Raw genomic sequence first — 241732 nt, forward strand, 5'->3', positions numbered from 1 at the left:
TTACGTCCTATGATCCCTCTCTGCAATGTACTTTAATCAAAGTGAACTGAGCAGGTGAGGAAGCTGGAGAGCTGGAACGAGAAGGATGGGAAACCTGCGCTGCTGTTGAGGGGGAACAAAAATGACAGGTGAAGGGAAGAATTGAGGTTGTGTCTACATGGCTCTCAGGTGGTGTCATGTTGAAAGGTAGAGAATGGTTTCAGAATGCAACAGTCCAAAGTTGAACGTCTACTGTAACTTGAATCATGTGCTGAAGTCCATGAAAAAATGCATGATGTTCAGCATGGGAAGAGACTGACATGGCACAGTGAACAGTTCACCCTCCTCCTTCCTTCACCATCACATCTGTTTTTTTTTTTAAGAGGAAAAACTGAACAGTCGCAGATCCAACAGAATGGCAAATGAAGGACTACGACCTTCAAAGAACTTCCTCCTGACCCAGGTCTTTTCATCTTTTACCCCAACAAGTGGTGGAGCTGAAAACAAGAAAGAAAACCAAGAAACAAAAGCACCAGAGACCGGGGCCTTGTCTCGTCATCGTACCGATTTTTTTTTCTACAAATGGGTTTGGTAGGGTTAGCAACTAACCCTTTTTAATCTTTCCACATCACTAAAATCAGCTTTATTCTTCATCAAAAGAATAACTGAGCAGTGGATAGCAGTCAAACATCCAGACCCTCAGACTAAGTTAGTCATTCATTCAAAGTCAGCAGAAGGTCAATGAGCGTCTGTTCACGGAAGTAATCACCTCAACTTCACTACTTATTATGCATAAAGACAAACATTAAATACCTCCTGTAAGCGTGTATTTGTAACTGAGTGCTAAAATTCATTTTGTGGAAGAACTGAGAAGCGGAGAGTTGACAAAGATACTTGTCACAGAGGTGTTCTCACGACGTGGATGTGGATGACGTAAGCTTTGGTCGGCTGTCCTGTATGTTCTTTTACCCTGTGTAGATCAGTGGTTCAAGTATTGAAGCACATACAGTACATTTCATTCTGACCAGACACGCGTTAATGCTGTCAGATAAAAACCTCATATTAGTCATATTAGTGTCACACACACACTCATACCTAAAGATTAATGTGTCTATTAGTTTTTTAAAGGTTTTCATAAAACGCAACCTTTTTTCCCCACAAGAACAATAATGTACGTTATTTGGACTTTATAGAGTTTTCACTTGACAGCAGCAATATGTGTTTGGCTTAGTGGCATGAGGGTTGGGATACATCTGGTACTTGTTTTGTGAAAAAAAGGTGGATTATGCAATTTGCAGAGACGCTGCTGATTTTTTTTCTATACATGACATCCCTAACACAGCAAGTGTCTAGTGTTGATTTCTATGCAGATATGCCTAGTAAATGTAATTTGGTTGATGAATAATTCCGATCAGCTTTTAAATCAGCACGTTAACTAATTTAAAAACTCAAGAATCATTTGCATGAGCTGACATAACGGGGTCAATACCTACTAGTGAACTCAGGTTATTTCAACCTCTTTCCTATCAAAACCTCATTAGTATTTCAAAGTTTTTAAAAATCATGCAACCTAAATTGGAGGGAATTCGGCTTAAAGACAGGATCCACAGGGACTTGGGTGTAGACTTTACACATCATTCGCATCAAATGCAGTTGTCACACTTTCAGTTCATACTGTAAACCAGCTGTGACTCAACAATTATCACCTGGGGTATGTCAGTTAGTAGCCCATCTGGTGCGCTTTGAGTGTTGCTCACACACTTACAGTCAGTCTGTGTTTGTCACAGACCGACTTCATTTTACTAGAACAAACATAAGAAGAGGATTGAGTCTCTACAATTTGAGGAGCACAAACATTAAGTGGTGGGATGCAGGAAACTGAAGTTATTTAAGATGGATTTTGCTCATTTGAGTTGGGATTTTAGACCTAATGCTATATTATGTGAATGTGTCATCAGAGACATTTGTACATTGTGTGTTGAAGTGTGCATCTATCCCAGGAAAGGTCTGTGTGCGGCCTTTGTAAATGAAAACACAGAGTGTGACGCCGGTCTCACTGTGTCAAAAACTATACTTGGAGTATTTTGCTCTGCTGGATTTTACTGAGGAGCAGCGCCCATTACCACATCTGAAAAAGGATGCAGGATTATACATTAGAAAGAACTTGAACCAGTTTCTTCTAAGTCCTGTAGTGTAGTGTTGGATAACTGAAAACATACAGAGTTATAGTAACTTCCAGTGTTAGTGAGGCCTATCGGAAGGAAGCACTACTGAAGAGGAAGAAAGACACAATGGATTTGAGGCATTGGTTACTGTTGTACCACTGTAAAATGCATTTGATGATGTTTAACATATTTCTTTCCATCACCCCTTTTCCTAAGTAGAGGACTTTAGTTTTTTTTTTTTTTTTTTTAGCACATTTAGCTAATGTAGTCGATGTCTCTAGTTTGCTTCTCTACATTTACAAGTTCTTACGCAATGGAGGACACCATACAATTTACTGTATATAAACCTGGTTTGTTTAACATCTTTCAATCTGCTTTCTTTATCTTCTAGTCTTCTATTAGTCTCGTAACCCTTTCCCACTCACCGGAGAAAGGAACGTCTTGTTTACGAACGCGTGTTTTTGAAGCACTACAATGTAGAGCAGCACATACTGGAACAGAAACACAAACCTTTGTAACTCCAATAAAAACCACAGAACGGAAGCAAAGAAACAAGAGATTGAAAAAGGCCTTCGACTGGTACAAAACACTCACAAGCTACATTTCATCATCTTTTTGTAAACCACATTCACATTTCAAAAGTGGAACCTTCAGCTTCTGTCTTCTACTGAAGAGAAAACAAGCCAAAAGCTAATTAGACAACACTGCTTCACCTTCATCTATGCACACCTAAACTAGCCTTGGAGGACACGCTTTATAAAATGTTTCAGACAAGAGGGGGAGTCTAGAAAACAATATCAAGAAATTGTAGAGCACAGTGTGCCAGGGTTTAATTGAAACAACTGCCCGATGCCTTCATAGTCGTCTGCTATCAAAGCATCGTGACCGATCTTCACAGAAAATACCTTTTTTTGTCTCATCTAAATTAGCTGACTGGGCCTTAATGTATTTGGTTTCCCCAAAACAAACACAAAAGCACTGTAGGTCCATAAGCTCGTGGCCGACCTGTAGAGCCAGAGACATTGCAAACAATGGCCCCAAGACCTTAGGCAATAAGTGTTTGTTATATATATATATTTGCCATTTACCTATTTTTAAACTCTCACTTTCAGTCACTAAGCATGACAACATTTTCATAATAGCACATTTCATCTAACAAAAAAAAAAAGTCTCTTTGCACTAAACAACATTCAAAGTAAAACATGGCACAGGACGACTTTTTCCTTGTGTTTTCATAATTTTTCATCTTGGAAATATCAAATTATCTTTTCAAACGTATTTTTTTGTACATTAAAATGGAAAAACATTTTTTTTCAACTTTTCGTTTCATTTTAAAAACAAAAGGCTTGTATTTATATATCTATATATATTCATATATCCTCTTCTCTCTTTTGATTTAGCTTTGTTGTGCAAATTCAGCAGTAACACAAGTGGCACAGCACTGGGGAGAGTAGGCAGTGGGGGAAAATAATGCAGTCAAATGCAGTAACAAATCAAATGCAGAGTTGTGAAATTAGAAATGTCCTTTCGTAGACTACAGTGGAGTTCGTGTTGAGTTGGACAGTCAGTACTGAAGAGTTTCCCTGCAAAGTCCTTCCTCCTGGTTGCCCTGCAGTGGCAGCAGCCTACTGTATGTGTCGCCAAGCTGCTCTGCTGAAGAGTCTTAAGCAACACGCTGATTTCCTACCAGCTCCATGGCTGCTGCTCTGTAGCTGTCCCTGACCTCTGACCTCCCTGTGGAGGACGGCAACAGAAAAGAGAAATGGATCAAGTATCTCAATGATATTTCCTGGATTGTTACTGGCCCAAAGTCTGAACCGTAGCCTTGGCTGTGGAAAGCTACTAGCTGGTGGCTTGTTTCTTTCCTGTAGCTTTTCAGCTCTGTATCAGCTAGATGAGGTTTTGGTCACCACTGTGCATGTTCAGCTCCTGATTGTGACCGAAGTACCCAACTGCTGCTCCTGTAGGACTTGATGAAAATAGACGCTCTCCTGAGCTGAGGTCCATATCTACTGAGGCTGAGGGTGTGGTTGATTTGGTTGTTCATGGCAGGGTTGGTGGCTCAGAATTAAAAAGAAAAAGAAGCCAACCAAGCCGACGGGGCCTTAGTTCCAAACTCTGCTGTCTCTCCAGTGTGCTGCTGCTGGGTGCATGTGTCCTTGCAGCCTTTTTTCCGCTGCTGTTGATTGTTGTTTGTGAGAGTGATGACGACAGACTTCAAACGTCAAGGGTCAAAATGTCATGGGCGTCAAAGGTTGTCAGGGAAGGCGTGTTGGTTGGCCAGTTCTCCGCTAGGCGAGGCATGTGATTGGCGGGTCCTCAGCTAGCCAGGGCCATGGTGTCGATGACCTGCTCCAGCTTGCCGCGTAGCCGCTGCCTGCGCGACTGTTCATCCTTCTGTAATGCTGAAAGGATCTGTACACAGATATGGAGGAATATTATGGACGTCGTAAATAATCAATTCTTTCAAAGCATGCAGCAAACTCTAGATCTTTAGTAGAAAGGGTCCTGTGATGATCATTTCTGTTTCCATGTTAGTGATTCATTTTTAAACTGATAGTGACAGAGTTGGCGGGGTGGAAGTTAGGCTAGAGGGATGTCTATAATGGCTTGTTTGTGGCCACTGGGAGTATGAGCAGAAGTGTGTGTTAGTTTCTTGTTGTTGTGGCAGGAACAGAGGTGGGAGGAGCTGGCACAGTATGTGCAAAAAGACTATATTTATGTGTGCATTTGTTTTCTCTTAATGTTGTGTGCATTTAACATGTGTATGTGAGAGTGTTTAGGATGTCTGTGTTCATTTATGCATGTCTGTGTTTTGTGTGTGTGTGTGTGTGTGTGTAAGGTCAGGGCCATGTGTTAGAGGGGACAGGGACTGTGCAGCCGCCTACATCTGGATAATAGGCTGTAATGAAGGGGAGCTTTTGGCTTGAATGGAGCCAGCTGCAACCAGCATAACTACTGTAATACTGCTGATACGGAGGGGAGGAATGAGGGGGTCTGAGAAAGAGTCTGAGATGACTTATTGGAGAGCTGGTGAAAGCAGAGCATGATGCCAACACCAGCAACTCATTAGCTTAGCTTAGCACAAAGACTGGAAATAAGTGGGAAATGTTCAGAAAAACCACCCACTAACACCTCTAAAGTTAATCATTTAACATGTTCCAGCTTGTTTAATGTATTTAATCCCTGCAAAAGCTTTATATTTAGCATCAGAGAGGAGAGTGGTATTGTTCCTGTAACAGATGAAATACACACTCTTGGCTTGTACCAAAAATGTTGAGTTTTAATCAACCAGCAGCAGCCGTGGGATACAGTACATGCAGGGAAAAAAAAAGAAAAATCACATAAATTCAATGAAGCTCCATTAGGTTCATAATGTGTTGAGCTCATGCCTTAATGTGCATCCTAATGGTGATAATACCTTCCAGCCTGTACGGATGTGGACTGGTTATCAGTGTAATTGAATTAAAATGACCTCACGGTGTTAGTCAAGATAAGTAAAAGGGGGGAAGATACAGCGCACCCTGCTATCAAGTAATTACAACATTGAAATATGTTTGATTTTATTCCACATCCAGTGGGAGCTCACCTCATCTTTGTATTTGATGATGTAGGAGTAGATCTCGTGCAGTGCAGACATGCTGTTGAACTGGCTGAGGTGCAGGCGAGACTGCTCTGCTAGGTAGGCACTCATGTCCTGATCACTGATGGCTGGCATACGGGAGATGTCTGAGTAATACCTAGAAAAGAGGCAGAGCAGATTTTTACAAATCATTTCTATTCCATGCAACATTGGACCTACTGAGTACAGTCAGCTGCAAAATGGTGGCAGCTGGTGACTCGTCTGCATTCATGTTTCAATGCTGAATATTTAGTTCATATTTCAGAATCATTCTCAAGGACACTGGCAGGACAGAAGTAAAAAGAAAGTAAAAAATGTGTAGAAGATTACTGCTCTACGAAGTGGGAGAGAAAAAGACTTATTATTGACTTTTTCTGGGGAACCTGAGGGATGGTACAAAAAAATACAGCAGAATCAAGGTGCAAGATATGATAAAAAGGAGGGTAGAAGAATTTTTTAGGGAGAACACGTAGGGTATTTTTTATCATTCCTAATTTATATTTTATTACATTATTCCGTAGTGAGCTGCATCATTAAAACTGCAGATGAAAAAGAGCCTCCCGGTACCTACATAACTGGAACAAGCCTGTGATTGTATTCTTGTCAGGAACAGGAACACGTTTCTTGCGGGTGTCATGGTGGTATCCCTTGTCACAGATCCTATTAGTGATTTTCATGGACAACATCTCAAGGTTTGGCAAGGGGGAGAGGAGAGTGTCCATTTTAAAAAACTCCCAATTGCTTCTTTTTTCCACGTAACATTGTTTTGTTGGCTTCATCAGGTCACAAACTGCATGAACTAGGGCGGTTTGTATGAATGTGAAGCAGCCTGGATGAGAGTCTGAGGCTGTGGTTATCTGCCAGAAAATGGTGGACTGTTTCCCTCTGGGTTGGGAAATCAAACAAGACCCAAGCGAAACCTCAGGGTCTTGTTCAGGTTGACAAGCGCATTGTTGCGGCATCAGCAGTAATGCTGGTTTTGCACCGGACCATTGTGATGAAGAGGGAGCTCAGCCGAAAGGCAAAGCTATCGATTTACCAGTCAACCCTCACCTATGGTCATGAGCTTTGGGTAGTGACAAAATAATGAAATGGCAAATACAACTAGCTGAAATTAGTTTCCTCTGTAGGATGGTTGTTGTAAAGACCTAGGGTAAAGAAATGAGGTAAAAAAAGCTTAAACATCGAGGGGGAATTTAAGAACATTTAAGAACATTTACATTGCAATTAACCAGTTGATAGAGGTTTGTTTGGTCATGAGGCCCCAAGAATAAGAAAAACCCTGGGAGGGGGAGGGGTCTTATATTAACTGAAGGATTTAGGCCCCTACCTAACCTAATCATTTCCATTCTGTCCCTACGTTTACTGCGTGTTGACTTGCACTTGTGGTTAATTCAGTTTGTGCAGCAACCTGCAAATTATGAGGTCATGTGCTGTTAGCTTCAGCACATGAACAAAAAGCTCAGAAAATGAAAAATACAGAACAATACAATATATTAAGTATATGTCCCAATACTGAGCTGTACCTGAGCCCTTCTACATCTCAACTATAACAAGGTTTACTGCAGAAGGCCAGGCTGGGGGTTGAGTGTAGGTTAGCAGGCATAATACAGACAAGGTTTAACTGCACCCAATTAACCCTGACATATAAATCCTTATCACACACTACTTTTGAAATGCTCTCTGCAACCTATATGGACCTTGTGTCAGAATATGTTTTCTCTGTCTGCTAAGACACATGAGTGCTGCAGCACTAAGTGTAAGAAGTTAATTTTGCCATTTGTTTTTTAGCTAACATCTTTAGTACATTCATATTGTTTTATATGTATATTTTTCAATCTGCAGTCGATGTGCTCTGCAGTGTAAACATATCTTGGCAATCTGGATACCAGAAAAATCACGCTGTGGAGGAAGCCATAAAGCACAATGCCAAACAAAGAGCCTGTGAAGTGGCTGTTTAGAAAAGCTACTTTGAAACTATTGGACTGTTCCCAAAAAGCAGAAACAACAACTATGGCGGGTGACAGTGGTGCATAACTTCTCTTGAGTTTAGTTAAACATCCTGAATAAAAGATGAAGGTGAAACAGAGGTGAACTAGAGGAGGTTGTTTTTCAGCGGGCGTCTATTTAGGAAATTATGCCAACATTTACTACAAGTCCTTTCTGTGTGTATGTGTTTTCTTTTTTCACCTGCTTCTTTACAGGTGAAGTAGATGTGAAAATCAAAGACAGTAGGGTTCTTGGACCTGAATTCATAAGGTCACGTTGAAAATGTCACAGCCAGCGCTTGTAATACTGGTATTTTTTACACTCTACATCTGTAAGCCTGCAGCTACATTTCTGTAATTACAGGACAAGGTTACTTTACACTAATTTAATCCAGCTATGTACTCTGACTTCAACACAATACTTTAAATGATACTGTCGCATAAAGTTCAACCTGTTATGTTCTTTTTTATCTTGCAGTTGTTTTTAACTTAACACTTTAAGAGTGTAATTAACTTTCTAATTAACTTTGACTCCATCTCTTTTTTCTTTGAGGACACGTTTGCATTAGTCAACCTTTTCAGCCTCCGGCAGCTCATAAAGAAGTCTCTCATTTACTATATAGAACTGTGGATATACTGCTGTTCTCCAGACAAGTTCAGTTGATTTGAATGTCAGTTCATTTGGGTTCAACTTTAACTTACCTCTCCACCCAGTTCTTGTAGTTGGGGATGTCTTTAGCATACAGAAGCTTATTTGAAGGCGAGTCCTTTCCTAGTTTGTGTTCTGATGTTGAACAGGAATCCATGAAGGTCTGGGCTACCACGGACAGACAGGCGTCTGTAATGCTGTTCTTATGGATATCAAACACGAACTGGGGGTTTTTGATCACATTCACCCAGAACCGAAGAGGAAGACTGAAAAAAGAAGCAAAAGAAAATAAGAAATAAAGACTAGGGCAGATAAATATGACATGAATTCAAATACACATATATTCAAATGAACCAGGTGTAAATGTTAGTTACTATTCATATTACACTACTTTGTTTAATGCATCGTGTACGAAACCGCGTTAACTGAGTTCTTGGTTTAACTCGTTCTGTACTCAAACTGTGATGATAATACAGCAGTAGAAATTAAAGTTTGTCAGAACTTTAGTGTCCATATATTAAATGCTAGTCTGAAGATAATTAGAATAATAATAATTAATAAGACATCCAGTAAATGATGAGCAAGCATCTGGCACAACTATTTACATTTTCTATGCATCTCAAAGAATAATTTATTGACTTAATGATTTTGGTATGAATGATTATTCACAATATTTACATTTGCAGATGTATATACTATGAAAAATCATAACCTATTAGTCAAATCTAGGACTGTCAGTTTCCTGACTAATAGCTTTAAATTATTTATTTGGCAGAAATTTGTTTTATAAATTTCCAAAAGTCAAAAGTGATCAAATTGCTCGTTTCAATTGATCATTGCCCGAATACCCCAAAATATTCAGTTGACTGTTGTAATACAAACTGTCCCAATGCAGCTTGAATCAGGAAATGTTTGATTCAAATGTGCATAAAATCACTCAGGTTGAGCTATGATGAGACATTTTCACTGGAATCTGTATCTACAGGTGAAAGGAGAGTAATTCGTACCAGTTGCTCTTCCAGGTGTGTCGTACATCGTAGTCTGTGATGGAGTGTTTGTCGGCCTGCTCGTCCAGGAAGTCGAACATGTACTTGATGGCCAGTGGCAGTGCGCTGCCTCTGTGTGCTGTGCTGAAAATGGTCTCAAACAGGTCGTCGACAAACTTCTGCAATGTACCCTAAACAGCAGAAAGAGAGGAATTTCTAAGGAGGACTCAAACTACACTTTAGTTTACGGTTTATGTTTTAGTGGTTTGTTAGCTCCATTGTGGAACAGAGTTTTGAATTGATCTCATATGTTTTAAGCTAGTGTAACTTAATATCCACAGTTTTTGCTGATAAATAAACCAAGTTTACAAGGTTCAGGCATGAAACTATCTGTGTACACTGCACTTAATGTGCACGTTTGTGCATTAGTTAGTGGTAAGTGGCTTTGCTGTTTTAATAGCTCAGAGAAGTATGAGTGTAGATCTCACATCTGACAAACATTTTGTCTCAAACAAGTTTGTCTCTTGATTTCTTTTGACATTTTAATACAGCATAATAGCAACACATTTTGACCTTTGTTTTGAGTGTTCTTTTGTTAGTTTTGTATTACTTTTATAGATTTTGGTCATTTGTGTGTGAGTATTTATTGTGCTGCTATTCATGATCGATCCTCTCACAGACACCCACAAAAACACCACCTGGAGTCATACATATAATACATAGGTATCAAACATATGTACCTGTTCATTGGGGAAGTATATTACACATTTTATATTCAGGAAGGCAGAGAATTAGAGTAAACACTGTTCAGATTGTAAATATTTTTTTCAGCCACTTGTATCCACAGAACCTGAATAGGTCAAAAGTGTGTATGTTTTTGTATGAATGGCCTCACTGGAAATCACAGTCTCTGTGACTGCCTCTTTCTGCCTGCTGACCTCTGCAGAATCGCAAATAGGAAACTTGGCTCTTGGATTTGCTGCTTTTTTCCAATGTCAGTTCTTCAACCTAATTACATCAAATGTAGCTAACAACACATTTGTTTCCACAAATTCTCCATCTGGCAAAACCTATTACTGAGGAAATGTTTGGGGATTGTATTTAGTCAGTCATTGTGAAATGGAACAGCGGCGAATTCTGTCTCAGTCGCAGATAAAAGTACTGAGATCTGCATAGTTGAGATGTACGGGGAGACAGATGCTGAAAGACAGCCATGGATACACAAGGACAAGACGGGCTTCTCAATTGTATTTGCCTCATAGTTTTTTTCATCATGCATGGCAAAATCTTCAGTCCTTCAACAAATTACCTGTCTCCTGACACCTCCTGTATCTGTCTCCTTGCACTCTGCACCAAAAGCCCAGTTTTTATTAATCTGTATTTTCATATTACCAGTGGAAATTGAAAAGCTGGGTCGCTTGTAACTGCTGCCCGTTTCTATATTTCCCTTCCCCTTGTGCAATTAGGAAAAAGACAATGAGCAGAGAAAAACTGAAGGAGAGAAGGAAAGACAGCTAGATTTGCTCATACAGCAAGTTTCCAAGATGGAGGTATCGGCTGTGGCTCTGTGATTCTGTGTGTATGTGTGCACACAGTGGGTCCTTTCTCACTTTGGTAACCAATTTGTTTAAGCTTCACCATCAATCAAGAATATGCACTTCAGTGTTATATACGCCTTCAAGGAATCTCGAGCACTATCATGCCTGTCATTTATTACCACATGATAAATGTTTCACTGGCTTCAGGTTCAATACAAGTGTGTCAGTTGAAAAGTACAGGGCCGGTCCAGTGAATACCTTTCTTATGCAAAGTCACAGATTTCCTATCATGAAGTAACCCACTGCTATTAGTGGAAGGGTGATTGTCCAAAGTGCTGTGACAAGTAGAAGAGTCCAACTAAGCTTCCCAACATTTCACCAGCATGCGACTATGAAGCACTTTTAAAATAAATTAAAATATTAGAACCTGCCCAGAATGATGGTCCCTGTTGCAATAATTTATTTGATTTCCTTTTCCATCAAAAAAGTACTTTAAGTACTTTACTTTCAAATACTTGAAAACGATCATGTTTCACAGACTATTCACAAATATTGCCAAATACAGCAAATAAAAATAGGCTCCTGGAACAGACACAGTCTTATGGCAACAATTTATCCCGTTCAGCAGTCTTAATCTAAGTAGTAGGCCTGTTAGCTGATTACTTAGCCAACCATCTGTCTGTCCAACCATCCCTTCCACTGGGTTACTGGAGTAATTGGTTCTGTCTCCTCTTCGCTTCTAAATATACGCCACCTCGCCTGTTCTGATTATCCACACACGCGTTTTTTTTTCTTACCATTGATATGCTGATGATACCCGACTCTACGTGTCCTTCGCAGAGCTCATCCTGTTTCAGTGATATATCACAATGGATGATGGAACGCCACTGTCAGCTCAGTCTCTCTAAGACTCAACTCGTAGTGATTCCAGCCAGTCCTTCTGTTCAGAACAACATTAGTATCCAACTCAGCTCCACTGTGCTATCTCCATCAAAGTCTGCAAGAAATCTGAGCATCTTGAGTGATGCCCAACTGTCACCGAACTGTTGCATCTGTCACTCTACTTTGCACCATATAACATTAGAGACATCAGGACTTATCTCAGTGAATCTACTGCTCAACTCCTTTTCTTTGCAGGGCTGCCAGCTTGAACAGTAAAGCCTTTGTCCACAGTCCAAAATATGGTGGCACGTCCGGCCAGCCACAAGACAGCTTGTGTTATTCCACTTTTTATTATTCTCTGCTGTCCCCCTGTTGTTCCACTCACTAGTGCTTGCCTATAGAGTGGGGACTTGCATGGTAGCTTTCTACCTAAATCCCTATTTACCAGATTTATGGTCTTTAATACATTGAGGTTTGACAATGTGATTTAATACATTCTAACACATAAGGACCTACAGAGAATGTACTTTACTATCAGTGTTGGATCCATCTGCTTTAAGATATTATCATAAAGACTTCATTAGCCTGACTTTCAGTGGTGTGTTTTAGTGAATACGGGTGGTTCAAAGTTCTACTGCTGAAGACTTTCCACCCAAACTGAATTCACTTTTAAAACACTGGTATGCAGTTTACGCCTCTGTGTCTTACCTTTGTAGCTAGGAGCCTGGTCAGGTAGATCTCAGAGACCATCTTGCTGCCTCTGTCGCCCTCCCTCTGATCTGAGTGGTCATGGTTCTTCACCAGATGCCACAGTTTGGTTCCACTCTCAAGGTCAGGGGTGATCATGGGTGTTCGGGATCGCAAGCTGTCTGGACTACTTGCTGTCCGCAGCATACTCTCTAAGTCCGGAAGCAGAACACAGAATGGGTTGAAAGAATTAGATTTATTTGGGAAACATTACAATTCAGTAAACAGAAAAGGCAAATTTCCTTGTTAGATCCCAATGTAATGGAGCGAAACACTGTATTTCTTTAATATCTCTCCCTCTCCCTTTTTCTCTATCATCTGTGTCTCTTTCATTATTCATGGCGTGAGTGTCAGAGTTGATTAGAGCGAAGCAAAGAGATACATATCTATGGCTGTTCCATTTAGGATAGAGGGGGGAGAATGAGCCAGGGAGGCGAGGTGAACAAGAGGGAGATAACTATCTGTTGCTCCTAGGGAAGAAGGGACGAAGGACGAATGGAATGGAGAGAAGAGAGATAAAAGAGGGAAGCTGATATACGGTATATTGCAGTCGCTTTATTCTCAGTTAAAAGCTGGAGAGTAGAGGAGAGGAGAATGTGATGACAGGAAAAGGGTGTGGGCAAGCTAAATGGACAGAAAGACAAAAAGGTCATGAGAGTGAGAGAGGTGAAATGGAGAGTAATGGGAGAGCACAGAATAGAAAAGTGAAGAAGGCTGAGTGGGGTGGTGTCTAGTGCCATTGTTGCTTTTGCCAGCGGGATGCTGAGTAGCTTTGATTCCAAACCCATCATGGCCCATGGTGGCCAACATTTTCTCGGTTCAAACACACAAACACATATCAAAGCGCAAGCCCTCATGATCACACTCAAACCAAAATGCAAAAAGAAATGCATGCAAATTTTTTACATATATTTGCTGGGAAAATATACAGAAACTGCAATAACCAATAACCAACATTATACATTTGTCATTGTTTTGGAGAAAATCAATGGGGAGATCAGTGGGGCATTGATACTACAAGACGGTTAATACCTACTTAGTATTATACAAGGGTTCAGTTTCTTTCACTACAGAGTAATTTATCTTCCAAATACTCTAATTTTCCAGTCAAGTATACCATATTGATGCTGGGCCTCCGTCTATCTGTCTATCTGACTGCCAGGCATCCTCCCTCTCTTTGTTTCGCTCACTTTCAGTCTGCCAGCTGGGAATCGAGGTGTCTACTTTAATGCTTGTCATTTACGGACTGCTTGGAAATAGCCGTGGAATAGCCTTGGCCTGGGCTGATAGCAATGGATAAAAAGGATTGCCATTCACTGAGAGGGAGGTGAAAACGAAAAAAAGAATGGAGCCCAATCATGGCCACGATAAACAAAGAGTGAATGAAAGAGAGATAGAGGGTGTGGGGGAAGGTAGCCAGTTAGAGAAATGGGAATCATTGACAAAATGATTTAAATAGAATCAAGTCAAGAGGAAAATAGGAGCCATACCGTATCTACTGAGGCTCTTGGTGAAGGTGGAGGAGTTGGAGATGTTATAGGCAGAGTTCTGCTTTGGCACCAAGGCGATCACTGAGCCATCTGTTACCTGTGCATAAAAACACACACGACAGCGCTCGCTGTATTAAAACAAATTAAGACTTAATAACGGGTCAGTGCATCGGTGTGTTTTGTGCATGTGTACCTGATAGTGAGCAAGAGTGTTTAGTCTTTTCCAGTCGTTGTCAATCTTAGTTGTGACATCTTCATCTTGCAGAATGATTCTGGCCATGCGACCTTGACGCCATTCTTGAGGTTCAGAAAGAAGAAGAACATAAGACAATTAAAGTGTGTATGTTTGTCCAATACGCTGCAGTGTTTCAGTGTAGTTGTTATGCTGCATCTGTATTGTCAATATATATCTCAATCTCCATACTGTTTGTAGAATTTGTTAGCCATGCAAAGGTAAAAAACTAAAAACAGTAATTGTACATGTGCCTACAATTGGAAAAAGCATCCATGCCTAGTACTGTATGTCTTACCCAGGTCCATATCAGAAGCCTTTGGCCTTTGTGAATAGGGGCTGCCCTTGTACACAGCATCAAGCAACTTCTCTTTGACCTGAGTGATGGTGTCGCAGTTCAGACACTTCACCGTCACCTCAGGGGCGTTGTCATTCTCTGGGTTTACACAGTGCAAAGTCTGGCAGGAAAACAGTTGGAAACAAAGGGAAATGGAAAAAGACAAAACAAATGAGGCTCAAGCAGGGACACTGCAAGAATGCTGCCAACTAGTTAGATGTTTGGAGAATTGTTTAGGTACATTTGAATGTACTTGACAGCACTTTCACACCTAGTTTGTTTGCAGCAGTTGTTTTAAAACCTGGACATTTTCCTAGTCAATTCAGATGGTTTGGGTATATAATAATTCAGAATTCACACTTGGGTGCAGACCAAAACAAATGTAGCAGATCCTGCTGACAAGTACCTGCTTGTCTCCAATCCAAACCTGAAGTGCTTTGTTTGGAGGGACAGCGTGATTAACGCTGGGCAGAAGTTGGGCCAGTTCACGGCCAGATCACATTCTCACTCCAAACACAACCCACAGCAGATCATTTTGGGAAAAGGAGGCTCCCAAATTACTATTGCTGATTGCTTACAGTTTGCTTTTAAAATGTTCATCACTGTCAAATGTGACTAGAGCTTAACAGCTCATGCAGTGATTCACTCTAAAGCAAACAGCCACGAGCCTCAAGACACAATGAGTTTACTGACCAGCGTTTTGTAGTCAATCTGTTGCCTGATGAGCTTGTCTTCACTGAGGGAGTAGCGGGCTTCTCCTGTGATGGCGTCTATGGGTCCCTTCTCCATCTGCTGCTTGATGGCACAGTAAAGCATGAAAAGAGGCTCCCCTGCACACTCCTAGTGAGGGAGAAGACAGAAGGAGACGAGTTGCCAGCAGTTCAACCAAACAGTGATTTTCCTTTCTCAGATTCTTTCATTTGAATAATTGTTAGGTATTGTTAGGTATGAAGATAGAAAACTGCCCAGCGCTTCACAACAAAAACAAAAAACAGAGATAGGACAAAATCCTGAAAAACAAACAGCCCACAGAGGTAGGACTCTGTAATGCTGATTCTAGATCAAAAGGCAAACAGGTTTTTATTCAAATCAAACACCATACCACCTGTAAAAGGAGACTAATGAGAGAAACCAGTTCTGGCTTCTCTCTATATCCGTTTAGAGAAACAAAATTCTGTGTTTTTTCTTCATAATCAAACAATCACAGAGCAAAATTACATCCAATATTGATCAGGGCTGGTTTATACCAGATACGGAACTGGGCCAATTAACACCTTACATGTACCATACAGACATGTAATTTTAGAAATCCCCTTGAAATGATGTGTCAATGTGTGACAGGCAATGTAGAGCGGTGTAAACATCTTTCTCTTTCTTACTTCCTTCTTTTCGTTCCTCCTCTTTCAGTCTGGGAAACTGAAACACTGAAAGCAGTGTTATATAAATCTTTTCAGCCGTCTCCCATTGTTTGTATCTGCAAGCTCATATGACGATGCACAGATGTTATAAATATGCCTCCCAGCCCCCCCACCCCCCCTCCATCAAAGACACTTGCCAATCAATAGTGTCATTAGTCATCACTTGGGCCCAAGGAAAACACATCCGACTGAAGTGGTGGCAGTTTAGAGGGGAGAGAAAGGACACATCACGGCCAATACTCATCCTGACGAGAGTTTAATGATCGACCGTGCAGTGCTCAGGGAGATACTTCAGACTGTGTGTTTGTGTGTGTGTGTGTGTGTGTGTGTTGGGTGATGCATTAGGTCCAGAAGAGAACTGGGGAAAGTACTAATCTATCTGTCTCACCTTCGAGCACATTCAACAGCTCACTTCTTCCTTCCAATACACACACATTGGGTCTTTTTCTGCTCTTCTTCTCTCTGTCTCTTTGTAAAACCAATCGTCAGCCTCTTACTTTTATTTCATATTCTTTACTCTTCTCTTACACTCATACATGCAGTGTTTTCGACCTGTAGCTACTGTGTATGAACTTCGATTCGACATTTGAACTTAGAAATTTTGCCTAAATCCTTCAATCTGGGAATCTAGACTACTGAAAACCACATTACTACTGCTATATGAAACTAGTGATGAACAAACTTGCTCGCCTACTGATGTTTTTCATTGGGTTTTATTTCATTGTGTAGAAATTGTAGCTGCTGTTTAGTGAAGCCTTTGGTAACTAAGAGCCAAATATTCCCGCCTGGGACTGGTTGAGACCAAAACAAAGCTTAAAGTAGACCAACTAATGACTGACTGGTACAATACTGTTTCTGCTGGATGTTTAAATAAATCGTATTACATTAAAGCTGTTGAATTCTCTTTGGTTGACCTCGCTACCATCATCTAGGAGGCTGAGAATTGATGAAACTTTTCTTTTTTTACATCTTAAAGCTGCTAAAACTGTTAAAATGAAAATATGAGCAGGAGGGAAATGCTGATTGGATGATTAGGTCATTAACAAGACCAGATATTCCCCATGTAATTTAAATTTTCTGTACATTTTTTCTGTCTTTCTTTTTCACTGGTCCAACTTCAGTCCTTTCTGTGACCATGTTTAACACAAATCCTTCCTGCTAACAATCTGCTTTAGAGTCAGCTTCAATTTCACTCTTCGTCTCTTGTTAGTTGAATATTCTTCCCTGTTACTCTTCTCCATCCCTTACTCTACACAACCTTTTCCTGTTTAGCTTCTACCTCCTCCCTGCCTCTTCTCCACATTCCCTCTCCTCTTCTTCACTCTTAACTGTCATGTTAACCTCTATTCCTCCTCGCTCTCCCTTCTTCAGACACCCACCTCTTACTCCTTCCTCTCCTACCGTATCTTCCCTTCTTCATCCCACCACTGTATGCTTTATGAACCTTGTTAGCATCTGGACCAATTATGTGGGCAGCTGCTAACGAGCCAGTGCGAGCATACATCACACTGTTAGGCTTTCACTTCGGCTCTCCGCCTTTGGAAGCTCGGTGAAACTCCCTTTACTGCCTTTACTCCACATACTGGCTTCATTAGGGTTCCCTAATTGTATGCTGACATTTACGTTTAAAGGATATAATGATGGTTCTTGCTGCACAGAGATAAGAATGGGTTCAGATTCCTACTTTGCTAACAGTCCGTGGAAACAACATATCCGCAACACACAAGTATGAGATGTTGTGGATTTATAACTGTCTGGGTGCACATGCTGTGAATATGAAAGTGTTGACACATTGTAAGCACATTATACATGTGTAGATGAGAATAACTAAAGAAACTAAAGAAACAGGAAGTGGGAACACAGGATGGTGAGGATGAGTGGGAGGAGAGGGCATGTGAGGACAGCACAAGTGACACTGCACCCCCCCGGTGAAGCAAATGACCTTAAGCCAGAGAGGAGACTGACAGCAGAATAATGACGACAGAAACGACACAGATGAAAGAGAGATCAGAGGAAGAGAAGATGTGAGCTAAAAGAATGACACCGAGATCAGTGAAGAGGACATATCAGCCACAAGAGTGAAATTATGGAGTGGAGAGCATGTACAGACTAAACAAAGAAGACTAAAGGAGATGAAACGGATGCTGCAGGAGGGGTTTGGATGACCTGCTGTATTTGTACTGCACTGCTAAGGCAAGAAAATATGTGGTGGAACAGGAAAACTCTTTTAATAATGACAGTGAGATAAATGCAGTGGAGAAATAATATAAGCCTGTGGTAGTTCATAAACCTCACAGTGTACATGCATTAAAAGCCTTGTACAACATAAAGCCACATTAGAAGATGAATCTTTTTGACCATTTCATAGATACAAGAAACTGATTAAATAAACTTATTACTGGATCAAGCCTTGTTATCGGTCTTACCTTGAGAAACTTATACAGGAGGAATGTAAACCAGTTGGTCAGCATCTTCTCAGCGACAGACTCAGTTCTGGAAAGTGAAAAGAGGGAAAGATTAGAAGAAAAGCAACAAATCACTGCGTAAGATGATAATGAAAACAGAGTTTTTAACTCTAAATTCCTGGAAAGTTTCTTTTTTGGGTCTAGTACATAATTTGGTAGTAATTACAAGGCAGTCGGGGAGAAGTTCAGTGAGTTGTGTTGAGAAACAGCTGAATTGTATTCTTGCCTGTGGACATATTTTACATGCATTTTTTACCAGATCTGCTGTGCTCTGACCAAAAGGCTCTGGGTGAAATGAATTTGAATTAATTCACATTTCAGGACCCTTTCGGGTGCTAAAGTTTTCTTTAAATATTCTAGAGAACTACTTGGAAGGGCAGCTTGGAGTGGACCTCGTTCTTAACACAACTTTACCCAGATTTAGGGTTTTGGGACAGTTTCTCCAAACTCTCTGATTCATCACATACATTTTTTTAAATTTCTGTGGACATTTTGTCTAAACAGTGCAACAGTGTTAGTGAGAGAGACAGGAAACATGCAGCATGCAGCTACTGTAGCCTGAAGACAAGACCTGCCGATGAGCAGAAAACCATTTGTATGGTTGAAGGAGAAAACCCTGCATGACTCCACAGCAAGTCAGGGTCAAATCACCGAGGACGGAGCATACATGTTTTCTTGTGAACAATCAGGAGAAGCGTTTGTGAGCCTATTCTGAGAGAGATTCACCACATGATGCAAACACATCGAAAAACAAACACAAAAACCAGGTTGTAAGTGTCAAAGACATAGAACAGAAACCACTGGAGCTGTGGAACAAAACTACACGGATGGATGAAATGAAAAATCAACCTCCATCAGAATGATGGAAAGACAAAGGTTTGAAGAAAAAAGGAAAGGAACAACTCATGACCCAAAGCATGCCACCTCATCTGTCAAGCATGTGCTGTTATGGTTTGGGCATGTATGCCCTCCAGTGCAACTGGCACCACTGGCACTTATTGATGATTTCACTGCTGATGGAAGCAAAAGGATGAATGCAGAGGTAAACAGCGTTCTGTGTGCTCACATTCAGCCAAATCCATCAAAACTCATTGGACGACATTTCATCAATCAGCAGGACGATGATACTAAATGTGCAGTCGAAGCAACCAAAGAGGTGTAATGTCCTCGACTGGCTAACACGGACTAAATTGTTACAGAACAAAAATCTTCTGATGCAGAAATCTTTTCTCCTTGGAAGCTTAAGCTGACGAGTTAAGACTGCTGTTAATGTGCTTTAATTAAGCACTAAATTCTAAAAATATCTGAATATCAAACTACACATGTGATTTTAAACTCAGCTTGGCTTTATTAAACCTTCTAAGTTCCTTTGTTAGTTTTACTTTGTAGTCTCCATATCTTCCTCACCTCCTGAGCAGCAGTTTGGGATGGTTTTTACTCTCCAGGTTTCTGTCTATCAGGTCAGACAGCAGCTGCTTCAGGACTCCGGTGGCGTACTCCATCTCCCCCTGCAGAGCCGTCATAATCAGAGATGCCACATTGCCTCGGTCCCGCATTGAAAATGACCTGAAAATACATTGAAACTCTTTAATGAAATGTAATTTTAAATGGTCACAATAGCCAATCTCAGCTTTTGTTGAGTCACATTTAAAGCTGATCTTCAAAATGTGCACTATGAAGTTAACTCAACTATTAATTAAATGGTGGTATAACTTTACTCTGACCTGAATCATTTGGTTAAGTGCTCTGTGATCATTATGGAGCTGCAAAAAATATTTTTATTCTTTTCATGAATTCGATTTTTTTGTTGTAATCAAAGCCTGAGCACGGCTTTCATGTGATTTTTGTAAAACGAAACAGGTGATAAAAGCCCACTTTTCAAAAAGCAAACACCTTATTGAAACTTGTTAACTGGATACTACAACAGCTGCATCCTGCGTTTACACCATCCTATTCCCAGAACTAGAAATATTCAAAGCTCTTGATTGATATTGCATGTTGTCATTTTACTTGTGTTTAAAGTTGATATTTATTTAGAAATCACAGACTTTGATCATTCAAACTGTAGAAATTTCCTTTCCTAGTAACAAAAACATATCAAAACGATAAATAAACAAAGACAGACACCTCTGTGCCTCCAGGGTTCGTATGAACGTCAACAGGAAGTGTTTCTTTGTCAGCAGTTGCCCGAACAGCGTCAGCGCCTTCTCAACATTAGCCTGCACCTGAAGAAAGACAGAGACAGACACGTAACACATCCATCTATCCATCTATCCATCTATCCATCTATCCATCTACCTATCTACCTATCTATCTGCATGAGAGATTGGCTTGTAAACAGAGAGCTAAGCCTGATTGACTACTCTCTCTCTCACTCTCCCAATGCAAGTGTTTATCAGTTGTTGCTTTCCAAATCATGTTAGCAGACAATTTGACATAATTGTCTTCTTGGCATCAGGGGGTAGATGGCGGAAAGCATCCTCTAGTTTACTATCGATAAGCTGAGAATTTTAATAATCAGTCCTGAGCAAGTTGCACATGCACTTTAGCAGACTGGGCTCTTCATGTTGCTGGGTTTTAACCGTTATTCCTGTTTGTTATCAGGAGTTTTGTGATGTTTTAAATGTATGTAAATGTCCTATGTTGATTGCTCAGGTCTTCTGACTTTTCCAGTCATATTTACTGTGCCACTTTCTTGAATCAGAGTGTTGAATCTCGTATGCTGTCAGCAGGAAAAATGAGCTAAAAATGTCCAACGTCTAATCTGACTGGCCTGAACCAGACGAGGCAAACGGCAAAGGACAGAGACAGGGAGCAGGGAAAGGAGGCAAGAAGCATCAGCGCATTGCAGGATTGTGTGTGTGTGTGTGTGTGTGTAAGGAGGGTTGGTGACAGAGGTGCACCCTGCTTGTTCCAGTGGCTGGCACCTGTCACTACTCATCAACAACACACTAAACCCCCTGAAGACGTCTCTGTCGCTCACTCGCTCTGCCGTCCTCACAGCTCTAATTCTCTCTCTGGCACTTATCGTTGACTGTTTCACATCACTGGTTTTTCTTCCATTTTAATGTTTCTTCTCTTTGTCATTGTGTGCTGCTCTCTCTCTATCACACACACACACACACACACACACATCATTTCCACCTCCCTCCCTCTCTCGCTTTCTATTGTCATCCTTTTGTACCACTGTAACATCTATTCTTTCTCTCCTCCGATGTGCCATAATAAAGTGTCTGGGCCTCTCTCTAAAGTGCTAAATGAGATTCTCGGGCCTCCAGGGTGGATGCTGAGCATAATGCGTGTGTGTGTTTGATAAGAGAGAGTGAGAGCAAGAGAGGATGAGAAAGAGTGACAGATGGAGATGCATGTACATACTATACAGGCAATGTCTGGCTGTGTAGCTTAAGGGAGAGAGCAGTCACGCAGAGCAATAAAGCTAGGAGTGTTGGTTTACACAGGCCATCAGAAATACAGAGGGAGGAGGAAGAAAATCTAGACATAACGAAAAAATAAGCAAGATCCTTTTACATCCTGATGCCTCAAGTTAAAGGTGTATTAACTCACATTAGATCAGATCTTTATTAAAGTGTCATGTATCTAGAAAAGCTTAAACATATTTACAGTATATTTATAGTTGGCATAGTTGATGAACGTCAAAGCTCCAGGATCAGTGCTGTGTCGTGAACCAATGGTGGCGTAGTGACCAAACAGCAGTACTGCAATACACAATACACGTCCCAAAATACATTGGGACAGCATTTTGGGACGGCATGAACCAGGTACTTCATGTAAATTAGGTTTCCCTCGTTGAGACGTCTGAGATTTGAACGTGGACAAGTTAATTTTTTGAGACAGTGAACTTTGTTCAAAAGTTAAACTTTAATTTGCACAACACTGCACATCCTGACTGCAATCACATACAAACTGAATGATGAAGACATTATCAATCCAGCGGGATATTCAAGACACTCTGTGTGGCTTGCTATGTCAAAAAAGTGAGCAAATATGATGCTGACTTTTCAATGTCTTTAAAAAATGTATAAAATTTCAGGCCAAAGACTGAAAATTTGAGATGCATCACTCTGCACACCATTCTCCAACAGTGTGTTGACTGTCCTGTAGTTCAAACGCCCAAAGGAGTGATGATCATACTGTATATCTATTCTCCACCAGATCATGTTAGGTCAGGTACAGAAGTACCCTAATTAAACTTTAATAAATATAAAGTCAGTGCTTTAAGCTTAATAGGAATAGGAACCTTGAGTATTTGGTACAAGTTGCTCATATGATTATTTTAATACACGTATTCCTGTTTAATAGTCCTCATCTCATTTTCAGGCTCTTGCTACAGGTTATGAACATTAATTAGACTAACTAGCTAAAACTGTAGTGTTTCTGGTGTCTCCAATAATAAAAGGTGTTTGCAGAACTTAATAAAATGTTTGACTTTTAGTTATTTATAAATGTTGGAAAGCAGAACCTACGGTAATTAAATCTAATAGGTGATCTGATAAGATTTGGATTTAACACTTCTCTTACATTTTCTCTAATCAGTAGTTTTAAAGTATAGCTTTTCATATCCAATGATAATTCTATTGTCTTTGAGTGATCGCTACTCCTCCTTTCATTAAAAATAAGAGGGAACAAATCACCAAAGATGACTCAAAAAAGACATAAACGGCACTTAAGGAAACCCAAAGGACTTTTTTTTCTAGGAATATAAATTCCTTTTCTGGATTAGAACAAGTAAATGAAGCTGTAAAAGGTCAAACAAATTATTCCTTGACTTCAAAAAGTCAGCGCTCCAATCAAAGTCAATGGAGCAGCACCAGGTTCTACATCTTAATGATAGTGCTGATTACAAACTCCACTCTCTGGTTTCTAGTGATGAAGGAGAGTAGTTTGTTGACATACTATTAATTCCACCTCCCTTGGTCTCAGCTGTAAAATGTCTTTATAAATATAGCCTAGTATCTTCAGCTGTGCTGCAAGGTAGTTCCATGTCAGGTCTCAATTAATAAATTAGCAGCGATGTATAATGCAGCTAACAATCCCAGTACCCCTGAATCTCGTTTCTGCCATGCTGCTCTAATCTTGCTACCTTTCCCTTCACCTTTTGCTCCATCTTTGCAATACACTCTCCTTTTAACACCTCTTTATCTTCCATCTCCGGCATGACATTTCCTTTCAGTCCGTTTCAACCAATCATCACTTTAAAACTCGACTTCCCGTATCATGAGAATATGGTGAGCGTTTGTCCCATGAGATCAGAGTAATGATGATACGAAGGCTCTTGAAAAGTCATTCACGTTCACTGAGACAGGCTGAATACATTAAGATTCCCGTGATTGCTTAAAGGTGACCTACAGTATGTCTGGGGTTCGTCTCTGTCTTTGACGAAACCTTTGTGAATAATGTCCACAAAGGTATTAAGCAGAAAAATTCCAGAAGGACATTTCTATACATCAAGCATATATCAAATTAGATAAATAGATAAGGTGAACTACTAGTTTTTAGCTGTGTATGTTTTGTTAGTGCAGCATCCTAGCTGGCTCTATTGCAGCTGATTATTTATGGTTAGTTTGCTTCAGTTTCAAGCTCGGTTGGTGGTGTACTGACCCGTACCTCCATCTCCTTGAGCACAGGGTGGTCCTCAATCCCAGGGAACAGGACCCTCATTGCGTAGGTCCGATAGTCCAGGAATGGAATCCCAGCTCCGTCCAGCTCCTGGGTCAGCTCGTGGATGTCTGTCTGAAGCTCGGCGAACGCTACAAATAAGGAGGGAGATGGGGAGACAGAGACGTGAGTATGAAAGCTGGTAAACAACTGGCTTAGCAGGCCCTGCTGAACCGATCATTTTTCTTCTTCTAAAGGCTTCACATCAACACAACAACAAGTTCAACTGTGGTGAATTTAGACATATTGTTTCTGACCAATCGATAAGTCAGAACTTGAGAAGTGAGCTTGAGAGTAACTTCCTAACTAAGCCCCAGAGAACAGGATCCTCATCGTCTGTCTGAGCTTAAACTGCTTCACAGAACAGGCCGAATTTGCAGATTTTTATGAAATAACCTGTCAATATCATCCTTGTTTCTTTTAATAAACTGTGTGAAGTTATATAAGCTTGCTAACTGATGCCAATTAACTGACAATTAGCAGATCAGCTAGCGTGAAGTGCCTTTCTTCCTCTCCAATAAATGTTTATTAAGTGACAATGAAATAAATCTAAACCTCAGAGATCTACTTTGAATGAAGTAAAGACAGTGATCCCAGCTTGGTATGTTGTTTGCTCTCCAGCTACTTATTCACCACATAGACCTGAAAGCATAATTGTTGCTTCATGACTATGTCTGTTTTGTGAAGATGTGCAGAACCTTACTGTCTATAACCAATATCAATAATAGCAATGTGGTGCTTCTTTTTTAATGTACACTATGCACAAAGGCAAACGATAGGTCCATCACGGTGCACTTATGACAAGAAGAGAGGAAATATTATTTCTAGAAATAATATAGGTGGGTAGGTAGGATGATTGCGTATGTGGTCCACCTGTTTTTGTGGTTGAATGGCTGGTTGTTTTTATTATGCATGGTTGAATTACCAGCTTGATCATATCTGTAACACCAGTGACCTCAATTTCATTATGCTATAAAACGCAGAGGGTGGAGAGTAATTCCATAATTATATGATGCCCCCACATTATGCTAAATCAGTGACAATGATCATGAAGATGGACAGCTGATATAAGAAACGTAACACAGCATTATGCTGTAAGTCTATGGCAGTGAGCAACTGCACTGTAAACAAGGAGGAACCTGTCAGGCACAAAGAAACAAAGAAGAGAAGGCAATGATGACAGGTGGCACAAACAATGCATAATTTCAGGTACAGTATGTGGATCTTATAAAAAAAAAAAAGGGACCTATATCCTGTTTAGAGTTGGCTCGCTGTCATGCAGTGAGGCAGACAAATAACGGTCAGCTATGATGAGGAAGGAGGCCCACAAAGGCAAGAAAAGAAGCAAGAAGTGAAAGGAAATCAGAGTGGAAACCCAGGCAGACAGGAGCAGGAGGGAATGCAAGGATAGACGGCCATTAAAGCACAGTAAGTTCAAGATTCAGCTGTTTGGGTCCTTTCAGAAGAGGACATGCTAAGTGTAGCTGACGTAGTAATGCATATTCTGTGCTTGATGTTGAAGCGTTCAGCTACACGTCAATTAATAGATTAAAAAAAGCCACATTTCATTCAAAGCCAGGGATTAAAAATGTAAGTGACTGATTTTCTCCCTTGGTGAGCCCTGACCAATTTTATCTTTGCTTTTCCAAAAAAGAGCCAAACACAGTGGAATAAAAGGGGAAAACTAGCTTAGGGAGAGAAAAGCAGAACCAGGAGACAGAAAACAAAGTTCCTGGAAAGGAAAGTCAATTAATTGCATGAGTGGATAATTATTAAGAGAGCAACGGATGACTTTTCATGCATAATTTCCCCCAGCTGTTATTGGACTGTTTGGTCCACAAGAGAGATGGAGAGGGAAGGAAGCAAAGGAGATAAAGGAACGATTGAAGAAAAGGAGAAGGAAGAAGAGAGTAGGATCATCAGACAACGAAGTGTGGATGGTAGAAAGAAGAGGAGGTAACGGTCAGACCTGAGAAGAAGTGGAAGGAAGAGTGGAGATAAGACAAGAGGCAAACAGGACAGGAAGTAAATGCAAAGACAAAAGTAAAAAAAAAGGAGAAGGAGCAAAACGGAAAAGGATATTGTAGAAAAGAGAACGGGCTGCATAGTGAAGGAGACGTACTTTCATTTTCTCCGGTCCATTATCTACTCCACTTCTTCTGTCTCAGCTCCTATCGATTAATCAATCTCTTATTTATTACTCAAATGGTAAATGGTTATGCTTAAGAGGAGCAAAGCCACAAGTAGGACGGAGATAGTGCAAACACGGAAGGAAACTGCTGATGCACTGTACTGTGTAACTCGCTCTCACTAAGGCCAGGAGCATCATGGGAGTTCAGATTGAATGTAAAGAGCACAAAGCAAAATTATCAATAGCTGGTGGTAAAGATTCCAGATTCTGAGTCAGTTAACACTGTGTCCAGTAGGTCCTTCCTGGAAAAATCATTTACCTTACCCATGAATATGTTTAAAAGCATTTGCATTTAGATTTGCGTCAGTAGGGTCACGTGGCGTCTCCAAAACATTAGCACTGAACTAAAAGGTGACATTTGCCAGTCAGCAGTTGTCTTTTGTAATGTGTAACTAATTATCCGTGACTGCTAATATGCTAGTTTGGATCATAGTGTACAGTGTGATGTCTGCCTCTCATGGATGACTGAACCAAACGTCCCCTGTCGCTTCTCCCTAAAGACTCTTAGACCGAAGCCAACCTCACACACACACACACACACACACACACACACACACACCTCCTTTGCTGTCACACACACAGCGGGCCGCCCACTTCATCTGCTCCTCCACCCACACACACTCATCTTGTTTCTATAGGCCAGCTGGGAGTGCAGCAGGAGAGGCGGGGTACTTTTGGGGGTGGGGATACGGCCATGCTTCACTTCGCAGGAAACTAAGTCCTTTTATTTGTATCGACTCAAACACTGTCTGGCTTCTCATTGCGAAAAGGGCAGGACTTTTTCTAGTTGCACTCTTTGAAAAACACAAATCACATCTTAAACTACAACAAGGTGAGAATACATTTTTGAAAATGTCACCTCAGTCAGGAAACATGCTCTCATCTCTTTGAAAGTGTAGCACTTTAAATGAAAAGCTGTTGCAGGTTTTGTTTGACAGCTGATCCCTGGCGGCTGATAGAGCTGTGACACTGTGTCAAGACAGCGGTGTAATCATATTATAACCTTGTAGCTTGGCTGTGTGTGCCTGTGTCATTATATCAAGAGTAAACACCTGGGCTGTCCTTACATCAGTCACATACACTGCTACTAAAAGTCCAGCCTCATATAAGCACCCCCTCACCCCGCCTTGCACCATGTACACATGAACACTTTGTGTGCCCTCTCTGTGTTTTCCTGCCACTCTTTTGCTGTTGTGCTGCTTTCACTGAGAGGTGAACACATCACAACACAACATGGACAGATGCCTGGCATGTTAGACAGCTCTCTGCACCACTGTCGTCAAAACACCACGCGAGGAACAGTGGAAGAATGGCATCTATCCCTCCAGTGGGACTCCAATCCCACTTAGAAAACCTATGTAAGGCAGCAGTGAAGACGTTCTGGAAGCTTGTGGTGTGACAACATCTTAGTCAGAGACTGTGTAATGTTTTTTTATTCCACTCTGTCACGCATCAGTGTGTTGTTTTTTCATATCTGTAAATAAAAACACGTGCGAGCATCGTCCTGTGATGAAGGTATTATAACTAAACTGGCTGTGAGTCCCTGTTATGAATCATTTTATACCAGCCCTGTATTTTCATAAATAGAACAGTTTATTTGCCATGAATCACCTGATGCATTTACTGCTGTAAACAAACCCTGCAAATATACTGTCATGAGCACTGATGGCAGCAATTATGGCGTTTCTTATTATCTGTCTGCAGCTTACATTTACATTTAGTCATATGGTAGATGCTCTTTTCCAAAGTGACTTACAATTGCGCTACAAACACCAGGAACAACTTGGGGTTTGGTCCCTTGCCCAATGACGACATGTACACAGGAGAAGCTGAGGGTTGAACCACTGTCCCTGCAGTTAGCAGTTAGCACTCTACCTCCTGACCTGCAGCCACCACAGTTTAAGTGTATGATTTGTGTAATATATTAAGTTGAGGACTGATATATAGTTTATTTAGGTGAAAGGGTTATCTGAGTTATTTGAGATCTAGTCATCCATCCATTAGCTATACGGCTTATCCTTGAGGGCTGGAGCCAATCCCAGCTGACATTGGCTGAGAGGCAGGGTAGACCCTGAACAAGTCACCAGTCAATCACAGGACTGACACATGGAGACAGACAACAATTCACCATTGATGGCTATGGACAATTTACAGTCACCAATTATCCTAACCTGAATGTCTTTGCTGTGTGGATGGAAACCAGAGCACCCAGAGGAAACCACACAGACATGAGCCTGCTACATAAAAAGGCTGCAGCGGTGCAGCAGGTTCAAATCCATGACCTTTTTGCTATGAGATAACTGCTATTACTACACCACCATGCTGCCATTTATTATGAACTTCCTCAAAGTCTTGTTAATTAACACGCTGTATCTTGTCTGACTCATCACCTCATGGTCTCAACTTCATTCCAACAAGCGAAGACTGCTTGCACATACAGTATATACAGAAATTTCCCCAAGGGGATCAATAAAGTATTTATTATTATTATTATTATTATTATTATTATTATTATTATTATTATTATTATTATTATTATTATTATTATTATTACAAAACGTACCTTTGTAACACACTCACACAAACACAGTTTTCATCACCTACCTTCTTTACACTCCAGGGCCACTCTGGACTCCAGGTTGTCCATCTGGAGCTGAAGACGTTTAAGGGTACGGTCAGCATCCCTTGACTTCCGCTTATAGGCTATCAGCACAGCGATTATGACCAATAAAAGCAGGCCGCCACCCCCTCCGATGCCGATGATGGCAGGAAGCGTCAGCAGACTGTCCGAGTAGATGTGAAGCGTTCCGGGGGAGTACTCAAACCCACCAGCTCGGATCTAAACACATCAACATAACAAAATTTTAACGATCAAAGGAAAGGACAGACGTATCTGCTGCTCCCCTCTTTATTCACACAGTTATTCACCAGAGAGCTGCGTTCTCAGACTTGTGGCTGCTGAGCAGCTGTGTTATCAGAGCTGAAGGTTCGGTGCGTTGCTCAAAGGCAGCTCCACCACAGTCGTTAAAAGAAAGGAAATTGCCACTTATTTACTTTCCCCTGTGAGCTTTTCTTCAGCCAGTCTGGGCATTTCCAGAGAGACATAAAAACCAGGCAGCGGTCATTTCTCCAGCAGCGGAGGGTTTAGAAATAGATGAGGTGGTCTGAAGAGATTGAAAGTTGGTGGTCTGATGAAAGAGAAGTCGGTTGACCCAATTTCTACCGCAAGGATCATTAAATTTTCATCTGCACAGTACTCACACTAAACAGGGCGATCTCTGACAGGCTTATACTGTTGAGGCTTACATCACCTTGACTGCTGTGAACATCGCTTGTAGGAAAGGTTTTCGATTCTTGCCTTCAGGGGAGCAGCTTCAGAGGGCTTTGATAATGAAGATCTCACAAGTTAACTTCTCCTACACTCTGCTGCCTGTAGATACTTAGACTCAATATCAGGGTTTAAGACTGTAATTCATTTATAGTATCTCGCTAAACTTTAACAAACTGATTTAAGTCAGACAGTGACTGTTGTCCTGCATATGTCAACAAGGTTAAAGCCGCCCCATGGAGGTCGACACCGTCACAAACACACACACACACACACACACACACACACACACACACTTAAACGCTCAACACAGACACTTCCACACATATTCACACAAAGCATAAGTAATCAAACAAAGTAATCACCAGCATTTAAATCTCTCTCCAAGGAGCCCTGCTAATTATGGAGAACCAAACACATGTAATGTTTTCCTTTTTTCTCTGACTAACTGCATTTACATAAGCTTTGAGAAAAAAGACACACACACACACACACACACACACACACACACAGAAACACATACACACAGAACTAGAATCCATCAAATCAAGCTATCCACCAGGGGGGTTGATAACCGATTCAAATGAGGTGTGATTATGCACTTTGAAGTTCTTGTAAGTGCACTTCTACGTTAACATTACCAAAGTCTGATTAAAAAAAATAAAACAGAGAAGCTGTTAGATCAATATCAGTGTAGTCAATACCTACAAATTAAATTTGCAATAGTGGAGACAATTAAACTGGCTTGTATAAGATTAAGTAGTCAATTACTGCGTGGACATAATCATGTTGCAGAAGTAAGTTTGCAAAGGAGATTGAATTGAATTAATTCATGTGGTAACCAACTATAGTTTGAGACTGCAGAAACACAGTTTGGATTTCAGTGTGTAAAACTGAATCCATATGATAATGGCAGAAATATAAACATATGAGACAAGTTCACAGTGATGTTGGTACACGGCACAAACATTAAATGCTAGATCAAATAAACCAGTGTACACGACCTGTCCAGGACTAATCAGCATCAGGACGAAGGCAGGGACAAGCTAAACATAATGAAACATTTAGCAGCTAAATACTTTTCTCAGGAGACCAGAACAGCACAACAAAGGCCGATAATAATGAACCTTGCCACATGAAAATATGCCAACAGTGGAGATTTAAGCTTGTTACGACGCCCAGCAGTGACCTTCAGGGGTCAATACTGAAGGTCTGAGAATGATCTAGACTTTTCTAATGATCCTTAATATGTAATCAATGTGTGGTACAAGTGGGTTTCACACCATTTGTCATTAGAAAAACCTGTTTGAGCAGTTAAATGTGAATTCACATATGTGTCTGTAGGAACTCTGATTCACTTTTAGGTTTATTCGCCACAGAAAAGTTTACCTGAGTCACTACGCTATCAGAGGTTGTTTAGTTTGTCTAATAATCATCTGATCTGAGGAGGAAGTTCACAAGGAAGAATCAAGTATAAAAATATAAGGGATATTAAGTTGGTGACATATTTTCCAGGCATTTGTCTATTTTTGCTTTCATGACAGGCTGAAGGACTGATGGAGGAACTTAAAAAGCTGAAGGCCAAAACAACAAACAAGTTTCTTCGAAACTCAAGGGAGGCAGACAGCTGCCAACACACAGCTGAGTATGTGAGGGGACACACAAAAACACTCTGATGTACACATACAATGCTTCTTACTGTACTCCCACACAAACACACACACTAACACACGCTAGCCTGGTACGTCTGGACGCCCATTGGGGTCCCCTCTATGTAGGTCAGTCTACATGGGGAATATCATTGTGCCACAGCTGTGTCCTTCTCTGCAGCGCTCAGCACAACACACACAAAGACAAGGATACGTGCATAAACACACACATACGTACACTCACTCACACACACACGACAAGTAAGCTACAAACACTGTGCATGTATTAACACACAAATACACACACGGCAGAAGAGATAGGAACAGACAGCTCTATTTTTTCTTTGGCTATTGTCAGACGAAGGAGTAACTCCACCATCCCCGCCAACACATCACATCGCTCCAGTATTCAACATGACATTTTGTTCAAAAATAAATAAAGAAATAAAATAAAAAAATAAAAAAACCTCAAGAGAGTTCCACCTTGGAGCTGGCTGGTTCTGATGAGAGCTATCATATTGAATTACACGGATGTACTGTCAGTGGCTTTCTAGGTATATTGGCTGTAGCTAGCAGGGAGTAAATGTCATAAAGATCTAGTGAAATGACTGTGAAAGGACACTGGTGATAAGCTGAAAAGGGGCTGGAGATGAGTGGGAGTTGATGAAGTATGGGCGGCACAGTCACACAAACATCCAAATATATTCAAAGTGCTGCGTCACCTGGCTGAAGTTTGACCTTTTTCAATTCGGATGCTCCAGGAGCTGTGGTGATTTTCAAAGTCTGCTCCAGTCAGAGTGAATTTAGAGATTTCATTCTGCAGTCTGTCCACGGCTCAACGCTCTGGACAAGTAAAGCTGACTGGTTGCCACTGGTCACACTTCTAAGCTCGTTTTTTGATTTTGTTTTCTGCTGTATTGTAATTTTGGAACGTAAAGTATAGAACACTAGAAATGAACACAATGCAACTGTTTTTGTTTTTTTACCACCTGCAGGCGCAAATAAACCAGTTGAGGCTTGGGACACTCCACATAGAAAATATGAAGCGTAAGTCAATGGTAATGCTTTTAAAAATGCAACTCGAGCTTGGATTTGCTGAGAGTTGGACAAAATTTGCACATCAGAAAGGTTTATACAGTGAACGAGGCTCTTGGATTAGCTTAGAGACAAGCTTAGCGTCTCCATATCGGTGGCATCCTGGAGTAACAATTCTATTCTTAATACCACCTTTTATGTTTCTGCATAACTGCAGGACAGAGCTTCGCTGTTGACAGTGCCTTGTCATGGACATAAACTGTAGCAAAAGCTAATACTCATACTTCTCTCATCTCCCACCATATGTGGCACATGCATACAGCATACATAATGTAATTAAGCTGTTTGCTGACTTTCAGTTTTTCTTCTAGAATGAAATGTTGTGAGCTTGTCGGAACAGGTTTCCTATTATTAGCTTCATAAGTAGTTATGAGTACATGAGAACAGTATCTTACAGTAGCACAGATCCAGCAAACGCACACCTGACTGTGTTTAGTTTGACAGCATTATGCTGAAGAGCAATAACTTCTAGTTAGATTATTAATTGACAATCAATTGACAGAAATTATTCAGCATCAAATGATAAATCAGTTTGCGCATAAAGAGCAGCTAAGTTTGATTCGCTCATGTGGAACACAAACCTCCATCGACAGCGCTGTGAATACACTCACAGCATCAAAGACTGGTGACTTTCCTGAGTTGCAGCATATACAGAGTAATGCAGGTTTATTTGCTTCTTTAATGAACTTTGCTGCTTCGTGTGGCGTGGATGTGGATGGTATTAATCGAACATGCCCTAAGTCACAGTTGGTATTCTGGTGTTTTGTTTGCTGCAGTTTGCTCCATCTGTAGACATATCTAAAGGTTCGCTGTGGTCACGTCGAGTGCATTATGTAAACAACTGAATGATTTTGCAGCGAGTTGTGACATTTCAAACACTTATTGTGCTCAGTCGTTCAGGCAACACAAAAAATATTCTATTCTTTGCATTTTTCATCCAGCCATATATTTACACTCTCCTCCAAAAGTTTTGGAACAGCGAGGCCAGTTCCTTTATTGTTGTAAGATATGTTCTGTAGACTGAAAACATTTGGGTTTGACATCAAGAGATTAATATGAGACAAAAGGTCAACATTTCAGCTTTAATTTCCAGGTGTTCACGACTGAATCTGATAAACAACTCAGATGATAGCACCTAGGATCCAGATGTAAACACCTGGAAATAAAAGCTGAAACGTTTATCTATTGTCTCATAGTGTCACTGTTCCAATACCTTTGGAGGGGAGTGTATATCAGAGGTCTAGTACCTGTGTCAGGACTAAACCTCCACTGTCCTATTTTCAGCAACAGGCTAGTTGGAGGCCAATGAAGATCAACATGTTAATTAAGCGTTACATATTTAACAGCAGCCTTGGTGTGCAGGCTCAATGGAGCATATCCAGGATCTGTCAGAGGAAATTGTTTAGAAAAGACATGAGGGGTTATTCACATAACTCACCGACAAGGTTAGAGTGACATTATGGGGTGTGATTGTCAGGCAAGAATGTTTTCATATTCATAAACATGAATTACTAGGTCAGTGTGAATATAGCGAGTAGAGCAGCTGGTATTTTCTGTCCTTTTATAAACTGCCTTGTGCATAAATCCTGCAAAGTGCAAACTAACCAAGTAACATAAGGAGTAAGAAAGACAAAAAAAAGGGGAAATTTCTAGAAAGAAGTGTGCTATGAAGGTTTCAGGCCATAATATCAGGCAAGTACTTCAACGCGTGCCAGGACAAACTGGACAGAAAACTGAAAAGTGCAACGTTTAAGGAAAGTGAAAGTCGAGACAAAGGTCACAGTATCACTGATGGAGACAGAGAGGACGCGGAGCGGTGATCTGACCGTGACTTTGTGTTGTCCGGTGAGGTTGGGCCATTCACACAGCAGCTGGCTCTCAGACAGTGTGAGGACGCAGGGAGTTTCTCCAATCAGCACTGTGTAGTTCAGGCGGCTATTACCTGGAGCCGCTGGGATCAGGTTACGACCCTAAAGACAGAGTAGAGAGAAATGTGATGAAGCAGAGCTGTTCGGCTCACTGATGCATGCTTTATTTGCACAGAGACATTTTTAAGACCTTATCACATTTGTCTTTTATTTAAAAAGTAACATGAAATTATAGTTTAGAAAGATTTAGTTCAACATGACTTTAACCTAATGTTTCCTCTAATGCTACGAGGAGTCGTTTTTAATAAACCTGCTCAATCTTTGTTTGACTTTCAGTGAAGACAAACATCTTTAAAAGGAAATCAGAGTTATAAATTTAAATTAGGCTCAGTAATTTCCTAAAACAGCTGGATAATGTAGCTTTTAGGGAACTTGCACAGGATATGTAGTGCTGATGCTGGAGATTATTTTCAGCCACAGATTAATACACATTTGGTGATGTTGTATTTACAGCAGCAAGACGGTGAGACTGAGCCAAAACACACTACAGTGCTCCTGTTTATCATAATGAAGAAACATGTCACCCAGTGCAACAGTGAGGCTCACTGATGTGGTTTTAATAGTTTTTGGACATGTGAGCTCATTGAAACAGAGGAATCATCATTCAGGTTTCGGATACACAAACAATACTGGTTCAATCATTTGTTCGTTGGTGGATTTGGTCTTGACAATTAAGCAAAAACTGTGTATTCAGTCATTTGCAAGCATCAGTGGTTTGATTGAAACCAGTTGCTGCCCTGTAGTTTGAAATTATTCTCACAAAACACACAAAAAAGGGAAGAGGAAGATGGTAAAGAAGGCTGGAAAGAAAGTGAACTCATGCTCACTGTCCACTAAATTGAATTTCACACATAAAGTCTGAACTGGTGTTCACAACATTTGTAAATTTCTGCTCCACTCTTTTACATTTCAATATCAAGTGCACTACAACCAATTTGACACACACTTTGTTTGTCATGGAAAGGAAGGCAGTTAGTGGTGTGAAAGGAGGGAGCCCAGAGAACAACAAGCTAACAAAAAGGATCGGGGTGAGATATGAATTCAAGCCATGAAGACAGAAAGGGTAAAAAAGGTAAGAAGACATCGGGAGAACAAACGTGAGGAGTTTCAGGGGAAGATTATAAAAAAGAAGATGAAATTACAAAAAGGGAATGAGCAGGAAAGAGAGCTAGTAAGCGAGTGAGATAGATGGAGAAGCGGGGAGCGATAGGAGATAGTTGTTGTGTCTCCCGCTGTCTTAGCAGTGGGAAGCAGAGACAGACTCCGTTTTCCAATCCCACAGTCTCTGCAGGCCGCCACCTAGCTCTGCTCTGCAACCCTGTAAACACACATCCCCTTCCATCTAGCAAGCACATACACGCGCACACAGACAGCCTCCTATCCACACGCAGACATGCAGAGTTCAAGCCACACGTGCACTCGAGTTCCCGCCACACACAGAGCTGTTGACACACAAACGCCAGACAAGAAGCATCATACAGGGGCCGCACACTCGAAAACGCACACAGGAAAGCACTCACAAAACACCGAGACCAGATAAATATTTTTTCTCTCGCTAACACACCTCAGTAAAAACACACCCGACACTTCAAATGAGAAATTAATTGCGTGGAGAGCATAGTGCACGCATCTCTGAGAAAAGCTAACCCCACATCCCACCCCACCAAATTGCATTTTTGTCCATCTCATCAGCGCTTTCAGGGTGTAGGCAGTTTTACCGACAAGTCAAGCAGGAGATTTGGCAATTACTGAGAGGCTCTTTGCTAATAAATTATCATTTAAGAAATAAATTACGACTGTTACGCTGTTTTCAATCTCTTCACGGAAATAAACAGCATAACAGACTCTCCGTGATAACACAGGAGATAGTCAAGGCAAATTCTAGCAAAAGATTAAAGCTCTAAACACTGGATTCAATGAAAATAAAACATATTGATATTAAAAATAAATTAATTCTACATGGCATTAATCGATTTACAGGACGACACACACCACACAGTCTATTTAGCGTCACCAGCTAAGAAGTGCTATTTACACCTCCTTAATTTACTTGCAGACATTGATCCGCTGGTTATTTCAGTTAATTTCACATTAGTACTCACACTTATACTTTAGATTCCCACCAAAACAGCCACTTTAATTCCTCTCCAGCCACTCTTTGACTAAACCTTTCAGGTGAGCTCTGTGAGATAACAAAGCCCCCCCCCCCCCCCCCCCCCCCCCACACACACACACGACTCCGAATTTGCCAATTAATTTCATATACTTATGTCCAATTATTGTTAATGAAAATGAAAACCAACATAATCCAAATCTCTTGGACCGTGGGCCTGTGTGTTTCTGCACTAGCCTTCCAGCACTAGAAATTAATTACACATACTGAAAAGACTGTTATTTAAGAGGGCTGCAGGCTGCAGAGGAGGATGGTAGTCAAAGAAGTTGCTGTTAGTTACTGAAGGACAAAAATTGGCCTTTGACGGTGTGGAAGCTTTCAGCTTTCAATGATGAATTTGTGAGTTCCCCCCCTCTGAGATACCTTGTAAACACATTTGTGAGCATTTTTTTTTTCATCTGTGTTATGAATAAAAAAAAAAACAGTAATTGTGTTTGTGAGTGTGGCAGACTTTGCAGTTATTAATTAATACAAAATAGGGAAGTAGAAAAACCTATTTATCACTCAATTGTGTGAACACATTCTGGATGTAAACACACTTTCTTGTCTGCCTACTGGGCATCAATGTTCTTTTAAAAACCAATGGCAATTTAAATACTAAAATAAATACTTTTAGTACCCATATTATTTTATATTTATACTCTTAGCTAAGCAGACATTAGCCCGGATTGCAATGAAAGAACAGAAAATTCTTCAAGGTTTGTGCTGTGCAACAATCCTTTATAAAAAAAAATATATATATATAAAAAGATGCTCTTTCTTTGTCTACGAGTCTACGTTCATCAGCTAATTACAAAGTTTTTGCTTCAATTAACTTTTTCTAACACCAAATAAATGTGACACTTTTCAATCCAGTGTAGATGTCAATAGTTTCATTCCCACTGCACAAGCTGCCTAAAAGAAGTGAATCTTAATCTTCAGTCTTCAAAAATCCCTGGTAGGTTAACACGTGTTTACAAAGCTCCCTAGATAAGTACTAGCCAATGGTGTTTGCCAGGTAGAAACCTCAGATCACAGCCCCGATGAAATCAAATGAAATGTACAGGCAGGTGGAGAAAAATTCCTTAAAAACAACTCTCGTGCTTTTTTTTTCTGACCTTGAGAATAAGCGGCGAAGTGGGTTTGAGCTCCAGTATTCCAGAGGGACTCAGCGGTTCGAACACAGGATCGGGGTAGTAGCTGAATGTCTCGTTAACAACCACCAGAGAGTTCACATTGTCCATGTAGAACCCGATCTCGTCCGGGCCCGTGCCCGTCTCTGAAAAACCCAGCTCTGAATCCGCCACTGATGGAGCGAGGCACACCATGACTGAGTTGTTATAAACTGTGCAGTTCTGAAAATAAGAGAAGGGAAGAAAGGTTTGTAGTTAGTGGGAGAAAAAGTTTCTAAAGCGTCTAAAGACTCAGAAGTCTGACTTCACAGGAGGCATCAACAACACCTCTCCACAATAACATAAGCTTTGGAACATATTTCTAATGAACGTCATCTTAAAAAAGTGATATTTTACTGTAGCATTATCTTTGAGGAGAGATAAAAAGTCATGAGTGAACAAGTCTAAATGTTTCTTCTTTCATAATAATCAAGTTATATTTCTATTTACATGAGAATAAAATGTCTGAAACTGGGAGCATAACCTTCTTTTTAGATACTGAAGGTCTGCAGGCTATAATTTTCTTTTAAAATGGATCTGTTGGGTATAATAACCCTTCCTTTTTGTGAGTCAATGCCCTGTGAAACTGAGATGCTGTTATACCTATTGAAAATGTAAATTGGTTGCAAATTTATGATCACCTGTTAATAATGGGCAGTGTGCTGTGTGCGTGTGCTTGTTCCCTGATAATATTTTACAACACTACTCTGGAGAATACATGATTACATGAAGTCATAACCATGTTTGCATCAGTTAACATGTATATATTAGGAGGATTACGTGGTTTTGCTTGTTGAACCGGTTATTACAAATATATTTCACACAAGGTCACGTTTTGATTCATGATTTATAGTTACACTAGGAATGTGAATGGAAAAATAGAACTCACACACAAGACACACCACTATTCAGTCATCATATCTAGGACATATTGGCTGAATGAGGACATCACGTGAACATATTTCAGGCTTTTTAAATTAGTCCACACATTCAATTTCATTACATGACAATAGCACTTTGACAAAGCCAAAAGTTCGCTGTGGCATATTTCACCGTAAGTTGACTGTTATATTGTTCTGAAACGAACAGAAACAAAAGGCTGAAAAATGTATTGAAAATGCTAAACACTAGTGCACTTTAGAAATTACCTGGAAATGAAGTAGTTGTGATTTGTAGTGAATAGGTAACAATATTCAAAAACATCAGGATGGTCTTTTAAGTGCAGTATAGCACTTTGATAATGTGCTGTGTGGGATGCACCGTGTTGGCTGTTTGTCTCAATAAACAACTTTTTTTTTCCCAGGTTGGAGTGCTTTCGTATTGTTTGTAGTTTAGTTCTTCACCCTGACACCTAAAGGGCTTCACCTCGCCACAGTATATAGATAATGATGAAGATTATGCGCAGAATCGATTATTGCTCTTTAACTTCAGGTTTTGTGTGATTTTTATTTTCTTCTTTATTCCCCCGAAACATCCTCTGCCTCTGTCTCTCACTCAGACACGTACACAGTCTCTCTCATGTTGTCTCTTTCTTTTTGCAACACAAACACTCATGTGGCGTGGTGACATTTGAAAAGCTATGTGGCCTCAGGTAGCGTTAGATGTCTGAAGCTGTAGCTGTGGAGAGAGGAGATGTGAGCAACACACAGAGACAGACTGTCTGCCACCTTCAGCAGCACTGCAGAAGCAGTTATCTGCATTTGTATGTATATATGTAGAAATCTGAATGATGTATACGGCACATATAGTTTGTGTCTGTGTTGGAGTGCTGCACATGTGTCAGTCACATCAATACTCACATGGAAGGATTCTGCCTGCCCATATTTGGCCCTGATTTTTGGTTCTCGTATGGTTGCAAGGTTGGTCCCGCTTACTGTCAGCAGAGTCCCACCGCTGTGGAGAAACGAAGAAGAGAAAAAAGTTTATAGATTCTTTAAATGGTAAAGCATCATGTCTTAAATTTCAAGTTATTGTAGAATTGTTTGTGTTAAAACCAAAACCAAAATCCTTCTTTAACGTTACCCAGAAAATTGCTCCCATAAACTTAACGTTCAACAAAGTTTTAAAATGTCGTGGTCACTGCGACCTTGAAATTGCATTGCAGGAGTGGAAATGTTGGTGAAAAACAAACCAGTGAGTGTCAGTTAGTCTTTCTACAACTTGCCAGATATGTTAATTTCTTCATAATGCTGAAAGAAAAGATAAAGGAGCAGAACTATCCCTGGCATCTGCAGAAGCTGAAAAATGAATTAATAAAAACATAAAATATTGTTCAGACTTTGCGTACTCCGTGTGTGGCTATTATTAAAAACTCAAAAGAACAGCTTGACGACTTTGCAGGAAAAGAAGTTTGGCTTCAAGCATACAGTGGAGTGCCATGAGCATCAGGTAACAGAGGACAAAAGGATAGAATGAGAACATGATGGAGCATATGTCCGAGTGAAAGTAAGACAGAAGAAGTAGTTCGAGTGGGAAATGAAATAAAATATCCACAGAGGTACTGTACATACTCCAATCCCAGACTCCATCCACAGCAAATATGTGCTTTCCTCGAGCAAGAGGAAGTCGCTCAACTGAATCTAGTAAATAACAATACCAGAACTGGGCTGAAACCCCAAGAGTCATTTATATGGTGAGTAGAGTGTGAAGGCAGACTCTTGGCCTTGCGGTGTACATAGGCCTTTCTCCATTACCATAACTGCTTGTAAATTTGAAACAATGGCCGAATGGTTTGCAAATTCTACTAGTGAAATTGGCCCTTGGCTCAGGTCCACCATTTATGGACTGGACCTCTCCACAAGGCAAGGTTATTAGTGCTGAGGGAGGATCATGACGTTCAGAGAAAGAATAAAATCTTTATCATAGAGGATTCCTGCCACTTGTAAAAACAATGGAGTCGGTGTGTCCTTTTCACTGCTACACTTAAATTGAATTTATGAGGTTTCCATGAAAGATATCTTACCTTCTCAATGCTTTCCTCGTTTTTACAATGGCAGTTCAACCTCCGAGTACTCTACTCTGTTTTCTGCAAGATTAGTGTCTTTCACTGAGAAATACAGTATGTACGAATTCCAACAGTGTGTCTTTCTTCCCTCACTGCCTGGAGCAGGTTATACTGTAGTTTCTCTTACTGCTGTGAGATAAATGTGAGATTAAACTGTGTACCTGGAAAAAGTCATAACCAACGCACAGTTATTGCACATTGGACACGAAGGCATGGACAGTGGACATCTGAATGGTATTCTGGGATTTTGTGACGTTGATGGCTCAACTGGTCGACGTCCATGTTGTGATATCTCGCTGAAGGGGGTGTCATCTCACTGTTGATGTCTTGCTAGGTGGATGAGGAATGTAATACCCTTAAATCTCTTGTCAGTGATCCTTAACTCTGCCTGCTGTCTCCACTATCTACACCTTAAAGACATGTTCTTAAGATTTACTCCCCCTGTTCCTTGGATATCTTCAGTGGTATCAACTCTCTGCATGGGGCATCCTGCTGAGGTAGGGGATGGATCATTGTCACTTCCCTGTACTTATTAACTAGACAAGTCTCAGTAGACACACTTAACAATTGCTGCCTATTGTGTTTTTCTTTTAGCTGTTCTTGAATATTGTAGACCTTTAAGCCAAAGTACAGTATAATTTATATCTTCACCAACCATATTTGCAGACTATGAAAATTCTAAATCCTAAATTGGAGCTAGCCGTATAAAAGTGTGATAGCCTCCCAGTTCTTTATCCCTATATCTCTATTTCTAATCTGCCATTCTTTCAGCATTCAGGATGATTTGAGGGGTTTTGAGTAATCCTGCAAGTGTACCTGCTTTGTCCTGTGCCATTTGACACAAACGATGGGTCACAGATAAATTAGAGGATTATGAAGTGATAGCTGCTTATGACAAACGCTCCTGTCTCCACACAAGTCAAGCTTAGAATATTAGGAGATACACTAAGGTGAACAAAGTTGTTATAGTACCATGCCACTCACTGAGGCATTGGGCAAACCTTTGTCCTTGGCTCACCTCGTAGCTCGGAATATCCCCCCAAACCCCCCACTGCAGAAGAATAGCCAGGTGCATTCCTTATAGGAGGCTACCGTGTCTAACATTGATTTCTGCAACATGTAGGTGTCTTTTCAATGTAGACATTAATCTGACACTTATCCAGAACAACTTGTTTACAAGCATCAAACAGAAAACTAAGTGCTACGGCGATATGAAGACGAGTAAGAGGCTATTACTAGACATTCATCCAGGAGTCTAAACCTGGAAGACTTACAATAACAGCAAACGGTAATGATAGGAAGGGACGGGGAGTAAATGATAAAGGTATATGTACCATCACTTGCATTGTTGGTAGACAAAAGGATTGAAGTCTCAGCTCAGGGTTTTCATTCTTTCGGCAGATTGCCCATTACTGGCTAGGGAGAATGAGTCCCATTCATTCAGAGTGTCTCTGGATAACGCTGTCAAGTGTAAGATGTGATTGTAGATACAACGAGAGGCATCAAGTCTGTCAAAGGTGTAGCAGTATTTGCTTTTAATTTTGCATACCCTTTACTCTGTGACACTATATTATTGTCATTTGTACTACAGCAGTGTAATCTTCAAGAACCCATTATAGCTCAAGTAATTGGAATTGAGATTTCAATTCAATATGACTGACTGCCACGAGACGCTGCCATGATGTGGTAAAATTAATTTTATACAAATCAAGCTTGTTTGGTTGAGTACAGTCTAATTAATTTTAGGAAGTTTAACTTGTAATATTGTGAAACTCTAATCTGAACTAATGATTTTTGTACTCTTCCACATTTTATCTTGAGAGTAAATTAGTTTTCTGTTGTGTTATAGGCAGGGAATGTGTGGACTTGTGATGTATTAGTTTGGATTGCTGCCATGCATTGAAATTATTTATGCAGCTGACTGATATATTAATACACATCTTTTAGTGTACAGCTTGAGCAAAATCATGGTGCAAGAGCAATGCTTCAGTACTCGTATGTCACAGCATGCACCCTCAATTCGTTGCTAATATAGGACATGAAATGCTAATAAAGGAAATAAGTGACTTAGCATAATGTAACAGCATAATGCTCTTTGAAAGAGAGATGTAGGCGGCTGATTAACAAGGCAGCAACAGAGCTGAGGCCACATTCAGATGAACTGATATTTAATTAGATGTTTATGTCATTCCTACAAATGCACCATGGGACTAGGCAGACTGCACTTCTTAAAGCGCTGCCTGTCCTTTGCTTCCTTTCTCCTACGACCCTCTCCCCCTCAGCTTGATGTATATTTGTGCTGAGTCCCTCTGTCCCTGTTGCTTCTTTCTTTGTCTAAGCGAGTCTCTTTAGCTCAGGTACATGCTTCAGGGAACAGACAACAAGACAATCAGAATAAACTCTCAGGGATAGCTGAGTTAACCCAACTACTGCTTAGTATTTCTCTCTATTTGCTCTCCATCTCTTCCGTTTTACTTCCTGCTCTGTTTTTCTTTTACTCACCTTCTTTTTGGTCACATCTTCCTCAAACTGATTGACATGTAAACAGCACAGTACAGAGAAATATGAGAGAGGTTTGGACAGCAATCAGCATCTACTGCTGGCATGATTCTAACATCCTAGTCATGCCAAGTTCTCCAGCTACATGAATTCACAAGGTTTCTCCACCAGTAGTCCTTAAACCATCTCCACCTAGTTTGCTAGGGTGTGTAAATGGTCAATGTACTGAGCGGCCAATAGATTTTTGTTTTAAAACCACAAAAACAAAATATAGAAAAACGAGAAGTTTGCCAACCGCCACTTAGAAACAGGAAAACAAAAGATGGATAATGACCCATCTACTGTGTTGTTTTTTTATTTTTATATCGGTGGACTTTTTCTTTTTTCAATTTTGCATCGATTGTGTTGCTGTGATCTGGAAAATGACAACATGTGTAAAATGGCAATTGTCTGTTCCTTATTTTTGACATTTCTTACCTTCTGTTATCTGCAACAACACCTGCAGCCACGTACTGTATGTTGTGCATGGATGTTTGCAGGGAGTGATGATGAAGAAGAAGAAAATCTATTGGCCACCAAGTACATTAATGGAGACTGCAAATCTACTTTTTGATGTGGTTTAATATAATAAAATAATATATCTATTAACATAATTACAGTAATCTGTAGATTAATATATTAATCTGCATCTTACTGTTGGAACACTTACAGTTAAACTATTCAGCCACTTAGTGCAACCATATTTCTAATGGGTTTCCTTAAGCAGCTGCACTAAAGTACCACGGAGAATCAGTGCCTTGCTCCAGGGCACCTTGGCAGTACTTTCTGAAGGAGTGGCAAACCTCATTTCCAACTGCAGTGAGTTTGGGAGAAGATTTGAATATTTTGGCTCAAAACTACATCCCTAACCTCTACTGCTATTTAAATATCTTTCCTCAGTATCCCAGATGAGCACTACTCATTGATTTATTTTGAAGTGCTCTGTCTTCTTCCTAAATGGGAAATCATCATCAGCCAAGCACAAAGATAATGCACTCTCCCTCCGCTTAAGCTCCTTTTCCTTTTCCTCACCGCCTTTCATCCATTCCTGCTATCACCACCCGAGCACAATGTTGATATGTTCTGGAGGCGTGCATGTATTCACACCAAAGCAGACAACGAGGCAGATATGAATCAATATGATATCACATCTCGCTGGTTCGTTGTACTTTCTACCTGAGCCAACATGTGACACAGGGACAACAGGCACAGGCTGACACATCAGCTAAATTAAAGAGTCCTCAGCCAGCAATGCATACACCTTGTGTATCACAGCTTTGCCACTCTTTATGAGGTGTATGTGTTGTTTTGTGGTTTCCACAGCAAGATGGAGGAGGGATCTGGGGCCAAACATCAGGGACTCTGGGAATCAGTAAGGTGTGTGTGTGTGTGTGTGTGTGTGTCTGTGCATGCATGTGTCTTTTTTATGTGTGATCATCATCCCTGAGTGAGTAGAACCCTAGTTTTGAGCTCCTCGCACACAAACACCCTCACAGTTGGTGTGCAGGGCAGTGATTGGGCCTCAGCTGCTGCACGGCCAGTCCTACTGGGCAAAGGGAACAGGGCAGGATTCATCAACACTCTTCTCTAACAAGCTCTGCATCTATCTGCTAGCATCTACTGATGAGTCACCGCAGGAAAGGAAACAACACAGTGAAAGAAAGAAACTATCAGGAATAAAAAAGAGAGGGAGGAAAAATCACACAGGGGTCCTAAACAGCATTAAAACCACTGACTAGTCCACACATTATTATACAGCAAACAGAAATAAAACCTAGCACAAATAAGGTTTCAGATTTGCTTCTGCTCGGTAGTATGAAGTATCAGTAATAATGACCAACACTGGTCTGTTCCTGTCCTCCCTGTCAATACATCTGCATTAATCTAAATGTATTGCTCGTGCATGTACGTTCAATGTCAAGACTGGCTGTGAAGTTCTGAGCATCAAACTGAGTGTTGCATTAGTTCAGGCAGAGAACTTGATCCTCACACGCCATCAGCTGATCAGTTTTAGCTGCCTCTTCAATCATCAATCACATTTAAACAATTAATGGGCTGTATAATCTACAAGCTCAGACTCCCCATTTTTGGATCCGCCAAGCTGCTGCCGCTGATTTCCTCTGCTAAGATGTCTTGCTTATGCCAGATGAAAAATCGCTAGAGGCACTGTCAATTTACCTCCATCCAAACGCACTGTCAGAGCTCTCATCTGGAATTTAACTCTGTTCATTCAAAACTGCTTCTAGAACGTTTCCTTAAATTTGTCCTGGTAATGCTGCTGCATCACAAGCAGTAGCGTAAAAGTCAAGGTCCAAACAGAGAAAGTCCTCTCTGCACTTAGTCTCTCAGTCTAGATGCACTTCTGATAGGAAACAACATTTTTGGTTTTGTGCATTTATCTCCTTGCAAAAACTCAACAACACCTGTTTTCTTCTACAGTCAAATCTACTCACTCAACCACCATGATGACAAACAAAAGCTACTGGGTCAAGTCGGTCTGATTACAAGTTGCAGTTGTTTACCTGGCAATACTCCAGTCAGGTTCAATCCTCAGGACAGTGGGGTCTTCAGTGTAGTTAAACTTGACCTCAGGGTTTCTGAGCTCAGCGCTGTCAATGTCCACCAAGACTGATGAACCGCCTGGCGCCAGTCCTGCTGGTGTCACACACACTATCTCACGGGCGTTCCTCCTGGAGACAAAAAAGAAAAGTTGGCGGAAGGCGATTAACAAGCGTTTGACAAGATGTTGGCCAATAAAAACACACACACACATGGGTTAAATACCCACAATGTTCTATAAAGGCCCACCGTACAGCTATGACTTAAACTACAGTGATCTGAAAACTAGACAGGCTCGGCTTTCTCCAAGTTGAAATCTAGGACACAAATACATACAAGGTTGTGGAGAGGACAAAACTGAATTGGAAATTTTTTAGAGAAAGCAACAATTCAAAACCCAGTAGCAGTCTAGCTTGGTCTGATTTCTCTGAAAAAAGAATCGTAATAATAAAGAGTCAGTGATTACTTTCTCATGCCAGGACATTCCTTAAATACTGAAGTCCAAGCTGAAGAGTTGACATATTTAATCACTTGCTCATTGTGCTTTGTGTAATTACCAGTTTCTAGCCTGGGAAGCCAATTAATCTCTTTCTCTTAAAATCATTTTATAATCTGCTAATTTGATTAGATATTTCCACTTGTGACCAATAGACTTCAGCTCAGAAAACTCATAAAACCCTGTCAGCAGCCCTTGCTGTTAGATACCAGGACCATGGAAACTTACTTTTTGATGCTAGCAGGACAATATTATAAACTATTACTAATGTTTATACTTCCCTGAGTCACATTCATAAGCTCTGGAAGATAATTTACTGTAAAGAAATATGTAATATAATATATTTAATATTGTAGTAAACTTTGGAAGTGTGAAATAACAACCACCTATATTAGGACACGTGTAACCACTCGTCTGCAGTTTGCATTTATCTCACATAAAAAGAAGTTTGATTGGCTTAGTGTAACAGAAAGAAGACGGATGTAAGAATAAAAACAGGGAATTGAAGTCATGTTTAATGAAGTTTATGTCGGCTATGATTGGTGCACTGACAAGGATCAGCGCTGCCAGTTGCAGTCACTGGGGGAGGAATGGAAAGAGTTTGTGTGTGTGTGCATGTGTGTCTTACTGTATGTGTGTACGTGTCCATGCTCGCATGTCCCACAGGCAAAATAACATTTTCAATTGCAGTCTTGAGTGTAGTCCCCAGTAGCTACATTATCTAATATGTATTTAGCACAGTTGAGTGGTGGCTGCTTTTCTGGGCCATGACTTCACAGGAGTGACGCATGTGTGTGTGTGTGTGCATATGTGTGTGTGTGTGTGTGTGTGTGTGTGTGTGTGTGTGTGCATATGTGTGTGTGTGTGTGTGTGTGTGTGTGTGTGTGTGTATGTGTGTGTGTGTGCATATGTGTGTGTGTGCATATGTGTGTGTGTGTGTGCATGTGTGCATGTGTGCTTTAATGTAGTTCTACTGTGCCTCAATACACCACGGCAGTCACACAAGGAGGGGGAGGAGTGTAAGAGAAAGAAAAAATAAAGGGAGAGAGACAGAATCTATATATCCCATGTCCCTTAGCCTGTAACCATAGCAACCCCATTCACAAAGAAGACACCTCCCAGCGCAGCAGCCTGCACAAGATGCCATGAACACAGTCCTACAGTTAGGGTGTGACAGATAAAGACACAGTTGGGGTGAGTGAACAGCGGTGAAGCAGAATCGGCTGGATTACCGCGAGGAGGCGGCGGCAAAGAAACGACAGCTGTGACTTCAAAGCTAGCATACACTTGCTTCAATAGAGATTAGCTATGAGAGGCTAATCCATGCATTTGACATGCAAGCAACTGTAAAGATAGTTTGAATTCTTTCATGCACTAGATTAGAGAAAGCCGGTGTGAGTGCAGACAAAGAAATAATGTGTGTTTGCAGGCAACAAGCACATTCATGGCACCCCCCCCCCCCCCACCACCACCACACAGAGAAACATCCTAAGCTGACATGTCGATTACATGCTTACATGCACATGTAAAATCTTTACGATAATGACATTGTAGTGGAGTACACATAAACAAATGTTTATTCATGAACATATTTTCTTTATCTGTATTTATTCATTTCCTACTTCATCTACAGTACCTTCAGTCATAAATGAGAACTTGTTTTGCTATCTTAAGTACTCTTTATTTGTCTTATTCTTATCTAAATCCTATTCTCCTCTGCTGTGATGTTCCAATTTCCCCACAGGGATAATTAAAATTTCATTTAGATGGGAATAAGAAATGCTTCTTACCTTTTAAAGTAGCAAGGCTGCGGCCCTATGCTGACAGACACATAGCTGCCTGCGTTGAGGTAGCTTCCCTCAATAGTGACCCTGGTGCCACCAGAAATGGGCCCTTGAGACGGCTGGATACGAGTGAAATATGGAGTCTAGAGAAGAGAGGAAATAAACACAAGTTATGACATGATGGTGAAACGACCAACAATGTTAAATCTGTATCTTTAAGACAAAATATTTTCTGCATAATACTAGACGTTAATACTCATGCAAAACGAATAGGATTTCCTACAGTGTGATATGATGTATGAATATGCTTCTTACCACAAAGGTGAACGGCCTTGGTGACAGGGCTCTGTAGTCGTTGACACAGTCTCTCACACACACCTCCACCTGAGCTTCTTGGACCCTGTAGCCTGTTGCATCGTTTAGCAGACACACTATTCTGTAGGGGGGAAGTTGGAGGGATTGATGGAGAAAAGGTAGACAATAAAAAGTTGTTTAACACAACGCAAGGATTAACCACAACAAAAGTGTTATCACATGTGCATTAGAGTTTTCATTTTTCAACCTATACTGTGAGTCTAAGGGATAGCAAGACAGAATAATCAGTCCCATGACTATAGCAGGCTTCGTATGCATAGCACACTGCACCACATTACATGATACATCTGAATCTGTGGCTCAGATGTGGTGAAACAAAGTAAAGAGAACAAATCTAACTAGAAAAGGGGGGGGATAGAAAAAAATGTCCACAGGATGTGATGCAGGGATGTCAGGAATAATGTGTAGAATGACGGATGTGTGTGTAATATTTGAATAGAGATGCCCTCTATCTCAACATGCATCATTTCCCAACTAACTGCACTAGAGAGAGATTGTTTGATCTGTGTGAACTCAATTCCTCAGCCGTGTAGGACTCTGCAGAGGAGTAAATGTCAGGACGGAGGGAGGAGGAAAATAACAGAAAGAGCATATGTAGGGAGTAATGGAGGGGAACGACAGATGGAATTCACAAATACACAAAATCACTGATATCAGTGCTTTGCGGTCGTTGAACGGGGCTACACCTACACCGAAATGTTGTTTGATTGGTCAGGATGAGAGAGGTAGTAGGTTGGTTGCTGGTGTTCTTGTGTGCATGTGTGATCAGATCTGCGTGAGTGTGTGTTTCTGTGACAGAGACAATTGCTGTTGGTGTGAATCTGCAAATGCATTCATCTGTGCCCCTGTGCTTGGGGAGCATACATTTTCACAGTTTATGCTTGTAGTTTTGTATGTTTGACAATTTGCGTGTGCGTTCTTGGGTGACTGCCTGTTTGTGTTTCCTCTGCTCCTTCACTTACCTCTCTGCGCTCACATACTCCTCCTCAATAGGCACACAAGGCACCTTGCCCAACCTGACACCCATTTGGATATCTCTGAACTGCAGCCCCAAGTTCTCTCCAAGAATGGTCACCCTGGTTCCCCCCTGGCGAGGTCCAGTCTCAGGGAACAACTGCACATACAGAGGATAGACGTCAGGATGGATAGGGGAGGAAATATGGAGAAGGAAGGGGAGGTAAAGGTAAAAGGGGGAAACAAATGAATATGTGTACCTCCTGGAAAAGTTATTTATATTCTCACATAAATATATTATATTCATTCTGTTTTCTCCATTCAAACATGATAATGTACAAATACTATCAAACAAATATATACACAGGCATAAGTACACAGAGAAAAAACACAGTGGCATAATCCATATAAACATACGCACACACCATACAGAACTGCCCATATTGGGTGATTGAAGTTTAAATGAAGAAAAATAACTCTCCTGACTTTGAGAAACAAAGAAAATGAGATAAAGATAGGGTGAAAAACAAGTTATGCTGACACACAGAACCAAATTGGCATCATCTCGGGAGTTTAATTGAAATATATTGTGGCAGCTTGGCTTCTTCGCCAGAGCTGCAGTGGTGTAACGCTAAAGTCGGACCACCGAACCCTGATGTGATTTATCTAGCCAGATTATATCCTGTAACAAGGACAGGTGTGGTGTGACAAAACAAATATGGTGACTGATGGACGGTGGCTGTCACAAACACACACTGCATTACGGACATGCACATGCAAAACTAATCCCTAACAAGCATCACGAGGTAATTATGTGTAATCTGCCCGTTGCCCTGTTCTTTTTCAGTGCTTGGCTGAGCAGTGTGGAAATGCAAACTCACTATAGAGCCATACTGCTGTTCCTACACTACAGACAACCAAACAACAGACGGTAATAAAAATATATTTATTAATGCATAAATGTAAAATATTTAACTGAAATCCATTAGCAACAACCTCAGTAAATCACATAAAAGATTCAAAGCCCTTATGAGCACAATTAGAAATTCTAATTTTGGCAGCTCCCTGAGGTACAGCAGAATCAAGAGAGAGAGATCATCTCGTATGTCTACAAACAAAAACCTATGCCATCATCATAATTTCAAAGACGTAATAATCACATATGGATACTTAATCTTTTAAAATTCAATATAAGTACCTAATGATTCTTTTAAATGAACTTAACATTAATCTTGCCAACAGTGTTCAGCAGATTGCCAGACAAACCACGCTCTTGGACGCTCTTGCTTGTTAAGAGCAAAAAACACAATAGATTTGGCACAATCATGTTACTACAGACATTGTTATGAATACACACAAAGACACAACTTCACCAACACCCACACAGCTCTGGGAAGGCAGTGTCTGCTGTTAAGACAGAAAGTTTGCATTGTAATAAAATCACTGTAATGGCTGAATGTAAGAACTTAAGGGTTTGATTGGTCCAAAATAAAAAAAAAACAAAGTCACTGGAGTGAAGCTGAGACAAAGAGAGACACAGAGCGAGAACAGACTGGTTCACTGTTTGGAAGCTGACTCACGTTGGAACCCCAGGCGCCAGCAGAGCCTCAGCACTTTGGTTCCACTAACACAATTGCTGGTAAACACTGACCAGAGTGAGTAGCTATCAGCCTCTAGGGTACGTTGTGGACAACAGATGTCAGGGTGTGGAAATGAGTCTTCAGATGGTTTTGGAAGAATGAAGCTACATTACCACAGAACACAATATCAGCTAGCCACCCAGCCCTGGGATATAAACACTGGATGAACCATAGTCAGGCATCAGTGAAAGAGAAGTAGCCGTGCTGTTAAAAAGGATTACCACCATCATCTAAAGGGGGCTTTCAGAAAGGGACCAGTGAACACTATGGAAACATTTACAGTCACACTATGAACTCACAATACACAACAGTCAGCAGGGAAGGGCACACGTACTTTAAGGCACATTATGGAGACCCTATACAGCAGCTTTCCATTTATCTTCCATTCTAAACCACTTGTACAGTATAAAACAGTAAAACTGTGGTTAGCAGAGGCTTAATACTTGGTAGCATAAACAACATCCCTGTAATTAACTATTCTGAGGTGAATTCATAGAACGTATTCCACACATAATGCAGTAGCTTTGTTAGTCTGCCACTGATAGAGCTTTGCAATATGAATCATGCACTAATACTTGTTTGAATGCTTCTAAGAGAAGAAAAGGTGAAATTGTGATATCTGGGACATATCTTTTTCATATCTTTTTGTACTCAGTGTGATGGTTCCCACAATAACTGGAAATATCAACATTTCTCACCACTGAGAAGAACACTGAAGTGTCGAAAACAACATAGCAAACCAATACGTGCACAAACCAACTGCAGATGCCGTCCATATTTCATGACACATAAACATTGCCTTGAATGAACCGCATTGTTGATCTCTAGCTACAGAATGTATCTGAAACATTACTTCTGCGGTACAGAATATAGATCCAGACGACTACACTTACTACGTAGCTGAATGAAAGAACATAATGGTTGTGTACCATTAAAATATTCCCCTGACATTCGAGAGCTGATTCCCATTGAACTATCACCAGTACTCAGTCAGCCTGTGGGAACGGAGGCAGATCCCACAAGCAATGTGGAAGTGGAACCTCAAGCAGCTTTGGATGCATGTTGCAGTGATTTGATGACACGTCCACACCATCGCTCTGTGATAAATGTAAAGTACAGACGCCCTGTAGCTGAAAGCAGACCTCTTTCTACAGATAGTGATCCGAAACCACAAAACCAAATTCAAATACTAACTAACAAGGCTTAACACACAACTATTCCCTGTGAGCAGCCAAACTGATCTTCAACCGACACAACTTCAAATGCTTGCGGATGCAGACTATTCAATCATAGTCCGTGCCAGCTGACCACTAAATACCGAACCACAGAGTGAACAGTTAGATATTCAGACTGAATGGCGATGTAGTTACTACTCCATGCTTTGAGACTGATCATTAGTATTTACTATTTTTCAACACACCTCAGAGCTAATTGAGTATGACTACATAGTACTGTAGTTCATAGGGTTGTGTAGGTTTGGAAATAGCATTAGATCCAGTTAAAACAATGAATTTCCTCCTATGTTTGGTCACTTTTTTTTAAATGCCACTCACCAGGAATCCACTGGAGATAAGATAGTGTGGCGTCGCTCTGTGATGCAGTGGCCTGTAAATTGCAGTTCTTACCACATAGTAGCCACATCAAATCATCAGCATTACAGCGGCGGTTTCCTACATGTCTGTCATCCAACTTATACAGTACGCTTGTGTGTGTGTGTGTGTGTGTGTGTGTGTGTGTATTCTGCAACATGGTAATCTTCCTCTGGTCTCGGTGGGAACCAATAACCCACGACCCACGAAAGGCCAGCAGCTGTTAAGGAGTGTTTAAAAAAGTTGTTTATGTGGTCACAAAAGAGTTTGAGAATCCTACCAAGCAAACTGGGAGAAGGGGGAATTCAATTTAAAATGGCTTCTCTTCTTTCCTGGGAAAAGTGCCTGAAACAAATAATCTATAAGCATAGTTATTATGTTCAAATGTTTGAAAAGCATGGGAATACTGAACTGAGCATACCGTTTTCTCAAAAGTAGATTTTAGGTCTTTGGAGTCTGTAATGATGTTATTAAAGGGTTCTTGTTTTTGATAGGATCTACTCAGGCTATTTTAATTTGTTGAGAGACTCCACTGATGGTATGCTTCTGCTTTGAAATTTGGGGAACTGCCAACAACACCAGTATCAAGACAGTAAATAATAAAATATCACAGTATTTGAAGCCACAGAGACTAGGAAACTTAGTCGGCAAAGACATAGATGCATTGGTAGTCATAAAAACTACTTCACTACTTCACTACTACTTCACTTCATATAGTTAGGGTGCCAGCCTGTTCTGGAGGGGAACTAAACCAGATGAACCACAAATCTACTGTCTCCAAATCAAGATGTCCATTAGCCTGATATGAACACCTTGCTGCATGTACATCATTTTTCAATTTGAGAATGTGTCTGTGATTCTAAGTCAATACACTTATTGGCATATTACAAAACTGCCCCCCTAGTCCCCCTTGTATCCATCCAGTGTGGTAGTACACAGTTCTCGCTCTGTAAATGCAAACAAATGTGGGTCGGGCCGGTTAATTACAGCTACTTGGCACCAAGACTGCTCTTGCTCGTGCACAGCAGGGAGAGAAACAGCAGAAAGTTGTTTCCAACAGCAGAGTTGTTTTCAGTGCGTCCATGAGACCAACAGTGAGTGTGGGTGTGTGTGTGTGTGTGTGCTCAACAGGTCGGTAACAGTTACTTTCAGTGCTTACTAACAAGAACAGGACAAGTCGTGAAGGAACAACCAAGGGATCAGCAGAACATTCCTCCACTATCTGACTTCTTTGTCTGTCTGGCTTCTTCACGTTAGCATTACACATTTAGCAATTTATTTATCTGAGTCATTTGATAAAGAACTGAGGTTTTATTCAAATGGGTGACTTTAAAAACAATGAGGATAGATACAGTGATATAGTACCTAGTGAAAGTCCCTTAGTTATCAGCAAGGTAAAAAATTCAAAAGTAAAACTCAAAATAAATATGACACGCTGGATTTGGACCACTGCGTTCCACTAAACTATCACTATACAAAAAGACTAAATATAAACATAACTAAAAGTCGCTTTGAAAAAAAGAGCCAAAGCCAAATAAACCTCTATGTGCCTCTGTCTCCAGAGAACCAGTTTGATGTAACAGTGAGTAATAAAACCATTTCTGTGCCAAGGGCAGGGACAAGGTCCCAAAATGTGTGTGTTTTAATAGCAACGCATTAAAATAGAGCAGCTTTCATTCTCGGTTCAGGACACGTAGGGCTTTCGTGACCACAGGGGCTTCAACAAAGAGAGCTGATGCAACTGCCTATCAAGGTTTACCAGGCTTGGATCTCCGCAGGTGACTTTACACTCCTCACGAGTTGACGAGATTATGATGTGGCACTCAAAGAAGCCGCGCTGCTTGTCTTTGTGGGTGATTTTAGAACTGTAACACTGGAAGGAGTGTGATTAAACATGTTTCTTTTGGTTGTTGCCGACTGTGAATGTAGGAGTTCTTTTCTTCCCTACATGTGATGATTTGCTTATGTTGCCTTTGCTTCATATATATAGAAAACTAATGCTAACTTCTGTTTCTTCCGCCATTATGTTATAGCTTTTGGAAAATGTCCCAACTTCATCAGCTATAATCTAACAACTGTCAACTCACCACATACAAACACACACACACTCACTCACTCTCTCTTACCTTTGTGATCTTAGGGTGGGTGCAGCGGCTGTTTCCAGAAGTGGCGTGCATCCATCCTGCACCTTCAGCCAGCTGCAGTGGAAGGTGGGAGTTTCCCCCACCGGTACACTCCTGCCTGAGGGAGCACTTCCTGTCCTGAACGCACCAGCCACATTCAAACCTGGGGTCTGCCTTCAGGCACATACCACAGCTGTCCCGCAACGCTCTGCACTTGTACAGGTGGGCTGGTTGAGAGACGGAAAGCGTGGGAGAGACACAGATATGATATGATTTGTGCTGCTCAAACACACTTCAAACTTTCAAGCGGGCTTATAGCTGTACATAATTCTACCATTCTAAGTCTGTTACCTTTCATAGCCTAGACTACTTGAGAAACCTTTTCTTATTAATATGAATTTCTTCAAACTGTTAATCTGAAACAGCGGTGGCAAAAAAAAAAAAAAAGTTTTTAAAAAGTAATCAGGAGTTTGTGTCTGTGAGCGTGAGAGAAAGAAGAAGAGCAGAGTAAATGAATGTTAATCACCCACATAACACACAAAACCGTCAGCAGGTGATCATTGCTACTCTGAGGCTGTGATGATGAGAGAATAACTGTTTCCACAGATAAATAGAGGGAAAAAAATTAAAAAACATGAACATGCAACCTAGAGGGATATTACAGAAATTAATTCAACAGGTAATGTCTTCTAATGCCAGCAGGGAATTGATAATTTGTTGTGTGTAAAACCATTCCCTAAACTCTACAGAGTGGAAAAAGTCATTAAAAGTAAAAAAAGAAAAAAAGAAAATCCAACAAACAAATAAATAAATAGATAAATAAATAATTAAAACCTCAAACACCTGAGAAGTTAAAGGAGAGGGAGATGAAAGGAAGCAGGGAGGAGGGGGAGGATAAATGTTAGCTGTGCTTGTTAACAAAGCAGCAACAAGAATTTTTATGAAATTAAAGCTGGTGAGAGAACGAGAGAAGAGCGAGCAGCGATACGAGCAAATAGAGAGGAGAGAAAGTCAAGTGCAAATACAGTAAGAGAGCAAAATAGACAGGCAAATGGATAGCTTCGTTTGATTTCTGTTTAGCATGTGTCTTCTGTTAACCTCTATCATAATTATCTCTGTTGATACTACAACGCCAAAACCTGCAGGCAGGTTTGTCTGCTGTCACACCAGATAAACAGATTTAAAATGCAGTGAAGTTGAGAGGAGGAAAAAAACTGAATGTGGAAGAATCTCCCCTCTCCTCCTCCTCCTCCTCCTCCTCCTCCTCCTCCTCCTCGGCAGACAGACGGCTGCCGGACTTCAAAGCGAGCTTCTTTTGGATCCATCTGCCCGCCTCGGCCCTTCTCTTGCCCTAATCTGATTAGCCACGGCTCGGCTTAAAAGTAGCGCGACGCTAATTAATCTGAGCCAAATGAATGATTTAATTAACATTAACATCTCCACTTTACACCGGGGCAAAGCCGGGTCAGCGCTGAGCAGCTCTGCCTCAGACGGATAATACAGCTCCAATTCAGAAAGAAAAAGACAGAGACAGAGCAGAGGGGTGGGGGGGGGGGGGGGGGGGGGGGGGGGGGGGGGGGGGGGGATTAATGGAGAATGGAGAGAAAAAGGAGGAGAAAAGCAGGAGAAGGTCTTTATGAGATTTATATGAGTGAGCACGGTTTTATAATGCTTGTTTTTAAGGAGTTTTAGACCTTGAACAATAAGCATTTCATTGGACTGATAAAGTATAATCATTCTGTGAAGGTTTAGGACAAAATAACCATAAAATCACTACTGAGGCGGTGATGACTAACGTTACTGACTGATGGTCCTGGTAAAACACTGGGGACTTGTTGACTCATACTAATTACTCGTCCATAACCAGAGCTACTGTTGCACTGTGTGAGAAGTCTGTGTTGGTTTGCTGCCTGCATAAAGGAACATACTTGTCAAGTTCCTTGTCACACACCGCCTCTAAGATCATTGGATTTCACAGTCTAAAACTCTCCGAGCTCCACACCACAGTGACACATGCAAAGCACTCACTGTGGCACACATCCCCAGGGCCTCTTACACGACTTATCTGGATAACTTCCCCATATAAAACATCATATCTGAAACACGGATGTCAAAAGCCCCGTTCCAAGTTTTACTCAAAGTCATCCAGATAACTCGAGACAACCTGTGCAGAAGTATACTCTCTTCACAGTTCGCAAGAGTGCTCCCAAATCCCCCAGTTCCTCGCCGCTCACCGTTTTCATCTTAAAGGTAAACTGTGATTATTTCCAAAATATCAACGCTGAGCGGTGAGGAAATGTGGGGATTTGGAGCTGCTATTGAGTATTACAACAATGGCAGGGATTGTGTCTTTGAATAGTGTTTTCACTGCTGTATTTCAGTCCCATTTCCAATCTTGTTTTTTCATTCTACTAGATATTATGAATTGTCAGACATCCTACCAACAACAGATGTATAGGAGTCATACACTACTAAATGTACTGTGCTAAATACCTGTAAAGCTTATATTTTAATACTAATTTGAAAACAGTTATCACCAAAACTATAGCAAATCCCATTATTTCTAAGGTTCACCAAATATCTTGCATGTTGTCAGTCATTGATTTAAGTTAGTTGCAGAATTTTAGATGGGAATTGAATTGATGCAGGTCCTTTGTCACACACTGACAATCCTTAAAGGAGGACACGTATGGTCTGGCTCACTTAGGTCCAAAAACTAAATTATGTGGGGCATTTACTAACTAGCAGCAATAACTGTGCTTGCAATAACAAGGCAAACATGCTGATGTCTAGCAGGTGTAGTGTTTACAGCATTAGTCATCTTTGTTAAGCATGTTACAATGATAATAGTAGAACAAAATACAAAGCAGGTATTTAGGCACAAATCAAACTACTGGAGAAATTACGTTTTACCAGATGGTGGTGGTAAATGAAAAGCGAGGCGGTCACCAAAGTTAATGAGATTCCTGAGATATTTTAATCTGGATGAAAGTAGTGGACCAACCAACAGACATCCTCCACTTTGCAGGCAAAGCCAGAAATTATACATCACTGCCTTTTAATTCTACTTCATTTTGTTTTTATGGGAGAGGTAATTAGAAATGGACTGACAGGTTACCTACATTTATTATTTACATAGAGAAAGCACTTTTTTAAGTGCACCTAACATAAACACTGCAGCAGTGATTTTTTCATTAGCGAGCTAGTAAAAGATTTGTATCAATAAGAATAAAAAAAGTCTAAACCCAACCATTGTATACACCGAGTTGACACAGGGAGGTACTTCTGCAACAACTCATGGTAAACATTTCCTCTTACCTGAGTTAAGAGGAAAACTATTCTATATGAAACATGAATGCTGGTGTCCATAATTTCTTGACTCACTGAACAAATGGTGTTACCAGTAGTAAATAAACTATTCACTAATTATAGCCTCGTATCAGGAACAATACTCAGATCAATACAGTAGATTATACTATGGGATCCCTTGACTTGAGAGCATTGAAATGGGATTATTTATATCGTAGCAGCTAAAATACTTCACAGCACATGCTAAACACAGGATGTTTAATCCCCAGAGATGATCTTTCAGCGAAGGAAAACCTTAAAACAGAACATTTTAAACAAAATAACAAAGGCAGAAGAATTAGGTCACGACCGATAAGCAACTAATTTCCAAGCAATCTGCAAAATGAACTGTATGTCTGACATTTATCAAAATGAGGTCAGATAGAACACAAAGCATGTGAGATTAAAATGTGCATGTGTAATGTGCATGTGTGTCATTTTAAGACTGAAATGACTTGTGAATAGGATAGAAAAAAATAGATAAGAAAAGAGTAGAGCGGTGTAGTTAATCTGACTGTAGACATGCACATACAGAGCAAAAGACTGTATGACACACTTGAGAGCAAGACTTATATTATCTTGTGTAATGGGACGTCTAAAATCATTAGCCTCCACCACCCAATATATTACACTTGGTAAAGAATTTGCAGTTGGTAATTGTTTTCCACTTCATGCACAAATAGCGATTAAAAATAATAAATGACATCCCTCCGTGTCGCTTTCTGTTTTTCTTTATCAATCCCTTTATTCTCATCTACCCCTCGCCATTACGCAGTGCATTTATCAACCTGTCATCCACCCATCTTTCTTCCTGTTGATCCTTTCGTCTTCCTATTAGTTTCTCTATTTGTTTGTCTTCCTCGCAAAAGTCCATCCCTATTAATTTCTGTGCGTGTTTGTTTTCATTGCCATCCATCCATCACTCTCTCTCTGCCCTGCTTTTATCCCAAAGACAAGAATAGCATTTTTCTAAATGGACGGCAAACTTTCACCTTTCTCCCTGATCGCTGTGGAAAATGAAATTACTGATTTCTTGTGAGGGGGAAAAACTGCACATGGTGTTGTTGGTTAAAAGAAAATCGTTACAGACAGATAAACAAGCAGGACCAATCCATTTTTATTTATTTATTTATTTTTGCCAAGCGACAATGCCTGCATGCCCCACCGACTTGAGAGATGAGCATTAAAAATGAAAGATCAGAAGAAGAAAAAGAGGAGAAGATATTCTACCTTGAATGTTGAAGGGGTTGTCAATGACAAAGTTTCCATTCCACACCACGGAGAGTTCAACTGGTAGGTCACTGATGTCACTACCTTCGTAGTCATACTGAGACAGCGAGAGAAACAGAAAGACAGAAATTGTTTAAATTTCTAATAAATTCAATGCAAATTGAGCATTGTACACAATATTGTTTCATTTGCATTGTGATTTAACTTGGTTTGTTCATTGCAGACAGTGAAGCGAGCATGCATAAATCCATATCCACCAAAACAGACATATTTCATAAATACATGAAGAGAAATAACAGATAGGTTACAGCTGAATGAGCATGGAAGAATGGAGACGGGGATGGGATGGGAGAGGAGTAAATGAGGAGAGTAGGACAGAGCAGAACAGGTGATGGGAGGAAAATGGGGAAAAGGATGAGCAGAAGAGCAAAAGAAGTGGAGGAGGTGGTGTGAACGGTGAAAGCAGACAGAAGTCGGACACCGGCGGACATTTGAGAGGACCTTATTCATTTACACATGAGCTAAGTGGTGGGATGGGGGTAAGGGAGAGATAAGATAGGGAGCTGTGTAAAGTGAAATTGGCATTTCCAATTTGCTCCGTGACACACTGGATTTGGTAGACAGGGTTCGACCATGCCATATGGGCATTGGGCCCTTAGTCAGACACACACAGACACACAGACTAATGATATGGTCAAACTTTTCTCCACTCAGTACCATCACTCAAATAACAGACATATTGAGGGGTGAATAAGACACATATTCAATAATGTTTAGACAGAAGTTGAGCTTTTTTTCCATCATCACTTAACACAAAATAAAACATTAACCATGTTTTATTTGATGCTAGTTTGAGGGCAGTAGAATCGGTTATCTAGCAGATCTAACATACAGACAGAATTAGTAAAACTGCTACTAAAATCGTTGGGCTCATTAAATAATGCATAACAGCAGCAGAATAGATAAGCTACTAATATACGTGTAAACCTCTTGAAGTGAAACGTGGTGTTATTTCAGATCTTAAACACGGGAAACAAGAAAAACAAAGACATTGTGAGCAGCAACAGAGGAAGGAATGTGGGAAGTGTTGCTGAGAGGAGCGCAGATAAACCACAGGACTGTAGGAGGTCAGCAGCTCCAGAGCACAGGGATTGAACCAAAACAGTCTTAGGCCACAAAACAAGTGCTGATTGGTCTTATCCTCATCCCACTAGTTCAATGTGACACTAATCCATCACACATTAGGTAGGCTGTTGACTTTATTTGCATCACTATTACATCCCACTGGCTGCAGGCCTGTGTGCGGCAGCTCGTAACTCCAGTGAAACCGCAAGACCCACAACTCCTCTTCTCTCTGCCGTGTGGCCTCCATTAAACTTTAAGAGATTCGACTTGTCTGCCGTCACCAAAACACTGGGCGAGCTTGTTCTCTTGTCAGTCCCCTGCCCACCAAGCTGGCTGCCACATCATGCTTTATTCATACTGTCACATGGTTTAAAACGCCGACACAGCCCTGACACGGTGACACGGTGCCACCCAGTCAAAATGAGCCCATCACCCACTGTCTAACTTGCTTCCTGGGGATATTTGGGAGTAAAAGATGACCTGTAAGCTGGTTAAATACTAAAAAGAAGGAAAATAAGAGGAAAGGAAGCAGAGGGAAAACTATTTGAAGAGATTCTAGTATGGATATTAAGCTAAAACCTCATGTGAAGCACCTTGATTTTCCATTACGAATAACAAAAATACATCTGAAGCTGAGAAGAAAGTCATAAATTGTGCTGAAGCCAAAGTTTTGGACAAACTGAACAGGTATTGTTGAGTGTTTCATCTTCTCAGTATAAGTATACTTTACATTTCCTGACAGACAGATGTCTAGCTGAGACAGACCCTTCCAAAAGGAGACAGTCACCTTTTGAAAATGACAGACATCCTGATTATGGCTTTGCCATCAAAGTACATCTAATTATGGTACGCTTCTGAAGAAATTACCGATACACGAACATTTTAAAAGACTTGCTGTTTGAATAATAAGTGCTACAAAAGCAAGAGTGGAGAATCCTCTAACTACAAAATGGGTATTTATCCCAATGATGGGATTTTTGTTCTCTACTACCTGTAGGTGCAGGAAGAATAACACTTAACTGTAATATTGACATGACTTGTAATCAACCCTAGCTAATGAGCAGGTCTTTTCTTAAATACAGTCAAATGCTTTACCAAAAATAATATTTAAGGAATCTATTCCAGCTTCGCTTCCCATTTACTTGGACTTACAGACTGAGAACACTGGATGCTTTACCTAGAATCACCTTTGTAAAAAAAAGGCAATCCATTTCTCTTGGCTTAATGAGGAATTGTTGCTGTCTTTTGTTTTCATGATTTATTATCCATGCTTATGTTTTCCACATTTCTTGCATTTAATTATGTTTTTGTCTCCCAGCCATCCCACTCTGGGTTACCTCTTTGGCCTCCATGTAGGATTTCTTCCATACTAGGCATTCCTCTTGTGTGCTGCAGATTAGATATTTGGGTTTTAGTCCTGCTGACCCGCAGCTTATTCACATAACTGGTTGAAATGCTTTCTCTTGGGAACACATTTGACTTGTTGAACTGAACAGTTATTGACTCTCAGTATCTCAGTGGCTCTCGGTGTGTGTAGCTTTGAACTTTAAGTGGTGTCACCCATGTGGTTAAAAACTCTATACTGGTGGAACCCTGTAGGTTAAAGTTGGTTTCCCCCTACAGAGTGGCCCTGTGCTGGCATGCTGTCCTGACTTCTCTCCCCTGAGTGCCCGGAGCTGCTGGAGATGAGTAATCAGACTCATTACTGAAGCCTCTGGCCAGCTCCTCCATGTCACTGCATGTAATTAATCTACCTGAGCCAACTCATAGTGTAGCCCCTCTAGGGAAGAGAGGAGACGAGAGAAGAGGAGAGGAGAGCAGAGCAGAGGAAAGTAGAGGAAGCAGAGGGTAAGGACAAAAAGGAAAGTAGGGAGGATGCAAGTGGAGGACAGCTAAAGAGCAGATAAGGGAAAATGACTGGAATTAGGAAAGGATAAGTCGAGATTATGAAAGGCAAAAAGGAAAATGAGGAGAGGGAATGACAACAAGAGGAAAAGAGGTGGAGGGGATCGAGAGAAAAGCAAATGGGACAAAAACAAATAGAGGACAGTGTAAGAAAGGAAAGTTTAAACAAGGAGATAAGAGAGAGAGGAGAGTGTGGAGAGGAGGAGGGGCATTGAGAGGGGACAATGGAGGGAGGGGAGGTGACAGGAGGAGAAAAAAAAGAGAGGGAGGGGAGGAGGTGTAAAAAGTACAAGGTGAGCACAAAGCCATCCCTGGCCTCATTACAGTAACACACCAGCCTGGCTCGAGTTCATTCGTTATCTGCTGCTGCACTCGTTTATTCTCTCGCTACATGAATCGTCTCCATGGACTGCATGTCTCCATGGATTGTATGAATAGATATGGCTGCTGTGCGTATGTGTGTGTGTGTGAGATAATGTGCGTGGTCGGGCTTGGATGTGTGTGTGTGAACTAAAAATTGCCGATGTTAACAAAACAGAGCAGCTGCCTGGTGGGGTGGGGAGGGGGGGAAGGCTGTGTGCATATGTGTGTGAATCCATGTGCAGGTCACCCTCATGTAATTAGTCATGTTGACGGATACCTGAGCGTGTGTTAAAAATACACTGCAAGCATACATAGGTCCTTCATTTCAGCTCAGTTCAGTTCATTTCTCTTCACTAAAATGTACTTAAGTAGTAAGAAATAAATAAAAAATAAGAAAAAAATAGTTACTGGTTATTTATTAGATTAGGATTTTATATAGAACATTTCAAATTAAACATTTTAATCAGTCTCCATCAAACTCCAAAACCAAGCTCCATTTGCTTTTGTTCATCACTAACCCTGAATTCGTCATTACAGTAGCATAATTGATTGATTACGGTTTCAAACTGTATTTGAATAAGCAAATTGGTCCTGTATTTTGAAGGAAGTTGAGTTGCACAAGCACACTCCCAGTGTACTGTGCAGCACAGGCATACCTGTGATTCCTAAGTTGGGAAAAGTCTAGACTAGTGCCAAGTCTAGACCAATTTGTAGACAGTGAACACACAAACACACACCGTCTGTCATCCTCCTAAAAACTGTGTCAGATGCATGGACTTACAGGGGAAGTTCATCCACACACAGTCACATGCACACAGCATTTGATAGCCTATGTGTCAGTGTAATAAATCATGTAAAGCAGGTTGCTGGTTGTTGCTGATGCTACAGTCTCCGTCTGCTCCACATGATTAGGAAGAGGATCATGTGGAGAATCTCCATATGTCTGTTTCACTTTGGGGTTCCAAACCCCTGGAGAGAAAATGTGTGTGTGTGTTTTCCCATGAACAAACCAGTAAGTATTCACGCTGCTTGCATGCATCTGTGTGTGCCTGCGAGTGTCTACGTGCACAGCAGTGTGTGTTTTCTTGTGTGCGTCCCCGTGTGCATTCATGCATACTTTGTGTCCCTGGTGTATTTGAGTATGCAAGTTCAATGTTTCAGTGTTTGGCGAGGAGCTAAATAATGCACAAAGAGACAGTAAGATTGAATGGATGAGTGTACATCTACTGCTGGCTAATTTTCTCTGTGATTTATTACACCCTACTGTCCTAGTCACAGCCAGCTGTGATACATATACACACACTCGCCTTCTGAGCATACTGAATACAATGGTAACCAGTGTACAGGTTCTCAATCATAGCTGGATCTTTGTGAGTCTCTACTTTAACCATTTCTCTCAGTTTTTACCTATAGTACAGTAAATATTACTAGGGTTAATTATAATTTTCCACATGCATGCAAAACTTTCAATCAATAAAATCCTTGAAACCCTGTAAACATTTAAAAAGAAACTATAAAATCTAAGATTTTATAAGGTTTTCTGGCTTTGTACACAGGAAAAAACACTAGATCCAACAACCCTCATCATTAGACATCATTAGAGCCACAGAGGACATGCTAAAATAGTTTTCACAGGCTGAGTACTAGTTCTCCTAATGAGTGAACTCAGTGTAAATGTGTAAAATACCATGTGGTGCAGTGCACCGTTTCAGTACGATATGAAATTCCCACAGCATGCATGAAACTTGTTTAATTTGTATAATCCATCACAGTGAACATCAAGTCAGCATTCATTTTCATCAGAGTTACGTGGGTAATGCAATGTGCCCTTTTTTTAAATTGATCTGCACTCAAACTGCATTACCATGCAACAGTAGTGTAGAATTGACAAAATATGAAATTCGGGTGTTTACTGTGATTGATAACATAACTCAATGCAAGTGTGCAAATAGGTGTTAATAATTTATAACCTACTGTGTGCAAGAGCAAGAGAAATACAGCAGAAATCTCCAACACAATGTAGCAATATTGGCTAATATTAGCACTTGTATGGTTTTACAAGTGCCCAAAGGCGCCCAAAGGCACTTAAACTACTGTTGAAGGTGCTCAAAGCCTAGCTGTTGAGTGGAAAAGTGCCTGCCTTTTATGCCTTTTCCAACCAAATATTCCCCAACAGCACCAAAAATATGACACAAAATTGTTTTATATCAAATCCACCAAGTTTCCTATCCATACAAACGGAGAAACTGGGGGCAGCAGATGGTCATATGCAGAAAAAAATACTGTACTGTACAGCTGAAGAGGTAAATCTGAAGACCAACATTGAACAGCCCAGTGACTTCGTACCCAGTTCCTTTTGTCCAAACTGTCCTTCCACCCTTTGCTGTTCCAGTTAATCTCAGCAGTTTCCCTTTTGCATGGATCATGATTTCCTTTTCTTTTAGCTTCCTTTTCTCACACTTGTACATCTTTTATATTCCACATACATTCTGTCTCCATCTGTTTCTCCCTCATTTGTTTGTTTCCCCCAGTCTGCCTGCTAAGCTGAGTCTTTTTTTTCCTCCCCTCCTTTATTTTTCTCATTCTTTCTTCCCTCATCCTACTTCATCCACTCACACTCTTTGTTTGCATCTTCATTGTCTTCTCCTAATTCCCTCACCTCCTCTTTGGCTCTCTCTTTGTGTTTTTGCTTCCTTCTTTTCTGTTTTACTGGTTTACAAGGCATATGTGTGTGTGTTGTGTGTGTGTGTGTGTATTTGCCAGTCTATCACATCGCTGCAATTCATCATCATTTTATCTACAGCTTCCTTAATTGGATCCTATCACAGTCCCACCTGACGAAAGGAGGAGCGGGCGGTAGGGGTTGGATATGGTGGGGAAGGAGGCTCATTCACAGCAAGCACATGGATGTGCCCAAGTGGGAACACACACACACTTGAGCCCACAATATGTCAAGCTTCATTAACAGCTGCAAAGTTGTGTTCAGGCCTGTATATTTACTATTTTTTCTCCCACTTGCAGAGAGAACATTGGGATTTTACTAAACATTAGAGTGCACCGAAGAAATGAATGTACTGTATGTGCATGTGTGCATATGTGTATGTGTATGTGTATGTGTATGTGTGTGTGTGTGCATTCATTCGGCTTTGCCAGTGAATCAGAGATTTGCTGAGGAAGGTCTCTGTCCTCCAGCATCAGCAAATCTCAGCAGTGGTACTGGTGTAGTAATGAGTGTGTATGAGTGGATCAAACACTGGGGATGCAAACTGCATACTGCTATTTCCTGGAGTAAGTGCTTGTGTTTGGAGGCGTGGGAGGCTTTCAGAACATGCTCAAAATCCAACAGAGAGTGAATAAAAATATCTTACATACATCTGTGGTCTTCAAATAATAGATTATAAATGTACATATTTAGAAACTATGGTGTTATAATGTAAATATTGGAAGTCAAGCTTCACAGTATGTAAGTTTTTAGACTCCTTCGTTTTGGTATAATACATACACATACATACAGTTTTGTTGATTTGGATTATTTTCCCATCTGTCTATATTTATTAACCCCTAATAATGAAACAAAAAAATGATTTTAGACAGTTTGTAAGTTTGTTAAAAATCTAAATCTGAATGGTGGATCTCCAAAGTCGTGGCATTCCAAATGGTACATCCTGTTTAGACTCTTTAGTTTTTGGTGGTGTTTGCTCAGTTGGATTCAGGTTTGGTGACTGACTTGGACATTGTAGATCATTGAATAGTTTTGCCTTAAATGTTCTGGGTTGTTTTCATATAATGCCTCGGTTCATTGTCCATGATGAAGCATCATCCAGTAGGTTATGAAGCATTTGCCTCAGTCTGAGCGAATAATATAGCTAACACTTTAGAAGTCATCCTGCTGTTGTCAGTAGTCAGGTCATCCATTGAGAACCAGTTCCATGGTACTTCCTTGGCGGGAATACATGCCCACAACATTGCACTACCTCCACCATGATGTGGTGGTGTGCTTCAGATCATGAGCAGTTTACTCCCTTCTCCAACTCAATAAAGTTGTAATGTACTGTAATTCTCACATGCTTCATCCAATATTTCAGATCAAACCCCTCAAATTAAAATTGACAGTCAACAAGTTAAGCTCATCTTAATTGTTTTATTAAATCCATTGAGCTAGCTATCTATACAAACCGAGGCCTTGTTCCCTTTGGACCTTTAACAATTGATTTTCAATAAATTTGCAAGGGTTTCTAAAACATGGTTTTGCATTATGCATTATGATTTACTGAGTGAAGCCTGGTGTGTAAAAAATACAATCTATTAAAAATTAAAAGTCGAACACAACAGACTGCAGAAAGTGAATGGACTACAGATACTGTACTTTATACAAGGGGTCACATCATGCCTGAGAGGCATAATTCAATGGGAAAAGCTGAATTCCTTTAGCAAAGAATTTGTGCATTTAAATCTGATCAGTTTATTCTAATTCCCAACATGATGTGCATCAATTCAGCTCAATATTAAGTGGAATTTCAAATACTGATGTCAGACAAATTTGAAAAGAAACTTGTAATGTCAACCCAAATCTAACAGAACACTTCCTTACATGAAGCAATTACAGACACACAAGTCACTAAATATGCACATTAGCTTTCCAAAACACAAAAGAACTGTAAGAGCCATCATTACAATTTGGAAATCAGCTTAAATAAAGTGCCCAGAACTATTTTCATGTCACCATCTGACATCAGTGGCAGAATGACTTTAGGGTCACAAAGCTGAAGCTCAATCTTTCCTTTGTGGGGGCAAAGTAGGTGACGGGGTACAGTTCAAAATCAGCAAGTGGCCGCAAGCAGTAATGTGGCAGCCGGCTAAATGACCTGTAGCACCTGACAAGTGTGTGACAGGCTGAAGAAAAGACGACAGAAGAAGCTGGGAAAACCATACATGCCTTTTAACGGCAAGGACTCACTATTGGACATATGACTGTGAGCGAGAGATGTGGTTTGTGGCTTGCATGTTAATTATATGTCTCATTAAGTAAGTCATAATTGGCGTCGTTAAAATGCCTCCCCTCTGCCTCATGCCCTGATTGGAGCTGAGGAAATTAACATTGCTGAAACGGTTGCTCCCTATTAGCGGGGACAGTTTGACTGAGGGCTAAGAGTCAGGAATGAGTAGTGGGAATGAAGAGAGAGTGGATTTGCGACAGCTAGTCCCTGTGGCCATATGCCTCAGTTTCAAATCTTTGCCACAACAGTCTATAAGTGCCGGTCTCTCTGTTTAACAGTGTAGCGAACCAGCTGTAATGCCTTGTCATGATTAAACCAGTATGGTTGTCCTGCATCAAGCGTTTTCTGATATATAAAACAGCTGGAGTTGGTCAGAGCAGAGAGATGGTTGATTAGAAATGGTGATTAAAAACTCTCTTAGTCAACATATGAACTCACATTGATCAGGACCGGGGATATCCCAAGGGATTTCACCCCCGTAATCTGGTGTAATTTAACTGCAAAGCTTATGTATACATGAAAACAGGTTGTGTTTGTTTGGTTAGCCTTACCGTGGTCTTTTGACACTGTATGCTGGTGCTGTTGAACCTCAGAGCCGGGACACTGTGCGTGTTGCCTTGGATGTGGAAGATACACTCATAGTTCCTCTGTCCAGACTGAGGCTGCGGCAGGTTCTGGGCCAGTAGGGTGATCGGCCTCATAACTCCAGCAGGGATATAGATCTGGGTGGAAGGCAGGATCTGAGGACACTCCTGGAGATTAAAAAAAGAACAAAGACACTGATACATGACTTGAAAAATGAAAAAGAATGAGCTCTCAATGAGAAGCAAATGTGGGTGGGAATTTTCTGCACATGCTGTCTTCTACGCTGACAGAATAAAATACACATTCAGTATCCTCTAAGACACATTAACATGCTTTTAATTCAAACTCACAAGTTGTAATTGTGAATTACAAAGGCCACCAAATGGATTTTGGCATGATGGCCTTGCAGAGCTCCCTTATGTCCATAATTATGAATCCACTTTCACCTTGCCGTATCAAACGCTGTAAAAAGCTGCATCCCAGCCTCCTTTGTTCTCACAGCAGAATGTGTTTAAAGAATCAACCAGCCTAAAACCTCCACTTACAAATTATCCACACTCTTGAGGATCAACTCTTGTCCTATTTATGACTATAACACTGAATGTTGAATATGGCAGCCACTTGTCAAATTGAGCACATGCCATTTTGGAATCAAGCCCTTCCCCATATTAATGAGGCTGTTATGGATGTTAGGCATGTTTTTTTCCCTAAAAGAGTACATGAAAGAACATTATAATTCTGTCAGTGTGGACAAAAATGAGAGCCAGACACAGCGTCTCTTAGGAACATGGACAGTTAATTCTGCCATGCTGTAGTGTAAAACAGCTACAGTCTTAGGATTAGATAGGGAGATAACTTTGGGGTCAGCACTTCCATTAAGCAGCTTCGTTCTGCTCTTCAATCAATAAAAATTTGGCTAAAACAGAAGCTTTGTACATATTAATTGAAGCTTAATAATTGAAATCTCTAAGTGTTTTTTTTTTTTCTAGCTCTAAGCAAATAAAAAGACAATATGCAACTGTCATCTGGAATCCATGCTCAGTCACTGCTCGTGCTCTAGAATAATTTGTTCTGTGTTTTTAACTGGTTTAATGAATGAAATGTAATTACATTATATTCACATGTGGGAATTGGTACTATATTATTTACTTCTGTAGCACTTTTCTGTCAGTATTAACCCAATGTCTTGATAAAAACAAGTTTCAATACACTGCTTTGATTAAGTGACACACACATAATTTACCTTATAATGTATCGTTCGAACATGTTAGAGATGTTTGCAGAAAACTCAACTGCACGTAAAGTTTTTTTAAGATCATTTCTTCAACATAACTGTGTAAATAGAGCCTCTAGAATATCATAAAGTCTGTAATTACCACAGAACTAGTTATAGCTACACTGATGTGTGTTTAGTATTTATCCTGAGTTGAGGACACCAAAGTGAAAAGTATAAATAAAGTTATATTACACTTTAGGCACCATTAAGCAAACTATAATTTTCCCATAATGATAATAAAAGTTTATATCTGCAATGATACATTAGTGCGGACTGCAGTTTTTTTTTAATCAGAAATGAATACCTGAAGTTAAATCAGACCACCAGCCACATCCTTTCTCCATATCAGTTTGCTCTTTGCTGAGCTACTGTCTAATGGAGCATTGGTAACAAGTTCCAGATTGCCCTGGGAATGGCGGAAAGGATGCAGGACACTTCTACTCCCTTTACTAAAGCACCCCCTTACAGCTGAAAGTGATCAGATTAATGCCACAGTGTTAGGTGCAATATAGTAGTAGTATGTAGTTTGAAAGGAAGGTGCTGTATAATATAGAAAGAGACATAGAAGTGGACAATAGAGACAAAAACATTTCAAACTATTCAAATATACGAATGCTTCTGTTGTCTATGTATATTAATCAGTACTCTTCAGATTAGCAGTAATGTAAAGCAAGTGACTCTGATAAATGATCAAACAACACTGAGCTTTCTGCTACTTGTTTTGGTTTTGAGCCCACAAGTGATGCACTTCATAACCGATCAGTAGTGTTCAGCTAAATGTATGTAAACTGGTCTCTGCACAATCACTTTGCCGACATCATTGCCAATTGTCTTGCTCCACTTTATGACCACTACTGAGCAAACGGGAAAGTGTGTGTATTTGCGAGTGTTTGTAGACACATCTGGTCAGAATATCAGTGACTAGTTGTATCGAGATTGATGTTGCAATCAGTGTAAATGTTGGAAAGACTCAAGCAAGTGAGACCACTTCACATCTGTACCTCTGTGCTGCAATATCTGGTCCCCGTTGCTTTAATAATAATACACACATGAATATGCACACATGTGGATATTATCCTATGGTCTGTTCCTCATTACTGATGCATCAGAGTCACAGATAAAAAGCACAGCATCGCATTCCTCTACATACCATGATAATAAACATGTGTGAACACATACAAAGGCATACCCCACACAGGGCCCACAGACATTACAAAGACTAACAATTTCTGAAATACATAAAGGGAAAAGAGAGGGAAACACACACAAAGGAGGGAGAGAGTGAACAAAAGGTTCGGGAGCAGAAGACTGTGGGAGCAGTTTCATTAGGAGTGGTGACAGGTGTCAGAGCTGAGTCTGCATCAGATAGCAGAGCAGTTCTACACAATGAGAAACAACAATCTCTTTACCAGGGGGATTCCTCTAATCCCTCGCTTTCACTCCGCTCTTTTCTTTCTTCCTCTCACTCACAATTGATATTTTTATGTTCTCTGTAGCTTTCTTTCCCCCCCTATTGTTATCATCTTTTTTTTTAACCTTGAAGAGCGAACTCAACGTGCATCCCCGTTTTCCAGAAACAACTCTCATCAAATACACACAGCGCCACATCTGGAAGCGTCCCGGTACAGCCAGTCTGCGATTAGTGGTAACAGGAAAATCCCTAGCACCATCACCAGTTCTCCACGTCGAAAGAAGTGCCTCGTTGAGATATAAATTTACTGCGGTGAAAGTCAGGGATAAACAGTGATGCAGAGGATGAGCAGAGATAAACCATAAGATAAGAAAGAGGTGAGGAGAGGTGAAGCGAGAAAGAGGGAGGGGAGAAGATGAGGAGGCGAGGTCTTGGGAGCCATACACTTATTTATTAAAGTGGGGGATTAGAGTCGAGGAGGTCGAGTTCCCAACAGAGTGAGGCAGGGGTGGACTGCTGCAACAGGGGAGTCGTACATACCACTTATATCTATCAAAACTAATTCCCAGACAGGCAATACAGGAAAACACACATGCTATGTTCCATCTAGGTATACCCAAAATGCACATAACATATATACAAGCCAAATGCACACACACAGGTATTCACACACACCTACTACCACTACTACTACTATTACACACACGTACACACTCACACACTGCTAAATCTTGCCCTCTGGCTCTATGCACTAAGCTTGTGCAGACTTAGGCCTGTGGAGTGTTTTACAGTAGCCTTGGGGCCAAACCAAATACACAGACACTGTGATCAAAGGTGGAGTGGTAAGTATAAAAAAAAAAAAAAAAAAAAGATAAGTCAATCAGAGCTCCTCTGCCATATCATCAGTATAAAATTTCTATTAGGCCTGTCTGTCCGCTGCTTCCAGCATCATAGGCATATAAACTGTAACTACTGTGACTATTTCCTTTGTGAGTGTCTGTTTTGAAAGCTGCAAAGTTATATACTACTTTATATGCATATGAATTAACAATAATTTTGGACTAAGCTCTTTTATCACACTGGAGGAGTGGCGATGAAATCTTAAAAGTGATGCTAAAAAAGTATTTCTACCTAATCTTTTCTTTTTTAGCAAATAATTTCACAATACCATTGTATTAGTTTAGGTTCCAGCTATTTTGTATGCTGAATCATTTAAGTGTGGGATGAAAGACAGAAACATGACATTTACTTAATTTATATCTAGCTCTGCAACAGCTAAAGTCATTATCATTTACTTTATTTCCCTTGTTTCTAAGTACATTCTCTCAGGATGGAGACACGTCTACGGTGATGTCAGAGATGAAGGCGAGAGCCCCGATTGGATGCTGGCTGTCACCCTTGAGGCCACCTCACTGAGGCTTTGACAAGCTGTGAGTATGATGGATGAGGGAGCCCGTGAGTGTGTATGTTTGTCGGTGTGTGCGAGTGTCAAGAGGGTCACCACAGTGTAGAGGGTCCCCACGGATTAGCGTTACAGTCCAATGAAGCATTTCAGAAAGGAGGGGGCAAGACCCCATCGACCAGCGATGCTACACACACACCGACACACACACATAACGTAACAAAAGAACCTTATGTGATGACCACATCTCCCAGGAGAAGGACAGGAAGAGTGATCTGTTGAGCAATGTCTCAGATTTGGACACTAATATAGTTATACCCTTGGAGAATAAATCTAACAGAAAGTAACACACACACCAGAGAATACCACAATAACGGGCAGTAGTTAATGCTTGTAATCCCAATAGACCTCTCTATTCAGTTAACACAGACAAACCATGAGACGATATATGCTCCTCAAATATTTCCTCCTGCTGTAGTTAGACACATCTTTCCTCCTGAGTGTTTCTCTCTCATCATTGATAATGTTTTCTTCATCTCTCGGTGACTGTGCCTGATGGCAAAAGACGACAAATCACAACGGACGGAGTTTAATCAACCTCCAGTCTGTGTCTTCTCCATTCGAAGCACATGCTACACTACAAGGCTCCCTCCTTGTTAGATCTTTTGGGTCTTTTAAAAACCCTTTTGACAAAGTCTTACTGGAAATAATTCAAATATGCCGGATATTGCACGTGATCCTCCACTGGAAGTATGTTCCAGTCGTCGGAGCAGCTGTAAATGTGATAAATCTTCATACTACAGTATGGTGTTTTTGCACTGTATTTCAGACATACTTTATAGTACATTTTAAATCAAAACACTGAATTGTGTATAGTCATCAAAAAGTCTTTCAGATAAGAAGTGAAACGTCATCAAGAACATCAAGCAAGTCCAGTTGTCACCAAACTGCTGTATTATGTTGAATGTATCCCTATAAACTACAATATTAAAAGCTACAGAGGTCATAATTCGCCTCTTTTTCCTCACAGCTTGGTATTTTATACCTGTTTTACTGACGTTTTCTTTCACAACCAGTTGAGAAACTAGAAAAGAAAGTAAATCAGTGAATTGGACAAATCACTCACTGCTGTCGGTGTCTGTGTATCAGATCTGAATAAAGTGGCTTAAGTGACATTATTACTTAGTGACTTTGTGGTAAGCAACCCAGTTAAGAAGGTACAGGAAGAAATGTGTGAGTACTGTCCTCCTTTCACTGTACCTCTTTACCTCTCTACATCACACACGTCTCCATTAGAATAGCAGTGGCCTGTGTGCTATCTCTGATGACCAAGTGTGATTGTGTGTCTATCTGGATGCTATCAGGTCTGGACGGTCAAAGAGGAGGATGTAGCTGATAAGCATCTGCTAGTGGATCGATGGGAGCCTCTGAAAATACACAAACTACTTGTGAGCGTGTGTATATGTGAGTATTTCTGAGGCCGACACAACAGATACATGACAGATAATGAGAAGTTACAACACTTTAATTTCCAGGTTGAGATTTACAGTGTAAGTTTCAGCTCTGAGGATCGAAATTTGATCAATTTAGTTTCATCTTGCGAGCGGAAAAAAAATGACAAAGTGCTCCTCGCCATGTGGGAACCAACCAAAAACAGACAACCCACTTTAGACCGTGACCCAGTGAATAATAAGAGATTTCTGTGACCCACCTAGGAGTCAGCCAACCTTTCAAGGTCAGTATAAAAGCCCATGACAAATGATCTGATTTCCCCATCATCTGCCTCCTCATTTTTTTGGGTACGTTTCCTATTAGTTTTATTAGCTACGGGATAAGAGAATTAGTTTCTTGGTCTCCAAGGTCCTAGGTCGAAAAAGTTTAAGCAATACACAACACAACCAACTTCACAACAAAAGATACAGCAGTATCTAGTATGCAAATTCACTGGGGCCAATAACTTTTGAAAGCGATCATCTCTTTGCGAAACCTGTTTCATCTTTTATTCTAGATTTGTGACTCATCCCCTGTGCTTCATTTCAACAAGAAAACTTTTCATCTATTTTGCTCAAATGAACCAAGTTCCTCAGTTGTAGTCTCAGGTGGAAGCAGGGCAGGCACCCCACTGCACCAGAATAGGAGCTCTTCTGTTCAATAAAGGACACTTTGAACTGTGTTAGAAGCCTTTTGGAGTGTCCACCCACTCTTCGCAGTCTTTTACTATAGGGGATATGGAGCGAGACGGGTGTAGCAGATAAGATAATACACAGAAAGAGTTTGTACTGTTATGAACTCAGATCCTGATACTTATATAAATGTATGAACATAGGCAATGCTTTGACCTTATTACGACTTAATCAGATGTCAGAAAAAGTTATCAATTCTACGTCATCAAATATGATTTTGTTTTCTTCAACACTTAGTTAAGCATGGTTATTTTTATTTTTCAAGAAGAACTGACTAACACAGCAACTCAATTGTGTTGATAACCAAGGTTAAAAAGCGCTATGAACCCTCCAGTATGCATAATACAAAGATCTTGTGCAGGATTCAGCGTCTGTTAAAGACATGGTTGAACATGAATATGAAAGCTACAGGATAACAGAGGACAACAGAGCGACTGAATCCCCTCACCATAGGAACATAGCATTCAGAGGTTTTCCTTTAACTTGTCACCTGTCTGTAATTTCTGCACAGGGAAAGTGTTAGTTTAGCTCCTGGTATGAGTTTTCAATCACTGGGCTTTATATTTAAAATGCAGTTTAATAGCATATTTATTACATGTCTGATAAAACAGGTGCATGTGTGTATGTGGTGTAACTTTTTATAATATAACTTTTTTATCTTTGAATATATTCAAAGATTAAAAAATATATTATTTCCTTTGCTGTAGATGCTACGAATCCTACCTCTGTTCGTATAGTACAATGGACTGAAGAGCATTGATACCTCAGGTAATTCCCTTCCCTCTCCTCTTCAGTGCACTATTCAGCAGTTTAATGGCCATTAAATTTATCCACCGAGACAGTGAGCACCATCAAAACTCTTTCAAAACTAATTTTCCACATATGATTACTCATGTGCCTTTAGAGCAACCATGGAGTGAAGTTTATTAAGCCTCTGGCATCAGGGAACAGTAGGGTCAGATGGGAAAAACAACAGAAAAGCATCATTTGGATTAGAAAGACCTGAGAAATGCAAGTCTGCTGTTCCAACGCAATATTTACATTAATCAGACATAGTTCATGATGCAAGAATATTAAATCTGCCCACTTGCATATGAAATAATGGGAGAAGCCAGGAATGAGACCTCTTTTTGACCAGTACAAAATTCGTACTAGTCCTGGCTGCTGGTTCAGAGTTGGTCCAACTTATTAATCAATTTGCTTTTCCACTGGCTAGAGAGCCACCATAGACGCCAAGCACAACAACATCTCTGTACTAGCACTGCTCCTGCTGTTGTGAGCCTCCACTGACATCCACAAACTGTGGGTCCAATGCATTTGTGCTGCCTATTGTGATCCCAACCTTATACAAGCGCTTCTTGGCTCTAGACCGACAAAGAGTTGAGGCCCCTCTGGAACCAGTTTTCCTTGCCGCCCGTTTTGTAGCTGTCGAAAGAACTGGTTTGAAATTAAGGACTGCAACTGGCTCAGTGACCTATTTATTAGTGACTTTTGAATATTTCCTATTTATGAGCTGCAGAAAGAAGTAGGTTCTGTAACTCCAAAATAATCAATTAAAAAAATGCAATTAAATGATTTTATGCAGCCAAGCTTCAAGAAAAGGAGAAAACAGGGCTGATGGCATTAGCTGCATGAAACAGATTCACTGAGGAGATGCTAAGTAGATACAAGGCACAGGTGGTGTCACGATCCTCGAGTATCTTTTCATCTTCCAAATGGTTAATCGTCTATCGCCTCCTCCTTTCACTTCTCCAACCTTCTCCTCCTTCCATTCACGTCCTTCCTCTCCTTCTGTTCAGTCTTCGGTTAATGTTACCCCTTCCAACACTGATATCTTCATTACTTCTTCAAATTAACTACCCTGATTATTCCTCCCCTAGTGTGTTATTTATTTCCCTCGCCTGCACATTTTGTTAACTTCCTTATTTCTTTGTCTATCGTGTTCCTCCTACAGCATATCTTCTCCTCCCCTATCTTCTATTTTTTTCTGTCCCAGTTTTGTATCTGTTTTCCTACCCAAGCCTTATTTAAGTATGCAAACTGAAAACAACATGTTCAGTCAATTCTAGTTTCACCGAGCTTGTTGACAAATTGGCCTTGAGCAATTTGGGCAAATGCACTGTCCAATCTGCAGTATTTCAAGCATAATGAGACGATTCAAATGAGCTTCCTAACACGGAGATAATTAGAGGCTTTTTATCAAGATCTCTGACCTTCCTGTGCGCAGACAAAAAAGTTCATAACACATAAAGGATTTGTCTACTGTTGATATTCTATTTATTAAGATGAAACTTTGTGGTATTGTAATATAACTTTCCAAGGATATTATCAGTGTGTTTCATTTATATTTTACAGACAATAGATGGTTAGGTGTGGACGTTACAACCTGAATGAGATTCTCTTTTGTGCAAAACAGTTTGACCTAAACATCCATGACGGAAAGTGTATTTAATTTTATGAGCTGTTATTTTTTGCAGAAGCTGTTATTTCTAATTTTTCATGTGCAGTGTCTACACTTTTACAAATGAGGTCCCTAGTTGTTCTTGCAAGCTTGTTTCTTCCTGAACAACTAGGCCACTGCCACACTCCTACCCTGCTCCACCTTTCTCTTCTCATCTCATCTGTCTCTCTCCATTAAACACGCCAACGATCAGAGATGCATCTTTAAGCTTTAATACACTTTGAATAATTAATACACATGTGTACACACACACACACACACACACACACACACACACACACACACAGCTGAGTCTGTCAGTGACAGACAGCACCTCCAGCCAGAGAGACTCAGAGGGAGAAAGGAGGGTTGCTCTGTGCCAGCTCTAGCCCCAGAGCCTCTGAGCTGGGCAACTCAGAGCTGTGTACCAGCCTGAGCTCCACAAAGGAAAGACAGCTGTAACTCTGACACGTTTAGTTGAGAAACACAAAGAGAGGGTGTCTGGCTCCTGCTAATTGACTTGTTGAGGGAATGAGAGAGTGACTGAACAAAAGGAAGGAGCTCACTGGGTTAGAGATCAAAACAAGGATCCCATATGGAGATGCCTGGCGAGATGCATGGTGTGCTTGGATCGGTGATGCTATGGTAATAAATGAGTGCAAAGGCTAGCTTATAGGTGTGTGCATACATGCCTGTGCTGGTGTTTCCTGCAGCCCCAAGGTGACTTGACAGAAATGTATGACCGCTTAACCAACTCACTCATCAAGGTGATTTATCTTCTAATTAGCAGCATGAAAGTTAAAGCTGATGCACATATCTATATTCACTTTCTGTACATCTGGAGCCTTACACAGCCTGCTAATGATTATCAATGAGGCTAGGCTACAAAACCAATGGTTCAGTCCCCTGTGCTACAACAATGCATCACAGATCTACTGTATTTGGCTGAGTGTAAAGAGGTCAGGTTTCCAGCTAAAGGGAAGAACGAAGCGATAAAGGATGGCTGAAACAAAAAAGAAGAAATGAGGTTGGACTTAAAAGAGGAAGAAGTAAGGTCAAAGTGGGGAAAACGGAGAAATTAAGACAAGAAATAAAAATAAATATTAAACTGAGAACAGTCAGAGCCGGTGAGCTGCAGTTTCACATATAGAAAAGGTCAATGCCTCGATAGTTTAATAAACTGTTTCAGGACGGTTGATGCAGAACGAGCATTGGCTCGTAATGAACATTTCCACTGACAGATACAGATGACTTCACTCAGACAGTGTCTTCATGAATAAATCTGACCTGAATGAACAGCCATTTAAATATACACGTTACTAAAACATTAATAAATAAGCAGAAAAAACACAAATTGTCAAGACATCGGATAGAAAATATCACTGCATTGACATATGGTGGAAAAGTTTCACATTAATAATTATATCCTCTATCTCGACCACGTCACTATCACTAGTAACTTTGTCTATAATGGTCAATTCTGTTCCTCCCAGTGCTAATGTTCCTTATATTGTATGTGGGGTGTGTGTGGGAGTGCATGTTGGGGTGGTGAGTGGGCTCAGCAGCGGACTTTCCTGCAGGAGTTCGTGTCCTGTCACAGGCCTGCGATGAATGTTAACTTCTGAATTATATGCAGCAACATTTAACCTATAGGGGAACTCACCAGTTTTGCGTCTGGAGGTTTTCTGCATATGTAAAAAAAAAAAAAAAGAAGTTGTCTAAAACCTTTTTTTGTCTCCAGAGGAAGCTGTGTGAAGTCTGATAAATTGCCTTGAGTGATGTCACACAAGTGTCAGCTGGGGTTGTGGAGATAGAAAGAAGGTGAGCTCACCGGACCTTAGTAGCCCAGTCTTCTTCTCCACCTTAAGGTGGGTCACTCAATGCTACATTAGCCGCACGAGCAAAGTACAAGAGAACCTCACACTGAACTCTCTGAGGTCTATTTGCATTGTTCAGTTAGTAGCATAGAAGCTATTTCCCCATACGAAGTGCAGAATGTTGGTTCAGCTGATTTCACCAGACCTTGTTTGAATATTAAGGTTGAAGGTTGCACTTATTTTCTTTGTAGGCTACAGCATTTATGTTTATAAATCTTCTATCCAATCTTCCAAAAGTACAAATAACTTCACAAGTAGTGACCTCGTAAGTTTTTTACTTAATTTATGTGCCTTCTGTATATTGTCTTCTGAAGTTGAATTTTACAGTCTTTGAAAAAGAAAAAAAAAAACATCACTTGTTGTCAAAGCTCCCATTCGGGGCTGATACTTGGCAGCCATTTTATGCCTTTGCTGTCAGTCATGTGCTGCATTAATTCATTTGTGGGATATGAAATATCCAGAGTAAAAGGGTACCTCATGCAAAATTGAATGAATGACTTAATTAACAAGCAGGCAAAACTGCAATCAATAAATTAATACGCAGGCAAGCTTGTCGACAGGAAAATAAATGCAAATAAACCTGATTTTCTATTATTTTTTTGTTGCTTCTTATGATTGTCTTAATTTTCCTATTTCCTTAAACCTGAATGAAGTCATTTAAACCAACCCCCGGGCCCAGCGTCAGTCCAGCCTTCTATAGCGGCCCAATGCTGGGATTCATTGAAGCACAGCAAATTTGTTTGTGTCTCTGTTTGTTTGTCTTGGTGTTTGTTTCTCTCATTGTTTGTATTTATACACATTTCTGTTGATGGCCTTCTCAAGTGTTTCTCTGACTCTGGCAATTTTCTGCCTGGTTGCTTCTAATGCGCCTCTCTGTTTATCTGTTGTCACAATACAGCTGATTTATACATATTTACATATCCAGGAAGTGACAGCAGAGATTTACATTTACTTTAAGAGGGGAAAAATTATACATTGTTGGTTATCAGTTTACATGCACCTGGATGAAAAGTGTATTTTTGTGACTTACCTGTGGAACACATTCACAGATGCTATGAATTTTGTCAGATATGAAGTGAAGTCAGCCTCAAGAAATATGACACATGCCTTTGGGAAGATAACCAGTGTAGTGTGAATTCAATCACTTTGGCAACCGACTGCTAATGACACAGGGGGAAACTTTTTCAGGCAATGGAGATGGGCAAAATTGCTTTCAGCAGGGGCTGCGAACTGGCAAATTGGAACAAAATCAAGGCTAGAGGAGATAAATGCGTGACGACAAAAGTACTGCTGTTGGTTCAAGAGTGTATATGCATTGCTTCAAAATGTTGCCTATCCATTGAAAGAGAGAGAACACAGGGATACATCAAAGCACATGCATCAGTCACAAAAGCCTAAAGCTGCCTCTTCACTGTCTGCTGCATTTATAACGACAATCCACGTAAGGATGTGTTGATGGCAATGGCGTGTGTTTGTCTATCAAAATTCCCCCCCCCTCACTCCTCCAATATTCAAAGTGTCTTGGTAGCCATGGCAACGCCTGCACTAAAAAAGAGAGCAACATCAAAAAGGAAAAAAGAAAAAAAGAGAGAGAGAGAGAACCAAAAATAAAAGGCTGAATTTGTGTGGCTCTTCAAACAAGACGGGGATGGATGGCAGCGTGGTGGGGCGTACGGGAGGATGTAACGTGATGACAGGGTGTGTGCGGAGTCAAGTGTCATCACCGTCCCACTCTCCCCCACTCTCCCCCACTCTCCCTCTTCACACACACACACACACACACACACAAACACACACACACACACACAAAACACTCCGAAATTGCTGCCCCATTTGTACACTTAGACATTATAATACATGCACAGTCCTCGCTCCGTTGGTATATTTTATAGACACCCACACACAGATAATCTAAATGTCTTAAGTAAAGACACTGGTCGTGCATACAAAAGAGATATAGAGACAATAACACAGAATTATCACGCACACAGTCACACACATGAAAATACATAAATGCACAGGTACGCACACCTTCATTTGCACCTCACTCTACGTTGAATGTTATCTCCAACGGGAAAATTGAGTGAATGAAATGAGAGATAGAAGTAGAGGAAAGAAAGAGGAGCAGAATACCCGGTTAGTGACAATGCAGAACAGCGTGTATTTGCATATGCTACTCATATAATGTTTACCAGGTAGGACACAATAAGAGTACAGAGGAAAGAACAAAGAAAAGGGAAATCAAAGGTGACAGGAAGGTGATAAGAGAGGAATGGGAGAATAAGGAGGTGAACATAAATATCACTTTGCTTGCACATAAAAGTGATTTTCCGCTCGGGTGGAAACAGGCAAAGCTGGAGTCAAGGTTTTAGGTTGTTAAGTGCAACTTTCTCAAGACAGAAAAGTTTATTTGCAGTTGTTAGTGTGAATTTGCGTGTTTGTGTGAAAGGGAGTGAGAGTTAGTGACTTAAACAGAGACAAAGGGACTGTGAAAGCAAGTCAGCTCATGGATGGATGAGTGTTTTCATGCAAATATAACATTTGGGATGGTAGTACACGGTGCTATTTGCATACTCATTCACTTCGACTTGTTTATAAGTGAATAAATCCAGCGTTGCTTGGAGTACAACAGCTGCTGCTGGGCCACTCACAGCAGCACTCATTCATACACATGCATACACACACACACACACTCAAATGATGTACAGGTCCCAGCTGCACCCTTGGCATTACTATTCCACTATAAACACTTGGGTGTGTATGTGTGCACATGTATTAATACTTGTAAATGTATTCGTGTGTTGCTTTGTATGTACTTCTGAGATTGTGAGAGCACATTTAACGGTACATGTACATGTGTATTCATGTGTGTGTGCGTGTGTGTGTGCATGCACACTTAGACCCTCACCTCTGAGGTGTTCACTCGTCCCTCCTGGAAGGAGCAGTCGCTGGCATCTTGCGTGCACATGTGGCGATATTTGCACCAGTGACAGGGGAAGTTTCCATTAACACAGGATAGACACCTGTAGTGAGTGAGAAAAAGGAAGTGATAAGATTTTGCAATTATCAAGATACACTTAAAAAACTACAAACAACATGCTGTAATGACTTCTTTTAATTTTACTTTTCCTTTTTTTATCTGCTCTGCCATTCTGCCTAACTGCAGTATTTGAATGTATGACACTGCCAAGAATGATGATACTTCTGTTGTCAGTTGTCAGTTACACTCAGTTCCCAAAACTAATACGCAAGTATCACCTAGACGCCGGCGTTAACTTGTATTGTCAGACAACACACTAAATCCATACTACACATTTACATTTAATGGTCTGCAATGCAAGGCAATTTTTTCAGTGCTGTACTTTTTCGGTGCAGCACTTCCAATCTTTACAAGTTCAGCAGTTTCTAAACTTTACTCCCGGGCACAAAAAAGTGTGCATGTTTCCTTATCTTGCTGATTGGCAACCAAAGGTAATTCTCATTACCTGTTAGTAGTTATCGTGTCTACGACACATAGAAGTAATTAAGTGTGTATAATACAACTTCCTAGAACCACAGTAACATCCCGGTAGGTGAAATTCCCTGAAGGTAAACACATGTGATTATGGATTAAACCTGAAATCATGTATTTACTTTTTGACATTGCCTTGAATCAAAAAATAAAAGCAAGATTTCTTTCTGTTTCTTTCATGTTTGTGATTTTCGTCTTCTTAGGCACACAGTACTTAGCAGTAGACTGTTGTGTGTATAACAAATGACTAATGCATCAAGATACTGCGTCAGAAAGCCACATCTATGTGTAGCATTTAGAAGACAAACACAGACATCAACAAGCACTTTTGCATTTATCAATATTATTATTGTAATTAAAAAAACAAGCTACTATGACCTGAATTCATCATATGCTTTTGGAGACATACAAATTAAATACAAGAAAATTTGAATTAGATAAAAAACAAAGACGCACACACAAAGAAAACCAGCAGGGGACGTGTATCACACTCTGACAGCCAGAGCGGATGTGCATCACCACAACTGCACAACATCAAATATTTATGGCCAAATCTCCAGAAATCAGGTTGGAATTACAAGTGTAACTGTGGCCTCATGCTTTGAGACTTTATTCCATCTGCCAGTGAGGCCAAGGCCAAAACAGCAGAGGGAGAGAGGAGGAAAGAATCCTTGGCGATCAGGTCCTCCCTTCTTATTCTCCATGCTTGGAGGCTTACGGTGAACTAAGCTGGCAGACCATGATAAGCTTGTTTTTATATAGCACTTGCTGGTTCTTCTTCAGAGTTGCGGAAGCAAAATGAACATTCAAGCATGGATTACCAGATAAAAACAAGTCTGTCATGGCCAAGAGAAAAAAAAAGCAATGGAAAAAGAAAGGCTGTAAAAGTACACAAAGGTTAGTTTACGCTCTACAATGTGATCGACAATATGACTTTATTTTGTTTGCTCAAGTCTTCCCTGGTGTGTTTTCATATCAGTGTGGTGTTAACATACCCTCTGCTTTTTGTAAATGATCTGACACCCACGGGAAGAATCAGAAAGTCTCTGCTTTCCAATCTTTACTATCATATTCTTGTCATTTTAATCCAGTGTCATTTTAATGAAGAGAATCTTTGTTAGCTGAACGGGATCTTAAATTAAAGCCGTAAACATGTTTTAAAATTGATGAAAAGAAGTTAAATGTTAAAGACAGTAATTACAGAGACTGACATGTGTTCTATAACTCTAAAAAAAAACCCTGATATTCTGCTTCAACTAAAACAAGCTTTGTAGTTCTTACACCACTTCTGAAACACATTTCACATAACTGTCTTAAGAAAAGTGAGTTCTAATTACATGTTGTGTCAGTCCTCTCTCCTATATGCTGTCACTGGACTTGCATCATGCATTCTGCAATTCATCCCCTCACTTTACTCTCCAGCTCACATCCACCCAAGAAACTGACAAGGAACGCGTAGCGCCCATTGTATGTAGCAATTTTCCAGTTTTTACTCTCCCGTGCTCAAAGAGATATTTACATCCAATAACAGTCAGAATCTTTGAAAATTGCCAGTGACACGTTGTACTTGGCAAACAGAGCTACCGTGAACCTCTAATGACAATGTGTTTGGGTTTCCTGAAGAAGACCACTTCACACCTTTCTTACAGCTTCATTAATTTGCATTTTTACGTAGTAACATTACTGGAATTCATGGTGAAGGTCGTTGCCAGGTGGTTCTTTAATAGGTTATTCATTTTGTGAAAATCAATTATTGATAAGTAGCTCAGTACAACTATTGTTAGCTTAAGTTATGTCCAGAGTTTGAACTCTGAACAATGATCCTGCTAGGATCACGTCTTAGGTCCAAATGACAATTATGCCAAATTTGATTAAATTTCCTCAAAGTGTTCTCAGATATCGTGTTCACACGAATTAGACGCCTGTATAACTGAATGAACGGTAAAAACTTGCCTCCGGCCCTATCAATTGTCAGCTTGGAAGCATAAAAATACATCTACCTATAGGCACCTCGTCAGACAAGGAGTTCACTAACAAATATTATTTCTAATTAGTTTCATCTGTGCAAAAAGTGAAGGGAAAGCATGATTTTATAGGGCTAAGTGTGGTACTAGAGTGTCATCCATCAAAATGCAGGTTAGAAAGTGAGTGAGCATATAAAAAAATGTCAAATTAGTAGTTTGTAATAAATCATAATAGTAAATACATCTCTAAGTACTAATCCTTTAAATGACATATCTCATGTAAAAGCAGCTGATCACAGTGACAGACCCAAAAAAACATGAAACACTCTTTTTAATCCTCTTTTAGCTTGTTGTTTTGTTTTCATCACACATTTAAAGTACGGTTGACTCACACATCTCTCATAAACTATTTCCACTGATCGGGTGGGCAGAAACAAAACTTCAAACAAATGCTAATGTTGCTCCAGCTCTGCTGGATGTGTAAATGGGGACTAGTTTGCTGACACATTTTATGGCAACAGCACAGCAAAACAAGCCAGCATTTAAATAGTGAAGTCAAAGGAAATAAAAATAACAATACCACCTTCACTGTTTGACTGACAAGTGATCTCTGTCAAGTGTAGTCTAAAACCACCACAGTAATGAGCCATCATGGGGGTTTAAAAATGGGTCCTCCAAACTGAAGGACAATTGTTCAGCTCACACTGCTGCCCTGCTGCCAGAAAGACTGACTTTAAATTTCAGTCTAATTCGAGCGCTGTCTTTGTCCCTATGTCCTTGGTTTATTCAGATATATGTGGTTTAACCCCTAAATTGCCTGTATGGACAGTGTGATGTAAGAGGCTTATAGTCTATGATAAGCTGGTGTGACTAGACTGAGCTGCAGAGCGAGGTTTCTAATCAATGCAGGTAGATTTCCATGAGGAGAAGGGTGGACTGAGGCTATGCTAACAGACTGATATTTGTTAGTAGAGCTGCTGAGCCAGTTCCTCCTCAATATTAACCCCAGGGTTTATCAATTTCTTGTTGCAGGGATATGTGCACGCGCATTCACAGGTATGTGTATGCAGGCTCATGAATGCAGTAACACACACACACAGACTTAGACACAAAATCTGTCACCCATGTTGACATCACAGCTCTCCTTTGGGTCACCTGGGCAGCGGAGACTTGTCGTACAATAGAGTTGTCAATGCCTGGACAACTGGCTTGGGTAAGTGGCTGCGCTGCTGCAATGTAGTCAATAAAATCCCCTGCTATTTAACAAGGCCTAGCAACAGAGCCAGGTCAAATGCCTTTTCATCTTTTGCAGGCTTTTGTTCTAGCGAGGCTGGATCGATGGAACAAAGATGTTGATATGCGAGCAATGGCCCCGCACAAACGTATATGAAAGGCATGAACAATCATATGCTCATTTAATTCTGGTCAGTCTGGACAAAGTCAAAGATAAAGAGACAATAACTTCCTAATTAGAAGGTTAATGTTTTGTCAAATGCTCACTAAAACATGTCAACATTAACTCGCGTTGGGGAGATAGTAAAGTATAAAGCTTTGATATCGCAAGTCGTTATTCTAATCAATAACTCTGATTGGCTTGATATCACATCTCCCAGATATCTCTAATGTGAAGTGTGTTTTAAAGATGCACAAGGAAACCTGTGCAATTAAGCTTCAGAGTGATCAGCAATAAAATGACGCGTACGTCATAGGTTATAAAGCACAAAAACCAACTGAGAAATTTAGTTTCTCAACAGGGGACTCAGACACACAGTCGAAATTATTGCTTCTTGTCACAGTGATTTCCAAAACGCAGTCTATGAGTCTCAATTTAATTAAACCAGGTCACACACATTAGAAATTGAGCCAACAACTACTGCCAGGAAAGTCAACTACGAAAGACGTAATCGCAGAGAAGTTCTGGTCTAAATTCTTTCTACTAAGACGAGAATGAAAGTTTCCAGTGGTACAAGAAGTTGTGATGTGCTGCTGGTCTCTAAACAGGAGGCAACAGCAAATTGGTCTGCCTGGAAATGAGAGCCCTTCCTGAGGGCTGGAGTGTGGGCTGATCTCCTCCCTTGAGTACTTCTTTTCACTGCATAGATTTCAGCCCTTTCATATTGTAATGGTCACGTTAGCCCGAGGCTGGGGCACTAACCTTTTTGCTGTGTGGGATGCTTAATTCCTGACATGATGGGCACAATCTCTCTCTCTCTAATTTGCTAATACTCTGCTTTATATCCGTCTTTCCCTCTTCACGTCTCCCACTCAATTGTCTTTTCCTGCTCCAGATCCCATACATGTGAGTTTTCCTTGTCACTCTATTTCCTCCAATGCTCTCCCTCCAGTTTGTTTCTCCTCACTTCTTTAAAAGATGCATTATTCCTCCTCCCGCATGCTCAATTAAACTACTCCAAACCTCTTTTTTTAATGCAAATTTCTAATATTGTAACAGTGTATGTAAATAGCTTGTAGCGCAGATTGCTGTGCCAAGTCTGTGCCGTCTGTTTCCATGTGCTCCTTCCGACTGTGTGTGCATCTGTTCACGTGTGTTTGCATGAAAATATGTATGGCTGGTGTTGCATCCACCTTTGAGCATGTTGCACGCGGGCCTGTCTGGGTGCATGCCTGTGGGCTTCTTTGCTTGTGCATCTGTGCTAATACTGTACATCTGTGTGTCTGCTGCTGTGAGTCTGTGCTACACTTTCACTTTCACCCATGCACCACGCCCACAAAAGAGACATCCACTATTTGCCACTCTCCCGTGTCCTGATTCCCAAAGGAAAGGTCAAATATTCAGAGGTGAAAGGTGACAGCAGAGGGGGTGCAGTGTATAATATGTGCGTTTATATTACATCTGCTGTGGTAATAACTACACTGTAGTTAGACAGTCCCGCAGAGCCCTGAGGGGGCCAGCGAAGCCGACATCAAAGGCTTAAAAAGCAGCATGTCTGTTTATGCAGCAAGAGCACAGAGCATAAACACATTTGCACACACAAAAATGAGCAAACACCTCCTGTATGCACACAACTGCACACAAACAGACACTACACTGCTCTTTTTGCAGTTAGTTTGACACATGAGAAACCTGACTAAAAAGCACACACACACACACTGAATGAAATCCATTGAACTAGGCCTGAAGGCCCTGAGAAGTGGCCCAGGTGAGCTCTCTCTCCGAGCCCACTCCATTATGACCATCTCCACACAGGCACCAAAGCTAGAGCTAATTAACGGCCTATTACTATGCAGATATATGCAGGGCCAAGAGCAGAGCACAGACAATAAATGGGCTTGATGAACGAGAGAGGGGCAAGCAAAGGGAAGGTGGGGGCTAAGAGGGGTCGGGACTGAGAGATGGATAAAGTGAGGATTCAGAGAAGAGAAAGTAATAGGCAGACGAGAGAATGACGTGAAGGCAGAAAACAAAAAAGAGAACCAGGGGGATGGAGGGAGGAAGTCAGGACAGGATGGTTCATTAAAAAGAAGGAGAGCAGGAAAAGTGAACTCCAAATTACTAGTTGCTTCCACTGCTGGTGATCCAGGAATTAATGGTTATTGTTACACAATTGGCAGCTTTGAGTTTTAAACTATTTTAAGTGTTTTGGCACAAGAACCTTTTCAGCTGCCCAAGAGCAATTATACATAATGTGTGATACGATCAAACGTGTTGGGTCCACATACAGGAAAAAAAACATATTTACCAGTGAGGATTTTCAGGTTAGTCTTATTCTTATTTTAGGATTTATTAAATGTAAGCAAGAGGAAGCAATACTATCATTAATCAATGCTTGGCAGGACAAAGAGAAATCTACTTTCCCACAGATGCATTTTCATTTCAGGTGTATCGACACAAAGTGCAGCTACCTAAATGTGAGATGTGAGTCTGTGCCAGGTAGAAGAGTCGAGTCCAGAATAGGAGAGAGAGCAGGAGTGTATGTATTGTGTAGTGAATCTTACTCAGTGACTTCAGAGGAGCAGCCAAGAGTCATTTAGGGAATGACATTTTATTTATTTTCATTTAACCTTTATTTAACAAGGCAGATCAATTAAGAACACATTCGTCATTCATTATAAGGTTTGTCTGCCCCTCTCTCTACTCACTCCCTCCTCTGTTTGTACAACATCAGCTGGAAATTTGCTTCACATCATGATTACGGTGATAATATGGTTGTTATAGACATATTAACTGAACCCTGTGTTTGTGGTCTTTATCATATTAAACAGTGTTTGAATAAAAGTCCAGTTTATATGGTGTAGTGATAAATGGATGATGTGCAGCAAAGTTTGGATATCTGACATCAAATGATAATGTTGACAGCAGCAGAAGGCTGTAACTCCCACTGAAAATAGCTGACAGCATTAAATGTTAGCATCACAGACTGCCAGAACCAGTTCACAGAGGTAAAATCCCACAGTTTCTGTAGAAGTAGAAGCTAAAATAATGACTCAGGTACGGTGTAGTCCAGTGGAGTCTTGACTGCCACTGCCACCTCCTACTGCCTCTCTTTCCCTTTATAAATGTAGATCTTCATTCATTCAATCAAAAAATATGTTGCATTACAACATAATTATAGTTTTATTCATTTTAACTTAATCAAAATTGCAATGTAGCTGCAAAACAATAAGGTGTAGACATTAAGTTGATCTTACTGCCAGTACACTAAACAATTTTAACCTGTTGGCTATAAGCTTTTAAGATATCGTACTTTAACTGCTTTAAATATAATCTGATTCTTACAAATGGATGTTTTAACATAAAATGATTGATTGTGATGTACAAATAAAATTTCACCAACTATAGGAGTATTTTGAAAAACAAAAAGACCATTCAGAACAATTTAAATCCTCTAATGTTGTTAGTTATTAGAGAATTGTTTCCTGTCAGACTCGGGCTTGCATTTGATAAAAAACTGTAAAAAACTGCTTTCAGTTACTAAAAATCCAATCAGTATTCCTACACTTAAAGTAAGGATAATTAATTTCCAAGAAACACAATTGCCATGTTTTGGCTTCCCAAGCTTGGCTGCCCTTCTATGCTTTGCATGGTTAGGAATCGACTTATTATTTCACTCGCCACTGGTCCCTTCATTGCTTGAGATTTAATTAACTAATTGATTTATAAAAAGCTTGAATACATTGAATTAATAATTAACAGAGGTTACACACTGTTCTCTCAGTTCCCCATTAGAGCAGATACTCAGAGGTCAAACGTTTATAGATCACTGATTTCCACTGGGCTGCATCTTGCTGGGCTGGTGATGTAATTGTATATTTGAAATAGTACTGTGTATATATAACTTTGAAAAACTACAAAGAATAACTTACGATTGGTGGACACTGCAGTTGTAGAACACAAAGTCAACGCTGGCAAACTTTTTCCCCGTCTCCTTTGACTTCAGATACAACTTAATGACACGCTGGTCACCTACAAGGAGACAAACATTCACATTAAATACTGTCAGTGCTTTTTTCCCCTTTATAGACTTTGTATATTTTCATAGCACAAATCTGACATTATCACTTTCAGTTAGCGTGTGGCAAACGTTCCATGACCCTGGGATCATGCCCAACCCCTTTGCAATGTATTCTAAAATATTATCAGCCTCGTTGTAGGTGTTTCTTGTCAATTGCTGTATTGCTGGCATTTTGGAGCCACAGTGTTTCTGCTGAAAAGTGAACAGAGCCTGAAGCAGAATCAATACAATTTTTAGGGAAGTTACTTGACCGAGGAAACAGTTCAGCTGCCCGGATACATTTATGAGTTGTATGCAGTAAGTCTGTGAATCAGCAGTTTCTAATGTTCATAATTGTAAGGAATTGGTACAGTTAAAGAGCAGAATGTCTCATGTTTTGCACAGTTGAGTGAACAGGGTGAATAAAGCAAACAAATTATATTTGTGCAACATCAAGCAAAACTGCTCAACCGCAACGCCCAGAATGTGGTAGAGTAATTTTCTCTCTGAAACAAAACTTCTGCAAGTGTCCAAAATGTCATTAAACTCAGAAAGTGCAACTTCCACACCAGCACAATTAATTTACTGAAAGAGATATACAGAGCCCCAGTACTTATAATTAAAAACTAGAACTAAAAAAGCAATAAACAGTCATATATGAGTATTTTGCCATTTTTCAAGTGATGTCAGCAGCCTCTCACCCTCTCTATCAAAATTGATTCATAATTAATAGACCTATACATGGCTGTATGCATCCATCTAACAGGATGCTGAGCAGGAAAACAACAAATATACACTAATAAAATAAAATCCAACAACAACCCTCTGGCTTGTTGGTGATTGCTTACATTTACAGTAGCAGTTGTTGAGCAATGAGTTAAGAAATAAACATTCATAATGACATGCTATGTCTTTTACCTTGGTCTTGTGTGATTGGGGCGACCTCTTTAGTAGAAGGGGAAAGACAGAAGATCCGTCCACCATAGATGCGCCCTTCCGTCTCTACGTAGTCCTCAAATGAGCAGTTTACTCCAGCAAACAGACCGGGCACATTCTGGGTCTGAAGTACCAGCTAGAAGAAGGAAGCAAAGCAGAATAATTCATTGCACAACATACATGTAAGTCAATATACTCCATGAGTGATACAATAGGAAGGATTTCTATTGCACCACAATAGAAACTAACTTATATGTGGATCAAAACTCAGTTTTCAGCTCATACTCAAAATGATGGACAGCTTGCCATAACAAGAACATGCTTTTTATAATCTTGTTTCACATCTATATTGTTTCACTTTTCCTGTCAGGCTTTCTTTTACGACGGCAGACGGAAACAACACTGTACCTGCACTTCTGACATGGTCACAGAGATGGTGTCAGGTTGGACAGAGAGTCGGACACATTGCTCCACCCTTGTGGTGAAACGCTGAGGTTCCTCTGCACGTTCACAGTGATCCTTTCTCGAACATCTAGAACAAGACGACCACATTCCAGTTCAAAATCCTTAATAAAATTCAATTCACATCCACTTTAAATGCAAAATAACCACTGAACAGATATAACAAAGTATACAGTATATGCACTTACACATTGTGCAGCACACACCAGCCACAGTGCGGGTCTCCTGATCCCAGACAGGCTCCACAGGAAGTGTACTGCTCACAGCTCTCCACTGGTACTCGTGTGACCTGGAAATAAAACACACGCAACTGATTAATGTTGAGCACAAACCTTGTGTACACTACCTGCAAACAGTTTATATGATAATATAGGCCTGGTATAAACAGGATCTACTGGAGGTGCCTGGAACATGAAATTAAAGGAGCAAACCCACTGTGACTATCAGATATAAACAGCTCTGGGGTGCTTCTTACAACTCCATAGTGCCACGTACAAAGCTAGCTAGAGGGGGAAAAGTCGAGGTTTAAACACATGTAAACACACATATGGCTTACGATTACAGGCTCTGACAAACAAGCTTTCTGTAACATAGTTCTGCCCACAGCTCTCCAGTGGATCAGAAAATGTTCATGCAAGCAAACAGTTTCTTTTGAGAGGTTCCCACTAAAATCTAGTAAAAATGAATTACTGGAAACTGAAAACAATCCCAAATACATGGACATTTGTCTTTCCTAATATGTATATATGTGTTTTTTTTTTTTAGTTTTTATTTGTCTTTCCTTTGTAGCATCCAAGTTGGATTACAAAGAAACTGATTCAATGCTGAAAGATCAAACCACTACTCAAGACACTTTGTAGATTTCACAGAGTAAAATCTGTTAGAGTAAGCTTGTGACGTCAGTGTTATTTCCAACTTAATTATGGACATTACACTTTTTTTCTTTTAATCCAAATGTGCATCAACGCATCCATGACCCATAGCAACATTTCCAAAATTAGCAGCCCTTCCAGTGGCAGATCAGATCAACATGAGCAGTGTGCCATGATCCCTACGAGCACAAGAGGCCTTTGTCACTTCAACATTGTTGTTTTGGGAACATTTGCAGAAAAGATTCATGCTGTCTCAAGTGACTGCCTCATAGTCACGAATGACATGTAAATATGGGTCGTATAAAGCTGCTTGCCCATTGTGCACTTGACATTCTGATCAGCTCTTTGTTTCTGTTACTAATTATTAAATGCTGCATGTTAGAATGCAAACCAAACTGTCTGCTAAACACCTGCATAGTAGCACTGCCATAAATGTTCACACTAGCAATTATTCATAGGCATTTACTAAGCAAAGATCAAGTGACTGTACCCATGTGAGCATGCAAAAAGAAATGACTTCACTCTTATTTATTTCATTCACTGTCTTTGTTTTAATGGAAGCACCCGTGGCTTTCTTTCTGAGTCTTCAACAAAACATAAGAAGACTATGTTTGCCTAATTCCTATGAATTCCTTGCAAAGAATATGCTATTGTACTTAACACCATTCAGATAAACATCGGGGATTACTCATTTTATCTGCTAAATCTCTAACGGCTACCATCTGTGTGTCTGCATGACTAAGATAAGATGAAACTTCAATGATCTCTTTGGAGAAACTGGAGAATGTGAGTATTAACAAGGACATCAAACAATGCTGTCCAAATTTACCTTTCTTTTAAACTGCAAGCAAATGGGTATCTGAACACTAGGGGACACAGTGAGACAGACAGGAATTATTATTCTTGAAGTCAGTTTCCACAATAGTCATTTTAGAAGTTCATTACTTCCCTGCAGTTATCATTAAACAGACATGTTTTTCGCTGCAGCCTGTACGTTCTGTTTGTTTCACTCTGGTGAACATTGCCCAATGCTTTAATCATACCAATGCATAATCAGGTTTAGTCTCACTTAAATCTCCAAAATCTGCAGTGTATATGTTTTAGCTTCCATTTATCAAAACTTGTTGGTTGCTGGTTGCACTGGTGGACTGGCAGACAGGAAACTGCCTCAGGTGAACTCCGTTTTTAAATACCTAAATACATCACTGACCACCCAAGACATGTTTACATTCACATGAGCACATGAGCACATGCGCACATGTGCCCACGTGCACGTACACACACCTCCAGCTGCCTAAGTCTGGTGAAGTACGACATCAATAACACTGCAGAGGCAGGGGGCACACCAGGTGAGCTGCAAGGTGGTGAGGGTGAATTCTAATGGCAGCTGCAGGCACAGCAGTGTAGAAACCTTCAAAGAGGAAACTCTACCTTCATGCACCTTTTTCCCCAAACTTCTCAACCTTCAAAGTAAATCAGGCTCTTTCACCTCTTTTGTCTGGACAACTGCTGCATAACTAAGACACACATGCATATGTTGGTTTTCATGTCACTGTATAGTTTATATACCAGGTATTATACACCATCCCTCCACTGACCACCCCCTCTGCTTTTTAGATGAGTCTCACTGTATGGAGCAGCTTCTGCTTCCCGTCTTCAAAGTACTCTGCTAGAATCTGTTCCAGTTGCAGCTTATGCGAGCAGCCCACATGAAAACGTAACATTCAAGAGAGCACGCCGCACTCAGATTGTGGTTTGGTGAGACATCGGTTTGTTTGGATGGGTTTCCCTTCTGACATGTACGATTTAGCAGTATTTCAGTCATATGACTCAAAGAAAAACCAATTCATGAACACACACAACATCAAATCATAAAATCTAAATCTGCAACTCATGAATGTAGATGTTCAAACCAGTCTAAGTCTAAAGCAAGATGTAAATCCTGGTAAAACTAAAATATTCTGTTTTATATTTTACTGTAGTCTAAATATCTCAACAACTATTACATGAATAACCATTAAGATTCTGTACAGACATTCATGTCTATGGAGGATTAAATGACTCAGGTGACCACATGACCTTTCCTCTAGCCTCACTATGAGGTCAACACTTTGAAATTGAATGGACTGTGGTTAAATTTAGTGCAGACATTTATAGTCCCCAGAGGATGTACGCATCTTAATGACTTGAGAAACCCAAATCATCATCTAGCCGTATCAAAAGGTCAAGTTTTTCCTTTATCATTTGAAATATCTCAACATCCAGTAAATAGACTGCTGCAGTATTTTGCACAGACATTCATGGTTCTCATACAATATGACTTTCTGTGATTGTCCGATTTTTCTTTCACATGCACCACGACTGGACAGACGTGATGAAGTGTAAATATGTTTGATGAGCTATGGTGTTTCACCATCATCACGGCAAAAATACACTATGTCCAAAACTTTGAGTTATGGTTACATAAACATGTACACGCTAATCTAAAATGACAACATTTTATTATTGTTATATTATTTTATAAATATGTCATTATTTTATTGGCAATTATTGTGTTGAGAAAGGACTTTTTCCTTTTGTGGTTCTGATATTGTAAATTCGTAATATGATCTCATTTCAAGTTACAACCCTTGGCAGCTTTCATACAAACACCTCTCTCAGCTAGAAGCAGTAATCCCCTCCATCCCCTCCATTTCATCCTCAGACTGTGAATCTCCTCCTTTTGTGTCACTCTGATGTACAGTCGAACACAATAGCTTATGGCAGATTCATAGCATGATAATAGTAACCTGTGTCTGATAACTATTATAATGCTACCATTACCAGGCACAGGGCTCATACAGGACATCAAATAGCAGCAAATTGCAGTCATTACTTGCGCCTGGACAAATACCACAGTAGTAATACAGCCTATCTGAAAGAGGGAGGAGGAAAAAAAAAAACATGTCACACTCAAGCACAATAGCCAGAGAGAGAAGTTTATTCAATCGGGTTTTGTGATAGTGGGGCGGATGATGTATTCCAATGGAACAGTTCAATTATTGAGTTTTAGAAAACAGATAATGGGGATGGGAAATGGAAGATGCTCAGCCAAGACTCTTTGTCTTACTGAGGTGGCTAGAGAGCATGTGTGTTTGTGTGTGTGAAAGAGAGACAGTAAGTAAGTGAGAACCGCCTATTTATATTAAATATGGCATTTTCATCCCTGGCCTATTTGCTGCTGCAGAGGGAAACACATTAATCTGTGGACAGTAAAGGGAGGTGGCAGGAGGAAAGGGCAGGAGAATGAGGAGAAGAAGAGTTGGAAGGCAGATAGAATGACATCACAGAGGGAAAACGTCAATTTTAAACATTAACTCTAGTCTTCAACATGATAATGGACAGTGTCTGTGGCCACAAGAACCAGCAGGATTAAAATCCCTTTTCATTTTTTTGTGTCATATTTCCACCAGAGTGGAAAAGAGGGAGGGCAGAGAAATGGGGGAGTTTATTACAAATAAATAACAGCTACAAATGAGCTTCTCTCATTTGGGTCATTATAGAGAGGCTCTTAATTTGCCTAGTGGCAGATTAGAGGAAGGACGGGGGTGGGGGCTGCTAGGATGGAGATGTGGATGAGGAATGCAGGCAAGATGAATGAGAAAGACACACAAATGTAATTGCAACTGATGTTTCATTCCATATATGGGACCCGTGTGGTCCCAGCTAGGCGCAGCTATAGGCCCAGCTGTAATTGTTCCATCTGTATAATATGGAGGGAGAATATAAGGCGTTATCACTGCACAATAGGCTGATGGATGGCTTATCCTGCTGGCAAGCAGGATTTTAAGTTGCCATACAAATGTACATATGTTACCAGCAACAAAGTGCATCCAGATGTGGTAAAATACACACGTTCATGAAAGTAATGGTATCAACTCTAATGTGTAAATGTAAATTACAATGGAATGAATGCAAAACATAAAATGCACGCATGAGACACGGTGTTCAGGTACATTATAAACAAAAATAGTAGCTTGCACATGCGATATAAATTACACACTTTTTTCCATGTTAAGTTTATTTTCTAATATTTATTTTATCCGTCTGTCCAATTTCCTTCCCTCCCTGCTTCTCTATTTTTCTGTTATGCTCTCATCTGTCTTGAATTTGGCTGGACACACAGAAAAACACAGCAAATGAGGCCATTGATCACAGACAGACACATACAGACAAAACCTTGGAAAAACAGAGAGAAGGGAAACATAAGAAAAATACAGACACATGTAAAGAGAAAATCTCTCCATCATTATCCTTTAGAGGTACATTCACACTCGCGCTGTAATCACCAGATGGTTTTAGCCATAGTCCAACAATAACAACAATGGGAAATTTTATATCTAAGGGCTAACACCCATGCTGACAATGTTCATGATCACTAACCCGCTTTAATATGTTTCTCTTTGTTAGCTTCTTTTGTAGAAAAGACAGATAGTGGTGTGAGAGTGCATCGCTGTGTGTGACTTGTATCATCTGGATCAAGCTTGAGTTACAGTGGACAACTACCAGTTGAAAACCGTATTGAGTATGGCTCGGTGTAGGCATACACACTCAGTATTAGTGACTACGAAAAAGAAGTCTGTTGACTTTACACTAAAGGAGAAGCCCTTGGGTCACACCATCTGCAGTATTATTATCTTCAATCTCACCTGCAGTAACCAAGAAGTCATTGTTCTTTTTGTTTTCTTGCCTGATTAGTTAAATAGTAAAAAGATAAAGTGGCAGTCAGACAGTTTATCTTAGCATAGAAACTGAAATCTGTGGCAACAGGCTACATTAACTCTGTCCACAGCTAACAAAATTCTCCTACCAGCGACTTTGGGGCTCACTCATTATCACATTTTATCTCATTTGGGAAATCTGGTAGCATTTCTTGGCCAGGAGCAGTCGGTTCCCGAAGTGTACGGGATACCTGGCATCTTCCCACTAAAAACCCAACTTCTGTTTTTGCACAGATATACTGGAACATATAAGGTATAACATACTAATTTGAGAGCTCTGCAGGTGCGGATTTGCACCTTTGAACACAGGTTAGTGGTTTCCCCTTCCAGTTTTTGCACAAAACTAAGCAGACTAAGTGTGTGTCTGCTGGTTTCAGACAGAACAGATGCGTGCACGCATTTGTGTGTAGATAGGAATATGACATGGGTTTCAGCAGATATCATGCAATTAATCCTGTTTCCCAAATTGTTAAACTATGCTTTTAAACCTACATTTAAATTGTTGTCTAACTGCAGATGTAATTCACAGTAAATAGATCATTCCATGCAGCTTGTGCTAAAAAAAACGTACATACACAAAAAGACTTTTGTGCAAAGAATATTCTGTTTTCTCTCATTTTTTTCTCACACACACTCAGTCGGCTCTGTCACAAATCAACTTTAGCCCATTACTTTGTTCAAACCCAAGTCACGCTGTTCCTCTCTACCACATTAAGACATCTCTCTCTCTGGCTGTCTGTCTCTTTGACCGTCTCACAAATCACATTATGATCAGCCGATCACTCATCTCTCTGCCTTGACAGATCGACAGCTGGGATGGGTGTGTGTGTGTGTGTGTGTGCATTTGTGTGTAGGTAAGAGCAAGACAAGAGTTTCAGTGGATGCCACTGAAAATGATGCTAGTGCAATAATACAATAAAATAAACAGTACAATATCCACAGCATGCAAATATGTGATTAATATATTAACATATTAAAATATGACATTTATAAAAAAGTCATTATGAATTATTTAAACTTATGAGCTATTTTAACATTTGCTTTGGTAGACTATGTATAATAAAATGAACTATACATCTTATTTTATTACCTGTGTTGCACTTTTTGCTGAGGCAGTATGATGTGCACTTTGCAGTTTTTAAATTGACTACCACCATGAGGAAACGGTTATGTCCAGCTCTCAAACCCACTACAAATACCCCATAATGTATCCAATGAGCTGCACACAGACTGGTAATGAGCACAGAAGCAACTGCTTTCAACGCGTCTTGCAGCATTTCCTCTATTCCTAAAAAACAGATTTTCTGTGTCTTCAAAAGAAACCCAGGCAAAGCGTTTCCCTCTCTCTCTCTTAATCTGCTTTGGAGCCACCACTCATTTTGGTGTATGTAAAAATGTTTAATGAGGTCAGAGGTCAGCAATAGTGACGTATTAAACTTGAACTTTAGACAGCAGCAGCCCTGAAGTTCTTCAATGTTTTGCTCAGAGATAAATTCACAGTTATCCTCTGACTTAAATGACACAGCCTTTAAGCAATAGTCTTAAGCATCCTGTCACTGGTTTCAGCTGGACTTCGCTAAACATGTGCCAAGACATGCCATTTCAAAAGTTAACTCACCAATTACTGTTATTGAAAGGGCTAAGGGCACTTAAAGTACATTTCTCTATCCTCTCCTTATTATTCTCCTTGTCCCTGATTCACTAATATTTTTTTGCAACTTCAAAGTTGGACAAACACCAAAGAAACTGCTTTAGAAGGACTGCGCATCAGTCTCTTGACCTCCAAGTGCAGTAAATGCTGAGTGAATTGAATATGAACCCTCTCTGATGTGATGCCAGGGGTAGGGTTTCTCCACTGTGCAGTACAGTACGACTCAGTACATTTCTGTACTGTAGCTAAATCGATACGCGGAGGAACATCATCACACCATTATGCGACTGTCTGAGCGGCCTCACAGAAGCAGGAGCGAAGCCATTAGCTGCCAACGGGTCACCTTACGAAGCTGTTTTACAAGTGGAGAGGCTTGACCTTGCCCTGTGAGATCAGTAGTGGAAATCTGGTGGTGACTCTATGACAAGGGAAGGATCAGAGCCTGGGTTTGAACTGAACAAAAAAGCACCACTGTCATAGCTGCACCTAATATTAGTAATTATACGATGACTAATCTGATAGAAGTCAATGTTACATGCAATCTATATCAGTTTCCTTTAAATCAATCAGGTGATCTCATCCATATGGGGCATACAGCATACAAGAAATATTTCTGTCTCAATGACGTCAACAACAGAAGGTGATGACAGGATGAAAAATCTCTCTTACCCTGCTGTTTTTATTAGATTGGGACAATTTGAACATGTAACGAGGAAACAGTAGCCATGATAAAATTGATTTAGTGCCATTGTTCATTTTTAAGAGCACAAAAATGATGTGATATCACTGAACAGAAAGCAACAGAGCAAAAGCTAGAGGCAAGCAAAGATACAGAGCGAGAGAACACAGAGACAGTGTGTGTCAGTGTGTGTGTGTGTGTGTATAGAGGCGACACAGAGAGAGCCATGTATAAATCCATTGCCTGCTAATCGAAAACTCTCTTCTCGCAGTGAAGAGGACAGTTTTATGTTTTCATGCAATGTGCCTGTGCATGCTTATATGTGAGTCACTACGGATATTCAGATACGCAGTCCATACGCTGCAGTCCAATCCAGCCCTTTTAATTATGTGTGTGAGTGAATATGGGAAAAGGTAAATTGCTCTGTCAAGATAGGAAATGGGCTTTTTGATGTTTGAGCTCTCATCACATGGCATTTCTATTATTCAACAAGGAGAGAGAGGACTGGGGGGTTGAAGAGGGGAGGAAGGGGACAAACAGGGTAAAGATAATGGACTATATAGGGGAGGACTTCAAGTAACACAGTAAGAAGGGTACTGTACTCTGGGACCCCATGTCGGCAAGCCAATGGGAAGAGTGCAGCAGGTGGCTTACCTTGTCAAATAAACCAACAGAACATTTAATCTAGCCTCGCATATAACACAGCAGCAGCAGTGCAGGTCAGAAAGGAGTTATGAGCAGTCAAAGTAAACCTTGAATATGTCCGTGAGCACAAGGAGCACAAGGAGTGTGTCACGAAACATCTAATCAAACATGATTACACTCCGTCCTGTTCCTGATGGGAACTGTATGTTCACATTAGAATGTATCATTGGATTTAAGTTAACTTCTGTCCAAAGAGCAGAGAACAGAATTACAGTTTCTGTTCAGGATATTTCTGTTTGGCTTAAAAAACACTCCTGGACCAGCAACCTTAAACCACTATATAGTATCTGAAGCCCATACAGCCTCTGGCTTGGAACATGCTTCTCATCAGCAGGCTAAAGAGCACACAGTCTGGTCCTGTACTCTCTGGAATACAAGATCCCATTCAGCATCAGGGGGAGATCCTTATTTTATTCTATGCTGATATTCTGAAGCTGCTACTAGGAGAGCAGTTACTTCAAAAACTCACTTCATCTCCGAGAGACAGAAGTGAGCACCCCTTAGAATATTAAGAAGATGAGGAGTCGGAGAAAGGACCAGAGCATTTCCTGCAAGCCAATTATATTTTCCCACCTCCTCAACTGTCACCTCTCCTTCTTATACTGTTTTTCTCTGACCGGGCTGTGAATGTGGTCAGCGATGAAGCGAAGGCCCTTATCTCTTCTGTCGTAAGACACGGTCATTTCATCTCGTCTCCTCTGTTGGTTAACGTGATCTCGATTTTGATTTTGTTTACACAGTCGGAAAAAGATGAAAGAAAATTAAAGTAATGCAAAGACAAAAACAGGTGCTTCAGCCATTTTATCACCTAATCGCTATTTGTGGTGAAATGTGTCCACCTGAGGGCATCGTCGGCCACACACACGTCCTGTGGGTTCACCGAACGCATCGTATCCCAGCTAACCAGAAGTGGAGCTTGGAGAGCTGTGTCTTTATAGTAAGGTGCTAATTATAATTAAATAATAAACCAGCAGCAACAGATCAAAACTCATAGTTTATCTCAATACAAATAATCATGTAACTAGTATACACTCAACTATTTAATTACCTTTAAATCCCGTGTTCGACAAGCTTTAAATTGCACTAACTTGAAGGAAAGGGCCCCCCCTTTCATTCTTTATGCCAACTTAGGCTAATTACATGCTGCCTCTGGCTTTAACGCTCTATAAGAAAGTGAATCAGAGTATTTCTCAAATTGCTTATGTCTTTAAACAAACACATTACTTTTGTGGAGGGAGTGAACTTCGCTCATCATCTCATCAAAGAAGTGTTACAGATTTCACAGGGTCACAGCATTAACATCGACAGACATGTAGTGGACGTGTAGGTATCAGTGCTCATCATAAATATAATAACATAATAACATCATATTTAATGCAGATGGTAGCAGTTAAAATGGGAAATCTACTACTACTTTTTTTGTAAATACATGTTATTCTGGTTTGCCAAAGCTCTTATTCTTTGCAGGGACACTGGTCGAGGACTTAAATTTGATTTTCTCACAAAAAAGAGATTCAGGTTTTCACTGAATTCAACTCATTGCTGAGTTGCACATTTTTCTCTGCTTCTAATTTTGTTGATATTGCAAATGAACGCTAATTGTAATTGGTAATAATAGTAAGGGTTTGCTCTTATTCCAATTCAGTGTCAGTGTGTGTGTTTCCATAATTAGAGTGTGTGTGTGTGTGTGTGTGTGTGTGTGTGTGTTGTACAGTACATTTCAACTTCCTAGACTGATTTCCACGATTTCCCCTGTCACATCAACAAAGACGGCGTCCATTTGTATCAATTACACTCCACTTGCTCTTCACACTCATTCAGACACATGGAAGTCAATTATGTTTAATCGCTGGTAAATTACACAGCACTCACATGGCAGTTACCATCTATGTACCGCGGAGTCTCATTGAAGGTTATCACTTTGTGGTCATTAACGGTTAGGAGATAAGAGAGTTGTGCAGGTAAAAGAAAGGCAAGAGGGAAAATGGGGGCGAACTATGCAAACTATAGTAGCTGTAAAACTCTCTTGAATGAATGCATTTCAAGATAACAATACCTAGAAATGAGACTTTACTATAAGTACTTAGTCTGCTAATGAGTTTGCTTCGGCAAATGAGAACTCAATGAGACAAAGCCAATTTAGAATATAAAGAAAAATCACATGCGCTATAAGACAGTGTGCAGTGATGTAATTTTTTCCCTTTGTTTTTAGTTAATAATTTAGAAAAGTTAGGATGAAAACTTTGGGAATATTTTTGTTATAGTCCAGCAAATTTGAAAAACACTACATACATACATAACCTTTCAAACTTAATTAAGCTTTTTGTAGACCTTGATTAAAAAATAAAAGTCATCTTGATCTAATTGATATGTGCGGTAGGATGTTTCACTGATGGAAGGGCGATGTGGGCTTCAACCTATATCTGACACTGTCTAGTATTAGTGATATTAATTAGCACTCATTAGCTTGATTGCTCTTTCTATAAGTGTGTGTCTTTACATCTTTCCTCATGAACTCTTTATGACATTAGTCCACATTTTTCTTCTGCTCTTCCGTCTCATTTCTTTATGTGTTTTCAGTAGATGTGTGTCACAGAAAAATAACCATTCATGTTTAGTCATACAGTATGAGTTCCTATCATACCTGTTTGTCCGTGAGGGTATATAAGTACTGATGATCTGGGCTGAAGAGCATATCTCTCAGTATGGGGCTCCCGTCGCTCACCACCACATTCTCATAAAGCAGGGCAGGCTGGGATATTGAGTTCACAAGGATCTGGAAGAGAAAAACAACAAAATCATTATAACAATGTTGACTTACTTGTTAACATTAGTCTACACAAAAAAATACTTATCAATTATATAAATGTAAAGAGGGACCCCATACCACATTTCTATTTTATTAGATTGGAGGCAGAAACTCTTAATATGCAGGTTTCCATTAAGGCTCGTTATTATTAACAAATAATAATAAAAAAAATAATTTAAAAATAGAAAAACAATATTCAAACATAATGTTTCATATGCAACTCAATCAGAGTAACAAAGGATCTGCACCATCTGCATACTGTCATGTACTCCTATAAGTTTACACTGCATCTGTCCTGAAGAACAATGACAGGTTTTTGCTGAATCCTTTAAATTCTGGTAGCTCATTCTGTCTGTCCTGTAAAAGTCTCTCTAATGCACAACTGCAACAGTATGTTCAGGAAAATGATGTATTCACTTTCACCTCGAGTAAAAGCAGCCAATTCCCATTTCATTTGCTGTTACACTTCAAAAGTTTACTTAAAATGTTGCTGTCAGCTAGAAAACAGCTATTGAAGTAGCAGATGACATTTTCAGCACTTTCATTTGGTTGCCAATTTATGCTGAGACTCAAAATCATACCAGTCGGCTATGGTTCCACGTTGCGGAGGGTGAAACTACTGTACACAACTGAAAGATGGTTCTTTTGTTGTGGGTTTGCCAGTGTTAAGTCTACTGACAAAATTAAAGAGTCACGGGGGTCATTCTTCCTGCACCAGCAAGAAAATCTTTTTCCTTTCTCTCTGTACTTTTGTGTCTGGATCGCTCTCTTTCTAATTTCCCAACCTCCATCTGCTCATCCATCAACTGACAGCAGCTTACTCTTCTAAAACTTTTTCAGTTTTTCTGTCGCCTAGATTCACTCTGTCATCTCTCTCTCTCCCCCTCCGCCCCCCCCCCCCCGCTTCTTCTCAGTCATTATTATCAGCCAAATCACTAGCAGAGTTTTCTTAATCTTTTTGGGAACAGAAGGTTCATTAACAGACTGGCTCTCATCACTGTATGTGCTTTTGTTGCTTAAGAGGAGGATGAGGCTTCGCGTATAAAAGTCAAGTGCTTTTACAAATCTGCTTTGAGGAGCACTCAGTGGGAAAGGATTATATACTTAAAGGTAAAATGTGTTGTATGTTTACAGCACAAGAAGAACAACAAGAAGCAGGATTTATAGGGAAATCTGATTCGGCCAGATGCTACATACGCACGTGTGACGTGTAGGAGAAAAAGAGCAACTTCAGTATGAAAGATGATAGGAGATACTAGACAGTACAAGGGTTCATAGATAGGACATGGGTAGGAGAGGAGTTCTGGGTTACAAGGTCATGAGTGAAAAAACAGACTTGTAGTGGGAATTTATGGTATAAACATTCAGCCTATATGCAGAAGAAATTTATGTCTTCCTTATGGTTCACATATACTTAGTGCCTTAGGAATGTTATCTGGAGGTGGCCCTGAGAAGTATAAGTATGAGGGTTAGAGAGAGGTAGAGCAGAAGACATACATGATTGTGGTGTTTTCTCCATGCCGGCATGTACGCATTAAACTGAGATGGTTCATCACACTGAGTCCTTCCTTGAAGTCTACTAAGATTGAGCAATATAGAGAGGAAGAGGAAAATTTTCTACTACATGTTGGAGGTTCCACCGAGATGGACATGCTGCTGATCGACGCCTGAGTCCAGACTGAAGGTTACTAGGGGCCCAGGGAAAGTTCCGCTCCGACAAACGGAGGACTGGATTCCCACCTGACGTTGGGACAGGCGGCGGACAGCAGATGTTTCATCCAAACTGAGTGAGTACAGCGTTATGAACCATTTCTTTTAATAGTGATTACCTAGGTTAGGCAAGTCGATAAATCCTGTGTGGTCCGATTGCTGATATTTATGTGTTGAAATGGTCGATAAATCCTGTGTGGTACGACAGATAGGCCTATTACTGTGTGGAAACTAATCATGTAAATCCTTTGTGGTCTTGATTGAGGGATATTCTTGGGATCCTGTGTGGAAAGAATATCGTTTTGGTTCGTAGTAGATCCAGTGTGGTCCGAACTGAGTTTTGTAAGAAAAAGGAAAAGTAAAGAAAAAAGGAGACTATATACGCGTGTTTATAGGGATATGAACGTGTGTACTATTAAATTTAAAAATAAAATCTTAAAGTATAGAAACCCTGAATAAGAAGTCTGACATATAGCTTTATAATAGTTTAACAGTCTAGGTCCCACATGAATAAAATGGGCGTGTGACTGGAAATAAGTTATAACAAAATAAGCTTTGTGACGACGTCTTCAGTGTCCAGTTTGCGCATCTTGTGCATTCCATAGGACAGTAATAGACTGTCTGGCTGGGAAGTCGTCCAGAGTTAGTGTATGTGTGATAAGATTTGACCATACGATGAGATGGGAAAATCAGTGTGAATGAATAAAATAGTGTGTGATTGATAAGCCCATTGAATGTTTAAGCACCAGTCCAAGTGAATCTAGAAAACATGGGAAACAAAACGGGGAAATTAGAGAAATTATCTGACCCTCTTACGGGCCCTGCTAAATTAATGGCAGATAAATGGGGAAAAGATGTGGTTGAGGATGTTCCACTTTGGCACTATATCACAAAAGGGGTATTTCCTTTACAAGGCACATTAAGTGTAGATGGTTTAAAACGTTGCAGAATAATATTAGAAGAGAAAGAAGAGGAAGTGAAGAAGAAGGGAAAGAAAGTAGGGAAAGGTGATATAAAGTGGCATGTTTTCCAGAAATGGGAAAGAGAGGCAGACATAAAGGCAGAAAAAACTGCTGCTGGAGTGATGTTAAAAATGGAAGAGTTAAGCATAGAGGAGAAAAAGAAGAATAAACATAAACGCAGGGACAGAGATAGGGTCCTGCCCCCTCCATATGCTGTCTCCACACCAGGTGCCCCTCCTCCATCAGGAATGCATCCTCCTCAGGCTCAGGCTGGAGCCTCTGCAAGTGGCCATGCACAGAAGGATTCAGAAGAGGAGGAGGAAAGTGAGAAACTCTACCCTGACCTCTCTACTGTTTTAAATACTCCAGAAGCATCTAAAGTACAGATAAAGAAAAAGTCCAGCACTTTGTCTGATTCTACTAGTAAACCTCTGTCTCCTCTAGCAGTCTCATTTGAATATTGGCTCAGGAGCCAGGGTGATAGAAAAGAAATCAATCAATTGCCTATGATGGTTTTCCCTAACCCACAACCTATGCCACAAAATGCTCAAGCACAAGCTAACTGGGATCCAGAGGTATTTGTCTACAGACCTTGGCAACCAGACGAGCTGAAGGAAGTGGCTGAGGAGTTACCTGATCCTCAAAAGACTGGTGGGGAAAAATGGGTCACAGCAATGCAGCAATTACTGGCTATGTATAACCCAACATTACAGGAAGTGGAAGCTGTGTGTCGCAGGTTTTTCAAGCTTCGATGGGCCAACATCAGACCCGCTAACTGGTCCACTACTGCACCTGTGGGTTCACCAGCATTCAGCACCATGATGGACACACTGTATGATGCTGTGAAGGTTGCCTTCCCTTTGAGAGTCTGCTGGCCTGAGATTCACAACACCAAGCAGAAGGAAGGTGAGTCAGCTACTGACTATCGTACCCGTATGGAAAGTATTTTCTCAGCTCATTCAGGTATTGATCCAAGTAATCCTGCACATGGTCATCTGCTGAAAACTGCCCTGGTGAATGGTCTTCATCCTGATCTGAAGAGCCGTGTCATGATGTCATGCGTAGGCTGGGAAACAGAGACTTTGGCAACTGTGTGGACACATGTCTTACATGCTGAAAGAAACAAGGTGGACTGTGACAACAAACAGGTAAAGAAACTCCAAACTGCTCAGTTGATGTTCTATCAGCAGGGAAGTGGGAAAAGTCCTGGACATAGACCACTACAACACAGCAGTGCCAGAGGAAGAAACAGAGGAAGAGGGCAGTCAGGGCCGTATAACAGGCTGCATGGACGGAACCAGATGGATAATCAGAGTGACCTGCGATGTTACACCTGTGGAGGTTTTGGACACATGTCCCGAGTCTGTCCAACAAACAGAGGAAATGTTCAACAAGAAGAGAGCAACAGAGAAGGATCTTGGCCATACGCACCTCCCCAGGGCATTGCAGTTCACTCACCAGGATTCCAGGCACCTCAGCAATAGGAAGCAGCGGGGGCAGGTCAGAGCAGTAAGCAACACATTGACACACTTACAGACACAGTTCCTAATGACACCCCAACTATTACATATAGTCAGTATTTACAGTTAACATCTAATTATAAAACACCACCTAGATTAAACCTCACTATACAAGGGAAAAGTGTGATGTTCCTTGTAGATTCAGGCGCAGAAATTTCTGTGATTCAATCTAAAATATTTCCTAGTGCTCCAAAAACAACAAATTATCTTAAAACAATAGGAGCATCAGGGGTTCCTGGATTTGAACCACTATCTGAGCCTTTAACTGTCTGTTTTGGAGATTATATAGGTGAACATGTATTCCTCATATCTGATGTTTGTCCTGTTAACTTGATGGGTCGTGATCTCATGTGTGCATTAAGTCTTGAGGTTCAGTGTGAACCTACTGGAATTAAAGTAACATGTGCAACTGCGGGTCTATATCCCATCTGCTTATCAGCAGTTCATAGTTCAGAAACAGACATAACACTTATGACACTGACATCAGAGGATGAAGCTCTGCTTTCATCAGTACCGGACAAATTGTGGGCTACAAGCAAATTTGATTTTGGAGATATGAAGGGTGCAACTCCTGTTGTTGTACAGCCAAAATCTAGTTTTAGACCATGTAAGCAACAATATCCACTGAGTCCTGAAGCTGTTGAAGGCATTGCTCCTGTCATCCAATCACTGATAGATAAAGGTGCTATAGTGGAATGTCCCCATTCACCATGCAACACTCCCCTCTTGCCTGTAAAGAAACCAAATGGGGGCTGGAGGCCAGTTCAAGATCTTAGGGCTGTGAATGAAGCAGTTCACCATCCGGCTCCAACAGTGCCGAATGTAACCACACTGATGTGTCAGGTTCCAGGGAATGCCTGTTGGTTTTCTGTTATTGATTTGGCAAATGCATATTTCAGTATTCCTGTTCATCCTGATTCACAATTCTGGTTTGCTTTCACTTTCAATGGTAAACGTTATACTTGGACGCGGCTAGCCCAGGGATTTTCTTCCAGTCCCACCTTGTTTGCAATGGCGGTGGCAGAAAATCTCTCACACTGGGTGCCACCATGTAGGAGTACATTGATCAGTTATGTGGATGATCTCTTACTATGTTCAACATCGAAGCATGCATGTGAAACTGACACTGTGTCTTTACTTTGTTTTCTGGCAGAAAACGGCCACAAAGTTGCGAAAGACAAATTACAATTTGTCTCGCAATCTGTGCGCTACCTTGGCCATACTATAACTCCGGAGGGTCGCAAATTGGGTCCTGAACGCATCCAGGCAATTTTGGATGTGCCAAAACCAAAGAATAAAAAACAAATGATGTCTTTTTTAGGTCTAGTAGGCTATTGCCGTCCATGGATTCAAAATTATGCGGAGATCTCCCAACCCCTGTATGATATCACATATGGGGGAAAACATATGGCCATGACTGACATTCTGACTTGGACTACAGAAGCAGAGACTGCTTTTACTGACTTAAAACAAGCTCTTGCAAGCACACCGTGCTTAGGACTTCCAGACCATACAAAACCGTTTAATCTTTTTGTGTCTGAACGTGATGGATTTATGTCAGCTGTTCTTACGCAGCTCCATGGTGACAAACAGAGACCTGTGGGTTATTATTCCAAACGCCTCTCAACTACAGAGAGAGGAATGGTTGCATGTTTGAGAGCAGTAGCGGCTGCTACTGAAGCTGTCTTGGCTACAACAGACATTGTTGCTATGTGTCCTCTCATAGTTCATGTTCCACATGCAGTGCACTCGCTTATTCTTCAAGCAAAAACAGCTCATCTTTCACCAGCTAGGCTATTGCATTGGCAAAATGTCTTACTAACCATGTCTCATGTCACTTTTAAAAGGTGCACTGTTCTCAATCCGTCAACTTTACTCCCTACAGCTGAAGATGGAGAACCACACTCATGCTTGGAAGTTGTGGAAATGACATCAGCTCCACGTGATAAGCTGTTTGATACACCTTTGTGTAATCCTGACTGTGTTTTTTTTGTAGATGGATCTGCAATGAGAAATCCTTCAGATGGCTTGCCTTGTGTTGCTTATGCTATCTGTAGCGACATTGATGTGCTTGAAAGTGCCAGATTACCTGTTAATTTGTCTGCTCAAGCTGCAGAATTGTTTGCTTTAACCCGTGCTTTCATTCTAGGAGCAGGGAAAAACATCACAGTTTACACTGATTCACAATATGCTTTTAATGTGTGTCATAACTTCTATGCTTTGTGGAAAAATCGAGGTTTTCTAACTTCTACGGGTAAACCTATTGCTCATAGGATTCTCATTATTAACCTTCTGAATGCATTACTGCTTCCTGCATCAGTAGCAGTATGTAAGTGTCAAGCTCACACAAATGCTAAAGATTCAGTGTCACGTGGGAATGCTGTGGCGGATGCAGCTGCAAAAGCAGCTTCGCTCTCTCCTGTCTCCCCAATTCTGCAAATGCCTGTTTCTGTCCAGGATGATGTTTTTTCCCTTAATGATGTCTCTTTGTTGCAAGCAGGGACTGATGCTGGTGAACAAGCTTCTTGGACAAGGAAGGGTTGCAAAAAACTTTCCTCGGGTGTCTGGGTGAATCCAGAGGGTCTCCCAGTACTACCGAGATCCATTTTTCCTTTCTTAGCAAAGTTGACTCATGGTCCTGATCATGTGTCAAAAGGGGGGATGATGGATATTGTAAATAGACTGTGGTATGCACCAGGTTTTTTCGGTTTTTGCTGATAATTTTTGTAGGAAATGTGTAATTTGTGCTACTAACAATATTGGTAGAACTAAAGAGATGTCTTTTTCAGCACATCCAAAACCTGAAGGTCCTTTTGAGCATTTAATGATGGATTTCATTGAGTTAACACCATGTTCTGGCTACAAATATTGCCTAGTGATAATAGATATGTTTTCAAAGTGGATTGAATGTTTTCCATGTAAAAATGCATCAGCTATTTCAGTAGCAAAGGCATTGCTTAGGGAGTATATCCCTCGATGGGGTCTACCCTCACGTTTAAGCAGTGACAATGGCTCACATTTTGTAAATAATGTCATACAGAGCCTGTCAGAAAGTCTTCAGATAAATCTGAAAACGCACTGTGCCTACCATCCAGCTAGTGGTGGTGCAGTAGAAAGAGCAAATCGGACTCTTAAAACCAAACTGACAAAACTGATGGCTGAAACGCAGTTATCGTGGGTTAAAGTTTTACCCTTGGCATTAATGTTTATGAGGGGTCGCCCACATAAAACAACAGGACTCTCTCCATATGAAATACTCACTGGTCGACCTATGAGAATGACTAATACACCGTTTCCCCAAAATAGGTTGACTTTGGCAGGCATGGATGATGAGATGGTAAACTACTGTTGTGCTCTAAACCGTGCTCTAAAGCTTATATTTCCTAAGGTCAAAGCTGCCCTTCCTGAGCCTGCAGTGGGGCAACTCCACAACATACAGCCAGGGGACTGGATTGTAGTGAAAGACCTGAGAAGGAAGCACTGGCACCAGCCTCGGTGGAGAGGACCATATCAAGTGTTGCTGACCACGCCAACTGCGGTCCGGGTGGCAGAGAGAGATACGTGGATTCATGCATCTCACTGCAAACCATTTCCAAACGATGCCTCGAACACGATGGTGGCCGGGAGCTGAAAGGAGGCTGTGCTGGAGGATCGTGACAGCAGTTTTCGTCATCGGTATGATAACAATGGGGGTTATCATTCAAAGGGAACGACAAGACCATCAAGGAAAGGACAGTAACTACTACACATCTGCACCAAATGTTGCATTGAGAGATGAAATCAGGAAACCAGAGGGAATAAGTGACAGTGCCATGTCACCAGGAACAAGTGACAGTACAACACCAAAAAGAAAGAATCTCTTACGACAAAAGAGACAACTATTTGACCACACTGATGGGAAACCCATTTAGTGAAAGTGACATAGAGGAATGAATGCTAAGTTTTTATTTTTATTTTGGGTTTATGTTATTCTGATCATTATATTGTATCACTATATCTTGTGTATTATTTTCTGTTCATTTACATTTTTTGTTCATTCTTATTTCATTATAAGCTGTATGGTTACTTGCATGTGTTAGGTGGAAGTTGCTCTTTGTGTTGACACTTTGTGTCAAAAGGGAGGAAATGTAGGAGAAAAAGAGCAACTTCAGTATGAAAGATGATAGGAGATACTAGACAGTACAAGGGTTCATAGATAGGACATGGGTAGGAGAGGAGTTCTGGGTTACAAGGTCATGAGTGAAAAAACAGACTTGTAGTGGGAATTTATGGTATAAACATTCAGCCTATATGCAGAAGAAATTTATGTCTTCCTTATGGTTCACATATACTTAGTGCCTTAGGAATGTTATCTGGAGGTGGCCCTGAGAAGTATAAGTATGAGGGTTAGAGAGAGGTAGAGCAGAAGACATACATGATTGTGGTGTTTTCTCCATGCCGGCATGTACGCATTAAACTGAGATGGTTCATCACACTGAGTCCTTCCTTGAAGTCTACTAAGATTGAGCAATATAGAGAGGAAGAGGAAAATTTTCTACTACAGACGTTTACAGCATCTCACGGTTCTAACTATGTTAGAAGTATAGAGTGTTTTTTAATCTTTTAAAGGTGTGTGTGTGTTTCCCAGTTGTTACAGTCCAAAGGTCGTTTGTTTTAAGGGTCCGACGTGAACACACACACTCACAGGCACACAAATACACACACTGAAACTTATATTGACGTAAAGTGAGTATGACCTTTTGTCCCCCTGATAGTTTTTTGTCTCTGATGATTTCTTTCTCTCTCTCCCTCCCGTTCAGTCTCGCCTGTACAAAAACAGTAAAACACTTTCCTTTCTAAAACTGCTACATACCCTGAGCTGCTGTATCACTTGTGTTAAGTGAAGAACTGTGGTGGAGTGAGGGGGTAATAGAAGCAGGGAGCGTGATCTGCCCTACAGCTTGGGGCAGAGGGCAGTTGGAGTAGGATTCAGGTCAGCTGGCACAGAGGGGACAGCAGACTGGAGCTGGTGACTGTAGATTCTCATCTAGTCTACTAGCCTGCAGGTTTCTGAGCTCCTTCTACGACCCCTGCACTCTGCAAGTTGCTATGTCCAAATACAGACCTCTCACTGAGGTAGAGGCAGTGGGTAAGAAACTCTGATTAACCCTCTAATAGTCCACTTTTTTTTTTTTTACCAGTGAAATGATGCAGACAGTGCTGCACTGTTGCTTAACTTCTATGAAGTTTTAAATTACAAAAGAAATGTCATCTGTTTACCTCCAGCTGAAATAGCTGCAGGAACCAGCTTCATAAATTGCACTTCTTCTCTCTGTGTAGTCGGTGCTCACTAAATTCAAAGCCATAAAAGTGAGAAAGAAAAAAAAAAAAGGGCGACACTGGGGCATCTGGAACTTTTTTATGTTTCCATTTGTCCAGTTTCTCACTTTGTGGAACTTATTAGTAGAGAGCCCCAGCTATAAGATAAAAGAGACTGTGCTCCAAAAGCACTGTCTACCTGTTTTAAAAGGCGCTTATTAAATATGCTTTTATAACTGCTCCCAGGATGATTATTAAACCAGAAAAAACCCATAAAAGGTTTCCACTTTGATGTTACTGACGGCTTATGAGTCATTAAAAGGGACTGTTTTTTTTAATGATTAGTTTACCTCTTTGGAGCCAGACAATCATACATATTTTTATCTTGCTCAGCAGTGCCACTCATGATGAGTGCACTGAACATTAATTGCCTCTATTTGCATTCAAATTATCCACCAATCAATTAGTTTCAAAACACACTATTTATTGTCAATATATACAGGTTAATATGACAGGGAGGCTGCATTGTGTACGACAGCTGGATTTACCATTCATTCAACATTTAGCTAGATTCTATTCCAGGGAGCTGCACTTTGAGGAAGCAGGTTGCATGTCTTGGTAAAGGACAATAGGACTCTACAGCTCTATGTAGTGGAAAGTTAGGATCAGGATGAAAGTTAAAGGTGACTTTTTCCTCATGAGTTTGCAGCCCACACTCTTTTTTTATCCCCTTCTTTACTGTGATGTGTACCACCCATCCACACACACACATACACACACACACACACATCTCCACCTCTCTGTCTCCTCTAGCCTCCTGGGATTAGACTCATTACTAAACCAATGCTGATATTATCAAGGACACTGTAACCCTTGCACAGATACTGAAGTCCACAGGTGTACACAGAAATGCTCCTATAAGTAGACACACAACAGGTCTTCCAGACACAATCAAGACAAAACCCATTGGAGCACTTTATCTAATATCCTTGCCATGATGACATCATGTCAATGTCTTCTCAAATAATTATCAACAATTACTTTGTGAACCGCGGCTGTGAATAACTTGGTTGACTTCAGGCACTAAAACATTTATAGATAAGGCTAGGGAAAGATCATGGTCAACAATGAAGACAGGATATGAACATAGTTGTGTGCCATCTCACTAAGTTTCATCTTCTGGAGCCATAATTGACACCGCCACTAAATGTTTATTTGTCAATTTAGGGCTTTTAAACAAACATCACTGTGATTTTCCTTATGAGGACAGTCTCAATGTGCACATCTTCAAAATGAAATGAGGGAGTTTTCAATAACAAACAGATTGATTAAACTGGCAAAGCTAAATGCAACTGGATTTCCAGAGAAGCTAAGGGGCTAAAATGCTCCGTAGAGAAGAGGAAGCTGCAGATTCAGGTAATAACTCTCTGTGACAATGAGGAAACCTTGTGATCATAACAATTTTGACTGTAGCACATTTAAAGAAGTATTTGCCATTGGAAAACATAAGTTTGCTGAGCTTGCTCAGTTTGTTTTCTTTCTTAAAGGTAATGCAGACTCACGAGCCTAATGATGCAACTGACCAAACAGCTGGAACAGCTCGTATTAATTAGCACGGTGCTAGATTGCAGACTACAATGGGTTCACAGCGAAGGCAAACGATGATGATGCTGATGGTGGAGACAGATGAGGCAGGATGAAGGTGGGAGATGTAGTGGAAGAGAGAGAGCGAGAGGCACGCTGAGTGTGTGTGTGCACACAAGTGTGTCGTGAGTGTGTAGAGGAGGACAAGGTAATAAAAGTGAACAAAGGGAAGTAATGAGGTTTGGCTGCAGTGCTGCAGTGATTAATACCACGCTGGGTTCAAACACCGGTCACACCTTTGGTCAGGTAGGCTGAGAAAACACAATCACTTGCTATCAAATCCTCTTTCTTTCCTTTTCTCTGAACCATCTTTCTTTTTTTTAACTTTTGTTCTTGTATTTTTTTTGTCCAGAGATCTTCCATTAGACTCGTATGTGTTTCTAAAACACGTGTTTTACAAACTATTTTGCATGTTTTATTCATTCCCGTCTTTCTTGCATTGTTTACTTCTGCATTCTTTCTGGATATTTTTTAATTGTCTTCATCCCCATGTGTGCTTTTTACTCTTTCCTTTCTTTCTATACGTCTTTCTTCCATCCTCATTTCCTCTATCACAAGACTTCCCTAGGCGCTTTCTCTTCCCCGAACAGAAACAGACCACTACCTCCTACTGAGCGTGGGTCGGCAAGTGTACGTGTGTCCAGACACAGAGGTGCCCTGTCCAACCTCAGCTGTTAAACATCTAGTTAATTACGCGGCTGGACAAGAGGAGGGAGAAGAGGAACAGAAGGAGGGAAGGATGCAGGGAGGAAAAAGAGGAGGGGGAGACAGGAGCAGCTTGTTAACCTTGTTAGCATTTTTCACTAAAACTGATGTTAAACATATCTGCTGTGGACAAGTAATGAACCAGTGTCCTAGATGTTCAAGTAGGTCTTTGAAGATGAAGGAAAAGAGGGAGGGGAAAAGGCTTTTCCTTAATGAAATCTACAGCTGAGTGTGTGTGTGTGTGTGTGTGTGTGTGTGTGTGTGTGTGTGTGTGTGTGTGTGTGTGTGTGTGTGTGTGTGTTAACAGTTTCCCATTGTATTCATGGTCCCTAATGAAATTGACTTTGGTCTCATCTTTTGAAAGGAGGCTTTGGTCTCTCTCTCTCTCTCTCTCTCTCTCTCTCTGACACGCACACAGATGATATCAGGATACTGTTTCCTGGAGGAATTTCAATTTGATACTAAGAATTAGTAAATGGAATTGAGTAAATATTATAATATACATAAATATAACCACATGTCACAGTCACGTGTCCACAATTAGACAGGAGGAAGAGAGGGAGACTGAATGGTCTCAGTGTAAGTTGGTATGATGGGATGACCCTGACTGGAGGGTATCCAAAGTATCATAGCACACCTGCTGACTACACAGTCTACATCTCCATCGCTCTGTCTCTCTCTCTCACACACACACACACGACTTGGTAGAGCGACATCAGTGAAACAGGTTACTTGGAGTGAAATTAATCATCGTTCTTTTGTCGCACCACTGCTCTCACAACAGGGGGATGGCCCCAGGTGACATGCACATATGCAGACACACACACACACACACACACACACACACACACATATATACAGGAAGAATGACAGGCAGGCAGCTGGCCGGTGACGGCGTGTCACTACGAAGCTGCTCTCTTACCAGCTAACAATAGTTTTCTCTGGGTAAAGGAGAACAACACTGTCAATGTGTGGTCAAGAACATACAGTACACACTGTAATTTATATAGTAAATTATATAGTATTTACATATTTACAGTAACAGCAACCAGACTTTTAATAATAGAGCCTTTTGGCACTTGTTCCATGTTTCGACACAGTGTCAAACTCTAAATTAATTCAGATTAACATCTGCCAAATGTCTTATTTCCGTTGGGGAGAAAGACAAACTATCTATAAATGGCAAGACCACATTTTCTTCTACTTTATCTGTTCATACATGTAGTATTTTTATTGAAGCTCAATGTCTATTTTCTCTTCCTTAAGTTACAAATTGTATGTACTTTAGGCCTATTACAATTTGGCATTTATTTTTAATTATGAAAACACTGTCAGAAAATGTGCAAACCTCCTGAAGTCATACCCAAGTTTTAAAAAAGCTGAATTTCACCATAATTGAGTCATGCAACAACTTGGAAAATTAGCACTGTTTTTGGAGCAGCTGACATGTTAGTCTTCCAGTAGCAGTTGTTTTGAGCGCCAGTGTACCATTTTCAGCAGTAGCTGCCTCAACTTGCCAGAATGTGACAGTGGAGGCAAAGGAAGCAAGAGCAATTAGATACACTCACACAGAAAATTCTCAAAGGTTTAACTTGACAACAGCTTGAATTGAATTATACTGATGTTATTTTTCTTTCCCAGACCCCTGGCATGCTTTAATGCTTTATTAGCGCTATTAGCACTGTTAGGATTTCTCAGTGAAACAGCAGGGCACTGGGAGCGTCAAAATGTCACTGTATCCCTTTGACTTACATCTCTGTTGGGGAATATGTGCTCTAAAATGACACTTTATAACCAGAAGATGTCTCTTTCTATTCAAGTCAGGAGCACACAGATAAGCACCCGCGTCCACAAAGCTCCCTGCGCGAGAGTTGCATCTGTACCCCTCTTGTCAGATAGTAAGACAGGGCACAGTACTTCTTCTGCTGTCAGCCAGGCTGGGTTGGCATAGTCGCATGTGTGTTGTGAGTGCGTGTTTGCGGGTGTAAGACCTGTTTAATCTTTCACAAGCGTCATGGACTTGAGTTTCCCGTCAGCACCACCCTCACATGCCACAATCTCTTTCATCCCTCTAACAATCATCTCATCTTCTCTTCTATCCTTCTTGTTGACCTTATCTTCTCATATAGCTTGCTTTGCCTTTCACTCTTCATCCCTTCTCCATTCTTCTTCATCCTTCTGCTCCTATGCCTATCATTCGTAGTCATTTAGTCTGATATTAAGACTTATTTCTTTTAAAACAAGTGAAAAACTCTACCAGTAGGGGATCTTAATTCAACACAAAATAAGTGCCATCATTATGAAACAAGGCAGAATAATGTTAATCACTGAACTGATATCAAAAACACAACTTGCCTCACCATCTTAAAATGAGTTGATTTGCATTGAAATAGAGTGAAATTACATCCCCCGTCGGACGTTTAAGATTGGATTAAATTACTTGTCACGGTAGTTTTTACAAGGTTTCTTTCCTCTCCTCTCCTCTCCTTCAGTCGCACTGTGCCACATCACCCCTGAGAATGCTTCTGACATAAATAGGTCTGTTGGTGCACTAAAACAGCAGGTCCACATTCTTCCCTGAGGCAGATTCTGCAGGCTGAGGCCACTGAGAAGCTAATGGCATCCACAACCTTCTGAATAAGGTCTTGTATTGGTGCGGTTGCTGGTTTCCAACCTAGACCAGCTGGGGAAATGTGGGAGAGGAGAAGTGGAGGCCAATTGTAAATATAGATGAATTTATACATTTTGAGCATGCAAAATAAATACAACCCAAACTGAAAGAATAACCAAAACAACAGCCCTGTTGCTGTTTTTGTCGTTTGGGATTTAAAACATTTTAGCAGAATCCTCCCAAATAGTGATGTAATAGAACTGATACTGGGGATTATTACCTATGTACCCTATGTAAAGGCAACAATAACAACCATTGTCGGGGAAGCTAACAGCACATTGGTAAGTTAATTTTTAAATGTCCATTCATGACTCATTTCTCTAGATCATCCTGTTAAATTACGAACAGCAGCTTCCTGCCATTCCCTCACATCTCCCATCTTGTATCAGTATGTGTGATGTATGTGTATCTGAGCTAGAATTTGGGTAGGTAAGGTAGTATGGGAAATTTTAACTTTAAAGACAGCAGTTCAGCTCTTCAGTGGAAAAGTGTGGTGGCCGTGATGAACAGCTCCACTAGAGAAGCTGCAGAAGAGATCTCTACATGTCCGAGGATGCCCTGAGAATAAAGCCATTCATAGGACTTCAAGGTGAAACAGAAAGCTGAGGTCGATGGAGAAAGTATGACCAGGACGGAGGATGCGCTCTTCTGCCAAAAATTTAACTGCTGGCTCTGAGCTATTGTTTTCACACACCCACTATAATAGTTTTATCTTGACAGCTCTGAGATGAGGACAAGTGAGGACAAATCATCTATGTAGCTCTATCAGTGCGTGTATGTGAGTGTGTATTTGCATCTACACAGCTTTTCACTTCCCTCGCAGTATCTGATTTGGCGGCACAGTTTCTCTCATTCGCTCCTCAGAGCTTTGGAAACAATTGTATTTTTCTTCTCTCCTTCTTTCCTCACTTTCTCTCCATCCATCTGTCCCTCTCTCATCCCACTCTCTCTTCAACTTGTCACACTCTCTCTCTCCTTTTCGTTTTTTTTTTTTTCCCTTTATGTACCAGCTCAGCTGACACACATGAGCAGCCAAGCAGAACACACTTGTGTATAGCACAGCCTAGCAGCGTGTGTAGGTGTGACTGTGTGTATGTGTTGGTGTGTACATGTGTGTTTTGCCCTGTAGTGAGTGGTGAAACTACCGCTAAACTAGCTCAATTTGTCAAGAGCAGAGAGGTGTGGGCCTTGAGGACTACTACACTGCTGTCTTCAAGGTAAACAGAGGGACTAGAGGTTTAAAACAAAAAGAATTTCAAGAAGAAAACTCCAATAGATGCTACATAGAAACTTTCTATGTATACACACACACACACACACACACATAGACTCCTGTTGTTTTGGATCAGCTTGACTGGAACAAACACCAGGAGAAAAGGATACTTCATCACTGCCAGTCCTTCAGTGTGTGTGTATATGTGTGCGTCTGTGTACGTGTTGACTTTGACAAAGAGTGGTCACGACCTCAGTGTTGACTGAGCATTTTATGTGCGAGTGTGTGTGTGAGAGAATGCGACTCATTATTAAAGGAGTAGTGCGTATAAATTATCAGCTGCTGGCCTGAATCAACTAAATAAAGAAAACAATGTCACGGTGCGGTCACAGGGCGAACGTCCACTGAACAAATGATAAATGCCTCTCTCTTTCTCTTTGCTCTCCTCCTCTGGCCAGTTGCCACAGCGATTAATTCTGGGACGCTTAGAGAGAGAGATGGAGGAAGAGAGACAGAGACGGAGAGAGTGACACATTTTAGACAGCTTTGCTTCAAAGGCCACAGGTTTATCACGGACAGACACAGGCTGTGACACGATGCACGCTACTCGCTGCAAACTTTCACTCAAACAGAAATATGAATCCACAAAGAGTCACAACCAAAGTTAAAAGTAAGATGGGAGAAGAGTTGATTGCAGATTAAGGAAAAGCAATTACATGACAAAGTTCATTATGTACAAAGTTTTGATGTTGAAGTTTCACATTTTATGCTCAAGTCAGGAACCACCCAACACCAAACTGGCTAATTGCTCATGTGAGAACCAGTCTGACACAAAAAGTATAGACAGTTTTAGCAAATATGTTTTTCTATAAATATATATACCGTATAGATTGATAGATATAGTAAAGATTAATAAAGATTAATAACGTTTTTGGAATCTTCCTGCAGCTGAGTAACAGAACAAAATGATGCTCACAGCTGTGCTTGAAGTTCATTTGGGTAGTTAGTATGTAAAACACACATCATGCCTTTTAAAGCTACTATATAGTAAACAAAAACTATCTGTATTGTATTATTACTCCTGTGTCCTAGCAATAACCCACCCACCAATTTAAATTAATACAGAAAAAAAAAAGCCCTACATTTCTATGAAATATGAGACATTTGGATCTTCCTGGTTTGCTCCTCCTCTTCGTTGCACACCCTGTCTCCTTCCCTCTAGTCTTGGGAACAGAGCGGGGGACAGTCAGATTAATGACCTCGGTCTCTAACGCACTCTGTCTTCCTGTTTATGTCTGTGTGCTGCTCACAACTGCACTGGGATGAGACACACAGAACTCATAATTTTGAACCGCCTGCCCTCCTACTGTGCTGTCATTCATCTCCACTTTAACGTATTTGTCGCAGCTGCTGACACAAAAAGTAAAAGTCACTTCCTTTAGCAAACAGGAAGAAAGTCAGACCGGTAGAGACGCCTTACTGCATGTGGTAAATAACTCCAAATGTGCATTTAGATACTGATTCATGCACGCCTTTCATATGTCTGTGCATCTGTCTGCACTCATATCTGCTTGTGTGTGTGTCTGTCGCCCTAGTCGGATGTGTAATTACAAAGAAGAGACGATAAGCCAGTTTTTTTTCCTCTCCTGTGGGACCTCACAGCTAATTATAGAGCCAGCAGAGCTTCAAATTGCCATTTAAAACAGCCATACGGTGGGAGACAATAACACACTCCCCTGGTGGTGTCACCACTGTGTAGTAAGTGTGTCTGCATGTAGGTATCACAGTAGAAGAGATGGCAACGGAAGCAGCACCAGTGTGGAGAGGAAAAAAGAGGTAACTACCCTGCAGCCCAGTCGTATTTCAGCAGCAAAAAAGTCTGAATGTTACAGTAAGTAGAAGCAGATTGAGAGAGATGCAGGCTGATATTAGGGGTTAATGGGTCAGGAAGGTCTTTCAGTCAACATCATTCACAGACAATCCACTAGCCATTCGACAACAAAACAGAGACTGATTTCTATTCTCAACTGTACAGTATCCTGCCAAAAGAAACTCCCAGTCACTCAGCTGAGGAAGACTGAATCCGCAAAGAGAAATTTCTACCTTTTAGGGGAGATGGAAAGCTGTGGGGAGTGTAAAAACAAGAGGGAGACTGAAGGGAAATAAGAAAGTGACGAGAGTTGGAGGATGAAAAAAGAAAGAGGAAAAGATGTAAAGAGAGATAAGAGAGAATAAACAGAGAGAAAGAGAGAGGAAGGCTAGAGAGAGGACAAGGAGGGATTTAGTGGTCTGCGGTGGAATGTGCTTTGAGGGAACGATCACGGCCAACACACACACAGACACGAATGAAACAGTCTCTCCCTGCCTGTGGCCGTCCTTTACACACACAGGAATCCCCTCGTTCTGCTTCCTTTTCTTTTGCCATTTCTCTCTCTCTCTAACACACACACACAGACCCCAAAATTATTATTCCTGCAAAAATGCAATAGCATACTGTAGTGAGTATGCTGTAAATATCCAGCGCTGATACACACTTGTACACAGAGTATAAGAAAGAGACGTGTACAGTAGCTACAGGATGTATTGTAGCAAGATGAGACACAACTAATGACTCATCCTTCTACTTGTACAGTTGTGTGTCTTAATGAGTGTGTGTGTCTGCAATTGGAGATCTGTGTAAATGTACATGTGATCATGGCTGACAGACCTGTGTGTGTGTGTGTGTGTGTGTGTGTGTGTGTGTGTGTGTGTGTGTGTTTGTGTGTGTATGGACGCTATGTGTGCACTCCTTATTGCTGTGTTTTCTGACAACACTCCCCCGGGTTTACATGGGCTGTAACTTGTGCCAATTAATTACCAGCATGTGTGTATGTGCACGTGTGTGCATGTGTGAGGGTGAGATAGAATTGCAGTCCATCAGTGTAATGAGTGTAAGAGGAGCTGTAACCAGACGCCGGTCACATCTGTAACTAATACCAGGTTAGATACAGTCAGAAAATCAGGAGCAGTCATGTTAAGGCTACAATCCTATTCCATGTGCACAGTCATTGGCACGTCGTCAAAGTCTGATGGGAGATATCATTGATGGCCTCTTAACAAAGAAGTCACATTACATTTTTTGTGGTGAGGTGCATATATTTTATTTGTACTTCTGTAGATCCATTAAAACCCCAACGTGCAATGGTTCAGTTCTCAATCAACCATTTGTGTGTGGATAATACTCTGGAAAACTTGAGGTTTCATAAGTCGCCGAGCACAACTTTTGATGTGCTTGGGTGGTTGGGATGATGGCATTTCTTTGCTGCTTATCATCTAACATGACATTTGTGTAATTGTAATGGTTAATGTGTTTGCTTTGAATCAAATTATCAGTTATAATGGGTATAGAGACGTGATGTGCAACAAGGAACGCTGGCTTTGAACAAGGTACACTGCAGGTATGTAGAGGGCTTTAGATCACATTCCCTGATGTTGTTACTGCTTTAATTCGTTTTTATTAGGCTTTGAATGAAGACATTTAACAGGGACTGACAGTACAACATGTTTGTTATGTCTTTGCTATTGTCTCTAATTCAAATCACGACAGCTCCCCACCATGTCTAAAAACTGAATAAAAGTATTTTCTAGTGTTAAAGAAAGTGACAAAGGTCACTGAAATAACTTGAAACTGACAAAAGTAATAAGATATAAAAAGTTACTAAAAATTTACTTTTGAGTTGTGGGTCAATAGATAAAAAAAAAAACGTATTGAGGTAATCACTGCAATCAAGTGCTGAGACTTCTGCACCTGTCAACAGGTATTTTGACCCAGGGCGAACAGCTCTAGACTTCTCAAGACTGCAGGTTTCAGCTCTTTCCACAGGTGTTCAATATGATTTAGATCAGGACAGGTGTTTTCAGTTGTGTGAACCTGTGACTGAGACTAGGCTTTCAGAGAGTGGGCAGCATGTTTTGCTCCAGGAGGCCTAAATAGTCTTTGTTTTAAATTTGTGCAGGATACACTCTGTGCCGGATGCAGAAAAGCAGCTCCAGAACATAACCAAGCCTCCTCGGTTATCTGTCTCTTTAATTTGTCATCAAATTTTCTCATGCAGCCAAGTCTTGGGAGGTTGGCTACAGTCCTGTGGACCTTAAACGTCTTAATAATATATGCAAACTGTAGTCGCAGGAACATCAAGCTGCTTGGAGATGGTCTTACAGCCTATACCTTTAACATGTTTGTCTATAATCTTGTTTTTCTAACCGCCTAAGACGACTCTCTCTTCAGTTTTCTATGGTGTTTTTCCTTAATGGAAGGTTACCAACAATTTTGTCTACGTCTGTAAAACCTTTCCCATGACTGCTAATCATCTTACAGTGGTAGGCAGTGACAAGTACCCACACATGTTCATACACGGTACAGTCCACTGACCCTTTTTACTCCCCACCTTCATGTTTCAGTAGTTATGCTTGTTCTATTAAATTCACTAACAACTCAAAAAGTTCCCAACTCGCTCTCAAACATTGTTTAAATGTGATTGTGGTGCCAGGAAACAAACGGTACAGTAACCACAACAATGGGGTTCTCAAGCGTAAACTCAAATAGCTCTTTTTTATGTGTGCAGACTGATGTTTTCCAACCTTTAACAATCTTTCTAAGATGATAAAAATTTTTTATGATGTGAATTAATTCTGAACATTGTATTCAGTAGCATCAAACTGAAGTAAGATATTGGGGGATGGAACTGTTTAAGGGCCAAATATAAATCAATGCTTTGGTGCAAATGTAATTGATTTTTGTTTATACTCCTGCTGTATGCCTCAGGGTCATACAGTAGTTTACTCACTTTTTTATTTACTCCAGCATCATTGCAGATAATGCCTGGCTGTAAAGTAGAGCTCCTGCAGGCTGAGACCATGTGACTGAATGCTATAGAAAGGTTTCTACCTTCCCCTTTATTGCTAAAACCGTATTTATGGATATAGGATTTTTACTTTTACACCCCTCTCAGTTCATAGCTGGTGGTAAAGTTAAAGCCTTGCACACCCATCTCAAAACCAAACAAACCCACCAGCAGGGATTTGAATATGACTCCAACCATGAGAAAAAGTTTGTTTATTTTCTGTATTCAGGTCCCTTTTACAGCAAACTTCTCTTTCCTTTTTGTCATTACTTCCTTTCTTGTTTATTTTTCCCTGATGACAGCCTGTCATTCCGATCATTTTCTTTTACCTCCTATTCTCCTCGCCTATAGCCTTTTACTGTCATTTCACTTCAATATTTATTTAAATGCAAGACAAACCTGACAACGTGAGCTGGTGAGAAATGGACGAGACACACAAGAGGGAAAGACAGAAAGATGTAAGATGTGAGGAGAGCGTGTGACGCGAAACGTCATGATGTCGTGTGGCTGGTTTTAAGTATCGTCTGTCAATCAAATAATCTGTGAAACACATGTTCTGTACCTTCAGCCACAAATAAAAGAATGAACACAATTGCACAGTACTGCTCATGTACCATTATTTTTAATTACTGTATGTACGGCCTATTCTACATGCACTGCAAGTGTGTTCATGATGATTTGCTTTGGTGTGGTTAAATTTGTTCACACCACCATTTATGGTGCTGCAATTCCAATAAAAGGACAATAAAAAGCAACAGTCAAAAGTTTAATGTGATGTTTTCATAGAAAGAAAAAGTACGATTGAACCCCATGAAAACATTTTATAGTAACATCTTCTCAGGAAGTGCAATTCATTACTCAATTTATTTTTTTGTGTGTGTGAAAACTGTATTTTCATTGTAAGGTTTCATTGCTAAAGTCGGTGTTTTTTTTTTTTCTTAATGAGAAACCAGCGAGGTTAGGAGGAAAGGGGAAAGGTGGGAATATGAGTGATTTTGATAAAATATTGAAGAATAAGTGAATTAGATTTTTTCCTCAGGCTGCTTTCTGCAACTCCAAACCCTCCACCACCTCCACCGTGTCACAGCCAGGGTGTTGTGAGCCCCACTCGCTGACAGAGCACTATCCTGGGGCTGATCTCCTGTCACACCCCCAAACCTCCAGCTCCTTTGCGGCTCGGAGGTTATGAATAAAAAGGCGTCAGCTCAAATGTTGGCTCTTGTAGAAGTGACAGCGTCATCATTTGAATGTGACCTAAGGGGCCCAACAGGCTGTGTTAGAGAGCTAGGATGTGTGAGGGCAAGAGGGAGAAAGCTGTCAACTTAAAATGTGGAGTTGTCAATAGTTAGGTGTTTGTGTGCGTTTCTCACTGGAACATATTGTGTATCTAGTACATCCTGATGGTTTTGGGGCTGACAAAAGCATTTTCACCTGCTGCGGCATGATTTTAATGTTAAAAAATATTCTTCACAATCTTCCCCTTAAAAAGGACCTGACTGAACATCTGACACCTTCAAAGTCAGCAAAGCACTCTGCCCTTTGTTTTGGAAATATACAACATTACAGACAATATAGTATCAGGTCTAAGCGTGATTTAAAGTGAGGCAAGTGCATTAATGATTTATATAGCCTTGTAACTTTTTATTAGACTTGCATCGTTCTTGGCCCATAATAAAGCTGCTGTACCTTCAGAAAAAGTACTTTACACCCAGAGTGGATTCTACAGGTTTGGTGCCTCATGAGGCTAGAAAGAGGCAGATTCTTTAAAGTGGTCATATACCCAGCAAAACACAGGTTACAGCTCACCTGAGAAGGTAGGTGGGACAGTATAGGAACCCAAAACACACACACCTTTTTGAAGTTGGATCATGAAAATTATTATTTTACAATACACTTTACATTTTATTATTGTTTTCCTCCATTCAATAGATGCAGTAGACTGTTTATTCATCAAGGCAAATTATGAAGAAAATACATCTAAGGTAAACACAGAACTAAAATTACCTACAATAAATAAACTTCTGACATGTTGCAATTGACAAGCTGCCACCTGGGACGGTGCCAGAAATATTTCTCTTTTGTTTGATGGACTGTTTATTGCAGCTTGTTTGCTTTTTTCTTTTGACCTGCTCATTAATCTTTTTCTTAGATTACTTCTCAAGCAAGTGAAGACGGAAGACTCTTTTTTTTATATTCTGAAGTGTGTGACTACTCATAAAGAGTCTTTATATATAGTTTTACATTCCCTTGATGTAGGGTTGTGCTGGGAGATAACATGTTAAATAGTGTTTGTGTGCATGCATAAAGTAAGTATGGTATTAAGCCAGCCACTGCAGTTGAGTGTGTGTGGTAAGCTTGGGAGGAATGTGGGCATGTGCTGATTCCCTTTTTGCTGTGGGTGGGCCTCAGTGTGTTGTGCCAGGCGGTAAAGGACACCAATCAAGCTGACTGCTCTAATCCCTTCATCCTTCATGTAGTTTTCACTAGGTCTTTCATTTTTATGCCTCCAGTTTGCTGCATTTGCTTGAAATGTTTCTCATTTTGCTTTAGCAGACCACATGGTTGCAGAAAGCAGGGCACAGAAAGAAGAAAGAGGAGTGTGCAGACGTGGGAAGTTTTGCCCTACAGAGACAGGAAGTTCAGCACCAGTAGAGACGAATGGAGAGATGGAGGGAGGGCAGAATACCGAGCAGAGAGAGAGAGAGATGGAAATGGCCCAGTGGAAACCATGATGTCATGATTAGTGAGGTGCGACCATCCTGCATTCACATTGGCACCACATGGATGCTAGGGAAATACACAGCACATACACATAAAATCTGTCGCTGCCTCTAACTGATCACAGCTGCTGAAAGAAACAATGCAGCCATTGTCACTCTTTACCTCCATCCAGTCTATGCACACATATACACACACACAGTGCATGCACAGCAGATGAGTATTAAAACATTCTGATGCTTAAGTCTTAAGTGTAGCGTGACGCTGGTTGACAAAATTATTTAAAGCTGCACTAAGCAAAATATCTGTGGAAAAGTGCAGATGTCTTATTTTATCCGCATCATCATATTTTCATCAGTAATCCTTCATTAAAGTTGTAATATGAACTTTTCCAAAATCAAAAAAATGCACTCAGCCAATGGCAGCAGAATAAAATGCAGCCATGAGCTGGCTGAATTGTGGAGTGTGTAATCATGAGTAGCACAATGGGAATTTAAAAATGTGAAAATGTTGTATATTTAAGAGCAAAATACTAAATTGTCTCTTCTCAGCATGAATAATTGTTCCTGCATCTGATTCTCTCTGTAAAAGATTAAACTAAAGTAACGTTTCAGTATTCTTTTATGTCTATTTATAGAAAAGACACACACATGGTGATTAAAACCAAAACTGGCAGCTCTGAATGAGCCTGTTTCCCAGCCTCATGGGACTCCTGAGAGAAGGAAAAACAAGCTAGCTGGGTGGGTGAGACTAAACACAGGCTAACGGGCTGATGCTTGTAACTGAAAAACGACATGTTAACTCATTAAATATCAATTAAGGAGTGACAGAGCTTGAGCAGCATGTAGACAAAGACATAAAAGACTTCCCTGTATGTGTAGTTAAAAGACTGGGAGAGGGGTGACTGACAGCAGACTAACGAAACAAAATCATATTTTATAGACATGTATCTACAGAACAATGACTCTATAACAATCTGTAGTGGAAACAGACCAGTGAGGTCTGAGATCACCAGGAGGGAAACACGCAGAATAAGGAAGAGAGGGATGGAAGAAAAGAGGGGACTAAGAAGGGGACAACAAAGGGATCAAAAGAAAACAGATGGAACGCGTTTAGCAATCTGCTGTTGCAAATAAGAAAAACGCAGAGTTCCCAGTGTCGGTTGTATCAAATTATAGTGTGCACATTACCCATGATGCTTAGTGCTGAGTCATGACATCACATTAAAATATGTTGTTTACAACCATTCAGAAATACACACACAGCAGGACCATCCTCGTCAGAATAGTAGTATAAGGCCAGAGCCCTCGGGCGAAGAATCTCCAGGAGAACTTCAGTATATTTTGTAAAGAAACCTTAATTCTCCAAGAACTTAATAAACACAATTTAAGAAACACATGAGTTTTTCTCTTATTCACTAATAAACCATGACAATGAGTAGTTTCTCAAAGGTTTGAACATTTTAATAGTAGTGGATTTTATTGAATTGCATGACACTTGCCTTTCATTAAAACTGTTTCGTTTTATCCTATTAGTTTTAATAAAAGCCCAAATTACAGCAGCGTCACACAAACTGTTGAGTTACATTATGAGGATTAATGTTAGCCGAAAAGTTGAGAAAACTCTCTGCTGCACTCTGATAGGTGCGTAAACAGGTCGTGGATCACGCTCATCGCATCAGTGAACAGAGACAGCACAGCAGAAACCGGACTAAGTTCAAAAAAACAAAACAAAACACAGATTCAAGCACAACAGGGAACGTAAGGATACGGCTTTGCAATTACGGCTGAGAAAAATAAAACATCCAGTCGAAAAGTGATCTGTGGTCAGGAACCAGGGTGCATTTCTTGTTGGCTATTACGTGTGTCGAGTGAAGGGAAATGAAGGGAAAAGTGAAGTAGCCTTACGGTTTTAATATATTACTCTGTAATGATTGCAATTTCTTTTTTGTCACTGTCTGTGTCAGCAATGTATGGTGGCCCAGCGTCACGCCAATAAGGCACAGAGTGAATACATGCAAAATCAGGCACATGGAGGGAAGACGGTCTTTGTATTTTCCATTATTCTGAAGATGAAAAAGCTGCAGTGGGGAGCGAGCTGTCCGGCACGGCTGGCACTCCTCAAAGAAATATGCTCATTAATACAGGAAGCTTGGAAGAGCTGAAATCTCCTGCTACTTCCTGCTAACAAACAGGAGAATCAACTGCACACCTGCTTCATATTCTGAGTGTAACACACACACACACACACACACACACACACACACATACAGGCTCGCTCAACTTTGAACGCTCTCTCTGTATCTCTCTCTGGTCATTCGATTCAATCAGCGTGCTGAAAGAGACAGATGAGATCAGAGCTTTGACCTCTACTCATGAGCAGCCATCTTACAAAACACACACACACACACACACACACACACTTCAAGACAAGGGGTCTATTTGAGGAAATGACATCATCATCAGCCTCGGTGTCACTGAGGTCAAGGCTAGCTGGAATCTGTCTCATCACAGTGGAGATTACCTCAGAGAATGGTTATTACGCACCTTATGAGGGATTGCTACGATGAGGGTGACTACAGATACACCCCCCTCTCCCACAAGAGCTGGATTGATAGTGCAGCCCATTACTGATAGATGGATGGCGCAGATTATGGAACGCTCCATTAGTGTCACTTCATATAGGTGGGTGAGGTGTGTGTGTGTGTGTGTGTATTTGCAGTGGAGATAGTGGCACAGGAGACGGAGAACGATGTCTGGAACAAGCTGGCACTCATCACTGACTGTGGTGGTGAGACTGCAGGGCTTAAAGGTCATCTGTTGTGGAATTTAATGGATTAAAAGCAATCAAAATGGAAATCTAAAATCTGATTGTAGGCGTATAAAGACAATTTAAAGACTTAACATTAGATGTTAGACGTACAGGTAACATAAGTCAAATTTCACACCTCCTGTAACTCGACAGAGGTTTGCACAGTGCTGTCTCTCTCGATCTCTCTCTCTCTCTCTTGTTCTCATGTGCACTGTTGGAAAGTAGTTTCTCACATATGCATACACACATGTAACACCTAATGAAGATTGAGTCTTTGAGTGCTTACATCCAGTTGCAACCACGTGTGTCAGCATATATACTGTTTTTCTACATGCTGGCACGTGATTAAATTAAATCTGAAAAAGCTCATAGATTTACTCTACAACTGTGTAAATGACTCAATAAAGAAACCACATATTGGATTTTAGTGTACACACACACACACACACACACACACACACACTAAAATGATACACTCGGTACACTCGGACTGACCATGACTCCTGCACGCCTGTGAGCTTCATTACAAGCTGCCACCACACCCATCTACCTTGACCTCAGACTACACTGCTACACTACAGAAAGTAGATTTTCATTCTCTCCTCCTTCACCATCCCATTCCCTAGATGAGAGTATTTTAATCCCTACAAAGCCAGTGGGAAGGTGATTCACCTCAGTTAAGATAATGTCGCGCGTCCTCACCTCATCTCTCGGCTAATGGAGCCTGGAGGGCTGGCTGACATAGGGTGGGGTGGATCTTTCATCTTGGAACAAAGATCATTCCAGATCATTAGATGTAGAAAAGATGCCTGTCAACTAAAGATTTGAAAAGACCAGTTTGTCCAGCTATGCTTAAAAAACATCCACAATGATGAGTGAAGAAAAACTAGTAAAATAAGTAACTGTATTCAACACATTTTAGGTCTATACTGGAATTTACATGGTGCCTATATTTAAAAATGCCATTTAATTATGTTTATTAAGCTAGATTGCAGGTTGCTCCTGTCGTTAGATGAGGTTTTAAATGGATTGTGGGAGTTGTAGTTTGCTAGTAGCGTGAGCAATGGGTCCTTTTAGCCAGTGGTGACCTGTGATCGATGGAGACCTGGCAGAGTTTTAGCCATTTATACTGCGGTTATAAAGCTACTAGCATCGACCACCACTCTGCCTCTTCTCCACTGCACTTCCACTTAACTTGGGGTCTCGCTCTTTTTCTTTCTCGCTCTCTCTCAAAAACACATCCCCATGTTTTCTGTCTCTTGTTTCCTTCTCTCGCCAGCATCCCTCCATCACATTTCTCATCTGCCTTTAGCCCACCACCTTCTCTGTCCCGCGCTCTTCCCTCCCCATGCGGTGCTTCCTTTCTATGTCTCATCCATCGCTCTGCTTTTAATCTCTCTACATCTCCTGGTCGCTCTCTCTCTCTCTCTCTCTCCTCCCTTTTCACTTTCATCCGTCTCTCTCGCTCTGTGCTGTTGAGTGACAGTACAGTTAAACTGTTATTGGCTTCTGCACAGGAAGCAAAGTGGCGGCACCAGGGTTTGGCAGCACAAAAAGAGGAGTGTGTGCTAACGTGTGTGTGTTGTTGCAAAGTCATATATAAAAGTACACAATTCAAAGAAATTGTTCCAACTACTAAAAAAGTAACATGGTGTAGGTAATGAAAGGACGATGGATCGGGGGGGTGAGGACAACATATAAAAAGATACGAGTGAAACATCATCGTTATAATATGTCAAGCTAAGCCAATAAAAACAAAGAACACAACCTCATTTAGTGCTCTCTGTATGATATCATTACACACACTTGCACCCAAGAGAGCACACATACACAGCACCATACAGTCTGCAACCCAGTGCTCAGATTTGGAAACAGTCTGTAGGCTATTGAAAATATCAAATGTGGGAATAATATAGAGCTTTTATTATTTTATTTGAAATTCAGCATTCAGTTTCATTTCATTCTTAATGAAATGGAAGTCAGTTGGTTCTGTGCCAAGAGGTGATATGATGTTCAAATACCCTGAATGATGTAGGCTAACGGACTGTCTGGAAATAAAACCAAAGTGTGATAGTAAAACACAGAATTAAACACTGAAACACTAAGCAAAGAGGCAGCTAATATCAATAAACCCTGCTTAATGAAATAAATCCAATTATCTAAGCTATTTAACTAAAAATGGTGATTCATTATGTCTAGTTTTTAGTCCTTTGAACCCTCTAAAACGTTACCTTTGTCCTTGTTACTTTTAACTGAACATAACACAAAAAAAACAACTGTTTTAAGGGAAAGTTAAACTAACAGTATACAGGATTTTACTCTCTTTGAATTAGTATTTCTTACTTGCACAATTCTCCTTTTTTCGCTGTCAGAATGATCACAAAGCAGCTAAAAAAGATTAGATGATTTCACAGCAATTTGAACTTCACTTTCAGACAGCTGCTAAAATTTCCAACAACAAGACGGCATCACAGTTGTCACTACGATTCCATCTGTCTGTTGCAAAAGTCCCTTAGCTGTTGCATCTCTAGTTTCACCATGTTGTTTTCAGGCACAAACCCTGAATCTACCGACACTGGAACTGCGACTACCACGTTACAAGTTGTCCATCCAAGTTCATTTAGTATAAATGATTATACCGCGTCAGAGATTTACTTTCCACGTGTGTTTCTGCTCTCCTGTATAGATGTCTAAGTGTGTATACCCTTGCACACAGCAGGACACTTCCACCATCTCGCTGCGTCACAAATTACCTCATTAAATTTCATTGCATTAAAGCCACTTTTATGAATTTAGCGTAGTCCCAGGCCCATTGTTCGTCTGCAAATGAGATTAAAGTAACATTTGCCTTTCTCCCTACTTTCAATTATGTTTCTGGAAGGACAGCGCGGGCACAGTGCCTTAATGAGGAGAGAGCAAAAAAAAAAAAAGAAAAAGAAAATCGAGGCATTTATAGCACATCGACAATATTTTGAATTAAGACAACTTAGTAACGCGTTTGTGAAACTCTGAGTTTTATTCCACAATATACTGCAGTTGCTATTAAATTTTATTATGTCATATTTCTTGTCAAAGTTGCAAAATAATAATTGATTTCTTTATTTTACTATTTATTTAGTTTTTTATAAGACTCTTGGGTTTGTTTTTGTCATTAGTGCTGCTAAAATGATCTGTAATAGCACAAAATTGAACGGCATCCATATAAAAATACATTTATTGCTTTTATCCTTCCATTTCGATTAATAATTCATGTTTTTCTATGTATATTTTTCCTGTAATCACCAGTGTGGACCCCTTTAGTGTCTGGTACCATGTGCCCCAATTGGTACAGTGCAATAAAACCGTCACACAATAGCAATTACAACAATTGACAACATAAACATACACACATGCAAACGCATAAGACGAGCTAATGGTCAATGAGCGCATGTTGCTAGGCAACTCTACCAATAAAAAGCAGGCTTTTAGCACCAAAGAACAGTTACTCTAAGAAGTAATATTTTAAAGTATGAACGTTAAATATAATGTCTAAAAACAAAAAGTCTTGACCCTGTAGGTTCCCGAGATACCCCGAGTTTTTGTTGTCATTGTTTCACATGATTATAAACCACGGCAACAAATCTAAAGTCACATTAGTCCATCACTCAATGAACCAGTGGAGGCACAGCAAATTAAAGCATCAATTGTGCAACATGGCATACGTTTTTCGAAAATGTGACAGCCAAACTATTCACAGACAAATTAATATTCAAGTGAGCAAGTTGCTTTTTTTCACTGCAATGAACTGAAAATCCACACTGACAATTGCTTTAAAGAAAACAGAATGTCAACATTCAAAACCGAGGCTTTGACTCAATTAGAATCAACGGCTGTCACCCGAGTCAACAACCGCAGCAACCAGTCAGCGGTACACCCACAAAAAGGAGCTGGTGACCAGTCAGCCTGCTATACTGGACAAGTGGGTTTTGTCAAGAAGTTGTAGACTATAGCAGGTCCATGTGAAAGCCTGCACACAGAGGCTTATGTGGCTGATCTGCATGTGAAAACATAAGTGCTTCACACACATTGTGGGAGGCTGAGACCCTCTCAAGGACATGGTAACATACACACACACACACACACACACACACACACACACACAAACACACATACAAGACATCGATGCATTTCTGTTTTCTTATAATCATATAATTTTATTAAATGAATCCAATCAGTTCCCAGAATGCTTCTTTTTTGTTAGTCTTTACTAAACAGGTGGCAACTTTCTCTGTGAAGCTGGAGCCTTAAAAAGAACCACAATAAACAGCAAGGGAGACTTGTGCGACCGTGGAATCCCAATTTGCTCCGTGTAGCACCAGTCACAGCACCATTGACGGAGACTACCTTTAGTATTATTGTTCTTTTTTTTAAAAACAGCAACGGTCCTTTCTGTCCTTTTTATGTCTGTGAATTCAAACTCATCTGTATTCGTCTAGGCTCTGGCATCACTTGCTGCCAAATCCTTCTCCAATTGCGTTCTTTGCAACACCCTCCAGCTCTTTTACCCCAAAAAATAAATCTAAAAAAAAAAAAAAAAGCCCTCTCTTTCTTTTTTAAACTCTCGTTCTAAAGGCTTGGTTTGTTCCTTTTTCTGCTGGTTTTATTTCAAGACCTGCTATCCCTTTCTCCATGCTTCCTCCTCGGTCGTTTCATAAACTCTTCCTTCCTTTCAGTCTTTAAACTTGCTTATTTCCCTCATCACTCTTGAAAACGTCTGTTTTTAAAAACGTATATCCTTTATAGTGCCGTTGACGCTAACGTTTGTCTGCATGTGCAGGTATATGTGTTTGTGTGTTTGATAAGGTGGAAGGCTGGCAGATATGACACACCTCATCTTCCTTTCCGTAGGCCTCTGTTTTAATCTGGCAAAACAGGTTGTGTGCGTAATGACCTTTAGAAAGGGTGAAGATAAGTAGATGAGGCTGACTGTGAGGAGTGTTGAGTTACTGTATAGAGAAGCCAGCGTTGAAATACGAGGGTGGATGACAGAAGGAAGAAGATAAATGGATGAGGGGATGGGATAAAGTGAAGCATTTAAGGAGATATATGCAGACAGAAGACTGAGAACATGGGGGATGATGTTGAATTTTAAAACCAAGGAAACCAAAGCTTCAGTCCTACACCCTCATGCGACTGGCTGCCTTTCAATTTTGGCTGCTTCTCATTATTTTCCTAATTCTTAAATATGTTTAAATCTGTGTTGTCATTGTCGGCTAAAACCGTTATTACCTTAATGACCTGAATGATATCCTTCACACTAAAAGTCTCTCTACTTTTCAGCGTAAACCACAACACATAGACGTAGACAAGGGAGTTCACTGCTTCCCGTGTGCACTGAGGAATAATACTTATAATTGTAATAATTGTCTTTAAACATATCTAAAATCTTTAAGTTTGTCCTAAATATCAAAATTAGAACGTGGGTGCTCAACCCTCCTCTTTGCCCAAAAAGTTTGACTTTTGGGGCAAAATGAATACAGGTTTTAGTAGATCTTTAAATTTATCTCAGGTGAGAAAAAAGTTGGCTCAGTGCATCCCAAGTCTGTATGTCTATAATTACAGCTGTGCAGAATGACTTTGCATGGTGCAGATTTGCTAATATTCAAAGTGTGACCCACACCTAATTCATTCATCCCAAAGCACGAAATCAAAACATTACTCATCCCAAAATAACTTATGAATCAGTAGAAAATGAGTGACTAATTATGAAATACAAAATAAACACATATTTAATTATTTTGAAAGGACGAAGCAGCTTAATGTCCCATTAACATGGTTTTTATATAGACATAAAGTGCATGACCCACAACACGTTCAGTGCCCTTCACATTTCTGAGTAGCCAAACTCATCCCACAAAATGATAATATGTGGCATGCCTATGCATGAGTGAACAAAATCAAAGGGAGAAAGCAAAAACAGCCCAGAGCTCAAAGGGTTAATCTTCCCTGGCACGGAGTGAAAATGAATAACATGAAGCCTCAGTGAGCACAAATTTGTATGCAGTGCTGTGTTTGTCTGTGTTTCTATTTTGATTGTAGCTGTTGTTAGGATGTCAGCGCTTTTAAACCTCCACACCTTGAATCTGCAGTGCAGCTCTACACCCTGATACCTTCCTCATTCTAAATTGCTTTTCCAGGCACTTTGCTCTCATGTGGTCAGACAGTGTTCACAGGGATATCAGACTTTTTCGACACAGCTGGGGTGTCTAAACTTTGATGCTCAGTATCTCAGAACCACATTCCACCCAGGCAGGAGCTTGTAATTCCGAGCGGCTGGGCTAAATGCTTACAATGTAGAAGGTAATGATAAGGATAAGTGTAAGAGGATGAGGTCAGGGGGATGAATGGAAGTGCGGGGTGAGAACGAGGAACTGAGCAGTGGTAAAGAGATTGAGAGAAGGATACAGGGATGAGAGGAAGGATTGAGAGATGAAGAGGGTGAAGGAGGGATGAGGAGGTGGATGCCGGGTCGAGCAGCAGAGGGATGATGGGATAAGGAGGTAAAACGCAGTGGGGTGTGGGAGGAGGTCCTCACAAACCCCTGATTATACTAATCCTGGTGGACCCCCCAGTAGCAGATTAGCGCCTGTACACATGCGCGAACACACACACACACACACACACACACACACACACACACACACACACACACCTTCTGTTGCCCCAGCACATGTTGATTTGCCCCACTCTTTGGCACCCCGTGGCCACATCCAAATCCCTTACAGATTGGGTAAAAGCCCAGCCAGGACAGGGAGGGATGGTGGCAAAGTCACGACTCCCTTCATACACGACTCGCTTTGACTCATATTCAACTTCTAATCAGTCTGACAAGCTTTTGTTTTTTGGAAATTCTACTTTCTAAAAACACAAAATAACCCTAATTAAGACATCAGATTAACTAAAGCCTTAAAGCCTTTTTACCCTTGTGCTGACAAGCATGAGCAAAGTTTGTGGCAGAACAGTAGAATAACAAATCGAACAAAATACTGCTGCAGTAAATCACATTATTTATCAAATGGTAAAACTTCCACTCAGTACATGTACAGTATATTGTTATCCAATTTTTTTAACTCTCAAGTATGGATATAGGTACTGTATAATACTCAGAAATTCAGAATCAGTCAGGCTAGAATATGAATAGGTTTGGGTTTATGTGCAAGGGTTTAAAATCTTCCACTTCAAAAATTTTGATTTCTACTTCAATATATCCAATGATCCATTATTTTACCCACGTTTCCTGTTATGGGTCACTGGGGTGCTGGAGCCAATCCCAAATGTCACTGGACATGAGGCAGGGCACACCCTGGACAGATCTCCAGTCCATCATACGCAGAGACAGACAACCATTTACACCTATGGGCATTTAGGAGTCATCTATTAACCCACATTAATTAACCTAGGTGCATGTCTTTGGACTGTGGGAGGAAGCTGGAGAACCCAGAGAGAACCCATGCATGCAAAGTCCTCAGAGAACCCAGGTCAAATCCCTAGCTGTGAGGTGATAATGCAATCCGAACCACTGCTTTGACATTAAACCTTTATATTAACTGTGGCTCAGCTGAATGTAGAACTACAGTACATGTAAGTAAAGCAAAAGAAGGTAACATTAGAACATGTGTGCTCAGCGAACTGGATGGATGAATAGCTTTAAAAAAAAGAATGCAGGAGACAGATTGTGTCACAGTAAGCTACTAGTCAAGTAGGTAAAGAAGAGGGTTGAATGGCAGGATGTGCTTAATGTCAGCCAGATTGCACAGTGCAGCACTTCTCACTTCAAATGACACCAAAAGGATGAGGAGGGATTAGAGAACACAGCATGCTGTATGCTCGTGAAGAGTTACAGGCTAGCCAAAGCAGTCTTCTAAAAGTCACGAGTTTACTGCACCGGTACACAACAGCCTCTAAACACATCTACAAATCACGCTTTCTGGCAGGCATGTTTCCCCCCAAAATGTCACTGAGGATAAACAACAGCTGAATCATTTTTCCTTAGCATGAATACGTCCAGGGATATTTCACACTTATCCTTTCTTTCCAAGTGTGACTAGTTCTGTTTCTTTGTCTGTTTCTGCTTTTGTGTCTGTGTCACAGATTAACTGGACTCTTTCACAGGTCATCCAATACCCCCCCAATTTTAAGATTCCACATAGAGAGGAGGACAAATAGAGAGTTTTAATCTATTTATTTAGTTCCAGGCTTCCGTGATAAAAACTTTTTGTGGCATGTTTGTCTTTTGTATTTTCTGTACAAGACTCTTAAAATTTACATAAAACTAACAGCTCAGTCGCTGCTCTTACTGACTCGCCTGATCTTTTATTTGTTCTGCTAACACTTCTAGAAACAAATATCAATTCTAACACACCACATTTGACATACATCACAGGAAAAGTGTCATACATATCCCACCTGACAGACAAACAGCCCCACCTGTGATCCAATCATAGCTTTGCAGGAAATGGCTGTATTCACAAAGCTGCTGAAAGCAACATTTAGTAAGAAATAGGGGTGTAACGATTCTCCAAATCCAAAAAACAGTCCTGTGACTACCATGGTTATCTTATCTTATCGTTCTTAGCATAAAGCCTGCACACAAAGAGATGCTCAACTGTATGGGTATTTGTACCACAAACATTTCTGGGACACTGTATTGAATTTGCAGACATCAACTGTGAATTGGCAACATGGTCACAGCAGGTTGGGGGATGCGGTCCTGCCTTCTGGAACCTGGTTTCAGAACTGTGACTCAGGTTTTGTAAGGAACTGAGAAAACTGAAATGAGTTTGACCCCACTGCTGTGTATTAACCTACTTTTGGAGTTTGGACACATTAACGTTAATACGTTAATAACATTTAACAAGACAGCATCATGTTAAAATTTCACAGCACCATCATAATATCTCTGTTCAGGAGCCTGGAACAAAATCAAATATAGGAAATTTGTGTTCAAACACTGAGTAGTAGCTCCAAGTCAACAGGCTGTAAACCAGTAATATGTCAGTGAACATGCATTAACAGGCTATAATACAGTAATACAGTATAATACACTTAACTCAGCTACATCTAATCTCTGCACACATTCCCTGTGACGCTGATACCAACAGGAAGTCCATCAACAAGTGTCACTCTATTTGCATAACATGGAGAGTGTCAACGTTAAACAGTGCACGGTGCCAGAAAGGTTGGGGATCATTGACCAGTCAATCAGAAGCAAAGCAGAGTAAGATACGTCCTGTTTGTCACTTTGTATTGAGGCAGAGGTTAAAGTATGCAGATTGTTACCTCAACTGCTTGGTTACTGACATATAATTCTAATTATATCTGCAGGTCTCTCATTTACTGCTGCTGTACATAAAAATTCCACATTCAGGTGTTGTTGATGCCAACATGGGTAGTGACCCGAACTGAATTGAAATTAGAGAAGAAGGGCAAATGAGCAGAGACTACACGATCTGTATTCCACCGCATGTTTAGGCAAAAATCCTCCCTTGTCAATGCACGGTGAACGACAAAAGTGTTTCATAGATACAAATAGATTGATATTTCTATAAAAACAGATAGGGCAGTTTTTGAAGATGCATCATGATAACAAAATTCAGCTTTTTTAAAATGGTTAAAGCCATTTGAAAATGGGATTTGTAATGAGTTTCCTAAATACTACGATCATCAAATTAACCCAGTACTTAGTAAAAAAAACAAACTGTGCAGTCCCTTAGGCCTCCCAAACACTGCGCCACTGGCCCCTTCTCGCAGCCATTCCGCTCAGTGACTTTCCATGGCTGATTGAATTAATGTTACATCTGCTAGTGTTGACACGGGAACCCTGCAGTGATATTTTGGTTCTGTCTGTTTCTGTTGGGTCTGCAAGCCAGGACACTCGGAGTAACAGGCAGTGTGGCCTGGCCTGGCCTGGTGTGTGCATATCTGGTAGTGTGTGTATGTGTGTGTGGGGTGGGGGTGGGTTGGGTTGTGTTAACTCAAAGGCCACATGGCTAGAGGGTAATCATGTTAGCGACAGGGTTGATAAGTTCACGTCCGCCAAACGCAAACACATACACACACTCGCATAAACAATGCTGGCCAAATAGCCCTGTTTCGCTCACTGTTCACTCATCTGAACTTCCTTAAATGGATTTAATAGGAAATGCTCTGCAAAAGATTTATGCATCGCCTCCAAGTAAAAGCCCAATCACATTAGATTCCAGTGCAATAAGATACAAGCTTTGAATGCAAGATGACAAAAACACAAATACCACTTTATGTTGGAGCAAAAAATGGGAATACTTACAACTAATAGGTCTTTGTTTGAACTGATAATTATTCGTTAAAAATAAATCTGTCTTCGAAAGTCCAAACACATAACACTCACTCAGAATCAAGAACTTTCAGACTTTCTAAGTCTGCAAAATGGTTGTTTTTACTATTTAGTGTGTATTCACATATACACTTCTGGTCCTTGACTCAGTTGGTAATTGGCTGAGTCAACTGGTTGTTGCATGTATCCATCATATTTAATGTTAATACATCAAATAAACTCACTCAACCAATGTCTAGAAACAGTCATTGTTGCATTTACGACAGACGGTAGCAAGCATCCAGAGTAAACAGGAGAGGGTAAGTAAGGTGACAATAGGTCGTGTGTTCTGCTGTGTTGTGCTATAGTCCTCAGAAAGCTGTAGTGGAATATTGCTTCCTTTGTTGTGGAAGAAATGAACATGTTATTTTCCACTACAGATGGTGAAACTACTTGTCTCCAGGTTCTGCTTGAACCTTCTCACTCTGTTAAGGCCCTGACACAGCAAGACAATCACAAGAGCTTGCAGTGACAGAGTCTTGTTGATCATCTTCTGTCGAAAGGCTGCAAACATCTTTTAAAAGTCACACTTGAACACAATGGAAAACTTGACAGCTAACATCCAGCAAGATATATAGACGTGTTTCTTTGCCTGTTATTTTTGCTGGTTTGTGTCAGGTTTCATAATTCGAGTCAATAGTTATTGTGCACAATGTACAGTTATGCACAATAAAATAGTTTTATGTTCATGTAATAATTCCTCATAACCACATAAGTGCATGATGAGAAGAACTCCACAGTTCTTACTGTATGTGCAAAAAATGCTTTTCAAAGTTTAGCTAAAAGTTAATGTGAGGATTCAGCAGTCTGAGTTAAATCAATCCAATGACTATTTGTCAGATTTACAGTCTTTTAAAACAAAGTTCCCTCTCTGTGTTCTGCTGACACTGTTTCCTGCCTGAGCTGTTGTGGATGAAGAGTAATGCAAAAAGAGTATTTGGTATAAAAAACTGGGACAAAATTCAAGAAAGATATGAAAAAATGTGAGCTTGTCCTTTAAAGACTGTGGCTCGATTTTTGGATATCGCCACCAACTGAGTCAGCGCTACAGACGGTAACAGACAAGTTGCTGTTTCACCAGAGAAACAGCGATCATGGTGAGGACTGTCTAGACAGTCTAGCCTCAGAGTCTTGCTGGGATACACCACCCATGCACCCATGCGTGTGGACAAGTGCTGTGGGGAAAGAAAGCCAACAAGCACCCCGGCTGTAATTAGCTAATGCTGCTAAAAGGCCGTCTGTGATGCTCTCTGAATGAGAATGGAGAAAAGTTCAGCGTAAGGTCAAGTTCAGAATATGGCGACACACATGCACGTGCACGTGCACACACACACACACACACACACAGAGTATATATATATATATATATATATATATATATATATATATATATATATATATATATATATATATATATATTCCATATAGAGACACATTCACACACTAATGATATGTATTTGCATTCAAGCACACATGAATGTAGCTCACACAGTGAGTTGGGGCGTCTGGTCAGTGTCACTGTGCTTGAGCAGAAACACTGAGAGCTCTCGTAGCTGCTTGGCGAACTGAAAGACTCTGTTAGTCAAGCTGTTCTGACACTGGCCCGCTACAGCAGACACAACAGAATCTGTTATAACATGTAAAAAGCAGTTTTCAGCATTGGGAAGAAATTGTACTTTTAACTGCCTTAAAACTCCAAAGCTACAACTGAGGTCACGCTAAATTAATGTACAGAATACAACTTGGTCAGCATCAGAAATATGTGAACACAGGAATTTTACAGAACCTGAAACTGGACTAAACAGTTTGGAATAAAATTAAAGAATAAAAAATGCATATTTACCGTTACGTTTTAGCACTAAATCATCTTACAGGTGCAGCCAGTATGCACTAGCTCGTACCGAGGCAGAGACACCAGCTCCAAGTGTTTCCATAGAGCATACTAACAAGGTCAAGAGAGAACAGCAACAAAAATGATAAAGACAAAGAGAGATAGAGGGGGAGTGACGGCTCAATGCATTCCTCAGCATCCATCCCTTCTGCAGTCATCACTTCTTACCATCTCTATAAACATTATGCAAATGTCTGTGCTGCTGTGCAGCATGCTATAATGTGATGTTGGCGGTAACAGTAAGCAGTAATCATGTTTAAGGAGTATGGGTGGAGAAATCAAACAAGGGTATTTATTATCCAGTGATCCCTAATCCGATAAGCTGTCATCACTTCACTCTGCAGCAATGCCTTCAAAAAGGAAACAAAAAAAGACTCCCTGCTGCAAAGGAATGAGACAGAGAAGAGAGAGTTTCAGGCTGAATTGTCTTGCTCTCGCTCTCTTTCGAGTGCAGACAAATCTGGATTTAGCACCCTTATTGTGTCTGTCTAGTTGTGGGTAATTAAATGTAGCTGATAATTTGATTTTTTTTTTTTTTGTCTTGGGTCTCTTTGTTCCTTTCTCACATCCACTGTGGGGTATACTGTGAAGTGCAAGTGGGTGTGTTTGTGTGTGTGACAGATCAGACTTGATCGTCTTGGCATAAATGACTGATGCACTCCCGCTAGGCATCTTCCAATCAGAAGGTTAAACAAAGAAATATGGTGAATAGTCACTTTACTCCAGATGTGACAGAAAAAGAAAAGTAGATGAGGACACATGTTGACCCAAACCAGACCACATTGTCCAATTTGCCCTTTCTGTGCTTCTGATAAATTTATATATTTTCTAAGCATTCTGAACTTTACCCGTTAGAATCGGGGTTTCCATTTTGCCATGTAGTAAATGTTCTAAAGTCAAATCATTTTCTGCTCCATATGGTCTGATTGTAACAGATGTTGTCTGTTGAGTTTTGCTTGTTCTCTTTTTTAATACACTGCTACGGCAGTAATAACCATCTAAGACACTTAAGCTGACAGAGAAGCCCGACAGTAGAAAACGATGGGAAAAAGGAGAAAGCAGACTTGGGCACAGACAGGAAACAATCAATCAAATACCCTCCCCCTACCCCATGTCACCCTCCCTTTCTTTCTTTATTAAACTTCCTCTCTGTTGACCTTTGACCTTGCTCTTCCCAGCTCCCTGCAAGCTCCAAAAGTGAAGCTTTTTGCCTTTTGAACCCACTCTACAGGCTTTCACCCTGAGGCTGACTGACAATTTAAAAATGTTTCAAAGTGCTCCTTTTTTCCTTCGTAGAAGTAAACAACTTGCAATGGCTGACCTGGGAGCAACACTGCAGATTTCTGGTTCAAGCCAAATCAACAATATGTAGGGAAAAACTATATATATACAAACACACTCTGCTGTCCCCTATGGGCTCCAATCCGCTTGATGCCAAGTAGTCGAAGCAACATTTCCTCTGTTCTTGTGTTTTGCTGTCTAAACAGATAATAAAACACTTACAAAGAAGGGGATGGGTTGTTCAATATAAAACTTGTTATCCTTAAGCAATTCTGAATCATAATGGGGCTGCAGCATAAAACACACACACATACGGATACAGTAGTTTATGCAAACACAAGCACAAACAGCAGTTACCTGAAGCTAACTCTACTTTAATCTCACTGTCTTTGGGTTACTGTACCAGCCTTCATTCAACCAAACATAAGTGTAATAGAATCTAGATAATCAATATGATGAAAGTGGTTATAGACAAACTCAGTTTTCGGATACAACTGCAAGTCAAAGGTTGTAAACTTGGAGCGTTTTCCTTTTGGTTCGGTTTCTTTTCACAATAAGAAAAATCCAAGTGAACTAAAATGAGTCTCTCCTCACCAGGAGGACCACACCACAGTTTGCCAGATAATGCAGTTCGAGATCACCTCTTTATGGGGGTCTTGGTGCAGTTGTGTTTTGGTGCGCACTCGAGTGCGATTACCGTGTTCACACCAGACAAAACAAACCGCACCAAGAGCGAAAACAAACTTGAGTCTGATTTAATCAAACTCAAGCCTGTAGGTGTGAAAGCACCCAGAGATCTTCTTTACAAAAAATATGCAATAGCGTCAGGACCAAGAATTTTGTAAAAAATAGCACATCACATAAAACTGTGAAACCTGCAAGGGAATTAGGTTATTGTGGTGGCAGACATCTTGCCAGGAATGAAAGCGACTTAATAAACATCCGGCTAAAATTGTCACTCATTAGGGTATCAGTATGATAAAATTTAAAAAAATATTATCATGGTAAACAAATGTCTGTTCTGTCTTTATGACTTATTTTATTTTAAATTCAACACCTTTGTTCCGGTCACCATCCTTCAGAAATAATGATACCTGTTTTTCAGGTATCATTATTTAAATCTTGCTGCAAGATTTTGATGCAATGACTTAGAATTACCGTGGTGATCTCTCTGGTCACATGTGAACCACCTTGAAGGAAATGTTCAGCAATCACATATTGGCATGGGAATATTGGGGTTCTCACATAGCTCTGGTCATAACATATACCTGAAAACTCATATTATGCACATTCATGCATATAAATGTGCACACAAGCACAGAAACCAAAGTTAACACACCCATGCTGTCCAAAAATCTGTTATCCCCCAGTCTCCCTTCATCTCTCCCCCCTAATCCGTCTCTCCACATTCTGTCATCTGTCTGGCAGAGAGAGGAAGACAGACAGAGAAAGAGAAAGGAAAAGAGAGAAAGAGAGACACAGAGAAACTCTTGGCTGGCGTGCAGGCAGTTTGGACTGATACAGGAGGATGTGGAGAGGCCTCTCATCTCTAATCTCTCCCCTCTCTCTCTTGCTTGTCTCCACTCTCTCCTCTCCATCTCTCGCCCAGTCTATCGGTCTGTTCATCTGACTCAACCTCTCCTCTTTTTTGTCCTCATTCACTATGTTTTCCACGCTTACTGTGCAACTGCACAGTACACCATGCATATCTACATACAGCTGTATAATATATGCACACATGTTGGTGACACTTCTTTATAAGAAAAGGAAAGCAATGTTAACATTTTACTAACAATAGAAATAGAATTTCAGTGCTAATTGGACTCTGCTGTCTTGGTGTTTCTACTGTGTGACAAAATAAAATTCCCAGTTTTACATGGAGACTGACTAATGTGCTAATCTGATTACAGTAAAGCTCTTTCCTGTCCGGTGATTTTCCAACTGGGCTCTGGGTACACCAATGGGGTCCCTGCATAAGCACCAGTGGTCCCTGAAGGAAAATAGTGAATAGTCTAATTTTACCATTGTGTAATTGACCATAAATTACCGTAATGTTATGCCCAAAGTTCTGTCTCTGCTCCAGGCCACCAAGATGGCAAGCTGTCTCTTCCGTGCATTCTCAAAAAAGGATTTTGTAAGAGTAAATGCTTCTATATGCTTCTGTGCAGCAGAGAACGTCTTATCATGCTACGCTCCTTCCACTACTTCAACCAAAAAGCCTCTATGAGAACTCTCTTTTCTAACAGGCTGACTAAGTCATATGTTGTGGTGCTTAATTCAAGCAGCTGTGTGGTCCACTGACCTGGTCAGAAGACTCAAAGATCTCATTGTCTGTTTACCGCTGCCGTGACGAGCTCATGGATTTAATGTCATGACACGGGGTCAGAGTGCAGAATGTCAACACACACAGTTTGAATGAGACTGCCCTTTAAAGGAAAAAAAAAACATGACCACAATATTTCTCTTGCGTCTGCCAAGCACGTTTGGGCACATAAACCTCTCAACAACAATAAATCACAAATCAGTCCAACATATATTTTTGTACGGTTTTAAAAGGCTTCCTGACAATAGGGCTGTCAGGTCAGAAAAAGATGGTGGCAAGAACAAACTCTGTGTTACACTGATAACTGTGGATAAACATATGTAGCTATTAATACCGAAGGCAATTTTCAAATGTCATTACCTGCTCATAGTTGGTTAATTGTATAGTAAAGTTTACTGTTTGGGACATTTCCTGCTCCATCACTCAATGATGTGCAAACTTATAATATATAATTATCACCGGTTAACTTCATTCAGTCACAACACAAACAGTGACTGGTCAAACAGTTGAACCACTGCTTTAACAAGAGGAAGTTCTATCACAAAAACAGGAACAAACACCCATCCCTTTATCTACGCTTAATCATTTGAGTCCTATCACTCTCCACCATCCATCCATTATTCCAGCCCTCATCTCTCTTCCATCCAGCCATCCCCAGTGCATTGTAATCTGCTGTAATCTCATGGATTAACCTCACTGTTCTGGCTCATCAGCCGATGGTTCTGGTTCAGTGCTGTGGCTTAAACCACAGCTGCTTATTTTCGATCGTTGCCCGTGAGTGCATATGTGCATCCAGGACATCTTTTATGTGAAATAAAGTTAAATAAAAGAGAGAGAAAAATGATATAGGTGGCACTAAATGGATTTTTTGAGAATTTAGTTGAATCTAAAGTGAGTTTAAAAAGCAAATTACGAAGGACATCATGCAACATACTATGTCTGCTCTATTTTAAGAAAGAAAACATGCAATCATAGGGTGAAAATACAACTCTAACAACTGGACTCAAAAGTTTTTTAGAATTTAAATGTAGATAATACAGTTAGGTGAAAATGAACAAAGGAGAAAAGGAGAAAACACAGAGGTTGTTATCACACACACATGCGAGCACAAACACCACCGTGCCTGGATTTGAAAGAGCTGAGCAACTTGTGCTCGGTGCAGAAGGTGATTTGGAGCATGAGATCAAATCCTCCACACAAACATACACCCACTTCAGAGAACAATGGGAGTGAATGGATTAAGCCTTCTCATTTTGAAGACTGTAAGTGTTAATTAGTGCATGTTTGTGTGTGTGCCTGAGATGCTACATGTGTACAAAGTGTGAGTGACACACAGAGGCACCATATTAAAGACCAAATGTCCACTGTCTTTCAGGCTTAGAGAACCTGGCAGAGTTTCTGCACAGAATCAATGTATGGTTTGCTCCTTCTGTAGCCAAGTTTCAGGCTGCATTTCTGGACGCAGAGACTGATTGTGTGACTACCATCTCTCATCCAATCCCACCTGAGGGTTTAGAGGTTATGCACATGGCTTCCAACGTTGGCTTAGTGCACTGAGATTTCCGTCAGAATCTTTAAAATTTTTTTGCAGAATAATAAATCTACTGTAGACGGTGGAAAGATTTGACTTATTGCTCCTAACTTTTCTGGGAATGGAGTTTGAATATTGAAATGTTACCAACACTGACAATACACACATAAGTAACTATTAAGTACAACACCCTCCCCTCTCTAAATAACAGCTCATAATGTGGATATTTGTCTTCAAATGTTGAGGCGTTGATAAGAGAGAGAGGTGAGTGACAGATACTGTGTGAATTATGAGAGAGACAGGTGCATGCAGGTGTTTTAAAAACAAAAGGGAGGTTGTATTTTATTTGGCTGCCTTTTCAGTGCAGCCCACAGTTGGAACTACTGCACACAGCTTAATTACAGTATTTTAAAACACTTAGCGCTTGAGTGCTGCAATCTGCACCAAAAAAAAATTGCAGTCGCTTTCGTAGTGATAACTATATCTGAACAAACATACACGCGATCATACACATTGTTTTGTCAGCGTGACTTACACAGATATCATCATCATCTGATGTCCACTGCAGATAAATGTCTCTAAATGTGCTACAAATAAGATGTTCCAGCAACAGACTATTGGTTACACTGCAAACAGTTTAATAACAGCCATTTAATTTAGCAGACTTTTCATAGGCCGGTTGTCTTGGTTTTGTCTGAGGGCGGCTCACAATTTAACTGATGATTTAATAATAGGAAAAAGCTAAAAAGAAAGGTTTTCATCAAAGAATATCTAAGTCATTTAGAAAATAGACTTTAAACATGAAGTAGTATGTGAAATCTAATATTGTGTCATTATGATCCACTGGGGAAAGACTAACTGCATTAGTTCTGTTGTTAGCGTCTAATTCTCTCCATCATCAGCTCATTTTCATTCTCTACTACTTTACTCTCTCTCATTTCTCTCTTATTACTGGTTTCTCCACTTGATGCATCCCTTCCCTTTCTCTTTTTTTATTGGCTTTCTACGTGTCATTCTCTTCTTCTGTTGTCCCACCATATGACTCGGAAACATCTGGCGGCCTGCCAAGTCACTGTACACTTCAATTAGAAAAGAGACCTTGGCACACACACACACACACACACGCACACACTTATATATGCAACGGTAGCCTGTCTTTCAGCTGCACGTTTTGTACGCTTCCCAGTAAAACCAAAAGACCGCGGAGAGACAGGGATTGTGTGTGTGTGTGTGTGTGTGTGTGTGTGTGCAGGGCTGGCACTTGGAGCATGTCCTAGAGTGTGACTTTGATATCAGTCGTGGTGATCTAAGTCATTCTCTCCGCTGTTTCCAGATACAATAGAAGCGGGGTGCAGACAAACACACATACACATCGAACAGATGGCTCAACACAGGCTCCGGTTAGGTCTTTGTCCTCCTCGATTCTCTCACTATCAACCAGTATATATTTTCGCAGTAGTTCTCTACTGGAGTCTGCTTATCTGTTTGTCTGTCTTAATGCATTTTTATCTGTTCAGCTCTTTTATCCATTAGAAAAACAGTTACTCTCAAACTTTCTTTGAAGCATGTCCAACAGGCATGCAGCCAACCAAGCCCTCAAAATATAATCTGGATTTTTGCCTGTGTACCAGATCAGTTATAATATAGAAAGGCAGAAACAGACAGAAAGAGAAAAGAGGAGTGGAAAAAAAAAGAGATATGTGTAATTGTGTAAATGTAATACTGGAAAACTTTAATATAAGTAACCACAAATACATCTAGAAGGTAAGAAAATGTAAGATTCAGATTCTCACACGGTATAACTTTAGGTATTCAAGTGAGCACAAGTGTGTGAGAGAGACGAAAGTGTGGGTGAGCGAGAAAGAGCATGGATAGTGTGAAGGGTCATTGTCCTTGATTGCAGAGGCCACTCGAGACATTAGATGTTCTCGCTGCAATCACAATGTTCACAAGTGTCCAAATCAGAAATCAGGAAGCTTCTGGAGAGCAGCCAATCAATATCATAAACATCATCAAGGACAATGCTCTGACACTCTTTGTCTCTCGCTCTCAACCTTCTTATTTTCGATTTCATTATGTATCCTTGACCCCCACTAACTCTCAGCATCTCTCTATGTCTCCTCTCATTAACATATGGGTGCCATGGCCTGATGTCCTCGTGTCTGGCTGACAAGCTGGCTTTGAGTTGGACTAAAACACATACAGAGAAACCAAGGTTAGGACAATGACTGAGCAAAATAACACTGGATTGAACAAGGGTTTGTGTGATTTACAAAACACACAGTAGGGTGGAGGAGACTTTATCATGGAAAATAAAACAGTGGACTAGATCTGTACTAAGGATGGTGCATTGTCTGAGAGTTTTATTAACTTAAAAAGAAGAAAACCTAAGACAAGAAACACTGATGCTGTTCTGGACGGTTCAGCTGGAACAACACCCCATGTCACACATTTGTAGATGACCTCTGATATTCACCTCATGGATGAATGGCTGATTAGTAAAGTACACCATACAATTGCTTCAAGCCGAGTTGTACCATTTCATTAAACAGAATTGGCAAGAACGATGCTATGTGGTGTCATCAGGCAGCTGACCCAAACATTGTCCTCACATAAGACATCAGAGAATAAACATCATTGTCGTGACAGACCTCATTGAGTGTAAAGTACGCCATGTGTGTCTGCAAAGACAACAGAAGGACCATGTGTATGCATTAGTGTATGAGTGTGTGTGTTTATTAATGGATAGACAGATGGGGCAGTCTAGGGGAACAGTTGATAAAGGCTTTAGACTGCAGCTGCCCCTTTCTCTTCTCTGCAGCAACCACACACTCAAACATACAAAAACAATCTACTGGCACACTAGTGTGTGTGTGTGTGTGTGTTGGGCTGTTTGTGTGGCAGCTGCCCTAGCATCAGGTGGATAGCTTCCATTCTACATTAAAAAAGCTGCTGTAATATTCAAACACACACTACTTCCTACAGTAAACAGAGCACAAACTATGGAAGATCAACCAACACACACACACAGGCAGTGAGAGATTCCCTATAATCTATGGATCAGTAGCTTTCAGAGACCCATATACATATTTGCACATGTGCACACAAACAAATACACCCTCTGCAGTCTTGTAACACACAGACAGTCTGTATCTTTTCTTGCATGCGCCTACTAATCAGTTGCACATATGTACACAAACATGCACCCACGGAGTCTGCGTGTTTACCTAGATGTACAGTAAGAGAAATGACCATAACAGGCACAAACGCAAACTGAAATTGTTCTTCTGCCCTCTAATCAGACATAAACACACCGATCTTTGCAGAATCTATATCTCACACACAGAGTAAGCTACATCTTTACTCTGATCTAGATAAATACAAAGGTTAGTGTGTCAAACAAAGCTTAAATTCAAGTACACACACCAGCACAGACGCACACAAAGGTACCCCCCAGCATGCCAGTTGTTCTCCAGATGCATGCCAGAGACAGAGTCACATGTCCACCCATCACCTCCTGTATCTGTGCAGACACATGTTGTGATGCGAGGAGGTTAGCCAGCTTGAATCAGGCCACTGGCACCTGACACTGGTCATCAACACAACAGCTGTCTGGCTGCATTGCCGGCTATTGCTGAACATCTGCATATGTGTGTGTCTGTTGTTTGTCTGGACTCATGGTTGTACATGCCTTAACAGCAGGACATTGTGACTCCGTGCCGGGACTAGTAATGTCTACACTGGTTAGGAAGCTGCAACACTAAGCCTTTGCTGTAGTCATACTGTACCCATACATGTATTTTATGATGGAGAGAAAACACATTGGAGCAGATGGAAAAAATATAAAAGCTAGTGCTGGCCAATTTTCACATAAATAAGATTGTGGGCATTGATGTGTACTGCACTAATTTTACACATGAAGATTTGTTCATTCTTCAGGATGAGCTAATGTCCCTATATCAAACTATTTTTTATATACACTACAACCAATCACACCACTCTGTTCCATGAAAACAATACCAATGTCACTTTTTTAATGCGAATTAAAGTCATCTCACAGTTGATAGGTTTAGCTGTGATCTTTGCTTTTGTCTCTTGGCACACACAAAGACTTCCCACTTATCAAAGATTCATTAGCTCCCTAATACATCCATCTAGCTCTCCATGCACATCATCCATCCATTAACACTGAGCCATATTCCTCCAGAGGGACTGCTGAGATAATGCCCTGCTCAAGGACACAGGGGGTAATACATATGAAGTGATAGCCCACCTGGGAATTGAACCTACAACCACAATGGCACATTAGCAGCGGCTGCTTCTAATAAGTGGTGCAGAACAGTATTATATCAGCCTCTTTCCCAGAGGAGACAGAGATCCTGCTGCTGTAATTCAGATCACTCAGCCAGTGCTAAAGAAGGACTTTTCCTGTATCCATTCTCACCTGATGTTGCACTGACTTTGAAAAGAAAAATAAAAAGCTTTTATTTTTTCCATTCTTACTGTCCATTTGTCTCCAGTTATAATATACAGCTGGGGAGTTCGAATGCAGATGGTGGAGACATTTTAATGTGTGGAAGCCATTCTAATAGACAGTCTCACAATAATGCAGAAGTACTGCCCTTCAAAGGAAGCACCTCAGATAAAGAGGATTTTCAGCTGACTGCATACATGAGTCGTCATTCATTCATTTCAAACTATTCTGAATTACTTTGGCCTTACAGATATTACAAGTTTCAAGCTTTGTGTCTTCACAGTCAAGAACATATACAGTGACATTACATAAGTGAGGCAAAGGAAGTGAGGAAACATCCTGCAGTGTCGCAGTGAGGAGCTCCGGTGACAGCGTCAGGGCTGGTGGAACTGCAGGTCAACTGGGCATGATGGGAAACATCATGTGAGTAAAAATTTGACCAGCATCGGATATCTCAGACAGATCAGCCAGTCACTGGTTAGTGCTGACCAAACCTAAAAGCAGCCCATTCCAGCCTCCTTCTGATTGATGACGGCCTGTGAATATTATTTCCTTTCTGTTTTTATTGCTGGACTTCCAGTGAAGTCACACTTTTGACCATTGTGCTCCATCTTTCACAAATGGTTTTGTTGCTTAATACATTAAAACAAATTTAGTTTTTGCTCTGGGCACACACTCCCATCAATAACACACTCACCCCCAACATGCCAGCTTTTTGCTCACTCGTCCACCCATGTCCTCCCATATATGTAATCAGGATCATTTACAAGTGTTGTTTATTTTTTTGCAACTGCCTTACATGTATCTGTTCATCCATGCATCTTCCTCTTTATGTCTGTCTCATGAAAGGCTTGACATACTTTTTTTGCAGGGTGATGTACACTAATGTGGAATGAGGGACAGAGGAGAGAAGGACAGTTCACCACACATACACGCAGATGAGACAGGAAATTCCCAAGGGAGGCAGATTTGCGGGCATCTAGCCCACCTCTGTTGGGGGAGAGAGAGAGGGAGGGACAGTTGAAGGTGACATATAAGTGAGAGGGAGTGGTGGAGGGGATGTGATGGGGATGTAGGCAAAACTATAAGACCAGAGGAGAGGCAGTGCAGGGACGTACTTGTGGAGAGAACAGGATGATAATTCACTCAAACACCAGCACTGCTCACAGCAGCAATATTATCTCTGTATGATTTAAACACCCAGTCTTCTCTCAACAGGCTCTTACAATAGGTAAACACACATTTTCACACACACATTCATTTATACAGCATCAGGCACATTGGGAAAAAAAACTGCTCCCCTGACACAATGAATTATATCATGTTATTCCCACATAGTAGCAAGTACCAGTCCACATACAAACTGCAGTTCTAGAGACTATCAGAACACACTTTTGATCATGGGAATGCAGACAAAGGCAATGTGTGTGTTTTTACATGCTTAGAGATTGCGGGACTATTGGAAGAAGCCTCGGGCGTAAATGATGCTAATAACACACACCCACACTCACACACACGGCCTCAAAAAACCCTGCTGTGGATTCTGAGAAACTAATAGGACATTATTCAACTAACTTCTAGTTAATGGAATAAAGATGGAATTAGTGTGTTCAGGTGTTGTGCTCATCTGCTCATTATAAGTTTGCACTGGAGAGTAGAAAAGCTATAGCACACACACTCACACACTCACACATAAATAGGGAAACAGACAGCAGCCCAGCTCAACATTATCAATCATTTCTACCAGCCTGGTGTTTTTGCCATTTAACCGGGCTGAGCAGCCGATACGCTGCTTCAATCATCGTCTGCCAGTCTAAATGCTAGTGCTAATTAGCATTCACATGCTAAATTACTTCCCATCCCATGTTTCCTGATTAGGCTTAATCATTCTGACAGCTAGTTCTCCTGCTAAGCTTGGACAGCCGATACATGCACGACCATCTCAAACTATAGGAAGAGATGTGAGGCGCTCACATTCACTGGGACGGGAAGAGCTGCTATTCTACTCGGTACACTGCTCAGACAACTGGGGGGCAGAACCCCTCCTGTGGGTCACGAGCTGAAAGAGCCGCATGAGTCACAAGTTGAATTACAAGCCACTAAACCTCTTTTAAGTCCGACCATCTTTTCTCTTTACTTTGTAGTTGTGTTTTTTTAAACAGAACTCATTTCATTTACGTGAGCACAAGGAAATACTAACATGCCACTGTAGTGCTCTGTTACAGCACATATTATCAGCTGTGCTGGTTTTACATTAAAAATATTACTTGTTTATTCTGTTACATAATTCTGAAGCACATAGTTCTGTACAAATAGTTTGTTGAAGAGCTACTTCATCTACTTTTTATACAAGTAGGTAGTTTAGTCTAGTGGTCAAACATCAAACTGTACCATCTGGCATAAACCAAACACAGCAAACAACATCATCACCTATATATCAAACATGGAGGTGCAGTATAACTTTGTGAAAAGGAAAAAAAAAGTTTTGGAGTGGCCTAGTCCAGGAATTTTTTACAATATAAATGCATTCCTAAAATATATACAGCTTATTATTGGCTGGTTTGATACCATCAAGAAGGATGTACAGTTAATAGGCAGTGTGAAAGTGAAAGAGGTTGACAGGATGGAGCTGAGAAGAACACATGGGAGCATGTTGTCCAAAAGTGACTGAGATCATCTCTGAGTGGGTGGGATGTGATCAAAGGTGCAGGACAGGTGAACTTTTGGTCCACCTCAGCAGCTCTGAGAAGCCTCCTAGTCTAACCAGTCTCACTTGTCTTCTTGTCTGAAGGCAGTGAAGTGCCGGAGTTATGTCAATCAACCAGTTGGCACAGATACCTCAGTAGCGCTGTACTCCAATCGGTCCTGTCACTCAGGCTATCTTCCAAGATAGAAAGGAAAGGCAAAAGTAATTGGATTTGCTGCTAGCAGGAAAATGATGAAATGACATGAAACCACCCCCCATTCACCCACCACACACATACACACACACCTATACACTGCTCTGAGTAAACCTCCATCTCTTTCTACCCCTCTCTGTCTTTTTATTTCTGAAATCTGGAAATACTTCAGGCTGTTGAGAGTTTCTTTTTATCTCACCTGATGTGGTGAGCGTTCCTTGTTCTCACAGGTAGACAAAAGAGGAGAAGAAATAACAAGAATGAAAAGATTTCCAGGTTTTTATCCACATCTGAGATCGTTTTTAGGACATTTTTGGCAAACAACACACAAGACAGCCTATTTCACGCATTAAAAAATCAGTACCTCACCCTATAAAGATGCAGGGCTTAAAAGAAGAACATAATCACGTGTGACTTTGACGTAGAGCGAAGATAAGTACATACTGTATATATATAGTCTCATGCATAGGCATGAGACATGACTGGGAGAGAGGCAGCCTGTTCTGTTGTCAAACTGTGTGACAAGGCTGCATCCTCCACAATGTACTCCAAACTATTTCCTACAGCCAAACTGTATGTCTTGTATGTCTGCTGTACATTTTTCATCTTACACTTAACCACCATCACCTCATGTGTTTCCTCTTGCAACCCTTCAGTCTATGATAAATTCCTCTTAATCTTATATCGGCCGTCCTTCGTTCTGCACTCAGCAACTATTAATAAGACATCCAATTTACAGTGCTGTTAAAAACAGCAGCAGCGTTTTAGTTTACTTTTCTTACCTAGTCCTCTCATTTATGCAGTGGAGAACAGGCCAAAATCCATTTTTACCTTGTTAATCACCAAGCAAACATATTTTTGTTGATTCTTTACAAATAAAATAATACATTTGTTGCTGTAGTCCTGTATTTTTTGCCTATTTTAAGATGCTGCACAATAGAAAATACAGACATTTGCAATAATAAAAAAGGCTGCTCGAGTGGTGCCAATCCAGAAAAAAAAAAGAAACAAAACCTGGCTTATGAAATGATCTTTCTTATACCAACACATTCCATAGTCAAGTAGTGTTGCCAATTTTTTTCTGTTATATTTCTCATATACAGCAACCTTATTTTTGCACATACATCATTGCGCATATATTGTTCATTAATGTAATACGTAATATGCACTAAAGATAAGGTTTGCAATCAACTATTAATCTGTTGATTAATTTATTATTTAGTTTGTGATTTTCCACATATGCTGGTGAGGAGGCAGAATACAGGGGCCTGTTGGACCAATTTCTGAAGTGATGTAGGAACAATCACGTGGCCTGTGGAGGTAGGGGGTACAAATACCTGGTAGTTCACATTGACAACAGACTGCACTGGAAATGCTACACAGAGGAAAGGATCGAGCAGACGCCACTTCTTGAGGAAGCTTAGGTCATTTTACCTGTGCGGCAAGATGTTTGCCAATCTGCTGTTGCCAGTTCAATATTATATGCTGTTACCTGCTGGGTTAGCAGTAGCAGAGTCAGTGATACCACCAGACTGATCATGAAGTCCGGCTCTTTGCTGGAGATTTCTCTAGAACTCTTGGAGTTCGTTGCTACACAAACTGCTGAACACCATGGAGAACAGCTCACATCAGCAGCTTCTATATGAAACTTCTCTACCACTGCTGTGACAAGAAATTTTACAGGAAGTCATTCCTGACAGCAGCCATCACCCTGTACAATGACTCTCCTCTGACAGTGTAGCTATCATTCAACAGGACAGACTTCTGTTGTAACTAACAGTCCAAAACTTACATATTTAGTGAGCTACTGTATAAGACATAGAACAAAAGCTGGAAACCCCCAAAATTAAGAAGCAGGAACTGATGAATATTTGATATTTTTGCTTGAAAAAAGGTTTAATCAAACTAGCTGTGACTTATTTTCTGCCTGATTTATCATTATACTTTTCCAACTCTACTCATTTTCTACATCAACATCCCACTGTATGTTCTGCATTCATTATAGGCACTATGTTATGCAGATTAGCATGGCCAATATACAGTGTCAGCATTTCGTCATTGTCTGCTTTATTGTAATAGCAACTTATCCTAACAGAGCCGTAAGGATATTAAACACAAAATCAAATAATTAGCCTTTATTTTGACATGGGACTCTTAATCATCTTTCCTTCACAGTGCCAGATAAAATCAATTAAGTTAAAAGAATTTACCAATGCAGTGCTAATTTGATATGACTCAGAAGTCAGAACTGCAGTCTACAAAGGCAGAGGGGCAACTAACACAAGAGTGTTACAGCTTACACGCACAGCAAGCATAGGAAGACATTCATTTAACAGTAGGTGGATATTTGGCACATAGATGATATATTCTTAGTCAATTTAGTCAATTCTGAATAGTCACACCAGCATCATAGATTTACCCTAACTTACGTCACAGCATTCGCTCAGTCTGTCCCTTCCACACACACACACACACACACACACCAAGACTTATACAATGGACTGCCTAGGTTTAAGATTTACACTAGTGATTATGTATTCATAGATCAATCAATACAGTGAGTCTAGCAGCCGAGAAACGTCCACGTAGGCAAACATGCATTTAGCAAAAGTCACATTGTAGGAATTCTAATGAGTGTGTGAGTGTGTGCGTGTAGACATCAATACACTGCAGCTTTACATTTCATTAGGCCAAGGAGCACAGTTTAACTCCCAATGAATAGCAATAAAACCACATGGCCTGTAACCATCTCTCTCCATCTGCCTTAGACTCACTCTCTTTCCTCCTTTCTAATCCTGGCTCCATTCCTCTTTTACTTCCTCACAAATACCGTTTTGTACAAATCCGGTGCAGCCATTTAACTGTTTATCTGCAATTTATTTGGAAAGACATAATTTAAAGCTAAAACTAATCACCTTGTGTGTCAGAGAAAAGACTTACCAAGCACCATGAAACGTTAAAGCCTCATAAACTGGCAATAGCTCGATTCACTGTTGATTTTTAGTAATTGGTGCCCTGTCTCGCTATGCCTGCACATAGGGACTGCATGTTACTGCAGCATCTGCATTGATCTGTGTGAGGACACTGGAAGCCTCCACCTTCGTATTCACCTTCCTAACTCCATCCCCGAGCACAGGAAGACACGGCGGCTGAGGGGAAATGGGATTCCGATCAGCGGGATATTATCCAGGATCTGCTGATCTCACACACTAACACACACACACACACACACAAATCATCTGTCTGCACACATGCACAGATATAGTCCAGGGGTCAGGTACAAGGACTGGCGGGCTAGGTTTCAGTCGACTTAGCAAAACACCAGAGACAGGAAGCTGTGTAAGGAGGCGAGTGTGTCTGTGCGAGTGTGTGCATACTGTCATAGCCTATAGAAAGCACTTGACAGCTGCATTACTGCAACACATATTCTACAGACTACAGAAACGCACAGGTCTAATGCTTAAACTGTCAAACTTGAATCAAATCTGTAGCAGCTGAATATTTGTATTGCTTTTTTTTTGTTTTGTTTAGTAGAATGTGACAGAAAATGCCTTGTAAGCACAAAGATATCACTATTTGTAATAAGAAATCAGCTCCTACAGTATGATGGCTAACTTAAAAAACTAGAACATCTATCTAAAACTTTTCAAAGCTAAATTCTACTGACAGTAAAATTTAACTTTTTTCTCTTGATTTTATATTATGTATGTATTTATTCTAATTATTTTTATCCTCAAGTGACGTTTAATGCTATCTTCAGGGTATTGTTGACACGAACACACTCACATGGAGATGTCCTGCTGGGGAAAAAAGGGAAAGAAACAGAAGCAGCTCAGTCAGATCTAAGATGAGGGAGCAGCTGATTGACATACACAACATGCAGTCTACTCAACAGTGGTTCTTCAGGAGCACACACATACTGTAAACCCACAGGCATACACATAAAGGGGCTGCATGCTGTGTGCATACTGAACTTCATGGGAAATTACTGCTTGACTGTGTTTGAGGACAGATTGTGATTCTCCCTTTGCAAGAATAACTACACCGAGAAATACACACACACATGCATACAACAGGAGTTTTCCACCTTAAGTGCTCAGGAGACACATAAGAAATCATCTTCATCCACATTATAGCCACTCAGAAACACTGCCTGGCTCTTGACAATCCTGTGACTAGACAAAACAACACTCAAGCAAGATAAAACCCACACAGCTCCAGTTTGTCTAGCAGCATGAGCTCCACTCCACACCCACAAGACCCAAACACACACCGCTTGGAAGACAACTTGCAAGTATATGTGAGTGTATGTGTCTCTTATGTTTCAAAAAGCTCTAAATGGCAAAGACATAAACACACAGTGTGCCTAATATTGTATAGGACCCACTCTTCCACCAAACAGCTCTGACTCATTGAGGTAAAGACTTCACAAGACCACTGAAGGTGTCATCTGGCATTTGGCTCCAACACGTCAGCAGCATCCTTTGAGTCCTGTAAGTTGCGAAGTGGGGCTCCATGGATTGGACGTATTTTAATTCCAGCACAACCCCAAATCCTCATTTTAGTGATATTTTATTGGTTTAACATCTGTTACCACTGTAATGTATCTGTCACATTGCTTACAATATAAAATAAATATGCAGTGACAAAAGCCAGAAAATCCACAACTAAATAACACTGCTGTCACTGTCAAGACCTTAAATCTGCTCAATCTGCGCTGAGCTTATGACATTTTTTTGACATTCTATCTACTGCGAATTTGTGAAAAAGAAGAAAGATCATTTAATTCTGTCTGCTTAGAGTTTCCTTTACACATACAAGCTATGAGGCATCAAAATGTTTTTTTTTTTAATGCAGAACGCACAAACAAACACTGTGCCTACCTTTTTCATGCGTCCACTGCGAGTGCCGGTGAATGCCACAGTGTGTCCCCGGTAGTCATAGGCCGCCACAGATGTCATACCATCATCCTTGTCCACGTAAAGTGGGATGCCCTCGATGGCTGTGGTTCCACCTAGAGGTTGGTTGAAGTCCTGGCCACAGAAATTATCGTCTATCTGCAGTGGCTGTGGTGTGAGGGGAAAGGAGAAGAAAAAGCCATTAACTCAACCATTAGCACTTTTTAAATCTCTTTTCTCATTGAACTAGCATTAATTCTTAAAGAAGGAGGAGGCTTTCAATCTCCCTAGCACTTAGTAGATGTTTTATGATGCTGGAATCAAGTCAAGCTAGTGCAGACAGAGAGCAGTCAGAAATTGTGATAAATTAATAGGTATCATTGGGAAAATAAATTTAATTTGCCTCAAATCCCTTTTTTAGCCCACTTTGAAAACTGGAAAACATCAATTAGGGAAAGCACATTCTAGCCAGTGTGCAGTATGCAGAAGTTGAGTCTTCTGTGATGGGTGGTTCCCCTACATTGCAGCCTTTGATTATTTCATAGTACATGATGTCAAACGAAGCAATTAGGCATCTCAGCGTGGTTTGAATGGATGAACAGTTGGTTGCTAATGTTTTAAATATTGATTTCTTTGTATACAGCTTTGGCAGTGTAGTTTGTAATAACAGACAAGCCAATATAGGGAGTAAATCAAATGGAGCTGGAGTAAACATGCAGAAGAGGGCGAACACACACAGGCAGGCCACTGGTAGAGATGACAGAGAAATGACAGTAAGTAAATTATAGGTCAGATTAGCATAACATAATCAAAGTGTCTCGCCACCCTGAAATACTGATATGTCACATCTTATTTATGAATAGACGCCGTGTCTGTGAGTGTGTCTGCGTGTAATAGAGACATTATTACAAGCGTCCAAGAGCCATGTAGGCATCAGGAGGTTCCCCTAGAGCTGACGTGTAACCGAGCCAATCAACAGAATCTGTATTGTCGTAGCAATCTCACACACACGTTTACACACCTACTGTGAAGTACACTGTGAAATAAACAATTTCAAGTCCAAAGGGGATACATGTACATACTGTACACATAATTACACTGAGTTGTGTTGGCACATCTTATCCATACATGTCTTCTTCATCTCCTAATTGCGATGACATAGACCTGACCTGTACACGAATGCTGTACATGAGCACAGATAGGTTTCTATTTATATATAGTGCACATTTACAGTTAACTAGGTTTCTGGAAAGAAACTCCGGCAAATGAGAATTGAAATTATATTCTATATTACACTTTTATGAGAGTTGGTTCATTGAGCTAAACAGCTGGATGTCCTAATTCTCCAGCAGGGTGCCATTAAATCACTGTCAACAAAGACAGAACGTAAAGTGATGATATAATTAAAAGAGCACCATTCAAACCTCAAACAGTGGAAAACAATGTAGAGAACATAATAGAAATGTGGCATTTCTATTTATTTTAACTGATTAATTTGCTTCATGTCAGATTCAACTGAACTGTGTCACATTTTGTTTGTGTACTTCAACTCTAGTGCTGTAATGGTGCTGAAACGGAGGCTAAAATCACAATACACACCACATCTCATACAGTCTCCCGCATATTAATATTCCCTGATGTCTCAAATTTTATATAATAATATGGAAATACAATATTTATTGTAAAAACAAGATGTGAACTGAATCATGAATGATGATGAGTATCTTTACACCTCCAATCAACACCACAACACCCCATACCAACTCTTCCACCTATGTCTAAAAAGGTGTACAATATTTTCATTATCAACTTTTTTTTCCCAAATTGCAGTATTTTTGTGTGGAAATTAAAAAAGGTGATTAAAATCATGTAGAGACACACGTCTAAATACATGGACCCACACCTGCAGGGACAAGCATAAAAATTCCCAGATGGGAATTCACATGCAGAGAAACAAAATTAAGATGGAAGAAAAACAAAATCAGACGCACTCATACAGAAACATACAAACACGTGCACAAGGAAGAACAAAGCGCACACACACATTCAAGCCTCCCACACTATACAGATTAACATGCCTGCTTTTTTCTTGTTCATTACAAGAGACGTATCGTCTCCATAGAGACTAATCAATCACCCCACACCTCCAAAACAGCAAAGCTGTCAGGGAACGTGCATGCTTGTGCATGTGAGTGTGTGTTGTAGGTTGAAATAAGGTTCAGAAATCGCCTGTGGCGGACAGTGTCTACCTTCTCCCAAAAATTCAAAGGCAGCCAAAAAACACAGCAAAGTTTAACTTCAATGAACAAAACCACAAAGTGAGGCGCAGTGAGCGAGAGACGGGGGGAGAGACACATACGCACACTGTGCTTTCGCTTTTGTATGATTTACATAAACACGTTCTCAATTTTGGAACTGTTTCGCAACTAATTTAAAAGGATCTAAGGATGACAAAAGGAAAAAAAAAGCAGAGTAAATGAAAGGAAGGCAGTGGAAGTGATGCAGAGAAGAGGAGACAGATTGGACGAGAAGGAGAGAAGTGGGGGACAGAAAAGGAGAAGGAAAGGAATAAGGAAGGAGGGGGCAGGAAGAGGGACATGAGGGAGAGACGGCCATGGCTTGGTGACAGTCTGAACCCTGGCCTTGGGTCCCTGCCACACACTTCCCTTGTTTCCTCTGATAAAGACAGACCAGAACCAGACATCTATTCATTTCTTTCACTTATTTCCAGTCTCCTCTTCCATTTCACTCTCTCCTCTCACTGCTAACCGTCTCTGCTCTTTTCCCCTTGTCTGTATTTCCATATTTCTCCCATAGCCGTTCTTCTTTCTGTTTAAAGTTCACAAAGCACTGACCAGTGGGAAATCATGTCTGTCCCAGAGGATTACTCTTATTTTCTCATTCACATGCCTGCTACTCTCTGAGACCATCTTTCCTTCCTGCCTCCCTTCTTTCCTTGCTTCTTTTAAGAACATTATGAGGATGATGATCCTGGCTTCCATCATCTGTGATGATGCTTTTACACTGGACTGCCCGCTAAGCTGAGAATAAACGATAGCCTAGCAAAATGTAGGTGACACGATGGTGTCAAAAGCAATGTAAATGAATGTCTCCTATTCACTTAGTGTCCAGAAGTTGCAGAGAACATGGCTGAAGTGAAACTGATTAGAATGGCTGCCAGTAATAACATCATTTTGGCCTGGATTTATTTATACCAGGAGCCTCATTCTTGTAAACTAATCTGCATTCCCAGTGTTTGTCAAGCTGACACACACAGAAGTGAGATTGCCATCTTCCTCAGCGCTGTTGCCGGCATGCTGAGGACGCTAATGGTTTGTTATGTTTAGCCTGACTTGCATCATTACCGTAGAGTCAACAGCTCAGATTGAGGCACAGTGGAGCGTTCAGTCGACGTGTTTTCACTGCAGACAAATGTGGCCTCACACAGACCTGACATCTGCTAGCTGTTGTGTGCCTTGTAGACATGTAATTCCTACAGTCTGCCTACTCTATCATTCCTCAACTCACCGAGGAGACGCGGAAACCTTCTCAGTCACCGATGTGGGAGCGACTGAAGAATCTGATTTAAGAAAAGATCTGTTCATCACTCAGTTTCGCATGTTGTTGTTGTTGTTGCATTTAACCCGGCGATGTGGTCTGCGGAGTATAAATGTGAATGAAAACACATTTAAACAATGTGTTATACGAATACAAGAAATTTGAAACAACAAGTGTAAATGAGGCCTACGTCCAACTCACACTGGTCTAGTTCCACGTTTAGATGTCAAATACGCTGCATGACCAAGCCAGGATGAAAACCAGCCATCCAACCAAGAGCAGCTCAGAACATTCAGAACAGGGTCACTGCTGCCTGGTGGTCATGGCAGATGCATTGATACACGTGCAGCTCAGGCCACTTCAAAGTTTAAGGGGACAGAAAAACTAGAGCTGGGTAAACATGGAAATATGTCAAGTCCAAAATCAGCTTGTTTCATAGTTCAGTTCGAGTAACATAAACCTTTTTCATCTAACATTTGAGACACTTTGAACAAAAAAGTCTGTGTTAAAAGTTGTCTGAAGACAAACAGGAACTTAAAAAAGCTGTTTTGATTTGGCAAAACTCTTCTTTAAATCAGGAATTTGATATATAAATAAATAAATTAGGTTAAGTAGCACAAAAAATACAGCATTTCAACACTTGAATACGTTTCAACTTGCAGACATATTGGGAACCCTAATACACTACTGGCCATTTTCTCACTGAACACATTTCTCCATCATGAATATCAAATATGTGCCTTGGCTTGATTTGAGTGGTTAATTAATCATGCATCAATCATTAGCTGCATGCAAATGTAAACTAGTTTAATAATCCTTTACTTTGTCCCTAACATAAGGTGACCGGCTGTAGTCTTTCATTAGTGCTTTGATAAGCTCTGTGTAGCTTGTCCCAGTTGGCCTCTTGGACCTCTGACCATGCTATTATTATTACTAGCTATAGCTCATAGTCAGGACACTGTACATAGCTTTATTATGTGCACACACTCACACACACACACACACACTTTTGTTCTACTTCCAGGGGGTTAGACAAGGACAGAGTCCCCCGTGTTGTCCTTGCTGAAGACCTCTGCTATACACAGGCTCAGGCTGGCCGTTGGCAAAGCACACACAGACACACACACACACCCATGCCAAACTCTTGCTGGGTGAGTTATGACGGGGTGATAAGGGAAAGAGTGGGGCAAGTGAAACAAAGGGAAATGAGAGAAGATGGGGAGAGAAAAAACTGCAAAAAAGAGAGTAGATACAGAGGGAAGACGTAGGGGAAGGTTAAGGGTCAACAGCGCTCTTGTTGCCACTAATGAGCCTCGACCCAGGAAGAGAGGGAAAGACACAGAGAGAGGGAGTTTGGATTGAGCCTTGTGAATTTCCCATTAAGAGTGTAAGCAGTAGAGCTGCGGTGACCATACTGTGGTTTCAGAAGATGTAGCACTGGGAAGAACATATTACCAACATTACCACAGTGCTTCATGCACTTCTCTGTTAATTTAAAAGGCAGCTTATTATGTGCAGTAATGTATGGATAAACGTTTGTCAAATGTATTGTGACTTGCTCTCGGTATTAATTAAGTTGGTATTACCAAAACATAATACAGTATGTAACATGTTTTGTTTTAAATGAGTAACAAGACTCACCTCCTGTGAGCATCATCTGTATTTTGTGTGTTAATCGCAGTCAACGTGCAAGATAAATTAGTTTATGTTGCATAATAGTTTCAATATATGTCAGCCTTAAAATTAAACTCTTCTGCACTCATACCTATGAAACAGTGCTTAAAGTGTAATTAATGATTAGGTCTTCATCACTTTGAGCATTTGGTGGTCAATAAAATAATGTTGTCAGTCTTTAAGGCATAAATAACATGTTTTTTGATTCATGTGATATGTGCTGCATTTTAATTGGTGCCAAATCAAGCTGCTGTCAGTGTTAGTGTTAGTTTTCTATTCCAGTGCTTGTGGGTTGACTGCACTTTACGTTGTGTCTCTTGGCTTTGGGATTATTCATATGAAGTCATGACTGCATGCACAGGTCTGTGTCAAACACTTTGCCTTAATGATCACTGTAGAAGTTATTCTGCTGTATTGCTAGTGTAGTTGACTGTGTGTGTATATGTGCCTCTCTACCTCTGACACTGCTTTCAGTTCTCTGTAAGAAAGGTTATTGAGGATGAAAGCATCTAAATCTTGTTGGCAGATATTTTTTATACAAATCTTCATTCATTTGCAGAGATGTAAGAAAACATGAAAAAAAAATCACATCACAAAGAAATCTGGTGAAGGAGTGGGTTTAAAACAATAATTGAGGTAAAAACAGAGAGAGAGAGAGAAAGAAGGAGAGAGATGTTGTCAACATGCTCTCCAGAGAGCCAAATGTCTCAAGCATCTCCTCATCCAACGCTGGCATAAACACAGAGTTGTAGTCCCATGGAGAATGAGCGTGTGTGTATGTGCGCTTCTGTGTCTGTGATGTGTATGTTAAACAGCTCATGTCTCATTCCCATGTGAGAAAGATAATGTCGACGCGAGAGTTGTGCTACTGAGGCGTGCTGGCTGATGCAATGAACAACAGCACTTGCGGAGTGGAAAAACTGCATTTAATTATGTGAGAGTTAGTATGTGTCTGTGTGTTTTTAATAAAGAAAGGAGATGAGAATGGACTGCCAAACTTGGGAAGAAGTCAAGAACACACACACACAAACACAAGCACACTCGCATCAACACTCTCCTGGCTGACATCCAGGTATTTGTTGTGACTTGGCGTTGGAAACGAAGAACAACACTGGTTGGCCTTTAGTTTCCCCCAGTGAGCCAATATCTGCTCTCTAATTGGTTATTAATGAGTGTGTGTACGTGTGGATGTTTGTCAAGGCATATGAAAGAGAGAGAAAGTGTGTATTTGTTTGCGTGTCACAGGGTAAGGGGTGCGATGGGGATCTTAAACATCTGTCTAACAGACCGGGACACTCAAAGCCTTGACCTGCTTCAACGCAAATACACAAACAGAGACGCAAAGGTATACACATGCTCTTTTAGGTTTGTGTGCATGCAGGTGAGAAAGAGTGTGTGTGCAATGGGAAACGGCACACATCCTCTGCAAAATATCTAAACACACACACACACACACAGAGAGAGTGGACTCTAGACATCTGGCATTGCAGGCTGTTCTAATGGCAACAGAACTATGGGCATCTGCATCTCTCACTCACACACACACACACACACTTACGTGCGCTCACACACACATACAGACATGCTATTGTCAGCCATGCAGCCACTACTGCAGTTGACAAAATGACTATCATGACTTGATACAAAAGACAATTTGTCACAAGTGGTCCTTGTGCCAATATTCCAGTGGAAGAATTGCTTGAATACTGAATCTTGTTGTGTACAGTACGCTGTCATTAGAGCATGTAGAGAACAGAAGCACTGGGACAATCACAAAAGGACACAATGATGGAAGAGACCATGTGGAGTTTGATCTTGGCCACTAATGGTGCTATGGAGCAACGCTCTGTTGAGCAGGTCCATGTTGTGTTTGTCGCCGGTGATTTACAGCATGCACAGAAGGATGCGTCTCTGTGCAGGCTAGAACGCGGGTGATGCAACGCACACTCCGCCTGTTTGTCACTAATCAGCTGATCAACGGTTAGCGGCATGTGCCAAGAAATGGATTAATGTGGGACTAAGCTGGATAGACTGTTTTGGAATACTTTAATAATGAGTCTTAAGGTTTGGAAGTAATTATGTGCCATTGTTTTAGCATTATAGCAACATATTTTATACCATCTACAAAAGGTGATGTGCAGGCTATTCTTAACCATCCTTAGTTATTCCCTTCACACTGTAACACTGCAAACCTGTTGGAAAAGGGACTGCATTGATGAAAATACTGTCATGATTTTATTCGTTTTAACCATTCTGTTTGTCTGTTCTATGCACAATATGTGCCTGATGCAATTTTCTTTCGTAAATGTTTTAAACTTCACTGTGAGATGACAAGTGGAGGAAAGGCACTTCGACATTTCGGCATCTGTTGTTTTGGCTTGGTTGAAGTGAGGAGTATGAAGTTGAAGATGGAGGGAGATCCTGGCAGGAAGGAGAGGTGCTCTGCTGGAATGAAAAGCTGCAGGCGAAAGACACAGAGAGAGCAAGAGAGAGAGACTTCGCTCCTAAGGCCAGAGTCAGAGGAATATCTGGGATACCAAGGGATCAGCATTTATTTTGCAGCTAGATTTATGCCACACATTTGCTTTGCTCTGTTGGTTTAGTCATTCTCTACCCATTCTCTGATTCCTCCATTAGTTTATTGAATTCTTTTCCCTTCCTCTTTCTTCCATTTTCCTCTACTTCCTCACTCCTCCGCTGTGATTGAAAACAGATGTGCTAAAGTGTGGTGCCAAAACATAATTCTAATTTTTTAAAAAATAAATAAAAAAAACATACAAAAATGGGCTGACCTGGAATAGAAGTGAGTGAGCAAGTGTTAGAGTAAAAAACCGACAGCAGAGAACATGTGTGCATGTCTGTCGCTTTGCCACAAACATTTTTCATTTATTTTCTACTTTCCAAAAGTGAAAAGTTATTGATTTTTTGGTTGTCTAATTTCCTCTTTGTCATCCTCAATTCCTTTCTTCACCCTTGAGCACATGTCATGCAGGAAGCCTCCTCAGTATGTGTCACTCTCAACGTGCCTTAAAACACTTTGAAACACTGTTTTTCAATAATTTGCATTGCAGGGGTTAAACATGGATCCTGAGTATTCAGTTTGAGCCCCGTGCTTTGGTGCATTTGAAAACAATGTGGAGCACATTGAAAATCCCTGCAAGTGTCCGACTCCCACTGGGGAACCTTTCTGGGTCGTCACTGTACGAAGGTGTGTAGAAAAACAAAACACAACAAAGCAGAGAAATCCAGTAGAGTCGGACTGTGGGAAGAGAGGGCTTGGCTCCAGGGCTCCAGTGTCAGTTGGCGATATAGGTTAATGTGCCACAGTGGGACAGCAGCTTGCTTTACCCCAGATAGCCTCGGTCATCAACTGAGCTAATTCCACATGGAACGCTCCAGTCTGGCGTGCCGCTTTTCTGGCACAGTAGACATTTGTTGACAGCAGCGATGCACATTCTGAACACTCTGCCTGTTAAAATGTGATTTTTAATCGTTGTGTAGTTCAACATGGATCTTTGAGATTCTCAGTGACTTTTATCTTAATCTAAACTGAGATTTTCACATATCCACAATCCTTAAATGCTATTTTATGTTTATATCATTATTTTTATTCACAACATGTTTCCTATTATACAACAATTTCTTGCAAAAAGAAGACGTCTAGAAATCATGTAGGTAGTTCACCTTCACTTTTATCACTTAAAATGGGCATATCTTTAGTAATTGAGCATGTTTGTTTGACGCAAAAATATTCAGAAATTATTCAGTTGTTGTGTTATTCAGTTCAAACTCAGCACCATCACATACCCAATATTAAAGAAATGGGCTGGAGATTGGAGCCAACAGACTGAAAGACAGACATAGTAAGGGTGTTTGGGTGTGGGGCACATATGTTACAGTTCTTTTGGCCTAAATTATGTCCATCTGAGCACTGCATAGTTTACAGTAGTCTGTGTCATCTGTGAAGTCTCTTCTGTCAGCCATAATCCAGTTATTCCAGACCACTACAGGGATTCACCCACATACTTGAGCCTGTAACATATAGTATTGTGGAAGTGTCAGGCACAGGCAGAGCCACCTACAATATATACTGCACATTTATACACACATGATAAAGCTATAAGGTGGCTCAACATTTGTTTTAAAAATTTCTACTTTGCTTAACGACACCAAATGTTTACTAATGGTAGTAGGAAAATCATGTGTAGACACCAAATCACATGACTATTCTAAGAGCTTGGCTAGCATTGTGAAGTTCACTTATATTTTCAGTATCTTCAGCTGTTTACTGTTGTCTCAGTGTGTGTGTGTACACATTTCTATAAGAACCCAAAATATGTCTTTGAGCTTTATCTCATCTCCCAGTGCCTGCTGAGCAGCTAGCAGGAAAACTTAAACACAGCTGGGACAGACCGCTTTAGACACACACACACGGACACATGCAGTATGTGCATCTCTGCAATCACACACACAAACAATTATGAATAATTAAAATAATAAATACATATTAATGAACGCATGTGTTTGCACAAATACACATGAATACATTAATGTCTGTCATAAAACCCCACAATCCCATACAAACACAAATATCCAACCACAGCATGAATGTCCATCAATAAATAATTAAGCTCTTCATTAGATGTTGCAGGTCAGCAGTTTGCATCCTTCATAACCTGCACCGGCTTGTATAAGGTTAAGAAGCTGTTGGCTGTGACCCAGCTAACCAGCTGTAGGAGATATTAATTGGAATCAGACCATTTCGCACCTTCTGGGCGGACTGTTTGGTGAACTCAAGAACGCCATTTGACACAGACAATTACAGTTTAGGGTTCTGAAAATCGTTGGACCACTTAACCATGTCTAATTCCAGCCTTTCTTGACAGATAAGAACTGTTCATTTTTAAATGTGACACTCTGAGGTTCTTAAACATTAGTTTCTCTGTTGATATTTCTGCTCAGTGTCAATTTAGAAATCTCTTCCAGGCTGCCGCTGAGTTTCTGTGAAAAAGGTCACTTCAGATCCTACCCGCACAGATTGAAAGCCGAGCAGCCACCAGCTTCAAAATACTCCAAATCCATAACAAACTGACGCTCTCATGAGCCTATAGCAGCCATTAATTTGTTTGTCATGTGCTATAGTTAACAATAAACACCACTGTGCTGTAAACGTACTTCACAGGCACCAGTCAAACTGTGTCGAGTTTGGATTCTCCCATTGAGAATTCACTATAATTTAGGAAGATTTCACAGCATGGTGCAGAGCACGTGATTTCACCTGAGGCAGAAAACATCACAAGACAAAAACATATGGGGAAGTGTTAGAGCTAAAGTCATTAGACTGACTTGAGGTATATAACATTTTGCTGTATCATGTATCAAACTGTCTCAAGAGGCAACAGAGAAAACTGCACCTCATCAAAAAGTGTTTTCCCCAATGGGCTGTATTCTAGGCAGCATTTGACAGCAATTCACCTCTGCGCTGGAAGTATTTATCACTGCACTGCCACAAAAATTCATCTTCACAAGTAACTCAGTCTCCCACTGAGTCATAAAAACCTGAGCTCTTTAGAACAAGGGAGAAATTCTACCTGTAGCTTGAGATAACGCCATTTATTTCCAGACTTTCTTTTCACTTGTTCCACTAAAAGAAAAAGTCAATAATATGATGAGAAAGAAGCACAGCAATGCAGTGGTGGAACCAGTACTGAGATACTCATTTTATATTATATCAATTTACAATTATAATCTACATAAATGCACCATTTATACAGTGTGACATTTCATTGCTGCTCAACAAGGAGCTTTTTGTGAAGAGAATTCCCAAAATATGAATCGTTTTACATTTACAGTAACTTCCTATATAATTTCCTTCTCACTTCTGTGGGTGCTTTGTGTCTTTCCTCAATCTCGGGTACTGGGACGGTTTGACGGTTCTGTGCAGTATCATAGCTTTACACTGCACTGCGCTCGTCTGGACAGAGAGTTCTGATGTTGTTCTCGGGATCTGTTGGAGCAACTATTTTAGTTTAGGCTATGGTTAAATTCAGCTGTTTGCTGACATGTATCCAAAAGTAACAGCAGCATTATCATTCTTATTGTTTACATAGTTCCTTGCTAGTTTGTGTATGTCTAGCCACGAGGAGGCCATGCTGTTCCCGCCTGCATCTTGTATCCTCTGCCTCTATGTGTTAAGCTATTTAACATTTGAAACAAAACCTCTTGGTGGTTTGGATAAATTCTTATATAAGTTGTTTTACAGTACATATAGTGTCGGTTTTTCACACAGTTGAAACCCAAATGTGGGCGCTGCAGGCATGTTCAATGATCTTTTTGCAATTTTGGCCACCGACAGCGTTGGGCTCAGTCAGGCACATTCAGGTGCAATGAGAAGAACAAGTGGAATCCATTATTACTGTAAGGAATGCATTATGAGAAGTTGGTGTTGGGGCAGAAACCAATGAGAGCCAAACACAGAGTGTAGCCTTACAATACATTTATGTCTTTTAAAGAAATGAGAGTAAAAACTAAATATCAGTCCCTTTTTTCATATCGAATAGTAAAAACGCATATATATAGTCCTCATATACGCATTTAAGCTAACAAATGCAGTGGGCCAGCAGTTTGTAAAGTCAGCTGGTACCATGAGTTGATTCTGACCAGAAGGAAAAACAAGATTAGTGTCTGCCTCTCTATGCTGCATCAGCATGTTTTCTTTTTTTATGATTTATATATGATTTAGGCCTTGTAGTAATGGGTCTAGTCGGGATCGACGTGGATTTAGCGATAATTGTTGGTAATGGGTTGATTCATGTTGAGCGTTGTAAGACCTGCAAACTGGATGTAGAATTCTGCTCCAAAGGTGTTTTAAAAGATATTTATTTAACCACAACTGAATTCTTTTTAATGATGCAAGGGGCAAAATTAAATACTGAAACATGTGTCCCACAAGAAAATTGCACTCTGGGACGCAATTACACTATCACTATTTTGTTCCAAAATGAGCACCAAAATTGCAATGTGCCACCTAATTTGCATAAACCCCAAGCCGTGCCTATACTCCCACAACAGTGCGATCAAGTTTGTGGTTCCAGCAGCCTAAAAAAAAAAACGAAAGTGCCAATGAAAATTGCATAAAAACCTTGTTTGGAGAAAGACTGGCATTGCTCCTGCAGGAAAATACAGTCCATAGTGTTTACATGCAGCGACTCATGACCAGATAACTTTTCTACATCAAATATTAAGCAAAAATATTAATGAGCATGATGTAAGTGCTGCCATTAGAGCCTTGATATTCCCCACCCAGCAGGCCCAAAGTGTGATGCAATGTGGGTGATCCATCCACTGAGGCACAGACTAACAGTAATGAGACTGAAGATACAAGAGAGAGATAGAGACAGAATGAAGCATCAACGGACACAAATATGCACACACAAACAAGCACATACACACACACAGTCCCCAACCGCCTGGAAGGAAGAATGCAAAATGCCACAGAAATAGACTATAATCTCGGCCAGTAGTGATCAACACTGATAAATATTAATAAACACCATTATGCTCTGAGAAAAATTGAAACAGAGCGAGTGAGAGAGGAAGGGAAAAGATAGAGAGAGGTAGGAACAGAGAAAGGGGGCAATAACAACAGAAGGGAGTCTTCTTGCTCTCTATGTTATTGCAGTCAATTTTCCCTGTGATGTCCACCTTGTGTTTTTGCAGACAATGCGGACTCGTGCACACACGTACACACGCTCTCTTCTTATTATCAGCTTATTTTCCTGTTTGTTTTCACCAGTGTTTTGTCCCTCATCTTTGGAGGCCAGGATAAGAGGTGGGCACACACATACACACAAGCATGCAATGAAAGAAGTATACAGAGAGAGAAGGACGCTGAAAAAAGAGATAAGTGAGTCCTAAGCACACTCATACATACACACATAGGATAGTATCTCTCTCTCAGTCTGAATCAGTCTCATTAGTCATGCTGAGGCTGTAGCGTTGCCGGTTTGGCCTGTGTACAGAGCGGTAGAGCTGGACGGCAGCCCACACCCAGCGAAGGTCACCCACCGCTCAGTTTTAACTCTCGAGAGGCCAAAACTGGCCTTTCTCTGGTAATGAGTGGTGAAAATGTTCACCACTCATGTACCCAAATTGAAAAGTAACCACCTGTAAGATATACTAAAGAGTTTTGGAAAAGAGGCGACAGGAAAACTTACAAACTCATGCTCTAAAATGAAGTTATCAGCCTTTTTTAAAATGTAGAAATGCTAATGTAGCCCTACTGTAGCACAGTTTTAAATAACTTACTGTACCCTGTTGGGAAGTAATGTTGGACAGATGCATATAGATGATGGAGCTGCTACAGGAATTCGACAAATGACAAAGGACATCTCGACAAATGCAAGTGTTGTTTGCTGTGTTTCATATAACATTAAGTTTTAGATTTTGCTGAATTAGGGTGTTTTGTTTGTGTTAGAGTAACATTTGGCAAATGAAGAAACCTTAAAAGAACAAAAAAATAAGAAAGTCTCATTACAAATATAAAAAGAAATATCTCTAAGGTCAGCACTGACTCTGATATTTCTGCACCCTGACTATAGGTAAGATTTCTCTACACTGTGCAACTTTGAGGCGCCAAATTCGGAAAAGTGTAGTAAAATCTTTGGTCTTAACCTATAACAGTGATCCTACACTGCAGCCAGTCAGAATACAGAGTAAATGCACAATAAACTGGTAAAATACTCAGTTTATTTATTTATTTATTTTCTATCTGAAAACAAGAACGAAATAAAATCATTATGTCAGCTTTAGCGGGGTCTTTAGTGCATTTGGCACAAACAACTAAGAACATCAACTACTGTACATACAGTAAATCCACTCACCAAGGGAGTTTGCCAACTGCAGAATGAAAGCAGGATAATGAGATTTTGGAGTAAAGACAGATATTTGCTGTTATTTTTATTACTTAATTAGTGAAGTGAGCAGAAATATGTATATTGGCAATAAAAAGGGAAACGTGATTTCATGTTGAAGTGGTTTCTTTGCATTTTGGCAAGTCATGGTGCACTGGTCCCTGCTTGTCCTGCAGATGTAGTAAAGAAAATGTCTAAATTTGATGATTATAAGGCAAAATCGTTCTCATATCAAGATTGCTATCAGTGATAATACTGAGTCACACTGACTCCAACAGCATGTGCATGACATAAGTGTATTCCCATTTTACTAAGTTATGACTCTGAGAAGAAGAAGTGGAATTTTTGACAAATGCTTTAATCAGTTCAAGAGCCACTTTCAACATGGGTGTTAAGCAGACCTTACAGATACGTGATAAGTGACGAAATACTTTCTTGTTTTCAGACAGACCTTTGTCCAGCTGTCTTTACATGTCTCATCTCTGCCTTGCACCTCTGGTAGTTTCGTAGGTGTCATTAAAAGTTTAAATCTTTCTCTCTTCTTAAATATTCTTTGTACTTAATGTAGAGTGCCAACTCTCAGCCCCTACTACATATGACAGCAGAGAGACTCTCCAGACATATACATAGCTCTCATTTATATAGGTGAATTATTCTACCTGAGCCATAACAGCCTCGGGTGACATTGGATTTGGATGCATTTCAAGTTAATTTTAGATAGAACTGGGACAAAAACTCCCTCCTTTCAGTAGCTACTGATACTGTCACAGGGATGTGGGAGTTCTATGATAATTTGTTATAAAAGTAAAGAAACTGAAATATTTTAATATTAATACAATTACAATTCATATATATATAGACCATCATAGAACATTTGTTAGAAAATGATTTTCTCAGGTGTACACTAGGTTGAAGTTTGATAGCTTCCAGGTAAAGAGTGCTGACTGACTGACCTGACCTTGTCTCCTGAAATGAGCCATTATCAAAGTTTCCACATGACACTAGCACAGAGGCAACGAGCTGTCACTGCTCTCGTCAGGAAACACTGAACATGTCTGTTCGAGGAGATGATAAATTCGTCACCGCTGCATCCCAGAGCGTGCTGAGCTGACACGACCTTGATCGATCGCAAGCGGAACAACAGATGGCAATAAAGGACAATCATGTAACTATATGCTCATTAGCATAATCATATGCATATACAGTACACTTTAGACTGCAAGGCCACATGGTGCTCACACAGCACCCGTGGGGTGGTGACAGAGAGGTAATGTTGTTATTGTCTTGCATGAGCCATGACAAATTAAATTAGCAACCATAGCAATAACACACTGAATGCGCTTCAGTTATTAGATAAAAAAAAAAACATATTGTTTTCCATCTGAGCACAGAAAGTCACTTTCTTGTATTTAGCAAGAGAACACGACTATGTTAACAGCATCTGTCTTGGAGCAAATTATAAACCTAGATCAAATTATTATTATTATTATTATATTATTGTTCTTGGGACACATGGGCGGCACCAGAATATTGCAACATGGTACCCCAGTGATTTGAGTGATCATCCTTTAACAGATCATCCGCTGATTTAATCCACAGCTGCTATACAGCCCGTCAAAGACCAAAAATGAACCCATCAGTTTATTCTAACTCAGCCAGGTATTTTCACCTCATATGCAACAAGTGAACTGACTGGTTCATTTCCCACCATGATTAAATCAGGATTTCAGTTCCACCGTGGCTTTTCTATGGTAGGGTGGGGGGAGGGTGGGTCGTTTTTGGAAATCACTGAACTGACACTAAATTCATGCACAATTATTATTGACACACAAAATGTAAGAAGCTCATGAGCCATGACACATTAAATGCCCTGCACACATCCCAGTGAGTCAAGTTACACGCATTACCAACAGCAGGTAAAGTGAGGCGTGCCGACCATGGCGCCAATTCTTGGTGAGATATTTTAATCTGGAATAAAGTGGTGGACCAACCAATTGACATTGCCTATTCTAGAGCAATAGCCCTAGCATGGCAAATACTGTACATGTGTTCATTACACTTCCACCGTCTCCAGTCCTGTCTCTTAGCTTCTCTCTCTCTGTATTCTCATATGGTTCAATCTATCCCTACTCCTACCTTTTTCACTTCTTTCAACTTTTCCTTGTTTCTCTCCTGTGTTCTCGAATCCCATCTCTCTGCTCCATTTGTCCGTTTTCCTTTCCATTTCGTCTTTAACTCCCTATCCACATCCTCCCATTATCCTTCTCTCCTCCTCCCATGAAATCCACGACCTGCACGTTTATTCCCCATCACTCTGCTCCCCTTTTACTTTGAATTGTATGTTCCCTCTACATTGTATTTTCAGATCACATCCAGCCACTGGCTTTACAAACTAAGTCACTCTATACTTTACACTGAGTACAAAGTCACAGAGGACACAGAAGAGATGGTAAAAGTGAAAAGGGTTGAGAGTGAGGGACAAGAGGGAAGAAGCCAAAGTGGAGCCAAGAGCGTAAAAATAAGGGAGGTTGAAGGTTAAACACAGAAACTAGAGAAATGGAATTGAGAGAGCACTTGGAGGAGGGAAACAGAGAAACAGGGAGTATGAAATATAAAAGGACAAATGGAGTTAAAAACAAACAAACAAAGAAAATCTTTATGCAGATGATAGGGCAACGATGAATAAAATAAAAAGAGAAAAAGAAGACAGGATCGCAGACAGGTATGGAGAGGTGGAGAGTAGTCCAGAGATTTATGGCAGGTTGTTATGGAGCTCCAGCGGAATAACAGAAGGTGAGAACAGGTGAATTATTCATAAGTATACAGGGCTGTGTGTGCACGCGTGCATGTGTGAGATGGGAGTATGTTTAACACACATACACACACTTATTGTCTCTTAGGCACCCTTAGGCCAGTTCATCCATGAGGGAAAAAAGACAAACCTTCCACAACCTGTGGACAGAATTATTCCTAATGCTCAGAGAGACATCTGTTCTGTCCATCCAACTAAAGCAACACGGTCTTGTTCAACATTTAACTCACATCATTGGTTATTCTAAGCAAGGATGACTACTACTCTTCTGTTTTCCTCAATCAACATTTATGGAGCGAAAACAGAGGAACAATAAAAGATAGCATAGCATAAGCCTATTGGAAACACAGGCCACTAGAAATTCACCCTGTAACAATATGCTGTGCATCTATAGGAAGAAATCGTGGTAAATGTACTGCATTTGCTGCCTCATAGTCTTCCACAGTTCCACAATACTGAACTGCAAAAAACTAAAACAAAACAAACAGAAAAAAACACTGAGGCAGCATTTAATTCATGTGGCAGTAATTATGCAATCCCACCTACACTGTGGTTGCTTTGGCCCAAACAAGAAGGAAAATATGACTTTGTTGTATTTGTTGCAGTTGAGATTCATACTTTCCACTACGAGGAGTCAAATGGATGCACAAGTAGCTTTTAATGATTTGCCTTCCTGCCAGGGTGAAGACTGGCTCTCTTTGAGGGTAGCAATGAGCAAATGGGAACAAAATCCATTTAATTACAAAAAAAGTCATTTAAATGTGAGGGTATGGTTGGTGTTTTTTTTTTCTTTTAATCTGCTTTAAGTTATCATATTTTTATTTACAACAGAGACAAACAAACTGAATTAATGAAGTTAATGCATTACAGTAAGGCAGAATCGTTCCAGACACGCTCTGTTTAAAAACAAACCCAAGACCACTAAAATGTTTTTGGCAAAGTTCAAGGTAAAGGCAATAAGTAAGGGTAGGAAATAAGCCCCACAAATCCACTAAAACTGACATAATCCTTTTTATGGAAAACGACACTTGAAATTCAAAGTGAGTGACTCATGGGTGCTTTCAATCGTAAACAAAGTCACACAAACACAACCACAAAACAAAAGTCCATAGAACAATCAGTGTAGCTAATGATCGCCACATCAACATTAAGGTTTTAATTTTATTACATCAGGCAGCTACCGTCTTAAACACTCACCGAGTTGATGCAGGCCAGCTCCTTGTTGAGAAGCCAGGGCAGGGAGAGTTTTCCCTCTCCTCTGTAGCACGACTGAATCCTCTCTTTAATCTTCTCCTTTATGCGCCTCATTGTGAACAGACACAAAGCCGACTCCTTGGGCGGCTTGGCTCTGTTCTTCTGACCCTGGGCGAATACAGTAAACAGAACCTCCTCGTGCTCTTGAATACCGAGCGAACGTGCCAAACGGGTCCCCGGCCGGGCTAAATAAGCATCCTGAATCAAGCGGTATTCCACTCCGTCCTTGGTGCAGCCAATGGGGAACTCGACATAGGAGTAGAATTTGGGATCATCGACGCAGAGGCGAACAATTTTAGAGGTGAAGAACTGTTCGCTGCTCGCATCTGGTGAGGTGAGCTGGGTGTCGAGCTGTAAGGTGAGATAATACACAAACTGCTCACTGTTGAAGCCGTAAATGTAGTAGATGTCAAATGCCGGAAACTTGGAGAGAGTGTCTGAGGGGATCTTGAGCTGCGAGGAGACAAACTCATCCTGGTAGACAAAGCTGAACATGTCTGCGTTCTCTTCGTTAGACATCAACTTACGGCTGGACAGTGTTGGGAAGTACTCAGATTTTCCATCGATAGGAGTGCCAACAAAAAGTTTACCACCTTCTCCAAAAATATCCGGAGAGATCACGACACCTGACATAGTGCTTGCTTCAGCAACACTGGATAGATAATGCTCTTTACGATGGTGGGGCTCACCAAGCTTGAACAAATCATCCAGACGCAGGAATTGGCATATTCCCTGGGAAGTACTCCCACAAGCAATTAGGCGATTGTGGGCAGCATCAAGTAGCAGGAGCTTATTGATATTAGAGGTCTGCACCAGGTCATGGGGGCAGGATTGGACCCCAGGAGGAGGATAACAGCGAGGGTTGTCAGTGACAGGACCGGTAACATGACTTCGCAGCTTGGTAAGGTTGCTGGACAGCTTGTAGATCCAGTTGACGGCACCCAGGTAGACCTCACCAGTTTTGTTGTGGACCACCAAATGTGTGAGGCCTCCTTCGGGTGGGAAGAACGAGAGGAGGTTGGAAGAGGATGATGAAGAAGTAGAGGTGGAGGGCATGGAAAGCGAGAGGAGCGTGAAGAGGACGGGGAAGATGAGAAGGGGTGGGTTGAGGTGGGAGGACATGGTGGTGTGGGGAGGGGAGGTGCGAATGTGTGAGTGTCGGTGGGTATTTTTGAGTATGTAATCCTCTGCAGGGTCAGTCAGTGCCGTATAACGTCGGAGGGTATGGCGATACAAAAGAAGAACTGCCAAACAATCAGCTTCCGCTTCCTTTTTCCTCCTTTCTCCGCAGTTTTTATAACCTCATCCCCTGATCCTCAGCTTTGTCTGCCACCAGTCCTGAAAAAGAGAAACAGAGCAGAATCTTAGCAAACACAGATGTCAATATATTCATCGGCTCTCAGAGATCTGACAAAAAGGATTCATTTGTTTGTATCAAAACGACAAAATATTTAATATTCGCCCACAGACTCAAACTCAAAGTCCAGAAAAACAAACGGGGGCACTATCAGCTTTGTTTTATTGACTTCTTGACTCTTGGCTCGCACCACTCTGTAGAGTGCATCTTTTAAAAGAAGACAGGGCCAAACACTGCTCCTCTGCGTATCGATTGTCTGGAGGTATTAAAGGATACAGCAGACAAAGTGCACACACACACAAAAATACATACACACCTCGAAAACACTCGAAAGCACATCCTGCAACACAGGATTGTGTGCGAATAGAAAAACTCATATATCTAAACAGTTTATGTCTACAACATGAAATATATATACACAGCATCCATACCAAAACATGCACGGGCTGAGCCACTGATATGCAGCGTGATGATACTGTAGTAAATATCCATGAATTAAAAGCCACGCTGCAGAGAGAATCCTACAGCCTATAGCATATTTACTACAGAGCGACACAGCAGATAAATAAAGGCAACTCGCATCTGGAAAAGAAAGAAGAGAGAGAGAGAACTGGATTGAACTGATAAAATAGGAGAGACATTGAAAGGGAGAGGAAAGTAAAAGCTATTTGGCTTCATACCAGTTCAATATAAAAGGCGGAAGAGATGGTGGGAAAGATTGTTACACTGTAAGTGAAAACTGAGGAAAAAGGGAAAGAGATGGACCGGACCATTTATTTCCTGTTCCATCAATTCATATCCATCCACTCATTTTCTATATCCGCCAGTCTGGCCCACGGTAGCAGGAGAGTAGATATGATCCCGGCATGCACTGGGAGGCAGGTGAAGTCCTAAAAGTGTAAGAGTAACGTGGCTGCATCAGCACCACTGTGTGATGAAGATGGTGGATGTTAAATGAAGTCAAGAGTTGAAAGCAGAGTTAGACATTTTCTTAATGAAACCAAATTCACGAGAGGCTGAAAACTCTCCTCTAATCTGCAGAGATTTCCACTACCCCCGGACACACACTAAACTACATCAAATTAAATTATCCAAGCAAGTCCATCTTCATTAATATCCTGGAAGGCAGTGAAACAGAACATAGTAGATGGTTCACTTAACGTAAGTAGTTGTGATGTGAGAGCTAAACCAACTGCACAGTTCCTGTGCACACGTTTGTTCTGTTGATTAATTGTTGTCATCATTATTAAAAAAGAAAAAAGACTTACGAGTCTAAAGCGACTTTGTTGATCCACCTCTACTGTCCAGAGGCAGCCAGTTCAAACCTGCTTTTTCCTTCTCTATAGCAGCAATGCCACCACTTTGTTTTATATTAAAAGAGACAAATGCCGTGAGAGTCGGATTTGCTGCCACTGCTGTTTGCAGCCAAACAAAAATAATACCATGCTGCATTCATTGTGCCCAAACACTACATGAAACCTACATCTGTAAAACTCTTGACAACACACTGAATGGGACCGGAGTAGAGAAGATTAGATGAACGATTTGTGCATCTCAGGCTGCATGACGTGGATACAAACCATCAACTTCACCAGGCTGTTTTGAAACAGCTACATATTCTGCCCATCTTCTTTTCATTAGTTGAATAAATAACAGCACAAGGCAAAGAGCTGTTTCATTATCGTGTTTGGTCAGCAACAAGTTCTCATCTCTTATTTCTCCTGCTGTTTCTCGTTTCTCTCTCATTACATTCCTCTCTCACTCTCGCTCTCTGATGCTTAACTTCTTGTCAATAGTGTCTTTCATGGCCAATCCAGCCATAATTACAGATGACCATGCTGTTGCCTGTCCCATCAGGACAATACAGCCACTGTTAGCATCTTGGACACACACACACACACACACACAGTCGCACACCCACAGTCCCACACACACACATAATGTTAACCTACACATACAGTGGTCAAAAGAATTTTTTACACACTCCATCACATATCCCACTGACTTCATCGTGCCTCAGCACACTCAGACATAATTGACCCACACACACACTCATGCACCACCCCTGCATCTGCACAGCAGATAAACACAAGCATCCACACATAAAGAACTTTCTGAATCACAGGAGTAGAAGAGGTTGAACTACTTACTATGCTAAATGACTAAGACTATGCTAAGAATTGCTATTTTTGCAGCTTTTTCATCTCACCTTGTCTGATGTATTTTTTAAACGCTATAAATAAGTGAAAACCAAGCAGTGCGGTGGACTCAGTGGTGCACACTTTTAGTAGCCAGCAGAGCTTAGTGCTGATGATGTCAGGAGCTGTTTAACAAAAATGGGACAAAAAGATGAGGAACGATCGGATACCTGTGAAAAGTGTGTTACTGATTTAAAAGCTGTTCTTTAAAGTCTGAATTAGATCAAACCAAGGAAAGGGTTGAGGTTATGAGTGGAGGAAATAGTTAGAAGTGACTGTGGATACTTTAATAAAAGAAAAGACTAAGAACAAATGCACAGAAGAGTCTCAATGGGGATGAAACGTCTTCCTGTTGGAGTCCTAATCCCAATAGTCTCATAACTCCTATTATAAGTGAGTGTTTATCTGCCAAGTTTACATTGAACAATTTATTATAAACTTATCCCATTGGTAATTTAATCTGGGAATTTGTGTACAGTATATTTTTCCGTTTACTGTATGTATGGTAAAATCATTTATAGATTATGTCTTCAGTAACACTCATGCAAAGCAATTGTTTACCAAAGAATATCTACGAAAAAGCTGTCTGACAAAAACAGTTTTTAAATTATATAAAATGTTGTACAGCCTGTTTGAGTTTTTGAAATATCATCCAAAGCCTCCTCTATTCAGAAAAGTATGACAAAATGTTCCAACTTGATATAGCACATCATTAATCAGCAACAGATCAGTTTGAGGAAACTTATCTGATCCAAGAAAACATTGAATTATCTGGTGTGTATGTGTGTGTGTGTGTGTGTGTGTGTGTGTGTGTGTGTGTGTGTGTGTGTGTGTGTGTGTGTGCGCACGCTGCATGTCTCAGGGCCATCCTGAAGCCCACCTGCCACAGCAGATGAAGCTGTAGCAGCGTTCAGGTCTGTCCCAGGCTGATTTATTACGGTTGGCACATCGATTGCATAGACAGCCGCAGACCTTGGCCAAACACTTAGGCAAATTTATACACACCACTTCTTTAGTATGGAGGTCACATCCATGCCTGCTGCCTCCATGTGAGTTTGTGTTTGTCTTTGTGCATGTGTGTGAGCATCCTGCATCTATTCAATCTTATTTACTACTCAAACACAGAGGCACATGTCCAAACACACTGGCCTTCACACTAACTGTATGCACACAGTGTATATACTGTATAATGGCAGACTTAACTGGCAAAATATAAACATTTACATTTTTACACTTTCCATTTTGAACATACTCTTTCAGGAGTTCAGTGGAGAAAGAAAATGCTGGGAACACGAGCAGGAGTGTAACCATTTGGTTCTTTTACCTGCATTTGTGACCATGTTGGTCAAATTAATTGAGCCTCTTTGTTGTGATTTTATAGCACAATTCCTTATCAAAACATTTGCTTTGAATAAGGTATGATGCCGCTGTGGTTTTACGGCTGAAAGTCATGTTAGCTCAAGCTATTTTACAAGTGAAAGTTGTGAACTTTAACACTCTCCCACCAAAGCTTGTGCATTCAGTTACAATTGATCAAGGCGCTCACAGAGAAATCATCTCAAGGTCTCAGCAAGAGCACGGTTTAAAAATTCATGTGCATTAATTTGTCTTCAGCCTTGAACAGGCGTCTCAAGACAGAGTCTGTATCACACCCAGAAGCAAAAGCCTCTCATAATCCTGATCATGTGAGGGCAGCCCTAGGCTCTACACATAATCAGTGTTATGAGCTCTGTAAGGAACAAAGCACAGTGCAGAGATAAAACATATAGCACAGCTAGAGCAATAAGTTGATCAACAGAAAATGAACCAGCAACTGTTTTGATAATTTAAGAGTCAAGTGAAAGGCCTCACGACACAATATGCTACGATAAGCTAGATAAATGAACACTTTGAAAGACGTTACAATAATCATTAGTCGCATCAAATCAGGGAATCCGCAGGAAAGTGTGGAAAAGTGTTTCCAGAGAGGAAAACTAGTAGGAGCCGAACTATTAGGAGAGAGTTTACGTCCACGTCACCGTTTACTCAACATAGTGCAGCAAGATATACACTCAAACCATGCATAGAGAATTGGGTCTGATCACTTTACTCTTTAACAACAGGCCTTTAGCAACAGATGGTAGCAGAGTTAAAGTCACAGCACTGGTCAGATGAGGACAGTGAAGGGGATACAAGAATGGGGGCAGCAGCCAGACACACTTAAACGTGAGGAGACTTCTATTTGAATTCAATTTCCAAAAAGCGCTATATTGACAAGTGATAACACTACAGACGGTAGTCAACTCACATCCTGCTCTGACGGATCTTAACAGACAGAAATAATAAACGATTAGGCGGAAAGGAGACAAAGTGATTCAGGATTATTTGATATTAACAGATGAACAATTACACTGTTCATCCTGCAAAAATTAATAAATAAATGAACAAAGTCTCTAGCTCTGTTATCTATTCTTATCCAGCTTGTGCAAAAATATGTCAGCTGCAGTATTAAGGTTATATGGGACCAAAGTTGTTCACACTTTCTAGACCACATTTTGCTTATTAAGGAGATTTTTACCATTGATCACATTCACAAGAAATATATTAAAATACTACTTGAAATTGCAATGACTGGCAAATTATTTCAGGTCTATATTATATTTAATTGAGGTGTAGTATACAGTTAAATTGATATATTATGAATAGTGGTAAATAGAAAACAGCTGAAGCAATGCTGATTCTAAGATAACAGAATACAGTACTTCCTGTTTACATCAACCAAAACTGTCAGTTTTATCAAACGGGACCTGTCTGTAGACAAAGATAACAGACTACTGACAGGATGGTGGTGTTTTCTAGGTTTGCCCTAACCCTAAAAGTCTTTGTGTTAAAGTCCATCTTCTGCCAACTCTTAAACCTTCTGAGTAATGTCGACTATTTTCTGACAGTCCACCATCTTTGAGTGTCACAATATTTCTTGTAATCTTAACTAACAACACTCACTTTTACTTTTTGAGTAATCAAAGTTTTTGTGTGAGGCTGAAAAAATAAAAACAATGGGGGCCGAACTGTGTGAGCGTGTTTGTGTGTGTGTGTGTGTGTTAATGGGCTGCTGTGCTGCACCATGGAGCAGGAACACAGTGGTTCATTTACAGTCACATTCCTGGACTGACACACTGACCCCACCGACAGCTGCATGCACATGCACAAACACACACACACATACAAACACAGCAGCAGAACACACCCTGCTTCGTCATATGCTCATTATTCAACATACTATTTGTCATAATTTGCAATTGTGGTTGAATACAGACTGAAACACACTTTTTTTCAGCAGGTAGACAGATTTGTTCGCTCTATAGGAGCACACAAGCACACATTTGTATGTATGCATATAGTCGTATACATACAAACCCACCCAGATACACATCCATGAAACACATGCAATGACACACCTACACAAACATAGACACAGATACACACGTACAAACTCATGCATACCAAGATTCGTTTACACATAGTTTATTTTCCAAACTGTCAGGTGCAGTTCAGCCATCACTCATTTAGACAGAAGAGGAAAACTCAGTGAGCAGAGCTGAGTGGTTGAACCTTAATCATTCTCAATCTGACAGAGTTTCCTATACAATACCGTTGCTCTATCTTTAAACTCTTCAGAGTGCAAGGACTTTTGAGATAAAGTAAAAAACTGTAGTAACTGTACTGTAGTATTCTGTGCCCCCATCCTGCCACGAACAAATCGCTTGAGCTGTAATTGTTTTTATATTTATTCACAACATTGTTTGAATATGTCAAGTCAGTTTTTTCCTATTGTTGAGTGTACTAAACCAGATTTTAAGATAAAAATCCATATTGGCCTAATTAGACTGTACAATAAGATTCATCCGTACATGCTCAGTGCCTTTCAAAATTTACTGTATGTTGTCATAAAGTTTCATTACATTTTCTTATGTATGCATGCGATTTCAACCCGCTTTAATTTTTATGTGGATTGGTTCTCTCACCAGGCCAGTTACACTTCCACTGAGAGGAGCACTTGCTATTAATTTAATACATGTAGGTGGAGAGGGTGATAATGATTGCAGCAATGTAGTGAAAATTTTTGCAATCAAGGAAAAAAAGGTTGAGTCATGCTCCTCCGACATCAGTATCTGTACTTTTAAAATGTATTTCTGATGTCTACAGATCATAACAATCCAAAGAAGACTTCCTCTTTGGTTTCTCGGTCATCCAGGTGAAGATTTGGACTTTAGTCCAAGTAGCTTCTTTACAAAGGTTACTTGGATGCAGCTACTTGACTGATGGATAGAAAACAAACTGTTTTCTGTATTATTGTATCACTTTATACATCAGAGGTGCAAAAACACTCCACTCCACTCCAGCAAAACATAATTCACATTTTATCATGTCTGTTGAAAAGTTGATGGTTTTGTTTGGATTCTTTATCTGCAGAAATGTCAAAAGCAACTTTTCCCCATAGTAGTTATGAGAGTGTCATTACCTCTTTGTCGCTGCAAATATTTCCATCCATCAACTGGTACCTGATTTGTGTGTGAGTGTTTTCCCACCACTAATTGTAGTATTTTCTCCTCCAAACAAAAGGTTGAGGGTAGTGACAGAGTAGCTATTCAAACTACTCTCACACAAGTACAAAAACAAAAACAACAGCATCAATGCATCAGACTTTTTCCATGGTTGTTACATGTTGATCAGGTCATGTGGACCGTCATCTTATAGGAAAGCACACATCTATTTGTATATTACAATCTCCACATGTAACTACTCCAGCAGGTACAACAGAAGTGGCTGAACGATATGAGAGATGATATTGTTTGTCACTACATCTGGCCAAGAAATACACTAGATTGATATTTTCTGTTATGCTAAGCTAAGCTAACTCCTTCTGACTAAATCATCACATTTAGCATACATTGGTATTAACTCTCTCCTTTAATCTGAGCAAAATAAGCTCTAAATAAAAAACAGGTTTCTAGTCTTTGCGGACTGCAGAATGAGGTGTACTTTGCTTCATTTGTCCACACTTGTGCATACAGGCACTTTCTGTAGGTGTATCTCCCTTATATAGATATAATATGAAGAATAATATAGATACACAAACAATAACTCTCCTGAACACAGAAACCATTCTAGACACACTAATTGTCCAGCAGCAGGAAAGTGCATTAACAGATGCTGTGAACTGGTAGAAATGTGAAAGTGAAGACAGAGAGACAGAGAGAGACATTTGTATGTGCTGACAAACCTTAAAAAGAGAAATTACTTTGCAGTTGGATCATTCCCATGATGGGTGTTGAAATCACGGCAATGGAGTGTGTGTGTGAGAGAGAGAGAGTGCTCGTGTATGTGTGCAGTCTCCAAAGAGGGGACCCTGCAGCTAAAGCCATTTAGAGGGGCTTTAAGTGCTTGAATAGGCCCAGAAACACAGTTCTTTATCAGGGAATTTGGCGTAGATAATCGAAGCTGGCTCCCAACCGCAGAACAGCAATTTTGCAGTTTAAGAAAATGAGGGGGAGAGCGCAATGAAGGATGGAGAGATGGAGAGAAAATGAAAACAAAAAGGAAACTGCACAACCCATTCATTTTATGTCTGAAAAACAGAAAACTGCATTAGAATGAATGTGTTTGTGTACATACACACGGAAAAAGGACACATCATAGAAACAGTTATACAAGGACAAAGGAAGAGAGAGAGAGTTGCCTACTGTTGCTGATAGGTCTGTGTGGAGACAGATGGGAAACTAAGCGCACACTGTTGTTTCATATCTGAAGGTGAGAGGAATATCACCATCAATCTTGGTTGAGAGACTTTATACTCAAACTGCAACAGAAACCTGTTTTATTGTTGTGCTGTAACATTGGCCATAAACCGGAGCTGTTAGTACAAATGTTCACTCGCCATTAGGAGGGCGGGGATGTAAACACACTGATGTGGTAACGTCTGTTCTGCATTAGAGCTGGGTTAATGATCAGAATCTTTTTTTTTTTTTGTAAAGCAGAATATATTGAAGTAGTCAACCTACAACAAGGTTTTAATTATGGAGCTACACTAAACACAGCTGAGGTTGATGGGATCGTCAGTACTTTTACAGGCATTTGGTCACAAACCAAACACCTGATAATGGCATCAGATGGAAAGTCGAGGCATCACTACAGCTATTAAACAATTAATCCTAAGACCTGCGGCACGTCAAAAATGTGATTTAGGATTTAATCTTTGCGCACTGTAGACATCTGCATATCAAACTGCATGGCAAGACATCAAATATTTGCTGACATCATTCAGTTAAGTGGTAATAAAACTAATCAAGACTGAACTATCCCTAATTTGGGTCAAGTCTCCAAAACACTGCATCCCCTCTGCTCAGAAAATGCTCATATTGTATAAAACTCCCAGTTTGGAGCACAAGCGTTCTGTTCTGTATCTGGTCTCCAAGTCACAGCCCAGAAACCCTGATAATGTTGATGGGGTTATTTTTCAGGAGGAAAGGCTCAGCTTGTGGGGCCGGCATGTTTTTGACAGATTGCTTCCTAGAGATTTTAATTTCCTTCAAAATAACTTTAAACCAAACCAAATTATGCATTAACGTTTAGTCTTATGAGTTATTCTTCTCTATGGAAAAAAACTATTATTGACAAAGTCAACTTTTGGTTTTTGGTTTTACTTGACAGTCACTGTGCTTAGTCAGATCCTCACAGATTTCACTTCTTCCCAACAGCCAAAACCAAAACCCCTCCGCTTCACAGTTAGAACTCACTGATGTGCTTGGGTCTGTTTGCTGAGTGTGCATAATATTTTCTTTTTAGTTGTTGCATTTTTGTCATTTATCTACTTTCCAACCTCAGCTGTACATTCACTGCAACCACAGAGATGTTTTACTGACATCTTAAGTTATCCCTGCTTGTTTATTGTAGAATCAAGCTCACACAGTGACACAAGCCTCAATTCAGCCTTAGTGACAGCTCAACCATCCATTGTCAATTAACTCTTTCTGGCATAACAATCCAACAGTACTAGTTATAGCCAAATAGGCATTGACGACTCACCATGTATGTAAACAAATCTTCTCAATGGGACTTTTAACAACGTCCCATTGCCACAAGAGTCCTTAAAGTCCAGCTGGTCAGAACTTAGTCAGCAAGTTACAGTGATTTCAAGAGGTAAGAAGAGGTTAAAATAACTCCTGCTGCAGATAATCACGATGAAAGCCTTTTAGCTACAAGAGTGAAAAATTAACAGCAGCCATGAGCCAAATTCCGGTAAATTTTGGTAATTGCCTACTCCATCAACCACTCTGGCAGGTCACCAACCACCATTTGAAGGTCCTTTATAGTTCTACAAATCAAGCTGCATGGCAATTGTAAAAATGGTGGGTGGATTTTGGAGATGAGAGAGACAGTTCCCTACCGTCTGCACTTCTTGATGGACCTCAGAGATGATAATATTCTTTGAAAATGTAAGTTACACTCAGAAAATATAAGTACCATGTCTGTGTGTTCAAATGTGACTGAGTTACGATTCATAAAAAGCAGAGTGCACTTTTTTGGCACAAAATGCAGTGATCAGATACTAAGAGTTTCAAAGTATACCTTACAGTATCTGTCTCCCTGTGGCGCGTGTTACTGTCACTTGTGCAGCTCAAACTGCTGACCAGGTTGCTAGGAGTAGTCCAAAAGATATTATCCAACTTCGCGAGAGGGGCATCTACCTCTTCCTCACACTGTATTTGCAGCATATGTATTTCTCTCTTCATGTCACAGCTTTAAAATTTCTAATTTCTAGATTTTGCAGCCATGCAAATGCATTCAGAAGGTTAAAAAAAACCTTCGTTAGTTGACTATGAGCTAATAAAAAAAAAGATAATTTTGCTACATGTACCAACAAACAATCACAATATTAGCATTATTATATCTGTAAGAGCTATTGTCACAATGACCCTGTATTAATACTGCACAGATGTGCACACTCGTACACCCACACATGCAGGTAGGGAGGAAATACTATGATCCTAACGTGTCAACTGTTCTGATAATGCAGAATATTTCCCTATTTTACATGGAGAACTACAGATAGAACCTCTTGATAATACAAGAGTGCTCTCACACAGAGATGTGATTTGTGGGTACGTAGTGTTATGTGGATTTATGTACTTACACTGTTGTTTAGGTTGGCATTTATGCTGCTAAACCATGTATTGAATGTTAGATTTCTTTGGCCTACATTACTGTGACTGCTCTGTTTTTCATCTGCTAATATGACTTGACTGCTGTGCATATAAAAAAATGTTAAAAAAAACTGCAGCAGGCTATGAGTTGAGCACATACACCACACATAAGATAATGCACCGAAACTGCTCTTTCTGCTGCCTACGTTGCAGGAGTCAAGCTGACAGAGGAGGAACATCACACTTGATTAAACACTGCCACTTGAATCAGGCACTCACACACCTACACAGACCTACACACATACACACAAAGACATATGCATACCTTGGGGCAAGAAGAGGCATCCAAATACACATTCAAAAGCACAGCCAAAGCTATTTTCATGTGCATCTGAGAGTTTGTGTGTGTGTGGTGCTGTAGATGTAAGGTGTGTGTGGAGGCTACAGTGTGTGTGTCATCTATCCGTATGTCATCTCTCCTCTGATGTGACCTTTACACACAGATATTTTCTTCCCACCCTGCCAGCAACATTGCTAACACAATTACACTGGGCTAATGAACAGAAGACCCTGATAAAGTGGTACAGACACACACACACGCGTTACCTCCATGCATATCAATCTCCCTGTAAATGCTACATTTGCATCTTTAATATAAATGAAAGAGCTTATTAAAGTGCACACAGTAGTTCAGATCAGATGGAGGAAGAGCTTGTCTAAATCCAGAGCATTTAACCCCCTCACGTCCCTCCTCCTTTCTTCTATTAAACCAAGCACTTTCTTCTCCTCTATCCACAAGGGTCAGGCTGGTAAATGAGCTTTCTTATATAGCTCATATATTAAAGCATCCACTGTGACGTCTTCTTTGTTTGGGCATTCGTTTGTGTTGCCGGTTTACAGCCCAAACACAAAAAATACTCAATTTACAATCATATAAAATGGAGAAAAGCGGCAAATCTTCACATCTGAGAAAAACAAAGTGGTAAATATTCACCGTATTCGTAGTTTTAATGAAATAATAAACAGTTCATCAAAATTATTGTTCTGTAATCACCACTAGTAAAAACCTTAAGCACCAGTTATTATTCTGCACATTGAGTGTTTTAGTATGCAATGATCTAAATGCATTTTTGTGTGAAAATGGCCATATAAAGCTACTAATCGCCAGCACCAGCTTTTATTTTGAAAGTAAAGTAAATACTGATATTAAAAAAGCTTGAATAAATCCTACATTATCATCTTTATCTGACCATATTTCCATTTCCAACATTTAAAGCAGTTAGATTTTAATGCTGCAAGGAATCACACACAGGTTTTCTCAATGAGAAAGGGAGAAGCTCTTAACCTGAAATGATCCCAGTGTGACATTTTGATTAGATTTCACAGCAGTATGAATACATTTGTTTCATTAGTAGTAGCACTAATATTTAGAAAATGCTCTCAAAGGGCAAATCTGCTGTAATATAAGAAGGAAACTATTCACAGGTTGGTTTCTAGGCTTTTATGCAGACAGGAAACTGAGGATTCATGGGAGATTAAGTATAATAGCCATGGAAATTACGCATTAAAACAGAGAAACATTCTTTTTGCCACTTTATTTAACAATAAAGTGGTTTCCAAATATATTGAAAATGATAACTAACTAATGATCATTTTGGAAGATGTAGTTTGTAATGCCACTGAACTGCATTATATTATACTGACTGGGTCTCTTATTGTGAAGACATAATTTAAACCAAAAGCTGAAGAAAGGTAGCACTAATAAAGTGCTAAGTGACTATCAATTTGAATTCAGTGGTCATAGTAGGTCCAGCATGTCCATGAAGGTTTATAGGTTCTGCAATAAGGACAACAGTGTGATTATAATGTCAATCAGTCAAGGCTGAAGTCAGATTTCTCTTTCCTATTGCAGCTGAGACACAAAACCATCAGAGAAACCCTGTTGTACTTCTGTTGATAATCCAATCTGGATCTCTTTTTTATCATAAGGATACAGTCACACAGTACAGGGGTTAAATTCTTGAGGCGGCACTTTGGCCTGATTGCTATTGGATGGGATCCTGGATTGCTGAATCTGGTTCTGATTATCACGTCTAGGAATTGCAGCATTCCAGCGCTGCGGCAAGGCCGCGGCCTCACAGGGGGAAGAATATCACTGTTGTGCATGTGTACCCCTCATTCTATTGTTGTTTACTGGACCAAATTAGAGACGCAATGGTGGTTTGTAGAGGATGATTATCCTTTAGTGAGTTGATGATAGACATAAAGAGCAGCCATGAACTCTGCTGAAGAGTCTTTGAACAAGGTGCTGAATCTGTACCAGCTCCAAAAATGTTGCCCTGCAGTTGAACCTGACCTCTGATCTCCCTGTGGCCAACCTCAAAGTTGCATTCCCTAAAGGACTAATAAAGTATCCCAATGGTGTAAAGAAGACGTGCAAACGATGAGGATCATGAGCAGTTCATGACAAAGCAGAAGTATCAGGGGTTCAAGCTGATGATGAAAGTTAATGTCTACAACGAAGTGAAGGACAGGGCTCCAGTGCACTAATCAGCAAATTGCACAGAGCCTCATGCGTACTAATCACCAAGTCCCCCGAACACCTCACTTGAGCACAATAGTGCGCTCACGTTGCTCTTGTTAACATAACATCTCAACCCAAACGCTTCGGCCACGCTCTTTGACTGCATGTGTTATGTGAGGCACCAGAGCTTGAAGACCGTCCCACAGCTTGTTGCATTTCTGTAACACGGCTATAGATATTCATGATTTTCCCTTGTTAACCTTAAAGCAATAATTCAGCTGGGTGCAGCAGTGTGGTGTAGATGTTGGCAAGCATACGCCCATGGGGGTTCATAAATAATCAGACGCATATGTTAGCTGTCTTGGTTGAGAGTGGTGATGTATTGGAACTCACCTTCATTTCGCTTTTCTTTCTGTGTGGAAATCATAATTCAAACGTATACAACTTCCAGCCAAATTACAATGCTTCTGGATGGTGCTTGCCCTTTTTACCAATAATAACAACCTTTTTTCATAGAAGTAGTTTTAAAGTGCTGCACAGTAGAAAAAAACTGAGCACTTTGAATAGAAAAAAGGAAATCACATGACAAATAATCCTTTATTCAAAACAACATTTAAAATAATAATGAGAAAATGTAGATACTGACTGAAAACTAGAATAAAATAAAATATTAATAAATAAAAATACTGTATGAGGCTAAAAAGAAAACAGAATTAGGACAATCAATCTCAAGTAAAATTAGATTTCTAACATTGTTTTAAAAGTAATTTTAGCTGTTTGACAGCACTGATAAAGAGGGTCAGTGGGTAGAAACACACCCAAGGTGGCACATCTCATGCCAGGAGCACGTTGGAAAATGAAAATAAGGTTCCATGGTAAAATTTCAGTATCGCTCATAACATCCATCCACAACCGGAGACCTGCTGCTGCTGAATAAACACTCAGTCTGACCATGTTACAGTTAGTGTCCTATTATACTATTTTACTTAATGATATGTGAAGGGGACACCCGTGAGCCTGGGGGTCAGAGAGAGCGTGAGAGTACAGAAAGGCCTGGCTGGGAGAGACAGGGGGACACAGACAGAGACCGAAGGGACTGTGTCTCTGTGGATCTGCTCTAAGGCAGTAATCCAATACTATAAACATGCTGTCTACTCTTAACCTGGGACACATAACCCCCAGAGGAAGCTAAGAGAAGATTTTCAGACGAGTTCACGAGGTTCTTAACCACAGAGTCCATCAGAAAATCTTTGAATATCAAGCTAGTTTATAAAATCTTACTTTGGTTGAGTTGTTAAAGATCCCCGTTCTCACCCCAATGACCTGAAACACTGTTACTTCCTGGAAAACTGCACATCTTCATTGGTGACTTCATGCTGCACCAGTCCAACCCATGAAGTCATCGTAAGTTTTTCCGCCGGCTAAGCTGTCAACTCCCTCCCTCATTTCCTGTTATGTCTCTACTCGCACTGTCTAATAAAGAAATAAAACACTAAAAATAATAATAACAACAATGAAAAGAAAAGCATTTTAACAATCACACACATTATCAAGCTGCCTTCTATAAATTCACCAGTTGGTTCGCACACCGTCTCAATTCGCATCCCATCATGCAGTTTGAATAGTAAATACATCACATTAAGGGAGCATTGATATTATCCCATGGGATCTTAGATTGAAATATGTGTCCACTGAGCTCTGTGTAGCCTCAGTGACTGCTGGCATCGCATCTCTCTCAACTACTTTTCAATTTAAGTGTCCTGTCAGCTGACAAGTTTAATAATTTGACCTTCAACCAAAGCGGCATCGAGACGATCACTACAACCGTGCTGTATCAAAAATAATTAAAACATTTTAGAAAGAAGTTGAAATGATCTAATCCAGCTGTCAGATTAGTCATCATTGCTATATAAGAGCGACTCAGTATCTCAACTGCACAAAGCCAATAGCATGACTCATCACCTAGCATCACATTATAAGCAGTAAATTGGCAGCAAATTTTCAGTTCTGCAAGAAGAAATATAATTTACTAAACTGAAACGCGTTGTGTCGTGCCAAAGAACTACAGCTTTTCAGGCTGTAACGTTAAGCTGAGGCACTATAAAAAGGCAAGGACCATCTCATAAAGTAGTTATGAGTTATCAAGGCGATTCAATATCATAGATGACCTTCCAAGTTCAAAATTAAAGTCAAAGCTTACAGGACAGCAAATTAATTAGCCTGCAAACGTGCCCTGTTCTTTAATTAACAGAAAAACACATTTACATTTTTATAACATAACAAAATATAACCGTGTTATTCAGGTAAGGTGTAATTACACAAAGTGGGTTTTCAAGTTTCACTCAGCAGCTCAGCCTTTTGACAAATGCTTGTGTAACTAAACCCACCAATCTGAAACACAAGCATTAGCTTTATTTGCCAGGACGTTTTGGCACAGAATGAGGGGCCATATTCCATTTTTGTGAGTATATCTGTTGCTGGTGCCAGTGTTAGAGAAGTGATAGCTTCCATCAAAAGCCTTGCATCCCAAATTTCAAGTGTTTTGGACCAGTTTCAGTCGACTCGTGATACACTTTTTAGTTCCTGGAACTTGGCATTGGCCAACTATCTTCTCACAGGCTTGACTTGTTTATTTGTTTTTGCCTGGCTCCTTAAGCTTTTTGAACAGTTCCCTCACAGAGCACTGGAAAGCTATTAACACTTTCAATGGCACTTTCCTTTTTTTATTTAAATGCACAGCTACCTAAATAGTCCTGTCAGGTGGCTAGGGCAATATTTTAGCTTGAAGAAAGAAGAAGCAGAAGAAAATGCATAAATAACAGGAACCACAGATATGTTACATAAAGCATAATCTCATATGGAAGCATTACATCATGTGAGATCTTAATTCTCCAAGCAAGAGTGAGTGATACATAGGCACTAAAAGAAGCTAAATCAAAAACCATAAGAAAAAGAAATAACTACTGGTTAGTAAATGATGTTTAGATGCAACACGACCCCAGACTCTCTTCTTAATATGCACTGTGACTGAGAAAACAGAGAAACACAGGGGGTGGATATGTGATGCATACTAATATCTGAATGACTGGTCAAACGAGAAGGAAAGCTCCGAAGATTGTAAAAACAAGTTCCATTTACGCTGATAAAATCTGTTAATCTGCCTGTGCCGGACCCCCATTCATTTCTCTGAAGGACGTAGAGTGGGGTAACACTCAGCTCTTCAACCCGCTCACAATCACAGAGAGAACCAGATGTTTACACCGAGTTGATTCACTCGCTGCATTCGAGTAGTAATCCCCTTCACATGTCACTGTAGCTGACACGGTCTTTCGCCAGCAGCCACACGTTTCATGTAAACAAGACATCAACAGCCATAAATGTAAAGACATAATCAACACACAAATGTCAACCACCGGGCTGCTTGAAAGCATGGCGTTGATTTTTGATTGCACTGCAGGCTGAAATGTGACTAAAAGTCATTGCAGGGCTGGAAAAACACACATATGAGCAGTGACGTTGACACAAGGCCTCACTGAATTAACAAATCATGTGCACATGTGAAAGCATCCATGTGAAGAGGTCAACCTGGGGCACGAGCTTGAATGAAAACGAGTGTGTTTGCATGTGCGTGTGCACGGGTGCAGGGGTATAAAGCCCTTGTTCTGGCCCTGTAGCCTCTTTTTCCAGCCTGCAAAATGTGGAAAAAATGTGCTGTGACTCCAAGCGCGAAGCAAAGTGCCAGAAACACTGAACCAGGACAAACACATAAAAATCCGTGGCTCTATTAGGCATGTTCAAGCCTAACCTGGCATAGCTTGGTTTGGTTCACTTTGGCAGTAGGAAAAGGATTTCAGCAACAACAGCTGCACATAACGCAAACACGAATCCACAGACAGATATTTAGCTGTATGAGGGGTGACATTACTGATTAAAGCACATCTGATGTGTGATAAAGGCCCCATTGTCTGTATCCTAATCTATTTGAAGACCCAGTTTGGGTGACAGCTTCAGTTTCTGGTGGGTGCAATATTGTCTCTTGCTCCACAATAATAATGTACTCTATGCATACCTCTGTCAACGAGTCACTATTAACACTCAAGCATCTCATTTGAACAATTATTACAAGGCAACACATTGACGTCTGGATTTTAGTTCATGTGCACTCACACAGCTGTGATGGTTTACAGTGTAACAGTGTGAGGAGTGGATCTAATCAAAGAGGAAGGAATGCGACCTCTCACCCCTACCCATGACCCTCTGTAGCTGCCTTATCTGATTGGTCTGTCTGACGCGGTAATCATTTCCAGAACCCAAACAGGGCCGCCAAAAACTGGAGGGACAGAGAGAGAAGAGAACTATAATGGGCTATTTTCAAGCCACTAGCTCTGCAAAACTCTGCATGCTTAAATTCTCTTGGTTGAATTGGCAGCTATTTTATTAATCAATTGTTTCTGTCATTTTTTTAAACAGAAATTACCCAACACGGCCCAGCTTTAGTATTTGCATGTATTTGACAGTCAAATAGCTGCATTTCTGTCTCTGTTCAGACAAAACAAGCTGTTATTTCTGAAGACAACTTGTGCATGCACATCAGAAATATCAACATTTAAGCAGTTCAAGCAATTAAAAGGTTTTGTTTACATTGAGTGTTTGTCACTAAAATCCACTGTGCTCATCCTTCAGGCCTATCGAACATGGACATTCTGTTACTCATGAAACAAAACTGCCTGAAAGACTGTTTTATATTAGCTTGTAGTCTTCTCTTCTCTTCCAATGCTTCTTTGCTTGTTTAGCACTGAAATGTGTACTGTGTTGTCCTCATGTCCACTTATATGTATTACTGTGCATATGTATGATACAGACAGAATAGAAGCTGAGAAAAATGAAACAGGGTTTATCAAAAGGTGATTTTAATTTTGCCGGTGTCCATTTTAATGGAGGCAAAGGTTACGACATGCATTAGTTTCCAACAACATGACAATTACTTTGACAATGGTAAATACAAAAACATAGAGTTCAGAAAATATTGAAATAAAAGCATCAAGAAAATCTCTCTCTTTTGTCACAACTATTTGGGAGGAAAGAAATGATTTTCTTTAGCTGGAATAACAATCTTTGTATCCCAGTCGGTATTAGCAGAGGTGAATCTGTTCCAAGAAAACAGTCATCCAAGCCTTTAATTTATGACAACAGGGAGTTTACTGTGTGAGTTTTCTCATATAACATAAAACTCCAGTGTTGTGACACTGTATAGACCCGAGTTCTCATGATGAAGTGAGGCTCTGCACTGTATTCCTGCAGTATGTTACAACCCTAACAGCCACTAAGTCACTCTTAAACAGCACCACGAGCAGCAATTCCTCACTCTCTCTGTCTCGCCAGCTCTCTCGCATGCACACAAACACACTTCTTCTCCTCTCTCCTTCTACTCAGTATTTCTCTCCATGCAACATTTTTTCTTAGTTCTGAGCATCAGCATGCAGAGAAAAACCCATCAGTAATCCCCTGCTGCTCAGCTCTGGAATTGCCTGGCTGCCCCATGGTAGTTATAGGTCACTCAAACACACATTCTCTCTCTCTCGGTCTCTCTCCCTCTCTCTCACACACACATACACACTCAAACTCACAAAAATGAACAGGAATACACATCTACCAGCAATGTGGCGTGTGTAGGCCATGGCAGTTTTACATCTTTCTCTCCAACATGCACACACACACACACACACACACACAACGTAGCAGCAGGCTAAGTGTGTGACAGAGAAATGCCAGTCTTTATCACACCCTGCAGTTTAACCCCTTCTAATCCCCTCAGAGTGGCAAAGCTTTTTGGTCAATTCACACTCTTTCATGCTTTTTTCTCTCCCTCTCTGTGTAGTCTCAAGAGTAATCCCCAGAGCAGCTGTGGCAAAACATCAGACTTGTCGAATAGACCGATGATACATAGTGAAAGTGACATGGATATAACTGCACACACACATTCACACACACACACAAGATCACACAATGCTGGGTGACAACATACTAATGCAATGCGACATCTGAATGGACAGTAAAGTGATTGATTTCAGACATAAATCACATTGCAGTTTTTATTACTTTTAGGATTTTGTTAAAGCTGCTTTAGAAACTATCAACCACAACAATATTAATGTTAGTACAAACCATTGTTGACTTTGTATTTGAAAATTATTTAATAGCAGGCGTCTAACAATTCTCCCAATCCACTGTTCAACCTTGATTTTTGAGCCACTGCTGGAGTTATACTTTGTTTTTTAGTGGGTAGGGGCCTTGGTATTGTACCTGAGTGCGTCAAAACACAGATGACCTACACTCTGTACTGTCCCTGAACAGACTTAAACATTAATTGACTATCAAAACACAGTTACCAGATGATTTTATATAATAGAAAACTTCTAGTTGTAGATTTGTTAACAATTATTTGAACAAGACTTTTCTATACACACAGCATCAAAAACACATTGGTGCAGGTATGCATGAACACTATTTCTAACAAAGCACTACCGCAAGAGAACTGACAACCTTAAGGGAAGCCAGTCAACTACTGTAGATCAGCACAGAGTAGGAAAATCAAATGTTGTGTTCGACAGCCACATAAAGTGTTCAGTTTCCTTGTTTTCATAAGAAGGAGAAAGAAAATTTGAAACAGTATGTGGAGAGGCCAAGCATGAAACTCTCACACACAAATGCTCAAAAACAAACCCCACAGCTACACACACAGACACGCTGACTCAAGCACACACATAATATTTCACACAAGCAATCTGGCAAAACCACATACATAAACACTTAAACACTCCCAGTGTGTGCGCACACGCAGACACTGCAACGAACGCACATGTGCACCCCCCCGCACACACACAAGTATACATGTGGTAAATGGCTCCATTTCTCTCATTAGGGAAAAGGAGCTGCCTGCAGCAAAGCCTCCTCTAGTCAAGTCTGCTGAGATCTCTAAAACCAACAGTACTAGTCAGACAGAGAGAGAAGGAGCGAGAAATAGCAGATGGAAGAGAACGCTAAAGTCATAAAGAGCAAAAAAAAAGACGATATGAACACAGTACTGAGCATCCTCGGAGTATATCTTAACTTTTAACAGTGCGACTGCTGATCTTGGAGTTTAACGTAAACCCAAGTTTCCCATTTGCTGAAATCTGAAACTATGAAAGTTTGATATGTTTCCATAAAACCAAATGTCAAGAATGAGGATTGTTGGTTGTTAAATAGCTCACTATGAAAAATGACAGTTCAGAATAGTGCAGGTGACATTAAGACGTATAAAGAGCAGGAGAGCAGCCTCCCTGGTCTTAATATAAGACAGAGAGGACAGAGAAGCACAAAGATCCACACCAACATAAGTTAAAAGACCCCAAACCAAGACACTCCCAGTCAAACAGCCATCAGCGACCTAACAATGCTAATCTGTGAAGCAGCTACCATGACATCATTTCCCTTTTATCTGACTTCCACAAACTGGTGTGCACGTCTGCAGAAGCCCAAACATTAGCACGTGTGTCGGTGCAGCCTCCGACTCCTGCGCTCTGTGTTGTGTGTGTTAACCTAACCCGTTATGAAGCTGCAATATTCTCATTGTCATTGGGTTGGCGTTGGCTGTATAAACTTGGATGGAACAAGTTCTATCAAGGTTCTATTGACTATGTCTTATTGTTCGATTGAGTAAAAGTTGTTTCCCATTACTCATTTATTTATTCTTTTATAACTCCTCCATACAGTAAAGTGGCTAAACAAACAGTACAGTTAAAAGCTGTCAAAAAATATATAAAAAGTGAAATACATACATAAAATATCTACACAAGCTGTTACTGCATAGGTTTACAAGTCAAAAGTGCGTATTTGCAGCTTGTTTACTTACTTATACATCTAAAAGACCCTTTTGCATCTCCGTCTATTTGCATCGCGTCTATTCGCAACAATATGAGTGAAATAACTTGTTGTAGAAATTATACAGAAAAATAATAGCCGGAAAACATATAGCTAAAATTTGAGACATCAGATAAAACCTCAGCTGTATTACTAACTCTGGATAAACAGAAAAGTGGTCACAAGTACCTAAAAAAACTATTACTCAATATAACCAAGGCGTTCAATTTAAATCTAGACTTTCTTTGCTTTTTTCAGAGCCATGTAAATTTTCTGAATGAAGAACAGAAAAAATAAGGAGGCAAGGCAGGTGGGATAAACAGACAGCTAGAGAATAACACAAAGTAATAGCACAGAATAGCTAAATGGTGGAGAAAGGAGAAAGAGAGAAAAATAGACATAGGCACAAAAACAGAAAATAACAGACAGGCCCATTAGGCAGAGGTTATTGAGTAAATTCTTTTCACTAGACAAAAGTCCTGTGGATATGTCACAGCTGCTTCCACCAAACTCAACAGTTTCTCTCCAATTTCAGTCCATTTGCAACCCCCTGCATCTGTTGAAAGCTAAATTGCCCATCTGCATTGCCTTAAAATGGTTTCCCATGCATCACCACCTTATAAAGGTAGAGATACGCTGGGTAGTTTCAGTCAAGGATATGCCTGAGATCCGCCTTTTACAAGCAGGAAACCTTAAGGTGCCTTAAATGGATTTCAACATGTTTTGGAGTGTGTGGTTTTACTTTGTTGTGGGTGAGTGGAAGCATTTACTATCAACACTACACCTACACCGTTTCTGTCTTATCAACCGTTTCCTTCCTTCAAACTGAACGCAATAAAATTTAAAACGGGCACAACTGCATACAAAGACAAAAAGAGAAGCAGGAAAGCAGAGCTGGATTGGCAGAACCTCACTCCAGGAGACTCAAACTGAACAGAGAAGAAAGTTCATTTCTCAACTCGAGCAAAGAGCTCATCTATCACAACAAAGCAAGAGCCAGTTACCTTCGAGCAGCACCTGTTTGCTGTGCTCCTGCACTTTAGAACAAGATGAATATCCACTTAAGATGTTGGAACAACAGCTCCAGCTTCTCTGTGCTAAAAGTTTGAGTCTCCAGAGACACACGGGTGCCACTGTTGGCCAGTTTGGTGACAAATCAGTTAAAGTTCAAAGCAAGAAAATGATAAAGTGTTTGCTTATGGGATAATGTACGGATGCAAAAACACCTGCAGCACTGTCCTTGAGCAAAATGCTGAACCTGGAAGCAACAACTCATAAGATTGTACAGACGTGAGGATCCATCACACACACAACCATACACAAACAGTGCACACACAGACTAAACCTTACGGCCACCCCTCCGTCACACATGCACGTTTGCGTCTAACTAGACTAACCAGTCAAAAGAAATGAGACGTGCCTCAGTGAGTGTGTGTTAGGAGTGACTGGGGTTTGTCATCGTCGTCGCTGACTCAGCATTTCTGCATCATCATTCCTGTCATTTCACTGCAGTTTCCTCACAGTGGGGCCAAGTGGGACCTGCCAGGATCCCTTTCAGTGGGTTTAAAACGCAAGATCAATGACAATGTCTGTTTGCATTATATTTTTCCCCCAGCTGGCAAATTGTTTCTGTTGGCAGTATAATGAAACACAGATCATACAAATGCTGTGTGTTTAGTCCTGTTCTTTTTTTTTTGTTTGTTATTCTTTGGTTCATACTGAGAATTACAAATATTGACTGCACTCCTGGTGAACTTTGTTGTGGAAATCTGAACAGACTGCACTCTGGATTGTTATATTTTTCACAGCTGGAGAAACTAAACAGTTGAGTAAGGCTAAGATTGGCATTGTAATGAAAGTGGATTTATAGTACACTCGTGACGGTTTTTGGATGCCAACAACTCTTCTAACTTTACAGTATACTGCAATTTAACAATTTCGCTGTCAGCAATTTGCCAGAATAAAGTGCTTTGTTGAAAACTTTTCTCACGCACTGGTTGATAACAGAGCTTGACGAAAGCATCATTTTTAAGTGCGTCTAAACATTAGTACGTCTTGAATCTGGAGAGTCTTAATCTGATCCAAATTATATACAACAACAGATCAATGTAGTTTAAATGTAGACAACATCCTACTTCTACAGCTACTATAAGAAGAAGTAAAATCAGAAAAAGGTTTTTCCTTCTTCATCATTCATTAACATCACGGAACATATAACCTCAGGGATATATTACCCCCTATTACGACTCCTATCACCTCTTTCCTTCCAACTCCCCTTTCTCTCCTCACTTCCTTGAATACCTAATCACTCCCCCAAAAAAAACACAATGTGAGATTCATAAACTTAACCCTGGTCCCTTTGTTTCTATTCATTCCCTCCTCTTTCTCCGAGTCCTCTCATCTGAGTCACACTGTCAGGAAAACCATCACTCTCCTTGCCTCACTGCTTCCAGCACCCCTTCCTTCCTCTTTCATTTCCTTCTATTTCTCATTTTTGAAACCTTGGTCGTTTTCTCCATGGCTTTACCCTCGATGTTTATCCTGCGTCTCTTACAACCTTCTCAGTACAGGCTACCACTTGCTATGTTTCTAAATACTCCCTGCGTTCATTAGATTAATTATGTCATGTGTTAAAATATGAACTAATTTATGTATTCAACGTCGGGCAGTATCATATGCGGGCGTCCTCTCAATCCACTCAGGAGTAAGGAAAGTTCATATCCTTTCTCTTCTACAATGAGCCTCAGCAGCTGAGAGCAGAGCGTACTGTGTGTTACCACTATTACCCATTCTCTTGCCTTCACAGACCTCAGTTATCCTCCCTCATCCCTAACCCCACTCTACTTTGATGCCCCCAAATCCCCATTCTTATAGTCTCTTCTCTGTGTCGGGTAAGACTCGCAGTAACACATCCTAACAGGCTGCAACACAAAGGGGGTTTCCATTGCTACCTAATTCTACTGACTCCCTCAGGTGCCATGCTCACTCCCTACAGGAAGGCTGAAGAGCTGGGGGAGAGAAAGCCGGACTCACGAGTGTCAAATGTTTGATTCCTCTTGTGTCTTCGACGCCATTTGCTGCAAAGCATCATGCAGATAAGCGTACAGTGTGCAGTACATCATGATATGCTGCATGAATTCTGACTTGCAAGCTTTCAACTTGTTTCCCCTCTGTGAGACTGGAAAGCAGCTTAGAAGATCCACCTTAAAGTACTTTAGCCTGAGGGAGAAATCCAGATGAACAAGACGAAGCACAACTACACCTCTTAGAAACACATTCTAACATTTCAACAGTATTTGTTGTTTGGCTTGTATAATAGTAGAACTTCCTGGTGCTGCTTTGAGATCATATTTGAGACTCGCAGTTGGCATTGTTCTTCAAATTAGCGAGTATGATGTCTAAGACTCACAGTGCTGCCTTCTGCAGTGGTGCGTTGTCCTTTCTTCTTTTTAACATTGCCCTCCTGCACCTCCTCTCCACACTTCCCCATAGCCCGGGGACAATCTAACCAGCAGTACAGATAACAGCGGATAGATCTGCATCTGAATGCCATGTAGGGAAAAAACAAGAGTGAAGCACTCTGGCTTTGACCTTGGCCCAGCACTAAATATACACAAAGAGAGAGACGGTAAGGACAGAATGTTGGAGTTTGTTTGTTTGTGCATCTCTGTGTGAGAAAAATAGGTACATTCCCAATGATTAATATTGTAGAAGTACAGGAAACACAAACAAGTTCAGTGATTTTGTTTGGCTACGCACAGAGATATGGGTTGTCCATGCCCATACCCACACACACACACCCAAACACACACACACACATATATGCACTGATTATTTTGCTGCCTCAACTGTTTAGACAGCACAGAACATAAGGCAGAAATTGGCCATTTGGGACAACAAACAAAAGCTGTATGGTCTGCAGCAGCAGAAGAAAATGGGTTGCTGAAATTCTTTTAATTGCTGACAAAACAACGGCAGAATTATCCTTGCTCACACTAGGATAGGAAATAACTCCCCCACCCACACTCTGTTAGTCTCACTTGAAAACACACAGCGGTGATGCTAACGACAATCACAAAGCTCCTCACAAGTCCTGTTTTGAACTTAGGAAGCGAGTGTTTGCAATCGGGTGCCGTGTAAAAGTGGCTGCCACCTCCGTCTTGCGGTTACCTGTCACATCTGTGCAGTGCCGGAGCGCCTCTTCCCCTTACAAGAGAAACTATTTCAACCTGCCTGCCCTGTTTGATCTGCTGTGGCCTTTCAATGCGGAGGCTGCATCAAAAAGCTGCTGGGAACTTAAAAGCTCCATCGCCTCTCTCCATCTCTCTCTCTTTCTATTTTGCTCCCATCCTCTTTCTCCATCTTTCCCTCAGTCTGTTTTGTTAAACACTTATTTCACTGGCTGATCAGAAAAAGATGTTTCATCTCCATATAGTGCAACCACTGCACCTATGATGGGGAGAACTGTCATACCTTCTATAAAAATGGTTACCACCACATTACGATGCTCATTCAACAGATAAATTCATAGTAAATCTGTTGGCATGTTATAATTTGAATCAGATCTTTCCTTAATTAAAAGACAAACCCTGCAGAGATAGAGAAAGGTTTATCAACACCTCATACCTATAAACAAGTATGTGACCTGGAGCAAAGTTTAAAGAGGTCTACCACTCTGTTGTTCCCTACACATGCAAGCCTACACTAATCAGATAAACTGCTATCAGATAGAATTTAAAACAACTTGTGTACAGTATGTGGGATTCAAACTGGTATTTTGCCATGTAATATCAGCTTACTTGGCAGCCTAATCATCATCAGCTCAACAGGAGAGAGCGTGACTCCATCACTGTTGGCCTGGTGGCTCCTGCTGGGGCCGCCCATACAGCACTTAAGTGTAGACTCGGAATAAAAACCTGAAATGCCACTTTCATTACATGCCATGGACATTTTATGATAGCACACGTTTCCTCTGGGTATTTCTCAAACCTTAAAGACTTAAACCAGCCTTGTCAACCTGCTTTATTGTCATTCTATTTCCACCTATCCTCCCTGGTGTTTTTTTTTTTTACAAGCACTTGAGGTGTGTGTTGGCTCAATGCAGAAGGACTGCAGGGTGCATCGCCAATCGTCTGTGGCTCTGTCGGGGTCTGAACCACTGAGAGCGGAGAGCACAGATAAAGCTCCAGCACCACCCCCCACCTGACCTCCCACACACACACACACACACACACACTCCCTGTGGCGATCGGTTTTGCCCAAACACATCGGTTTCCAGCTAGGCAAGGTGGCGAGCCTGCAGAGTCCACTCTCACTTATAATGTGGCTCATAAAGCTCAGTGTCAAGGAAGCTCCACAACAAATAGATTCAGTCATGCCATCCAGCCAAGCCTTTAAACATTATAAATATATACGTATAACAGGTTAAATCCCAGATAATCCTTTGAAATCATCACCAGAACTAGTGTCACATCCATTATTTATGTTTAGTAACATAACTCCAGCATCAGTCCCCTGATTAATAAGTGTAATCATAACTTTTACATGTTGGAAAACAATACATGAAAGTATGATATGGCTGCTTTAGAAATGTGACTGAGCACCACACACACGATAAGTGTCACCCCAGACTTCCCTTTAAATAAGACTGAACGCTGATTACAGCATCCGTACAATGCCTGTAATGTGCTGAAAGGTGGAAACATAAAGAGCACGAAGAAAGGATGATCTCCTCTAAGAACAAATTAATAATAAAAGACTCCGAGAATAAACTAGGTAATTAGGTTACAGGCAGCTCAAAGCACATGAAGCACCGCCGCCGTCGGAGTCTGATTCTGACTAATTTCGAGCTAAAACCTATGAAAACACTGTGTCTGCGGGTGGAACAGGAACTAATATGTTCCAAAGTCATTATATCACCACAACCATGCATGCAGTCACTTTGAATGTCACGCCTCTACCCCAAAGTGAAGGTGACGTTCAGGGTTTCTGCCTTATCAACGCGTCCCAGCACAAGCACATGATACACACACACACACACACAGGTTAAGAAGTATTTCTTCCCTCCATAAGCATCTCTTTGAATCTCTCCATAGCTCCCACATCGTCTCTCTCTCTCTCATGCACACACACACACACACTCATCCTCACAAGTTCACCCCCGAGTGAGATAAGACGAGAGAGAGAAGGAGATGAGAGGAGGTTCACAGAAGACTCTCTCTCTCTTGCGCACACACACACAACCTAAATAGATTTGTTCTATGTGGTTGGCTGCCCAACCGGTGGCTCGGTGCCCATAGTCTCTGAAAATCAGCTCGTCTGCCTCACCTACGCATTTCAAGTCAAAAATTCATAAGGTGACACAAAACTGTCAAAGCATGTTGATGCTACTCCAAAATGATGATGCTATGTGTGTGTGTGTGTGTGTGTGTGTGTGTGTGTGTGTGTTTATATGTGGGTGAGTGAGGGAAACATACATACACATGCATGTGCGTATGCACTCACACAGACATCACTGAAGAAAACATGCACAAGTCCTCAGACTCACAGGTCAAGCTCTACATACAGCTGCACACATATTTAAACATTTGCATTTTGCAGACACACAGCTGCACACACAAACACACACACACACACACAGTCATCATATTAGACACATATGTACAATCTATCATTTACATTAAACGACTCCATTCAAACCTTGTAAAGGTTGAATTCACGGCAGAGCTGCTGCATTTCACTGCATCAGCTTGTACAGGTGTACCTAATAAAGTGGCCAGTGAGTGTACGTGTGCGCGCACAGTAAAAACCAAGTGTGTTTCCAAGTTGATTTACTCCCTACAGCGCAGTTTCAACGATTTACACCGGGTTCAGTCCACATTTCCAGCAAAGAATCATCACAATCAACTACAACAGCCGCCACACATCTGAAACTCCAATAATATTCTTACAGGCTCTTGTATGCCTGCAGCCTGCCCGAGGTGCTCAGCAGAGGGTTTAAGCAGACTACACCAGTCTAACGGCATCACTAGAATATAGAGACAACCTTCCTATAACGCTCCTGCGACCATAAAGCGCTGAACATTAAAGTTCAGACATGTGAGACACTAACAGCCTGTTCATTCTGCCACTTCGCATCCCGAGTCCGCGGCTCCTCGTCGTTGAGGCAAAGAAATCCTTCACCTTCAACAACTTGACCAGTTCCGCCAGAAAAAAGGGGGCTATGATCAGTCAGGTCAGAGATAGTCCATCCGCACCCTCGGCTTGAGCCTGACTGTTTGTCCCCGGGTGCGCAACACAAGCCACCAGATGTTCCGAAGCGCAAATATGACACAACACAAACCCTGGTGTCTCCTGTGGCACGGACAGGTCCATGTGTGCTCTTGTTAGGAACAATCACGGAAGAGAGACATCATCAGAGGGAATGGAGGAAGAGGAGGAGAGGGAAGAAGAAGGATCGGAGAAGGAGAGGAATGCCATCAACATTTCGGATGTTGGAAAACCCTCCAAGACGAGCGGAGAGATGATTAACAACCACAAAAAGTTTGGCTGTACTTACTGATCGAGCCGTCCTTCGCGTTCGTCCTGTATGGCATGTTATTAGGATGCAGGACTTGCAGGAGAAGACATTTCCATGACCGGGGGGCTCGTCAGATAGAGGCAGCAGCACCGGTTCCAAAGCTCAGCTCTGCAGTTCCGTGCGCACAGGAGAGCAGCGCTCAGCATGAATGAAAGGAGAGTTGCGGTTAGTCTCCGGCATCCCTTTGGCAGAGAGAGAGAGGGAGAGAGAGGGAGAGAGGGAGAGGGAGAGAGGGAGAGAGAGGGGTTAGTGACAGGAGTGCGCCCCCTGGCTGCGCACCTACGTTACAGCAGGTCGCAACACGCACTGCTCAGTAGCGCGCATAGGTGGCAGCATTGGTCCCGGCACCAGCTGGTCCTGTTTGTCTTCATGCTCCGTAACGTGAAGCTCATTAATGACGTGATAATGGTTGTTTGACATGAATCACGTTATTTGAAGGATATACTTGATAAAAGCTGCTGTTCAGCTTCAACTGTTTCTCCTGTCAGTGTGTGGTTCATGCAGAGCGGCTCTGCTGTGTTTTCATGTCTCTCTGCGGCTCAGCGTGCATGTGTGTGTGTGTGTGTGTGTGTGTAAGAGTATTTTCTTGTGTATGTAGAAATGTAAATGTGTTTCCTGCATGAGTGTGAGTGTACATCAATGTGTTGTGTGTCTCTGTGTGTCTATTCAATAACATTCACTGCTGAAGGTCAACTCCCTTGAAACTTGACAAATCATTTCTATCGGCAGTGTTGGCCTTGTCTGTTACATCAAAGACCACAGGCTGCTGTGGCTAATTTAGCGCAGACTTTCACTCTAAAACATCAACTCCTCTCAAAGCAGTTTCAAGCTGATATTGGTTTTAAAGATACTTTAGCAACTCTGTACCTCCACGAGGCACGTTAACCTCTTTTAGCTCCTCGTTTTCTGGGTGTACAGCACATTTATGAACCGTGTTGGAATCCATCCTGGAGGAAAGATCCCTCCTCTGTTGCTCTTCCTCAGGTTTATTCTATTATTTTCCCTCTAATCTTTTTCAATGAGATAGATGTTTACTATATTTTCATACTGTGTTCTCAGGTCTCTAACTTGTTTCTGGATACAGCTGTCAGTTGCATACCTGGCCAACACACCAGGTGATCGTAATGACATGTTTTAAGGATGGTTTAAAGTAGCCCACATACAGTAGGTATAGTGATGCTATTGTTAAGACTTGATGGCGCATTCAAGGCAGCTCAGAAACTTGACAGTCCAAATTTAGCAGCATACAGTAAATAGCCCCGTTTACCCTTTGGGTAAAACATTTCTAACGCTTTTTGCCAGTTGACAGATCTTTTTCAAGGCAAGAAACCACCCGTGTAAATAATAGATAGCTGAACTGACTTTGGCTGCTTCCGTTTCAGCATCCCGCTACTTTGCATGCTGGTCCACTGTCACATTATTATGGTTTACGGAGACAGTTAAATAGAACATAGCCATTACCAGTGTGATTAGTAACATCTGTGCATTTCCTTAAATAAGTCAAAATGTTTGCAGTGAAAATAACTATTTAAATATTCAAATGTCAGATGGGAGATGTTACACAAATGCACCATCATTGAGATGTTAGGTAATGCTCCTTGTCTGTCATTGAAATAATAATGACAACAATAGGGCTTGGACACTTTAATTATTCAAAACAAAGTATTACCGTCATGTGCAAGTTCATTTAAATAAAGTATTGGGTGATAATGGAGTTCAAAACATTTGCCAGTGTAGCACTATTCCTAATTTACGCATTCAGTGGTGTAAGACACATTTTCCATTGTGAATTCTACTGTAACCCTTAACCCAACACTTGGAGAGGAAGTAAAAGGTGAATTTGCACCATTGTTCGTTTGTCTTCAAACCCTAAAACCTACATTCATCTGCACGTTTGTGCATCATGTCTTCATTCTGGGGCCCTGCTGCGACCTCCACTGTCCCCTTGTGCATATTAAATGTTGATATTCTTGCCCATATTAGTGATGACTAGGGAGTTTTCATACAAGGAGACAAGGTGTCAGGTTCCTTCTCTCTACACTGAGGCAGAGGATGTGGTTACACAGATAATACTCTGCTACTCACATTACTGTACATGTGCATGCATATGTGCACGTGTGTATTTGCTGCGACACTGCCGGTCTCAGAATTCCTTTTCCTTTCTCATCCTGAAAACATCTGAGTCATCCACATGTGCTCAGTTCTGCTTGTGCAGCTGGAATCTATGAATAAAAACCAGAAATACGTTAAATGAGATCACATGTGAAGATTTGTGCTTTTTGATGTTAAAAACATGGATCAGATCCAGCTTGAAGTATAAGTTGCCTAATTTATTGGTCTCACAGATGTTATCACATCTTTAAGCTACACAGATGGAGTTTAATTTCTTGAGTTATTAAAATAAGTAAGTAAGACAACGGAAACTACATTATATGACCATAGTGCAGCTTTTACAGTCATGTTGTTGACTGTTATTCTCACAGTCGCTGAATTTCTTTACTTTAAGTTAGCTTGACTTTATTTGGACATACAGTATGTTACTGTACTGCAGTCTTGTTCTTTCTTTTCAAACCCACCTCATGGCGTTTTTAAGATAGGGGACATTAGCTGAACCTTGACTAAAAACATTAATTTGTAGTATAATACAGTTGTTAATGTGTGCATCGTTCCTCAAGTTTAATTCCAATCCAATGTCGACTAGCTCATATTTATTTCCAACAACTTAGAAAAAACTGCCTCAAAGTCTTCTAGACAAACAGCTTAGAACAACAAATGGATAGGGGCCACTTTCATATAATGGTTTAATGATTTAGGCTGCCAGGAGTTTAATCATCGCATCAACTGACAAAAAAATAAATGTTTGACATTAAGTGCAAATACTAAAACAAGTATAATAGCTCAGGATGTTGGTGAGCATAGCTTTTCAGCGCATACTGTACATGAAGCGGAAGCGCATGGTGTGAATGAAAATGTGTTTCTCTATCTCGCTCGTTTTCTGGTGTGCTTGTATCTTCCTCCATCTCTACCACCTTCCAACAGAGCTTTGATCAACGCCTATTTCACAGAATAAACTGATTCTGATGCCAAATCATAATTAAAATCTCTACAGAAATCCGCCTGTAAAAGAAGCCAATTAGGCATTTGAAAAAAAAAATGTCAGTGTTTTTGCTTTTTCTTGCTTTTAGACACGAATTAAGTCTCTTAACTTTTGTGCTTATGAGTTGAGGTCTCTGTGTCTGTTTAATCTTTGTTTTTTGAGTTTATTTAGTTTCACTTAGCGGATTCTTTGTGAGGTTTTTTATTTTTATTTTTCTTTTTTTGATCAGTGAAAAAAATCACAGGGATCCTTGTGATGTTAGTTTCGACTCTGCGCACAAGTACAGGAGCAATTACAGAGAGAAAGGGAAGAGGAGTAGATGGGAAAAGAGACATGTGAGAAGTAGGGGAAGGCAATCAGAGAGATAGAGAGGAAGGGAAAAAGAGATAGTGGCTGGAGGAGGGAGTCTTTTAGTAGAGCAGCTCAAAGGACAACCAGGCTTCTTTGCTCTTGTTTTGTCCCTGCTTGATCCCTATCGCACGTGTGGTGCACAGCCATGCACAATGTGCAGGTGTAACCAGAGAAAACCACACATGGGGTTAAAGGGCCAGACTTCTTTCTAGCTTCCTCCTTTTGTCTCTCTTGGATGCGTCTGTAATTATAGCCAGGCCAGTGATGAATAGCAGGGGAGGCTGCTAATGCTACGGCTAACTGGAAGCTGTCAGCCTGATACTGTATGTGTGAGCGAGGACCCCGGTGAACAACATCTAAACAGACAACAAAGTGACTGGTTTCTGACCATATCGTTTCCACGGCCGCAGCAAGACAGAGCTGGACTAAAGATACTGTTTATCTGCAGCTTTACAGCTGTTCTTTGCTGCGGTCATTGTTTCCTCTCACTCCAGTCCTAAACATGTCCCTGTGCAGCATTTATTCTGCTTCTTTTTGATTCATTTAATCACTGATCTAATATCAAATGAACCTACACGAGCTGTGATCACTCACCGCCCAATAATTAAACCTAAAAGTTACAGGTGCACAATGATATTGGTTTAATTTACTCACAGGATGTTGAATAAAGTCTATTTGAAAATAGCAGTTGTAATGAAGTTTGTTAGCATTGGAAACAGTGTAAGTCCCCATCCTCACCAAATAATTGGCCTTCAGTCAATATATGGTGTGTATCCTGTAAAATCGTTTACGCATCATTAGAGGAGCTTTGCATTTCAGAAGGTTTACGAGTCTACAACACTTGCTGTGCTCTTCTATTCTGACTTTACTTTGGCCTCTGGATGTGATCTGTGCAATGACACAAATAGGTTAGAAAGACATTCAGGTTAGGAGAGTGAATGCTTTTGAGATCATGTTGTTCACGTAATTATACAGACAGAGAACATGAAGTAGGGCGGACGCTGTGAATTATTTTGTTACAGTTAGTGAAGTCGTTCCCGTCTTTAAATAAAGAGCTGTCTCACTACAGGATGCAGTGTCGAAAACATAAATGTCCCCAAACAAACACAAACAAACATAAACATCAGAGGTTCCACCCTCAATATTTCAGATTTCAAGAAAAGAACGGTGTGTTTTTGTGTGTGTCCAATCAGTCCTCTAGAAGGGATTCCAGCTGTGAGGACCACCACACACACACACACACACCTCAGTGTCTTCTGATTTATCAGATGCTTGTTTTGCTATATAATTGCGGCTTTTATAGATATTCCATATCAAGTCATACGCTCAAAGCATTTCAGTGCTTTTCTTCTTGACATTGCCGTCCTCTGATTCAAACACCTGATAATTACATTTTCATCATTTATGTTACAGTTTTAAAAACTAGCGCTGACATATTGCTGCTGGATTATAAATACATCTTATTCTTGTGGCTCACTAAGTGTAAATAACACCAGTGCATCTCCAAGAAAGTCTAAATCATTTTTCTTGACATTTATTTACCAATTACACGCTCTGATGCACGTAAACACTAACGTCATCAGATAAACAGCTCATTTGGAAATCTGACCTGGAAGGAATTCATTTGAAGTGATGGTATTGTAACTGTAGCTGCACCCGGTGATGGATGTTGCTCATGTTGTCGCGTTGCATCCATACAAATGTGTCTGCTGTGCATCAGCTGAAAGCAGCAAGGACTTACTGTATGCTGTTGCATTTGGTTCAAAATGATGCCGGAAAATGCTCCCGCACAATGTGACCAACAGCACTTTTACTACAAGGTAAGCATTAAGTTTCATTATTCTACATTTCACAGCTCACACAGTTCAGGTCTGTGGTTTCTGTCATGAAACATAAGGCAAATCATTTTGGCATAAAACTCTGGGGTTGGCGATGGGACCTATTCAGGGGAAAATGAATGCTTGTGGATGACACAGCAGGGAAGCAGCAAAATGAAATTGTAATAGAAAAAATACTGTTGATCATAATTGCTGGTGTGCATTTCCCCCCAAAATTTCCCTGTGCATCTTCCTCCAGCAGGACAACATGTGCAATTACTGTGTTTCTCCGGGACAAATTTGACTTGGACCTTGATATCGCCTCCTCCCCTTCTTATTCTTTCCTTCTTCCCTCCTCCCGTTTTTATCCCCCTCCTCCTGATCAGGACCAATTTGGAGTGGCAAGGCGATGGTTATCTAAATGCAAAGTGATGCTGTAATAGCGCTCACCAAGGAGGCATAAACGACTGGTGAGATGCGGAGATGGAGGGATGAGGGGGAGCAGAGAGAGGAGGGGTGTTCGTAGGACAGATACAAAACAGGAGGTAGAGGAGGAGCACAGGGAGAGAGAAGGTAGAAGCTGGGCAGCACAGGGATGTCTTGAAAGGAAAGTACAAGGAGAGAGAACAAGACGAGGAAACATGAGAGAGTGAAAAACAAAAGGGAGAGAGAAAGAAACAGGAAATACAAATTAAAATAATATAAGAGAGATAAAGGAGAAAAGAAGACTGATGAGAAGAGAGAAGACAATAACGTGAGGAGTTAACAATCCATGTGTACGTTTGCTTGACCATGACCTCCTGTGGTCATGCGAGCAATGACTGTTGACTCCCAGAAACAAAAGGTTGAAGTGAGGTGACGCTGAGCTGCAAACTCTGCTGGGGAATACAACAGTCACACTGTTTAGTGCAGTCCAAGTTTCTTTTAGCCCTGACCACAAAAGGTCCCCAAACCTTAAAACTGCACTAACACAATACCTTTTTAACAACTGGATGACTAAGATATTATTTGTTTTAGTGACTGTTTCGGTTTGACCACCTGTAACTTTTATGTTTCGTTACAGGATGGCTGCTCTGCACCCTGTTTTTCTAATCCAAAAATATGTGTGCTGATAAACAGAACGCATGGAATCTGCCCAGCACCACACAACAGATGGACAAAGTTAGAGCATACATAATGAAAAATTGTGCTGAAGAGTCAAGTTCTCCCTCAGGAGTTGTTGGAGACCAAAACAGAAGAACAGGGAGGAGAAGGAGGAAGAAGGAAGGAGGGAGAGAGAAACGGGTTGATAAAAATACAGGTCTGAGAAGCAACAAGACAAAGACAATGATACAGTTTTAAGATTTGTACAGTTGTTACCAGATTTCTAGAAATGAGGATTCTATGACACAGATTACTAACATCATCACCGTCAGTAACACAGAACGAAAAAGAAAAAAACAACTAAGAGGTGCTCAGTTAGTCCCACGGTCTATAACACAGAGTCAGATACAGAATCACCCTTTGGCCTCTGCTAACAGGACATTTTGTCCACTTGTGTCCCGGCCAAAGTGCTGTATTTAGCTCATTGATTTCCTCCAGTCAGTCACTGGGATTAATCCAGAACAGGCACCCTGCCGTGCATTCTTAATAGCATATCAGCCACTGCAGGGGGCAAACAGTATTAGATAGGGTCTGCTCATTAGAGACATTGGCACATTTTCCTCAATCCAACATTCTGTCAGTGTTTCTCTGTACTTGTTGGCAACAGGGAAGATCTGACAGCGAGGTTATAGTTTCAAACAAGCAAAGTATTTGCTTTTCAGTTCATATTAGCAGCATTTTAAAACTGAATTATGAGCTGTGCAATGTTCGGCGGCAGTAAAGCAGGTATCGATTTGCCTCCAACGTAGAAAAATGATGCTCAGCAAGTGATGAAAACGCGTTCTTGCATTCTCAGCGGGAGGTAATCTTGGTGCTTGTTTATGACCTACTGGAATTCATATTAATATGAATTAATGGTGAAGGCCCAGCACTAAACCACATTTCCTGAATATTGTTTATTGAAGTTTTATTGTATTGTTTTAATATTAATGTTCAGATTTAGAGAAAAATCTTTTCACAGCAAAAAATCAATCGAATTATACCTGTCGACCTGTTCGCTGCTTGGTCGTAGCCACAGACTATATTGTACAGTTTCCTCTCCTGTTAACACTTAATGGAGACTTCTGACTGCAAGTCTCTTAAGTTACAATACATGTGTAGATAGTCACTTGGTTATAAAAGTTAGAGACAAACTTTGAAATGCTGCAAAGCGTCTGCCTGTGCCCACTGAGCCACATTATAAATTAGTTTTTTTTTTCCCATGTATTCTTTCACATGTTTTTCGAACCATTTTCAAATAATATTCAGATTCTAAAGGTCTCTGAATGGAAGTTTTTTCTGAATATAAAGGGCCAAGGTTGCGCAGGCAGAGCTAAGACCTCAAGTTTTGTACAGCTTTTCCATGTGCTGCTGAACTCCTTTCAGAGGCTTTTCATTTACTACAGATGTTCATAATGATGCAGCTTCACTTATAATGGCAGTCCTTGCTCAATAGACGAGTCATTTGATTGAGATGGCATTTGTAATCTCTCTGTGTGTGCCTACATGGAACAAGTGCTCTCAGCAAGAGGGAGAATGTCAGGGTAAAACTGACAAAAGATTTGTTTGCAAAGAGAAAAAAATTACCTCTAATAAACTGATGTGCCTTAAAAGGGTTACTGAGGGCAAGGTTAGCTCTCTCTCTCTGTTCTCATCAACGTTACCTGTAGAAAATATAATGAAACTTTAATTGTTGAGGAATTTGAAGCTGAGTTTATATAAGCTATGATGCACTGCAGTTCCCGAGTCTGTTGTGGACGAGCGGTGTCTGACACTTGCAGTTGGAGGTGACATTGTGGGACAAACTTTGCAGTGCTCACAGCTAAACACAGTCTTAACATGCAGTGCTGCAAAGATGCATGATGTAACGATGTTGATGTTTGGAATCAGCCCCCAAAAAGCAGATTTCAAACCCGCATATCAGGCTTCAAACGGGCGAATCGAGGCAAATCTAAATGTTCTTCTCGTTTCTAAAGTTCTTCACATAGCATGAAGGACAAATAATTGAACTAAATAATTTAACTATTTCTTCAGCCCACATAAATCAATGAACGCGAGTTTCTAAGAACAGGCGCCCATTGCTGCCCATTTCCAACGGCAGTGACATGTGCTGCTGTTGTATTGATGAAAAAAAGGGGGTGGCTGTTGGTGCTGCCTATGACAAAAACGTCATTTGGGGGTTTAATCAATCATAGTTTGTTATTGCAAAAGCCAAGTCAACCATAATCTGTAAAGCTGGGTCTTGGTTAGTTTCAAGGACAAGCTGTGCCTCAAATATCTTGTAGTGCCCAGCAGCCACCAATGTACGTTCTCATATTCAGGCTGAACATTTGATTTAATGTATTGTTCACGTTGAACTGCTTGAAGAGTGTTTAATCACAGACGAGGAGTCATTTTGAAATATCAATGTTAGTTAAAATGCTAATTTATAGCTTCATAAATGTACCAAACCACGATAACATGTCACTCATCACTAACACTGACCTTTGGATTCAGCACAAAAGAATGAAACAGGGGTGATGTACAGACAAAACCAATATATACTAATATACATTTCACACACTTGAGATGATGCATAAGAGAACTGAGTCTGAAGAAGCTGTGTCTGTGATCTGATTAAATGGAGATGAAACATACTGTAAGGTGAGAGACAGAATCCAATATGCATTCATCTTTTCAGTTACTATTTCAAGAAGCATGTATTTGTTTTTGGAAACAACTTTATAGCAATGGCAGTCAGAGATTAGGATTAGGTGAAGCACTCCGCTGCCAACACTGCTTCAACATTACAGTGTGTACATTTCCCAACTCCGTCATCAGACAACACTGTCAATCTAACCATTCAAAGTCATCCAGTGCCAGTGGTTTTACAATTCATGCTTTCTGAAATAACAGCATGTGGCATCTGCAACATGGTTAAGATTAGCATAAGACGGTTGCTTTAGCTGAAAATGAATGGGGAAGAAAAAGCTATAAGGAGGTTACTATTGGTAAATCACTTAAAGCACAAGATATGATTTTGCATATTGTTCTTTGAATATGATTTGTGATCACATTTCCAAAATTAACAGTAAAACTACAATTCATGACATTTTGCAGGAGCCTCATTTGAAGGTAGCCGAGACCCAAACTTAAGTAAAGACTAATAACATCTAAGAACCTGACGGATATGACCTTAATTTTACTTTGCGGCCTGGACCTGACTTCAGCTGGATAAGTACATCTGCTAACACTACCTGCCTATTTAAAGCTTGATGAAGGAAGAAACTTAATGAACCTCAACTTTCTCTCTCTGCTATTTTCTCTGAACATGCAATGAGTGAAAGTGACTCGTGAGATTTCGGCTATTACAAAATCTCAAGGAATTAAAAAAAGAAAAAATAAAGATTCCCCCCTGGGCAGCCCCCTAAATTGTTGCACAAATTAATCCCCTTACCCAATTCCATCAATCGCCCCCAGCTCTCCTTTCGGAGTTATCCCTTTTCAATTATTTCTCCCTCCTTTTCTAATTTCTAGTCACCATTGGAAGTATCAATGGTGATGAGAGTGGAGAGGAGAGTAGAGGAGTGAATGCGTTATTAATTGCTCCTCCACCCGACCATCCACCATCCTCCAATCACATTTCAATTAATAACAGTCAGCCAGGCATCGCCTCAAGATGTGCTAGCAAGATGATTGGACTGTCAGTCAGAGCTGCCAGGGAGCATTTGCAATTTGTCACCAGTTTTCTCCTTTCTCTCTTTTCAAAATCAGTCATTCTTGTTTATATCTCATAATCTTTTTCTCTCGCTGCCTCTCTCTTGCTCCTCTCGTCTGCCTCTTCACCCAGGTATTTTTTATCCTCAAAATCATACCACATTTCATCCATTTATTCATTTTTTTCCCATGATAGCTTGGTCAGCGATGAAAGGACTCTTTTTATGTGTGTGTGTGTGTGTGTGAGAGAGAGAGAGTGTGTATGGATCTCCTAAGAGGTTTTCTCCTGCCTGAGATGGCATGCAACTTTAAAAACTGTCGTCCTGCGCCACATTTCAAATGAGATGGGAGACAACACAGCCATTTTCTATTAAGGCCTGCATGCTCTCATGATAACCTGCTACTCAGGACTAGTATGCACTGAAATACACACAAACACACACACTAGTCATTTCTCTTTTACACCCCCTCCCCTCTCATAGCTATTTTCTTTTGTCACCTTCTCCTGTACTGTATGTGTAACAGCAAATATGAGACCTATGAAGATTAATGGCACCACAATTTTGTTCTTTGTTTATGGCTTTCAGCTTTCATTTTTAAACCAGAATCCTTCTGTGTAAGCATCATAGATAATACTGCATGTACATATAGTGATACTTACTGGTACTGATACTTGTAAAAAATAAGAGCACAAGCAGGGTTGTCTCTGTTCTCTAATTACTGCTTCACACCTCAAAGTTACATTACCTTGGCCTAGTTCTGTCTCAGGTAACTTTTAAAGTCTGCTAGCAGCTCAGAAATCATAACATGTACAAACAACAATATCAGACTTTCTGTTTATTGGCAGAGATACTCAGTATATATATACATATATGTGTGTGTATCTGATGTGAACCTCTAAATATGGATACCAACAAGATACAGTATGTGGCTGTGGCAGCAGGAATTAGAAAGTGTCCACAGACTAACAAGCACCAAGTCTAGTGTTTGACTCTAGTAGATTAATAAACCAGAGGAGTCCTGTAATATTGTACTTTTTGTTTTTTCAAGTATCCACATTGCAAAATTAGTCAAATTATCCTAGTGATGTTATAACTGGCTGAACACTGGGGCTCTCAAATGTGGTACGACCAGTGATTTACTGCTAAGCAAGCTACTGTAGATTAAATACAGAATTTGTACATAAGACAACTCACTACTGCGAGGTGCAGGTTGTTATTCCCAATAATGAGACTTGAAATCAATCAACTCTGCTCCTCCTAGTTATTCCTCTCCCTGCTCTGCTACGCTCCACAATGCCCTGCCCAGTACTGCAGGTATAGTTAGTAAATTACAATAAGAATGCTTCAAAGCATAATAATCCAGAAGAAATACTTAAATAATCCAACACACTACACCTTCAACTATAAATAATATTTTTTAAATGCAACTTTAGACCGTTACAGTATAATTTTTTATAATTTCTGTAAATATTTGAAATTGTGTTGTTATCGAGTCTCTGCAGATGGTTGCGGAGGCCTCCGAAGCCTTTTATTAAACACTGTATCTTGTCATGTGATGTTCTGTTTTGTTTGAGCCTCTTCTGATATGTGAGGGCAGCTCCTTCAGGACCAACAGCGGAGTAAGCCGTTGCTTCTTGACCGACGTGTCAGAGGCCACGCAGAGCTTCAGCGCGGTGAGCCGAGGTCAGATGTTGTAAGGAAATCAACACTGGGTCAGTTACAGAGGGCAGAGGTCAAGATCATGTTTATTTAGATCCCATTTCAGCTTGTTACTCGGTTTCCAGCTCTGACAGAAGCAGGTCTCTCAGAGCTTTGGTTCCTTTTGGTTGTTTAGCGGGGGCGAAGCCTTATTCAGCTGTAACTCTATAATAAACATCCTCCTTTATCAAAACTAATACAAACTGAGATTAAGCTCCTTGTTTAGCTGACATCTTGTCTAATGTTTGAGAAATGTTTAGCACGACATTCTCAAGCAGTAGTTCATTTGCTGGGGCTTTGCTTTTGCTGCGCTGTTGAAAATACATCTGCACCGATACAAGCTCTCTGCATTGAGCTTTCCATCTGCTAATATTACAACCACAGGCAGTGGCAGCATCCATGGAGCTTGTGAACAATTTTGACACATAGTTATCCCACCAGACACGGTTGGGAAATTGATTTTTCACAGAATGACGAGGAGACAAATCATTTTTTTTGTTTTTGTTTATTGGAACAATTGTCTCCTTTTTTTTAAGTTATGACAGATGGTGTATGTCTTCTTCTTGCTGCAGATACTATTCACAAAACTCTTGTCTTTATAAATTTACTACTGAGCTATAAAAAAAACAAATTATATTCAAAACATGTGAAGGAGTTGATAGCAGATTGAGGTTGATAGTAGCATTCACATTTATGAAGTCAAGTCTCTTACTGTATGTGCACCTCAGCAGCAAGAAGTTGGCACAGAATAGCTGGTGTTGGAGTTGGTAATCTGCAACATTCTGATTTTAAAATATTATTTATTGCTGAATAACATTTACCATGTAGTTTATGCATCTCCCAAAAATCTCATCAGTACCACCTACTGCATAGAGGTGCTTCAGTAGATGAATAAACCAAAACAAGGAATCTTCGAGCCGTGCTGACTGACTTGAAATCTCTTGCAGCAACACAAGAGCTATAAGAATAAGAACTGAATGCCTTTTTATTGATTTACAGTTTTCCCTTGTTTGCTTAAACGCTTCTGTCCGCTGTAGCAGCATATTGTTAAAACACAGGCTGAAACAGAAGATGTCGGCACAAAATGACATCCGTTTGTGAAACGTTCTGACACTAAAATATTAAAAATCATGCAACGTTGCATGATTTTTCCCCTCAAACACCACGACTTATGGCCAAACTAATATATTTAGCCAGTCATCACACACAGGACAGCTCAACATTAAACACAGGCGGCAGTATAAACCGCTTCAACCTTGTTAGTTTTAGGATGAGGCAAAAAAGAAAAGCAAACCCGTCACAGCAGTGATTGGATTCTTTTCTGCCAAGGTGATTTTACTAGAAATAACAATCCCTGCTGCACTCGGCACCTGCATAGTTTTGAGATTACAAGTTAAAATACTGAGAGATTTTCGAAGAAGTTTTCTTCTGTCTTTGTGTTGAGTTTCCTCAGTCCATAAATTATTGTTGACCTGCAAGATGTACGGTGAGCAGCTGGGCTTGACTAATCTAGACATTTAACGTTCCTAAGTGCTTCTACTGTAGTTAATCCAATAAAGTTTGGGGTCTTTGGCTGACGTGTGTTTTAAATAGAATGTCAAATCCTTTGAAACCAATGGGAACATTAACACATTTGCAGGAGGTGGTTTCTCCTGGGCTAAGAAGGTGAGTCCCCGTTTTATTAAGAGCGTGTCTTTGCGATTGAGGAAAATTGTAAAAGATCTGAGAGACTCATATTGTCTTGCAAAAAAAAAAAAAAAAAGGGAAAACTGATATGGAGGAAACATATAGAGTCAGTTTTTGAAATGCTTGAACACTCAGGCTTATCTTGAAAAGGTGTGATGCTCTGATTGACAAGCCAGATGTCCCCCAAGATCCCCATGGAACAGCAAACACACAGCTGAGCTTAAGGAAGCAAGAATGTGAGAAGAAATGAGAAAAGCCTCGGCCTATCTTCTTTTGGCTGAGTGGCTCTGTGCCGCTCGCTCACTCTCTCTCGCTCTGCTCACTCTTCTTTCTCTATTAAAAAGAAACACATGTAGTGCCGGTGCGTCCAAGTATGAAATTCAATTCTCATCCCCCAAACGGTGTTTTTATTAAAGCTGTTACTATCACGGTGAGCAGGCGAGCCGGGCCAGCTCAGCTTGGCTCGGCTCAGCTGTGTGGGTACATACTGTACAAGGAGGGAGGGGACGGAGAGCGTTAGGGAAAGACTGCAGGAAGGAGGGCAAGAGACGGAAAGAAACGGAGAATGAGAAAGAGGATGCAGTGTGAACAAGGCAGTAAAGGATTGGGGCAGTCAGCAGCAAGGCGACAGAGGGACTTAATTTGCCCAAAAGGCAGCTCAGCCTCTTATGCAATTTAACCAGGACGTGCTTGACTTCAGCTTGGGTTAGCGTCCCGGAATGGCCCGGTGCACAGAATCAATTGCACATTGGACAAAGAATTACTGCAGTCATTTTTGCACCGTGTGTGCTATTTTTCCATCACTGCAATAACGTTGCCCTCAATTCCGACATAACAGCTTTAAAGCCATAATCTGAAGCCGTGTTCTGTGTCTGGGACTGAAGTGATTCATCGACTAACTCAAAAAATTCTTTGTTTCATCCTTATATTTAAGTTTGGTTATATGTTTTAGATTAGCAAAACTAACTCACAAGTTGAGCTACAGGGAGTCGGTGCAGACAAGAGTCCTTCATGGGTCCATGAAGGACTCTTGTCTGCACCGACTCCAACCTTCTGCTGCTCGTTTTTACCTCCTTCAAACGCCACAAAGCCTCCAAGAAGACAGTAGAGGCAGACGTTAGGCCTGAACTGTGGTTAGGTTTAAACTTTTAGTTTTACAAACTTAAAATACTTCAGCCCTGTAGCTCAACTTGTGAGTTTTCATAAAGCAAATACACTCATGTTATTAAAGAACTGAACACTAAAAGACTAACTTTAGTGATCAACACACCATCTGCTGATATACACCGTCAGGTGGAATTAGCACACGAAAGACTCGGCACATCAGTGTTCAATGTTTTCCTCTCAAATTCAGCTTCCAGAACTCTTTTTCTTTTCTTTTCAAGTTTTATCGATCAGTGTTGTCACTGTACATTTCTATTTGTTCCTCTCTGTATGATTTCTGTTCTGCAACTTGGAGGTTTGCAATTTGAAGCTAACAATCAAAAAAGAAAGCAGAATTGTCAAACACTCAGCCAATATTAGATCTTTCTGGTATGAATCCCCCCATTCTCCTTTTTGACAGTAAATACACAGTTGGGGTCAGCTGACCCTGTCCAAGCCTCGGAGAAAACAACAGCATTCTAGCTAAACTATTCTGACAGGCCTTCCCGTTTTTCTTACACGAGGAAGATGACGAGGAGAAGAGAGAACGGGATTTCTGGTTGGGTGGGTGGTGTCACCATACTAACAAGTGAGAAGGGAGTTGAGGAGCACAGGGAGGAGAGAACGTAAATATATGATGATTAGGGGTCATGATGGGACTGTGTTGGCTGGCTGACTACATGAGAGCCTATGTCGCTGGCTGGCTGAATTCAAGTCTTGCAGGCTGCATGGCTGACTGGCTGAGTTTCTGACCCACAGGCTTGTTTGCTGATTTGGTGGCAAGCTGCATGGCGGGTTGACGGGTCTCTTGAGGTGCGTAAAGGTTGGCTGGCTGTCTCTGCGGATGGCTAGTTGGCTGCCTGCGCATTCATTATTCATCCTCTGTATCTGATGATGTGGGTCAAGCTCAGTTCTAGCCAGCTGGGGCTACAGACAGGCAGACAGGCTCTGCAACGAGCAAGGCCTTTAAGCTACAGCCTGCAGCAATACCGCACAGGCTGCAGCATCAGCAGAATCCTAATGTACTGTATTTTGCTATGTCCCCCCTGTGTTTATATGTTTGGACATTCATTTCGTTAAATGAGGAGAATGGAAGAACAAGAGAGGTGAATCACTCCAGGCACATGTGAAACCAGGACATAAAAAGTCCACTTTATTTTGTCAGACTGCATAGTTTCAACTCATGATGAATGATTGAATTGTTGGAGATTTTTGGGGAACGTGATCACTTTAGACACTGAAGATAAAACTAAGTCTCTTTATGATGTAAACAGGGAAAAATAACTAACCTGACCCAAGTGTAATCAGGTTAAAGCCTACATGGCATCTCTAAAGCTCAATAACTAACATGTTAATTCTTTTTCCAGCCACCTTATACACCTTACACTGCATTATGTGGGCCAGACCACAAGGACATGTCTTGGAAACATAAACAAGTCTCTGAGACTTGTCTAATACAACTGTTGTGACCCAGTGAAGCAGACTGCCCTCGTCTCCCTCTAAATTCTTTCCTCTATCATCGTTTGTCTCCAAGTCTCTTTTCTTTCTGGGAACAGAACTTGAAATATCATAGCTGTGCTAAATAAAGACATCAGCACAGCATCGACTTGGTGAGTGTGTCTGCACACACGCACAAGTTCTTCAGTTGCTTTTGCAAAAACTGCTGATACAGAGTGAGATCTATGCTTTAGGGTCAAGTTCCCAATTCATTGCAAACCTGTTTTCAGCTACACTGCTACGCATTTTCAAGTTGTTCATCAAGACAAACAGGACCTAATGTGGAGACACCAAAACATCTAGAGAGTGAATAACGTCACAGCTCCTTCCACAGTAGATTTTAGGAAACATATGTGGCGCTCTCAGCCAGAAACAAGGATTTAGAGAAGCAATAAAACAACTTATCTCAGAGCCAATTTTGGTTTTCAAGAGACCTTTGTAATTATCTCAGTCGCAGCAAGATGCCAGCTAGACCCGACCTCATTCTGTTGGTATGAGTATGTTAAAGAATTTAACACCGTCATGTTCAGTAAAACACCGACAAAGCTGATTTCAAGTTTTTTTTTTTTTTTTACTAGAGCACTATTCAAACTTCTTAATATAAAGAATTTATTTACTTCTTCCTGTCTCCATCTACCAGAGACCTGATCATCCATTCATATCCATTCTTGGCAGCTCAGAATCTCCCATCCTTCTCTGACAACCTGCATTAATTCCAGATGAAGTGATGGGCAGAGATGGAGATTTCCCCTGTGGCGAGATGGCGATGCTGTGATTAACACTACAGAGACACTGGGCTGGAAGAGGAAGAACATAGGATGGGAGGAAAAAGGAGGGAGAAATGGATGGGTGATGTTGGCAAATAAGGGAGAAAATGAGAAGATGATGTGAGATGTAGGGTGAGGACATCTCCCACGCCAAACGGGGAGAAGAGATTAACACGAGGGTTTCAGTGAATAAAAAAGAATTTAAAAAAATGAAAGAGAGTGATGAAGGAGAAAAGAGACAGATGACTCATACCACTTCCCCCACTGTGGGAAAAAAAGAGCAACAAGGGGAAGCTGGGTAAAACTAAGTGTTACAGTTAGAGACATGTCAATCGAGCAGACATGCCCCCAAATACATTAAGCCAATTATAACTGCCATTTATGATTCATTTTATTCTGACTGGAAAAAATACTCCTCAACATCACTACAGAGACACATGTAAGAAAAGGTTAAGTTGCGTTCTGAGGCGCTAATTTAATGAGACCATTAGGATTTTTACCAGTCCCTCCTATACAGGGAGTGCACAAGGGTTCTTAGACATGTCATCTACTTGTTCAGCCTCTTTTCTTTTCAGCCACTTTTGTCTATACTGAAATATCAACATGGATGGGAAGAACATTTGGTACCGACACAAAAGACTCCATAAGCACAACCACATAGCAAACAGCTAAACAACAGTATATGTGGTGGGTAAAATGGCTTCTAGAGGGACTGTACCATCACTACTTCATTTGTCAAGGTGGTGGAAACTTGATGACACGAGCTGACAGAAGAGTCTTCTTCGTTTCACCTAGCATTTCACCCTGATGAGGGTCATGTGCGGTAAACATCTCAAGGTGAGTACAAACAGGACAAATTGCAGAAAACAGTTCAAGGAGACTATGATAGAGAGCTATGTATAAGTATGTATAAGTCCTAACTGTTGTTTTTATTCAGAGTTTGTATGAGAGAAGAAAAGGGCAGACAGGGACACATCCTAGTCTGAAAAATATATATATATGAATTTAAAAATCTTACTCTGCAAAAGCAGCAACAATGGACAAAGATGGAGAGGTGTGATCAATCTGGCAGCAGGTGAGCGAGTGGGCGGAGCAGGGCGGGCCAGACAGAAGGCGAAAACAGAAGCAGGAAGTAAAAGGGTCTTAGTGAGTGAGCGGCTGAGAGGGAGGTCGGGGGGAGACAGACAGATGTACAGGTATGTGAATGTGGCAGGTGGCTGAGAGAGAGGGCAGTCGGAAGTAGAGAAAGCAATGACAAGAAACAAACAAGGTGAAGGCCTGTGGCAGGTACAGACATTTCATGTCCCTCAGGATTTGGGTGACCCTTTTATTTTATAAGCAACTGGGCAGAATTTACACAGTTGCCATTGTTAGCACACCTGCCACACTAAAAGATGTATTATAGGAAACCTATAATATGGGAAACCTTGGAAAATTGTGGGCTTTGGTAGCTCTTCACCAACTAAATGTACAGTTTCTCTCTGGTGGACATGATAAGAGAGAATAAACATAAGCAGCCTCATCCTGTGTTGTATTACCATTAATAAAACTCTGTACACTTAGATTAAATGACTTTAACAATGCTATTGTGTGTAGATTCTGACTAATTCCATGACTTTACAGCCACTGGGTTCCTTGATATGAATCTGGACCCATTTATCAGCACAAGAGTGCTCTTCTCCCCCCCGTCTCCCATCCAGCTCCAGGAAAATGCCAGGTTGAGTTTTCAGCCTGAGTGCATGGGATGTGCATGGTGCAACCATCAGTGTCAGCAGAGTACAGTACCTGAAGTAGCCGTAGTCAAAACGCTGACAAGTGGGAGAGATGGAGAATGGGAGGAAGAATCAATCAGCAGTTCAGCCAGCCAGCAAACATTAAGTGCACATAAATTATGTTACAAGAATTTTGATGTGACATTTTTCAATATTTATTTCAGTTGTTTAATTGGTGGCCACCCTGCAAGATACGAGTTTAGATGTCATAAAACCATTAGTATTTCTTTGGCTTTTTAAATGGAGCAAAAATAAATCACCAGCTGTTACATGCTCTTAATCCTCAACACTTTATTCCAACCCATAGCCTATAATCATGACAAATAGATCAAATATTGTTAGATCCACAGACACGGATCGTGTTATGTTACCATTAGCTTACACTTTTACAAATGTCGCTGTCGTGTTTTTGTGACTGGTCTCAGCTTCAGATGTGTTACTGCTGCTGCTTTTTTATTTTTAGTAGGATTGTGGAAGCATTTATTCTATAAGTCTGTTATTGTGTTAAAAATCGAGAAAAGCTGCAATTTCTGACTGAGCTGTCAACATCGCTGAACTCTAAGATGCAGCTTATTATCATAACAGGTGAAGTAACTAAATCCAATTTTGAAAAATTATATTTTTGGCAGTGTAACATTGTGGAGAATCTCCTCAGAACTCATTTATAGTAACCGTCTTGATCAACTAAATATGGCTAAATAGAGAATATAGGCTATGTGGATTCAGCACACAGGAGTTTTAATGTGTTAGATCTGTGAAAATTGGTCCTTGTGAGACTCACACCTCAAACTACACACCTCTAGACTCCTATAGAATATGTTCAAGAGATTTAAAAATAGATGTGTAACCATTTAAAAATGCAACGAGCAGACAAGTTGATTAGAGTGCATCATTCTGTCTGTTCAAATTTACCAGTATTCATCATCTTTTGTGGTAAGATCCTCTCTACATAACCTGTGCACTTGAATTACATGAGTGTAAGTACCTGCTTTGAGCCAGTGTATCACAGTGGAGAAAAAATCCTCTCAGAAATGCATGAAAAGACTGAACTGATACAGACATAAAAATGTACAATATGCAAAGTGCTTTTGTGTGGTTAAGCATGGGGCTGTTGTCTGGTCCTTCAAACTAGTTTCTGAGGAAGACTGTTTCTCAGAGGAGTGACTGCAGGGCTCAGCATCTCTATGAGGACTTCACCCTTCACGGAGTCATGTTCTCGTCTGTCAGACTGTGTGTCTGTCTACAGCGGTCTGCTGTTCAAGAGGTGATAACTGAGCTTTTTCCTCAGGTTTCTCATCCCAGTTTCGTTTGTGGAAAATGCACATCCAAGCATTTTCCCCCCCGTTCTCTGCATTAAAAGCTGCATCCAAAGACGGTTTCTGCAAATGCAGTGAATTTTTGTCCTTCTGCTGTTACTCACGCTCGTCCTTCCTTACAAATATAGTGAATCATTAAAGATTTGGTTTGGACTTTAACACTGTCTTTAAACACATTCTTCCTTTATTGTACTTTAAACCTTTTTTCCTTTTGAGGTTTTTTCCCCACCCCGTCTCCTTTTCCCCACTTCATGTCCATCTCATTCCTTCTTTCATCCACTCTCTCCCTCAGAACTTTCCTCCTTCTCCCAAAACAATAATAACAAGCTTAGTGATGCAGCACGTTGAGCGGCTCATACGCCAGAAGCAACTGAATCCCAGAGCTCAACACCAACAGATAATCCTCTCCGCAAAGCCAGCCTTCCCCTTCTGGAACAATGCTCTCATTTACTCCAGAGTGACCCTTAACTTCGTGTAGGAAAAGGCTGTGAGAAGGAAAGATGGAAGGAAACACCTAGACAGACTTAACAAGTTCAGCACAGTGAATGACTTTTAAGTGAGGCCACAGGACTTTTGAACACTGGGAAAAGGCCAAAAAATTACTTTTTTCCATTTTTATGGTCGTGACTGGCACTTTTCTCCGTGGTCTTAAGTAAAACATAAATATTCCTCATGCTAAGCCTCAACACGGCTGCCATACTCTGCTGCCAACCCCTCGCCGACCATTCAGCAATTGGACAAGTCAGAGGTGTAAAACTCCCACACAGAGAAAAACACACACTATGTGACAGTGGGACACTGGCAACCTCGCGGCTTTGCGTCCGTCCTCAACCTCTGATGACTGCCAAGACAAACACAACAGCAGCTGCAAGGCCCAAACAAGAGGATGCATTATTAGGCTGCTCTTCAAAGCTGTAACCACTAGCTGGACGTGGTTAGATCACACCAGGCAACACACACACACACAGACAGACACACAGAGCACAGAGCAACCCTGGTAGTAAGGTTGTTTTGAGGTCTCTCAAATGAAAATGTGCCAAAAGAGAGTACAGACAATAAGGATCTCTTTATTTGTGGGACTGCCTCTCATCAAGGTCGCCACCGAGTTCTCCGATATTTACTTAAATACATCGTGCACCGTGCTTTAAATCTACATTTAAATACATTTAGGTAAGTATATCATACAAAGTTAGCTAATTGACGGATAAATACTTTCTGTACTAATTATTACTTTGGTGTGTCTTGATTCTTTTACCAGGTTTGTTCTGGTATGAACTGCTTTCAGGAAACAGCCTTTCAACTCACCCTCAGCAATTAAAAAGGAAGAATTACAATTTAAACAGTGATAAAAACTCACTCAAGTGCTGGGTGACAAAGTTTAGTTAGCTTTAGGCAGGCTGCACGGTCGAGTTACTGTAGCTGTGTGCCCTCGCTGCGGAGACCGCTCAGCACAGCAAACCTGTGAACTCAACCCGGAGCTCTCACGCTCACCTCCCTTCACATTTCCTGCACTTGCAAAATTGCAGCTCATATGCTGAAGAATGCAGAAGAATACAGGGTCTTCAGGGTTCATCAGATTAATTCATTTAGCAGAGTCATTGTTTGATTTCATTTTCCACGTCCTCAGTCTTCGCAGCTCCAGTTTCTGTTGCTGCTCACTGCTTGTGTTTAGTCACTCCGAATATTTTACACAAGCAAGTAAAAAACACTCCTCTGTTGTGGATTCTTACCTTCTGCTTTGGCCCACACACTCACATCTTCTCTTTATACTTGCATCCAGACCCACCATCAGAGTCTTGTAAATAAAAGATGGTTGATGCGCTTCTACTGCCTCTGGAAGGCAGCATGAAAGAAGTGACCTTGCTAGTGCTGCTGCTCTCGTGTTCAGACTTTTGACACAGTGGTCTCAGTAATCGATCGGTTTGTTGCATTATGAATATCGTAATTCCAGCCGTCACTCTGGCAGAATGCACATATCCTTTGTACACTTCTAGTTTCTCAACATAATACACCACATCCTGCTTCACCGTACCTCTTTCATGTGGCTGAAACTCCACCTAAACTGAAGAATATGGGGTAAATCAAAATAGAACCACGCAGGCCAGACGGCGTCGGCTCAAACTTTAATTCCTGCTCCCACAGCAGGTGTTGTGAGTGGACTGCTGATTAGAAACACCTGCTGTGACATCACTGATTAGGATGTGGCCAGACGTGCAACATGCTCCAACCGCAGCCTAAAAATGGCCACAGCAAGGTCAAGTTATCCTTTTCCGACCACTAAATTCGCTCGTTATTGTGTTGCCAGTCGCTTATTGGGCACATTAAGTGATGAATATATCTAATCAAGCCACACATTTGCCTCAAGGAGCTTTATAATCTGTGCAACCAAGCCTGTCTCCACCCTCTGCCCTTAGACTCTTGAATCAGAGGAATAAGAAACACACCCCTCAAAAAAGAGCAATTCTTGCAATCTTGATGTTTGTTTGTTTATTTTTTACGTTCGATGTGAGTTTAAAATGAATCACTGGTGCTGACAGATTAACTGCAGCCAGAGACGATGTAGTAACAAGAAAAATACCAGGAAATGTGTGGTCGTTGTTTCAAACAGGTAAACAGAACCTGCCTTATGAGAAAGTTGTAGGTGGTCTTACTGCAGGACACATCTGGCCTTGTTCTGCTCTGCTTCACGCTTTCTCATGTGTTTCTTGAATTTCCATTGGTCAAGTTTTTGCTGCGAGCCAAAAAGACTTTAAAGTGTTTCAGTGGCTCAATGGTTTTAATAACTGTTATCAACCCCCTGCAGATATGCTATGATTGGCTTGGATTATTCCTGTTAGCTTCCCTCTATACAGAAATACAGGTTCAGCGTTTTGCATTTCATTTTTTTTTTCTATTTCCAACTAAGTCAGATCTGGTTTTATTATTTACTACATAAACCTTTTCTCTTTGGTTTATTTATACATTGTAGAGTTTAATAAAACACCTGAAAATAAATACTGTACTGCACCAATACAAACTACTGTTAAAGTTTACATCAAACCATATCAGACTGTACTGTAATGACGACACAACCCCATGTTGTCATCTTGTCTCATTTCTACCTGAAGCCACTGACTCCTTTTCCACAAAGGTCTCACACACACACACACACACACACACAGATTTGGAAGCATGAGTCACAGTGATGGTCTTTGTGTCCCTACCTGTCAATCAGACCTCCATTAGTGGCTACTTGGCTGGGTGGCTCGGGGTCCACCGCTGTAGATGTGAATGGGAGATGACAGCACTGCATTTCCTCCTCAATATACACAATTGCCATCCATGGCCACACAGACTGCACACACACAAATCGAGCTTCACACAAGTCATGCATCAAGCACCTGTGATGATGTTTTTAAGTCAATAAGGAACGAGTGTGTGTGTGTGTGTGTGTGCATGAACACGTAACATTTGACATTCCTGCAGGATATAAATTTTATGTAAAATTCTAATCTCATTTTGTTGACTCCAAGCACTTAAAGTGTTTGTCAGTGCGTGTGTGTCCCTTGTGCCCCCCCTGGAGGCAGGTCATTATGAATCATGTCAGAGCAAATCTGCTGTTAAAAGGAGCCCTCTGCACTGAATAGAGAGTCTCTCACACACACACACACACACACACACACACAGAGTGGCCAGTGGCTGGTTCGTAGCCAGCAGTACTGAATCACAGCGGTCATCACTTGGTGTTTCATATGCGGCGCATGACAGACACAGATCAGTGGAGCACTGCTGTATAGCTGGCATCTGCTCTGCTCACCTCGGCAGCTTCTCCGTTCTCTTTCGACCTAATTTCCTTTCCTTTCTTTTCCCCTTCACTTTGTTTTTCGAACCCCTGTTATCTCCTTCCTATACTTACCTAGTTCCTCTCTTTCTTACTTCTTGGCCTCTTTGCATGTTTCAAACGGCCATTTCTCCACCTCCTGTCACACACCCACTCATGTTGTCCGCACTTCTTTTTCTTTCTTCAGCACCTTTTTCTGTGTCTCTGTCTCTTTCCAGAACCTCCTCTGCTTCCTTTTTCCTTACCTTGCTGTTTTCGTCTCCCCTTTTTTTTCCCATCTTCTCTTGTTTTTACCTTGCCCCTTCTGTCATATGCTTTATTCATATTTCCTACCATTCTGCACATTCATTATATTCCCATGCACCTCCCTCCTACTCATCCTTTTTCTTGTGGAACCTCTTGCAGCTTCTGCCATCTCTTCTGTTAGATTCCCTCTTTGTTGTTGTCTTCATCTTCCTTTTCTTCAGTTCTTTCTTCTGCACTCTCTTTTGTAGCACTTTATTTCCTGTTTTTTTTTACCTCTTTCCCTCTTTCTTTATTTTTGACCCCATTTCACACGTTGCTCTTGCCTCTTTTCTACACCTCCTCTGCTCACTTGTGTAAGTTGTCCCCGCTCTCATCTATTCCCCTGTCTCCTCTTCAACTCCACGTCTCTCTGCTGTCCTCTACTTCTCTCTTTCTGTCTTTCTCTACCCCCCACCCACTCCTCTCCACCACTCTATCCTCGCCTCTTTGGCAGCCCTAGGCACAATTTCAGTGCCTGTTAGGTCAGTATGACTAATATGTAGAGGAAAGGAGAAATGAGTGATGATCAGATCCTGCAACACCAAGATGCTACATGGTTAAAAGCAACATGGACAAAAAGCTGAATTCAAAGTAGATCAACTGAGAGTCAAGGTTTGATTTTAAGTAATTTCTTCATGGAATTTAACCGTATGTGATTTATTATCTTCCTGCTGCCTCGAGTCTGCCTTTTAGTTGCCGTGTGTACAGTAGTCTGGGATGGTTAATCATTTTGGTTAAGCAGCTTTGCCTGAATCCACATCCTTTTTTTCTTGAGGTTAAAGACTTTAATTCCTTTTTAAATGTTCAGTTTTCTGTCTTTGTCCAGATTCCAACTGTGACTTTTTAAAGCGTGAATGTTTCAACTGTGAAATAAAAAAGTATAGAACCATAGCTCAGTGAGCATCACACTGCAAGTCACGGCATGGTGTTAGTCAGTGTGAGCTGCAAACTGAAGCAAAGGCTGCCATCTATCGTTTCCACATCTCACCATGTGTGAATCCATCACATCGGTCTCTACTGTGGAGCTGGGTGGATGTTTTTCAGTTTCCTCCTCAGAACTGCTGTATGTGCATGGGTGCATTGTGCAATTGTTCTACATACAAATAAAGTCAGAAATGTAATGGAGACAGAATTTTGAATCGTGCCACTTCCTCAAACGTAATGTTTTGTGGCTGTATTGCTTTCTGGCTTATTGAGGCACTTACTCCTTGAAGGCTTCCTAAATGTGAAATACACAAGTGTTTTGTGTGTTTCCAGTATTTACTCTTACACTCTGATAGATCAACACTAAAGCTTGACATTTTTTATATTGTTAGAGCATTTTCTACATTTTCTACAGCATTGAAACTGAAGACAAATTCTTGCTAAAAAGCCATAATTCATGAATTATGATTATTCGTGCACCTCTACAGTTTATATATTATGAAAAAACTGATTTGGATTTTCACAACTTTTCTTCATATTAAAAATTCTTCTATAAAGTAAAGAAACAATAGAAAATCACAGATTTGAGTGAAAACACCACATATGTTGAGTGTGTGTGTGTGTGAATGCAGCTCCCTAATGTTTAGTCATTCAAGAAAGTGCTGATAAAGGATTGTAAAAGTTATATTTTAGACCGCTCCACTGCGCACAGCAACACGGAGAAAAACGTTGCACTGTTATTGCTCAGATTGCTTTAAAGCTTTGCAGTGAAGTTTGTTTGCCTACAGATCCGATATGGGCTGCAAGATCTAACCATGAAGTGCAATATGATGTTTGGCAAGTCTGAGCCTCTGAGTCAAAAACCAATATATTTCTTTACTTCTGACTCAATAACGTTGTCCAGGACAAAATTGCATTCCTCCACCGTGTGTCGAAGCTCGAAATTATCTGGTTAGTTTTGCAGGATTATGTGATGGGCTTAGCTGTAAGACGTTGCAGTACAACTAATGGAAGAGTTCTCTTCAAATTTATGTTTGCAGCTTTAACCTGAAAAACTACAAGTGCAGAAGCAATTATTTAGTTTCTATACAGTTTTCTTATTATCACAGTTAGAGAGGATGATGCTGCTCCACGTTAAACACTTGATGTTTAAATTTAAATAAGAGTCCGGACGCCATTTCAGAATAAAGGTAAAACACATTTATATACGATGCTTTTTGGAGGAAAACTGTGATTTATTTAGCCGCCTTATCAGACTTTACATTACTCAACTCAACATTTTATAACCACTCTTTCCACGTGTTGACAAACAAGATCAAACTGGATGCTCATTAGCCAGTTTTGGAAGTCGGTCTGGTGTCTCCAGCTTGAAAGATATTTTCTCATTTCTCCAATTGTGTTTTAGACCTCTGTTACCTACTGGCATGTTGCCATAGCAACCTCTTGTTAGGCTAGAAAAATACTACAAGGTTTTGATACGACTTAGCCCCAATTAAGCCGGCCCACACAAATTTAGAAGGCCAGAGTAGAAATCGCAGAGCCATTCTTCCCAGAGGGCTTCTTATTCCACAAACCTAATTCTGCATATTTGTCTAAAATGGGACTTTAACAAAGTAAAGTCCACCATGGTTAACCGTTTGACTAGACCAGGACCTAGTCTGAAATATTTATTCATACCTAGAGCTTTGTGTGAGTGTGTGTCTGACTTTTTCCAGAGCAGAATCCAACAATAAGAGAGAACATATATAAAAACTAAACACACCGATGCTCTCCTGTGCTCTTACATGTGTGATATTGTATATATCCTACTCACAACGACACATATACAGAAAAACTGACGTAGAGTCTAAAACACTAGGGATTGACTGAGACAGATGAGCAGGAGTGTTTTTCCTCTTGGTGCTGTGTCAAGTACTTCTCTGCCAATTGGGACTATAGGTGGAAGCAAACCAGACACTGTCATACATCATTAAATAGAGTTTGGTTCCAAAGCTGTGGGTATGGCAGCATAAAAAATGCAGTCTTGTAATAATTGGGTAAATAATGACATGTCCAGGGGGCAGTTTGAGGGAGGATGAGACTGGCTGGTACCTAATAAATAGATGTTTTGGCTCCTGGCTCCTTGTTAATAATGGATTTTTAGGGTGCAGATAAGCAGAGATTATATTCCACTATCCTCTTGTTAAATTTGATGCAGCTATCCAATTTATGATATATAATAATAAGTAGGTTTGTTCTGATAATAAAAATATTATGGACAGAATTTCCCAAGATAACTAATCTAATGCAGCACTTCAATAGAACCTAATTCATATAAGGACTATTATAAAGTGGGAGACATCGTGTGTTATATCCTCACTCGGGATTATCATACCACTGCAATATATTTGGAAGAAACAATTAAGCAATATATGAAGGTACTTTCTAGCAGATAAGAGTTTAAGAAAGTCAAAGTGGGATCTACTACAGCAGTCAGCAAGTCCTCCAACCTAAAAGACCACATACATCGTGTGTCTCTGTGCTCTTGTATGACCCACAGAAGTCGTTGCTCGAAAGAGCCGTGACACAGCAGCAGACGTCTGTTGAAACTGCACCGTACTGGAGCCAGGAACTAAAAAGTTGGGTTTGGGTTTAAGCAAAAAATAAGTTTAGTGCGGAAGCAACAGCACAGTTAATCGGAGGATCAACTGTATAACACTGCACTTTAAATCATATATGTGATTTAACACTTTTTTAAATCATATATGTGACAGTAAATCCCACAGACGCCACACACTACAGCACCAACAGATAAAAACGAGTCTTTACTGAGGTCATTCGTTGGCATTTAAACACACAACAGAAATACATTTTACATAAACATAAAAATCTAAAATGTTCCATGGATGATATACAGTGCTGTAGAGTGCGTGTTCATTTGCGCTGTCACAAACTGTTCATCTCCTCCTACTTGCTGCATTCACCTCATCACTTTTTCAAAAGAATTAATGACTAGAGATGTCAAGGCTTCTGGCCGACACTTTCATTTAATACATCTGTGCGGTTGCTCTTAGCAACAAGTATGACATCAGATTTTATTTTCCCGGACACCTTTTGCTGGCTGAGAAACATCAAGCAATATATTAAACTGGTCCCACGGCTCAGTGTGGGTAATAAGCAATATGTTAGATAGATTCTCAGGGTCAGAGTTAGTTCTGGGTTTTAATCACATTTAACAGAGTTCACAATAAATTGAAGGGCAAGAGAAGCTAAAGACACATTTTAAGATCAAAGGTAACATCATTAAAACTTTGGCCATCCGGCCGCATCCAGTGCTCATAATGAGAGCTGTGTCTATTTTTGCAGCACTCTCACAGTCTAGTATCCACACAGAGTCTCAGTAATGTTAGCAGTGTTCAGCTTTTTCCATTTTACACCTACTTCATATTTTCTGTTACCTTCTGTTTGCTTTCAGAGAGGTGACCATGCCATTCTGTTTCTCATTCACTAGAAGATTTGGTGATCTAGAGTCATTTGGGAATTCTTCCTCAATGTTGCTAAGGAAGAATGTATCCGTAAAAGTAAAGTGACACCCAGGAGCTGACAGCATCTCCGGGGACATCAATATCACTACATGGCTCCTTTTTAAACATGCTCCAGTTCGGACCCGCCCCGTTCGACCATGTCTGATTCTATTTAGGACTGTGCAGCTCACGCAGATAAAGTGCGTGCAGTCATGATCAGCTGTCTGCAGAGGATGCAGGGTTTTGTTGTGCCCAGTGAGGCGAGACATACAGTGATGGAAATTTGACACTGAACATTTGCTAATGCTCCTTAATGGGGATTGAACATAGATTAGACTGTGTTGTCTGTGTTACATAGAAAAACATCACTTCTGCATCAGACTGTATGGATCAAACATGAGGACGACACCAACTAAAGCATCAGATCAAATACCAAAAGAGCTTTGTGCTGCCTATTTGGTCAGTTGATGTGGAATGTGACACTAATAGACTAATGAGTCTATGTACTCATCAGGTACAATGAGAATAACAAGTAAAAACAATACTAATAATAGACGCTTTATCATTCCCCTTTTAGAGTTTCAGGATTCAGGGTTCTGTCTCAGGTCCAGGGACACTTCACATGTGGCCATGACCTGGGGTGAACCAGGAGTTGAATCACAAACCTTGGGATTCATAGACAATGAATGAAGACTTTATTATTGTATCTGATGGAGGAGAGCTAAAGAAAAATCACTGAACTGAACTTCAGAACTGGGTTTGATATGGTTGGAGGAGTGAGAGTGAGAGTCAGCGCAGCAAGGTTTCACACTCTTACTAAAATAATGAAATCGATAACTGCAGAGACACAGAAGTTTTGGACAGACTTCTCTTGACCACAGAGTTATCCCTCCTAGTTGGTGTTGCCCCCATGTTTTATCCATGTAGTAACATTCTGAGGTGAATGAAAGAGATAAAAGTTTATCTAAAGTCCTTAGTTTAAGTTTAGTTTGGATTTAGTCCATTAGCGAGAGAGAGAATAACACGATGAAACTAAAAGTGAAATGATGTCTTGTAATGACTCACACACACACGTTTACCTTTTAGGAGCATGCTTCTTGTAGAAACTATATATAAATACAAACAGCGTGTCCTATATGAAGACAACATCTATAGAATGACAGTGTACAATGTGGTCAAATGTGTCAGACTGTATTGCAGGGACCTGTAAGTGCCTCAGTGCTTTCTTCCAAATTCTACTTGACACCAGCGTCAGAAGGTAGCAGGCTCATAAAATAGGATCCACTAGGTCCTCAGAGACAGGGAGATGGATAATGAGATGGATTGCAACTGAATCAGGAGAGACTGCTTTTCAATTTTCCTGTTTCTTTCCTGATGTGGAGGAGTTGCAGTGCATGATGTTCCATTTGATTGTTTCTAAGCCTTAATGGAGGAAAGTGGAGTTTTATTCAGAGCAACACAAAAAATGTCACGAGACATATACAAAATCAACCTGCTGAAATCAATGTGAAAATATACAGTAACTAGCCACTTCCTCTGGTCATCTGAGGCAGTTGTTTGGGTTCCAGCACCGGCACTAATCTTGATGGTCTGTGATGTGGCCGGTAGCTGATGCAACTATCTGTCTGCAAAAGAAATCATGAAACACATTTCTAGTTTTATTATTAAAATTCACTCAAATATTGAGTGAATTCATAAACAAATTATTGATTTGGCCGAAACATTGAATTGCAGTCTGGGTTTGGAAACCAAATGGAAATTGTCCCTTAACCTAGAAGTGCTCAGCAGAAAGATGTGTCCTGCTTTAACAAGGCTGGTGGATGGTACATTTGCCAGTTTTCTATCCATTATTCTACCTAAAAACACTACATTTAATAAGGAGGCAGCAAGTCCGATTTTTTTTCCTAACAAGGCAGACGCCATTTAATGTGAGCCAGCTGACAGTGGCTCAGAGAGCAAACATTTTGACAGCGGGTGAGTGGTAGTCAGTTTGTTAAAATTTAACAAGGATGGCGGACTGAAGATCGATCTCCGTTCATTCGTCTGTCTGTCTGTCACTTACGTCAACTCGGACACCGCCGAAAAGATTCTGACGGCCTTGAGGGAATGACGCATGTCACCGGGTGTTCCAAGATTTCCAAAACCTGCACTGCCCAGGAACTGAGCTGCAATTACAGGTCACACCAGATGGGTACATTTGTCCCTGATGGTCCAGTCAGTCAAGAGGAGTGCTGCATCATGCATAAGTAACATACATGAATAACATACATACTACTAATGCTGACTATTCTACAGTACATAAACATTTATCCTGGGATTTAATTGTATCTCTTAATTTTAATTTCAATATTAGGAGATTTAGATTTGCACAAGTCTGTTCTGTTTACTGCTACTGTGCTGGTACAGACGTCTTTCTTTCTTTTTTTACAACAAAGTGCTGAAGAGAATTTATATTATATAAAAGTAAGTGCACCACACATCTACACCAACACACACACACACCGATGTCAGTTCCATTTAAGCTCCATGGAAACTTCACTATAGGAGCCCTTTGTCCATAAGAAAGAGTAATGACAATAGGCAGATAAAGGGAGGTCAACACATTAAATGGCATTTAGCCACTCAGTACCAGACGCATTACCAAGAGAAAGAAGGGATGAAGAAAGGCAAGAGAGAGGAAAGAAAATGACAGTAAGGCCCAGAGAGAACAGCGAGGCAATGATAAATCGCAGGACTAATCCGGGCTACTACAGAGGGATTAAATCCTTCTCTCGCTGTGCGTTCGCCTGCTCCGTCAGACCGCAGAGGTTAAGCAGACCATTCTCTTCCTGGCCTGTTTTTCTTCTTTGCTCTCATCCTCTCAGCCGCATTCTCTCATTTTCTCATCCTTTAATGGCATTAAAAGAGATGGGGGTCTTTAATCGGAGGAGCAATGTAGTGAAGACGGCCTCTGAAAAGCTCAGCGCACGCACAGACAGATGGAGCGTCGGGCTAATAGATGTCAGTGTTTCTGATAATCTGAATAAGGAAAGAGATAAGAGAGGCTCGCTGATTTCCCTTGTGGCAGCTGCAAATAAGTGTGTGTTTCATGTGTGTGTGTGTGTGTGTGTGTGTGTGACGGGATAAACAATTAGTATAGCATTTTCAATATTTTTTTACTGGTTCATTGTGTTAAATAGGCAACAAGCAACACAATCGGCAGCTGTGTTATTTTCTACTTTTGTTCTCCAGACATTTCAGTTGTTATTAGAATAGTTTACCAACAGGCCAAATCAAGCAGCTCTGACCCTCATGGGGCCTCAACACTTCAGCTTCCACATGTCAGCGGTTTCATGGTGGCTTGTGTTTTTTTCACAGTAGTAACTGTACAATGTGTTTTATTGTGCAAACACACCAGCGGTACTATCATCTGTTTTGCTCAAAGACTCTCAGGCAGGAGGAGCTTGGGATCAAACCACTGTCCTGCTTTAAACCCTACAAACAATCTGATCTGAGCAGTACATTGTCATGATGACTGAAATGTGTAATAATCCTGTTTCTTGGTGAACTGCAGTGTCAAACACAAACATATCATTACTGCACAATGCACACTCACAAAAGAAACTTGTCTCAGCATTACAAGCTACAAGGACAAATGTAACTCCTCACTGTCGAGTCCATACACTTTCCACACACTGCTGCATCTTTACAGAGTTGTCACACGCTGTAATCTTGACCTGTCTTGCACACATTCTCTCTAAGCTGCAGATAAGATTTCTGCAACCTTCCCATTGGAGACATGAAATGACAGGCGTGGGTGTTTACCTTGGCATAGGCACGTGCAGCATCTCAGTGAAAGGTTCAAGCAGACACCAGAATACTCCTCTTTCTTTTTCTGTGTTCTCTGTTCAACTCCCACCTGAGGCCCCAGCATCCTCTCGCTCGGCACTCCCTCCTTCTCCTCGTTGCAGTGGTAATTGGGTATGACACGGGATCAACAGGGACAGAGCGAGGACGCATTTGAATGCACCGAATGTCGTCTTCCTCACTTCTCTTTTCTAACCTGCTGCCTTCCAGCTCCTAGCACCCGCTCACTGCTGTTACCGTAGCAACAACTGCGTGAACGCTTTTCCACCCACCCTCCTCCACCCCTGTGTCATTTCTTTTATTAAGATCGGCCGCTAGTGCCCAAATGTGCGTGCATTTGTGTGCGACTGTTTGACAGTGAGGTGCATAGCAGCAGAGCATTGCCAGCCTTGCTCTGCATTCCAGGCTAATTAACAAAGCCTCACTATAGGATTTCAAGCTACAACTCAGAGAAAACGTGGCCACTTGAGTCAAACATGTTACATTAAGTCAATCAAGTCCATTATTGCACACCTGGGTACACTGAACGTGGATATTTCCACCTGCAAAAGTCACGAAATCCGTACATTTCCTGTCTTATCTATGTTGAATGAATGTTTTCCTTTAGTTTAAACTAAATTATTTCATTAAATTCTAGCTCAGGTCTGATGACAGTCTATACTCCTAGTCATTGCCATTTTATTTTCTGGGAGCTAAAAGTCTGAATTCAAGATAAGATAAACTTTATTAGTCCCCAAATAAAAATGTAAGTAGTCTCGTGGATGGATGGATAATGAAAGTAGTACGTAATCATCTGCTATTAGGGTAAGGTCTTGTAGAGCGGGGATGAGGGATCTTGTGTATCTTTCAGTCCTGCAACACAGTGAGGTGAGTCGTCCACTGCAGTTACTTCTCTGGTTTATCAGGATGTTGTGTTGATGGTCGGTGTATTGTAGAATGGTCTTTATCTTTTTCTGAGCGCATTTCTCCACCACAGCCTCTACTGAGCCTAACCTCATTCCAGTCACTGAACAAGCTTTCTGCACCAGTTTATCCAGCTGCCTTGCATCCTTCTTCTTTATGCTGTCTCCCTAGCAAACTGCAGCATAAAACATCACACGTGCTACTGTAGTTATTGCACATCTGTGTGAAGTGACCAGTCCAACCTATTGTCCAGGTGCACACCTAGATATTTGTAGGCTGTCACCACTTCAATGTCAACACAATGCTGACTGGATGAGGAGAGGCTTTAGACCTGCGAAAATTCAATACAAGCGCCTTGGTTCTAGAGGCGTTCAGTAGGAGGCAGTTTTTGTGACTCCAGTTGCTGAAGGATTTTATCAGTCCTCTTCGTTACCATTCCTGATACATGCGACATTTACAGTATCATCAGAGTAATTCTGAATGTGGCAACACATTGTACTTGGAAGCCTGCTGTGTACAGTGTGTACAGGAATGGAGCCAGATTAATAAATGATGGGTCAACCCCCATCCCTTTCAGTTTGTCTCTAAAGATGATTGGTTGAAAGGTATTGAATGATCCACTTGAAAAATCCAAGAACATAATCCTCACATAACTTGCAGATTCTTCCAGATGAGAAAAAAACACAGTGACCCACGTAGAGGGCGGCATCATTGATTGACTTTTTAGGTAAAACAGTGTCTTTACAGAAGTTCAACCGTCAGGGGATTTCCTCTCAACAGTACAGTGTAAGCATCCTGTTTATTTTTTTTGTATTGTTGCTAGCATAGAGCAAGAATTGTATTATTTGTGTGATTGTATTTTGTTTTATTTGCATTTCATAATTTGAGATACATTTCATTCCTCTAAAAATACTTTATTTACTTTTTATATGAATAATGTGGTAAATCACAGCTGTGAACTTCATATGCAACTTTTTTGAAAGTATACTGCAAAACAAGATCTGGTATGCTAGGTTAGGTTGGATACAATCTTATGATGATCTATATTTCATCAAAGACAAGTCAGATCTCCTTCAGATCACCAAAATGTTTCATTAGTTAATGTCACATTTGATATTTATTTTCTTACTTAAGGAGAAAAGCATGGGAAGAGTTTTCAGTTGTGGAGGTAAGAACAAATCATAAATGACATGATAAATTGTTTATCATGTCAAAGTCCAAGAGATAATAGAAAATATCTCTGTATTTATGGTGCAATTCTAAGGAAAACATATTTTTAAAGTTAATTGTAGACATATGGTTAGACAGTTATGAACAAACAAAATGTTTTGCTTTTGACATGTCATTATTTTTAAATTATTTATGAACATAGGGATTATGTCTAGAGACATTAAATGGAAAGTAATAGTACTTTGAATAGTGAAACATACTGTTGTTCTGTTATGCCACGTATTTTCACAGTAAAAGCACTAAGTTACTTTTTGGAAAAATTTTAGGATTTCCTCTAACTCCATCAGAAGAATGATTTTAATGTAATCTGTAACTTTAGAGAGGCCTGGCCTCTCAGTCAAGCCTATAATGCCATTGTACAAACCTTCCCTGCCCGAATTTGAACTAGTGACCTTCCTCTACGAAGAAAACACGAATACCATATTTTTACTGTGTTTTCTACATTGTTTTACACAATTTGACTGGAGCTCTTTTAATCACATGATCTCACTGAGTCCCTTTCTTCTGCAATCGTTTAATGGCACAGACGGGAGGATTAGTGCCACCAGCTGTTCGTCTTGATGCACCCAACTTCTAATATTCCCATGACAGCAGAGAATTAAAACATGCATTCATTTGCCTTTTATTTTGCAAATTTTCTGGATGTTCGGTTAAACTTGGATTAAGGCCTGGCTGTTGGCACTGAATGCCACGTGGCACTATGTCCTCCCAGTGCATTTCTATTAACCAGAATCCAGCAAAACCTACAGGTGTATTTTTCTCCATAATTAGACTTCCTCTTTGTCA

General features: G+C 40.6%; 1 protein-coding gene across 2 annotated transcripts; it reads right to left on the bottom strand.

Moving 5' to 3' along the window:
• Positions 1-2373: 2373 nt before the first annotated feature.
• LOC113167221 (plexin-A1-like) lies at positions 2374-206601 on the bottom strand. 2 transcript variants are annotated; one of them, XM_026367642.1, is made up of 33 exons: positions 206451-206601; positions 176672-178066; positions 158504-158686; positions 102531-102662; positions 91408-91508; positions 91166-91289; positions 90740-90893; positions 89694-89793; positions 81802-81916; positions 68271-68471; positions 59330-59426; positions 54755-54978; positions 49408-49559; positions 48386-48506; positions 48077-48213; positions 45754-45921; positions 39489-39582; positions 37636-37872; positions 34264-34407; positions 28970-29204; positions 24124-24266; positions 20626-20723; positions 19906-20064; positions 18460-18526; positions 15309-15455; positions 14577-14736; positions 14240-14343; positions 14047-14143; positions 12518-12708; positions 9411-9580; positions 8457-8669; positions 5734-5884; positions 2374-4559 (listed from the first exon to the last, which is right to left on the bottom strand). In XM_026367642.1, exons 2-33 carry the CDS (start codon positions 177848-177850, stop codon positions 4464-4466), a joined length of 5694 nt encoding a protein of 1897 aa, XP_026223427.1. In that variant the 5' UTR covers positions 177851-178066; positions 206451-206601; the 3' UTR covers positions 2374-4463. The 2 variants fall into 2 exon arrangements, with proteins under 2 accessions (XP_026223427.1, XP_026223426.1); XM_026367641.1 differs by having other exon boundaries at positions 24118-24266.
• Between the last annotated feature and the right edge of the window lie 35131 nt (positions 206602-241732).

This window comes from Anabas testudineus, chromosome 7 (assembly GCF_900324465.2).
Source record: "Anabas testudineus chromosome 7, fAnaTes1.2, whole genome shotgun sequence".
NCBI lineage: Eukaryota > Metazoa > Chordata > Actinopteri > Anabantiformes > Anabantidae > Anabas > Anabas testudineus.

What these genes read in the sequence shown, in the direction of transcription:
- LOC113167221 (XM_026367641.1), bottom strand. Translation starts at nt 177,850, where the DNA reads ATGTCCTCCCACCTCAACCCACCCCTTCTCATCTTCCCCGTCCTCTTC. An exon ending in GCAGTGGACGCATGAAAAAG is followed by an intron (nt 102,663 to 158,503) that starts GTAGGCACAGTG and finishes TTTCTCTTCCAG; the next exon opens with ATCCTTGTGAACTCAATATC. An exon ending in AGATTGACTACAAAACGCTG is followed by an intron (nt 14,737 to 15,308) that starts GTCAGTAAACTC and finishes TTTTCCTGCCAG; the next exon opens with ACTTTGCACTGTGTAAACCC.